Consider the following 288,358-nt stretch of genomic DNA (forward strand, 5'->3'; position numbering starts at 1 on the left):
ATTCAGTCACTAGTTTTGATTGTCTTCACCTTCAGGTAACGGCATATAAAATAAAGGTGAACTCTATGTTTAAAGATAAATCCAAATTAAAGTAATCAGTAGGAAATGCATTTTTTTGTATTATGAAATTGTATTGATTCATTCAGTCACTGCAGATGAGTGTAAACAGACAGTGAAGGAATAGATTTCTGGTTTGCAGGGGGGTAAGTCTTACTCTCACACGACCTGCCCCTGAGGTCCAATTGACTCACTCAGTCAGAGTGACACAAGAAGCAAGTCACTCACTTGCGGGCAAATAGTGGGAGTCGGTCCGGTCCAACAACTTGTTTTGGCCTGTTGAAGTAGTCAGTCACTGGAGGCATGCATGCACATCACCACGTGTGTTGGTGCGCGTAGTGCACTAAATAACAGGACAGCTTTACAAGTCTGTCATGGGCGGGCTCTGGATGATAAATGTTTGCAGGGCCATTGTTGGTAGCGCTTTCGCGTGCTACAAGATTGACGGCCCTAGGACCCAAACATGAAGGTACAATTTTTACATCTGCTCAGGTGGTGTGTGCAGTGCGGTTTCTCTTACACACACTGGCCAATCAAGCTCAGCCATGCTCCTCACTTCGTGTCCAACCACTACCCAGGACTGGCTGTCAATGATGATATAGTATTGTGTTGATGCCGACACTGCTGAGGCGCCGCCCCAGCTTACAAAAATGGGCACAACGGGCAAAGAAACGCCCAAAAAGTAGCCGCCCACAATTGCTTTTTTTTGCACAAATGGGAAAAATGTCTCCCATTTGTGCGGGAAATAGCTCAATCTGGCAACACTGAGGCTGAGCCCCTGTTCCTAAAACAAGCTGAACTTCCTTAAGAAGGAAGTCCAACCCCCAAAAAACACTGTTGGGTGGCTACGAAAGTAAACTTTAAAAACAGGCCAAGTAAATACATTGGATCCCTCACTTATACTAAAAATATTGGCATTTAATACAGGTCATGTTAGAAGTTATGCTCATGGCTCCTTAAAATCACCATCTCTGCACCGTTGGGGCTTCCACCCTTATTTCACCAAAGCCTCTCAGGTGGCGAGGAAAGGTTGAGGGCAGGTAAGACAGGACTGCTGGGCTGGAAAAGAAACCAGCAACCTGCATGCTCTTTTTAAAGCCTCTTCCTCTGCCAGCTGCAAGCGAGTGACGTCACTGAGCAAGAGGGGGTGGGTGTGCAGGTGAGCAGGTGAGACACGAATATTGAGGCATGATCCATAGATGCTTTTTTTACTGTGAATGTCGCCTGAGGAACAAATAGGCAGAATAATAGCTGGTGCTGTGTCAGCTGGTGTTGTCCACACAGGGCCATATGGAAAGGCCTGGCAGGACGCAAGTGGCCCGCGGGCCGTACTTTAAGTACCGAGGAGCTAGATGATCACAGAACGCTGAGGCTCTGCTTCTGGAACTTCAGACCTTTAAAAGGGAATGATTTATGGTTTGGTCGTTTTCAGGCAGTGCAAAGAGAGTCTACAGCTCCTTACCTCTGAACTTCGCATACCTACCTTACAGGCTATCTTTAAATCTGAACTAAGAGCTTCTCTATTCTAAAGTCATATTTATTAATTTCTCTTCTCTGTTGGTTTCGTTTTGTACACAGATTGGTGCCCTGAGGCTTACCCCTCCACCGCAATATCACTTGATACCTTCCAGAACTTAGCAACTGTTTCCATCGTGTTACTGAATATTGATACCTGTTGTAAGTTATGCCTTAATTTAAATCCCTATGCCAATCAATCAATAATAACTTTGTTCAATAATTTTCAGTAGTATAAAAGTATGACACAAAATGACTAAAAGCTTAATATTTTAAAAGAATGACTCTTCGTATGTGCAGATCGATTATAGACAAACAGGAAAATGTCCACTTAAAATGGAATCCAATTTCATCCATTTGAGTGACTCATTTCAAGTACAATCAGTTATCCTGTGGGGTACTTTAATTATGTGAAGACCCCCTCGCGCCTAGCGTTGCAGTGCGCAGCAGTGTTCGCGCAGCGAGAGACCTCATGTAGGGGGTTTGAAATCGGACCTAGAAATTGCACACGCTCAGAGGTGTGCTTTTCCTTTTGGCCCACGCTATTGGCCTTTGCGTGTGTCTTTTTATCAAAGACAGCACGCAATTGGCCAAAGGCGGGTGCATTGCTCCACCCATGGTCTATTGGTGTCTATTACGCGCACCGTTGCCATGTGGTTTCAGTTATCGTGCCCGGACACGGGCACAATATTTGAAAGCACATGTCTTGCTGTGGCGCGCGCGCGCGTGCACCACTCGCTGGCTTGTTTTTTTTATAAATAGCGATCGCTTTCACTTTCGTGATCGCTTTCACTGATGCTTGTTTTTTAGGGTCACTAGTAGTACCTTATTTTATACCCCTTAGAGCGATGTTGCTTTGACCTTCCAAGGCACTCTTTTCCTTGAATTCCCATGACTTTGATTGATCCCTAACTGCGCAATATTTTTCTTGAACCTTTCAAACTGCTGCCTCTTTCTTTGGTCCTTTAAGATGATGTGTGCTTTCTGACTCGCCGTCCTTCTATGGGAAGTTAAGGCATCATAGTTCCCTATAGCTCCCTTCCGACAAATTATCTTACCCGGACCCTTTATGCGATGTGTCTCAGAGCACTCCGTCTTCTTCTAGTCCTTAATGCGATGGTTCGTGACAAGTCCCTTCGGACTTCAGCAACTTGATCAGGTCCATAGGGCGGTGGCGATTGTCAGGACTTGGTCGTCCCAAGCACTGGAGAGCTAGTCTGGAAACCACCACAACTCCTGGGAGATCCGCCTTGATCCTAAACATTAAAAACAGACTGCACCTACCAGACATTCTGGAGTTGCTGTTGCCCATCCTTGGAGAGAGTGAGTGGTCTTTCGTGTAATGAAGGTAATACATACCTCCCTTCATATTTCTAACGCCGGTATTAAGAACCGTATTTGGTATTACGTAAATGAATTGTAAAGTTGATATGAAGAATGTATCCGAATAGAAATATTGAATGCTGTTTGCGTATTTTGGAAGAAAATTATTTTTTATCTTGTAGACCTCATGTTCCATTTGCACAGAATTTTAAAATGGCCTTTCTTTTAGAGACTGCTCCCTATGAGGTGGACAACTTTTGTTCTTCTTTCGTTTCTAGGCTCTGTTATCGGCCTGGGACCAGCCCATCTGTATTTCCGCCCAATTGCTCATTTTCTCCATCGCTTTCACTTGTTGGTTTATTTTTCTGTTCTTTTCATTATGATTGAGCGGGATGGATTTTGTTAAGCTATAATGTTTTTCTGTTGTTAAACTTTGATTTGAAATGGCACAGCTGCCTCCGTGGTGCAGCCGCAGCTCCCCACTGTCCCGCTAACATGTTTTATGGATGAATCCTACAGCTGATCACGGCCATCGCCCTGCAATCAATTGCGATGTGGTCCTCCCCCAAAATACCAGAACTGCATAGTCCTGTCCAAACAGCACCTTGGCAGTACCTTTGATCGCACCCACCGGCTCATATTTCTGGCAACAGCAGCCAGATCAAAGCCAACAGTAACAGCAGCCACAAACCCATTTCGCCAACAACATGCAGCTTTTTACGACCAAGGGCAACAAGCACAAATATGTGCACGACAAGAGGGGCGTAGCATACTGTCAGGTCCCTGCGGGTGGTGGAGAATTCTACACCAAGAGTTCGTTATCAGATCAAGACAGGTTCCAATCACACGCTTTCTGTCTGTTTTTGGAGGCAACGAGTAGCGCAATCTAGAGGCAAAGAGACATTTCCTGATTATGCCACTGACTAGTTGCTTTAACGTTCTAGTCTTTCTGTGGCGGCCATTTTGTGCGCTCGAGCCTTTTGCTCTGCGCACTTCAACGGTCAAATTCCTGAGGATAAGACGCTTCTGTGTTAGCGCGTCTTTTTGAGTAAATCCAGTCCGTTCAATTTTAAGTTGAGCAAGCCCTTGTCCCTGAGTATTACCTAGCGCTAAAACTTCAGTTAGTCTGTTAGTACTTTTCCGTTCCAGTTCCTGATTTTCGCTCTTCAGCGGCTGCTCAGTATTCTTGCCTCACTCTCCTGGTAGGACTCTTCTTCTTTGTGTGGGTGTCAAAGTCTTCTAGAGTGAGGTAAGAGTTTCAGCCCTACTCAGTTCCAGTTCTGAATCCAGTATTCTCCTGTGAAGCTTCATAGCGAGTGTTCTCCTAAACACTCAGTACCTGCATTTGAATTTGAATTTCGTCTGAGTAAGAAGAACTATAGCGTATGTGTATTCACTATCAGCCTTGGGCAGGCTATAAACAGCATTTGAGTAATACTATACTTTCGAGAGCTAGAGACTCAATTGTGGAGTATGATCAAGCAGCAATTGGTCTTCATCCTTCCTGAGCCTAGATGACTTCAAGTATAGTAGTGTATATTCTGATATGCATATTAATTATACAGTATTATACCAACTGTGAATTTAGCAGCAGACGTTTATACTACAAGAACTGTCAAAACTCAACTCTAAACTGGCTTTAATGCTTCTATCTGGACTTCCACTTTCCAGATTCATTTATAGAGAGGGGCTAATGTCCGCACACATTCAGGTACTTGAAAGTAGTGTATTAATAGTGAGTAGGAGATAGTGCCAGAATATAGTGGGGAACTGTAGTAATGTTTTGCTTACTTTTACAGGAGATTATCTTCCTGAACGAACAGTAAGAAGATTATATGTGTGGCAGTCTCTCTGTTTGTTATCCACTTCCCCTTTCCCTTTCATTCCTGGGCTCAGAGTTCTCTGGGTACAGGGGTGTAGGGGAGTTGGGAAATTCTCACCTAGCAAGAACCTTCTGGTCGTCTGCTCCCACGGATTCAAAGGAATTCAGGTACGCTCTCTGACAGATTGAAGTGCCGGAACATTTCTTTCCGTCTGGGCAGAATGGCAGAAGGCTTAGATGTGAAGGCTTTGGCAACTATTCTAGAGGATTTGCAAAAGCAGCTTAGTGAAACCAGGAAAGAGGTTAGGAAGTCCAATCAGGAGGCTAGCTACCTTAGGCAGCGGGTAGAAGAACTTTCTGTGAGCCCCAGTCCTAATTTCGGAGGGCTTAAGGCTCCCACTTTTGCTCATACCTCTTCGCCCTCATCTGCGTTAACTACGCAAGTTGTCCATGCAATGTCCCCTACCATACCTTTGGCCCCTCCCGAAAGATTTCAAGGAGATCCGCATAAGGCTCAAATCTTTTTGACACAGTGTTCCCTGCATTTCCTCTGTAAGCCCATTTTATTTAAAGAGGATCAGTCTAAAGTGGCGTTTGTGCTGTCCTATCTTAGTGGTGACGCTGCAGCGTGGTCTATGCCTTTGGTCTCCTCTAATGATCCGGTGTTGTATAAATTTGAAGATTTCAAGGCGGAGTTTCTTCGAATCTTTGATCGTCGTACAATATCTCAGACCACTGATAATGAGCTATTGGATCTAAAACAGGGAAACAGAGAACTAGTTGCGTATTTGGCACAATACAACAAGCTAATTGTGGAAACTAATTGGCCGGCAGCAAAAAGAGCGGCAATTTTCTACAGAGGCCTAAGGGATGAGTTAAAGGATGGGTTGTCCCAAATTCCTAGAAGACCTACTGATGTCTCTGAATTAATCGACTTGGTCCTTCAAATTGATCAAAGGCAAGTGGAACGTCGGAGTGAGAAACAAAGAGATGTCAAACCCTTTCCACCACGTTTCGATCGAGTTCGCTCAGAGCCCATTAAGAATAGTGAAGTTCATACCAGTGAGGAACCCATGCAGATTGGTGCGGTTCGTGGCCCTTTGTCTCAGGAGGAGAGAGAAAAGCGACGCCTAGGAAAATTATGCATGTACTGTGGTCAGTCAGGTCACTTTGTCAAAGAATGCCCGAAGAAACCAAAGACCAATTCATGGGTAAAAGACAAGCTCCACCAGTAGACAGAGTTGCACTGGTGGGAGCAGCCCCTGAGACAACTCCCAAGACTCAGTTACTAGCAAATGAATGGCAGGCTGTGGCTCCACATTTGATCTTGGCATGTACAGTATGGTTCGGTAAGGGTCGGAAGGAAAAGGTATCTATAATGTTGGATTCTGGTGCCACTGGAAACTTTTGTGATCTTCAATTTGCTAAACTGGTGGGAATCCAGTTTGAAAAGAAGCTAAAGCCCGAACCGGTGCGAGCAGTGGATGGAACTGAGTTATCTTCTGGCCCAATAGTTTTTGATACCGAGGTTATTACTGCCGTTGGTCCAGAGGAACATCAGAGTTTTATCAGTTTTAACCTCATTGACGCTCCACAGTTTCAAATGATTTTGTGGCTGCCCTGGCTCACCGAGCATAACCCAAGGATCGATTGGGCAAAACGTACTGTGGAGATGACTTCCAAATTTTGTACCGAACATTGTTTTCATCCACCTGCAGAGGCTTCGCCGACGACAATGTCTTCTCATTTGGCAAATCAAATGCCCATGGTTTGCGTTGTGGAAGTTCCAGAGATTCCTGAAGTTTATCTCGATTTGAAGGAGGTCTTCAATGAAAAAGAAGCCAAAAAATTACCTCCTCATCGGGAATATGATTGTCGTATCGAGTTGGAGCCTGGAGCTACTTTACCATGTAGTCGCATCTATGCACTATCGGAACCCGAGAACCAGCATCTTAAAGAGTATATTGAACAGAATTTAGAGAGTGGATTCATCCGACCCTCTCAGTCGCCAGTTTCTTCCCCCCTCTTTTTCATTCCTAAGAAAGATGGGACCTTGAGAACTTGCATAGACTATCGTGCGTTAAACCTGGTCACCAAAAAGAACCGTTATCCTTTGCCTCTCATTTCGGAGCTCCTAGATCAAGTTAAGAGTGCAAGAATCTACACAAAATTGGATTTGAGGGGAGCGTACCATTTGGTGCGAATGGCGGAGGGTGAGGAATGGAAGACGGCATTTCGCACACGATTGGGTCTGTTTGAGTATCAGGTCATGCCTTTTGGGTTATGCAACGCTCCAGCAGCCTTTCAGCATTTTGTAAATGACCTTCTAAGAGATTTTTTGGATCGCTTTGCCGTTGTCTATATTGATGACATTCTCATTTTTTCAAACAACATGGAAGAACATGTTCAACATGTTCGTGTCATTTTAGAACGCCTGCTTAAGAACCAGCTGTATGTGAAATTGGAGAAATGTGTCTTTCATTCAGCCAAGGTGGAATTTTTGGGTTTCATCCTTTCTTCCGAAGGTGTCAACATGGATAATTCTAAACTGGAAGCCATAAGGTCCTGGCCTGCCCCCCGCTCCATCAAGGAAATACAGAGTTTTTTGGGATTCGCCAATTTTTATCGGCGGTTTATTCAGAATTTCTCTGAGAAGGTCAGCCCAATTACTCGACTTCTAAAGAAGAATGAGCGTTTTGTCTGGGGAAAAGAACCTGAAGAGGCCTTTCAACAGCTAAAAGAAGCTTTTGTATCTGCACCCATTTTGCAACACCCCGATTTGAAGGAACCTTTTTTTTGTGGAAGCGGACGCTTCCAATTTTGCTATTGGAGGCATTCTATCTCAGCGACAGAAACAAACGGGACAATTATCCTGTGGCCTATCATTCTCGGAAGCTTTCGACTGCTGAAATAAATTACCCCATTTCTGACAAAGAACTTCTGGCAGTCAAAGAAGCTTTTAAGGTCTGGAGGCATTATCTGCTTGGAGCTCAACATGTCATCACAGGGTTCACAGATCATCGCAATCTGCAGTTCTTAAAGTCTGTCAGAACCCTCTCCCCTCGTCAGTTGAGATGGTCCCTTTTCTTCGCGGACTATGACTTTGTTTTGACATACAAACCTGGATCGGCTAATGGGAAAGCTGATGCCCTTTCTCGCCTAAGCCTGGGAGATGTTACAGACAAGAAGGAGGAAGGCTATATCATTCCACAGAATAAAATTGTAGCTGCTATTGGGGAGGATGAGTTGGAAAAGCGGGTGCGTGAAGCCTTCCAAGGGGAAAAATTCAAGAATTGGATTTCCGAAGGTCCTGAAAGAGAACTAAAGGATGGGAAACCATACTTTCAAGGGAAACTGTTTGTTCCAGTTGAAGAATTACAGTCAGTAATCATCCAACAGTTTCATGATCATCCATTGGCCGGTCATAAAGGAGCAGTCAAGACGTTGGAGCTGGTGAAGAGGATTTATTTTTGGCCAGGCATGGAAGCACAGGTTAGGCAGCACATCGCCACTTGTGAACAGTGTATTAAGGGGAAGAGTTCTAGACAGCCACCCCAAGGGTTACTTAGGCCTTTGCCCGTAGCGCCTTCTCCTTGGCATACCATTTCCATGGATTTTATTGTAGAGTTACCCTCTAGTCAAGGTATTCTGTAATTTGGGTGGTGGTGGATCAGTTCACAAAAATGAGTCACTTTGTTCCCCTAAAAGGCCTCCCAACAGCTTCTCAATTGGCAGACTTGTTGGTTCAACATATTGTGCGATTGCATGGAATCCCTAAGATCGTGATCTCCGATCGAGGTCCCCAGTTTGTTTCTCGATTTTGGAGATCTTTTTTGAGAGGTCTGGGGGTGGATTCTCGTCTGTCCACCAGCTTCCATCCAGAGACGGATGGACAGACGGAGAGGGTGAACCAGGATTTGGAACAGTACCTTCGTTTGTATTTGATGGATCAAGAGGGAGAATGGCCCTCTCTATTGAGTACTGCGGAGTTTGCTTACAATAATTCAGTCCATTCTGCCACCGGCTACTCCCCATTTTTCCTTAATTCAGGTAGACATCCAAATATGTTAGTGGGTAGAGTAGAAGTAGAGGTCCCTGCAGCAGAAGAGGTAATTCAAGACTTACATAAGGCTTTTCAGTCAGCATCTGAGAATCTAGCCAAGGCAAAACAGAACTATAAAAAGCAGGCAGACAAGAAACGAAGGGAGAGTCCAGAATTTGAGGCAGGGGATTTGGTTTGGGTTTCCACTCGCCATATGCGGTTGATGGGGAACAGAAAGTTTCAGCCTCGATTTGTGGGTCCCTATCCAGTAGTGGACATGGTCAATCCTGTTAGTGTTAGGTTGGCTCTTCCCAAGTCTATGAAGATTCATCCTACTTTCCATGTTTCTTTGATTAAACGCAATCCTCCAAATTTTCAACGTTCTCATCCCCCAGCTCCAGTTCAAGTCCAATCCGCAGAGGAGTTTGAGGTTAAGAGAATTCTGGACTCTAAAATGTCAAGAAACACCTTGTTCTACCTAGTAGATTGGAAGGGTTTCGGTCCTGAAGACCGATCATGGGAGCCTAGTAAGAATGTTCACGCCCCGCGGCTGGTAGCTGATTTTCACAAGACATATCCTCAAAAGCCTAGAGAGGGGGCTTTGGTGGGGGGTACTGTCAGGTCCCTGCGGGTGGTGGAGAATTCTACACCAAGAGTTCGTTATCAGATCAAGACAGGTTCCAATCACACGCTTTCTGTCTGTTTTTGGAGGCAACGAGTAGCGCAATCTAGAGGCAAAGAGACATTTCCTGATTATGCCACTGACTAGTTGCTTTAACGTTCTAGTCTTTCTGTGGCGGCCATTTTGTGCGCTCGAGCCTTTTGCTCTGCGCACTTCAACGGTCAAATTCCTGAGGATAAGACGCTTCTGTGTTAGCGCGTCTTTTCGAGTAAATCCAGTCCGTTCAATTTTAAGTTGAGCAAGCCCTTGTCCCTGAGTATTACCTAGCGCTAAAACTTCAGTTAGTCTGTTAGTACTTTTCCGTTCCAGTTCCTGATTTTCTCTCTTCAGCGGCTGCTCAGTATTCTTGCCTCACTCTCCTGGTAGGACTCTTCTTCTTTGTGTGGGTGTCAAAGTCTTCTAGAGTGAGGTAAGAGTTTCAGCCCTACTCAGTTCCAGTTCTGAATCCAGTATTCTCCTGTGAAGCTTCATAGCGAGTGTTCTCCTAAACACTCAGTACCTGCATTTGAATTTGAATTTCGTCTGAGTAAGAAGAACTATAGCGTATGTGTATTCGCTATCAGCCTTGGGCAGACTATAAACAGCATTTGAGTAATACTATACTTTCGAGAGCTAGAGACTCAATTGTGGAGTATGATCAAGCAGCAATTGGTCTTCATCCTTCCTGAGCCTAGATGACTTCAAGTATAGTAGTGTATATTCTGATATGCATATTAATTATACAGTATTATACCAACTGTGAATTTAGCAGCAGACGTTTATACTACAAGAACTGTCAAAACTCAACTCTAAACTGGCTTTAATGCTTCTATCTGGACTTCCACTTTCCAGATTCATTTATAGAGAGGGGCTAATGTCCGCACACATTCAGGTACTTGAAAGTAGTGTATTAATAGTGAGTAGGAGATAGTGCCAGAATATAGTGGGGAACTGTAGTAATGTTTTGCTTACTTTTACAGGAGATGATCTTCCTGAACGAACAGTAAGAAGATTATATGTGTGGCAGTCTCTCTGTTTGTTATCCACTTCCCCTTTCCCTTTCATTCCTGGGCTCAGAGTTCTCTGGGTACAGGGGTGTAGGGGAGTTGGGAAATTCTCACCTAGCAAGAACCTTCTGGTCATCTGCTCCCACGGATTCAAAGGAATTCAGGTACGCTCTCTGACACATACCAGCAAAGCCCAGCGCCACAGCCAGGCAGTTTCCATTCTGTTTTGAAATGCTGTGAGCAGCATTCAGATATGGAAGAGGAGAAGGTGAAAACAGACTCCATAACTAGTGGGGCTTTCTTTGTGATCAGAGACAGCACATGGGTATTCTGGGGTTTACTGATCGGCACTTCCTCTGTGTCTCCTATACAGCATGGACCGTCCTACGTACTGGCGGCAGGGCCTTAACAGGAGGGTTTACTGCTCAGCACTTTTCTCTGTCTTGCCGCACACCGAGCTATGCTACTGCTGGAGGGCCCGGGTCAAGCCCAACTGAAAACTTGTTACCATGCATCCCGCCTTCGTCGAGCCTGCTGTTCACCCTTCTCTGCTCATCAGTTCTCCTTCACTTCTCTCCCCTCCTCTTTCTGGTTCATTTGGCCCTTTCCCTCTTATACACTAATGGCTAGATGTAGGTGGCTAAATACCGGTCGGTAACGCCGTAATCCGGTAAATTTCAGCGTTACCGACCGGTACATTTGAGATGTAGGGAGGATTCGGTATTAAGGCTTCGGTAAATAGCGATTCCTTAATACCGATTCCTTATGGCCTTGCATTTAAGGAATCGGTAATACCGATTCCTTAAATGCAATGTAGATAGCACTTAAAACAGTGCATCTCAGCCGTAAGGTATCGCTATTTACCACCAACTCCAAGTTGGTGGTAAATAGCGATATCCTTTCAAAAAGCACTTTTTTGCTTTTTGAAATGTGCCATGTGGCACACATCCATGCCCATTGGGCATGGATGTGTGCCACATGTGCACACTTGAAATACCTCGCGGTAGTACCAATTTGGTAATACCGAATCCGTAATACAGAATGTCTTCACATTCATTCCTATGGGCCTCCAAGCCCATAGGAATGAATGGGTAGGTATTCGTTATTATCGAATCTCAATTAACGATTCGATAATAATGAATATTAAGAATTTGGGATTTTTTACTGAATTCTTACCTACATCTGAAATACCGATTCCTAAATACCGCATCGGTAAAATTCGGTATTTAGGAATCGGTATTTCCCAGTTACCTACATCTAGCCCTAAATCCCTCGCCACCTCGCATATCTATCTGCTCTTTGTGTCACCAAGTTCTCTGTTGATTGTTTTCTCCCCTCTGTGCTGCCTCATTTTAGTCCCATCTTCTTTCTCTCTCTCACTTCCTCACTTTTCTCACCCAGTTTCTCTCTCCTCACTTCTAGCTTCTATTCGTCTTGGCTCCTTCGCTCTCTGCCCCCGCAGCCTCCATCTTGCTCCTTTCGTCTTTGCAAACCCTTCAATAAAGGCTTCGAACCTGTTTGTAACTGTGAAGCAAACATTACTCCAGGGATTGTCTTCTGGGAGGCAAGCTGGACAAAACCAACCCAGCATGCGGCAGACTGATCCAATCAGCATTAGTCACTGGTGTAACGAAAACTGAGGGGGCTTCCCTGCACGATACGAAAGTGGCCCCCTCTAGGCTCAATCAGGAGCTCTCTGGCCAGAGTGCAGTGCCGAGGGGGCCCCCTGGAGCTTGGGGCCCCCCTGCTCCGCGGGGGCTGCGGGGGCCTGTGTTACGCCCCTGGCATTAGTGCTGTGTCTTCCTTCCGACAGGTAGGCCAAGCTGCACAGGAGCTGTACTCAGGTGACTGGGAGTTGTGTTGGATTGAATAAGATGGGTCTGTTTCGCAAGAACCATGGACTCTGTCGGAGAATTGAGCCTTAAGAGCTAATAGGTTTTAGCAGAATTGTGTCAGCTTCCCGAGAGCTTTACCAGAATAGTTTTTTTTGCAGTTTTATATAGCGGAACTCAACCCGAAGGTCTTGGAGCACTTTACATAAGAACCAGTTACACTACCAATGGACACATTCGTTTTTGGTTGGCACAGGGCATTAAGTAATTTTCCTAAAACTATGATGATTAAGCCGACGCCGAGACACGAAGTCTGCAGCTCTGGCCCTTACGCCACATCCTCTAGTTGCCTTTGTTATTAATGTTCACTTCATAGTTGTTTACAGCCATTATGTGTGTTAACTGTCTGTCCTGGGCGCTCCAATGCTAGGCTTTTTTTGTCGTACAATACCAGATGACCACTGTTTAAAGTATTGCAACCATGGAATCCTGGTAGTACTTATTTCAGATATTTACAATTTGGTATGTAGGGGGATAAAGTAATTTCCCCAGAATCATAGTAATTTCTTCAAGTGTTGCAATTAAAAACCTCACCCAAATATCCAGTTCCAGGGTAGCCTCTGTTGTCTTCCACCCTGTTACATTTCATCGGCAGTACTGTGTTTTATTTGCATATTGGCAGTTTTGTTTAGAGAGTGAAATTATTTGCCTAGTGTCGTGCATTTCTTTTATTGGTGAGGTATAAATGATGCCGGCTGCTTGAGAAAAGCTGGCCCTTTTGGCCCACCCTAGGGGCAGTTTCTGAGCTCTGTAGCAGTCATAACAAGCATTTGATATACAGTAGGTCTCGCATTTGCGAGAGTTTGATCTGTTTGCGTTGTAAACGACAATGCCTTTAATTTATGTGTTTGGAAAAGCTGCGAGCGGTGCACAAACATGCACTTAGTACTGGTAGTCCTTGCTTATGAAAAGCAAGGCTAGGAGTAAAAGAGGCGTAGTTACTGCCAGCGTTGCTTCTCGTAAACAACAATTATAAGTACAAAGTGTGTGTTTATGCACCGCTTGCGGGTTTGTAAAACACATAAATAAAAGGCATTGGTATTTACAATGCCAATAGCTCAAACGCTCACCAATGCGAGACCTATTGCATTGCAAATGCTTGTTAATACATGCCAAGGGTAAGAAGAAATAATGCTGCAGACATACAGGTGATGTAATTGTTGTAAATATAGAAGTGCTGGTCTGCACTGTCTAAACGTAAAAGCTGATCTCCTCACATGTAAATTCAACATACCTCAACCAGGAGATATCCATTTCATGGTCTAATTTCATTGCATCCCTGAGAATTTATTTGCTTTGTCCTGTTTCTTTGCCCAACCAAATTGTATGCCAGAGCAATATGGGAGCCATCTTTAATCTATCCGGGTTCCCAGCTCGGCGTGAGCTTTGTAATTCGAACAACTGGCGGGGAGGGAAAGTCCTCAACACCTTGGATGCTCTGTATGTTGGCCATTCCCCAAGTCCCTGGGCCATCTGGGGACACTGTTTTGCTTGTATATATAGTAAGAAGTTCCCTTATTGCCTTAATACCACATTCTTTGTAAATACTGGCATCCCATTGATGGGTTTTTCCATTGCGCGCTTCTATTAGTTACCATCGGTGAACGTGAATTCTTATTGTCACAGAGTATCCCTATGTCTATTGCAAACGCACCAATACCTTTGGGTAATATAAACTATGGGGCATATTATCAAGCCCCTTATCGCCGCGTTATCGGCACTTTTCTGCCGATAACGCAGCGATATTTGCATCACCCTATTATCAAGGCAGCGTTAAGTCAATTAACGTGGCATAAAGCCACGTTAATTGACTTACCGCTGCCTTGGTATTAGGGCTCCTTTCACGATAAACTCATCGTGAAAGGGGGCGTGCAGTGGGTGTTGCGGTGGGCGTTCCACCGCAACACCCATTCACTTTGACACTGCCACCTATTATCAAGCTTGGCGATAATAGGTGGCAGCGCCGAATTTAAGAACAGGGAAGACCTGTTCTTAAGGTGGCGAAACGAGGAGAAATGCTTCATTTCTCCTTGTTTTTGCTTTTTCCACGTGTGCTGCCTTGAGCAGCACACGTGGAAAAAGCAAAATGTCAAACCTCTTTTTAAAAATGCCAATTTGTAACTTACATGTGTGCTGCATAAAGCAGCACACATGTAAGTTACAAAATGGCATTTAAGCTTTGTTCATGTGCAGGAAGGAACTCCTTCCTGAACGTAAACAAACCTCCCTGCTCGCAGACACACTTGCACTCTGGTGCAAGGGTGTCTGCGCTGGCGATAAGGTGTAGAAACGACCGCCATCGCAGGGGGAAACGCTAGGCTGCACCATATCCTTTGTAATATGGTGCAGCCTAGCGTTTCCGAAGTGGCAAAGAGAGGCGTTAAGCCAAGATGGCTAACGCCTCTCTTCGCCACTTTGTTGGTAATATGCCCCAATGTGCCTTATGTTTTGATCTAGTTCTATTATAAAGCTCTCTAGCACATTTGGGTAATATCCGCGCTATATAGAATTGCATACATATAGAAATAAACAAGTAAATAAATTAATGTAGATGTATCAGCTCCCATGGTGGCCCCATGTGTCACATGATATTGGCTCTCTTCACATGGTCCCCCAGTGAAGACACTATTTCATGCATTGTGCACACAGTGAACTCAGCCCTGCCAAGTTTCCCAGGGCCATGTGTGATGTGCTGCTACAGTCCAGGTTTTCTTTGAACTCTGAGTCTGGTAGGCAGGTCCGAACTGGCCGTAGTGGGCACCGGGCAATGCCCCGGTGCGCCGCACGGGTGGGGGCTGTGTTTACAGGGCCATTTTTGCAGCTAAGCTGCAAAATCATCCCTGTAACAAAATCGTCTGAAAACCAGCCCTGGCAAGGAACTCAGCGGCACCCCTGACACCCCCCCTCCCAGGGGAGGAGGGGGTGGCCTGCCGAGCACTTTGCCGGGGCTGGTTTAGGTTCCCAGCCCGGCCCTGCTGGTAATCTTGTTTATTTCATTGTAAAACAGGGCTATAAGTCCCAGAATTCAAAGGAAAAAACATGGCCTGGAGAAGCACATCACATATAGACCTAAGAATCTTGTGAATCTGTGTGAGCTGGAACCCCTGTATGGAGTGGATATTCTGCTCAATGTGTATGTGCTGAGCACAGACAACATCCATCCGGGCATTTAAAACATCCCCAGGATGGTGGCAGCTTTAATATCCTCTATTAGTTTTGGGAGGGGGTAAGAGGTGCATGCCCAAACAGTGCTAGGCTCTAACCCCCGCCCCCTGTCCCTGGACCCTCTCCCATTAGCTGCTAAGTTTTCCAGGTCTGTGTGATGTGCTGCTCTAGGCCAGTTTGTTCCCCCCTTTGAATCTTGGGACATGTAGTCCTGTTTTATAATCATCACCCTTCAGTGATAGCGTAGTAGTGATGAGCTTAAATGCCACCACTTGAAAGCTACACCTTCTCCTCACACTTTGAAACTTTTTTTAGGTCGAGCCTAGACAGCGCTTGTGCTGTCTCTTCAAGGCATGTTGCATGCACTTTGTGGGCTTACAGCCTGCCCACTGCTTTTCATTTGTTTGTTTGAGTGCCGTTTCAGGGGGCTTGCTTGCAAGGGGTTAATCTTCTCTTTATGTCCCTCCTTCTTGTGTGTTACTCACTCCCATGGAGCAGGGTCCCAGTACGTGTTCCTTCCACTTGTGTGCATTTAGTCTTGTTTCTGCGTACATTTTTTTTCGTTTCTGCATGTGTTTCAAGAAGGTACCGTTTTCGTCTAACAGCGGCTCCCTCTGCCTTCGATTCCATGCACACACACAATTGAAAACAGGCGTGTAAATCTTGTTCTTAAATGCTTTGAACCAGTATCCTCCGGGTCTAAAAAAGCATTCATAGCTGTTTCTCTTACCATCCCTGTTCAGGTTACTTTCTGTAAACAGCACTGTAAATCTTGTTCCTATCTTGTTTTAGGAAGAGACACTCACTCTCCTTGTGTGCTTACTCTGTGAGGCACGAGAAGCTTTGTATTTGCTGAGTTAGAGCTAGACACCTGTTCCCTGTCTGTTTGTTGCTGTAAGACTATGGGGCATTTTTTTATACTGTTGAAGGGGAGGGAATGACTCGTATTTCTGCTCATTCAGAATGCTTTATGCCTGTTTCACTGTGATTGTCACAAACAAATGAATTGGGTACTCAATAACGCATGGTAACAATAGCTTGCATATTATCATTGTTGTAGAAGTCTTTCTAGCACACCGAGATATTCTTAGGTAAATGTGGAAAGTCATGTCCTTTTCTTAGGAGGCGAGCTGTCTTTGGTGTTGCACTCGCCTTATCAACTTTTTTTAAATCTTCAGTCTTCAAGCTAGATACCCTCTGTGCATGCGAGTGGGGGGAAAATAATTTTAGCAAAGGCCAGCTGCTTATCGGATTTTATTTGGCAGCAAATACACCATTGTTACTACCAATAAAATTGGAAGCTGGCAGATGTAATATTGAGTCAATCAATCAATCAATCAATACATTTGTAAAGCGCGCTACTCACCCGTGAGGGTCTCAAGGCGCTGAAGGGAGGGGGGTGGTGCCTACCATTGCTCGAATAATCAGGTCTTGAGGTGTTTCCTGTAGGTGAGATGGTCTTGGGACAGTCGTAGGTGTGCGGGGAGGGAGTTCCATGTCTTGGCTGCTAGGTAGGAGACCGATCTTCCTCCGGTGGTGGTTCTGCGAATCCGTGGGACGCTGGCGAGGGCGAGGCTGGTGGAGCGGAGCTCGCGGGTGAGAGTGTAGAACGAGAGGCCGCTGTTGAGGTATTCGGGGCCCATGTTGTGGAGCACATTGTGAGCGTGGGTGAGCAGCCTGAACGTGATCCTCTTGCTGACGGGGAGCCAGTGCAGGTTTCTCAGGTGGGCGGATATGTGGCTGTGGCAAGGGATGTCGAGGATGAGTCGTGCGGAGGCGTTCTGTATGTGTTGAAGGTGTTTCTGAAGTTTGGCTGCGGTTCCTGCGTACATAGCGTTTCCGTAGTCCAGTCGGCTGGTGACGAGGGCCTGGGTGACCGTCTTTCTGGTTTCGGTGGGGATCCACCAAAAGATCTTTCGGAGCATGCGCAGGGTGTTGATACATGAGGATGAGATTGTGTTGACTTGCTTGGTCATCGTGAGGGAGGAGTCCAGGATGAATACCAGGTTGCGTGCTTGGTTCATGGGTGTCAGTGCGGTGCCCAGCGCTGTGGGCCACCAGGAGTCGTCCCAGGCGGATGGGGCTTGTCCGAGGATGAGGACCTCCGTCTTGTCCGAGTTGAGCTTCAGACGGCTGTGCTTCATCCCTTCTGCGACATCTTTCATTCCGTCCTGGAAGTTGGCTTTGGCGGTGAGAGGGTCTTTGGTGAGGGAGAGTATCAGTTGGGTGTCGTCGGCGTAGGAGATGATGTTGAGGTTGTGTTTGCGTGCGATGGTGGCGAGGGGGCTCATGTAGATATTGAAGAGAGTTGGGCTGAGTGAGGAGCCCTGGGGTACACCGCAGATGATCTTGGTGGCCTCGGAGCGGAAGGGAGGGAGGCGGACACTCTGGGTTCTGTCGGAGAGGAACGATGTGATCCACTCCAGGGACTTTCCTTGGATCCCAGTGTTGTAGAGGCGGGTTATTAGGGTGCGGTGGCAGACGGTGTCTAAGGCTGCCGAGAGGTCCAGGAGGATGAGAGCGGCTGTCTCTCCGTTGTCCATCAGGGTCCTGATGTCATTGGTGGCTGCAATGAGGGCGGTCTCGGTGCTGTGGTTGGCTCGAAATCCAGAATGGGATGGGTCGAGCGAGTTGTTTTCTTCGAGGAATGCAGTCAGCTGTTTGTTGACGGTCTTCTCGGTGACTTTAGCCAGGAAGGGGAGAAGAGAGAGGGGGCGGAAGTTCTTGAGGTCTTTGGGACTTTAACCTAGTTTGGATATAAACACACCAGCATTACTACCATTAGAATTCACTGTGGAAGTTGGCAGAGGTCAAATTGAGCGGGAAACACTTTAACAGATTTCTGGCAAGTTTATTTCTACTGTTCCACCAATTTTGTACTACCATGGTCTCTGTTGTGATATTTTGCAATTCGTTTGGCAGCTAAAAGTATATATTTTTTAATTGTACGTGGTTCTTTTAGAAGTAAATTGTTAATGTACGCTAAGGAGGAACTTGTAGACATCTTAACTGTAATTACAATTACTCAGGACTACAAAAAGATCGCTACAGCAGAACTTTGTGTACTGAGCTGCCTTCCTGTGGTCTCAACTCATTTGCAGGTTACATTCGCACCTCTGTAACCAGCACTCAACACACTAAGCAATTCTCCTTTCAACCTCAGCATCAGACGCCAAACCCTCAAGCTTTAAACTTTAATTCACAGGGGACACTGTTTAACGTATTGTGTTCCATACCCCTCTCTTGCACTCTGGTGCTTTCGATGCTCGAGGGTGGTATTCCATTAAACAGTTCTTTGCGCTCTTTCAAACATGCATGTGTGCACAGATGTACCTCTGGTTTGCACGCAGATGCATGTTCACTTTTGAAGTAAACATGCATCTGCTCAAGTAACAAGAAAATATTAAGGATCCTATTTTCCAAGTTACTCTAGGAAAGAAACTAACATTAGACATGATGCGTTATTCTGGGGCTCCCATCACCATTATATCTGATGTGTTCTTCAGTGCTAATTGGAAACATCTTGTAAAGTTACAAACACCAAAAGCATGTGGCGACCAGGACAAAGATATTTTAGGATTTTTAAATCATTTTATTACTTGCAAGAAGATCTGTTGTGACCAAGATTTATGTAGTGAGAAAAGGCAAGTCTTTATTGGGTTGGAAGGACTTGGCTAAACTAGGAATAAAGTTGATTGCTGGAGCAGATCCACCAATCAGAATTAATTTCTGATGTGCCTGTAGCTTGTATTCAATCTGTTAAACAAGATATTTCTGATTTGTTGAGTAAGAAGTTTCCAGAAGTGTTTAGTACTTCTATAGGGTGTGTAAAAAGGTATGTTCATTCAATTGATTTAAAAAAGTAAATCTATTCCAGTTTCTCACAAAGCCTGTCTAGTTCCTTTGAATATTAGAGATGAACTTAAGTCTCTCCTTGATCAGACAATCTCTGAAGGCATAATTAAGAAAGCTGAAGCATCTGAATGGGTCAGCCAATTGTAATAGTCTGAAAAAAGGACAGAAGTATAAGGCTCTGTGGTGACTTGCACAGCTTAAATAAACTGTATTGTCGTTGAAAGCTATCCTTTACCCAAAATACATGAGCTTTTAGCTAATATTGATGCTGCGTCTCATTTTTCACTACTGGTTTTAAAGTCTGCATATCATCAAATACCTTTAAACTCGGATTCCCAGTTACTTACCACTTTTGTAACTCCTTTGGAGCATTTAAGTACCATTTGGACTAGCGTCAGCAGCAGTGTCTTTCAAAGGTTGATGGACCCCATTCTGGAGGGCATTAAAGGACTACAGGCTTTCCAGGATGAGGAACTGGCTTTTGCGCAAAGACACTGTCTGCACATTATTCCATTCCTGATGAAGTTGTGAGCAAATTTAGAGAATATGGCATTACTTTGAGAACTGACAAATGAAAATGTAATGCTTAGACATTTGATTATTTAGGTCATTCTATTCGTCCAAAACACTCCCTCATCAAGGCCATTCTAGATGCTCAAGTTCCAAGAGATGAGGACTCGCTTAGATCCTTTCTTGGTCTTAGTGAGAATTATTCCATATCTGTGGATGGTTATGCTTATGCAGTACAACCGCTGGGGGAACTTCTTAAGAAAGGAGTTAAATACATATGGAATGATAATGTTCAATCTGCCTTTGATACTGTTAAAAAACATATCATTTCTGCCCTTGCACCATTTCAAGCAGGTAAAGACTGTGTGGTAACAGTTGATGCCAATCAAGTGGGTGTGGGTGCTGTGCAAGCTCAAGTGGTTCATGGCAAAGAACGCAGAGTTGCATTTGCTGCTCATGCACTTTCTTTGGCTGAATCTCGGTACCGTACCGTTGAACGTGAAGCGTTAGCATGTTCCTGGGCGGCAGAAAGGTTCAAAACATTTTTGTGGGGTGCACGGTTTACTAAGTTCATCGATCACAAGCCTTTGCTTTATCTCTCAAATGGAAATAGTACATGTTTGTCACGTTTAGGCAAGCTATTATCTAAGTTGCAGGAGTATAATTTTATTTTAAAATACATTCCTGGAGGTAAGAATACCAGAACTGATTGCTTGGTAAGGCTAGCTTGTCAGGTGAGGACCTTAGTAAAGACGAATGTGTCATTGCTTTAGTGGATGATGTTTGTGATAAGTTGTCCTGGCATATGCTGTCCACTAGTTATAGTGGGCACCTTGCACCAGTCCAAACAACCCCTTAGAGGTCACAGTTTAAAGACAACCTTTATTAAAAGCTACCAGGAAAACCCACAGAAAGTTAAAGTTGCCTTCTCAGGGACCTACCAGTCAATGGACTAGGGATCGCAAAGATACCTCGAGCGAAAACACAGAGGGCCGGTTCACGGGACACTCGTAGAGTGTAGGCCAGCAATCTTCGGTGCAAAAGGTGCTCGGGTCTTAGCTACAAGTAACTCAATGCACAGCCTCAAAGAACGTCGAGAAGCTAATGCACTTGCAAATGTGCACGGTGTCCAGGGGTTCCGGCACCACGGTACCCACGAGGGCTACGAGTCTCAGCTTTGCTGGGGACTCAGGTCAGCCTCGGAGACGTCTGGAAATACACCTCCTGGGCGGCAATTACTTCAGAGTCCAGCGGGAGCTTCGGAGATGCAGACTGGTCAGATGCGTCTTAGGTGCCTGCCAAGCTGGGGAGTAACTCCTTTACTACAAGGGAGATTCTTCAGTCATTTAGTTGTGTAGATCGTCAAAGTTCTAGGATATCTGTAGCAGAGTTTCATCCAGGTGTAATCTAAAGTCCTGTAGCAAGGGGTTCCTTTCTTATACCCAAGGAAGGTGTTGGACGTATTCTGGGGACCCACCTATGGGAGGGTTTGGAAAGGGGGGTGGCTACACCCATTTCCTTTGTCCAGTTTCATGCCAGAGCAGGTTTGAACTGGGCTATGCACAGGGACACCAAATGTGCCCCCAGTGCAGACTTCAAAGCACTCTTGGAGTGCACCCACCCAGCACCAATACACTAAAGCCTGTCTGGGAGGTGGTTACACCTCCCTGTGATAGGAAACCTATAGCCCAGGCCTCCCCTGCTGGAGTTTTGTCCAGCAGCGGGAGGCCAGACTTGGGTCTGTGGATGCAGCATCCATTTTGTGATGCCAGGGCTCTTTTAAACTGGTACCGGGTATACCGGTGTGTACATGTCTATCAATCTAGAAGGGTGGAATTCTATCCCCGCCGTCAGGACTATAGGATTCCAAAGTGATTGACACCAAACACAACATGTTTCTGTGCAGCCATTCCAAAGTTAGCATTTACCGCGAGGTTATAATGAACTTAAGAGTATATGGTCTGGCTGCATCACAGAACAGCCCCTGAGAATAGGTTCCAAGGGCTGCAGAGGGGCCTGCTCATGCATGGGCACCCTCTCACACAAAACCCAGCACTCTGCCTTCAGGATTGATAATGCCTGCCATAGGGGTGATTGATAAATGTATATGTGTAGTGGTTTAAGGTAGATATAGGTAACCTATATCTAAGTAAGGGGTGCATGCACCACCTTACCCAGGCTGCAGTAGCAGCCCTGTGGTGTCATTTTGGAAGGCTTCCCATGTGGGCACAATACATGCTTCAGCCCCTGGTAGGCCTCTGGGCTACCTATGCCCAAGGTCCCTAAGGTACCATATACTAGGGACTCATAAGGGTACCCCAGTAACCAAACTGGAGTGTACCTAAAGTACTTGGAATCAGTTTAGAGAGGAAGCAGCTAAGCTGGGGTTCTGAATAGCAGGGCCCCAGCCAGACTAAAGTCGAAAAACAGTGAAACACCAGCAAAACGTGGGGGTGACCATAAGAGCAGATCCTCCTCTCCTACAATGTTGTTAGTGGGTCTGGGTCCATTACTCTCGGTGAATGGCTGCAACGGCTTCTATGGATCCTATTTCGGAGCAAGTTTCTAGTTTCATTAAGAAAGGATGGCCCAAGGAGAGATGTGTTGAAGCTTCCCTTTGCCCCTTTATTCAGGTTTCAAATGAATTAGCAATAGTTGAGGGAGTTTTAGTGAGGGCTGATCAGTGTGTGCCCTCATCATCGCTTAAAACTTTGCTCATCAGTGAGGCTTATGAAGGACATTTGGGGGTAACAAGCACTCGTAAAGCATTAAAGCAATTTTATTGATGGTCTTCTTTGGAAGTTCAAGTTGAAAATGTATTGTTTGGTTTTGGATATGCATTGGAAAAAGCGTGAGACGCCTCTTATTCCAGTATCGTTACCGAAAGAAGCTTGGTGTGAAGTAGCTTTGGATTTCACAGGGCCATTGGAGTTACTTCTAGTGGGGCAACGGTATATAATGGTGTTGGTGGATTACTTCAGCAAATGGGTATACTTTTATTTTACATCACACCCTGACACAGAATCTGTCATTGGTTTTCTTAGAAGAGTTTTTCTTCTCGAAGGTGTTCCTAGAGAATTAATTTCTGTCAATGATACTCATCAGCGGGAGAGGTGTGGCGCCGCGGCTAGGGCGACTGACTCCGGAATCCGGGGATCACGGTTCGATCCCCAGCGCCGGTGGCAGGTTAGCCCAACACCATGTGACTCTGGGCAATAGCTTGCTTAATCGTCCTGACGGCCCCCACTGCATAGAGACCCTTACGGGTGATTGTGCGCTTTACAAATGTGGATTATTATTATTATTATATTGTTTCCAAAAGTAGTATTGCATTTTTTTGGTAAACAACCTTTACAACGAAACTTTTACAACGCACTACCATTACAACGCGGTCATTACAACGCAAACCATTACAACGCATTGCACTGGGGGGGGCGCTCTAGGATAGGGAATACGTTTAATTTACTATCCAACACCTTCCCTAGTGTCCACGGGGACTGGAGTTGGAATAGTAAATTAAACTATTCACTATCCAACACCCAAAAGCACTATGCGTTGTAATGGATTGCGATGTAAAAAACGCGTTGTAAAGGCAGGCGTTGTAATAGCCTGCGTTGTAACGTCATACATCCCATTTTTTCTTCTTCTGCAAACGGATTAGTTGAGTGCATCAATCGCTTTCTTAAGGAGGGTATTAAAACTGCGTTGTCAGTGAGGTATGAGACAAAAAAACATTTATGAAAAAAGTATGGGCATATTTGTTTAGCCCTCATAGCAACAGAAGAGTTTCTCCTTTTCTTGGTATGGGAAGAGATTATCCAGATGCTCTGTATGTCCTGATTTGGTCAGATGTCTTTAACAAAGAGAGGTGTGGTGTCTCATCATATGTTCTTGCTGACTGTGTTGCTGCAAAGCAGTTGCGTGCCAAACAGTTGTTTGATCTTCATCATAAGGCTTGTCCATGTGAGTTGTGGATGTATGACATTACAACGCATGCATTTACATCGCATGCCTTTACAACGTAAGTATTACAACGCAGTCCATTACAACGCATAGTGCTTTGGGGTGCTGGATAGTGAATAGTTTAATTTACTATTCCAACTCCAGTCCCCGTGGATAGTAGGGAAGGTTATTGGATAGTAAATTAACCTATTCCCTATCCTATAGCGCCCCCCAGAGCAATGCGTTGTAATAGTTTGCGTTGTAATGGTTGCGTTGTAAAGGCTCTGCGATGTAAAAGTTGCGTTGTAAGTGTTATTCACCGTGAGTTGTTGGTGGGAGATTGGGTTCTGGTAAGAATCCTCACAAGAGTAAAACAGGTGAGTCTAGATGGTCAGTTCCTGTGTGTGTTGAAAAAGTGCCCAAGGGTTCGCCGATTATACGAGGAAACGATTGGTGGAGCAAAAGTGATTTAGTAAAAGTGTCCCAAGAACAGGCAAAGAAAATTGCACAAATAAGAGTGGCTGATGATTCAGATTTCTGTGATTTGTTAGATGATAATGCTTTTAATTCAGGTTGTATTTCTACTCCAGAAGATCATGAATTTATCTTTCGTGGTGAGAGCTTTGGTCCCTCTGTTTCTGATGCAAATGGATATTCGGGTACCACAGGCGCCAAGGTGCAGCAAAGGGAACGCGGTGCTATGCCTGTATCTTCTTGTGTTCCAGACCGCTCTTGTGCATTCTGCTGCTTCCGATGCTCGAGGGTGGTATTCCATGAAACAGTTCTTTGCGCTCTTTCAAACATGCATGTTTGCACAGATGCACCTCTGGTTTGCACGCCGATGCATATTTTCTTTTGAAGTGTTTATTAGGTTTTGTATACAGGCTTGTGCAGCAGTTACGTCAGTTGTTCGTTTTGCTGCAAGCTGTGCGCCACGCTGAAGTGGACTCCTTATTCTGTGTATGTACTTAAATAAATAACATACCCGCGTTCTTGTTTTCGTGTGTTTGTTCCTTTCCTGAGGACTCTTACTTTTACTCATAAACCCACGCAACAGACAGTTATTTCTGCAACAGACACTCAGGCGCCTAGGCAGCATAACAAAGTACATACATGCCAATAGACCTGATTCAGGCTGGAGACCACTGATTTTTCAAGCCAAAAATGGCTTTATCATAGCTGCCAAGGTTTCAAATTGCTATGTGTGCCATTTTCATAATTTTATTGTAATTCTGAATGACATTTCAACAACTATGAGTGACACTTTATCGCAAGCAAAAATCAAGCAATGAAACATATGGAGAAACATATAAATTATCAGAAATGAGACCTATTGGAGCAACAAGAAACTTTAAGAATTGCGCTAACAGGGGCCTACCTGCAAAGAGCGCCAGCGAGCAGCTCTGCCAATCAATGCTGCCCGTGCTGAGTGGCGGCCTGAGTAAAAGCAACCACGGAAACTAAAAAAAAAAAAGGAAAATCTCACTGTATGCGTAGAGATGAGATCCAGTGTGGAATCCAGCATATTTACACCATCTGCCAATGTTGGCAGCTGAGCGCCCCATTCTAACATCCCTAAAGCAAACAAAGTTATCCTCCAAGCAAACTGATAGCAAACTAGTCATAAACAATACAGGTGGAAACAGTCCTTTTAAACATGAGGCGGAGTTAATTTAGAAACACGTGTCAAGGAATATAAGAAATTCGTGACCCTCTGCAGTGAATCATAATGTGCTCACTCACCATGCCTACGACGTGAAAATGATACCAATCATTCGACTCCTTAGTCAATGAACATGAATAGTGGTAATCACAATTGTAAAAAGCACAAATGTAGTGACTGCTGCCTAGATTAACACTATATTAACTATGACCTTAATCCCGATGATACAGTTCAGACACAAAAGTTTACATGCACCCTGTCATTGAAACCAAGAACCAAAAGAAAAATGAATCAATGCTCCATGAGCAATTATTCGCCGTTTTGTTTACGTATAAAGATGAACAACAGCATTTCACCGCGTGTGGCACTAATGTGCTCTTACTGAAAAATTTAGATTTTTCACAGCCTGCTGAGCAGAAAATCTGGATTTTATTAAAGACACGGAGGCTAAGATTATGCAATCTCCTTTATTGCTTAGCTCACAGCAGCAACAATGAAGGGTTCTAGAACTATAATAAACATTCCAGGTAGGTATATAGTCCATGTGCACGTAGTGATCTTCCTTCTTTGTGCAGCGAACCAGATAACTTATATAAATAACTTAAAGAGCATTGAAGGAATAAACTTGAAGCCATAGAACTTGAGGGCATCGCAGGAAGCTTGTAGAGAAATTAATCTGTAAAATAGAAGTAACAAAGATAAGAGAAAAATCACATCCCCAGGGTGGGAGCAAAAGAGGCGGGATAATCTTAGCCTCCGTGTCTTTAATAAAATCCAGATTTTCTGCCCAGCAGGCTGTGAAAAATCTAAATTTTATGGCATGACACGGAGGCCAATATTATGCAAGTTCAAAGTGTGTTCAAAACATTATCAATTACATTTGATACAGGTTTAAAATAACATCTTTTGAAAATACATTCATTTGACCAATCCGCAGCCTTAAGGATATCTTGCAGGCTACCACCCAAAATAAAGGCCTTTGAAGCTGAAGCACCTCTAAGAGAGTGAGCACCAAAAATTGAAACATCGATCCCAGCTTCTTTCATGACGTCCTTAACGCATCTAGCTAAGGTGGGAGAGGAAACTGCTCTATGAGGATACTTATGGGAAATGATCAGTTGATCTACAGAACCTCTTAGACCTAAAGTCCTTCTCTCATACTCCAACAGACAACGTACCACACACAAGATTTCATTCTGAGGAAAAAAGGGATAAAAAACAGAAGTTGACATAGCTTTAGTCCGTCTTTTAATGAAAAAACAAACACCTTCAGGTTGAAAAGCCCTACTAGAGAGATCTAAGGCTTTTACGTCTGAAGTACGCCTGAAGGAAACGAGGCACAGTAGAACAGTCAATTTGTAGGACAGTTTTTTTAAGGAGAGAGAAGAGTTCTCGCCCCAAGAGGAGATAAGTCTAAGAACATCCCTCACGTCCCAGAGAGCAGAGTATTTAGGCTGAGGAGGATTTAAAACTCGCATACTCCTCATAAGTTTTTTGGTCAGAAGGTTTTGGCCTACGGAGGTACCATCTTGCAAGCAGTGACCCGCTGCAATTGCCGATCTATAAACGTTAACGGTACGATAAGCTAGACCCGATGCGAAAATTTCCGTCAAGAAGTTAAGAACTTGAACTACATCAGCTGAAACGGGATCGTAACCCCGTCGAAGGCACCAGCAAACCCATTTACGCCAAGCCAATCTATAGGCTTTTCTGGTACTAGGGGCCCATGATTCTGACATGAGTCTGAAAGCGCCCTCCGAAAGTCCTGGGATCTGCCACTGACTCCTGAAATCTTCCAGGCCATCAGGCTCAGGATGCCCTGAAGAACTAGTGGGTGGCACTCTCCGTGAGGTCCTGTCAGTAATTCTTCGAAAGTGGGGATGAGAATTGGAAAATCCACACTCATTTCTAGAAGGATGGGGAACCAAGCCTGAGATTTCCAGAGGGGTGTTATAACTACTACAGATTCTCTGTTCCTCCGTATCTGAACGAGGAGGCGTGGGAGCATTGCAAAAGGTGGGAATGCATAGGGTCTCAGACCAAGCCAGTTCTGAAAAAATGCGTCTATTCCCAGGGCAAGAGGGTCCGGCCTCCAGCTGAAAAACTTGGGTAGTTGAGAATTGAGACGGTCCGCAAAAAGGTCTATTCCGAAGGGACCCCAGCGAGATCGAATCGCAAGAAAAACTTTCCTATCTAGTCTCCAGTTGCTTGAATCTACAAAGTTCCTGGAGAACCAGTCTGCTACCCCATTGTTCAGTCCCGGAACGTGTTCGGCAAGAACCGAGATGCCCTTGTTGAGGCAGTAAGTCCAAAAACTCTTGGCCAAGTCCGAGAGGCCTTTCGAATGAGGGCCTCCCATTTTGTTCATGTACCTCACTGCGGAAACGTTGTCCATGCGAAGCATGACTGAGCATTTCATCAGGTCTTTGGTGAAGCTGTGGATAGCAAAGGACCCCGCGAGAAGTTCCAGGCAGTTGATGTGCAGGTTCTTCTCCTGTGAGGTCCAAAGTCCCCCTGTTGAGGAATCGCCGCACGTTGCGCCCCAACCTTCTAGGCTCGCATCCGAGTGAATAACTAGGTCCGGTTCTTCTCCGAAGATTGCTCTGCCATTCCAGGCTTCTGCATTCTTCAACCACCAAATTATCTCTTTCCTGGAGTCTGTGTCCATGCAAACCATTTTAAAATAGGATGAATTTACTCTGAGGGCTTTGGCCTTGAGTCTCTGTAGTGCCCGATAATGTAGGGGACCCGGATAAATCGCTTGGATAGTTGAGGACAGTAGGCCCAGAATTCTTGCTAAGGTCTTTAGAGGAAAGGTGCGAATTTTTAGTGCTTTCCTTAGTTCTTTTTTGAGTTTCCTGAGTTTGTCTCCGGGTAGTTTCAACTCCACTTGGAGAGTATCCACCGAAAAACCCAAGAACTGAGTGACCTGGGTTGGAGACGTAGAGGACTTCTTTGTGTTTATCACAAAGCCTAGGTGTTCCAGAAGATTTATTGCGAGGGTAGTGTGTTGTGAAGCAACTTCCCTGGACCCGGCCATTATTAAGATGTCGTCTAAGTATAGAATTAGTCTGACCCCTTTGTTCCTTAGCCATCCTGCTATCGGGGCGGAGTATCTTGGTGAAGCACCAAGGGGCCGATGAGAGACCGAAAGGGAGGCTGCAAAACTGCCAAAGTTTGCCCTCCCAGAAGAATTGGAGGAATTTCTGGTGAGGGGGCCAGATCGGGATTCTCAGATACGCATCCTTGAGGTCCAGGCGAGTAAGCCAGTCGCCCTTTCTCAATACATCTCTGAGAAGGTGAATTCCCTCCATTTTGAAATGGCGGTAGATCACCCACTGGTTTAGTTCTTTGAGATTTATGACGGGTCTCATTTTTTTGTCTTTCTTTTCTACTAGAAAAACGTTGCTGACGAAGCCAATCTCTTCTCCCTCCCGAATTGCACCCTTTAGGAAAAGGTCTTTGACTTCCTGGGATACTAGGGCGGAGTCTTTCTGTGAGAAATGTATTTTTTGTGGGAGAGTTCTTTGGACAGGAGAGTCGGTAAACTCTATTTTGTATCCCCTCACGGTGTCTGGTACCCAAGGGTCCTGACTCACCATAGTCCAGTTCCCAGAGAAAAGGGCTAGTCTCCCGCCCACCTTTATAGGGATATCTGAAGGGTCTTTGGAGGTTCTTACCGGTAGAGAAGCTTCTTCCTCTCTTTTCGTCTCTGAAGCCTCTTCCTCTGAATCTTTGTCTCTGGGGAAAGAAGGATGACTGGTACCCATATCCTGACTGGAAGGATCTTCCACCACGTCCTCCAAAGGGTCTTGATGAAGAATTTCCACGGCCGGGGAATCAACCCCGCATCCTCCCGGCCCGTGAAAAAACTCTGTTGTTAAAGACTCTCTTGATATCTTTTTGGGACTTCTGGATGGAGTTGAAGGCTCCCACATACTTTGCCATTTCCTTGATAAAGTCATCTCCGAAGAGAAGGCCTTGAGATGATGCACCCCCTTCGTTTGTGGCAAGCTCAATCAATTTTGGGTCAATCTTTAAGAGTATGCTCTTGCGTCTTTCATTAGAAAGTGCAGTATTGGCGTTGCCTAGGAGGCAGATCGCTCTTTGTGCCCATTGGCGTAGTCTTTTGGGTCAATGGGGGTATCAGATACATACGCCCCTTCCGCCAGCTCGAACATTTTAGTGAGTGGACCGGTGATGTCTAGCAGCCTGTCTTGACAGGATTTCAGCCCCTTATCAAGTCCCCTTCTGGGATCCTTGCCCGTCTTGGCAATGAAAGCCACCACTTTATTATCTAGGTCAGGGGTGAAAGCAATTTTGTCGGGAAGGGAGGGTCGGGGACATTCGGATCTCAGGCGGGCCCTGACTTCTTTTGGCATTTCTTTACGGAGCCAAAAGGAAAGATATTCTCCAATATGTTGTGAGGGGGTCCATTCTGGCGAGAGGGGGTGTTTAATAAGTAGAGGGTCGAACATGTGTTCCCCGAAGGGGTCAAGTATTCCCATTTCAGACCCAGAGGCCTCAGATGCCTCACCCAAACTCTCTCTGATTTCACCTTCCTCTCCATCTGAATTAAAGTCTGAGGAACAAGAGAGGTTTATGTCGTCTTGTGATCCGTCGTCACTATCAATGGGGATAGGAAAAATTGGGCCTTTAGACTGCCCATCTTGTATGCCCGAGGCATCATTATTGTCACCGCCAGAGCGTGAGTTCTGAAGGTTAGAGATAGAGCTCTTAGACTTTTTGGCATCATCAGGGGGGTTATTATAAATTTGCCTTTTTCTCTGGATAGAAGTAGCCTTTGAAGAGTCCCCTTGGGCTCTTTTCTGTTGCCAATCTGGTTTTGCGAGTAATTCTAATTTTTTGTTTATGGTCTCATCCAGAGACCCCATCACTTTGTTCCAGGGCTTTGTTCATAAGTCCCTCTAATTTGTCTTCCATAGCGGAAGTTGAAGGATCTGAAGCCATAGTAAAGGGTAGATGTGATAGCTGTGGTAGGTAAAAGCTAACTGTCAGAAACAAGAATGTTAGTTACAAAATGGAGGTAAGTAGTCATGGAAACGAAGTCGGGTGCCAAGGGGCTTTCCTTTAATGTAAGGTAGTCCTTACTCTGTTTCTTGGGTTGTTAATTAGGTTCCTGATCATTTGTAATGTACTTTCCTCTAAGAGAAGAAGTAGTCCTATTTCTATTTCCATGTATTGTAAGGGTGTTCCTAAAACGATCGTCTTTTCTACTTTTTTTTTTTTTTAATGGGAAGGAGGACGAGCATAATATAGGAGCTACAGAGGATTAGGCATGTCGAAATGCGTCAGCGGTAAGTGTATGGCTCCTCTGATTAGCCCCTGTATACATGCCGGTAAAAGTCATTCATGGGTCGCGTCTCCATGGAAACCCAGCGTGGCCCTGTTACGCAGAGGAAGGGCCGCGCTGTCATGGAGATGCGTGCAGAAGAATTAGAGGTATGCGGCCGGCGTTTCAAAAGATGCCGGTCTCGAGAAGTACGGGGCCGGCGTTCAAATGACGCCGGTCCCGAGTGGTTTGCTCCTATGGCCTGAAGCGGCCAAGGGAGCAAAGGGATTATAAAATCTGGGCGCGGAGCTCGGAGGCAGAAGCGGTTCCTTGGTCGCGACAGCGCTAGTCAGATATGACGCGAGCCCGCAATCGAGTGAGCAAGGGGTGAACACAAGCATGTAGGCAGAAAAAAGTAACGCTCGAGAGAGAGAGGCAGAAAGGGTGGGCATAAGGGGGCACCAAAGGGACCCTGAAGAAAAGCGACAGAAGAGATTAGGTAATAATCAGAAAGTCATGATAAAATAGCGTTTTCAGAGATATAGAGTTGCTAAAGGGTTAGGGGAGGGGGAAGGGGATCCACAAAACCTCCCACAGCTCACAATATATACCATAAACAACAGTCAAACAGACAAGAGCATAGAGCAAAGAAGGTTACTTATCTTGTGAGCAGCAGCAACAAAGAAGGAAGACCACTACGTGCACATGGACTATATACCTACCTGGAATGTTTATTATAGTTCTAGAACCCTTCATTGTTGCTGCTGTGAGCTAAGCAATAAAGGAGATTGCATAATATTGGCCTCCGTGTCATGCCATAAAATTCACCACATTCTTGTTACATGTTGACTTATGTATTTGTCTCCTCCCAGAACCCCTTGAAGCACAACTCCTGGAAGCCCGCCGGCACAATCCACTGTGTTTGTTCTGTTCTTTTTCTGCAGCCCCCAGGCTGAGGCAGCGTGACTCTCTCTCAGTGACGACGGGCCCTCTCACAGCGGTCGCATGATCATGCAGCACTCTCCCTCACCATGGTCTCGAGTCAGTCGGCCGGCCCGGGCTGCTCTGAAGTAATTCGCCGGCGGGTGGCGTGGCCGCCAATAATTCAGCTCCTGGGCCTATCAGTCCTGCTCCAGTGTGGGCAGACTTGCAGGGCAGGACAGGGTCTGAGGTCACTGCGAAAAGCAGCATGGTTGGTGCGAGTCAGCCGCTGAGCACCATGATGCCCGGGCCCCTGGCCGGCCCCGCAAACCAGTGAGGCTGAGTAAGGAGTCGAGCCGCTCAAAGCAGAGTCTTTACAAAAGGAAATAACTCCCTCTGCCCTTTGGTGGCAGGATGTCATGTCACATGCTCCTGTGGCACTACGGCAAGTCTGAAACTTGTGTCACTCAGCCCATGGCGCCACGAAATCAAAAAAGATACATTGTAGCAGAACTAGCTCATGCTGCCGCTGTGAGGCTGAGCCTGCTCAGCTGCTGGGAGCGCCTAAAGGCTGTGGGAGAAGCCAGTGCAGGCACTCAATCGCGCTGCCAGCTACCACACACAGTTGTTTGCAGCACGCTTTTTGTGACAGCAAAAACTACTGCATTATGCGTGACAATGCATTTCCGTGCAGTGTTGCGGAGCACCACACTGAAATGCATTAGTGTCACGTCTGTTGCGTGATACCTAGCAGGACTGCTTTATTTTACCTGTCTCCCACTTGAAATTGCATTTTCTACAATAGAAGTCAATAGGGAATTTTCATTCTCCCGATTTTGTATTTTAAATCTCTCACGTCCCTGTCATGAAATGTTGGCATGTATGCAAAGTATCATATTTCAAATGTTTTTATTAAAATATAAGTTTCATATCAGAAGTTACATACAGTACATTATAATGCAGAAAGAAAGAGGTGAGAAAGAAAGAGAAAGGGGTGGGGTTTGTCGTTAAGTCCTTCGTGACTCCAGGTATGTGTCGAGGAGCTCCCACATTCCATCTTTGGCATTGTGCTCCTTTGTGAACTTGCTGGTGATGTTGTCTGCGCCTCTGAGGAAAGTGACCCAGTTTATCCATGTTTTGAAGTTTGCTTTGGCTGTGTTCTTCCAGTTTGTTAGGATGATTTTTAGTGCTGCCGTTAGTAGGATGTCTACCAGGTCTCTCTCCTCTTTGCTGTCCAGGTCGTCCGCCATGAAGCCTGTGGCGAGGCTCACGAAGGTTAGCTTTATATTCTTGTTGGTGATGTCATTGATAAAGTTGTTTACTCTCGCCCAGAACTTCTTGACTTTGTGGCATTCGAAGGTTAGGTGTTCCAGGGTCCCTTCCTCTTTATCACAGTTCCAGCAGATGCTCATGTCTTTTATGCCTAATTTGTGGAGTCTTGCCGGGGTCCAGTATGCTCTGTGGAGGAGCCAGAACTTAGTTTGTGCCAGCTGTGGCGTGACCTTGTTTGTTGTTGCCGACCGCCACAGTTTGCCCTTTTCTTCCTCGTTTAGCTGCCTTCCAAGGAGTGATTCCCATGTGTTCGTTACTTTCTTGTTTAGCGAGGATGTTTGAGGGTTGAGAAGCTTGTATATTTTTGCTGTGTGGTGGCCAGTCGCGTTGAGGGCTTCCATGTATTTGATGATGGTTGGCGGGATTTTGCTTAGTTTGCCTTTGTAATGGCCGTTTTCATTTTCAGGAATGTGTATAGTTCCTTTGCCGGGAGGTCGTGTAGTTGTTGCAGGTTTTGGAATGTGACTGGCGAGTTTTTTGTTTCCAGTTGGTTGGGTGTGGTTATGCCTTTTTCCATCCATGTTTCACTGCTTAGTGTCTTACCCTGGTACGTTATTTTTGTGTTTAGCCAGATCGACTCCCAGGTTGAACCCTTCAGTTTCTGTTCCATTCGTTTGTCTATTTTAATTAGTGCCTCTTTGGTGTGTCTGATGATTGGGTTGAATCGGTGAGGGTGTTTGTTCGCTGTGAGTAGCGCTATGGGGTTGAGCCCCCCCAAGATGTTTTTTTCCACCTTCAGCCACTCTGGTTCGTATTCCTGCAAGCTGGTCAGCCAAAAGGTGCCCTGTTTCGCTAAGCAAGCCGTCTGGAAATTTTTGAAGTTCATTAGGTTGAGGCCTCCCAAATTTTTTGTTAGCCTCAGCTTTTGTAGACTTATTCTCGGTCTTTTGTCTCTCCAGATGAAGCCATTGATTAGTTTATCAAGTTTCTTGCGGAATTTGTCTGTCGTAGCCAGGGGCAGCATGCTGAGCGTGTCGTTGATAGCTGGTGTAACCATCATCTTGATTGTTTCAATCCTGCCCCACCAGCTTATGTATTTGGGCGACCAGGTGTCCAGTCGCTCCTTTATCTTTTTCAGGATGGCCTCTTTGTTGTGTTCCAGTGTTGTCTTCAGGTCCCTGCCGAAGAGTAGGCCTAGGTATTTGAGCGGTTTGTTTTGCCAGGCTAAGCCCGACTGGCCCAGTACATCTTTAGTGGTGTGCACGTTCATTGGCTTACACTACGACTTGTCCTTATTGAGTTTGTATCCCGAGGCTGCTGCGTATTCCCCTATGGTCTTGATAAACATCAAGGCCAGAATGAACCGCGGTAGAAACAATAAAATCAAGGACCTAGAAGAAGAGATTATCCTTCTGGAAAAGGGGCACTGCGCGAACCTGACAGACAGGAACACCCTAACGGCCCTAACCAAAAGGAAATATGAACTAAACAAGATACTCAGCGAGAGGGCAGGTACGTGGATAAATAAATTCAGGGCAATAAACCTATGAGCAGCCAACAAGGCGGGGAAACAACTGGCGTCTTACCTGAAGGCAAAACAGACGCAGCACACAATCGCGGCCATAAATGACAAATTAAACAAATCACAAACAAGGGTATCCTAGAGGTCTTCAGACAATTTTACCAAGAACTATAATGCGCTGACAAAAACTTAGACGCCGATGGAGGCTCAAGCCTACTCAGCAAGACCAACCTGCCAGCCCTCACAGCGGCTCAAAGGGATACACTTGAGGAAGACATAATGGATGCGGAAATCGAGGCAGCAGTCACCCAACTCAAACCCAACAAAGCTCCCGGACCGGATGGGTACACGGCAGACTTCTACAAGACATTCAACGGCCAACTGAGACCGATCATGGCCGCAACCTTCACGCAATGCATTCACAGGGGCAGAGTGACAGACTCCATGGCCGAAGCCAACATCATTGTGATACCCAAAGAAGGGAAAGATCCGCAACTTCCACAAAACTACAGACCAATATCCTTAATCAATGTAGAATGTAAAATATACGGGAAAATCCTGGCAAACAGACTGAACAGGGTCCTACCACTACTCATCCACAACTCACAAGTGGGCTACATCAAGAACAGACTCTCCCAGGATAACACGCGACTACTATGCCATCTCATCAACCACACAACACACAGCGAGGACCAGGCAGTAATGATAGCTCTAGATGCTGAGAAAGCCTTCAACAGAGTATCACGGCCCTTCCTCAACGCATGCATGGAGAAATTCGGACTAGGTACAAAATACAGAACAATGGTAATGGCCCTCTACAACAAACCAAGGGCAAAGGTGGTGGTGAACGGATGCACATCGGAGACACTAACGCTGGAAAGAGGCACAAGGCAGGGCTGCCCCCTATCACCCGGTCTCTTCCTCCTGGCACTAGAACCACTACTAGCCAGAATAAGAAACAACAACGACATAACCGGTGTCAAAATCAAAAACAAGACGGTGAAACTCGCTGCCTACGCAGACGATATCCTCATCACCACCACGGAGCCCAGGCCCGGACTGGCCGTTGCAGGCACCGGGCAATCCCCCGGTCGGCCGCATGGGCGGGGGCCGGTTTTGGGCCCCAGGGGGCCGTTTTTGTTACAGGGCCGTAGCCATAGCTGCAAAAACGGCCCTGTAACAAAATCGGCCGAAAACCGGCCCTGGCAAAGAGTGCGGTCGCACCCCCAGGGTAGAGGGGGGGCTGACTGAGCACTTTGCCAGGGCCGATTTCGGTTCCCAGTCCGGCCCTGACGGAGCCCACCTCATCAATCACAGCCCTAATGGAGACCATAGGGGAATACGCAGCAGCCTCGGGATACAAACTCAATAATGTATGCAAAGTATCAACTTTAAAAAAAAGAATGCCCCCAGAGCTGAACGTGGCACAGAGCTCTCTGCAGCAGGCAATGAACCCCCTTGTGTCACCTCGGGAGATAGTATGTCTGGAGCCCCAGCCAAAGGGTTAAAGGCACTGGCAAAACCAACGTGGCATGGGCGAGACCTGTTGGCTCTGCCAATGCTTGTTTGCATGGAGTGTGACATGTCAGCTTTGCCAATGCTTGTTTGCATGGGGTGCGACCTGTTGGCTTTGCCAATGCTTGTCTGCATGGAGTGTGAGCTGTTGGCTTTGCCAATGTTTGTTTGCATGGGGGTGTGACACGTCGGCTTTGCCAATGCTTGTTTGCATGGGGTGCGACCTGTTGGCTTTGCCAATGCTTGTTTGCATGGGCACGACCTGTTGGCTTTGCCATTGCTTATTTGCATGGGCGAGACGTGTTGGCTTTGCCAGTGCTTGTTTTTAAAGTGGTCCGGTCTGTGGATGAACGTCCTCCAGACGGGGCTTCGATGGACCCGCGCGCGCACAGACACGTGTCCACTCCTCACTGGACCCGCTCGCGCCCTGGAGGCGGAAGGCGAGCGGCGCTGCGAGCGTGGCCGCCATCTTAGCGCAAATGGAGCCGTGTCCGGGGCTGGGGAACGATGGACGCTCCCTCAGTCTCTGCCGAATCCAGCTGGCCTCGAGCTATAGTGAGCCCCAAACTTGAAACTGGGAGTTTCGTCCCTCGGCTGAACACGATGAAGCCGAGGATGGCCTGCTACTTCCCTTCGCTTCCTGTACCAACATGGCGACAACAAGCCTCTCCGTAGTCCTTCCTTTGTGTCACGTCCGTCGCTAGTACCAGGCCTGTTTAACCGCGCGTGGCGTCACAGAGAGCGACGTCGGCGTCACGGGGAGCGGCCTGCGGCCAGGCTCCTCCCAAGGGGGCGGAGCGATGGGCGGGGCTTCCGTATCAGAGGAGAGGGCGGGGCCGCAGAGGTAACAGAGGCAGAGCCCGGGACAGAGAGAGAGGTCAGTGCTGGGGGCAGTGCCAGGGGGGGGAGAGGTGCCCAGGGTCACAGGGGGCGTCTGAAGCCATCCACTGCTGCCCCAGCACCACCAGCAACACTGCAAGGCCCAGAGCTGCCCTTTACCTGCCCACACCTGCCCACTCCAGGGCACCTAGGGGCAGTGTCAGGTACTCAAGGCTCATCCCATCCCCACAGCAGGGGCATTGAGACCATCAGTGCCCTGGTCCAGCTGCCCCTGCATCACCAGCCCCCCTGCAGGCAGGACAGTACCAGAGGCTACTGCCGCAAACCTGCCCACTGCAGGGCAGTAGGGGCATTGACAGGTGCTTCAAGTGCATTCCATCCCCACTGCAGAACAATTCAGACCACCAGTGCCCGGGTCCAGCTGCCCCTGCATCACCAGCCCCACTACAGGGCAGTGCCAGAGGCTACTGCCTGTTACCTGCCCTCTTTAGGACAGTCAGAGACATTGACAGGTACTTCAAGTGCATTCCATCCCAACGACAGGATCATTCAGGCCACCAGTGTCTTGGTCCAGCTGCCGTTGCATCACCATCCCCATTCCAGGCCCCTACTGGACAGTACCACATGCTGATGGCTCATACCTGCCCACTGCAGGGCAGCAAAGGACATTGACAGGTACTACAAGTTCATCCCATCCCCACTGCTGGTACATTCAGTCCCCCAGTGTCCTGGTCCAGCTGCCCCTGCATCACTAGCCCCTTTCCAGGCCCCTACTGGTCAGTACTAGATGCTAATGGCTCATACCTGCCCACCGCAGATCATGTAAGGGTACTGATGGGTACTAAAGGCTCATTCCATCCTCACTGCAGGGTCATTCGCGCCACTTAAGGTCTGGTCCTGCTGCCTCCTTATCTCGACCTCCCATCATAGCGTTCAGTCCTCAAGATCTGCCGCCCAGCATTACCCTACTGACTGCGGGGCCATTCGAATAGAGCCAGGGACCCTCAACCCGGGCTATAGGGGCACCGGGAGCTTTACTGCCCCAGCCCCATTACCACCATCCTACTAGCATCTCATCTATTCCACTCACCACCAAGGCCCTGTTTCACATTCTCCCTCTGCAGTACCAGCCTCCAGGGTGGTTTCCAAAGGTGCCCCACCGGTGCTCCTCTACTGCCTCAGTGATTTGAACCTTATTCAGGGCAGAAAGATACGGCTTCCTCGGCCGCCTCTGGACATCTGACCCTCTATACTGCCCAAAGTTGCCAATTTCACCACATGGCGTTTAACAATCTTTCAATGTGGGGTGGCACTGGGCCTCCGTCTCCCATTGTGCCGTGTTGCTAATGCCAGTAGTTAATGTCCATTAAGGGTGCCTGCAATGGACTGCTGCCCGCGAGTGCCCCCCATTAGAGCACGGCTGTAAATCCTTCCTTCTGCACCATGGACGTGGAGGAGGCTCTGAAGCTGGTGGGCGAGATGGGCGGATACCAGTGGTACCTGTGCTTCCTGCTGGCGGTGTTGCTCCAGGTGAGTTCACTGCATGTGATGTCACTTCTACACAGTGCCAGGGTCTCTCCCAGCACATTAGCATGATGAGGTGAAATGTTCATGGGACTATGTGCTAAGCACTTGCACGCACAGCTGTTGACTCCTGCTCAATGGGCCTCCTGTTTGACTGTTATACTAACCATGTGTATAGTGGAAATACAGACATATTTTAAAAGAGTTTTGGTGTGGCCATTTTGGAGTTGTTTTGGTTGCATGCACAATTTGTTCATGAATATCCACTCTGTGTCACGTGTGAGCAGCGAGTTGTTAGTAACACAGATTGCTTTTTACGCTCTTTCTTGTGGTCCTTTGTTCGTTACATTTGTCAATCAGATAAAACTGTTTACCCATTTTATTATTTCCCAGATAAATTAACTTGTGCCAGTGATCAGCGGCCGGTGTGTCGATAGTGTGGACGACGGATGAATGATGAGATAAATACAAAAAAACACTTACCTGCCGCATCGCGCTCCTCTCCCCTGCAGTCATAGGCTCCCAGACTCCCCTGCGGGCAATCCTGGGTTTGCTTTCATGCTGTTGGAAGCAGTGAAAGGATTAGCTTGAGCGCCGATGATTTGCACTTCCCGTTAGACTGGGAGCTTCTCTCTAACCTGGGAACACAGCTCGGGTTGGAGAGGGCTTCAGTGCTCATGACTGTTTGGCCGGCCAGATCGTCATGCATGCTGAATAGTGCAACCACTCCTCCACGGGAAACATCCTTTACAGCGCAACTTTTACCACGCAGTGCTATTACAACGCAGGTTTTACAACGAAAACCATTACAACGCATTGCGCTGGGGGGCGCTCTAGGATAGGGAATAGATTTAATTTACTATCCAACACCTTCCCTAGAGTCCACGGGGACTGGAGTTGGAATAGTAAATTAAACTATTCACTATCCAGCACCCCCCAAAGCGCTATGCGTTGTAATGGTATGCGTAGTAAAACCTGCGTTGTAACAGCATGCGTGGTAAAAGCATGCATTGTAACGTCATACATTCCTCCTCCACCAACCTGTCGTCCGCCCCCAAGCTTCAGCTCCAAGAGCAAAAATAGAATAATACTAAACAATGGTTTAGTATCATTTTATTTGTCATTTTTTTGGATTCTGGCAGGTGGGGTGACTCGCCTCCATCATAACGGAGGAGCCACTGCTGATGTGAAATTGATTATATTACAAATTATATACAAAAGGTAACGGAACAGTAGTGTGGGCTATATGGGCTGCACCAGTAAATAAGTCCTCGGAATCTGATACAGCGCAAAGGTGCTCACACTTGACTTGACCCCACTACTGAGCGGTCACATTTCAGAGAAAACTAATTTCTCTTCTAATAACAAATATAGTATCAAGGAGCACGCTAATATCTAAAGCAATTCAAATGCCAAGTACAATATAATCTTTTAAATCCTGGCTTTAATGAAACATATGTAGATAGGAGTCTTGATAGTTCTTGAATTCAGTTATGTTGCTTTTATTTTCGCAATTAGAAGAATGTATACACGCATCAGCCCAGCCAACGCGTTTCAACTGTAAAAGGTTAACCATTCCATATTGAGCACAGTACACCTGCACTCTGATGCTTTTTGCTCCTTATGACTGTGTTACTGTTTGAGAGAAATCTTATATTGTGTGGATAGCGAAGTAAAAGGCAACATACATCTTCTTGTGGGACCGTGTTCCTGTGCCTGTCATCGCTCCCACCAGTGTGCATATCCGTGCCCGGTCTCTGATTCGTGCTCATGTCCACTGTCCAGGTGTATAAGTCACTGTATATGTCCCACTGTACGCATCAGTGTTGTGTTATCTCAGCGTGCATTTCAGTGACTGCCACAGTGTGCACATCATTGCCATCTTGTCTCAGTGTGCACATCAGTGTTTCTGTCCCAGTGTGCACATCATTATCCTCCTGTCTCAGTGAGCATGTCAGTGTCTGTCCCACCGGGTATATCAGTGTCTCTGTCCCAGTCTGTACATCATTGTTGTCCTGTCTGTGAGCATTTCAGTGTCTCTGTCCCAGTGTGCACAACCTTTTTCGTTCAGCCTCAGTCCACGTGCGTTGTCGGTCCCAGCGGACATATCATTGTTATCCGATCCCAGGGTGTAAGTCCACTTTTGGCCCGCTGAGCCCATCAGTTTTATCCCTTCCCAGTACGAATGTCTGTCTCCTTTGCAGTGTTGCTGTCCATGTCAAGTCGCCCAACACCAATGCTTGTCTGCCCATACTCAATGCAACTGAGTTCTGATCTAGTGTCTGTGTATTTGATGTCCCGGTTGAGAGGACATGTTCCTGCTCTTCCATATGTCTTCCAATCCATACCTATCTTGAAATGGTGACAGAAATCTCTCTTTAGGACAGTAGAAAGTGTTGGAGTTTAGATGACGCAAGCGTCTTTACTTACTGGAAATACCAGGATAGGCACATCTGTGTTATTTGGAGAAAATGCTTTTTGCTCTCCAGGGTGAGACAAGCCCCAGTTCATGAGCTGATAAAAGCATTGAAGAGAATGCCTGGGTAAAAAATGTGGAAGGCTGTGGTTTGGGGACAATAACCGATTTCCTCTTTGTGTGGCCAATGCCGGTGGGTCTGCAGGAAAGTAGTGCACCCTCTGCATTTGGTGTCTTCATGTTTAGTACCTGGGATTTCTTACTGAGGGCTCCACTAAAAGTATTCCTCACAGAGAGGTATATTTTGAACATGCTGTGGAGTCTGATTGGCCAAGGATTTAATTAGTGACTTTGAACACTGTGAGAAGCTGGCCTGGTATAAGCTGTCCACTAATGTAAGAGGGCACCCTTCACCATTCCAGACAACCCTTATGGTGATTTAAGAGGTCTCAGACAACCGTAGAAAGCTATCCAAGTGGTAGCTGTGTAGAGCAGCTTTCAGGCTTAGTCCTAAAGGAGTGTAAAGCAGCTTGTTTTACCAGAATGCAATCTTATAGTATAGATTAAATGAAAAGAAACTGCAGAAAGTATGTATAAAATATGTATTTATTATAGAACACTCTCTAGTACGTTACAGTATCTCCTACACGACGGTAGACACAAAGCACACAATACTTTAGCAAATAAATCACAGTAAATAGCACTAATACACAGTGGGCCCCGTGTTGAAAGTTAGGCTGAAAACCGTCAACATTATCGGCGCCCTCTTGCTCTCCTTAAACCTTTTGTGCGCGTAAAACAGCCGCCATTTTGGACACCATGGCTTACCTGCTCTCGCCGAGAGCCAGCGCGTCTCTCTCTCTCTCTCTCTCTCTCCTAGCTTCGCTGGCAACCCCCTGCTTGCACCTGCCTTGAGTCATAAACCCCTCTTCGGCGCTGCTCTGCCCCAGGCCCTCATCCTGTTCCCAGCGCGACACCTCCCTGCTTCCCCGTCATGATCTCCGGCCCTTTTGATGCAAACCCCTTTTCCCCGTGTGCCCGTTTGTCTTCCCCGTTCCCAGGCCGACACCTAGCTCTGCCGATACCAATCCCTTGCCCCTCCCCATACAATAGAAAGCTTCCCTCCTCAAAGGACCCCCGAGATGATCAAAGCCCCCCCCCATCCCACGAGATCCGATCGAAACCCGCGCACTCCGTGAATCGGCGGAATACCCAGCTGCGCGATGACCATCACCTGTTGTGAACGGGGCGGGGACTTCCACTGTAACCTTGCGTGGGAACGGGCTGGGAAAGGGGGGATTCTGAGGATGTCTTTCCGTACATCAAAGTATCAACGAGAATGTGTTACATGTAATAAAGAGATAAACTTGTGTATAAGAGGCCAGGCCTCAGGGATGCAGTTAGAGCACCTCAGAACGATACCTTCTGTCCGTTTCGTTGTGTTCTCCTCCGGAGAAAATAAAAACCTTGTTTCCTGCCTTCCAGTCTCCAGCGCCTGCCTCTTCAATAGTTTAACTTCTTTGTGGGTTCAAGAGGCGACACCGCCGGGCAAATACTTAAGGATCTTATATTCTGGTTGGTAGTGCCCCCCAGTTGTATTTTTCCACAATTGGCGTCCCAAGCGTGGGGCCCATCAGCGACCCATGGATCCAGTGGGAGAGGTCCTGACGACAAAGTGAACGACTGCAACGATCGGGAACGCGTCTGTCCGATAGACCCTCGTCTGACAGCCGATAATCCGAACTTCACTGGTTCCGAACAGACCTCTCTCGAGTGATCTACGGTCCTGACTGGGAACCATCAGGAGTGCCGCGAGGATAACGAAGAAGAGAGGACGATCGGGCGCTGGATTCGGAAGTCAGGAAACTGTCCATGCGGTCCGGGTAAGGTCGTGTTACCACGACAAGTTGCGAAAAAATTGCTTGATTGCTTGTTTGTTAAATACTAGTATTGCTCTTTTTGTTTATTTGGAGATTCACTGTCTGCAAACGGAGAAACAACAGGCTCTCTCTTTGCAAGCAGTGGAGGATAGGTAGGGCAGACAACCGTGCTTATTTTTTCTCCCCCACTCAATAATCACCTGAAACTGAACTGTTGTTCACAAACTATTGTTTCCTGGAGATTCCCTGTCTGCAAACAGGGAAGAGACCACCCTTTTTGCAGATAGTGAAAAGGGTAGGTAACGCAGATCTTTGCGGACCTACTCATTCTCCCCATTGTTATTTATCGGTCTTTTGTTATCTTGATCTATGAGGGATTCACTGTCTGCAAACGGAGAAACAACGGGCTCTCTCTCTTTGCAAGCAGTGGAGGATAGGTAGGGTAGCAGCCGTGCTTATTTTTTTCTCCCCCACCCAATAATTGCTTGAAACTGAACTGTTGTTCGCAAAACTATTGTTTCCTGGAGATTCCCTGTCTGCAAACAGGGAAGAGACCACCCTTTTTGCAGATAGTGAAAAAGGTAGGTAACGCAGATCTTTGCGGACCTGCTCATTCTCCCCATTGTTATTTATTGGTCTTTGGTTATTGTGATCCATGAGGTATTCACTGCCTGCAAACAACGTAGAATAGAAATATTCTGTCTAGTCTTTGCACCTAGTGATAAGATAGGCAGTGCTGACTTTTTAGTCCCTCGTTACGAGCCGTCATGTCTGTCTTCTCCCCACTGATGAGTAGCCTGTTTAGCCCGGACCGCCTATTAGAGATGGACCATCCAGCCCCGCTGGAAGGCACCCCTAATAAGGACATGTTCATGAAGCATGGATTGACCGCTATAGCCTATAGTAAACTATGGCATAAATATACAAAAAAGGGTCAAGAAAGTCAATGGCCCCTGATAGGATCCTTCGATGATGATAAAATAAAAACGCTAGAAACCGCCCTGGGTAAAAACAAGACAACACCTACTATGCTTGACAGCTTCGGCATGTGGCGAAAAGAAACTGAACAGCGTAAAAAGAAAACTGAGAGTAGGTTGGAAAAAGAGCTGCAAAAGGCAGCCCACCTAGCTGCTCAGAAACTAAAAAAGGAGATAGAGGAAAGAGAGAAAGCTAAACAGAAACTAGAAAGGGAAACGCCAAACCAGTGTCCGGTTAGAACCCCCTCCATGCTCTACCCTGACTTACCCTCGAAACGACAAGCCAATGAGGACCTGCTGTTAGGTCCTCCTATCATCTACATGCCCCCTCCATATGCCCCTTCTCAACCCTTGGCGCAGCACGCGCCACCCCCAGGTACAAGCGAAGGTACCGCCACAGCGTCGGCCCCAATAGCCTCTGTGCCAGCCGAACCCCTTGTATTAAAACCCGCATCAACAACAACGTTAGATGACCATGAGACTCGAGGGGCTGGCCCTGCAAGAACAAACAGACTAGACAAGGATGAGCGAGCGGGGATCGACAAAATAGCGAGGACACTGGTAGAAAGGAAGGATGATGAAGAGTACATCACAGATATGTTCAGCTCGTATACAGGGAGTCACAGACGACATTTTACCGTACGACTGTGTTATCATGTCTTGAATGCATACGAGGACCGATATCGAGACAAAGGTCCCGAGAGCCTAAGGACTCTGTACCGGAAGGTCGATATCGGGGATGAGGGCGAGTGTGATGTGTCGGACCTCCTTACGCGTACGCTTGAGGTTTTCCGCCACCTCACTGAACGAAAGCCAGGAGCTAAATCCGCAGCCCCCGTAGTGACCGAACCACCAACCGAGCAATCTAACACCATGATGCCGATACGTGAGGCTGCCCCTTACTGGGTTCCCCCTCGAGGTACAGGGACTCACGATGATGCAAACAACCAAGATGCAAAGGGAAGGGTAGTATACAACTGGGTCTACCAGCCATGGGACCGGCAAGAGATACTGACATTCCGGAAATCTCTACCCGACCTACGTAAAAACCCCACTGCCTTCTATACTGAATTAGGTACAGCCCTGGGTTCAACGATCATGACCCTGGCTGACATCGACTTGTTCTTCGGGTTATGTCTGCCAGCTGATGTGTGGAAGCAAATCCGGAAAGTCGACCACCTTGAGCTGTTCGGACACACCTGGTCACAACTCGATGACTTGGACAAACAACGGGGACCAGGACAAAAGCCGTTGAAATCCATTCTAGACCTCCCAGATAAAATCGTAGAGAAATTAAAAACCCTAATCCCAGAAAAGAAAGTGGACTGGTCGATAGTAACAGCCTGTCGCCAAAAACCCCAGGAGGATGTATCGGAATACTTCTCCCGGTTTGAAACGGTGTTCTCCGATTACAGCGGCCAGGACATGACCACTGCAACCGGACACCATCTGTTTGTCCAGAATTATGTTAAGGGCCTATCATTGGACATCTCCCAGAAACTACAGGCCAGCGAGAGTAGTTGGGCAGCCTCCAAACCTACAGCGATTCTCCAAATGGCCCAATATTATGAGCATCAGAAAAAGGAAAACGATAGGGCGACAGAGAAAAAGAAGAAAGACTTAAAAGAGAGGGTGATGATTGCCAAACTGCAAGGGGTGACTATAGGACGAGACCAATACCGGGGAAACTACCAGACAAACGTCCCTAAGACTGCATTTCCCCAGGACCGCACTCTGACTCCCTACAGTGGACGCACAGACCTTAGAGATGACCAGTGCGCTTTCTGCAAAGGGACTGGCCATTGGAAATCCCAGTGCCCAGTTCTCCTGGAAATGATCAGGAACAGAGACCCTAGGGATGTAGCAAACGGACCGAGACCTAAGGGACCACAACGAGGGCCCCCAAATGACGCGACTAATGACAGATCAAGCAGACCAAATACGTTCGATCGACCCAGACAGAACCAATATCAACAATCTGACTATGACGACACTCACACCTTTGCATAGGACAGCCAAGGGCGAGGGAGGGATCCAGTCGAGCTCTATGTTGACCAGCAGGGCCCTTATGTCACTGCTAAGGTCCTGGGTACCAAGTCTCCATTTCTGGTAGACACTGGCGCAACACGTAGTGCGTTATCTAAACGACTGATTCCAAGGGCACCCTTGTCTGGCTCACTCATAACATCGACAGGTTTCGATGGAACGCCCTCCACCAACCCTTTGTCTGCCCCGATTCTCTTTGACGTAGAAAACAACACCACCGACACCACGTTCTTGCTTTCCTCCAATAGCCCTGACGCCATTATGGGACTTGACTTACTGAAACACTTCCGAGCGACGATTAGGTGTTCTCAAGATGGAGTTCGAGTGTTTCTTTACGACAACCCCGTTCTGCTTAGACATTGTTCCCCCCGACACATGTTTTCCATCACCGACGTCGACGCGTCCCTGCTTGACACTCTACCTCCGTATCTGTGGGCCAAAGCGGATTCGGACGTAGGGCGTATGTTAATTGACCCAGTGCACATTACTGTCCGACCAGACGCAACACTCCCAAAACTCCCACAATATCGGATATCGCCAGAGGGCGAGAAGGCATTGGTAATGATTATCCAGTCACTGATAGACGCAGGAGTGGTAGAGGAAGTGGTTAGCAACGTTTGCAACAGCCCTATCTTGCCCATTATCAAGAAGCAGGGAGAGGGAGATGAAAAAGCATACCGTTTCATCATCGACCTCCGAGAGATCAACAAAGTGGTGGTACCCCAGTACCCTGTGGTCTCAGACATCACCACCATCCTGACCTTGATTCCATCCACTGCCACCACCTTTTCCGTCATCGACCTCAAGAACGCATTCTTCTCCATCCCCATCCACCCAGACAGCCGATATCTCTTCGGCTTTACCCTAAAATCCTGCTCATATAGGTTTTGCCGAGCCCCTCAAGGCTACACGGAGAGCCCTAGCATCTACAGCCAGGCCCTCAAAAGGCAACTAGACCAAGTCCGGTTACCCGACGGGGTGGTGTTGGTACAATATGTCGATGACATCCTTTTGGCAGCCGACACCACCCCTCTAGCGGTTACCGCCACCATTCAACTCTTGCACTTCCTTGCGGAAAATGGCCACAAGGTCTCCAAGAAGAAGTTGCAATTCTGCCTACCCCAGGTCACTTACCTGGGCCACCTTCTGTCCAAAGATGGAAGGAAACTCACCCCTGATCGAATCCAGACCATTCTAGACACCCCTGTCCCAAAAACCCAGAAGCAGGTTCGCTCCCTATTAGGCCTCACCTCCTTCTGCCGACAATGGTTGCCAAACTTCAGCCTCGTTGTAAAACCACTGCTCTCTCTCTTAAACAAAGACGTCCCTTTCCCACTCCCTTGGACTCCTGAGTGTCAAACTTCCTTCACGGAACTACGAGATGCCCTTTGCTCAGCCCCTGTCCTGGGTACCCCTGATTACAGAAAGCCCTTCTCCCTTTTCACTCACGAAAGGGAGGGGTGCGCTTTATCTGTCTTGACCCAGGCCATCGGTCCTAAACAACGACCGTGCGCTTACTTCTCTGCCACTCTTGACCCTGTCGCCAGAGCCTTGCCTGCCTGCCTTCGAGCTGTAGCTGCTGCTGCAGTCTCTATCCGACAGAGCGAGGGGATTGTACTCTCGAATTCCCTCACGGTACTGGTACCCCATGCAGTCGACACCCTCCTGAACCAAACCAAGACGCAACACCTGACGAGTGCACGACTGACTGGATACGAACTGACCTTGCTTGCCCCCCATATCACCCTGAAAAGATGCACCACACTGAACCCAGCAACTCTGTTACCCTTGCCAGAGAACGATCCCAATGTGCACCCTGTACATGACTGCGTGACTCTTACGGACGAACAGACCAGGAGTAGGGTCGATCTCAGAGACACAGCTTTCCCTGACCCCGACGGGGAGTTGTGGGTGGACGGTTCTTGCATCAAACTCTCCGATGGTACCACTTCCGCTGCCTATGCAGTCACCACGGCTCGAACTGTAGTAGAAACAGCCCGCATCACCCAGCGATCTGCCCAGGCAGCGGAACTGATTGCTTTGACGAGAGCCTGCATCCTGGCAACAGGAACCACGGCGAACATTTACACCGACAGCCAGTATGCCTTCGGGGTGGTTCACCATTTTGGGCTCCTCTGGAGGGAGAGGGGATACTTGACCTCACACGGCACACCCATTTTGCACGGGGATTTAGTCTCCGCCTTAATCGAAGCTGTCCTCCTCCCCAACAAACTTGCCGTTATCAAATGCCAGGCACACAAGAAGGTGACAGACATTATTGGACAGGGAAATGCACTAGCCGACATCACCGCCCGAACGACAGCTGAAAATAGAACGACAACACATATGTACGTGACCAGGTCACAAGCAGAAAACTGGACTGACGCCAAGGACACAATTAGAGACATACAAACGGCTAGCACACAACACGAATTGACTGAATGGGCACGGGTGGGATTGAAAGACGATGAAGGCTGCTGGCGGACAAAAGACACGAACAGATGGTTGCTACCTGATTCATACTTGATTCCCATATTAACCATGGCACACTCCCCTGCCCACATTGGATCAGCCCCCATGATCGAACTTGTCTCCAGGGTTTGGCACAATGACAAGATCCCAGATTCCGCCAAACGCCTGGTCCAACAATGCTTAATATGCCTGCAACACAACCCCGGGAAGGGAACTGTAGTACCCCGGGGGGGATTTGGGGTCCCAAACCACCCATTTGAAGTCCTGCAGATGGACTACATCCAGCTAGACAGATGCCAAGGCCTGAAATATGTACTCGTCGTGGTGTGCGCATTTAGCAAATGGGTGGAAGCATATCCAACCCGTGACAACACCGCTATGGCCACTGCAAAGGTCCTGTTAAAGGAGTTTTTCCCCCGTTATGGCCTCTGTCGTGTTTTATGGAGTGATAATGGCCCCCACTTTGTAGCCAACGTTATCCAGCTCATCCTAAATGGGCTGGGTATCAAACAGAAATTCCACGCAGTCTTCCACCCTCAATCTGCTGGGCTTGTCGAACGCCACAACGCCACACTAAAGCTTAAACTGGCCAAAATAGTGGCTACGACGGGCCTGAAATGGCCAGACGCCCTCCCATTGGCATTGCTATCGATGCGCTCTACCCCCACCCGGCATCACTTAACCCCTTATGAAGTTGTCTTCGGTCGACCCATGAGCGTCTGGTCTGCCCCGAAACCAACTTCCATTCATGACGTTCCGGATGTCCTAATGTCTGATTATCTGTACAAATTGACTGAAACTTTGTCTGTCCTTCATCAGCAGGTGCAGCAGGCCATCCCCGATGCTTCCAGGGGTCCGGGTCACGCCATCCAGCCGGGGGACTTCGTGCTGATCCGAAACTTTCAGCGATCAAAGAGTTTGGAACCCCGGTGGACGGGCCCCTGGCAAGTGCTGATCACCACTCGGACCGCACTTCGAGTGGAGGGGAAGAAACACTGGCTGCACGCTCATCACTGCAAGAAGGTCTCTCCAGCCCTGGCCACGACAGACACCGTCAACACCCAAGAAGAGCTCCTGAACCAGGACCGACCATCGTTGAACTGCTACCCTGATACAGAGACACTTGAACTTTCAAAACATCCTGACCCCACTGTGCCATCTCGAGAAGGGTATTTCCTGCGTCGAAAGGAGGGAGCTTCGGCTAAGTAGGCCACGGACTAGGTTAGAGGATCTCAGAACGGTGACCCAAACTACCAAGGGTTACCTGGAGAGAAGCTAAAACTAAGTCTGTGGTCCTGCCCACTACCGAGCACCTTGAAGACGAAGATGATGGAAGCGCCAGATAAGAAGATGATGGAAGCGCCAAATAAGAAGCCGACTGAGACAGCAGGAAATACCCACTACAGAAATCCGAGAATAGACAGGCTCCATAGCTCAAAGACAATTGCACTCTTCATCGTAATTCTCCTCTGTTTTCTCCTCATGACTACGCTCTGGATTATGGAAGAACATGCACCTGCTCACGAAACATTCCTAACCACTGCTCAGCCTACCACCGTGAAGGAACATTATCTAATTTCGCTCTCTCCTCAACTAAGAGAGAGACGAAAGGAGTTTTGGAACAACTCTTTCGTGCAACTACTTCACCAGCACAATCTTGCCACCAACGCCACCAACTGCTGGATCTGTGGGTTGCTACCCCATGCCACTGGACATTCAATACCATTCATCCCTTCACCCTTCTCCGTCCACGGCTCCTGCCTTGCCTGGCTGATCCTCTTGCAAGAGAGCTATACGGACAATGCCACCTCCAGCAGAACTGCAGCACATTCTCCTCATGGGGCCGGGCGAAACAAGACAAAGACACACTTCTGCCCGCTGACCCCCAGCGACTCGATCCAAATGGACATCCCGGCCAAAGAACGAATCGAAATGCAGGTGTTCAACAATCCAACCAGACCCACCTTCTCCTATCTGCGGAAACGAATGGCTGCCACTCTGACTGTGGCCCTGACGGTCATCAACGTCACAGGCCACATGTGTGTAGAAGGACTTGGGACACAGCTGGTGGGTCGCAGCGCTTGCCGCTTTACCAGAACTTTGGACTCCACGGATCCACCTTCCTTTGTGTCATCCCCAAACATGTATTTCATCTGTGGCACGAAGGCCTACACCTGGCTCCCCAAAGGCTGGGGGGGCACTTGCTACATCTCCTTCGTCCTTCCTCCAACTTATGTGGCCCCAGCGAATCACCACAGACAAAAACGAGCCAAAGACGTTGAGCAAGCCGACTCAACAGGGGCACAGTTCCTCGATGCTATGAAAGGACTCGTCCCCCTCTGGGGCCCGATGGCAAACAGCCGTGCCATCCGACATTTGACTCAGGCAGTCGAGACAACCATGAACATCACAGCGGGCATCTTTGCCAACAACACTGCCGAGCTCCAAGCGGTCCGTTTGGTGGCTCTTCAGAACCGCCTCGTTCTAGATGTGGTTCTGGCGGACCGTGGAGGAGCATGCCGCATTATTGGGGCCAGCTGTTGTACATACATACCGGACAACTCACCCTCAGTGTACAAAGCCATCGAACATCTTCACAGACTCTCTTCGGAAGTTCACCAAGGGCAAGAAGAATGGTCGCTTGGTGGTTGGTTCTGGGACACCGTCAAAAGCTGGGGCTGGAGACTGCTCACCATTATCCTGATTCCCGTAGTTGTAATATGTGGCCTATGCTTAGGAATTCAATGTTTGCCACCTATGTGTTCCTTATGTGCGAGTTGTATTTTTCCCAAAACTGTGGACATTGGAAGCGAACGTATGAGGGCATTGTATGATACCGAAGTTAGGAATTTGATGAAAATTGACATTGAGTAAGCAAGTTGGCTAGATATGTTGAAAAGGGAGGACTGTTGAAAGTTAGGCTGAAAACCGTCAACATTATCGGCGCCCTCTTGCTCTCCTTAAACCTTTTGTGCGCGTAAAACAGCCGCCATTTTGGACACCATGGCTTACCTGCTCTCGCCGAGAGCCAGCGCGTCTCTCTCTCTCCTAGCTTCGCTGGCAACCCCCTGCTTGCACCTGCCTTGAGTCATAAACCCCTCTTCGGCGCTGCTCTGCCCCAGGCCCTCATCCTGTTCCCAGCGCGACACCTCCCTGCTTCCCCGTCATGATCTCCGGCCCTTTTGATGCAAACCCCTTTTCCCCGTGTGCCCGTTTGTCTTCCCCGTTCCCAGGCCGACACCTAGCTCTGCCGATACCAATCCCTTGCCCCTCCCCATACAATAGAAAGCTTCCCTCCTCAAAGGACCCCCGAGATGATCAAAGCCCCCCCCCATCCCACGAGATCCGATCGAAACCCGCGCACTCCGTGAATCGGCGGAATACCCAGCTGCGCGATGACCATCACCTGTTGTGAACGGGGCGGGGACTTCCACTGTAACCTTGCGTGGGAACGGGCTGGGAAAGGGGGGATTCTGAGGATGTCTTTCCGTACATCAAAGTATCAACGAGAATGTGTTACATGTAATAAAGAGATAAACTTGTGTATAAGAGGCCAGGCCTCAGGGATGCAGTTAGAGCACCTCAGAACGATACCTTCTGTCCGTTTCGTTGTGTTCTCCTCCGGAGAAAATAAAAACCTTGTTTCCTGCCTTCCAGTCTCCAGCGCCTGCCTCTTCAATAGTTTAACTTCTTTGTGGGTTCAAGAGGCGACACCGCCGGGCAAATACTTAAGGATCTTATATTCTGGTTGGTAGTGCCCCCCAGTTGTATTTTTCCACACCCGGGGGGGGGACCAAACCATATACTAAGAAAGTGGTATAAGAACCACGACTCGAGCCAGGACAATGTCGAGAGGAAGTAGAATTGCTGGGGACTCACAGAACCACCCATGATAAGTTGATAGGGGCTCCACGGAGAGCGTGTGCAGTGTGAGAACACGACTACGTGCTCCACACAAGTCTATGTGTAAGTCACAATGGAAATTTTAAAGATTAGGTACCCTTCCCATTGGACCTTGAAGAAACCCAGTGGAAGACAGAAGGTTTTATACCGTGGTACCTAAGTTACCTATCCCCTGGAGGCCGGGTGCATAGGTGTGAAGTGGCGTCGGAAACCGCAGTCGAGCCCAATTGAGGACTTCAGAAAAGTGCTGCTGCTGAAAGAGGAGAAAGTGTCCAGAGGAATCCAAACCTGGATTCTTGATGAGGAATACCTAAAAGCAGAGGGGACCGAGGCTGTCACTCAGGGGTGACTAGGAGACTTGGAAGATGAACGCCCTCCGATATTGGGTGCTTCAGGAAGGATGGCGGTGACTGTGACTCTGCAGCTGCAGGGACCGGGCGACGCTGAGGATGACCAGGACCCGGATACGAGCTGACCCATAAAGGAAGTCAAGTGCTGATGGGTCGGAGTCCGGCGGAAGAACTAACAAGCCTTGGCAAATGCTACCCACGCAGGAAATCAAGAAGGTGCACAGTTGGAACCAGCAAGGTCCAGGAGACTCGCCACAAGCAGGGGAGTCAGGGCAGGCTTGGAGCACTCTGGGGAGCCCAAGGAAAACAAAGGGGATCCTCAAATGAACCCACAGGCCGAGGCACAGGAGTCACAAGAGGACCTAGAGCAGCTCACCAACAGGAGCAGGTCACTATGCCCACAAGGCGATGCGGCTGAAGATCTTGGTGGAAGAAGTTGCCGGATGTTGGGCTACTTGGAGCCCAATGCACTTATCGCAAAATGCCAACAAGCATATGCACTTGCAAAAGTACGCGGTGCAGAGTAGTTTGGTTAATGCAGTCTCCAAGAGGGATTCTGACCTCAGACTTGGTGAGAGGGCAGCTCGGGCCTCGTGAGACGCAGATAACCACCACCTTAGTTGTTGAACCCTTCTGAGTCCGCAGGAGCTCGGGATTAGCAGACCAGTCAGCAGTCTTTAGCTGCCTTCAAATGCAGGGAAGTGACTCCTTCACTTCAAGGGAGATTATCTTTAAGTGTCTTGGATGCTCCACATGTCCTGCACTGATCCTGTATGGTTCACAGGCACAGACCATGCAGCAGACTGAAAGGTAGACGAAGTCCGGCCCAAATGAAGTCCAGCGTCCCAGACGATAGAAGTGCAGAGGTTTCAGTTCTGAATCTTGTCCACGATGAATCTAGGGAACCTCCACCCAGATAAGCCTCTAAGAACCCAAAGGCAAGAGTTTGAAAGTTTCAGGGGACCCTCCCAGGGGAGGGTCAGGACAGGGGGGAGGCTACTCCCATGTCCTTTGTCCAGTTTTGCGCCAGAGCGGGAGCCAACTGCTCCCAGGCCTGCTTTGAGCTGGACTATGCACAGGGACACAAAAGTGCCCCTCTTGCAGACATTTAGGCGCTGGCAAGCGCACCCACCCAGCCCTAATACTCAAAATCCTGTCTGTGAGGTATTCACACCTCGCTGTGACAGGATGCCTATTGTTCTGCTTCCTCCTGCTCGAGCTTGGCTCAGCAGCAGGACGGCAGAAATATCTCTCTGGTCGGCAGCAACCATTTTGTGCTGTCTGGGTCTAGAAAGCTGGTACCGGGAACACCGAGAGCCTAACGGAAGGCTCTTCTAGTGCTTGGAATCATACCTCCCACACCGTTTACGGTGTAATGGTATGATTCCAAAATGTTTGTTACCAAACATGATAGGATTTGTTGCAGCCATTTTCCAGATGGTCATCGCTCGGTCACGTGATGCCCCACTATATAGTATATGTCTGCTTCACTGACACCCCGGGAGAATGGACTCCCTAGGCTGCAGGGGTGTCCTGCTCATGCAGGGGCATCCTCTCACTTAGAACCAAGCACCCTCCCCTCAGGGTTATAAAGGCCTGCTAGATGGGTGATTTATAGGTTTTAAGTGCAGTGACCCTTTAATATAGTAGACCTATATCTTTTGTAAGTGGTGCATGAACCAACTTACACAGGCTGCAATGGCAGGCCTGTAGTTCCATTTTGAATGGTCTCTCAGGGGTGGCATAATACAGGCTGCAGCCCATGGGAGGCCTCTGGGGTACCTATGCCCTGGGTACATGGGTACCATATACTAGGGACTGACAAGGGTACCCCAGTATCCAATGTGGGGTGTACCTAGGTACATAACACAACAGTTTAAGGTGAAAGCAGATAGACTGGGGTCCTGATTAGCAGAATCCCAGTCAGACTAGTCAAAAACCGCATCACATCAAGCACGAAGTGAGGGTAACCATAAGAAGCAGATCCTACTTTCCTACAAACATGTACTAATAGCAAACTGTTTACTGCCTCTTTACATGTTGAGCATTAAAAGAAAGCCAACTCCTCGACGAACAAGTGCTCTCAGGCGGCCAGTGGTAACAGATGGAGAAGATGCATTTTAACTGTCCAGTATGTTACTCTTAGGAAAGCGCAGTATTTTTATTTCATGCCAAAGGAGTGCACATGTAGGATTTCCTGTTGGGTGAGACTATTGTTAGGACAGTAATGTTTGCAGAGCTTTATGGTTGGCACTTGAAAACAAGCATTGCTCAATAAAAACCGGACATCCTTTAGACGACTGCCAATTTGAGTCAACCTGGGTCGTTTGTTGGTGGTTTGGCACTGGTTCTTAGTTTGATGCATTGCCAGGAGTCCTCCGCATAAAGTAACAAAGTACCACGTGTCTCTTTTCAACTTCCAATGAGAGACTATCTAGGACAGAGGAAGAGGATGGCTGTCAAATGAGTCCTTCAGATAAAGTAACAAAGTACCACGTTTCTCCTTTCAACTTCCAATGAGAGAATTTCAAGGAGACGAGTAAGGGGGCAGCTGCCAATTTAATGTCCAGACCAGAGGCAAGGATTATGCATATCTTTCTTCCCTTTGTGTTACACCAGCAGTTACAAGTTAAACACAAAAACACACTGTAAAACTTCAAGTCCCATGAGTCCTTGGGAAGTGTCCATAGTAACCATTAGAAAAACAACTGTGGACGGACCACATTTAACTGGTTATCCAACACTGCAGTGCCCGGCACCACAAGGATTTTTAAAAATAACCCTCACACACCAAACTAGTTGGTGTCATGCTTCATCATCTGGTTCCCAGCCGAGTAGCCAAATGCCTGTCCCTTGAAACCTGATCTGCATTTTCGTAATTCAACATAAATATTGTGGTTGTCCTTGATGGCGGCAATCCATTCAATCGTATTATTACATAATTACAGTAATACCAGTAATATGCACGGCGCGTCGCAACCGGCTACACGTGGTTTCTTGACCCCGTACATGTGCTCTATCACACAGTATACAAATAGTTCAAGTGTAATGCTGCACACTCAAACTTGCGCCTTGATCAGTCTTGTCACATGCATGTTGATTCACATAATATATTTGAGTGCATGTCATGTGTATGAATGACGTTACATGCTTATCTGACACGGAATGCCCTAGCAATCACCTTAGAGGTAAAAATGACCTTGGCATGTGTCATAAAAAGTATTCCAGACTGCATATCATATGTGTCTTGTTTTTATGTTCTACTGTTCTGTATTGTCTTATTTTCTTTCACAGGAACACGCAAAGAGGTGGACGCTTATTACGGTTAACCCATGCAGCGTACAGCATACCTTAGCATGTGTGCTTGAACTGCATATACACGTGGTTTAATTTTTTTTTACCACTCACACTTTTTTCACTTTTTCACTTTCACCTTTTATGTGAGAGAGGTCCTGAAGAAAGCCCTATTAAATCTAAAGAATGGCTGAAACATGTTGACCAGAGATAACTAAGATACAGTTATTATTCTAATTAGTTATCAACTCATTGTTTTTAAACATACCCTGGGCCACTGGGAATACAGTAACTATAGTTAGAAACCCAGAGGTATTTTTACATTTCATCACTTCATCACACCTACACAAAAAAACAGCTCCACTGTAACCAGGTGTTGCAGCACAGCTGAGTTGCATTCGGCTACTCAGCTGGGAACCCGATGATGAAGCATGACACCAACTAGGTTGGTGTGTGAGGGTTGTTTTTAAAAACCCTTGTGGTGCCAGGCACTACGGTGTTGATAACCAGTTAAATGTGGTCCGTTCACAGTTGTTTAGGTCTCGGCTGGGGTCTGCGCACATGTGCAGTCTCGCTGGCGAGATGTAATGATTTTAAGTGAGCTTCAGTATCGAGACTTAAGCCCGCCCCTCTTTCCCATTGGTCGGCGTCACCGTTTATGCTAAACGGTGGCCAGCCATTGGGAAAGAGCTTTTGGTGACGTTGAATTTTCTCTTTTTCACTTGGACGGGCTCGTCTGATTTACGTTGGTCGCAAAAGCTTTCTTATCTTTATGGAGCATGGCCCCATAAAGACAAGAAAGCGGCGGACCATGCTTGTTCTCCTAGTGGAAGCGGGCTGTTCACATTGAACGGTTTGTGGTAAGTGCTCGATGTAGACACACAGACTGTAAACATGGCGCAGTTTTATTTTGCGCTTCTATGCAGTTGGACTGGAAATATTGCACTGCCAATATTATGCGTGCAGCTTCGGTGTGCGCACACACTAAACATTTGTCTCTTTGATTGCGTTCACACGTGCACAAGGTCTGTGTACATTGGACTGCTTGTATTACGTGCTCACTTCAGGCATTGGGATTGTAAACTTTCGGCTGTGTGTAGTAACTGCACACCCTGCAAACACTACGATGCCTAATGTGTGCTCAGTGTAAAAATAGTGGTGTTTACAGTCCACATGCTTATTGTGTGCATCTTAAGGGCTCCCAGAGTGTAAATAATGCGCCGACAGTGGATATTCAGGAGGTTACGCACCTCACGCACAGCCTGTGAGGAGTGTAGAAATGTCTTTGTTGAATCATAGTTTTTAGGGAGGCAGACCTAATTCACCTTCTCGGGAGAAAGCCGGCACGAGTTGGAGGGTTTATTGTGCTGCACAAGCACTCCGGGAGGGCAGGGGGTATTGTGCTGCACGAGCACTCTGGGGGGGATGGGAGAGGGCTTCACGAGCTGCACACTTGGGGAAAGCACTTAACGTGCCCCACACCTGGGAAAGGGCTCCATGGTGCCCCACGCACGTCCGGGGAAGTGCTGCACGTGCACCACGCCGAGGTGAAGGACTTCACGTGCACGGCTCCGAGGGTTTTGGAAGCACGCGCACCACACAGGGGGTTGGTGGGGATGGGAGTTGTGCGCCCCCCCTTCCCCCACTCAAGCGGTCTTGCCTTAGCTCTGCAGAAGACAGACAGTCCCGGTGACCGTGACCGCAACAGGGTTGTTTATTTGGCTTCCATTTTTCGACTTCATTGTTTAATAAATAGCAGCGTTTCAAACTAATGACGCGGCTGAGTAATGCAAACAGCATGTTGGAGCGGAGATGGATGCCAGGGCTTCCAGTGCCCCGGGGCGCCAACTCTTGTTTGTTCTGCGTCAGTATGCCTGCCTGGCGCATGAGCCGCCTTTATTTACGTTTTCAAAGTTTGCCAACGGCCCTTCCCCAGCTGTTCCGGGCCTGCTGGGACACATGTGGTCGCCATGGCAATGGGAGCCAGGCGCAGGGTGCTGCGGCAGGAGAGGGGACCCCGCTCGTTTCAGAGCTGGGACGTGGGGGAGGGTCAATACCACCTGTGCCGGCGGGGGTGGGTTGGGAATGTACCAGGTGGATTTGTAATGGGGACCAACGACCACTTGTTCAAAGTACTCATTGTGGGCGATGCCACAGTGGGCAAAACCTCCCTGGTACTGCGCTACTCCAACGACTCCTTCACCAAACATTACAAGTCCACCGTGGGAGGTAAGCAGACGTTCGATTATATGTGTTAAATCGAGTCAGTGATTGAATTTGACAGCTAGTAAGATATCAATATTTGTGTTGCGCCTGCTGAACAAATGTGCATGTACCCTGCAGTCACCTGTCTTAGTCTGATTAAGATGCGTAGGGTGGGTAATGTCTTGCTTCTTTTCCTTATAGGATTAGTTGTGTTACTGAAATCTCATGCATTTACTCTAGTGGTTTGAATGAGAAAAGTTTAGCTGAAGTGGATTAGGAAAGAAAAGAGATGCGATTTTATTGGGAGGGGTGGATGTGTGCATATGTTAGTCGGATGAATTGGGCAGATCAGAGGAAAACTTTTAGAAAGCATATTTGAGAGTCCATAGTAGTCCGAGACCTTTGGGAAGGGTCAGAGTGGACGGAAAGAAAGAGGTGGAGATTTTTTAACATACAAAATGAACATGTATACAGACACACACACCAAACTACATAGATAGACGTATACTACATCTATACAGACACCCAAGTACAATTAAATTTAGTCCCATCTCTGTACAAGGCATAAACCCATATATATCCATCCTTATGTAATAATATTTTCATGTCCGTGTATGTTGTGCATAAATATATAGGTGGTTGGTATCGTTTTCGGGCCACGAAGGGCTGCTGAGCAGGTAGACCGCGGGGAGTCGCCGGCTAGAAAGTTGCATGGCGTGAAGATAACCCCTGCCGTGTAAGCCCACAACATGAGAATCCATTGCGAATTCAATATGGGGCCCCAGAAAATACTGGTTGTGCCCCCATGGGTAAATCCGTGAGTAAAATCTCAATTTTTGCTAAAAAATTTCACATTATTATCCTCACGGCCGGGCATACCACCGGGGTATTAACAGCAAGGTCCTGACGAATGCTGAGCGAATTTAGCTCAAGAACAGAAACATGTTGACCATTTTTTTCAGAGGACTGGGGTTTTCAATCATAAAACTCAGCTAAGTCCCATCTCACTTGTTTTTAACCAATGCCAGTTAGACTCTTAATAAAGTGATTATAAGTCACAGCTAGGCATCTTTTAACTTCACACACATTTAATACTTAATTGGTTTTTCACTGTTTTCACACACAAAAGAACCAGCTCTGCTGTAAACAGGCATAGTAGCATACTCGGGGGACATTCGGTCCCTCTAGTGGGAACCCAATGATGAAGCATGTCACCAACCAGGTTGGTGAGTGAGGGTTCTTTTAAAAGAATTTGTTTCTTTTTCACTTGGTTATGTGGTATTTTTCCCGGTGTTCCTACTTTAATCTCCTTTGGAGGTGAATTAGTGGTAATTTATTGTTATTTTTCTTTACATCACTCTTTTGTTGTTATGAGTGCATAAATATATATACATATATTTATTCAAACAATGTTTTATTCATATATACCGTTTTAACCTGAAGAATGAACTCCTATACATACACACAGGTATATAGAAAACCTGTATATGGCCAGCCATCGATATTTTGTCTGTCAAAGTCCATGAAACCATAGAGGCAGCAAAGCTTCTCGTGGTAAACATGTTCCAGACACATTCAAAATGTTTCCAATAAAGCATTCTGTAGTTAGAATTCAAGAAGGCAGCTGATACCCAAAGGGAAGATGGTTGACACAGATAGTCCCCTGCCTCCCCACTACCGTGTTGCTTCGGTCTAAGAGCCGCAAGCCTGTCATGGGCCTACCCAGATACTTCACAAGTAGCCTGGACATTTTAGTTTGAAGTGGCATGTGTATAATGCTTTCCCGCCCCTTGCAAAGTCTGAAGAGATTTGCTGGCATCGGGTCCATTTGTATAGAGTAGTTAAAAAACCTTCAGTTGAGGTGGATCCTGTGCTGTGTTGTGTGTGATGCACAGAGATTGTGTCCGAGCATGTTGCGCAGACATGCAGTGGCGCATTATGGGAATTATGCGAGGGCATCGTAAATATATTTAGTGGGGTCTGTCCAGGAGCAGAAGTCACATTAACCACGGGCACGTAAAGTCTACCCCACCAGTAGATGGGTCTGTGGGGTCCCCCCCAGGAGCATAAGATATGTAAACCACAGCCACCTAAAGTCTAAACCCCCAAAATGTGGGTCTCTGGGTCTATCCAGGAGCGTGAGGCAGGTAAAGTCTACCCCACCCATATATGTCTAGGTCTGTCCAGGAGCGTAAAGCACGTAAACTACGGGCACCTACTCTACTACTCTCTACTACTCACTTTCTACTACTCACTCTCTACTACTCTCTACTACTCATTCTCTACTAGTCTCTACTACTCACAACTACTCTCTACTACTCACTCTCTACTACTCTCTACTAATCACTCTCTACTACTCACTCTCTACTACTCACTCTACTCGCTACTACTCACTCTCTACTTCTCACTCTACTACTCGCTACTACTCACTTTCTACTACTTTTTACTACTCACTCTACTTGCTACTACTCACTCTCTACTACTCACTCTACTCTCTACTACTCACTCTACTCTCTACTACTCTACTCGCTACTACTCACTCTTTACTACTCTACTCTTTACTACTCTACTCGCTACTACTCACTCTTTACTACTCTACTCTTTACTACTCTACTCTCTACTACTCACTCTCTACTACTCTCTACTACTCTACTCACTCTCTACTACTCTACTCACTTTCTTCTACTCTACTCACTCTCTACTACTCACTCTCTACTACTCTCTACAACTCAAACAACTGTCTACTGCTGACTCTATACTACTCTCTACTCTCTACTACTCACTCTCTACTCTCTCTACTATTATCTACTACTCTCTACTACTCACTCTCTTTCTCTCTACCTCTCTCTACAACTCTCTACCTCTCTCTCTGCCTTTCTCTCTACTACTCTCTACACCTCAACCTCTCTACCTCAACTTACCTCTCTACGCGCACACATATATATATATATATATATATATATATATATATATATATATATATATATATATATATATGTATGTGTGTGTGTATATATAAGCATTTATATATATATGTATGTGTATATATATATGTATGATTAAATCAAAAAGAGACTAGCTCAAGTTACTTTAGGGGAGGGGGAAGACTCTGGTATGTTTTGTCACGGAGTGTGAACACCCAGCAGGTGTGTTCAAAAAGCCCTCACCCACCAACCTAGTTGGTGGCATGCTTCATCATCGGGCCCACCCAGTGGCACCTAGCGTGCCCCGGGTGTGCTTCAACGCCTGACTACAGCGGAGCTGGTATTTTACTGAGTGTGCGGTGAAGATAGTTAAGGAAGTGATGTTAAAACGGCTGAACGGTGGTCCCAGTACCCGAAGGTAAAATTAGACTTTAATACCTGGGCCTCCGTCAGCGGTTAAAAATAAGGCAAGGGGATGTAAGGGGCGAGTTACGACCTCTCACATCCAATGGGTCAACATGTTTCAGCCAGTGCCTTATGACTAGACTGGCTTTCTTCAGGACCTAAAATAAGTTGATAAGAAGATAAGATGAAGCATGCCACCAACTAGGTTGGTGGGTGAGGGCTTTTTGAACACACCTGCTGGGTGTTCACACTCCGTGACAAAACATACCAGAGTCTTCCCCCTCCCCTAAAGTAACTTGAGCTAGTCTCTTTTTGATTTAATCATATATTAACCGGGGACATGGACTAGCTTTCTGGTCCTACCTCTCTCTCTTGATTACGCATATATATATATGTATACATACATATGTAAACATATATATACATCTGCGTATCTATATAAATACAAATATAAATGCATCCATACATATACATATATGCACACATATACATGTTATGTACATGAAAGTTTAAAAAACACTAATAAAAGCAAAGCTAAAAAGCCACCTAATTACAAACTGAATTGCTTTAACTTTTACAAAGCCGAGACCTGTTGCATTTTTATTGCTTGTTTTCTAATGGTTACAATGGGCACTACCCAAGGACACATAGGACTTGAAGTTTTACAGTGTGTTTTTTTTGTTTAACTTGTAACTGCTGGTGTAACACAAAGTGAAGAAAGGCATGCATAATCCTTGCCTCCGGTCTAGGGGGGCCCGTTCACGGTCCTAGCTCACCCAAATGTTTTATCCCATAGTAACCATTAGCCAATAACAGCACGTTCAGTCCATTGTAAATGAATTGCCTCTGCGTTCTTAGAGAATAAAAAGTTTCCTTCTCTACAGCTAGGAAATTTCTCAATGAGTCTTTCACATAAAGGAACAAAAATCCTCTCCAATGAGAGAATTCCAACGAGGGAGGACGGGGGCAACTGCCAAACGAGTCCTCTAGATAAAGTAGCAAAGTGCCATGCATCTCCTTTCAACTTCTGATGAGAGAATTGCAAGAAAGGGGCAGTGCCAAATGAGCCCCCCCAGATAAAGTAGCAAAGTACCAATCATCTCTTTCTCTTGCTGAGTGTAAACATTTAGCTGTTAAAGTTGAAAAAAGAGACATAAGTCCAATACTTTGCACACCATGCCATATCCGTTTGGACTCAACCACCTTACGGATCATGAAGTCCAATCCATTTTGGTCATTCTTGATAGCTTTGCTCCGAAGCAGCTACAAAGAATACCCTGTAGATACTTACCATAACATAACATATGTATTTGTAGAGCGCACGTGCACCGCTACGGGTATCTTGGCGCGGAATAACAGATGTTTGTTGTTACTCAACTCAATGGTACCCATTTTATCGACCTCAGATGGATGAAAGGCTGAGTGGACCCGTCAGGATGTGAATCTGTGACCATGAGGTCGAACACAGGCCCTTGCAGTAGACGCATTAGTCCACTGAGCCACCAGACCCTGGTTCAAAGGCAACCTTAACGAGGTGAGGCGTCACTTAAGGCTTGCTGAGAAATCATGGAAAGTCTCTCTCCTTAGCACACCTCAAGTACTTAAGGTTGACAAGAAGCTCCTCCAAAAAACTCACTCGAGAATTAGAAGCAGAATACTTTAGGACGCATCTGGAAAATGCTTAAATATAAACCCCAGAACGTTTTGGAATCCTCAAACAATTGACAAACCAAACCACCTCTTGGAAATCACAGAACCATTGCCCAGCGAAGACAAATTCTCCTCCATTTCACGGAAAAGATGAAAAAGATTGAACCTGAATTGCGACTTGCCTTGCTGCGTCTACTAACCCTGATCCAGCCCCGGCTCCTCCCAGTGCAGCACCAGATGGGACCCCCTTTTTCTGTTCATTCTACAAAAATAATACTACTTGGAATACGTACAAACTTCCAGAAGAAGCTGAGATACTCCAAACATGAATCTCAATACAACCCTCCACTTAAATGATCCTTCGCCTGCCAAGCTATTCAAAGAGATCAGATCTTCCATTCTCTGCTCTGGTCTAAGATTGTCAATGCAGCTCTCTCAAGGCACGATTCCTGACTGCTTAAAGATAGGTCAAGTTACCCCTATCCTAAAAAATCCTACTGCAGACTCATTAGACCTCAACAATTTCTGTCCAATCACGAACATCCCGACTCTAGCAAAACTACTAGAGACATGTGTACACTTGCACCTCTGCAACCACATAGAGCAGTTTCATCTTCTTTATCATTGCCTATCTGAATTAGAATGAGACACAGCACCGAAAGGGCTCTTACACACATTGTAGATGACGCCCCGAGATTGCTTGGTCAGAACAAATCGTGCCTGCTTAAACTTCCTGATCTCTCCTCTGTGTTCGTTACGGTTAAGCATGACAGTTTGATTGGTCTTCTGTAGCACAGGATGGGGCTTTCTGGTACCGTTTTAAACTGGCTCTCCTTGTCCCTACATACCAGAACACAAAGAATTAAAGTTAGCCAAACCCTTTCTGACATTACTATAGTCTTGATTGGAGTACCTCGAGGATCCACGCTCTCACCCAATTTATTGAACTTGTTCATGGAAACTCTTACTGAAATTCTGAAACCTACAAACATTCAGTACCGCATGAATGCGGATGATTCACAATTGTACTTGAAAATATCCTCACGGAAGATATCAAAACTCTCAACTGCATCCAACAATGGTTAACCCTCAATCACCTTATACTCAAAAAACTCGAAACTGAATTCCTCCTGATTGCCCCTCACAAACCCTCTGCCCCCATAAACGAATGGCTGAAACAACTTACAGCTCTCAACTCCGACCTCGCGTTATTGACTCTACTAAATCTCTGGGTAGAACGCTGGACAAATACCCGAATATGCAAGATCAGGGAGATCAGTCGACCTCTTTGGAAGTGTTTCATGGCTGCCTGCGTGCCACGGCTCACTGGCTGAGGGACAACTCTCTGCAATTTAATACGGGAAAGACCGAGGTGCTTTACTGTTCAGTGGGTAAGGTTCCTTCCGTATTGCTTGGAAACTTCTGGCCCATAGAGCAATCAACGGCATTAAGGCCGGTCGAGAAGGTCTGTAACCTGGGCGTTATGTTTAACAACAAACTCACAATGGAGGCTCAGGTTACCAAAACGATGGGAAGTTGTTTCGCTATTATTAGGTCTCTGCAGGAAATTTTGCCCATGTTGCCCCATCACGTGCGAGCGCTAGTGGTACAAAGTACCATTTTAAGCCGCTTAGACTATTGTAACGCGCTGCTGTTAGAATCCCTGAAATATCTTTTGGATAGACTTCAGAGGATTCAGTCAACGGCAGCCAAGCTAGCCTTTGGATGGCCCAGAGGTTCCTCCTCCTCATCGGCCTTGGCGGAGCTGCATTGGCTCCCGTTGAGTCCGAGAATCCAGTTTAAGTCTCTCTGTCTAGTGTTCAAAGCTTTGCATGGGTCTGGACCTGTCTCTATGCGGAGAAAGTTTGAATGGTATGTTCGAGGAAGAAGCCTGCATTCCTCATCGGCTAGATTGGTGAGAATACCGAGAGTTAGGAAAGTAAAATCAGGTGGCAGAAAATTTGGCGTAGAAGCCGCCAGACTCTGGAATGGACTTCCATTGGAGTTGAGACAAGTCAGTGATCTCCTTCTTTTTAGAAAAGACTAAAAACCTGGCTGTTCCCTAAAGTCTAACTTGGCTGTAACCTTCGGGCTCACTTTGAAACTGTTCTCTGGGAATGCCAGCGCCAGGATGCCTGCTCGGTGATCGCACGCTCTATAAATGAAATAAATAATCATATCAGTGCAACCAACAGTGGAGCCAGCGACCATCTGAATACATTAAGGAAACTCCTACCCTTTTTGCCTCTGGATGATCTTCTCTTAGCTGTTTCCCAAGTAGACTACGGGAGCGCTGCACTTGCAGGCTTACCTTAACACCACTAAAGGCCATACTGAACTCCACGGCCAGGCTTATCACAGGATCCAGAAGTTTCAACCACATTATTCCAGTCCTAAAACATCTGCATTGGTTCCTGTTTGAAGCAAAAATCCAGCTGAAGATAGCCTGCATGACTCGAGGCCCTGCACCGTAGCAGTCCAGCTTACCTGGCCAATAAACTAGAAATATCTGGTGATTGTCGTTCCTTAAGATTCACCATCTCCCCACTGCTGAAACCACTGAGGTTCAGCAAAAAGAAAACTTGCAATAGCTCCTTCTCCGGGCAAGCTTCAAGATTTTGGAACACACTGCCTCCTGCAATTAGATCTAACCCCTCGACTTTCTCCTAAAATGCATCTGATGATAGATTCCTTAAAGAGTAGCCCTTTAGCAACTCAGCTTGAGTAACAGTAACACAATGTATTTTCTTTTTTACCCTATCACTATGGTACCTCTCCCGTTGACTAGTTTCATTCTCTTGCTGTCATGGATGTCGACATTCAGAAGGGAATGAAAAGAGGGAGTAAGGGGGAGGCACTCCACCCTGCTGATGATGACGGAGCACAATTCAGGCGATTCTTTGCAATGTAGGTTGAGGGGGAGGGGTAACTGCATTTTTAAGTGGCCAAAGTGTCTTGGTCGGCTTGCAAGTCCTGCAGCAGAGCATCCCAAGACGGTACCAGGGGAACCCTGCGGAGCATTCAGACCTCCACGTGACGTAGTGTCACTGCGTCTGCCCTGTCCCAATTTAAGGTTGCCGCACACCAGTGCTGCATGGGGGGTATGGTATTTGCTTTCCAATGCGTTGCTATAGACCATTTGCCAATGAGAAGTCCCAGGTCGATAAACAGATTGGTGTCTCTCTGGGTTCTACACTTTTCATACAGACCCAACAGGACTCCTTCCATGGTAAGTATGTCGGAGCGCACCGTTATTTCAGAAAGAGCGTCAGTGATCTCCATCCATCTAGTGGCCACTACAGGACAATCCCAGAACATGTGAGTTAGATCAGGGAGTGGTGCCCAACATCTGGGGCTGTGAGTGGAAGAGCCATCCATTTTATGCAAACTGACAAGAGGTGAGGTACACTCTGTGCACATGTTGTGTTGAATGTATTGGAATTTCAAGTTTCGATAGTGTTTGCACAGGTATTGAAGGACTTTATCCTACTCCTTTGCCGCAAACTCATACCCCAAATCCCCTTCCTAGCATCTACGTGTCATTAAAAAGGGGTTGCAGGTGCTATATGCCAGTGCATTGGTGAGCCATGTGACAAGTCGGTGGCCAGTGCCCATGATTTGGAGGGTAAGGACCATCTGGTGATGAGCTGGCTTTGTGTCCTTTATGTGCTATAAGCTGCCGTGCACTGCCACCAGAGTCCCACCTGCTAGGAAGTGTCCCATCGGGAGACATGTTCCTCATGCAAGTGAGCAAATGGCATTCGTGTACCATCATGGAAAGAATTCCCAACACTTTGCTCTCCTGCATCAGCCCATGTTCGAACACCTTCCTTTCCAGTGTGTGTGCAGAAGGTCAAAATAGTGTCTAGTCGTATTTTGGGTGAGTATGGAGTATGGCTTGTCGTAAGGCGCAAGCCCGCTTGTAACTGTTGTATGCCACCTGCATCAAGGAGTTAGCCCCGGTGGGGAGTCGCACTTGTGGGAGCAACGTTGTGTCTATAATTTCTCTTGCTTTATTCACCAGCATCAGGTCTATTCCCTCTGTAGGCCGCCCTGGTAGCCATCGTGCCGACCATTGCAGCTGCAACGCCAAATAATAGTCCTCCCTTGTTCAGTGGTAGTTGCAATTTGTGCATCGCTACTCTTCTTCCTTTGTTCCAAAGGAAGCAGGCAAGAGTTGATTGCAGGGCGGGGAACATGCTTCTCGGAATATGAATGGGGAGATTGTGAAAAAAATACAATAACCGAGGCAGCATCACCATTTTGGCAAGGGCTACTCGCCCCGGTACCGACAATTGCAGTGTGCTGCACAACTGCTTTTGAGGATGGAGAGAGGAGACTGTGCTCGTGAGGTTACTATCTATAATATCTTAAGTGTTGTGATAAATGCGGAAGCCTAGATACCGAAAGGAGTTGGGTTCCCATTCCAAGGTGTGGGAGTCCACCTGTATCACTTGGGGGTTGGCATTCCAGTCTCAAGGGGAAGACACATGATTTAGCCCAATTAACAGCAAGGTCAGAGGCAGTGAGAAAGTCTTGGAGGATCTGTTAAATTTCCGCGACCCGTTCACAAAAGTCATGTACATATATTAGTACGTCATATGCATCTAGGGCCGCTACATGGAGCTCATCAGGCAACGGGATCCCCAAGGCCATGCCTTGTAGGTGCAGGTTATGGGCCAATGTCTCCATTGCCAGGGCGAACAGAAGTGGGGAAAGGGGCCATCCTTTTCAGGTTCTCCGGCTCACTGATAGAGGTGATATCAAGCGCCTGGGCTTTAGGGCCTGTGTTAAAAAGGTGAGTTTGACTGAGAAATGGGCCATTAAAGCAGAATCTGGCTAGGACAGAAACAGGTCCATCCAGTCCTCTGTGTTGAAAGCCTTTTCTAGGTCCAACATTAGACAGGCTGCATGTGGATTGCGATGCGAGGCTAACTTCATCACTCTTTGAAGCCACTAAATTTTGCGAGTAGTGGATCTCTCTGGTACAAAGCGATTTCGGTCCCTGCGCACCAACCGAGGTAAAAGCTCCATTAACCTTAGGGCTACAATTATATCTTGTAGTCTGTCCCTAACGTTGAGAGCTGACGGTAAAATGTTACCACCAAGGGGTCCCTGTTCGGCTTATGCAAGGACACTAGTAGTGATTCTCATAAGGTTGGTGGGAGACATCCCTCTTCAAGAGCAGCCTGATAGAGCTCTGGTAGTTTCGGGGCCGAGAGAGTATTGTAAGCTTTGTATAACTCAACAGGGAGCTCGTTGTGACTGAGGGCTTTCTTGGTGACAGCTCTTCTGATGGTTGCCCTGATCTCTTGGATAGTCCGTGGAGCATTTAATTCTACCCTTTCGAGGAGGTTGAGGCACGGGAGCTCGATATCTACGGGGAAGTCATTGACAGAAGGTTTTCTGTCTAATGGAGGGGGGTCATATGATGCCTGGTAGTGTGTAGTAAAGGCAGTGTGTATATCTGATTGGGTGGCCAGTAGGCATTGTGTTGCCTCCCTAAGCATGGTGATAGGTGGTATGGGGTTGTGCTGCTGAAAAACCATGCCAGCAGTGGCCTGACTTGTCTCCTTCAGCACACATCTTGGCCTGGCAGGCATGAAAATCCACGCAACACAATTGGTTTATCAGATGGGCATGCCTCTCAGACGCCTTTGTCAGTGTTGGCCTGGCCTCCGGGTCCTCTCTAGAAGCTCACTCAAGCGTTCTACAACCTTTACACCGCGGTCAAAACATCGCTGTGCCATTACAACGTGTCTTTTACAACGCAAGTCGTTACCACGACTTGCGCTGGAGGGCGCTCTAGACTAAGGAATAGTAGATTTACTATTCCAACACCTTCCCTACTGTACGTAGGCTGGAGTTGGAATAGTAAATCTTACTATTCCTAAGTCCAGCACCCTACAGCGCAAGTCGTGGTAATGACTTGCGTTGTAAAAAATGCGTTGTGATGTACCGCGATCCTTTTGATCTCGTTTTAACATCGTACATCCCACTCAAACGCTCCCGGAGACATCTAGACTTTCAGCAAGTGTCTGTGGATGTCAGCGTGTACTCCGCCACGTTGCGGATACTGTGCCCCCGGACCACCACCTCCAGCGCCTCCCGGCCCTCAAGTCTTGAGGTGGCCGACCCTCAGTTCTCAGTAAAGTAGTGTGTTAGGGCTTCACATGTGCTTACCCTAAAAGCTTGATCCTCCAATACAGTGGTTTGGAGTTAAGTGGGGACAGAGGGGGTGGGGCATATCACATTCAAGGCGAACCTGTTTGAAATTGTGGTCCGAAAAGGTTTTTCCTAAATACTCTGCCCCTGTTACCTGTATGTACAATGTAGTGTGAATGCATTTGCACTTCCCCCATGACCTGCAGTGCCTGTAGATAAGAGGGGCCCCACCTTTCACAAGGTCAGCTTGCTAGTTGTTTTCTGCACGTAGGGGATAAAAGGGGCATGCTGACGCGACTGCGCAGCGTGTGAAGTATTTGTTCTAACTTTGCTTCTGAAATTGATTGAAATTGCAAGACGCTGTTAATGCGAATGCTTCTAAATTGTTTTAAACTGCACCATTGCACTTTGGCTCACAAACCTACTGCTTGATTGACCACATTTGTACTCGTCCCCCCCACGCCCCCACCCTTGACCTGCGGTGCCTGTATGTAAGAGCGGGTCCGCCTTTCTCAAGGTCAGCAGGCCAGTTGTTTTCTGCACGTAGGGGATAAAACAGCATGCTGATGCGTCCGTGCAGCCACCGTCCGTCGATGCGCCAAAGGCAGGCCTATCTGCGCCCGCCAGTGCCCGGAATGTGCCATGCGCCAGGACCCCTGCCTTTTTTCCCCTCCATGCCTACACTAGGAAACAGCCACTTGCTTACAATAAGGGTAAGTGTGTTAATTCCCATTTATGGGTGGGGAAAAGGGACAACCTTCCCTTTCAGTGTCACTCCTGTAACTTTACCCTAGCGGTCACGGATACAACTAACACTCCCACAGTCAAACCCTCTCCAAGTCCTTCTAAGAGGGACAGCGACGTCATAGATGTAGCCACTGGAGCCACCTCTACATCTGTGCACTCACCTACAATTTAAAGAGAGAAAATACATCCCACGACCCTGCTGGAAACTTCCTAAACTCTTTCTTGCTGAATACTAGATCTCTGATCAAGCACAAATATGAGTTTGAACGCCTGATGCAGACGTCTAACCCTGATCGGAAACCTGGGCTAATGAAACGTCCGAGCCCAACTGGACTACAGCACTACCTGCAGGCTATGAACTGGCCAGTGTGGACAGGAAGGGGCATAAGGGTGGTGGGATAGCAATTATATTCCATTCCTCTTTTCAAGTCACTTTTGTGCCTACTCAGCTGCTTGGAGTAGAGTCTATGACATTTAACATTAAAATCACTAACACTTTGTCCTTCCCTGGCCTCTGGGCCGGCTTTAGGGCAGTGCAACTGGTGCGGCCGCACTGGGCGCTGACCTGTGGAGGGGCCGCCAAACTCAGGGGGGGGGGGGGGGCAGTGTGTTTAGCAATAACTTATTTTCAGAGAGATGAGGGGAACCTATGCCCGGTGGTAGTGAGCGAATCTGAGGAGGCGGTCCTGGGGTGTGGGGGGGGGGCAAAAATGATTCTCGCACCGGGCACCACTAGCGCTAAAGCCGGCCCTGCCTGGCCTACTCCTCTACCGGCCTCTGGGGCCGAGAGCCCTGTTTACACAAGCACAGCAGATACTTATGGAATCATGCCTAGATCCCCCTATTAACGATACTTGGTGATTTTAATTTTTACCTTGAATGCGGAAACAGCGCAGATACATCTGTTTTGCTAGATAATATGGCAGGTTTTGGGCTGACTCAGATTATTTGGAACCCATGCACAAGGCCGGTCACACACTGGACTGCATTTTCACCAATAATTCTAACCTTACCCTGGACAAAATACTGCCCCTAACATGGACTGACCATAAGGCCATTTTCTTCAAACTCCCTCGACCGGAAAGAAAGGTGCGACCCCCAAATAGCCGTCTCCTGTTACGACCTGACCGTGGCAGAAAATTAAGAAAAAAGATCTAGTTGAGGCCCTTGATAGAAACTATCCCCTGCTAGGCCCAGACAACAATAAGCTGCTGACAATCTTGATAGATGGTTTCAGATCAGCAACTGACCAGTTGGCCCCAGTAAAAATAAAAAACAACGAAGAAACCAAACCTCAGCACTCTGGTACAGTTCAGAACTAAAACTCATAAAATCAAAGTGTAGTCGACTAAAGCGTACTTGGAGGACAGACTATAGCGTGCAGGGTAAACTCGCTTACAGATTAGCCGTAGTTGAAAACAAGGAAGCAATTAAAAGCAGTAACAAGAATTATTTCACAAACAAAATAGAGGCGGCAAAAAGCTCAAATAGAGAGCTTTTCAACACCGTCACCGCCTTGTCTAACTTTCTGCGTAGAATCAATTTGCAACAGATCAAGCCTTCTGTAACAAAGTGGCTAACTTTTCCCAGACCAAAGTTCAAACGGTCGACAATGAACTTGCAGGGAGTGCCCCAAACAAGGCCAACATTGTGCTAACAGATGACATAATTCCTGAAAACTCGCTCTCCTGCCAATTGTCTGATTCCTCCCCTCTAACCGCGTAGAAATAAAACAACCTGCTATTATCTACTAAATCTGGTTCCCCGACAGCCCTCGTCCGTCCGCTACACTCTATCTGGCCTCGGATAGGGTTAGGACCCATTTGTCTGCACTACTGAACAATGTGATCATGTCAGGGACATTACCTGGCTCGTGGAAGAAAGCCTGCACAGGCCCATTCTGAAGAAACCCTCTTCAAATCCCACCAAAGTAAAAAAATACCAGCCTATCCTGCCTTTTGCTTACGGCTAAGATTTTAGAAAAATCCATCAATCAAGAACTGGAGCGGTGTGGTGCAGTGGGCAGGGCAGCTGGCTTCGGAGCACAGGGTTCACGGTTCGATCCTCAGCTCAGCACCATGTGACCCTGGGCAATAGCTCACTTAATTTCCAAGACGGCCCCCAGTGCCTTGAGACCCGTAAGGGTGAGTACTTTGTGCTCTACAAATAGGGATTTTACATTTACAAGAACTAAGCGGTTACCTGGAGTCCAACGTCCTCTTAGACTCCACCCAACATGGCTTCAGACGACGTCACTCCACAGAACCAGCCTTAGTTATGGCCACTGAGGAGATAAGCAGACAGCTGGATTGCGGGGGGAGAGCTGTCATTATCCTACCTGACCTCTCAGCAGCGTTTGATACGGTCAGTCTTCTGGTATTAACGCAGAGGCTGAAGGCACTAGGAATTAAAGAGATGCCGCTAACCCTACCTCCAGGGAACAGAGGGTGTGCTGGGATAATTTTAAATCAGAGGTGTTCTCCCTCCCACGCCGAGTCCCACAAGGTTCAGCATTGTTGCCGACTCTGTTTAACATCTACGTTACTCCTCTGGCTAAGCGGATCAAAGCTCACGGTTTCTCGTTAGTCTCCTGTGCCGACGACACTCAGATAGTTATATCTATTTCCTCATGTGCAGAAACTGGCTAGGAGATTTCACAACTGTCTGAAGCACATCATGTTGTGGATGCATCTGAATTACCTCAAACTGACAACAGATAAAACGGAGGTCGTCGAATTTGGGAAAAGACCATGCCTGTGGAACCAATTATGGTTGCCAGCAGAGGCAGGCCGTTGCCCGGCCCGTCTGCAAAGGCTAGAAACTTAGGAGTTATGTTCTATGATCAGCTATATTTTGCTGGTCAGATCAACCTCCTGTTTCTTTCTCCTAAAGATCCTGCACACAATTTTGCCTTTTTCTCCCCAGGATCTCAGGAAGACTGTAGTAGTCGCATTAATTCTGTCTAGAATTGTCTACTTGTACGCTCTTTTTCTGGGCATCGACAAGCACTAACTAGGAAAAGTTTAGTCTCTACAGAATGCTGCAGCACGGTGCTGCTCAACATCCCAGAATACCACTCTATTTCTAACAGCGTCAGGGAGCTCCATTGGCCTCTGGCCCTGCAACGCACTGAACTCAAGACTCTGTGCATGGTGTATAAAGCACTATATGGCGAGGGATCGTCTGACGTGCAGAAACTCTTCTTTTGGTACCGCCCGCGACGGGACCTTAGATCAGCCAACATAGGACTAGTTCAGGTCCCCAAAATTCAAAAGGCCAGGTGGGCGAGAAGAAGTCTTTCCCATCGGGCAGCTAAGCTCAAGAATGCGTTGCAGTTCACCGCTAGGCTACAAACTAACAGATTCCTGTTTAGGAAAATGCTGAAGGCCTGGTTATTCCCCTCATAGTAAAATGGAACATTCCCCTCCCTCGAACAGCTCACGTTACATGTCACACTTAGTGCCCAGACACCTCAGCATTCCCGCGCTCTACAAATGTTTTACTTACTTACTTACAGAGAGTGCGGTCCAGGCGCACGTGAAGCTCATGTAGGGCCGGGACACAGCGCTCTGTTTCTTAAAAAAAAACTTTAAGAATGAGTTTGGCGCCCGCTTCAGGTACACCGCGCTCTGTTTACCTTTTATCCTCTAAGCCCAGTCTCCACAAACCTACAGGACCTCGTCCAAGCTCACCGATGTTTTGTGCAGCTTTGTCAAACAAGCCTTTCCTACAGGTCGGTCACTTCGCCCTCAGCTACACAGGCCACGTCACCGGCTCTATAGCATGAGTGTGTGTTTGGGGCCAGGGCCACATTGGGGCCAGTGCTTGGACATGGCAACACTGTAGCATCGAGCAGCATGTCAACAATTATCACTTCAAAGCACTCCACCCTACTCAATCTGGCTTCCGTACGAATCTAAGCACTGAGACAGCGCTTTTGGAAGTCTCGGAGGCTATTAAAGAGGTGCTGGATTCAGGCGGCAAGGCGATGCTAGTGATGCTCGACTTGGCGGCCTTCGACACCGTCCCTCATGAGGGTCTTTTAGCCAGACTTTATACGATCGGTCTGAGGGGGACGGTGTTCAGCTAGTTTCAATCTTTCCTTGCTGGCCGCCGACAAACGGTCTGGGCCTCCTCTGGCTCCGCTGAGATGCCGCCATTGGGTGTCGGAGTCCCTCAGGGCTCAGTATTGAGCCCGACGCTCTTTAACATCTTCATGACCCCTCTGGCGGCACTGGCGGAGTCTTTCGGGGCTCAGATCGTGTCCTACGCCGATGATACCCAGCTCCTCTTTACATGCCCAAAGGGTGTGGAGTTTGACGGAGAGAGTATCCAGGGTTGCCTTGGGGCCGTTTTTAACTGGTTCCATCTTAACGGCCTCAAGTGCAACTCGGATAAATCTGAGGTACTCTTTTTCGGATGCAGCTCGGATCCAGAGTGGCAGGAATGGTGGCCGGAGAACATGTTTCCACCTTCAGGTTCATCCCAGGTGGCCAAGAACCTGGGTATTAAGATCGACAAGGACCTGTCTTTGCGTTCTCAGGTAATCGGTCTTACTGGCACCTGTTTCGGTTTGCTTCGGATGCTCCGCAAGTTTCTACCCATTCTTTCAGAAGACCATAGGAAGGTAACGGTACAGGCGATAATCGGTTCTAGACAAGATTACGCCAACATCCTGTATCTTGGCCTACCGGAGTATCTGTTACAACGACTACAGGTGGTCCAGAATTCGGCAGCTCGGGCCATCTTTGGTCTGTCAGGCCGGGCTCGAACCTCTGGTCTCCTGCAGGCTCTTCACTGGCTCCCTATCCGGAAGCGGATAACTTTTAAGGCCCTGACCTTGGCTCATAAAGCTCTCTATGTGTCAGGAGCCAAATACCTCCGAAAAAGGGTAGCTTTCTATCACCCGACAAGATCTCTGAGGTCTGGATCTTTGTTTCTTGCGGCGATCCCTCGGATTAAGAGGGCTCGCATAGGTGGCCGCTCTTTCAGACTGTTGGCGCCCCAGCTCTGGAATTCTTTACCACTGGCTTTGCGCAGCACATCCAACTTACTGATGTTCAGGAAGGGCCTCAAAACATGGCTTTTTTCTACTTAGCTTAGGCGAGCCTGTATCCTCCTGTTTTTCCATTTCTGCCCTGTTTCTTTTTACTGTGTTGTGTTTTTCAGGTATGTAGTGAAAAGTGCCGGGACACTCTTTGAGTAGCCGTGCGCTATATAAAACAATTATAACATAACATAACACTCAAACTCTAGCTTTTCACAGTCGCAGGCTCACAATGGGAACCCAGCCACACAGATGCCTTCACTGCCTGGGTTTGGTTTTCAGACTTTCTTAAGCCCTTCCCTGTCTCTTCTTCCACACTCTGCTTCCTCCTCGGGAGGGTTTTATTTTTCGACACCACCTGACTCAAACTTGGTGACGTTGCTGCTTTTTGTGCCAAGCCATGCTTGCGGGAAGAGCTGTGGCAGGCGTCCAGGAGCTGTGTAGGACAGGGCGGATGCGGGGAGTGCTTCAGTCTTGTTTCTCAGTGAGGCTGATGCCAGCTGTCTGTCTCCTCAGTACCTGGGACGAGCTGTGCATGAATGCTGTCCCTGTACAAGCAGTGTGTGTTTACCTGTCTGCAGCAGTGTGCAGAGCAGGGTGGATGCAGGGAGTGCTTCAGTCTTGTGTCAGTGAGGCTGATGGCAGGTGACTGTCTCTTGGAGAGGAGCTGTGGTGAGCTGTACATGAATGCTGTCCGTGTGCAAGCCATGTCTGTTGTACCTGCCTGCAGCAGTGTGTAAGGCAGGGCGGATGCGGTGAGTGCTTCAGTCTTGTCTCTCAGTGAGGCTGATGGCAGGTGACTCCTTTGAGCTGTGCATGAAGGATCTTTGAGTTATCACTTCAAAGCACTCACTCGAAATCTAGCTTTTCGCAGGCTCACAACGGGAACCCACCCACACAGGTGCCTTTGCTGCCTAGATTTGGTTTTCAGACTTTCCTTAACCCGCCACGTCTGTTCCTCCACAACCTGCTTCCTCCTCTGGAGGGTTTTATTTTTCAACACCTCATGAATCATGCTTGGTGACGTTGGCACTTTTTGTGCCAAGCCATGCTTGCGGAAGAGCTGTGGCAGGCGTCCAGGAGCTTTGTAGGGCAGGGCGGAGGCAGTGAGGGCTACAGTCTTGTCTCACTGAGGCTGGTGGCAGGTGACTGTCTCTTGGAGAGGAGCTGTGATGACATGACCTGTACATGAATGCTGTCCGTGTACAAGCAGTGTGTGTTTTACCTGCCTGCAGCATGTGCGTGTGGTAGAGTGTTCCCTGAGTACATTTTAAGTTCACCTTGTGCAGTTAGTTGCTCTACAATCCAGATCCCCTCTTGAAAAGCGTTCAGCTTCTAACAGGATGAGTCTTTGAAGGGGCAGCCAGCGAGTGCGTCCTAGAAATGTGTCACACTGATTCCAGGATTACCACTCTCAGCGACTGCAGAGTGTGACACTGTTGCAAAGTCATCCTGTGCCCTGGGCACCCCCCAACTTTCTGCTGACTGGAACTGGTGGTAACTGACTCTGACTGACCCTGGGCTCTGTTTAACCAGGCCCAGGGCCAGTGCCAAGCTAAAAGGAACACATTAGAATACAGTTAAGACACCCAACATACACTAGGGTACACTATGGTATGGCAGGGTACCCCCTGTAATTGGCATGACCTACCCCATAAGCCCCTAGAATGTGATAGGGCAGGGGATTGAAACTACCTAGAAGTCTCCAGTATCCTGGGGCATGGCAGTTTAGAGGCCAGCAGATTCTCTGCATCAGCATGTGTGCAGTGCTGAAGCCTGAGGTCAGTTTAAAAGCAGCACTGGTGGCCAGGACAGCTTTTAAACCTTAAATTGTGCATAAACTCGACTTTGGGGGTAGGGGCCCTTAAAAATGAAAAACCTACCATGTTTTTGCATATTAGAGACCCCTAGGTATCCCAGGGGTGGGGGGTCAGTTATCTGTAAGGTACGACCTTATAAAATGAGTTTTTAGAAGCCTGGGTAAAGTGAAATTCTACAATTCACTCCCCACATTGTATTAAGGAGCTGCTCAAATTCGACTTTGATGCTAGAAGATCTGGGTAAGGATGCTCTGCAATATTTCTGCAGATTCAGGACCACTGAAGTCTCCCCTAGTTACACAGGGGGTGGGGATCCTGTAGAGATTAGGGAAATACTTCTAAAATGTTTTTATAAGCCCTTGTGTTAGAAAACTAGCCTAAGTCATTTTCCCCATTGCAAACCCCATGGCTCGTTGGTTAACATGGTAGGAAGTTATTGATTAATAAATATTGATAGGAGAGGACTAGCCGGACCATTCAAAGACTTCCCAGAATGGTAGTAGTAAATCCAACAATATTATATAGTTGAATTTCTCCTAAAGTATACATACAAGAAGTTATAAGACTTTCTTGTTTGTAAGTCCAAATTCAGCCTTCCAGTGGTCTGCCCTGATTGGTCAGAGTTAAGTGGATTAGCCAGGCTGCTTTGAAGAGGTGATAAGGAACCCCTAGGGTTAATCACTTGGCTGGGAGGGCAGTGTGCTGGTGTATAGGAATGCCAAGCCAGGGTGTGATCATAAACCATCCTCTTCAAAGGCAGAGGGAGGCCTGGGTTTCAGTTTCACTCTGACACTCTTGACCCAGAGTCAGGGCTAGGCTTAAGGAAGGTATATGCAGATGGTAGGGGGAGAGTCCATGGAAATATGCCATCCCAGGGGGGGGTGTTTAGCCAGCTCTTACCTCCTTGCTGGAAATTCATCCATTATGGATTTGAAAGAATGATGCACTCTGGGACAAAATAATGCCACACTCTACAAGATGTGGTCATAACTATGAGGAGTTGTCCTGCTCTCATTGGTCAGAAGTGCCCTGGTGCTTGACCCAGAGAATTTTGAATAAGTATCTGAGAGGGGCAGAGCCCTCCAGGTCTGCTGCTTGAAACTGAATGAAGCAAGACGTGCCCTGCTGAAAAGATTTTGCTGTGCAAGGAACTCTAAGGCCTGACCTCTGAAGACTGCACCAAGTGAAACTGCAGCCCTGTGGATTACCTTGCTGCCAACGGACACGAGTGGAACTCCCTGCAAGCTACAGGTTAACAGAGCTCACCTGGACAGCCCCACAAAGAATTCAAAGCCTGGAGTACCAGTGGATTTGTAAGGGTTTTGTTCAAGTGGATTGCGGCATTGAAGTTTCACACTTTCAAGGACCCTCTTGGAGATTCCAGAACCTTGGATTGTGTGTTGGATACTTTGGGACCTGCAAGCAGAACTCCAGGAAGGTGCTCTAACTGGACCCCGCTTGCTGAAGAAGGCGGCCCACTACAGTGGTGAGAATTCTTCAGAACAATTTATAAAGGTGTGTCCCTGACAGTGAAAACGAAATGACTAAAAGGGGCACTATTGGTTTCTAAGCACTAGAAAGTGACTAATCTTTAAAAATTCATATCTCTGGTTCCTTACAGTGGATTTTCTTCGTTTTGGTGTAATTTAAAAGATACAAATATGACCTATTTTTAGGTCTCGCCTCTCAATGCGCATTGAGCAGAGCGAGACTATAGGGGCTTAAATAAGCTTTACCTAGACTGGCGATTTGATGCTGTGCCCGTGCGCTTTTAGGTCAATGCGCAATCGCATTGACCTAAAATGCGCGTGCACATCATCAAATCGCCATCTGTTCCCTCAGCCGCACTCCTCCCACACCTTTGAAGTGAAGCTTAGCTTCACTTCAAAGGCCCCTGCTGCTTCACACCTTCATCGCCGCTCTCCCCGCTCCACCCCCTCCCCTGCCCGCCGTGTCGCATTTCTCCTCCCCCCTCCCCACAGCAATGCCCTCCGTCTTGTTCTCCTCCGTCGGCTGTTTCTTACCCCAGTTTCCCTTCCTCCTCGCCTCTCCTATTTCTTTATCTAAGCCCCTCGTATTCACTATAATACAGTCCACGTTGATTGAGCACAGGGTCAAAGAAAGGATTATTGTCATTGTAATGGAAATTAAAACAAGGCATGCGCAACCCACCATCTACAACCCTTACATTAGCATCGGTCAGTGATTGGTACAAAATAAGTACCCCTCTGTATATAATAAAAATGTCATAGTGCTGTGCATGTACTCGGCATTGCAAAAAAGACTAACTACACATGCGTGCAAATCCCTAGACCAGCTGAGGAGATGTAAATAAGACACGAGGCGGCACACTTGGTGTCTGAGCATTTCCACGGGGATAGGTCTCACAGTGCCGGGCTGCGTCTGTAAACAAGGCATTATACACATTCCTAGAAATGGGGCAAGGCTACATCATTTCATATCACTCTCGAGTGCCAACGACTCCGCCAGGGGACTACCTTCATCAGCGCACGCACGGGAAGCCTGCCAGGTTTGCCAGCTACATCCAACAGCACGACCGTCTTTCTGGTCTATGCACTCCAATTTACTGTGAATCCAGGACTTACACGTTTCAAAGACAATTCACCGATTCAGGTAGAGGTCTGGGAGGGTCTGACAGTTGATAGGCTGTTTCTTTTGCTGGCATCAGTGCGCCCACTGCGTACTCCAAATTTTTCACCCGACCACAGTCGTCAACATCCAAAGGCGTGTTATTCACCAGGAGGAAGGCACACCACCCACGTCACCAGAGAAGCGGGATTTCCGAAACCTTCAGAACATGACCCTTGAATCATCTCGGTCCTTCCTTCACCGCGTCCTCCTTTCTTACATTTCTTAAATTTCTTATTTCTTGTCTGTCACCTCAGCAGTGCCCGCCCACACGACAAACAATAAATCCAAATCAACATTGCACCTTGTCACTTGTGCTTTACTTCATAACCTGAGAGGTTAATGCTTAAGTTTTGACCAATCAAATTCATTTTGTTCCCAGACCACGCTGCTGTGCAAACAAAGATACTTCCCGGACTTTTGTATAGCGCCGCCCTGTCTCTTCTGGATCTTTGAGTACATACGGTATCTACATTTAGGTTCGCCGGTATAAATATTTTCTGTCGCCCCTCGTTTCTAATGCCTCTCAATCTCCCCTCACTCTCTCACTCTCCCTCTCTCCGTCTACCTCTCTCCCTTTCCCTCACTTTCCTCTTTCCTCTCTCCTCTCACCCTCTCCTTCTCTCTCTCTCCTCTCTCCCCCTCTCTCTCCTCTCTCCCTCTTTTTACCTTGCCCCTGCTCTCCTTTTTCTCCTCCTCCCCATCTCCCCCTCTGCTTGCTCTCCTCTCTCCCTCCCTCCCTCCCCTCTCTCTCCCCTCCGTCCTTCGCTCTTGTCCTCCCCCTCTCTTCTTACCCTCCCTCTCCCCCTTTCCCTCACTTCCCTCTCTCCCCGTCTCCTCCTCTCTCTCTCCCCGTCTCCCCCTCTCTCTCCCCGTCTCCCCCTCTCTCTCTCCCCGTCTCCCCCTCTCTCTCTCCCCGTCTCCCCCTCTCTCTCTCTCCTCTCTCCCCCTCTCTCTCTCCCCGTCTCCCCCTCTCTCTCTCTCCTATCTCCTCCTCTCTCCCCCTCTCTCTCTCTCCCCGTCTCCCCCTCTCTCTCTCCCCGTCTCCCCCTCTCTCTCTCCCCGTCTCCCCCTCTCTCTCTCCCCGTCTCCCCCTCTCTCTCTCCCCGTCTCCCCCTCTCTCTCTCTCCTCTCTCCCCCTCTCTCTCTCTGCTCTCTCCCCCTCTCTCTCTCTCCTATCTCCTCCTCTCTCCCCCTCTCTCTCCTCTCTCCCCCTCTCTCTCCCCCTTTTTACCCTCTCCCTCTTTTTACACTCTGCATCACTCTGCATCACCACATCATCACTCTCTGCATCACCCCAGCATCACTCTGCACCACTCTGCATCACCACATCACTCACCATCACCCCAGCATCACTCACCATCACCACATCATCACTCAGCATCACCCCAGCATCACTCAGCATCACCCCAGCATCACTCAGCACCACTCAGCATCACCACATCATCACTCAGCATCACCCCAGCATCACTCACCATCACCACATCATCACTCAGCATCACCCCAGCATCACTCAGCATCACCCCAGCATCACTCAGCACCACTCAGCATCACCACATCATCACTCAGCATCACCCCAGCATCACTCAGCATCACTCACCATCACCACATCATCACTCACCATCACCCCAGCATCACTCACCATCACCACATCATCACTCAGCATCACCCCAGCATCACTCAGCATCACCCCAGCATCACCCCAGCATCACTCAGCGCAACCACAGCATCACTCAGCGCAACCACAGCATCACTCAGCGCAACCACAGCATCACTCATCGCAACCACAGCATCACTCAGCGCAACCACAGCATCACTCAGCGCAACCACAGCATCACTCAGCGCAACCACAGCATCACTCAGCGCAACCACAGCATCACTCAGCGCAACCACAGCATCACTCAGCGCAACCACAGCATCACTCAGCGCAACCACAGCATCACTCAGCGCAACCACAGCATCACTCAGCGCAACCAAAGCATCACTCAGCGCAACCACAGCATCACTCAGCGCAACCACAGTATCACTGGTTCAAATATGTTCTTTCAATGTTTCAAGCTGTTTTCAAGCTTTATTACAAATCACAAAAATATGTTAATATTTCACTTCTGTTCTTGGATTTTCGTCACAATAAAAAACACTGAACATAATCTTCACGAAAGTTATTTACAAAAGTTTAAGCTATTGACATTACAAATTAAATAAATTATTTAAGTATTAATTATTTAAAAAAATTAAAAGCCATTGTTAATTGTAATATCAATACATCTAAGTCACGTAAATACAAAACATGTTGCATTACAAATGCTATAGGTGTCACATTTGCGAAAGTTATAACTATTGGCATTGTAAATGACAAAGCTATTAACTTAGCTATTTTAAAAAACAACACATAAATAAATAAAAAAAAATTTATAAGACCAATAGCTCAAACTTTCCTAATGCGAGACCTATTGCATTTCCAATGCTTGTTATAAATTGGTGTTGGATTTTTATTTTGTGTTGTGTCTTGATTATTTACTGAAATGGTGTTTTTAAATGCTTTACATACCTGTCTTTGAAGTTCAGCCTGTCTGCTCGCAGCCACGGTACCAAGGGTTGAGCAAAGGAATCATTTTCTAAGACCTATGCTGGGTCCTATCATGTGTCAGTGGCCTTATTGCCAGTGGCAGACCTACATTTGCCCCCACCAATAACCCACTTTCCAACAGACACCCAGCAGATCCTGTTCTGTCACAGGCTTCTCCCCTGGATATTTGTTGGTATCAAACAATCCAAGCCATTGATACTCGACGAGACAGTTAAGAATACTGCCCTGAAGGTAAACATTGAGCTAAGGTAACTACTTGATCAGTGGCAGAGTCATCCGAACATTTTTGCTGCTAAAACCCTGTGTTCCTACCACGTGTATTTAAAAAAAACTTTATTAGCATAAAGGGATATCACATAGAAAACACATTCCAGTAGGAATCCATCTCGAGATGTCCATCCTCCCCCCTACCCCCCCACTGTCCAAATATAAGTGAAAGATGTACAGCATGTTGGATAATTAGCAAATACAATTATGATTAGCATAGACGAAGGAGATCAAAGGCCGCACAAGTCTCTTGTAAACAAAGTTCTTAATGCTCATCCATATTCAATGGAGCAAACAGCGCACGTCTACCAGTCTTGTTATACTGGAGAGAGAAAAACAGCATACATTATCTACGGAGTTTCATGCTGTCATATACCAGTTTTCTCCTCCTCACCGGCTTCCCAACCTGCTTCTGTGTTAGGCCAGCACTTCAATGAAAAGAGTGAGGTATTGTAAATAAACCCTGGTTATCTCAATGTCCCGTCGTCCATCCAACTTACAATCACCCCCATCAGTTTTGAGACCGTACCTCCTCAGCATCATCTCCGGATATAGGTGGTGTCCGCGGCTCCCGCAACTCAGACAGCTTAGATGAAAAGGTGGGCATGATTCTGGGCGGGCCGGGTGTATCTCATTTAGTGTCCGCAGGGTAAGGTAAGTCTGGTGCACAAAATTATATCGAAGGAGTTTGAAACGCAGAGTAGAACTAACTTAACACCCTCCTGAACATCCATCCATTCCCTTGCTGACATGGGTCCCCCAACAAAGCGTCCCATTTTGCCTGTATGGGAAGAGCGGCCTCTGGTAAATCATCACATAAAGCCCAGCAGCGATGAGATATCAGTGACTTCTCTGGGCCATATATAGCATGACTATTGATATATCAGTTTTCGGAGGTTCCTCGGGAATGGACGGCCACAGCTCCCTCGCAACACTTGATACTTTCCCGTATCGGAGATATTGTCGAACTCCCAAATTAAAGAAAGTCATCGCCTCCTCCTGCCTTATAAAACACTGATCAACATATAGATCTCCCATTAAATGACAACCTCCATCTTTCCAAATATGCATTGATATTGACTCGGCGATGCACAATAAAAGTTGCACCGCACAGAACGGAATGTCGAGTGCATAGCAGGTGCGTCACATAACCCGCCTAACAATGTTCTCCCAGCTGATGGGCGCATGCTGTACAATATAAGGGAGCAATGTGAGAACTCCGGAGCCCAGTATCGAAAGGATTGTCATAGGTCGTCTACCGCATGTGCCCGCTAAAAGTCGCTTCTCCCAGTTGTCACCGTCAACCAGCCAATGAACTGCATGCTGCAATTGAGCTGCCATGTAATAGAACTCCAGACTGGGGACCTCTAGTCCTCCCCGACTGCGTGTCCTTTGCAAAGTGGGGAGTCCCACTCTTCTATGCTTGGAGCCCCACAGAGGGTCCACTGTCAGGCTATCCAACGTAATGTCAGGGGACCACATAAAAGATGCTGTGGGGCATAGCGACAGCACAGTAATATTATCATTTTCACTATTGCAAATCATGTCTATAAGGGGCAGAGATAAGTGTCTCCAGAACCCAGTGGACCCTCCGCTACTCTCCCAACATTAAGGTCTAAGAATGCCAGAGCCGTATGTACCAGATGAACCCCCAGATACTGAGCCCCGAGGTCACCCAGGGAAACCCCACCTCGGGAATACATCCTCTGGTTTTCCTACCAGTCTTCCTAAAAGGATCTGCTCAGATTTTTTCTGGGTTAATTCAGAGGCCTGAGATGGCTCCAAACATTTGCATATCCTTAAGTAGGATATGTGGAGAGTAAGCCAATTGTCGAAGGTGTACTAAGGTGTCATCATTGGGAAGGGAGACAATGAGATTGGCTTCTCCAAGAAATATATCACACAATCTCATCGTGCAGCGCAGGGTTGCCGCCAACGGCTCCATGGCGACTGCAAATAACAGTGGTGATAGAGGGCATCCCTGAAGGATGCCCTATGCACCCTAAATGGATCAGAGACTAATCCCCTGGACCGTATTCTAGCCTATGGAGCAGTGTAGTGCATTCACACCCATTGAATGAATCCTGAACCCAACCCCAAATGTCGGAGTCAAACGCGTTCTCTATGCATATGTCGCCCTACGTGGGAAGTGTTGGACTTTGCCCTTTTTGCAGGGTCATCCCTGAACTTTTTGCCTTCCTCCTGTATTTTATCTGACCTGTTGTTGGCTGTTTTATGACTCTGTACACTTTACCACTACTGACCAGTGCTGAAGTGCATATGCTCTCCCTATGGTAAATTGATGTATGGATTTGTGACTCCATGATTGGCTTATTTGATTTACTGTCAGACCCTAGTACAATGCACTGTGTGTGCCCACGGCTTGTAAATCAAATGCTGCTGGTGGGCTGCAGCACTGATTGTGCCACCCACCGGAGCAGCTTGTAAAGTTTGTCTCAGGCCTGCCATTGCAGAGCCTGTGTTCAGTCTGGTACTGCCATGTTGACTTGGCAAGTGCACCCACTTGCCAGTCCCTAAACCTTCCCTTTTCTACATATTAGTCACCCCTAAGGTAGACCCAAGGTCAGGGTGCATTGTATGTAAAAGGTAGGACATGCCCTGATGTGTGTGCTTGTCCTAATAGTGAATTAAAGCCATTTTCGTGTTTCACTATTGCAAGGCTACCTATTCCCCATAGGCCAGAATGGGCAGTTTGATTATAACATTTTATAATTCTAACTGACTCAGCGAACTAGGTAGAAATTCGAGTTTAGTATGCCTGAACTCGGAATGATAAAATACATATTTTAGTGAAGTTGATTTTAACATTCTGTGTTTGAAAATACCACTTTTAGAAAGTAGGTATTTTCTTGCCTAACCATCCAAGGTGGTAACTTTGGGCAGTAGAGATATCCAGAGAGTTGCCCAATCAGTGCCTCTGTCTCCAGGTTCACAGAGCAGCTGTCCACTGGAGATCCTCGTTACTCTGTGATGTGCTTACACAGTGTGCGTCACCTGCAGCCCTCAGTCACAGAATGCTCTGTGGCCATTGCATGACGTCTCATGCAGTAAAATCCAATGCATGTGCCCTAGTACAGAAGTTGTGTCCTTAGCACTTTCTGTGGAGTATCTTCACATACACTAGTGTTGCAATACGTTGTTTTCCAAGCTTACTTGGAAGATCTGGAATACTCATAGCTCCTAGTACAAAGCGCTAAGGAGCAAATACCCCCAGCGGTCTGCCTTACTCTCCCAGTCGTGACTCAATGGCATTATTATATGATTCTTTAATTAGTAATACCATTTCTATTACATTCTTATATCTCAGTGAACACATTTTAATTACATTTGCAGTAAAATAGTCTATATTTACATTTATTAAACCAGTGAGTACAAACATTATTAATAGTTCTGTTTTTAAAAATGTCTTAACTTAACTGGCAGTGCTGGCAAGAACAGTAGAGTTGCAACAGGTTCAAGACATCTTTGAGGGGTGGAGAGGACACAAGTAACTTCTCAATGGCTGTTTGTGCACCGACGGTGCAGAGTGAGGCCAAAGACCCTGAGCATCACAGCCTTCAGCCCCTGCCGAGTGCAGTCTCAAGCTGTGCTTCTGCCTGCAGTGCTCGCCAAGTGCAGTGTCAAGCTATGCTGCTGCCTGCAGCACCTGCCGAGTGCAGTGTCAAGCTGTGCTGCTGCCTGCAGCCCCCGCCGGGTGCAGTGTCAAGCTGTGCTACTGCCTGCAGCCCCCACTGGATGTAGTGTCAAGCTATGCTGCTGCCTGCAGCACCTGCCGAGTGCAGTCTCAAGCTGTGCTGCTGCCTGCAGTCCCCGCTGGGTGCAGTGTCAAGCTATGCTGCTTCCTGCAGCCCGCGCCGGGTGCAGTGTCAAGCTGTGCTACTGCCTGCAGCCCCCGCTGGGTGCAGTGTCAAGCTGTGCTACTGCCTGCAGCCCCCGCTGGATGCAGTGTGACGCTGTACTACTGCCTACAGCCCTCGCCAGGTACCGTGTCAAGCTATGCTGCTGCCTGCAGCACCTGCAGAGTGCAGGGTCAGACCCTGCTGGGCACAGTGTCAAGCTGTGTTACTGCCTGCAGTCCTCACCGGGTGCAGTGTGAAGCTGTGCTACTGCCTGCAGTCCCCGCTGGGTGCAGTGTCAAGCTATGCTGCAGCCTGCAGCACCTGCCAAGTGCAGTGTCAGCCCCTGCCGTGCGCAGTGTCAAGCATTGCTACTGCCTGCAGCCCCCACCGGGTGCAGTGTGAAGCTGTGCTACTGCCTGCAGCCCCCACCGGGTGCAGTGTCAAGCTATGCCGCTTCCTGCAGCCCGCGCCGGGTGCAGTGTCAAGCTGTGCTACTGCCTGCAGCCCCCGCTGGATGCAGTGTGAAGCTGTACTACTGCCTGCAGCCCTCACCGGGTGCAGTGTCAAGCTATGCTGCTGCCTGCAGCACCTGCCGAGTGCAGTCTCAAGCTGTGCTGCTGCCTGCAGTGCTCGCCAAGTGCAGTGTCAAGCTATGCCGCTTCCTGCAGCCCGCGCCGGGTGCAGTGTCAAGCAGTGCTACTGCCTACAGCCCTCGCCGGGTACCGTGTCAAGCTGTGCTGCTGCCTGCAGCCCCCACCGGGTGCAGTGTGGAGCTGTGCTACTGCCTGCAGTCCCCGCTGGGTGCAGCGTCAAGCTATGCTGCTGCCTGCAGCACCTGCCAAGTGCAGTGTCAGCCCCTGCTGTGCGCAGTGTCAAGCATTGCTACTGCCTGCAGCCCCCACCGGGTGCAGTGTGAAGCTGTGCTACTGCCTGCAGCCCCCACCGGGTGCAGTGTCAAGCTGTGCTGCTGCCTGCAGCCCGCGCCGGGTGCAGTGTCAAGCTATGCTGCTGCCTGCAGCACCTGCAGAGTGCAGGGTCAGCCCCTGCTGGGCGCCGTGTCAAGCATTGCTACTGCCTGCAGCCCCTGCCGAGTGCAGTCTCAAGCTATGCTGCTGCCTGCAGCACCTGCCGAGTGCAGGGTCAGCCCCTGCCGGGCGCAGTGTCAAGATTTGCTACTGCCTGCAGCCCCCACCGGGTGCAGTGTGGAGCTGTGCTGCTGCCTGCAGCCCTGCTGGGTGCAGTGTCAAGTTATGCTGCTGCCTGCAGCACCTGCCGAGTGCAGTCTCAAGCTGTGCTGCTGCCTGCAGTGCTCGCCAAGTGCAGTGTCAAGCTATGCCGCTTCCTGCAGCCCGCGCCAGGTGCAGTGTGAAGCTGTACTACTGCCTACAGCCCTCGCCGGGTACCGTGTCAAGCTGTGCTGCTGCCTGCAGCCCCCACCGGGTGCAGTGTGGAGCTGTGCTACTGCCTGCAGTCCCCGCTGGGTGCAGCGTCAAGCTATGCTGCTGCCTGCAGCACCTGCCAAGTGCAGTGTCAGCCCCTGCTGTGCGCAGTGTCAAGCATTGCTACTGCCTACAGCCCCCATCGGGTGCAGTGTGGAGCTGTGCTACTGCCTGCAGTCCCCGCTGGGTGCAGCGTCAAGCTATGCTGCTGCCTGCAGCACCTGCCAAGTGCAGTGTCAGCCCCTGCTGTGCGCAGTGTCAAGCATTGCTACTGCCTGCAGCCCCCACCGGGTGCAGTGTGAAGCTGTGCTACTGCCTGCAGCCCCCACCGGGTGCAGTGTCAAGCTGTGCTGCTGCCTGCAGCCCGCGCGGGGTGCAGTGTCAAGCTATGCTGCTGCCTGCAGCCCGCGCGGGGTGCAGTGTCAAGCTATGCTGCTGCCTGCAGCACCTGCAGAGTGCAGGGTCAGCCCCTGCTGGGCGCAGTGTCAAGCATTGCTACTGCCTGCAGCCCCTGCCGAGTGCAGTCTCAAGCTATGCTGCTGCCTGCAGCACCTGCCGAGTGCAGGGTCAGCCCCTGCCGGGCGCAGTGTCAAGATTTGCTATTGACTGCAGCCCCCACTGGGTGCAGTGTGGAGCTGTGCTGCTGCCTGCAGCCCTGCTGGGTGCAGTGTCAAGCTATGCTGCTGCCTGCAGCACCTGCCGAGTGCAGTCTCAAGCTGTGCTGCTGCCTGCAGTGCTCGCCAAGTGCAGTGTCAAGCTATGCCGCTTCCTGCAGCCCGCGCCAGGTGCAGTGTCAAGCTGTGCTACTGCCTACAGCCCTCGCCGGGTACCGTGTCAAGCTGTGCTGCTGCCTGCAGCCCCCACCGGGTGCAGTGTGGAGCTGTGCTACTGCCTGCAGTCCCCGCTGGGTGCAGCGTCAAGCTATGCTGCTGCCTGCAGCACCTGCCAAGTGCAGTGTCAGCCCCTGCTGTGCGCAGTGTCAAGCATTGCTACTGCCTGCAGCCCCCACCGGGTGCAGTGTGAAGCTGTGCTACTGCCTGCAGCCCCCACCGGGTGCAGTGTCAAGCTGTGCTGCTGCCTGCAGCCCGCTCGGGGTGCAGAGTCAAGCTATGCTGCTGCCTGCAGCACCTGCAGAGTGCAGGGTCAGCCCCTGCTGGGCGCAGTGTCAAGCATTGCTACTGCCTGCAGCCCCTGCCGAGTGCAGTCTCAAGCTATGCTGCTGCCTGCAGCACCTGCCGAGTGCAGGGTCAGCCCCTGCCGGGCGCAGTGTCAAGATTTGCTACTGCCTGCAGCCCCCACCGGGTGCAGTGTGGAGCTGTGCTGCTGCCTGCAGCCCTGCTGGGTGCAGTGTCAAGTTATGCTGCTGCCTGCAGCACCTGCCGAGTGCAGTCTCAAGCTGTGCTGCTGCCTGCAGTGCTCGCCAAGTGCAGTGTCAAGCTATGCCGCTTCCTGCAGCCCGCGCCGGGTGCAGTGTGAAGCTGTACTACTGCCTACAGCCCTCGCCGGGTACCGTGTCAAGCTGTGCTGCTGCCTACAGCCCTCGCCGGGTACCGTGTCAAGCTGTGCTGCTGCCTACAGCCCTCGCCGGGTACCGTGTCAAGCTATGCTGCTGCCTGCAGCCCTCATCGGGTGCAGTGTGAAGCTGTGGTACTGCCTGCAGCCCCCACCGGGTGCAGTGTGAAGCTGTGGTACTGCCTGCAGTATCCGCTCGGTGCAGTGTCAAGTTATGCTGCAGCACCTGCCAAGTGCAGTGTCAGCCCCTGCCGGGCGCAGTGTCAAGATTTGCTACTGCCTGCAGCCCCTGCCGAGTGCAGTCTCAAGCTGTGCTGCTGCCTGCAGCCCCCACCGGGTGCAGTGTGAAGCTGTGGTACTGCCTGCAGTATCCGCTCGGTGCAGTGTCAAGTTATGCTGCAGCACCTGCCAAGTGCAGTGTCAGCCCCTGCCGGGCGCAGTGTCAAGATTTGCTACTGCCTGCAGCCCCCACCGGGTGCAGTGTGAAGCTGTGCTACTGCCTGCAGTCCCCGCTGGGTGCAGTGTCAAGCTATGCTGCTGCCTGCAGCACCTGCCAAGTGCAGTGTCAGCCCCTGCCGTGCGCAGTGTCAAGCATTGCTACTGCCTGCAGCCCCTGTCGAGTGCAGTCTCAAGCTGTGCTGCTGCCTGCAGTGCTTGCCAAGTGCAGTGTCAAGCTATGCCGCTTCCTGCAGCCCGCGCCGGGTGCAGTGTCAAGCTGTGCTACTGCCTGCAGCCCCCGCTGGATGCAGTGTGAAGCTGTACTACTGCCTGCAGCCCTCACCGGGTGCAGTGTCAAGCTATGCTGCTGCCTGTAGCACCTGCAGAGTGCAGGGTCAGCCCCTGCCGGGCGCAGTGTCAAGATTTGCTACTGACTGCAGCCCCCACTGGGTGCAGTGTGGAGCTGTGCTGCTGCCTGCAGCCCTGCTGGGTGCAGTGTCAAGCTATGCTGCTGCCTGCAGCACCTGCCGAGTGCAGTCTCAAGCTGTGCTGCTGCCTGCAGTGCTCGCCAAGTGCAGTGTCAAGCTATGCCGCTTCCTGCAGCCCGCGCCAGGTGCAGTGTCAAGCTGTGCTACTGCCTACAGCCCTCACCGGGTACCGTGTCAAGCTGTGCTGCTGCCTGCAGCCCCCACCGGGTGCAGTGTGGAGCTGTGCTACTGCCTGCAGTCCCCGCTGGGTGCAGCGTCAAGCTATGCTGCTGCCTGCAGCACCTGCCAAGTGCAGTGTCAGCCCCTGCTGTGCGCAGTGTCAAGCATTGCTACTGCCTGCAGCCCCCATCGGGTGCAGTGTGAAGCTGTGCTACTGCCTGCAGCCCCCACCGGGTGCAGTGTCAAGCTGTGCTGCTGCCTGCAGCCCGCGCGGGGTGCAGTGTCAAGCTATGCTGCTGCCTGCAGCACCTGCAGAGTGCAGGGTCAGCCCCTGCTGGGCGCAGTGTCAAGCATTGCTACTGCCTGCAGCCCCCACCGGGTGCAGTGTGGAGCTGTGCTGCTGCCTGCAGCCTTGCTGGGTGCAGTGTCAAGTTATGCTGCTGCCTGCAGCACCTGCCGAGTGCAGTCTCAAGCTGTGCTGCTGCCTGCAGTGCTCGCCAAGTGCAGTGTCAAGCTATGCCGCTTCCTGCAGCCCGCGCCGGGTGCAGTGTGGAGCTGTGCTGCTGCCTGCAGCCCTGCTGGGTGCAGTGTCAAGTTATGCTGCTGCCTGCAGCACCTGCCGAGTGCAGTCTCAAGCTGTGCTGCTGCCTGCAGTGCTCGCCAAGTGCAGTGTCAAGCTATGCCGCTTCCTGCAGCCCGCGCCGGGTGCAGTGTGAAGCTGTACTACTGCCTACAGCCCTCGCCGGGTACCGTGTCTAGCTGTGCTGCTGCCTACAGCCCTCGCCGGGTGCAGTGTGAAGCTGTACTACTGCCTACAGCCCGCGCCGGGTGCAGTGTGAAGCTGTACTACTGCCTACAGCCCGCGCCGGGTGCAGTGTCAAGCTGTACTACTGCCTACAGCCCTCGCCGGGTACCGTGTCAAGCTGTGCTGGTGCCTACAGCCCTCGCCGGGTACCGTGTCAAGCTGTGCTGCTGCCTACAGCCCTCGCCGGGTACCGTGTCAAGCTATGCTGCTGCCTGCAGCCCTCGCCGGGTACCGTGTCAAGCTATGCTGCTGCCTGCAGCCCCCATCGGGTGCAGTGTGAAGCTGTGCTGCTGCCTGCAGCCCGCGCCGGGTGCAGTGTCAAGCTGTGCTACTGCCTGCAGCCCCCGCTGGATGCAGTGTGAAGCTGTACTACTGCCTGCAGCCCTCACCGGGTGCAGTGTCCAGCTATGCTGCTGCCTGCAGCACCTGCAGAGTGCAGGGTCAGCCCCTGCCGGGCGCAGTGTCAAGATTTGCTACTGACTGCAGCCCCCACTGGGTGCAGTGTGGAGCTGTGCTGCTGCCTGCAGCCCTGCTGGGTGCAGTGTCAAGCTATGCTGCTGCCTGCAGCACCTGCCGAGTGCAGTCTCAAGCTGTGCTGCTGCCTGCAGTGCTCGCCAAGTGCAGTGTCAAGCTATGCCGCTTCCTGCAGCCCGCGCCAGGTGCAGTGTCAAGCTGTGCTACTGCCTACAGCCCTCACCGGGTACCGTGTCAAGCTGTGCTGCTGCCTGCAGCCCCCACCGGGTGCAGTGTGGAGCTGTGCTACTGCCTGCAGTCCCCGCTGGGTGCAGCGTCAAGCTATGCTGCTGCCTGCAGCACCTGCCAAGTGCAGTGTCAGCCCCTGCTGTGCGCAGTGTCAAGCATTGCTACTGCCTGCAGCCCCCATCGGGTGCAGTGTGAAGCTGTGCTACTGCCTGCAGCCCCCACCGGGTGCAGTGTCAAGCTGTGCTGCTGCCTGCAGCCCGCGCGGGGTGCAGTGTCAAGCTATGCTGCTGCCTGCAGCACCTGCAGAGTGCAGGGTCAGCCCCTGCTGGGCGCAGTGTCAAGCATTGCTACTGCCTGCAGCCCCCACCGGGTGCAGTGTGGAGCTGTGCTGCTGCCTGCAGCCCTGCTGGGTGCAGTGTCAAGTTATGCTGCTGCCTGCAGCACCTGCCGAGTGCAGTCTCAAGCTGTGCTGCTGCCTGCAGTGCTCGCCAAGTGCAGTGTCAAGCTATGCCGCTTCCTGCAGCCCGCGCCGGGTGCAGTGTGGAGCTGTGCTGCTGCCTGCAGCCCTGCTGGGTGCAGTGTCAAGTTATGCTGCTGCCTGCAGCACCTGCCGAGGGCAGTCTCAAGCTGTGCTGCTGCCTGCAGTGCTCGCCAAGTGCAGTGTCAAGCTATGCCGCTTCCTGCAGCCCGCGCCGGGTGCAGTGTGAAGCTGTACTACTGCCTACAGCCCTCGCCGGGTACCGTGTCTAGCTGTGCTGCTGCCTACAGCCCTCGCCGGGTGCAGTGTGAAGCTGTACTACTGCCTACAGCCCTCGCCGGGTACCGTGTCAAGCTGTGCTGCTGCCTACAGCCCTCGCCGGGTACCGTGTCAAGCTGTGCTGCTGCCTACAGCCCTCGCCGGGTACCGTGTCAAGCTATGCTGCTGCCTGCAGCCCTCGCCGGGTACCGTGTCAAGCTATGCTGCTGCCTACAGCCCTCGCCGGGTACCGTGTCAAGCTATGCTGCTGCCTACATCCCTCCCCGGGTACCGTGTCAAGCTATGCTGCTGCCTACAGCCCTCGCCGGGTACCGTGTCAAGCTGTGCTGCTGCCTACAGCCCTCGCCGGGTACCGTGTCAAGCTGTGCTGCTGCCTACAGCCCTCGCCGGGTACCGTGTCAAGCTGTGCTGCTGCCTACAGCCCTCGCCGGGTACCGTGTCAAGCTATGCTGCTGCCTACAGCCCTCGCCGGGTACCGTGTCAAGCTATGCTGCTGCCTACAGCCCTCGCCGGGTACCGTGTCAAGCTGTGCTGCTGCCTACAGCCCTCGCCGGGTACCGTGTCAAGCTGTGCTGCTGCCTACAGCCCTCGCCGGGTACCGTGTCAAGCTATGCTGCTGCCTGCAGCCCTCGCCGGGTACCGTGTCAAGCTGTGCTGCTGCCTACAGCCCTCGCCGGGTACCGTGTCAAGCTGTGCTGCTGCCTACAGCCCTCACCGGGTACCGTGTCAAGCTGTGCTGCTGCCTACAGCCCTCGCCGGGTACCGTGTCAAGCTATGCTGCTGCCTGCAGCCCTCGCCGGGTACCGTGTCAAGCTGTGCTGCTGCCTACAGCCCTCGCCGGGTTCCGTGTCAAGCTGTGCTGCTGCCTGCAGCCCTCGCCGGGTACCGTGTCAAGCTATGCTGCTGCCTGCAGCCCTCGCCGGGTACCGTGTCAAGCTATGCTGCTGCCTGCAGCCCCCATCGGTTGCAGTGTGAAGCTGTGCTGCTGCCTACAGCCCTCGCCGGGTACCGTGTCAAGCTATGCTGCTGCCTGCAGCCCTCGCCGGGTACCGTGTCAAGCTGTGCTGCTGCCTACAGCCCTCGCCGGGTACCGTGTCAAGTTGTGCTGCTGCCTGCAGCCCTCGCCGGGTACCGTGTCAAGCTATGCTGCTGCCTGCAGCCCTCGCCGGGTACCGTGTCAAGCTGTGCTGCTGCCTACAGCCCTCGCCGGGTACCGTGTCAAGCTGTGCTGCTGCCTGCAGCCCTCGCCGGGTACCGTGTCAAGCTATGCTGCTGCCTGCAGCCCTCGCCGGGTACCGTGTCAAGCTATGCTGCTGCCTACAGCCCCCATCGGGTGCAGTGTGAAGCTGTGCTGCTGCCTACAGCCCTCGCCGGGTACCGTGTCAAGCTATGCTGCTGCCTACAGCCCTCGCCGGGTACCGTGTCAAGCTATGCTGCTGCCTGCAGCCCTCGCCGGGTACCGTGTCAAGCTATGCTGCTGCCTACAGCCCCCATCGGGTGCAGTGTGAAGCTGTGCTGCTGCCTACAGCCCTCGCCGGGTACCGTGTCAAGCTATGCTGCTGCCTACAGCCCTCGCCTGGTACCGTGTCAAGCTGTGCTGCTGCCTACAGCCCTCGCCGGGTACCGTGTCAAGCTGTGCTGCTGCCTGCAGCCCTCGCCAGGTACTGTGTCAAGCTGTGCTGCTGCCTACAGCCCTCGCCGGGTACCGTGTCAAGCTGTGCTGCTGCCTACAGCCCTCGCCGGGTACCGTGTCAAGCTATGCTGCTGCCTGCAGCCCCCATCGGGTGCAGTGTGAAGCTGTGCTGCTGCCTACAGCCCTCGCCGGGTACCGTGTCAAGCTATGCTGCTGCCTGCAGCCCTCGCCGGGTACCGTCTCAAGCTGTGCTGCTGCCTACAGCCCTCGCCGGGTACCGTGTCAAGCTGTGCTGCTGCCTGCAGCCCTCGCCGGGTACCGTGTCAAGCTATGCTGCTGCCTGCAGCCCTCGCCGGGTACCGTGTCAAGCTGTGCTGCTGCCTACAGCCCTCGCCGGGTACCGTGTCAAGCTGTGCTGCTGCCTGCAGCCCTCGCCGGGTACCGTGTCAAGCTGTGCTGCTGCCTGCAGCCCTCGCCGGGTACCGTGTCAAGCTATGCTGCTGCCTGCAGCCCTCGCCGGGTACCGTGTCAAGCTATGCTGCTGCCTACAGCCCCCATCGGGTGCAGTGTGAAGCTGTGCTGCTGCCTACAGCCCTCGCCGGGTACCGTGTCAAGCTATGCTGCTGCCTACAGCCCTCGCCGGGTACCGTGTCAAGCTGTGCTGCTGCCTACAGCGCTCGCCGGGTACCGTGTCAAGCTGTGCTGCTGCCTGCAGCCCTCGCCGGGTACCGTGTCAAGCTGTGCTGCTGCCTACAGCGCTCGCCGGGTACCGTGTCAAGCTGTGCTGCTGCCTGCAGCCCTCGCCGGGTACCGTGTCAAGCTGTGCTGCTGCCTGCAGCCCTCGCCGGGTACCGTGTCAAGCTGTGCTGCTGCCTACAGCCCTCGCCGGGTACCGTGTCAAGCTGTGCTGCTGCCTGCAGCCCTCGCCGGGTACCGTGTCAAGCTGTGCTGCTGCCTACAGCCCTCGCCGGGTACCGTGTCAAGCTATGCTGCTGCCTGCAGCCCTCGCCGGGTACCGTGTCAAGCTGTGCTGCTGCCTACAGCCCTCGCCGGGTACCGTGTCAAGCTGTGCTGCTGCCTACAGCCCTCGCCGGGTACCGTGTCAAGCTATGCTGCTGCCTGCAGCCCTCGCCGGGTACCGTGTCAAGCTGTGCTGCTGCCTACAGCCCTCGCCGGGTACCGTGTCAAGCTATGCTGCTGCCTACAGCCCTCGCCGGGTACCGTGTCAAGCTGTGCTGCTGCCTACAGCCCTCGCCGGGTACCGTGTCAAGCTGTGCTGCTGCCTACAGCCCTCGCCGGGTACCGTGTCAAGCTGTGCTGCTGCCTGCAGCCCTCGCCGGGTACCGTGTCAAGCTGTGCTGCTGCCTACAGCCCTCGCCGGGTACCGTGTCAAGCTATGCTGCTGCCTACAGCCCTCGCCGGGTACCGTGTCAAGCTGTGCTGCTGCCTACAGCCCTCGCCGGGTACCGTGTCAAGCTGTGCTGCTGCCTACAGCCCTCGCCGGGTACCGTGTCAAGCTATGCTGCTGCCTGCAGCCCTCGCCGGGTACCGTGTCAAGCTGTGCTGCTGCCTACAGCCCTCGCCGGGTACCGTGTCAAGCTGTGCTGCTGCCTACAGCCCCCATCGGGTGCAGTGTGGAGCTGTGGTACTGCCTACAGCCCTCGCCGGGTACCGTGTCAAGCTATGCTGCTGCCTACAGCCCTCGCCGGGTACCGTGTCAAGCTATGCTGCTGCCTGCAGCCCTCGCCGGGTACCGTGTCAAGCTATGCTGCTGCCTACAGCCCCCATCGGGTGCAGTGTGAAGCTGTGCTGCTGCCTACAGCCCTCGCCGGGTACCGTGTCAAGCTATGCTGCTGCCTACAGCCCTCGCCTGGTACCGTGTCAAGCTGTGCTGCTGCCTACAGCCCTCGCCGGGTACCGTGTCAAGCTGTGCTGCTGCCTGCAGCCCTCGCCAGGTACTGTGTCAAGCTGTGCTGCTGCCTACAGCCCTCGCCGGGTACCGTGTCAAGCTGTGCTGCTGCCTACAGCCCTCGCCGGGTACCGTGTCAAGCTATGCTGCTGCCTGCAGCCCCCATCGGGTGCAGTGTGAAGCTGTGCTGCTGCCTACAGCCCTCGCCGGGTACCGTGTCAAGCTATGCTGCTGCCTGCAGCCCTCGCCGGGTACCGTCTCAAGCTGTGCTGCTGCCTACAGCCCTCGCCGGGTACCGTGTCAAGCTGTGCTGCTGCCTGCAGCCCTCGCCGGGTACCGTGTCAAGCTATGCTGCTGCCTGCAGCCCTCGCCGGGTACCGTGTCAAGCTGTGCTGCTGCCTACAGCCCTCGCCGGGTACCGTGTCAAGCTGTGCTGCTGCCTGCAGCCCTCGCCGGGTACCGTGTCAAGCTGTGCTGCTGCCTGCAGCCCTCGCCGGGTACCGTGTCAAGCTATGCTGCTGCCTGCAGCCCTCGCCGGGTACCGTGTCAAGCTATGCTGCTGCCTACAGCCCCCATCGGGTGCAGTGTGAAGCTGTGCTGCTGCCTACAGCCCTCGCCGGGTACCGTGTCAAGCTATGCTGCTGCCTACAGCCCTCGCCGGGTACCGTGTCAAGCTGTGCTGCTGCCTACAGCGCTCGCCGGGTACCGTGTCAAGCTGTGCTGCTGCCTGCAGCCCTCGCCGGGTACCGTGTCAAGCTGTGCTGCTGCCTACAGCGCTCGCCGGGTACCGTGTCAAGCTGTGCTGCTGCCTGCAGCCCTCGCCGGGTACCGTGTCAAGCTGTGCTGCTGCCTGCAGCCCTCGCCGGGTACCGTGTCAAGCTGTGCTGCTGCCTACAGCCCTCGCCGGGTACCGTGTCAAGCTGTGCTGCTGCCTGCAGCCCTCGCCGGGTACCGTGTCAAGCTGTGCTGCTGCCTACAGCCCTCGCCGGGTACCGTGTCAAGCTATGCTGCTGCCTGCAGCCCTCGCCGGGTACCGTGTCAAGCTGTGCTGCTGCCTACAGCCCTCGCCGGGTACCGTGTCAAGCTGTGCTGCTGCCTACAGCCCTCGCCGGGTACCGTGTCAAGCTATGCTGCTGCCTGCAGCCCTCGCCGGGTACCGTGTCAAGCTGTGCTGCTGCCTACAGCCCTCGCCGGGTACCGTGTCAAGCTATGCTGCTGCCTACAGCCCTCGCCGGGTACCGTGTCAAGCTGTGCTGCTGCCTACAGCCCTCGCCGGGTACCGTGTCAAGCTGTGCTGCTGCCTACAGCCCTCGCCGGGTACCGTGTCAAGCTGTGCTGCTGCCTGCAGCCCTCGCCGGGTACCGTGTCAAGCTGTGCTGCTGCCTACAGCCCTCGCCGGGTACCGTGTCAAGCTATGCTGCTGCCTACAGCCCTCGCCGGGTACCGTGTCAAGCTGTGCTGCTGCCTACAGCCCTCGCCGGGTACCGTGTCAAGCTGTGCTGCTGCCTACAGCCCTCGCCGGGTACCGTGTCAAGCTATGCTGCTGCCTGCAGCCCTCGCCGGGTACCGTGTCAAGCTGTGCTGCTGCCTACAGCCCTCGCCGGGTACCGTGTCAAGCTGTGCTGCTGCCTACAGCCCCCATCGGGTGCAGTGTGGAGCTGTGGTACTGCATGCAGTATCCGCTCGGTGCAGTGTCAAGTTATGCTGCAGCACCTGCCAAGTGCAGTGTCAAGCTGTGCTACTGCCTGCAGCCCCCGCAGGGTGCAGTGTCATGCTGTGCATGTCACAAATTTAGTGAACTTGCAGTAAAGGTAGCCAGTTTTTTTAGGAGGCGGGCTGCGCATGCCCAGCACTGATTGACAATACAGGATTCAGGCTATGTGTGCCCACCACTGATTGACAGTAGAGGCGGCGGGCTGCGAGCTGGCCTGTGCAGCCTCGACGTCTCTTCCCCAGCCAGGTAATTATAATGTCCGCCTATGGCTGAGGAGTGCCAAACAGGCCTACGTTCACTTACCTGCCATCATCAGATCTCATAATGTTAACTTAGTAAACTTTGCAGATGAGACACAGCTTATCCTGTCTTTAGAGGGTGAGCAATCAGTGTCCCTAACCGCCTATCCTGCACGTCTGCAGGATATAGCAGCCTGGCTCAGGGAGAATTCCCTTCAGTTTAATTCTGAGAAGACAGAGATTTTACATTGTGCAGTAGGAAGAATTCCCCCTACACTTCCATCTAACTTCTGGCCAACTCCTGCCAGCATCTCACCGGCTCCCAGTAATGCTGTACGCAATCTGGGGGTCATGTTTGATAACAAACTGACATTAGAGAAACATGTCAACACGACGGTTGGAAGCTGCTTCAGTCTGATTAGAGCATTCCGGAAAATCCTGCCGATGTTCTCCTTGGAGGCCAGAACGATGATAGTCCGGAGTACTATCCTCAGCAGACTGGACTGCTGCAATGCTCTGCTTTTGGATTCCCCACAATAACTGATTAACCCCTCCCATGCTCGTGACGGAACCGTTCCGTCACGAGCCTCGGGTGGGCTGTGCCGGTGACGCATCGGTTCCGTCACGGCCCGCTCCCCGAGCCTGCGCGGCGCAAATTCCGCGCCTGCGCTGAAGGTTCTATTAGGCGGGCGGGGCCGTGACGGAACCGTTCCGTCATAAGCACAGCTCACCTGCGAGCCGCGACGGAGCGGTTCCGTCACGAGCACGGGACCGCCGCGCGGCCCCGCCTCCCCCTTAGCGCTGCGACGGAACAGCCGCTGCAGCGAAGGGGTTATGAGATTGCAGAGAATACAGACCCTGGCTGCAAAAACAGCACCAGGGCGACCGCGCCGTTCCTCTGCCTCCCTGGCACTCTCTGATCTGCATTGGCTGCCAGTCTCACAGAGAATACAATTTAAGGCCTGATGTATAATGTTTAAGGCCCTGTATGGACATACCCCTAAATACCTGCATGAAAAATGTATCTGGTATAGCACCGCCCCCACCTCCCCCCGAAAGCTTCGTTCTTCTTCGGCAAATCTGGTGAGGGTGCATAGAGTCAAGAAAGTTAAATCAGGAGGCCGGGCCTTCTGCACGGCAGCCCCCCGCCTCTGGAATAAACTTCCATCGGATATTAGACATATAGATAACATTCTGCAGTTCAGAAAAAGGATAAAAAACTGGCTCCCTGCTAATTCCATCTGGCAGGGGCTATAGTTCTTTCCACACTCAGCTAACCTCTTAACATAGCGCCAGGTTACCCGTAGGGTGTCAGCGGCGCTTTACTAACAACTCTAATAATAATACATAACACTATTGCTTCATATAAATCATAGGGGTTCACATTAGGACTACTTTGGTTTATACATGAAACATATTGCATGTCTGTGCCTATCTCGCTGCTTCACAGCAGTTCTATTTATTTGCAGGCACTGTAGTAGCTGGTTTTAAGTAGCATTAGTTTGAAGAACTAATAGTTTCGTTAATGTACAGTTAAACGATTGGTACACAAATCAAGCTCAGTGGTTTATGTGGGAAAACATACGACTTAAGGCGCTCGGTTTTGAAATGCAACATATCAGTTGTGTTCCATATGTACCATTTATGTCAGAAGACAGCTGCTGCCTCTAGTGAGTGCATTTGTGTTTGCACAGTAAATATTGGTGTTTGCGCAACACGGTTGAGTGCTGGCACCGGGTAAACCAGTTGGTTTACTCTCATAACAAACTGGTTCCTTTGCAACATTTAGGTATGCATATATAACATAGTGCTGTACAAGCGTAATTTCCAGATATGTAATGCATTGGTTGAAATGCATACCATATTAGTTTTCGCTCATAATGTGCTAGTTGTGTGCGTAATGGTCTGCGTTGCGTATATATAACACTGGTTTCCCAGAGTAACACATGCGATACCAAAGGGGATGATGGACGGAGCGTTTGAGCAAATCAAACACTCAACCCCAGTCAACTGATCTGGGTTCAATCCATCATCATTCTTTAGCTCACTCCACCACCCCAGTTCAGACATGGCCATATGCAAATCAGTCTGACCCTGTGCCTCATGGGAATAGTCCAGCCCGAACTGCCAAGCCGTGTCTTCCCTCGACCGGAAACGAGCATCCTGGGACCAGTGTCGGGTTCATAACCCTCGCGGTACAAAAGGGGGCAGGGTATGCCCAGACGTGGGTCCCTTGCTCACTTTGCCACTGGATTCAAGCTAGCCTGGCTGATGACGGCTGATTAGTCAGAAACCGGTCCTTGGATGCTTGTTTCTGGTCCAGGGAAGACATGGCTTGGCATTTCGGGCTGGACTGTTCCCATGAGGCACAGGGTTAAGACTGATCTGCATATAGCCATGTCTGAACTGGGGTGGCTTGGTGAGCAAAACAACGATGGATTAAACCCAGATCTGTGACTGGGGGTGAATTTTTTGCCATTGTGCAACATTCCGTCCATCATCTTGTGTGTTTTGCTTTTCACCCTATGTGGGAAGGGTATGCTCAGACGTGCGTCCCGTGCTCACTACGCCACTGGAGTCAAGCTATCCTGGCTGAAGACGGCTGGAATGCCAGAAACCGGTCCTAGGATGCTTGATTCCGGTCCAGGAAAGACATGGCTTGGCAGTTCGAGCTGGACTGTTCCCATGAGGCACAGGGTCAGACTGATTTGCATAATGGCCATGTCTGAACTGGGGTGGCTGAGTGGGCTAAAGAATGATGATGGATTAAACCCTGTTCAGTTAACTGGGGGGTGAGTGCTTGCAGTGTTCAACACTCCGTCCATCATCCCCTTTGGTTTTGCTTAGAGTAACATATGGTTCAGACATTTAAAGGGCTGGTTCATATCCATACTGTGTTGACTCACTCTTGTAATGTAATGAGTTGTGTGTCTTATATCTTCAATGAAATATGAAATCTGCATTTTTTAAAGCATAGCTCCCTGGCCTGTCTCCCGTATGTACTGGTAGATATGCATAATTGGATGGTTCAGATGCATAACGTGTTTGTCCAATCTGTAATGTGCTGGTTTGTAAGTGTAGTAAGTTGACTACAATGTTCAAGGTTCTCGTTTGAAACCATGGTTTATTAGTTGAGGTTTCTGGGTGCCCGTCACTAGTAGTAAGGTCACTGTCTCGTTATGTCCCGTCAAATATTTCAGAAATGTAAACCTGAGCTGAAACCCAGGTATCTGAAGTGCAGAGCAGACAGGCTTAACTTAGAGAAAATGTGTTCTGCACTTAAAAGACTTAAGTCAAAAAACACAACACAACACAATACAAAGCCAACTCCAATTTATAGCAAAGGGCCAATAGTAGTTCACGGTAGTGATAGCTAGGACCTAGGCGTGATTTGAAGCTGCCTGTGATGGAGCATGGGTCAGATGCAACAATTAGATGGCCTCTCTAGTGCCTAGAAGTAGGGAAGTTTGAAAAAGTTTTTAAGTCCCAATCTGGACTTTGTGGGTTTTCTCAAGAAAAACTGTTCCCCGTGTGGGACAAACCTGAAATGTTGATTAATGCTGTGGAAATGCTAGTCAGATACTTCTCATGGTTGGTGTCTTAGAAGCTCTGGAGCAATAGTTTTGAAAAAGTTCCCAAACTTAGTTTGGTGGTGTGTTATTTCACGTTCTCGCACCCAGGATTAAATTGGCGCTGGGCGGGTGTGAGTCAAGCCAAGCTTAGGGCTGGTGTGATTACTTGAAGAGGTAGGTCTGCTGCTACTTGTGGAGTTCAAGATGTACAAGGAAGGCTCAGATGCTACCCATCTGAGCCTTCTTTTTACATCTTGAATTCCACAGGTTGTCCGCAGGTTGTTCCACGCTTGAGAAGCAATGTAGGACAAGGTTCGACAGCCAGATCTGGTTTTCTGCATGTGTGGTATGTGTGTAAGTAGGAGTCCTGCCAAGGTGTCTGTAGTGTTTATTAACCCCTTGGCTGCTGGGGCTATTCCCCCGCTGTGCTGAGGAGCGGGGGGTGCGCACAGCGCCCCCATGCTCATGACGAGCTCAGCTCGTCATGAGCCACGGTGCTCATGACGACCTGAGCTCATCACGACCACGCCCGTTTAATGGAACACTCAGCACAGCAGGGGAATTAGCCCAGCGTGCGAGCGTTCCACGGGCCATGACGAGCTCAGCTCGTCATGAGCACCGGAGCACCGTGGCTCATGGCGAGCTGAGCTCGTCATGGGCAATGGGAGGGGTTAAAGCGGATGCATTTGTTGACGTATGCTAAGACCAGTATATGTAGTACTTGGTAGGTGTGGGTGAGGGGTTTGAATTGTGCTTGTTTATGTATGAGAAGCCAGCGTTTCTTCTTGAGGCGAGGTTGCATGTGCTATGGGAGGTTGAGAATGTTTCTTGCTGCGGAGTGCTGTTGATCCCTGCATAGTAAGTGTTATGCAGGTCCTTCCTTGTGTATAGTACTGTGACCTGATAGCCAGAGCCGGTACCTACTTTAACCTGAGAGCCGGAGCCGGTACCTACTTTAACCTGAGAGCCGGAACCGGTACCTACTTTAACCTGAGAGCCGGAGCCGGTACCTACTTTAACCTGAGAGCCGGAGCCGGTACCTCTTGTGCTCTGGCTGCACAGCAGTGTGCCTCCTTGTGTATAGTACTGTGACCTGATAGCCAGAGCCAGTACCTACTTTAACCTGAGAGCCGGAGCCAGTACCTACTTTAACCTGAGAGCCGGAGCCGGTACCTCTTGTGCTCTGGCTGCACAGTAGTGTGCCTCCTTGTGTATAGTACTGTGACCTGATAGCAGGAGCCGGTACCTCTTGTGCTCTGGCTGCACAGTAGTGTGCCTCCTTGTGTATAGTACTGTGACCTGATAGCCGGAGCCGGTACCTCTTGTGCTCTGGCTGCACAGCAGTGTGCCTCCTTGTGTATAGTACTGTGACCTGATAGCTGTAACGTATTCCTTTGATGTTTTGACTGTGTGCTTCAGTATATATAGTGCAGAAGGTGCGACAAAAGCAAGCCCGTCTGCATCCGTCCATGCCCGGAATGCGCCAGGAACCCTGTTGGTTTCCGTAAGTACTCTAGTGATTTTTAAAAAATTTAAGCATATAGGACGTATCAAGATGGCCGACGGGTGAGGAGCTCTGGCTGGGAGCTCCCCGGCCAGGGATTGCCTTTTTGTGATAATCTCCTCGAATATACCCCCTACTCATCTTTTCACTCACCTGGTGTTCTAATGGACAACGGTCCTTCGACTCCAATTCCTACGATTTTACTCGTAACCTCTGAAGAACAGTGCATATTCTTCCGACCACGGAGCCCAAATCAACATGGCCGATGCCCGGTGGAGCTGTCTTTGCAGCTGTAGGGGAGACTGGCCGTTGGTTCACCCCCTCGGCCGTCACCTACCCAGCCAGACATTGGGCATAGTTTTTCTTCGGCTCTCCGCTCTGTCTCCCCCTCCTTCCGACATGTGGAGTGGTGTGGCTCACTGGTTAGAGGCGGCAGACCCGGAAGCAGAGAACGGCCCGGGACCAGGGTTCAATTCCCGACACGGCAGGGTTGTGGACCAGGGTCAGCGGACTCGATAATTCTCGCCTCGGTGCCTACTCTAACCAGGGATCACACTCGGAAACTCTGGGCATTAAGCTTGCCTCATCTCTACAACGGCCCCCCACAGACGCCGGGGATGCCTGGTTTCACCTTGGAGATACCCAGAAGGGACCATCTCACAGGGAAAGCCAGGACGGGTTCCCCAGCGGTCTTCAGTGCCAGGACGCTTACGGGCAGCAGTGCGCTTTACAAGTCCCACACATTTACATTTACATATCATCGAGGATCTGCTGAGGACGGAACAAACTCTGCGCAGCTGGTGACCGGTGGAGATCCCTCAGAGGCTGTGGTGGTGATGGGATGGGTTTCGTTCCTCCGGTCGTCTCATCCCTTTCCTGATTTGTCCGCAGCTGTTTGACCTCCTCCTTCACCTTCCAGATCGAGGACTGGGACGCGTGAGTCTTGCAGCAGCAAAAGTACAGCAGTTCTGAAAAAATGATGCCCATGAGCCTGTTGTCTGTCCTCAAGGCTGGGGAAGCGCCCCTCGGATACCAGCTGCTGCCTTCCTCACCCGGGGTTTCTGCCTAGGCGCCTGAGCTGACATCTCCGGACTGAGTGGTGTTGTATAACGATGGCGCTGCGGCCCCTGCAGTCCCTAGTGAGGTTAAGTTGACGACCCGTTTGAGATCGGCGTTCCCCAACCTTCATCCCTCCTCAATCCTGTGGGTACCCCCCTTCCTAGCCCTGCTCCATGAAGTTGACCTCCTTTGTGGTTTTTAGAATTGGTTTTTCTGCCTCCCATCATTTTGTGTTTCTTATTGGTGCCTGTGACCAGGATCCTCCATCTTGGTGACGTCGACCACTGGACTGCTCCCTGTGCCGCTGGACTGTCCATTCCCTCTTTTCGACCCCCCCCCTTCAGGTCCCCTCCACCCCTCTCCACTTGTACAGTCACTGCGACACTGGATGTGGTGAATGCTGGTCCCCTGACGGTTTGTCTGACTTTCTCTTCTGACTTTAGAGTAGAGAAGTGTGGCTCAATGGTTAGAGCGGCAGACCCTGATGCAGAGGTCTGGCCCGGGACCAGGGTTCAGTTCCCGCCACTGCGGGTCTCGGGCTCAATTTCCTCGGACCAGATAATTCTCGCCTCGGTGCCTATTCCAATCATGGGTCCCACTCTTGACGCCCATTGGGCTAAGTTTGCGCGCGATAAGATCCGATTCATTCATTCATTCATTCATTCATTCACTCTGCAACTCTGGGCAATAGCTTGCTTAATCTCCACAACGGCCCCAACAGAGCTGAGGATGCCTGACTTCACCTTGGGGGTGCCCAGGAGTGGGCTCCTCACAGGGAAAGGCCAGGAAGGGTTATACAAGCGCCAAGATGCCTACGGGTAGTCGTGCGCTATACAAGTGCGTAATCATTTCAATCATTTCACTTTGGGTTTCTCTGAAATACTTTCCCCCTTGCGGGTCTGCCTCATCCGATCGGCTTTCCTATCCCCTTTTTACTTCTCCCCCTCTACCTTCTATGCCCCTTCAGATGTTTTGTCTTTGTTATGTTATACTTTTCAAACTCATGTTACTGTGTAACACTGTCTTTTGCTATGGGTATTTTAGGCTCTAGTAATAAATGTAATTTTGTAATCTGTGATTCCTCGTGTAAAGCGCGCTGATACCTCCGGGTCAAGCCAGCGCTATATAAGACTCTTCAAATAAATAAATAAATAAATAGGCGGACACTCTAGTTGTACTTCTAAGTGTGACTCTTTTGATACTGTACAAATTCCATTTATCTATCCTAGCTGCCAGTTCACAATCTCGAAGTAGGAAAACGCGGTGAGTATATCTTCCCCTACCCGCTTTCCTTCGATCTCATGCACCTTACTTAATGCTCGGTCGATGATTAAGCATCGCTGTGAGATTTATGAGTACTTAGAAGTGCACAACCTGGAAAATATAGTTGTTACAGAAACTTGGGCATATGTAATCTCCTGCCCAGATATCATAGCGACCCTTCCTTTAGGTTATCAGATTGCCCATCTTGACAGGAACCTGAAAAAAGTTGGCGAGATTGCGATTCTTTATAAAAAATGCCTTGAGATAACCTGTCTTCCTGCCCTTATCTCAGGCTGGGAGGCTCTCTTGTTTAGTTGTAATGTGAAGAACCAAACAAAGTTGCATCGTCTTTTAGTCTATAGAGCGCCTGGTCCTAAGACTGCATTCTTGGAAGACATTAATTAATTTCTAGAAAGTAAGGCAACTTCTAGATAATTTTACTATACTGGGGGAGTATAATTTTCATCTTGATGAGTTGATTAATAGAGACACCATATCTCTTACGGATAATCTATTATGTTTTGATTTAAAACAACTCGTCACTGATTCCACTCATCAAGCTGGCCACATGCTAGATGGCATTTTCACGAATTCTCGGGACTTGTATTTATTCTATATCATACAGGTTACTTGGTCTGATCATAAGGATGTCCAGTTTGAGTTTCATTTCAAGCAGACTAAGACAAGCCCTAGCTCAGAACACCAGATTAAGAAGATCAGGCCTTGGAACAAAGTAAACAAACAAGATCTAATTAGAACACTTGCGTCCACTCAATCGGTGTTAACGGTCACTCCTAATATGGCAGCTTTGCGATATTCCAATGAGATTCACGATGCAGCAATGACATTAGCTCCTTTAAAGAAAGTCATTAGATAGAGAAGAAGCCCGTCAGCCCCTTGGTTTTCCTAGGAATTAAGACAAAAATAGAAAATATGTCAACAGGAAAGGAAATGGAGACAGAACTATGCCCTCGAGGAAGAAGTGAGATATACAAAACAGCTTCAGGAATATAAGAACTTGATTGTAGATGAGAAAACGACTTTCTTTACTAAGAAAATTTGATCGGCGTCAAACTCGACACCCCAGTTGTTAAAGACAGTGTCTAGCTTATCAGACCTGGTGGCCTTGCCTACTCGGTCTTCCTCACAGCTCTTTTGTGAGGATCTAGCAAGATTCTTTAAAAACAAAGTTGAGGCGGTCTACAAAGATCTTATTTTTAATAATGGCTCAAATAATTGACCACAAACCTCATACAATGCGACCTATGCCGTCAGTATCTCAATAGCTTCCCTGCTTTTTCTGTAGATCACATGATTGAGCTCTTAAAACTAACTAGATCTGGTGCTCCCTCGGACGCCTGCCCTCCCAAGCTGTTGCACAACATAGCAGATTGGATTGCTCCTCCACTCTCCTTAATGTTTAACAACATTTTAATATCTGGAATTTTCCCTCTGAGTGGAAAAATTTTACTAACCTGCCTCTCCTCAAGAAACAATCCCTAGACCCAGCTGAAGAACAAAACTATCCCCCTATATCGAGACTACAGTTTCAAGCGAATGTACTTGAAAGACATCTCAATTCCTGTCTTACTCAGTACCTGGAACAACATGACATTTTAGATGAGGTACAATTTGGTTTTAGAAAAGCTCATTTGACAGAGACAGCCTTACTCATTGTGAAGGAAAGGTTAGGGTGATGCTGAACCGTGGTGATAGAGCTGCAGTGGTCCTTTTGGACACAGTAAGTCATGTAATTCTGAAGCAGCGGCTCCTTGACATCGGTGTCAATGGTACAGCCTACGAACCGCTCTGCTCTTTTCTGGACGGAAGAGAACAGTCTGTTACTTTGGGGATTTCTGGTCCGAATCCTTTTGCCTGCCTTGTGGGGTTCCGCAGGGCTTATCAATAAGACCCACCTTATTTAACATCTATGTGGCCCCTCTTATGCCCACACCACGTATTCAACAAAGCAGACGCAGCCATCGCACCCCAACAACGGAAGGTCATCAACATCTCCTTCGAAAAAGCGACATTCCTGGAAAGCTGGAAACACGCCGAAATCAACGCCCTCCTCAAGAAGCACAAGGTGGACCCCAAGGACTTCAAGAACTTCTGGCCCATCTCCCTGCTCCCGTTCCCGGCAAAGGTCATCAAGAAAATCGTCAACAGACAGTTGACCCGCCACCTGGAAGACAACAACATCTTGCACCCGTCCCAGTCCGGATTCAGACGAAACCACAGCACCGAGACAGCCATCATCGCCGCCACAGACGACAACTAGACAATGGTGAAACATCAGCCCTCATCCTCCTGGACCAGTCGGCCGCCTTCGACACGGTAGGCCATCACACTCTAAAGACACGCCTCCTAGAAGTCGGAATCCAAGAGATGGCCCTTGACTGGACCACGTCCTTCCTCTCCGGCAGAACCCAGAGCGTCCGCCTCCCACCCTTCCGATCCGAAGCCACCAAAGTCATCTGCGGCGTCCCTCCGTGCTCATCCCTCAGCCCGACGCTGTTCAACATCTACATGGCCCCCCTCGCACAAGTGGCCCGACAGCACGACCTCAACATCATCTCCTATGCCGACGACACCCAGCTCATCCTCTCCCTCACCAAGGACCCACACAACGCCAAAACCAACCTCCACAAGGGAATGAAGGCCGTTGCCGACTGGATGAGGTGCAGCCGTCTGAAGCTGAACTCAGAGAAGACGGAGGTACTCATCCTCGGACCCACCCCCTCAGCCTGGGATGACTCGTGGTGGCCGACCACACTGAGAACAGCACCAACACCCACCGACCATGCACGCAACCTAGGATTCATCCTCGACTCCTCCCTCTCCATGTCTAAACAGGTCAACGCCGTCTCCTCCTCCTGCTACAACTCCCTCCACATGCTCCGTAGGATCTACAAGTGGATTCCGACCGAAACAAGAAGAACGGTGACACAGGCCCTCGTCAGCAGCAGACTGGGCTACGGCAATGTACTCTACACAGGAATCCCAGCCAAACACCTTCGACGACTACAACGCATCCAAAACACCTCCGCCCGGCTGATCGCCAACGTTCCCCGCCGCAGCCTCATCACCCCCCACCTGAGAGACCTTCACTGGCTCCCCGTCAACAAGAGGATCACCTTCAAGCTCCTCACCCACGCACACAAAGCACTCCACAACACCGGACCAGCCAACCTGAACAGCAGACTCAACTTCTACACCGGCCAGCTCCGCCAGCTCCGTTCCGCCAGCCTCGCCCTCGCCTCTGTCCCCCGCATCCAACGAACGACCTCCTGCGGCAGATCCTTCTCCTACCTCGCTGCCAAGACCTGGAACACCCTCCCTACGCACATATGGCAGACCCAAGACCTACTCGCCTTCAGAAGACTCCTTAAGACCTGGCTCTTCCATCAGTAGTAGCAGCCCCCTCCCCTCAGCTCCTTGAGACCCTCACGGGTAAGTAGCGCGCTCTACAAGTAATATGATTTATTGATTGATTGATTATGCCCTCATTAGATTGGTTTTTTTTCACAATTTCGTATGCGGACAACACCCAAATTATCCTCCTCATAACCAACAATATTGAAGTGGGCATGCGATTAAAAAATGCATGAGTGCCATTGTGCAATTGATGGGAAGCCATTGCTTGAAAATGAACGCTGCAAAGACCGAAGTCCTCCGCTTCCGGACGGATATCTCATTTTGGAATCAATCCTGGTGGCCTGCGGATCTGGGTCCTGTCCTCAGCCCAGTGGCCAAATCCAAGAATCTTGGAACAATATTTGACACTAAGTTGTCTTTTTGGGATAATGTTAACCATCTTACGTCTTCTTGTTTTTTTACATTAAAAATCCTACAAAAAATTACCCACTTTCTTCCATTGGAGTTACAATAAATTGTAGTTTCTTCCCTAGTCCTATTGAAATTGGACTATTTTAATGCCCTTTTGGTTGATGCCCAGCAAGGTATTCTAAGTCGACTTCAGAGAATACAAAAGGCTGCGGTCAGGGTTTTAAAAAACATTAAAAAATCGGAATCAGTGACCAAAGCCAGAAATGAGCTACACTGGTTGCCAGTCAAAAAAGAGTAGCTTTCAAGTCCTTGTGCATAGCTCACAAAGCGGTGCATTCCCACCCCCCTAAACTCCTTAGGAAGACTTTTTCATGGTATCACCGAATAGAACATTGCTGTCTATGAATTCCATGACTGTCAGTTGTCCGCATTTACAAGGTTTCTTGGTGAGGGAGAAGTTTCCCTCTCTACATCTCGCCTTTGGACTCAAATGTCCATCTCCCTGAGGAGCTCCATCAACTTATTGGTTTTTAGAAAGCTTCTAAAAACCTGGCTTTTTACTCTTTCACTTTAGATCCTGCTTTTTAATCTTTCTTTTGCAAGCAGCGCCAAGATGCCTTTCGACATACGCTGCGCTTTAGAAATTAAAATCAAATCATTAACATGATAGCAGGAGTGGGGACCTCTAGTACCTTGACTTGTGTCAGTGAGCTTCAGTATGTATAGTATTGTGTCCTGATTGAGGAGCCTGGTACCTCTGGTATTGTGACTGTGCAGCAGTGTGTGTCATTCTGTATAGTACCATCAGTGGATCCTCATGACAGGAGTTGCTTTGACTTGTACCACTGTGTGTTTCGGTGAGTGAAGTGCTATGACCTGGTGCCTCGAGCGAGTGCCTCTGGTGATCTGACTGTGTGGCTGTGTCTTCCTTGTGTATAGTACTGTGATCTGGCAGCTGAAGCAGTGAGATCATGTATCCACCAGAGATCTTTGCCGATGCGCAGTAGCCATTCTGTGCTGTTTTTGACTCTAGTTTCCTTTTTGCTTCTCTAGCTCTACGCGGCCACAGAAGCTGTCCTCATTGCGCTAGTTGGTGCAACGCCTCGGTTCCAGTGGGACTGGAAGGGTCTCACCGTTAATAACAGTCTTGGCAACCAATCAGTGATCACTGACCAGGCCTTCCGGGACTGGTATAGGACGGCCAATCAGAGCGAGCGGGAGAAGCGCATCGTGTTCGATAATGACTTCACTTCAATCGCCACCGAGGTAAGATCTGGCCACGCCATTTAGGTAATAATCCTGCATTAAGTATCCTCCGTCAGAATCCCACCTTGGTGTACCATCTCCTCTGGATGCAATCTAGTGATAGCTTTAATAATGTTGATATAACATGCCTCCTGGAGGTGTGGAATCAGATGACTCTTTAATAATGTTGATATAACATGCCTCCTGGAGGTGTGGAATCAGATGACTCTTTAATAATGTTGATATAACATGCCTCCTGTAGGTGAGGAATCAGATGACACTTTAATAATGTTGATATAACATGCCTCCTGTAGGTGTGGAATCAGATGGCTCTTTAATAATGTTGATATAACATGCCTCCAGGATGTGTGGAATCAGATGACTCTTTAATAATGTTGATATAACATGCCTCCTGTAGGTGTGGAATCAGATGACACTTTAATAATGTTGATATAACATGCCTCCTGTAGGTGTGGAATCAGATGACACTTTAATAATGTTGATATAACATGCCTCCTGTAGGTGTGGAATCAGATGACACTTTAATAATGTTGATATAACATGCCTCCTGTAGGTGTGGAATCAGATGGCTCTTTAATAATGTTGATATAACATGCCACCAGGATGTGTGGAATCAGATGACTCTTTAATAATGTTGATATAACATGCCTCCTGTAGGTGTGGAATCAGATGACACTTTAATAATGTTGATATAACATGCCTCCTGTAGGTGTGGAATCAGATGACTCTTTAATAATGTTGATATAACATGCCTCCTGGAGGTGTGGAATCAGATGACACTTTAACGATGTTGATATAACATGCCTCCTGGAGGTGTGGAATCAGATGACTCTTTAATAATGTTGATATAACATGCCTCCTGGAGGTGTGGAATCAGATGACTCTTTAATAATGTTGATATAACATGCCTCCAGGATGTGTGGAATCAGATAACTCTTTAATAATGTTGATATAACATGCCTCCTGTAGGTGTGGAATCAGATGACACTTTAATAATGTTGATATGACATGCCTCCTGGAGGTGTGGAATCAGATGGCTCTTTAATAATGTTGATATAACATGCCTCCAGGATGTGTGGAATCAGATGACTCTTTAATAATGTTGATATAACATGCCTCCTGTAGGTGTGGAATCAGATGACACTTTAATAATGTTGATATAACATGCCTCCTGGAGGTGTGGAATCAGATGACACTTTAACGATGTTGATATAACATGCCTCCTGGAGGTGTGGAATCAGATGACACTTTAATAATGTTGATATAACATGCCTCCTGGAGGTGTGGAATCAGATGACACTTTAACGATGTTGATATAACATGCCTCCTGGAGGTGTGGAATCAGATGACTCTTTAATAATGTTGATATAACATGCCTCCTGGAGGTGTGGAATCAGATGACTCTTTAATAATGTTGATATAACATGCCTCCTGGAGGTGTGGAATCAGATGACTCTTTAATAATGTTGATATAACATGCCTCCTGGAGGTGAGGAATCAGATGACTCTTTAATAATGTTGATATAACATGCCTCCTGGAGGTGAGGAATCAGATGACTCTTTAATAATGTTGATATAACATGCCTCCTGGAGGTGTGGAATCAGATGACTCTTTAATAATGTTGATATAACATGCCTCCTGGAGGTGTGGAATCAGATGACTCTTTAATAATGTTGATATAACATGCCTCCTGGAGGTGTGGAATCAGATGACTCTTTAATAATGTTGATATAACATGCCTCCTAGAGGTGTGGAATCAGATGACACTTTAACGATGTTGATATAACATGCCTCCTGTAGGTGTGGAATCAGATGACACTTTAATAATGTTGATATAACATGCCTCCTGTAGGTGTGGAATCAGATGACTCTTTAATAATGTTGATATAACATGCCTCCTGGAGGTGTGGAATCAGATGACACTTTAACGATGTTGATATAACATGCCTCTACGAGATGTGGCACCTGGTGATACCTTTAATAATGTTGATATAACATGCCTCCTGTAGGTGTGGAATCAGATGACTCTTTAATAATGTTGATATAACATGCCTCCTGGAGGTGTGGAATCAGATGACTCTTTAATAATGTTGATATAACATGCCTCCTGGATGTGTGGAATCAGATGACTCTTTAATAATGTTGATATAACATGCCTCCTGGATGTGTGGAATCAGATGACTCTTTAATAATGTTGATATAACATGCCTCCTGGAGGTGTGGAATCAGATGACTCTTTAATAATGTTGATATAACATGCCTCCAGGATGTGTGGAATCAGATGACTCTTTAATAATGTTGATATAACATGCCTCCAGAAGGTGTGGATGGCTGCAGATCTGTATCCGAATAAATAACCGCTTTTCTTCATGATAATAAAAGTCCTAAGGGGGGGATGCCTGGCTGATGCCCCTCAGGAGTCACATTGACATTGCAGGGGGATGGTAGCGATTAATTGGTAGCATGTTTGCATATTGCATTGGTGCTCTGTTGCAAACATAGTATCCATGGTGATAGAGAACACTTTCTTTCTATTATGGCATTTATTTCACAGCCCCCCCTCCCAACCCCCCCCATGCTTCCAACATGGAGTCCTTCCATGATCTGCATTGTTAAATATCTATCACATGTCTGGGTACTGGGGCAGATAGAGAGGACAAGGCATCAATTTGGCTGTGCGGTCTGAGACCTGAGCCTGTAAGGTCTGTGTAACTTTTCACCTACTCATCCTACCTTATCCAAGTACATTCTCTGTTAACCTACATGTCATGATAGGAAGATGTAATGTAGTGGTGGCAGAAGTGAATGAAGCTGCTGAACACACTTTAACAAGCATTGGCAAACCTAATCGGTCTGGCCTTAGCAGGTTTTGCACTGGTTATTTTTTATTGCAAGTGTATGGCACAACAAAACACAAATAAAACCTAAAGCTTGCATTAAAAATTTAACATTTCGAAACATTCACTGATGTGGCTGTTTTATCGCTTTAAGCTGCGCACTTCATGTTATTATCAAGGAGACAACGATAAATCGCCACATAACCAAACACTCAAATCCGAGGCGGCTGCAGAGTTACTTAAACACTTTATAACTTTAAAAAGGAAAGTGAAATTAATTCACCGTTCAACGGAGCACCAAAGAAAAGGCAAAATAAATAGCTAACATGTAATGTTAAATTACAGAAGAAATAAAACTAAAAGGCGCACTTTAAACCAACTTGTTACTGAAGAGAAAGGAACTATTTGTAGGCGGAAGCGAACAATGTGCTCAGGCTTTGTGCAGTCACTGAACGTGGAGGGAGCCAATGGGTAAACTGGGCTGACCCACTGCTTCGTGCTGTGTGCTGTGATGGGTGGAAGCAAAATATGATTGACAATTTAGCAGACCAGTGGGTGTAGCCCTCTCACCGAAAGCCTTTCTAAGTAGCTGTGCAGCTATTGGTTTGAAAACAATATTCTGGCAAAGACAGCTGAGGGGGTTTCAAAGTCCAAACCTAAAACAGTTACAAAACCCATGTCAAATTCTATTCCTTGATAGTTTGACCTGGTTTAAGAATATTCTGTCCTGGTATGTAGTTCCACTAAATTCAGATGTTGCCAGTCTCCACTTCTGGAGTTTGAGGGCTAAATTTATATATAAGTGACATTTCTGTGGTTGGCATATGTTATTCATTGGGCACTAAACCGGTTCACTTGATTGATTGTGGGTTTCTAAAGAGCTAGAATCGACTCCCGAAGGAGTACCTCCACGTTGTAGACCGCTGGGGAACCCATCCTGGCTTTCCCAGTGAGATGGTCCCTGCTGGGTACCTCCAAGGTGAAACCAGGCATCCCCGGCATATGTGAGGGGCCGTTGTGGAGATGAGGCAAGCTAATGCCCAGAGTTGCTGAGTGTGATCCCTGGTTAGAGTAGGCACCGAGGCGAGAATTGTCGAGTCCGCTGACCCTGGTCCACGACCCTGCCGCGTCGGGGATTGAACCCTGGTCCCGGGCCGTCCTCTGCTTCCGGGTCTGCCGCCTCTAACCAGTGAGCCACACCACTCCACTTATATACTGCATTCGCCAACTGACTGATTGCGGGGGTGTCATGATGACTGACAGTAAAGAATTGAACGTACAGTTGAGAGAAGATTCATGCAAATAAAAGTGTACACAAATAATCTGGATGTATTTGCACTAATCCCAAGTAGGACCTAACTTCTTGAGAAAGTGTGGTCTCTTTAAGGTACTTCAGTTAATCTAAATTAAAGTTAGTGCTGTATAAAAAAGAAATAAAAGAGCTAACAGTTTGAGATAAAAGAGTAGAATGAATTGTAAAACCTCAAGAATACTCAATATAAGAAGAAAAGAAATAATCTTAATGAATAGAAAACAAATCTGGTGAATGCTGCGCATAAATTAAACTTGTATTCCGCACCCTTTAATTCAAGGTGATTATGTTGAAGCGCCCCCTTTTGTGGGAAAAGGGAAGTACAAAGATTCTTAATGTATGGCCTGTGCCTCTCATTACAACAAGGCTTAGTGTAAACAAAGACCTTTAAGAGTGAGACTTGCCTTATTTCCACCCTCTAACCACCTCTTGTTCCTCTGTCTCTCCCAGTGGTGCCTGGTGGACACTGCAGCGTACAAAATCAACTTGGCCAGCTCCCTGTTCTTTGGTGGCGTCTTCTTTGGCGTACTCATCTTCGGGCAGCTGTCGGACCGCTTTGGGAGGCGAAAGCTGTACCTCATAGGTAACCACAACAGCGACTTTTCTCTCCACTGTATGAAACCGTACCTGTCCTCTGATGGAAATGAATGGGGGCGTCCACAGGGCAGTGTTATGAAGCTTAGCGTGTTTGTGTTAAAACTGTCTTGGGTTAGTTGTAAATATCACACATTTTAAACTTCCTGGTACTCATTGAGTATGTGGCAGTAGGTATTTCTATTTGTCTGCATGTGAGTGTCAGCGCCATCACTGTGCAACTTTCTTATTTTCATATTTTTTTTATTTATTTTAAACCCTTCAATGGTTTTGGCCTGTAAAAATTGGACCGATCAATAACTGGCCACGCTACCTGTCCAGATTCAGTAGAAGTAGGGGATAACAGGGAGCTGCCATGTAACATGCGGATAGATACTGGATTGTATTCTTAATGATCACCGTTAACTCGGTTGACCTGTCATAATCAAACATAAGGATCAATACTGGATTAAAATCATAACCACGACAGGCTTTGCTAATTAGCTAGTAAAGATAACATGTTAGTAGTAAATAAGTTACAACCTAGCATGAGTATAAATACTGCATTTCATTTATTTATTTTTTTGCAATTTTTTATTGTTTATACTTGTGTTTAAACGGGTCTGGGCAGTGATAAAGTACATGAAGTATGTCTCATTCTGGGTGGGCACCTCCCCGACAGTCGGCATGGTGTGATAGTCACCCGGCTCTGAGCTTTTGTGGGCTCTAGCATCAGTCTTGTATCCTTCTGAAGAGAGTAAATGTTATTCTAGATTCTCGAACTCCTTGTCGAGATCTCCAACCACCTGTTATGTTATGTTATGTTAAAATATTTTATACCGCGCACGTTCACCAAATGGTTTCATGGTGCTCAAAAACATATGCGGAGGGACAGGGCAACAGAGAAACTCAATAAGCTAACTGAAAGAGATGAGTCTTGAGAAGTTTGCGGAAACAGTCATACCGAAGGCAAAGCCTGAGGGAGGTAGGGAGGGAATTCCACATGGTGGGGGCCAAGAAAGAGAAGCTCGAGCCACCATGCTTTTTACGTTTAACTCTTGGGATCAGCAACAAGTTGTGCGAAGCCGACGAAGATCTCTAGAAGGGATATAACGCTGCAGGCTGGAGGTAATAAAAGCAGGAGCGCAATCAGTGAGAGCCTTGAAGACAGTACAGCCCAGTTTGAACTGGCAGCGATAGACCACAGGGAGCCAGTGCAGTCTTCTCATCGGGGCGAGACATGTTGGAATTTGGGCTGATGAAAAATCAGCCTGGCCGCCTGGTTTGGCACCAGCTGCACCCGATGGAGATGGTAGGCTGGAATACCAACGTAACTTCTGTATAGTCCACTTGTTGCAGTCCTTGCCACTTGGCGCGCAATTGTGAAAATTGGGGTTGGAAATGCTTATTTTCTACTATTAAAACATAAAAGCCTAAAGCCACTCCCTTAAATAGTCCCCATTCCTTTAGATATTGCAGTATGGAGGAAAGGTTTCTGACCCATGGTGGTTTACCCAAGGTAGTTCAATTGTACGTATTTCAATTCCTGGCTACGAGGGAGATGAAACTCTTCCTGTAGAGTTGCAAAGGGTTTAAGCTGATCAATCTTCTGAATCCCCTTTGCCTGTCGTGTCTCTCAAGCTACGGGTTTACCCCCTACCTGAATCTGTATGTTATGCCAAATCTGTTCCCCGGTATGGATGCATGTGTCACCTAGAAACAATTTATGCAAATGCTGCCAAGTCAGATTATTTGTGTGAATGATTGGATTTGTGAGCTGCGAGGCTGTTGGTTTCTGGATGTATAGTATTTGAAGACCTGGGCCTCTTGTTATCATCTGTTGAATGTCCTACGGAGTATCAGAATGTGTCGGCCAGAGGTATGGTACTGAGATAAATGGAGTGCTGTGGACTAGTGTTCTGCACTAGGAAGGCCCAATCCACCTCCCATTCTATGGGCTATTATTCTAGGCTTCATAGGTCTCCACACAAACATCTTTATGGCCTTTTCAGAGCGTCTCAGGATGGAGATCTTGACAACAAGCAGCAGCACCCGTCACACATATGTGAATCTGGGGACTGTGACCATCTGGACAGCCCGAAAATTGCCCCAGAATGAAAGATTCGACTGGGACTGTTTTCCATATTCTGCCTCAGTATTTTTCAGAAGTGGCTCTATTTTATGCAACCATCGTTTGCAGACACTATAAATGTAAATCCCTGAGTATTTAATGAGTTCAAGTTTATAATTTGCCATAGCTGCTCTTGTCATTATTGTGGACAGCAGTAGTACCTCACTTTTGTCCCAGCGATGCCAGAGAAAGCTGGTATCAATGACATCACAGAGGGCACCGAGGTGGCCCAGTCTGTCAAAGCAAGCCGAATGTCGTCTGTATAAAGGATAATTTTTTTAAACTTTTTTCTTTTTTTTTTAAAGAAGAAAAAAGAAAAATGTCCCCCCCCGATAATCAGGTCTCCCTCCGGCAGTGCAAGTAGAAACTCACTAAGGACTGGAAGCGCTACAGTATGCAGCGCCGGGGGAATGTATACCGACACTACGTTAATAATCCTCCCTTCTCACTGACCCCGCACCGCTGCAAACCTCCCCTGATCGTCTTTTTTTGTCTGTAGTACTATGAAGGAGGAAGTCTTGTAAATGTAAATTGTAAAATAAGTCTTCCGTATCAATATGCCTACTCCCCTGGAGCCGGAGGAAAACTCGGAGTGTACTGCCATTTTATATCCCCACCTGTCCAATGCTTTACACGCCGTGCCTGTGAGGTGTGTTTCTTGCAGGAGTGCTAACGTTGGGGCCTGACGTTTGAGAGCCTGCAGTACCAGTCCCCGCTTGATTTTATCTCCTAAGCCGTGCACGTTCCACGTGAGCACTGTCAGGGGGGCAATCGGCGCACCAGGGGTCACCTCTGGTGTACTTTCAACTGGGGTTAGTGTCGCCATAGGTGTGATAAGCAGGGGGGGGGGGTTTACTTCATCCATGTATCGTGAAAGTCTAGCAGCCAGTGGGTATGATGTGCTTAAGACATTGCCGTAACAAACAAAAAGCAAAAAAAACCTCAGAACCCAAACCCCCCCAACCCTGTGTCCCTCCCCCCCCCCTCCCTGCCTCCCTGCCCGACGGACTTCGAACTGCCCGCCACCCCAACATAGCAGAGTGCTCAATCCCAACCCCGAACAGTGTACTTGCGTGAGGGGGTAAGAGGTCCAGTGAGAAGTGCAGTCCTTCCCTTTCCCCTTTAGACTGCCTCAGCCCGGTGCTCAAAGACGGTCAAGCTGCATCTTTGTCCAGGTAAGAGTCGCCAACGTTATCCGTGACCGAGGTCCTTGTCTTGAGTGTGTTGCAGGTCGTCTTCGTCTGGCCGCTGCTGTTCCTGCCCGCTCATGCCTTCACGCTCTCTTCGGTGGCGCTGGCCCCCAGTCCCACGTTGTGGTCCCTCCGCTCGGCGCTAGCCCTCCAGCCAGTCGTACGCCTCCTCCGGCGTCTCGAAAAACCATGTTTTGCCCTCCGCCACCACTCTAAGTTTCGCTGGGAATAGCATTGCGTAGGGGATACGTTTGGTTTGTAGTTCTTTTTTGACTTCTAGGAAACTGCGGAGGCGTTTGAAGACCGCCGTTGTGTAGTCAGGGAAAAAGGACACTGCTGAGTTCTGGACTCTGATCGGCAGGGCCACTCTGGTCGTTTGTAATATGGCATCGCGAAAGTTAAATAGGCGGGCAAGCACTGGTCTGGGGGGTGCTCCCGGCCTGGGTCTTCCTCCCGGGACACCCGGTGGGCTCTTTCCACCGAGAAGAAGGCTGATAGCCCTTTTGGTTGTAGCCGAGTCTTTTCAAGAAAAAGAGGAGCTTTAGAGGGAAAAGCCAGTCAATAGGTCGCCCTCCACTCAGTATGCAGCAAAAACACAAAGACCTAGACTGTGGAAGCACATGTGAAAAATTCAACCTTCTTTTTGAAATATTTCGTTCGTTGCTATTCTTTAGCAAACATAACTCCCCTTGTTACATCATTAATTGGGGTAGCCAAAATATCTGGGGTTGGTGCTTAATTCAAAAAATTGCCTGATTCTCATATAGCAGTAAAATACAGTTGCGAGACCAATCATACCACACTTACTCTCGTGACAAAAACTAATATAGTGATAAACCGAAAAAAGTGGGTGAAAGCGAGATGGCACCTCACGGGCGCACCACCAAGCGGGGACCTGACTGGTACTCGTCAGGACTGCCCTGTTGTCATCATCGGTACCATCAAGCTTAGAACAGAAAATAGTGTCCAGATGCACAAAAGATTTGTGCAGAAAAAAGTGCAGTGAACAGAAAAAAGGACCAAAATAGTGTCAATCAACACCTTAAAACTCTCATAACACAACACAGACACACTACTTTTATTCAATTTCTTGTGTTGTGTATGGAATAATAAAAGAAAACAAGTAGAGATGGTTATCACCTATTCAACCATTCATATGTAAATGTAAATGTAAATGTACAGGAATTTATATAGCGCAAATCACCAAGCGGTTTCTAAGCGCTTGCTTAGGGAACCCGTCCTGGTATTCCCCTGTGAGATAACCCCAGCAGGGTATCCGCAAGGTGAAAGCCAGGCATCCCGCCGCGAGGGGCCGTTGTGGAGATTAAGCAAGCTATTGCCCAGAGTCGCAGAGTGTGAACCCGTGAATCGAGTAGGCACCGGAGCGAGAATTGTCGAGTCCATGGACATTTTAGGACTCAAGACCCCGCCGAGCCAGGAATTGAACCCTGGTCCCGGGCTGACCTCTGCTTTCAGGTCTGCCTCCTCTAACCAGTGAGCCACACTTCTCCACACTCCATACTCTCCATACTTGTACTTGCCGACATGTTTCATTGCCTAGTGAACTTGTAGGCAATTTCATCAGGGCGTCATATATATTAAAGCCACTGCAGGTGGACCCACATGTCTTCGCAACTGTAAATACATAAAATCCGCACCATTATGGTTAACATACAACATCTAGTCCGTGTCTTACTCTCACACACAGTTGACTCTCTGATAATTACCCTCAGCAGGCCATAGGTGCTCCTACCAGCCAGACGGGACGTGGTTGTATTTTTTAAAAAACGATGATAGAACAAATCGCGACAAGTCGACTGTTCACTTCTCCCTTTGCGAATGCTATGGAGGTGGGAGAGACAAAGCACCTTACTTAGTTCGTATTTAAACATATGTATATCATGCAAGCCATTATTCACTTGTAACTACGTTGTACCCAGTGTGTAGATAAAGGCGGAGTGGAAATATGACTTGACCAACTCTATTATCCTCCCCAGTTACCAAGACTACACTGAGTCACAAGCAATAGGCAAAAAGCACAACTGTGCATTGCTCAAGTTACCCCAAAAACGCCCTGCACATTCCACACATCGCGTTAGATAAAAAACGGGTTAGAAAAAAACGGATCCCCTCTGATGCCTGCATCACATTGCAGCATGCACGGAGATCGGTTTCCAGCGTGGACACTGCGTGTCTCCAGGCCATCGCCATATGTGATTGTTTTCAGACAGTTGCTTGTGACTCAGTGTAGTCTTGGTAACTGGGGAGGATAATAGAGTTGGTCATGTCATGTCATGTCAAATACAACCTCGTCCCGTCTGGCTGGTAGGAGCACCTATGGCCTGCTGAGGGTAATTATCAGAGAGTCAACTGTGTGTGAGAGTAAGACACGGACTAGATGTTGTATGTTAACCATAATGGTGCGGATTTTATGTATTTACAGTTGCGAAGACATGTGGGTCCACCTGCAGTGGCTTTAATATATATGACGCCCTGATGAAATTGCCTACAAGTTCACTAGGCAATGAAACATGTCGGCAAGTACAAGTATGAATGGTTGAATAGGTGATAACCATCTCTACTTGTTTTCTTTTATTATTCCATACACAACACAAGAAATTGAATAAAAGTAGTGTGTCTGTGTTGTGTTATGAGAGTTTTAAGGTGTTGATTGACACTATTTTGGTCCTTTTTTCTGTTCACTGCACTTTTTTCTGCACAAATCTTTTGTGCATCTGGACACTATTTTCTGTTCTAAGCTTGATGGTACCGATGATGACAACAGGGCAGTCCTGACGAGTACCAGTCAGGTCCCCGCTTGGTGGTGCGCCCGTGAGGTGCCATCTCGCTTTCACCCACTTTTTTCGGTTTATCACTATATTAGTTTTTGTCACGAGAGTAAGTGTGGTATGATTGGTCTCGCAACTGTATTTTACTGCTATATGAGAATCAGGCAATTTTTTGAATTAAGCACCAACCCCAGATATTTTGGCTACCCCAATTAATGATGTAACAAGGGGAGTTATGTTTGCTAAAGAATAGCAACGAACGAAATATTTCAAAAAGAAGGTTGAATTTTTCACATGTGCTTCCACAGTCTAGGTCTTTGTGTTTTTGCTGTAGCCGAGTCTTGACAAGGTCTTCCACATAGAGATCCATTGCCTGATTCCCTTCACTTTCTGGAATTCCGAGGATTTGGATGTTATTTCTTCGGGAGCGTCCTTCTTGGTCGTCCAGCTTCTCCGCCAGTAATTTATTCTCAGTTTCGAGCCAGGATACTGTTTTTCGCAGAGCAGCAGTGTCGGACGTCAGGGTTTTGGTGACTTGTTCGACTTCCGCGACGCGGGCTGACATTTTCGAAAGTCGGCTCGCAAGAGGGAAACATCTGCGGAGATTGTACCCACCGTGGTCCGTACGTTGGTAAGGGCCGCCATAATATCCTCCAATGTAACTTTTTTGGAGCCATCGTCCCCGGGGACTTTCTCTGAGGAATCACCCTTCTCCGGCAGAGGCGGAAAGTCCTTGCCGTAGGCATACTTGTCCAGTCTAGTTTGTGCGTTCTGGTTACGCGGGCCCCTGCCTGTCATGGTGCCTTCAGCGTGTGGCCGGGCACTCTGTCGTGAAGTGTTGTGCCGGTCTTGGGATAATTTGTCCCTGTAGCCCGGTCAGACACTCAGGGCCTCTGTGGAGGGTGATGCTGCCCCCAGGACGATGTGGTGTGAGTAGGAGGTGGGGGGGGGGTCCTTTGATGTGTAGGCCGGTCACTGCAGGCCGCCAGGTATTTTCCCCCTATCGGTGCAGAGGTTCCACCCCCCATGGCCAGTGAGGGGGTAGGTGGGGTGCGGTCTCGTCAGCCCCACCACAGGTGTACGTGTTGCCACTCCCGACCCCCACCGGGGTGCGGGCCGCTGTGCCCTCAATCCGGTGAGGCCCCCGGGGACCCAGACACTCCAGTCCCCGGTCGTCTTGTGGAAAAGTAAATTTTGCCATGTTCTGTGTCCCTACGTGTCCTCCATCTTATGTTATGTGTGCATGATTAATATGCATATGTATTCCCCATGTCCGATTAAAGACGCAATTATAGTTGTGTCCACCTCTAGTATGCCAGTTCCCAGTCCTCGTGAATACTACGAATATCAGGCCTATGTAAAGCTACGTTGCCACGTTTCTCAGTGTGCACGTTATTTCATTGTAAAGTCCCCGTTTCTAGGCCTCAAAAGGGCCCGGACACCAGATTCAGCTCCTGTCTCCTGAATCCTCGCTGAGGAGCGATACAGCCCCCACCTGTATCCCTGACCCTTCACTTACTTCCTGCCTCACAGTGCCCGGTTCAGCCTGGCTCTGCCTCTGAGTCTGCCAAGAGTATGTTATGATTCTAGTTATCAGTCCAGTCCTCCTTCCCTGCATTCCTAAGCTACTGAATCGCATCAATAGTTTCCGTCATTGTCTAGCCTTTACATCTCCATGTAAGAGAAATACTGTATTTAATGGTCATTTAATATTCTTCATCACGCACTACATGTAGAATAATGCATGCTCCAGTCTTAGAGTCCGTTAGCCTTTACCCCGATAACTTCTGGATTCTATCAACATGTTCTCTAAACATCAGATACTAGATACTGTTTAGGTACACGTTGCCCTGACTCTCCAGACTTCAGTCTCTGCTCCTAGCACAGAGTTCATAGCCCCCAGCTTCTCCTAGTAACACGTCATTGTCAGTTTACGCGCACCATTAGGTTAGAGGTCCCGGCTCCTTAGGTAGCCCCCTCCATGTTTCCGCCCCATTCATGACATATTCTGTTACGTTTACATCACATGTCTATGTATACGCCTCCTGTTACACCTACTTTCACCCTTATCTTTCGCGACTGCTATTGACCACACCCACTGCTCCGCCTACTGTAATTCACTGTAATGCAATTGTTTTAGTATATATATGTTGTACATTGTTATTAAAAGTTAGCGCGCTCATCCCAGATCCAGCCCGGCAGCTGCCGGGCCCTGTCCTCCTGTTCCTGTGCAGGTTGTCCTGTTCCTGTCCTTTATGCTGTATTAAACCTGCAAACTCCTACTACCTCGAATCTTGACTCTTATTTATTGAGCTATCTGTTATTACTATGTCCAGTAAAACCTAGATCCGGTATTATTTATTTATATACCACATAATGGCGCCCGAACAGGGACTTGCCCTTTCCCCACGCGCCGGTGAAGCCACGCCGGCCCCCTGACCCTCTGCAGCCGTGACGGAACCATACCGTGCACGTGCAGATATTTCTGCTTCAAGTATCCCTCAGGCCCACGGAGGAGACGGAGGTGGCGGTCCAGCATCCAGACGAGGCGGTGGAGGAACGCGGCGAGTCCCGACCAGAGCCCAAGCCGAGAGTCCAAGGTCCGAGGTATCCGGAGGCCCACCCGTAACTGAAGTCCGAAGTTCGTCCGTCCGGCGTCGAAGCAGTCCAGTCCAGTCCGAGGCCTTCCGTTCTTGCTGCCCGGTGAGTACCGTTGCTGGGGTAGTATCTAGACAGGGTCAATCTAATTGACTCTGGTCCGTGGGTTTTGGTGGTACACAGACCCAAAACGAAGTGTCCACTTCGGTGGATGCGGGTCCTGACGTGTCTCTTTATGAGACCGGTAAGTTTCGTGCTGTTTTAGCAGTGCATCTAGTTTCTGTTCTAGTCAGTTCTGTTCTCGAGAAGATTCATGTATTCTGTTTTCAGTATTCCAGGTAGTATTCTGTTCAAACTGTTATTTTAAATGTTCTTCATGTATTTTTAATGTCGTGGTATGAAAGTGGTGTAGTTATCGTGTTCATTGTGTATTGTATTGTGTCTAGATTACAGTTCAGTCATGCCCTTATTCTCCAAACTACGTCAGTTAAAAACCAGAAAAGGTCTGTTAGAAGCAGCAGTTCCTGTCCCGCCTAGGGACAGTCCAGGTCATTTTATGTATCAGAAGCATGGCATAAGTGCCATATTATATCTAGATTTATGGGTGGAGTACACCAAAGAGTTAGAAGAAAAGTATAGATGGCCCGTATCAGGTACGTGGGATGCCGAGTGCATCATGCGAGTAGAAGAAGCATTATGGAAAAAGAAAGCCAGACAGTCACAGAAAGATGCCATCGAGTTATGGCGCAAAGAATCTCATAAAAGAACCGAAAAAGAAATCAGAAAGTCAGAATTAAGTAGAGAATCCTTAGAACGAGCCCAAGAAAGGGAATTAATCGAGATAGGTGAACGAGTTAAAACCGAACAGTCAGACAGACAGAGGAATGCCCTTATTAAGGGTATGTACCCTCTTCTTGCCGAGGGCTTGCCAAAAGCGACCCCGGAGGCATCCAGTAATTTTCCGCCACCCTTAGTTCCGACCAAGCTACGTCACAAATCGACCGCAGCTGATATTTTCATCTCGTCCTATTTGGACGACACAGTCCCGGAATATGCAAATCCTGTTCTGCCAGTCCCTGTGAATCAGGCAATTCCTGCTCCTCCAGACACCGGAGTACCTGTTACGGTACCCCCGGTCCAGCCTACGTTTCAATTTCCCGCCGCATCAATACGAAGAGTATCAGTCGGCGATTCCAGTTTAGGGGCCGCAGGAGGAGGTCCTCCTGGTACCCCGCCGCCACACCAACGTAGAACGTTGGCCGAGTTACATGAATGTGCGTTACAGCGTACGCCCAGATATCAGTCCGTTGCAGATATCCGACGAGCTCTCACTGAATGCCGCTATGATCCAGTTACAGGTGATGATAGTACGGTTATATATTCCGTACGTGTCAGACGGGTGACCGGGTATTTGGACACCCTACCGGATATGAAAGGAGATCTAGACAGAATATATCGTTTCATCCGTACAGGGGATGATCCAGAAAGTATTGGCGAAGCCATGTCTCAACGAAAAGCTGAGATCCAGCTCATGATATTAAAGTTTCTGATTAATTGTCTAATAAGAGAACAAGATTACCCGACTAAAGATCCGGCTGAAATGAGAATCCTGACAAGGTGGAGTGATAATATAGCCGAGGGTAAGCACAAGACTATCAGTAGTATAGAGAGTATGTACAAGAAAATTCGTAAGGAAATAATAAGGTTACACGAGAAACGCAAAGAAGCACAAGTAAGCGAGAAAGAGAGTGACTCTCCTACGGAAGAGGTAGAGGACGAGAATCCCGCCAGAATAGCGTATGTAGGAAAATCTAGATTTCCAGACCGCCATTCACGCCTAGAACACAAGTCAGTTTTTCATCATCCAGCACCAGAACAAGGTTCTCTAGAACAAGTATTTCAAGCTACCGATCACATTCTGAAATCACGAATCGGTTATAGTGAGTTAAGTACTATGCATGAACAAGAACTAGTCCGATCAGCAGTCCGATGGGCTACTGATTCTACCACTTTTCCAGATGAAATAGTGGCACAAATGTTTCTGAAATTGCCCCCAGCCGAGCAACGACTGGTGGGTATGTATATGATCCAGCACCTCATTACTCTGTATGAGGGTCAACATTCTGATCCAGGTCCGTTACACGATGTCCTGAACGAGTTACTCCAGTATAGATGGAAAGGTTTAGGTACCGATTTAATTAGTGTTATTCTAGAACAGCGTCACAAATATAGTATGTTTTTGAACCCGCATTTTGTTCATGTCTCACCCCCAGAAAGTAAACCCTTTTACATAGACAGACAGAATCCGTTACGAGAAGTACACCCAGTTAGGACAACCACTGGTGAAATGCAACGAGTGTTTGTTTACACCCCGATTACAAAGATGGAACTCTTAGAGATGAAAAAGTTAATTCCCTGTCATGATAAAGATCCAGCAGGGTTCCACCGAGAATTAAAAGACATGCTCCGTATGGGAGAATACACGTATCCAGACATAATTAAAATGCTAAAGGTCCTGTTGCCCGCAGGGGTATATGAGAAACTCAAGGAAAAAGAATGGGAGGTGGGAGAGAAAAAGATCGATTGGGCAGTTCTAGAAGCTGAAGATAAGGCACGAGTACCAGGTACCGGTCTTGGAGATAAATGTAAAGAATTACCAGAATTGTTAATACAAGTTTTGCCTAGATTATTAGCCACTAAAAAGGAAGACTGGGATGCAATCTCAGCCTGTAAACAGAAACAAGACGAAGACACTAGTGATTTTTATTCTAGATTTGAGAAATGTTTTAGTATTAACAGTGGCTTGAAGACGAGTAGCGAGTCATACCCTCATCTTTTTGTTACCAAACTAGTCGAGAATTCAAGTCCACAAGTTAAGAATCGAGTTTTGAAAGTCGAAAGTACCTGGCAAGCTAATACCCCGTCCCAGATGTTGCAGATGCTTCAGTATCACCAGAATAGAATCAGAGAAGAGCAAGAACATGAGAGAAAACGTATGAAAGACACGAAAATGAAAGTACTAGTTGCACAATCTGTTCCTCAAGACAGTCAGAAGAGGGGTCCGAATCAAGCCAGTCATCCTGCAGCTCCCGTTAAAGGGAACTGCAATTATTGTAAACAGCCAGGTCATTTTATAAACGAGTGTGCAGTTCTGAAACACAACATAGCTACTGGTAAGACTAAAGAAAGACCACGTCCGCCTAGACAAGAACAAGTTTCACAGACTTCTCAGCCACAGAATGCACAACAGACAGTTACAGCACCGCAGCCTATTGCTGCAACACAGCATGTTACACAGCAGATGTACCAGTATGCACAGTCCGAGTATCCAGAGTATCAGCCGTATTCATGAAACAGCCTAGAGAGGGAGGTAGGCTTGCCTCTCATCGAGATTCCTGTAGATCAAGAGGGTCCCTATGTTCACAGTCAAGTATTAGGGAAAGACAGAAAGTTTCTGATTGATACAGGGGCAAGTAGGACCACCATCAGTCACGCCGAAGTTCCAGGGGCTCCGCTCTCAGGCTCTAGAAATGTTTCCCTTGGATTTTCAGGAAAGCCTATTGTAAACGAGATATCAAAGCCAGTTACCCTAGAAGTAGGTCCATTGTCCCGCACTACTGATCTATTACTTACGAAGTCATGCCCAGAAAATTTATTAGGCATTAAAACACTGAAAGAGTTAGGTGCAGTTATTTGCTGTTCCCCCGAGGGAATACGATTGTTCCTACGTGACTTCAAGGGTCACTATGTATTACGAGATTTCGATCCGAGATTGTCTAATGTTCCACAGCATCTATGGGCGCAAGGTCCAACTGATGTTGGTTATATGCAAATCACACCCCATCGAGTGACTCTCAAGCCAGGTGTAGTGTTACCACGAATCAGACAGTACAGATTGCCACCTGAGGCTGTAGCAGCCTTATCCAAAATTATTGACGAGCTCATGGCTCAAGGAGTAGTTGTAGAAACTGACTCCAATGTATGTAATTCTCCGATCATTCCAGTCATGAAACGTACTGATCCGAATGCACCTCCAGTATATCGATTAGTGATTGACCTTCGAGAACTCAATAAATGTATTATTCCCCAGTACCCAGTTGTCCCAGATATTTCTTCCCTATTGACAGCCATTGATTCCGAAGCTTCATTTTTTACAGTCATAGACCTCAAGAACGCGTTTTTCAGTGTCCCCATTCATCCAGACAGCCAGTTTCTTTTCGGATTTTGTTTAAATGGAAGAAGCTATATGTTCACACGAGCTCCTCAAGGTTTCACAGAAAGTCCTAGTATTTACAGTCAAGCACTCAAGAGACAACTAGACAATATTCACATGCCAACTGACACTGCCCTGCTCCAATATGTCGATGATCTACTGATCACAGCCCGTTCTGAACGTGCTTGCGAGCGAGCATCACTTACAGTCTTGCATTTCCTTGCCGAGATGGGGCACAAGGTGTCCCCTTCGAAGCTTCAATTCTGTGTACAGCAAGTGATCTACTTAGGCCACTTACTGTCCAAGTGGGGTAGGCAGTTGACACCAGACCGTATCCAGTTAATAGCGAGTCTTCCTCAGCCCAAGACCCAGAAGGAGGTACGTGCTTTTATCGGCCTTACTTCTTATTGTAGACAATGGATTCCGCAGTATGCATTTTTAGCTAAACCACTGATACAGTTAACGACACAGGAGGCAGCCGTATCGACTGTCCTCCCTTGGACATCTGAACATACACTTAGTTTCAATGAGTTAAAGAAAGCTTTATGCCAAGCTCCAGTTCTAGCTACACCGAACTACAGTAAGCCTTTTACACTTTTCGTCACAGAACGTGAAGGTACAGCATTATCTGTTCTCACACAAGATCAAGCAGGACAATACAAGCCTTGTGCTTATTTTTCGAGCACATTAGATCCTGTAGCCCAGGCTCTGCCTGCGTGCCTCAAGTCAGTTGCAGCCACAGCACTAGCTATCAGACAAAGTGATTCCATAGTGTTAGGACATTCCTTGACAGTACAGGTTCCACACTCCGTGGAAGTTCTTTTAAACCGAACCCAGACTCAGCACTTGACAATTGCACGTTTAACAGGTTATGAATTGACACTGTTCCAGCCACACATAGAAATCAGACGCTGCAACGTTTTAAATCCTGCTACACTGTTACCATCAGTTAATTCGAATCCTGCCACACACGACTGTGTGGAAGTAGTTAACATTATGACTAAGCCAAGACAAGATCTGACAGATATTCCATTACCAGATCCCGACCTGACACTTTATGTGGATGGTTCATGTATGAGAACAAGTACAGGGGAACTAGTAGCCGCGTATGCAGTGACTACTGACACTGAAGTTATAGAGACACACCGTATTGACACCCTGTCTGCTCAAGCAGCAGAGCTAGTTGCTCTGACACAAGCCTGCATACACGCCAAGAACCTGAAAGTTAATGTTTACACGGATTCACGTTACGCATTTGGAGTTGTACACGACTTCGGAGTGCTCTGGCAGGAGAGAGGTTTCATGACTTCTCATGGAACCAAGATTCAGCATGGTCTCCTTATTCAGGCTCTGTTAGATGCCATACACTTACCGACATCCATTGCTATCATGAAATGCAAAGCACATACGAAAGTTACTGACACTATTTCCCAAGGTAATGATCTAGCAGATCGCACAGCCAAGCTTACAGCACAGACTCCAGACATTCCAGTTAACCCGACACAGACACATACTCCAGATCCGACTACATGTATGACAGTTAAGGACCCTACTCAAGATGTCATAGATATCCAGTTACATGCTACTCCCGATGAAATCAAGAAATGGTCCGAACAAGGAGGGGTCCAGACAGATCAGGGATGGGTAACGAAGGGTAGAGCCACATGGTTTCTCCCCGACTCTATGGTTCAAGTCATTATCAATACCGCACATAGTCCAGCACATTTAGGAGAAAAAGCTATGTTAGACAGTATCCAGAACATTTGGTTCAACAAGCATTTACGAGCTGCAGCCAAGCAGAAAGTCCGTACCTGTATGATATGTTGCCAGTTTAATCCAGGTAAAAGTGTCCCGGTGGAACAAGGTGGATTCCAGCCCCCTGACCACCCTTTTGAAGTCCTCCAGATGGATTATATTCAGATGGAGCGATGTCGAGGTTTCAAGTATGTCCTTGTAGTTGTATGCGCTTTGTCCAGGTGGACAGAGGCATATCCAGTCCCAGATTACACAGCCACAACCACTGCCAAGCAGTTGGTTCGTGAGTTCTTCCCCCGTTATGGACTCCCAAGGGTCGTATATTCTGATAACGGCCAGCCATTCTCATCTGAGTTGATGAAACATGTTTCCCTGTTGTTAGGGTACCAGTGGAAGTTCCATTGTGTACGCCATCCTGAAGCAGCCGGTCTCGTAGAGAGACATAATCAGACCCTGAAAATCCGCATTGCAAAAGTATGTAAAGACAAAGGTGTGGACTGGCTAGTAGCTCTGCCAGTTGCCTTATTTTATATGCGCATGGTCGCACATTCCAGATCAGGTCTGTCCCCGTACGAGGTCGTATTCGGCCGCCCCCCTAACATGTGGGGTACACCTAGACCCCGAAGTATTACAGATGTTTCAAGTAATATGCTGACAGATTACCTAGCTTCCTTGATGTCTGCCCTCAACTCTTTTCGTTCACAGGTTGCCGCCGCATTTCCAGACAATACCGAGGTGGCACCGCATGAAATCGTTCCCGGATGCATGGTTTTGGTCAGGAACTTTGATCGTTCAAGTCCGCTGGAGCCTCGCTGGAAAGAACCCCGACAGGTCCTCCTAACCACCCGTACAGCCGTGAAGTTGGAGGGAAGAAAAGGCTGGGTGCATCTATCGCATGTAAAGAAGTTCTATGGACTGAAACCTGTTTCAAAGAACATTTCCGAGGATTTTAAGGATTGCCAAAGTACTATTCTTAAGGACTGTCCCGCAAAAGACAATGTTACTGAACCCTCCCTGTTAGAGAACACTCCGCAACAGGAGTATAAGCACAAATTAAGGTCTAGTAAAATAAGTCAGCCAGTTTGATTGTCTAAGTCCTCCCCTAGGTGAAACGGTTAGACCGGTTTCTGACATGTATAAAATAGACCCCCATAGTGAGAGAGTTAGTCAAAACTCAATCCGATGTATCGTTTTTCTAAGTTTCATATTGTTTTTCAGCCTTATGACTACCTGCACCAGTTATGCTTTTTATTTGTATTTTCCAGTTTCCCATGTAAATAAGTCTTCTAATATTACAGTAGAGCACACGTTTAGTGATCTGCCTCCTCATGAACTTTCTTACCGTCTCGCTATGCGTAATAATTCCTTTATCCGCATGTTACATTATTCACACCAGACCAGCAATGCCACTAATTGTTGGGTGTGTGGTCGACTCCCCCCTTTCCAGACACCGAAGGGAGTTCTGCCACTCTTTCCTTATCCATTTTCACATAATGGTTCGTGTGGAGCATGGTCCACGTTAACGTCATCCTCAACAGATATGTCTTTTCTTAACAGTACATGTTTTCCAGACAAACAAGGTCTTCCCCACAGAACAGGGTTAGATCTAGAAAATGAAGTTTATAATTTGGGTAATTATTCTTCGAATTTTATGGTCCTGAATGTTCAGTCTGACACTACTCCAGACTTACCTGCTATTTCAGTACTACCAGTCAAAGGCGAATTATGTGTCAGAAATTATGGTTCCGTACATGTAGGACACAGTGATTGTACTACTATTGTCAAGTATAGTGACAGTGGGAAATCTATTTTCAAAGCTTCACGTCATTCTTATTTTGTTTGTGGTCAGACCGCATATGTTCGTCTGCCCCTCGATTGGGAGGGAACCTGTTACATTGCCTTCCTACTGCCACCTGTTTTCCTAGCCCCATCTGATTATCATAGAAACACACATCTAGTACACATTAGACATAGAAGGGAGATCGAGTCCCCAATTGTCGATTATACTGAAACTGCTCTAGAACAGTATACAGATTTCAATAAAGGTTTCTTCTTCTTTATAGGACCTGTCCAGAATAGTAAGTTAATACGTAGGTTAACCAGAACCCTCGAAGCAGTAGTGAATGAGACTGCCTCTGCTCTAGGTAACTTGACCGAAGAACAATCTGCTATGAGATTTGTCGTGCTCCAGAATCGTCTCGTCCTTGATGTCATACTGGCCGATAGGGGCGGGGCTTGTAGAGTCATCGGATCTAGTTGCTGCATTTTCATTCCTAATAACGCGCCGTCTGTTTATTCAGCTATAACCAGACTCCATAAAATTGCCCATATGTTACACCAAGATCCAGGCACCTGGACATGGTCCGGTTGGTTCTGGAATATAATTTCCGCCTGGGGATGGAAAGTATTGTCCTTTCTAGGTATTGCAGCAGCGATCATATTCAGTTGCTGCCTCTGTATACAATGTGGCCCTGCGATTTGTGGCATTTGTGCTACCTCTTGTATTCCTAGTCCCAAGTCCCGTTCTAAATCCCGTTCCAAGACAATTCGAGACGAGCAAATGATACTGTATGAAATGATAGATGGTATCATGAATATTGATGTTTCCTGATGGAAACGTAGTGACAAGGAGGGAATGTGGAAAAGTAAATTTTGCCATGTTCTGTGTCCCTACGTGTCCTCCATCTTATGTTATGTGTGCATGATTAATATGCATATGTATTCCCCATGTCCGATTAAAGACGCAATTATAGTTGTGTCCACCTCTAGTATGCCAGTTCCCAGTCCTCGTGAATACTACGAATATCAGGCCTATGTAAAGCTACGTTGCCACGTTTCTCAGTGTGCACGTTATTTCATTGTAAAGTCCCCGTTTCTAGGCCTCAAAAGGGCCCGGACACCAGATTCAGCTCCTGTCTCCTGAATCCTCGCTGAGGAGCGATACAGCCCCCACCTGTATCCCTGACCCTTCACTTACTTCCTGCCTCACAGTGCCCGGTTCAGCCTGGCTCTGCCTCTGAGTCTGCCAAGAGTATGTTATGATTCTAGTTATCAGTCCAGTCCTCCTTCCCTGCATTCCTAAGCTACTGAATCGCATCAATAGTTTCCGTCATTGTCTAGCCTTTACGTCTCCATGTAAGAGAAATACTGTATTTAATGGTCATTTAATATTCTTCATCACGCACTACATGTAGAATAATGCATGCTCCAGTCTTAGAGTCCGTTAGCCTTTGCCCTGATAACTTTTGGATTCTATCAACATGTTCTCTAAACAACAGATACTAGATACTGTTTAGGTACACGTTGCCCTGACTCTCCAGACTTCAGTCTCTGCTCCTAGCACAGAGTTCATAGCCCCCAGCTTCTCCTAGTAACACGTCATTGTCAGTTTACGCGCACCATTAGGTTAGAGGTCCCGGCTCCTTAGGTAGCCCCCTCCATGTTTCCGCCCCATTCATGACATATTCTGTTACGTTTACATCACATGTCTATGTATACGCCTCCTGTTACACCTACTTTCACCCTTATCTTTCGCGACTGCTATTGACCACACCCACTGCTCCGCCTACTGTAATTCACTGTAATGCAATTGTTTTAGTATATATATGTTGTACATTGTTATTAAAAGTTAGCGCGCTCATCCCAGATCCAGCCCCGGCAGCTGCCGGGCCCTGTCCTCCTGTTCCTGTGCAGGTTGTCCTGTTCCTGTCCTTTATGCTGTATTAAACCTGCAAACTCCTACTACCTCGAATCTTGACTCTTATTTATTGAGCTATCTGTTATTACTATGTCCAGTAAAACCTAGATCCGGTATTATTTATTTATATACCACAGTCTCCCCGGCAGCAGGCCTCACCACGCTATCGGCTCTCTCGAGGACCCGACCACGGGCTCCAGAGTCAGTGGCGGCAGTCGGGGTGTGCCGCGCCTCGCTTTGCCTCGCTCGGAGGCGCCCTCAGCTTCGCCCCTGCGTCTTCCGGCCCACCTCCGCCGTCGCGATGTATGTTGGGTGCAGGCCGTAATCGAGTCCCCGGCGGCCGCTCACTCCGCAGGCCTCCGGCGGCCGCTTCCCGCTGTGCACGAACCCGGCGTCGGATTGTGGCCGGAGTTACTCCTGTAGCTGCCGCTTGGCTCCAGGCTTCATGTCAGTTCTTTGGAGCGCATTTGTTGGACGGATTTATGCCCGGATTGGCGTGAAAGGACGCTGCTTCACTAGAGCTCCCTCAGGCAGCAGCCATTTTAGTTGGCCGCTAGCCACGCCCCCCCCATAAAGGATCATTTTTAATGGGCCTGCTGGTGTTAGAACCCCCATCATTTGCGCATTCTGTCTCATGGTTTCTGCCAATGGTTCTAATGTTACTATGAAGGGCTACGAAGTGGCAGCCCTGACCCATACCACGTAGTACCAGGAACGATTCCGATAGAAAACCTCCACCGTTAGCCTGAGCCATGTGGTGATATAGATCCATCTGACCTTTCCAATTAAGTCATTGCCCAATTCAAATCTACAAATCGGCACAATACATGTGCTCTCACTTTATCCTATCAAATGCCTTTTTGGTGTTGATAGATAATGCCATCAGTTCCTCCAGTGCATTCTTTGAAAGACACTAGACATGAGCTAGAGTGCGCAGATGATTGCAAACCATACCTGCGAGCCATGGACTACAGTAGGGATAACCTTTTTGAGAGACCAGTATCCCCGCCATTACCTGTATATCTACGTTCAGCATGCAGATCGGGTGGTAGCTGCTACAAGGCGTTGGGTCTTTCCTTACCTTGGGGAAGACTATGATCTGCTCCCTACTGGAAAGAGATTATAGACTGCCCTCAACTTTAGTCTCGTTGTAGGCCTCCTATAGGGGATCCACAGCTTCGTTCCTTACCCGTTTATAAAATTCTCCCAGATATCCATCTTCCACTGCTGCTTTGTTGCTTGGGAGATGGGTTATGGCCTGGGAGATCACATCTTTTGTTTTCTCCCTCCAACAGGGCTCTTCCTGCTTCTTTAAGGCAGGGTAACTGAAGACCATAAAAAAAACGTGCCCTCTTTATAGCACAGTTCAGAGCTATATAACTCTGTATAGTAACTCGCAAATGCTCAGATACGTTCTAGGGCTCAGTGAGGATTTTGCCATTTGGTGTTCAGTTCCATTTTGCTCTCTTTAAGCTGGCTTCTAGTATTCTTCGTGGGTGTGGTATGGCGGTCCTTCGTCGTAGTTTGGATATTCCGTACTGAGGACGCTTGTTTGTCGACTTGACTTCTTTGACAAGTGCTGCGTCCCTCATTAACTATCCTCTGATTGTGGCTTTCCCTGCACCCATAAAGTCTGGGCTGAATGGCCTGAACCCCTATTGTCTGCAAAGTAATTGGTAAAGTGAGACGTCAGTAGCATTTTTTCCTGGAGTACTTCGAAGTACAAAAATATTAAGGCACCACAGCTTTCTATGGGGCTTACAAAAATTCCAATTCAGCTGTATACCAATTGGAACATTGTCGTAGAGGGAAATTTCCCAAATATTGCTGCCCATGACTGTTGGTATTACTGCATGGGAGAGCAGAAAATAATCTGGCCTCGATCTTGTATCATGGTCATGTGTATTCTTTCTATGTATGGCCATCGCTAACATCCGCCAGTCTATTTTGTGAACCATGTCGGCAGGGCCCATCTTGTCTAAAAATTACATTGGGGTAATGTTCCAGTCCCCACCCAGAATCAACTGGAAGGTCCCCGTTTCTGTTTGGACTCTGTTGAACCGAAGAAGACCTCACTCTTTACTTCCGTTTGGTGCGTAGATGAAGCCTATACTTAGAACTCTACCACACACCTTGAGTTTCACTATCGCATACCGTCCTTCACCACCTGCCCATGAGTGTAGTACTGTGCAAGAGAGTAACTTTATAAGTGAAACAGCAACTCCACATTTCCTTGAACTCGAACCACCGGGTGTTTCCCCAATCTGTTGTGAGGGAAGTTTGCAGCTGAAACGAACCTGGCCCACCCAATACTTTTTGAGTTTGGAGGATTCACTGTGCGATATGTGCGTTTCTTGGATGAGTGCAATGTCTGTTTATTTCGAAACCGGGTACAAGACGATCTTCTTCTGCATTATGTACTGTTGAGGCATCTACTCCAAGCAACCCAAGGAGTCACTGATCCATGCTGCACTTTAATCGGTGGGTCTACCCCTCTAGCGATACCAAACTCCTCAGTGTTCAGTAAAGCCATCATCGAACTGTGGAATTTGTAATGACAAACCCCCAGCCCACGTACTCGATATGGCTTTAGCTGCATTTATAGTGTCTAATAATGGACTTAGACTCTATAGGGGCATATTGCTCCTGCTGCTAAGCCCTCACCTGTAGTATAGTACACCCTGCCTTAGGGCTGTGATCCCTGCTAAAGGGGTGAGTTAACTAGGACCCAGGCAGTGGTTGTGGGCATGGTACACAGGAATGTGTGCCATGCTGATTCTTTCTGCACCAAAACACACATTCTGCATTGGCAATGGGTATGTGTTAGGTGAGGGGTTTCTGAGGGTGGCAAAATTCATACTGCAGCCCTTAGAGACGCTCTCTGGGCACAAGGCCCTTTGTACCACTGGAACCTTTTACAAGGCACTTACATGTGGGCCCCAGAGGTACTAATTGTGGAAATAAAGGCACAGTTTTGGGAAAGAAAGCAGGCACTGGGAACCTGATTTGCAGGGATCCAGTGCACACTCCGTCAAAGTGCATCAGCTATCGAGCAAAAAGTGGTGGTAACCATGCAAAAAGGGTCTCTTTCCTACACCTACAGGGAATAAAAGTCATCAAGACTCCAGCCTCAGTGGCTGTGGTCCTACCATGAATTGATAAAAAACATACAGAGCTCCAGAAGATTCCTCGGCACTCCAAGGACAATTCTGTGATATCCCGGGCTGCACACAGATGGTCCAAAATCCCTCTACACTGATTGCCGCACATCCTGACAAGGAAGGATGATGCTAGATGCTATTGGCAAAAGCTTCTCCTCCATGGCTGGCAACTCAGTTCAAGCTGCCAATACCTTGGCAATTCTGGACCGCTTTGATCCCCAGATGTGGTCCAATATGGCACCTACATTATACCTCATCCGAAAGGATAGGAAACAAGAAGCTAGGAAGATTTTGCAGGATGGTGAGCGGGAAGCATCTGAAGTGATTGACTGTGCAATGGATGTAGCTACCACAGGCTTTCGACAGCTAGCAGACGCAGCTGTGCTACGACGCCAAGGATGGCTGCAAGCAACATCATCCAGACCAGAGGTCCAAACCAAAATCCTGGAGATGGCATATGATGGAGAATCGCTATATGGTAAACATATAGATGAGGCTTTGCTGCCCATCAAAACCGATACTGACACCCCCAAATCTCTGGGCACCCTACAGTACAGAAAATGTCCCTTTCAATGTGCGTGGGGTTGAGGCTTTTCAAGCTAGAATGGTGGATACCAACGCACCGAACAATAACAGACTTACCAGTCCCAGTAAAGACAGGGTTACCAGCTTCACTGTTATTGACAGTCAGCAACATCTGGTTCCTCCAAACAGGGATCCTGAAGGAGAACACCTTCTCAGGGCCTAGACACAGGTCGCAAGCAGTGACCTCAGTCAGGTACCAGCTAAAACCCTTTCCCGTCCTGTTGGTGCAAAAATATCCAACCACATCCATCACTGGAACAGCATAACATCAGACAAATCGTTTTTGGACTTAGTTGTCTATGGCCACACCGTAGAATATACACACAAACCATCGAGGGGAGCGCACCCCCTCCCAACTTCACTTATTAATAAACAAGACCAACATTATGCTCTCCAAAGGAGCAAAAGAGAAAGTTCTTGTAGAAAAAATCTCATGTGCAAAAAGTCAAGGGAGTGGAGACCTACATTAGATCTCAGGTAACTCAACAAATTCCTCAAGAAACAAACCTTCAGAATAGTTACAATTTTCGATATCCGCTGCGATCTTCTGACCTCTCTCAATTTGGAAGACGCTTACTTTCAAATCCCTATTCATCCCAAATTTCAAAGGTACCTAAGATTCACAGCAGCTGGTACCCATTTCAAATTCAAGGTCCTTCCCTTCAGCCTAAAATCCGCTCCACAGATATTTTCCAAATGCCTTGTTCCAGTGGCAGCTACACGGAGAAAGAAAGAGCATCAGGTATTCCCCTACCCAGACGACTGGCTGCTAAAAGCCCAAACTGCACAGCAAGCTTCAACAGCTACCAAGAGCTGTCTGGCTCTTTTTCGCAAGTTAAACCTTATGGTAAACCATCGTAAATCTTCGCTCATCCCTACTCAAACACTAACGTCCCTGAGAGCCAACCGAGATACAGTTCAGAACATAGCCTTTCTATCCCAGGGGCGGCAAAGCCAGTTGGCGAACTTGGCGCAGGACATCTCAAAAAGGGCATTCCAGTTACAGCGTACAAATCGCTTCGAGGTATGCTCTACTCCGCAATCAGCCTTGTGGCCTTGGCTCGCTTCAAAATGAGACCATTGCAGGAGGAACTTCAACTACACTCGGTACAAACAAAAGGGTCCTTCAAGGACCTGATCTCCATCACCGCGAGCATACGAGAAACATTTGAAGTGGTTGTGTCGCAGACCACACCTATCAGAAGGCCTCCCATTTCTAACTTCCATTCCAGATTTCATCATCACGATGGATACATCTATGGATGGCTGGGGAGGGCATTTGCAGGAACTCCAAATCCAGGGCAAATAGTGCTGGTTCGTACAAACAGCATGCATTACATCAACAAACAGGGAGGAACCAAGTCTCTCACACTCTTCAGAGAATACCAAGAGCGCTACCATTGGCTGACAGATCTTGGCATATCCTTGAAAGCCGAGCATGTCTCAGTCTTCACAATACATTAGCATACACTTTCCGCCCGACAAGGTACAGTTGTCACAAGTGGGAACTGGACCAGCATCACCTGAACCAAGTCTTTTCACGATGGGGAAACCCAGCACTGCACCTCTCTGCTGATGAACAGCTACAGAAAATACCAGTTTTATGCCATCAGATTCCCTCTCCCAGGGTCATGGGAAATGCCCTTTCGATTCATTGGTTTTTCAGAAATAATCCCAAAGGTTCCTTTCCAGTTTCACCTTCGGTCATCCCCTGAACTTTCTTTCCTAAACTGGCTACGCCGGCTGAATAGACACTTCACACTCTAGACATCAAACAATGTCTTAAGTTTTACCTGAACAGAACTAAAGGCACCTGCAAAACTCACCACCTACTGGTGGGCTATGGTCGGGCCTCCAGGGAGTGCTGGAACCAACCATTGCCGGATGGATCTCTGCTGCGATTTAATTGTGTCACATCAAAGCTGGCAAACCTTTGTCAAAAAAGGCTAAGGCACATTCTACGAGTGCAGTCTCCACATCGACTGCTCTGTTTTCTGGCATTCCACTGGGTAAGATATGCCGTGCTCCGACGTGGAATAGCACCCATACGGTCACTCAGAACTATTGTCTGGAATCTACACAGCGCAATGACACAGCCGTGGGTCAAGTGTTTCTCCGACATTTATTCTAATAAATTGAGTCTCTTTAAATACTGGTATTCTTTTCTTGCCTGCATTGAGTATATAGATGACTAATTCTTTTAGTTTTGTTAAAGTTGACATTCACACTTGAATGCTTGTCGTCCCTTTGTCATTCTATAGAATGCTCATGCTTACGTATTTTCTGCATTTACTTATTAATCTAATATGCCCATTTATAATTTATGTTTTATTCTGAAAAGCTTGCTCAGCAAATGCATATTATTTCTACCCACCATCCGCTAAGGATAGGTACATCTCCGGGATACTGCTTGCTAATCTGATTCAAGCATGTGAATCTGTGAAAGATAACCCAAAACTGGATAAGAAAATAAGTTACTTACCTGTAACTGCAGTTATCCAGTATTGGTGTCTTATAAATTCACATACACCCACCCTCCTCGGCGTAGAGGCTCCACTTATACCTGGGATATTTCTCCCACTTGTACTGGAAAACCTGAGGTACTCAGCCTCTCCTGGGAGTATTCTAGAGGGTGCTAGCAGCTGATTATTATAGGTCACGTTTTGGTTCTTTTTTAAAAAGGACATAGGCTATTAAACTTATGGCCTTGGGCGATTATAGCCCATGATAGTTTTATCATACTGCTTAATTAAGGTACTGCTGGACTCCATGCATGTGAATCTGTGAAAAATACCAATACTGGATAACTGCAGTTATAGGCAAGTAACTTTTTTTTCTTATGTAACGTCTGCATATCGGACATCTACTGAGGCCTAGGAAGACGGAAGCCACCCCGTAGGCCTCAGCTTCCAAGTTGTTAAGTGCACAGGCTGAGTAAAGCCAATCTGGAGGAGTACCAGCATTAGATGCTGGCGTAAACCATAGCACTCACAAGATACCATGCACCCTCCATCTCACAGTCTCACAACACTTGTATAATTTGCGTTGTACAGATGTCATGGGGGAATATAGCCTCAGTTGTTGAGAGCTCTTGTTTTGGTCGGAGACGATCTGAGAGTTTTCTCCCACTATGCAGTCCAGTTAAAAAGACTTGAGCCTCTATTCTTTTAATCATTTTACTCCAAGTATTAAGCTTAGGGGCAGCAGCCAACGTCATCTGTATGATTGTCCCCCTACTGTTGTCAGTTACGCTGTGTAGTAATCCGTTAGACTCTTTAATTGAGGAGTCCACTGGGGAGATGCCTGGTCAGTCTGGAGTAGGCTGAACAGATGATGGGTCACACACCTTTACCTACCATGCGAATACAGTCCTCATTCCATCCTACCGTCAGCGTCACGGTGTACATTGAACGGTAATAATCGATACCTCTAGAGTTGAAGGAGCCGAGTCTCTGTATGGGTAGGATTATTGACTTGCACATTGTTAAGTGATTCAAAACCTGTTTATTTTCATACATTTTTTCCTATTTGATTGAGTTTTAATTAGTTGGCAAAATGTTTATTCCAGCGTACCCAGTATTTGGCCAGAGGAGTGTGGTCCTCCACGAGACACAGTTTGGGTAACCACATAACACTTGACAGCATAAGATAGTGTGTGTGTGTGATGCTGACTTTTTTCCTAATGCACCTGAAACCTTCTCTTTTTTCATAGGTCTCCTACTAGACATCCTCTTCTCATTGGGGAACGGCATCGCTCCCACGTACGGTGTCTTCGCCGTCACGCGCTTCCTGGTGGGGGTGATGAACGGAGGCATGTCACTTGTGGCCTTTGTGCTGCTGAACGAGTACATCGGTGCCAGCTACTGGGCACTGGCAGGTACGGCTCCACTCACCTTTCATCCTCTCTGCTTCCTCTGTAGGTGTGATCAGAGCTGCATCTCCCTTTAACACACTGAAAGTAGACTCACCTTTTCCTATTGAAATGTAGTTCTTTCCTGTGTGCACTCCTGTCCTATAGGCACTGTTTAGTCTGGTGTGACTTCTAATAAATGGAATCACTTTTATTGTTCAATCCATTTCTATCCTGAGTGGTTGTTTTCTACCTCCAAGTGAGGACAGAACTAGTTTTGCTTGTAAAAATGTAAATTTTCCCAGTCAGATTGTAACTTTTAAAACTTTTAAAATACTGCACCTACACCAGTCTGTAGTTCTGTTTGTTTTTTCTTTTTTTTGAGGCGGTAGCTGGAATATTGGTGAGCGTGTGTGTGTGGGTGAACCTTTGCCTGATACAAAGAGGTTTACTTCCTTTCTGCCTTACTAGCCAGAACTGATTCTTTTCACCTGTTGAGAACCTCTTGAGGTTAATGTTCCTCCTACAGAGATCTGTGTGGGACCTGCTGAGTATTTGGGCATTTTCGGTTCGGAAGCTGAGCACTGCAATTGCCTTTGGAAGGACAAACAGCTGAGAAACATCAAATCACGAGCCCCCCATACAGGGAGTGGCATACCTGGGAGTTGGAACACTACAGTGGCCCTCGATAATGCGAGCAGGGTAGAGGGGGCAACCCTGAGAAGCTACCCTGACTGAGGGCCTCGGGGTTCAAGCCACAGGTACAAGCGTCATTCTTTAATATCCCCTTCACAGTCGACGCCATCTACAGCCCAGCAGTGGACGAGGCCCTGCAACAGATTAGGAAGGACAACAAAATCCCTAAAGCAGTTTTGAGGGTCTTTGAAAAGGGAAGCCAAGGCTGCCAGAAGATATAAGTATTGATAACATTTCTAAAGCGCTCGAAAGCCAATGGCCTCTTGGCGCTAGTGTCAAAGCGCTAGCTAATGAGGTTTTCTAGAACTAAGGCCTACAAGATAGGCTTATCATATTGGACCAGAAAACAGCCATGTTTTAAGCTCCTTCCTAAATCTAATCAGATTTGGCTGGCTTCTCAGGCATTCAGGGAGACTCTTCCACAGTTGAGCTGTAGAATGGATGAAACTTGTGCCGCCCTAATTCTCTTTTTTTATTTTGTGGACGATTACTGTCTGGAGTTGGTTAATCATAGCATCCTGTTAGGAATATACCAGGAAAGATTCTTTTTCAGGTACACTGGAGCATTGCCACGCAGGGTTTTATGAGCTAAGCATAATGCCTTGAACGTGACTCTTTGCTTCAAGAAGCCGGCGGAGTTCTCCAAGAGTCTCTGCCACTGGATTGAATTTTGGGAGTTTCTTCAAAAGTCTTGCCACAGCATTGTGTAAGACCTGTATTCTTTCAATGAGAGCTGATGAATGTCCCGATAGAGGGCATTCCAGCAATCCAGCCTCGATAACACTAAGGTTGTGACTACTAATTTCTGAAATTCAAAGGGAATACATCTTCTTCCTCTTACACAGAAAAAAATAAGTAAGCGTGTTAGTCTGAGTCTTAAGGGACAGATCAGAGTCAAAGCTAAGGTCGAGATTTTTAACAGTGGAAACCAGGGTGATGAGTGACTGAGCATCCGAGGCCAATAGGATTGGTCCCAACTTTACCGAAAAGGAGGACCTTGGTTTTGTCTACTTAATCATGAGGTTGTTGTCATCGATCCTTAGCTCAATGGCTGACATACAGCCCTTGAAACAGTGTGCCACCTCATCGACATCATTCGTGAAAGCCACCACAATTTGTGTGTCGTCTGCATAGGAAACTAGAGCAAAGTCAGAGGACCAGATTTGTTTTACGAGGAGGGTCACGTATATGTTAAAGAACGTGGGGCTCAAAGAGGACTCCTGGGGACACCCACTTGGCAATGAATAAGACTTGGCGAGCAGGCCCTCCAAAGCGACTGATTGCACTCTGTGCATAAGGAATGATCGACGCAGCTGCAAGGCAGATCCTTCGATTCCTATTTCCTCCAGGCGATCTATCAGAACCTTGTGATTGACCCTGTCGAAGGCTATCAATAGATCAAGCGTGATCATTGCAGCCTTGCCTCCACTGTCTAAAACCCTTCTCAACTCCTCTGAAGCCACAACTGGTGCCAACTCCCTACTATGATTCAGTTTAAAGCTGAATTGTGGTGAATCTAGGATCCCTTCTCTAGAAATTTGGACAGTGCCAAATTCAAGTGGTTTTTCAAGGACCTTAGCTGGAAAAGATTACCTGGAGATTGAGTGATAATTCTTGGCCCCTTTGGGGTCAAATGATTGTTTCTTCAGCAGTGGAAGAATGGAGATTTCTTTCCACTCTGTGGGAAAAAGACCAGATTTCAGAATGGATTTGAGCCGCAGAGTGAGGGGAGGTGTCACTACCCCAGACATAATGTGGAGTATTTTAGGGGGACAAGAATTAAACGGGGAGCCCCCGATTTAATTTAACCTATGGGTTCGGCTACTCTGTCTTCCGTAAGCAAGGGAAATTTGTTCAGGGCCAGTTTATCTGAAACAGAGCTATGTGGTTCCTTAGGCAGAGATATGGTCTAACATTAATTGATATTTAATTTCCCATGGATTTCCTCCACCTTATTTTTAAAGAAATCCTCCAGTTGATCACAGAACAGCGGACGTGGAGCCACAGTGCTGGCCGACGATAGGCTAGGAAGAATCTCCACGATTTAAAGAGTTCTCTTGAAGAATTCTTAGCTGAGTAGATTTTTGCAGAGAAGTATTTAGACTTTTCATTCACAATCAAATTTTCATTTTCGTGAATACATTAATTCTACTGCACATTTTCTGGGGGAGGGTGTGCCTTGGCGGCCCCGTGGCGCACGGGGCTGTGGGTGAGCCTGAGGCTGGAACCACCTGGTCCTGCTGGACTGCCCTATCTACCCCACCCACCTGAGAGCCTGCCAAGCCGGCGGCCTGGAACGAGGCCTGCAGAGGCTGTGACCGGGGCACAGATCAGGAGTGCAGCCCGTGGGCCTGGGCAGCGCTGTTTCGGTCGGCGGGCAGAACGGGCCGTGAAGCAGCTTGCATCGTGGGCGGGGAGAGGCTGCAGAAGACACACTGGAACATAGGGCTGGGCGGTGAGCCTCACCTGCATCTGCTTTGATTGACCTAGACTGGCTGTGGTGGGTCGCTCTGGGATGCGGAGGGGAGCGCCTGGCCCGAGTTGATGTTGAAGTGGGGCTGGTGTGGTCTTTGCTCCCCTCCCCCAGGCACCATAGTCTGCTGTGGGAGCCCGACCCTCAAATTCTTCCTTTGTCTCTGCTCTGTGAGGACCTCGGCATGGGACGCACTGACAAAAGCAGCGGAAACTGCCCTTTGTGTGCACCGGTGAGCGCGATGACACGACTGGGCCAGCCGGGATGGTGAGAACGGTGCTGGAGTACACACAGTGGAGGCCGTCATGGCTTACAGGGCATTGACGCATGATCCGATGCACTGGCGAGCTGACTTAATGGGTAAATGAGTGCCTGAACCGTCACCAGATCAGGTTGGAGGACGCGGAGGAACGAGTTTCCACACTGAAGGACGTGCCTTCGCTATGGTGAAACGGCTTAAAAAGTTGGAACGGCAGGTTAAGACTTTGGCAACAAATATGAAAGACCTGGAGGTCAGGTTGCGCTTCAACAACCTCTGCATACTTGGCATTGTGGAGTCGACGGCCAAGGGAAAGATGGATCCGTTTGTTGATCTCCTTGAGGCCCATTATCACACACATGCTGAATTTCTGCGACAGGGAGACTGCACTGCAGGTGAGCGGGGCATAATCCATTACTAGGTAAGAACCTTTTCTCTCTATCCCTTACTTCACTGTGTTGGTTCAAGAGGCCCATCGTAAGTTCCTGGGAGTGAGGGCCTCACTGAGTTTACTAGGCCTCCGATACGGCATGTTGTACCCAGCTCGTCTTTGTGTGGATGTTGGGGGCAAGGCACAAACTTTCAACACCCCTGCTGAGGCCCAAGCTTTCTGCAAGGAGCGCCGCAGCTGATCAAGCACCCTCCTGAGCACTCCGTCCCCAGAAGTACATGCTACGAATAGCTCAGATCTCTTTTCAACGGACAGAGGCTTTGGCCGCATTATTCCATGTTAGCTCTGGAGATTGCACTCCTTCTCCTGGATCGCTGGAGACATTGGTGGGCTGCCATAGATCCTGTCTTCTATCACTTGGTGGTCCCCTCTGACCAAGTCGAACCCCCCGAGGTGGTTGTTCTGCATTGACCGGAGGGACTTTGAATTGTGTCTCGGACTGGGGGGGATCTGCTGGTTTAGAGTGCCCCCTCTGGCTCTTTTCCCTTGCCACCCTCAGTGGTGGGGTATTATCCAGATTTCTGATAGTTATAGTAATATACCATTGGGAGCTGCGGACGAAGCGTTGCCTTGCCCCATAGTGTGTAGCACCAAGTCGAATTGTTTGTGTTGTGTGTTTATTTTGTGTAATGTACTATTGGGTTGCCTTTGGGATTGGGATTGCCCAGGTTGGGTGGAGGGAGGGAGCTGAGAACGGGTTGTTCAGTGTGTTTGCATGTCCACATCTCACCGTGCAGATGACTGCATTCCCACATACTTCCATCCTGCCCGTCCACTGACACGCAGTGCCCCTGAACTATGATACAGGTGCCGGTGGCCTGGAAATTCCATTCATGTCCTGGAATATCAGATGCATCAACTACAACCGGAAGGGTGAGCGCGTGATGCAATATTTGGTGCGCCATGGGAAAATAAATCCTTCTCTTCAGGAGACCCACTTGTCCACTGGATCTGCCCCATCATATGCCTCCTCTTGGGGTCAAAGTAGATTCTTCTCCAACTCCTCCCAGGGTGTTGTGTATTCTGATACACCGGCCACTCCCCATCTCACTTCCGTCAAAGGTGGTGGATGCCGAAGGTAGAATGCGGCGGTGGTTGGCCACCTGGCAGGTCACACGATCCTGCTGTCGAATGTATACGTGCCCTACACTGACTTCTCCGAGTGCTTCCATACTCTATCCTACCTAATGGATAGGTTTTATGTGGACCCTATAATCGTAGGTGGAGACTTCAACCTATGTTTTGATCCAAGGCTCGATTCCACTGCGACAGGCACCTGCGGCAAGCCCAGGGCAACACAGGTGGTGTGCAACATTCGTGACACCCTTTATCTCAGTGAAGTGTGGTTCCGCCAGCATGCCTCGGTGCCGGGTCAAACCTTCTGCTCTGCACCCCGTGGTATGTGGTTGAAACTAGACTACTGATTTATTTCAGTCTCGCTGCCTTACTGGCTCGGAGAGGTGAAGTGACCACGCCGTACTCTGACGGACCACTCCACGGTGTGCATAAGCCTAAGTGTCCCCCTTTCTGGTAGGTGGGCCGGCCATGTTGGTTTCCTTGCAAAAAGAACAATTGATGGACAGATGCAGCGTGGGTCCCATGCTCCCCAGCATTCCGGCCATCAATTATTTCTTTCGCAAATGTTGGTTCCCTTGCCACACACTGCTTGATCTAATTTTTAGTGACCATCTTTGCACTGCTATTTTTGATTACTTTGAGCACAACACTAGATCCGTAAACTCCCCCCTCCCCCCCCAAAAAGTAATTTACCTTTTCTTCCTCCCTACGGTGTTTCTCCCACAATTTTTATTGCTGTCTGTATTTTAGTTTTAATTCCTTGAGCTTGGGGCGGACCAAGGGGTGGAGAGTCTGTTTCGGTAGTTTTTAACAATTTTGACTCGGGCGAGCTCTATTACTTCAGCTTTCAACCACTGACGTAAGATGCCACTGTTGAAACAGAACTTTTCAAAAACTGAGATTGGGAGCATTCAAGCTCTGCTATTAGTTCAGTGTTACAGACTTGATTCCAAGCTTTGATTTTTTTTTTTTACTTGCATATGCTTTTTTGATTTTTTTATGTGCAAAGTAAATTCTAAGCTAAAGTTAATAGCTTTATGATCTGCCCATATAACAGGAAGGATATCATTAACTTTGAGGTCTTGCTTATTAGAGAAAACACCATCCAGGGTGTGACCGGCTTTGTGAGTGGAAGTGGTGACTTGTTGGCTGAGATTAAAACTACTTCAAATGTCCAGGAAATGTTCTGCCTCTTTATTGTTGCAATCTTCTAAATGAAAATTAAAGTCCCCTAGAATAGTGAAATTTGTATATTTCATGTATGTTTCCAACATATCTCCCAGGCCTTTGAGGAAAGACGTGTTTGGACCTGGAGACCTTTATATCAGGAATCCATTAAATAAGGATTGGTTTGCTAGCTTACAGCTAAAATGCATTGCCTCACAATTGTTCGCTGTAAGAGTAGCACCGTGGACCTCAAGGTGATCCAGATACACCACCGCCAGGCCTCCCCTGTCTTGCCAACTCGGTTAGATCTAAGTATAGAAAAGCTACCTGGTATGGCGTCCGCCAAATCTGGGATTGAGCTTTCATCCACCCTGGTCTCTGTTAAAAACACCAAATCGAGGATATAAGATATCTGGATAGTTTAAGACCGGTGCGGCCAGTTCAGTTAAGAACGCAGGGGGGAGGGGAGGGGAGGGGAGGGGGGGAAGGGGAAGGGGAAGGGGAAGGGAAGTCGACAGAATAGGGAAAATAAAATATATATTTTTTTAAAACACTTACCTTGCGCTCGCCGCATCGTCAGTCACCTTCCCTGCCCCCACCCCACTGATTTTACTTAAACCAGCCGCACCTGGTTTAACATTTCAATCTTATGTTTAATAAGGGACCGTGTGGTTAACAATATGCATTTTAATCTTGTACTTAACTCATCCAAGAAGCAGGTAAGGAGGGGGACTTAAGTGTTATATGCCCATAATTCTAGATCTGCCTGGCTCGCCATTTGCAATGTTGATCAGCAAGAGTGATAAACAAAGGAAGTGTCCATCACAGAGAAGCCTCAGAACAGCTGCAGTATAACCAGTTCCCACCAAGATCAGCAACTTCCTCCCCCAAAAACATTACAACTCGATGCTTCATAGGGACAATGTTAGAAGTCATCCCACTCCTGAAGAGAAGGAACTACAAGGCCACAGTAGATCTAAAGGATGCCTACCTACTCGTCCCCGTGAATCACAAGCACAGGAAATACATCAAAAGCGTGATAGATGAGGTACACTACCATTTCAAGATGTTAACCTGAGGCATAAAATCTGCATCAAGGGTTTTTACAAAATGCCAAACGGCAGTAGCTGCACGCCTAGGGAGGCAGGGCATACATGGACAAGCAAGAGGAAGCCAGTAGCCCAGAGAATATTCACTCGAAGGATAGTGTAGTCAATTCAAACCTGCTATTCAAATGCGGGGGAACCGAAGGCACACTCCACAAGGACAGAGGGAGCCACCCAGGCCTTTCTAACAAACGTGCCCATCAATGGATGGCATGCAAATGGCAGCTACATGAACTCCATACAGACCCTCCCAAGCAATTACTATGTGGACAAAAAGTGCAGGTTGGACAAAGAGTACTAAAACGCCTCTTTGCGGATTCAACCGCTCTTGAACCCAACCTCCCCAAGAAGACAGCTACCACTACAACATCAGTGCACAGCATGTGAACCCAGAAAAGATTCATGCTGCAAAACCAAATGTTTACTTAACTATAGGAGTAGTTTTGCAGCTAGAAGTGTTTTCTTATTGCACATGTACCCTTCCCGTAAGTGAGATGGGTCAAACGTCAACAATACAGTTAACAAGGGGGATGTTCAGACACCAACAAGTCATCAGGGGGAAACAATCTGAAGATCGCGACCACATGCAGGAACTTCAGGGGCGCACATCTGACATCTCATGGGGGCGAACATACCACCACGATGCCCACGATAAAGAGAGACAAAAGACACAATTCTGGACCCAACCACTAGAAAGCGTAATAATGCACAGCATGTCACTCCATTAAACGCTACAAGCTACAAAACTACTCTTGCAGGTAAATAACCATTTCCTTTCCATGAGGAGCGGGTGGCTAATAATTTGCATTAGGAGGGCCTCTGTCTAGAGTGGCACGGTGGCAGAAAAACAGTGGGTTAGAATGCTATCCAGAGGGATTGCCAGTGGCTAGACTGCACACATTTCTTCCGACACCTTTTGAATGTTTGTTGTACTGAGATTGCTGCCAATACTTACAAATTGGAACAGAAAGGCTAAGAAGACTGCACACATTTAGGATTAGTTTATGATAAGAACAATGTGTAAGAAAATCAAAAGCAGAAATGTAAACAAAGATTACAAGACGGATTCGGACAGCAAGGTAAATAAATGTAGGTGACTTTACAGTACAAAGAGCCTAAATGTAAGGTGAGGGGAAATCGAAAATCAATGAAGAATTGGACAAGATCGGAAATACTGTAGGCAGCAGTCTGTAAAAGAGTGATAATGTTTGTGAAATTACAGAAACAGCGCAGGTCTCAGTAGTACGCGGTAAACAGGCTGACCGGGCACGACCCGGAGTGTAGAGTAAATCTAATTCTAGAACGGTGCCTACTGCAAGATTTCCTGTGTTGTATGGCGGGGTCCTTGCCAAATGTTGTTCTGTGTGAGATCCTCGGGCAATGCCCCCTGGTCAGGTTCCTGAAATTGTTTCAATAGTTGTTTGGTTTTGTGAAATTTGATTTTGAATACATGTGCAGGGTTTTAGCCTTCTGTGTGCAGTACAAAACTGTTCCATGTGTCCCTTATGAGCTTTAAACATCTGTCATGTTTCTCAGACTAGATCAGCCTGCCCTTTCTAATTGTGGGAATAGATTTGTTTATTAACTTGGTAGAGTTTCACACTTTCCTAACTCTGGTTTGGCACTATGCCACATGACCCAGTTTAAATTGAAAAAAGATGAGACCCTAAAAAGTACAATGAATACAGAGTTTTCAAACAATGTGCCACCAGCCCTCTGATTGTCCAAGTTGTATGATTATTTTTATGAAAAATATCAGCGTAATCATCTTTTGCACAACGCCGACTGACCAGTTACCTTTGAGTTGTCCTCGTACAGGGCTGTGGCCTCCTGTCTGCAGGTGGGTTGATGTAGTGCATAAGCACACCTGTGATTTCTCATTTAGGCCCCATCAGTGCCCTAATGTCAGTGATGTGTCTCATGTTGTGTGTATTAACCCATCTCTCTGTCTCCTTCAGGTTCTATCGGTGGCCTTTCCTTCGCCTTAGGAATAGCGCAGTTTGCACTAATGGGATACATCATTCGATCTTGGAGGGCACTTGCGCTCGTAGGAAATGTGCCAGGATCACTTATCCTTCTTCTTTCTGTGTGAGTGGAAGATTCCTGTAAATCCCTCTTTCCCTCCAGTCTCCTCCACACAGAGTGCACCTGTGTGGATATACTTTTGGCTTATATTTCCTGGGTATGATGTTGCTAGTTGGCTTATTTGTTGTGTGAAACTCCCTAGAATGAATCTCTTTTTATTGTTTGAAAATGGAGGTAATACAGTCTGTCAGTCTAGCATGAACCCGTCTTTCTGCTGCCCACAAGTAATCCAGTTCTAAAGATATCCGCATGTTCCATTGTGTTGACCCACTGAACTATCTTGGGCACCAATTTGAAATCTCCCTGCCTCTGCCAGTTCCCAGAGCCTCCTAAAGGTAAACAGCTCTGTACTCATCGGCTGTGCCTCAGCCTTTAAGTCCTAAGGTTAGCAGCTCTATATATATATTTGCCAGTCGCTCGAGCCATCCAGTGCTAGGACTCCATCTGTGTTTTATGAGCCATACAGTACAAGAGGTCATAGGCCTGTATACGCTTTCCAATCCAGTGAGCCATGTAGTTCCACCGGTGGTAGGCTTAGTACCCGTGTGCCAGGCATGTGAGCCATGGAATGCCCCAAGTGGTAGGCTCTGTACCCATGTGACAGGCTCATGAGCCATACACGGCCGCTATTGACACGCTCTGCAGCCTTGTACCAGGTCCATGAGCAATGGAGGTGACATGCTCCGTATCCATGTTCCAGGCGCATGAGCCATCCAGTGCTTGAGTTGCAGACTTTGTTTCAACATGACCATTCTCTCAGCCATCCATTGCCATGTGTGATCTAGTCTGTACCTATTTGTGAATCTCTGGAGTCCTCTAGTACTACAGGTGACAGACTCTGTATCCTGTGTGAGTCCCTTGAGCTCTCCAGTACCAGTGGTGAAGACTCACGGAAGTAGTAGAGGTGTAAGACTCAATATCCGTTTGGCAGTCCCCTGAATCATCCAGTTCTGTGTCTATATCAAAGTGACTCCATTGAGCCCTCCATGACTAGGAGTGACACACTCTGTATCATGTGTGAATCCCTTCAGCTCTCCAGTGCTACCTGCTGACTTTGAAACTGAGGACCTAGGTTTGGGTCTTGACGTCAGCTCAACATCCTGTGATTCTGGGCAAATTACTTAATCTCCCCCGCCTCAAAAAATGAAACAAAATGAATGTGACCTTGTGTAATGTAACTGGTGCTTATATAGAGTGATCCAGTACCTTTTGGTCTTCTTTGCACTATTAAACTGCAAAAAAAGAAGAAAAAAAGACCATCCACCACTACGGAACATATTCGGACTGGCATTTTTTAGGGCTGGTCATGTGAGAATGACTCATGGTAACTTGGCTAAGGAGAATACATCCTTACAATTCTACATTATGGGGCTCATTATGATGGAGGATTTTCCGCATCCTCCGGGCCGGTGGAAGCCACCGCCGGCCCGGAGGATGCGGAAAATCCTCTGCGGACCCACCAGAGACCCACCGCCACATTAGGATGGCTGGTGGGTCCTGGTTTAGGTCCGCTGCTTTTCCGCCGCGGTTGACTTACAACCGCGGCGGAAAAGGCCTGATATGGTGGCGGTGTCTCTCAGACACCGTCCACCATATTAGGATGTCTGTATTTTAATGCCTTTACACGGCGGCATGTCCGCCGTGCAAAGGCATACGGATTCTTGTTTGGGGGCCCGTTGCGGGCCCCCAGGGGTGAAGAGGGGGTGGGGGGTGCACATGGGGGGTACCTATGGTCCTCCTGCATTTGCGTGCACAGAGCGGCAGGCACCGCGCGGTGCCTGCCACTTTGTGCATGCAAATGCAATGCGTGCATTTTTAACATTGCTGCGGGTGCAGCTTGAAGCCGCACCCGCCGCAATGTTAAAAATAGAGGATGTGACCGCCAGGGTGGCGGTCACATCCTAATTGCACAGGAGGGAACTCCGCAGGACATGCGGAGGTTCCCTCCTCCTCTATGGTCGCGGACGGATTCAAGTCCGTCCGCGATCATAATGTGTCCCTAAATGCAACAGCAGGCTGCTGTGGTCAGATCAACATAGGATTTGCAACCCCTTTCTCCTGTGGCACCATAAGGAACTGACCTGTTCGGCTGCCAGGCCTTCAGTTCTGCTTAGAAAGTAACAGTGGTGGGTGCACTGTAGGATGCAGTGCCGAGGCTCTCTTGAGCCAGTGACTACACCCGTCGATGACCGCATCAAAGACATATATTCTGATAGAGAAATAGGATGCAGAGTATCCATTAGGACTGTCTTGTTGGGCTGTCTGTCATAGAAAGCATTCCACTTGGCATTGGTGTACAGCTTCCCGGCATAACTTTCTTTTTTGCTCATTTTTTCACCTTCCTCATGCACTGGGTGTTTGTTTTGCAGATTCATTCCAGAGTCCCCTCGCTGGCTGTATGCGCAGGGCCGGTTGCCGGAGGCTGAAAATGCCCTCTACCTCATCGCCAAGAACAATGGAAAGCAGAAGTACAATATCTCGTTGACTCCGCGGCCATGTACCACCGACCGCAGTGCCGGCCTCAAGGATGTGTTCTGTCACCGGATCCTTCTGTTTCGCACAGTAATCATGATGTATATCTGGTACTGATAATCAGAGGTGTATTATATATGGTACTACTGGTGGGAGGGGCTGGGGAATAGCGAGGGGAAGGTTGTAGTGTGACCAGGCATTTAGCTGTTTCTTCTGACTCTACGTGCACTGTGTACACGTAACATCACTGGAATTTGTCACATGAATGGTTCATCTCCCATTTCCTGATGACTGGCCTTTTCCCTTTGACAGGGATGATTCTTAGGGAGGCATCCTTTGACGTAGGCATGGTTGCTTCTAGGGTGGATGGTGACAGTGGTTCCTTGTATTGGGAATTATTTACTGGCATTGGATAAGTGGTGGACATGGTACCTGGATCTGAAATGCGTGGTAGGAGCAGATCCTTGAAGGGGGCTGTGTGATGGACATGGTTTTCTGCGGTGAGATTAGTTTTGGGAATGGTTCCTTAGAGTGGGGAAAGGTTGGGAATAGGTGGTTACTTGGAGCAGGATGAGTGTTCAGAATTTGTCCTTAAAGAGCGATGAGTGGTGGGATTTCTTCCAACCTAGGAATGTTGGGTGCGACTCCTTGGAGCTGGAAGAGTTGGAATGGTTCCCCTTGGTCCCTTAGAGTGGGTTAAATGATGGAATTGGTTCCTTGAAGTGTGATGAGTAGTGGGATTGGGTTCTTAAAGCAGGATGTGTGGGATTTGTTCCCCAGAGTGGGAACAGATGTGAGAATATTTATTTGAAGTAAAATGAATGGTTTGATAAGTTCCTTGGAGCAGATTTGACAACTGTTGCCTGAAGTGAGATAAATGATATAATTTGTTTGGGGTATTGGTTCCTTGGAGTGGGATGATTGGTTCCTTGGAGTGGGATGATTGGTTCCTTGGAGTGGGATGATTGGTTCCTTGGAGTGGGATGATTGGTTCCTTGGAGTGGGATGATTGGTTCCTTGGAGTGGGATGATTGGTTCCTTGGATTGGGATGATTGGTTCCTTGGAGTGGGATGATTGGTTCCTTGGAGTGGGATGATTGGTTCCTTGGAGTGGGATGATTGGTGGGATTGGTTCCTTGGAGTGGGATGATTGGTGGGATTGGTTCCTTGGAGTGGGATGATTGGTGGGATTGGTTCCTTGGAGTGGGATGATTGGTGGGATTGGTTCCTTGGAGTGGGATGATTGGTGGGATTGGTTCCTTGGAGTGGGATGATTGGTGGGATTGGTTCCTTGGAGTGGGATGATTGGTGGGATTGGTTCCTTGGAGTGGGATGATTGGTGGGATTGGTTCCTTGGAGTGGGATGATTGGTGGGATTGGTTCCTTGGAGTGGGATGATTGTTGGAATTGGTTACTTTGAGTGGAATGATTGGCGGGATTGGTTCCTTGGAGTGAAATGAGCATTACCAGTGGTTTCTCGGAGTCTGGTGGGATGGGTGATGGTGGTTTCCGTAGGAGTCAAACATTTTTTATTGACTTGTGACTTTCATATGAGAATAAACAGGTACTCCCAACGTAGACCATCCATCTCCAATCACCTGGGTGCCCAACAGCCATCAAATGCAGTAGAATCATGTTTCTGTTTCTACTTTGAAAGCTCATATCATCTTCATAACTTCACGATTAGTCAGGATCCCCCTGTAGGGCTTCAGTGGTAGGCGTGCTCTGCTTTCGGTGTCCTTGTACACGTGAGTGATCTAGCATCATCTGTAAAGAATTCCAGCTGTGGGGCCCTCCTCGTCACAAACGTTTCCCTTTTTCTTGCCATATTCTCTGTGACATCGTCCATCCGATGCCACAGTTTGTGATACAAATCCAACATGATCCGTTTTCAGCCACCTTCCTAGTAAGGTGTGTAAAACGGCAGCAGTTGTGTCAGTCCTGTGTCGCCTCTCGTTCTCCAGCTCTGCTGAGGGCCTTTATCCTGGGATCCCTATACCCATTATTTTGGAGATAGCTCAGGACCCTATCCCAGACGCCACATATCATGGGCTTGTCCCAGAGAATATTTATTTGGATGCTTTTTCTCCCTCACTCTCTCCAGCAAGCATTTGACCGTCTTTTTATAAATAGGTGTTAATATTTATTGGGGTGTAGCGCCACCTGTAGGCTATTTTGGAATTCCACTCAAGCCCCCTGACATTTATGACCACTCCACACAGCCCCCTTTATATAGCAGGCCCTTCCTGCCTGCAGATATGGTAGTCTTCTGAGCGTTATAGAATGCTCATCTAACTTGTGGCTCCACCCCAAGTAGGACCTTATGTTCCCGGGAGTCGGACGAGTGGGGAGTGTGTTTCTATGGAGTGCAGTGAGTGTTGGGATTGGTTTATTGGTACGGATGGGTGTTGGGGCTGGTTTCTTGGTACGGGATAGGTGTTGGGAGTGGTTCCTTGGAGCATAATGAGTGTTTGGACTGGTTCCATGGAACTGGAAATGTTTTGCGATTGGTTCCTTGGAGCAGGGTCAGTGTTAGGACTGGTTCCTTACTGTGGGATTAGTGTTGGGAATGATTCCCTGGAGTGAGACGAGTGGGGAGTGCATTTCCTTGGAGTGCGTTTGGTGTTGGGGATTGTTTTTCGAGGAGGATGGGCTTTGGTACTGGTTCCTTGGAGCGGAATGGGTGTTGAGGTTGGTTTCTTGGTACGGAGGGGTGTTGGGATTGGTTTCTTGGTACAGGATGGGTGTTGAGGTTGGTTTCTTGGTACAGAGGGGTGTAAGCGTTGGTGTCTTGGTACGGATGGGTGTTGGTATTGGTTTCTTGGTACGGATGGGTGTTGGTATTGGTTTCTTGGGACGGATGGGTGTTGGGGTTGGTTTCTTGGTACAGATGGGTGTTGGGGTTGGTTTCTTGGTACAGATGGGTGTTGGGGTTGGTTTCTTGGTACGGATGGGTGTTGGCATTGGTTTCTTGGTATGGATGGGTGTTGGGATTGGTTTCTTGGTACGGATGGGTGTTGGGACTGGTTTTTTGGTAGGGATGGGTGTTGGGATTGGTTTCTTGGTACGGGATGGGTGTTGGGATTGGTTTCTTGGTACGGGATGGGTGTTGAGATTGGTTTCTTAGTACGGATTGGTGTTGGGACTGGTTTCTTGGTACGGATGGGTGTTGGGATTGGTTTCTTGGTACGGGATGGGTGTTGGGACTCGTTTCATGGTACAGGATGGGTGTTGGGACTGGTTTCTTGGTACGGATGGGTGTTGGGACTGGTTTCCTCGCACGGATGGGTGTTGGGGTTGGTTTCTTGGTACGGATGGGTGTTGGGGTTGGTTTCTTGGTACGGATGGGTGTTGGGGTTGGTTTCTTGGTACGGATGGGTGTTGGGGTTGGTTTCTTGGTACGATGGGTGTTGGGATTGGTTTCTTGGTACAGATGGGTGTTGGGAATGGTTTCTGAGAACAGGATGGGTGTAGGGAGTGGTTCATTGGAACAGGATGGGTATTGGGAATGGTTTCTGGGAACAGGATGGGTGTTGGGAATGGTTTCTGGGAACAGGATGGGTGTTGGGAGTGGTTCCTTGGAGTGAGACAAGTGGGGAATGTGTGTTCGTTGGAGTGGAGGGAGGTTTGGTGATGGTTCCTTGAGGGAGATGGGATGTGGGAATGGTTCCCTGGAGTGGGACGAGTGGACAGTTTTTGTTCCTTGGAGGTCAGTGAATGTTTGGGATTGTTCCTCAAGAGAGATGGGTTTTGGAACTGGTTCCTTGGAGCGGGACGAGTATGGGAGTGGTTCCTTGGAGCTGGATTATTTTTGGTAATGGTTCCCTGAGTGGAATGAGGGAGGAGTGTAGTTCCTTGGAGTGGGTTGAGTGTTGAACATGGTTTCCTGAGGGAGATGGGTGTTGGTAGTGGTTCCTTAGAGCAGGATGAGTGGGGCTTTGTTTCTTGGGTTGAGTGTTGGGGGGTATTAAGTTAAGCAGAATGAGTGGAGGGCTTGGCTTCTTGCCATTGGTTTTGTGGTAGACATGTTTCCTTGTAGGCGGATGAGCAGAGAAAATGATTCCTTTTAGTGGGATGAGTGTTGGGAATTGTTTCTTGCAGTTCGGTAAGTGATGGGAATAGTTCTTATGAGTGGGAGAGTGTTGGGAAAAGTTAAGTGGAGTTCAATGCGTGTTGAAATAGTTCTTTGGAGAGGGATGAGTCGTAGAACTTTAAGGAGAGCTGTCAAAGTGGTACAAAGGTGGATGAGGGACCTGGAAATGGGAGGACCTCTGGAGGTTTATGAAGTCCTGTAGGAGTATGGTTGGCGTAAGTTTTCCTTACAGAGGGAGAAATCCCAGTGAGGGAAGAAGCGAAGTAGTTGAGGTTTGAACTTGAACACCGTAGAGAACAAGAAGATTTTATGGGGTAAATGCGAGAACACTCCACACAGTGGGTTGAGGTGTAGTCTTTCCCTCACTGTCTTCTCCTTGTTTCTCTTTCTATAGGTTTGTCTGCAGCCTGGTATACTACGGTCTGACACTCAACGCAGGGGACCTTGGTGGCAGTATATACATTAACCTGGCCTTGAGCGGATTGGTGGAAATCCCCTCCTATCCCATTTGCATCTACTTTATCAACCGCAAGTGGTAAGTGTGACCAGCACTAGGAGTAAGGGCGTCGGCAGTGAGTGATGCAATGTCTGCTGCTGAGGCACGTTACATACATGTGCATAGTGCAATGACGGGTAAGGGCACCAAGCCATTTCAGCCGATCGAGACCTATGATAGAACTGTTAGTCCATCAATGGGGGAAGATGAAAGGGCTATACATTTAATTCAAGCACATGTCCTGGATTTTTATAATGGTTCTCATCAGTGCTCCTTGCCACCCCAGAACCGCTTCAGGATAACACATGTTTACATCAGTTCAGCAGATCTTCTAGCAGCCACAAGGGCACACACCATGAATATGTTTCAGACAGACTGGAAAGTAAGAATTTGTTCAATCTCCACCTTTTTGAGAGTTTTTCTAATTCCAATTCATTCCAAGAACCATTTGCCTTAATTTCAGTTGGTATCCACAGTACAAATCCCATTCATGGCAGTGTATATCACACAAACCCCTACACTCGGGGACTGACATCATGTCTTCGGGGAACAGTGTTTAATTTAAGACACTAAGGGCCAGGTGTAGCAAAAGAGCATTTTGCGATTCCCAAATAGCGATTTTTACAGAATCTTCCATTTGGGAATTGCAAAATGCTATGTATGTAGTAATCGCAAACGATGTTGGGATTCCTTAATATTACCTGGTAGCGATTCGGTAAATAGTGAATCGCTATTAGGTAATGTGACTCCATTCGTTCCTATGGGCCTGAAGGCCCATAGGTGCAAATAGTTTTGCATTTGCGATTTACCTAATTGGTAAATGCAAATTAGTGAATGCAAAGCCAAAAGTGCCAGAGGGACTAAGGCCCCCCTGAAGCACCCCCAAAATGTTAATTGTGCACATGTAAAGTTCACACATTCCCTAGGTGTATTTCTGCACAGCGTGGCACTTAGAAAAATGCATTTTTGCCCATTTTTCATGATTCGCACATGGCTGTCATCAACTTGAAGTTGATGGTAACTAGTTGCATTTGCAAAGAAACCCTGGCACTCACAATATTTCACATTGAGTTAAATATGATAATTGGTCTATCCAACAAAAAGCACAACTACGAGGAGAGATTCCTCCTATTACAGGAAACACAGACGATATAATCAACTGATCATTCATTGGTTTATTTCATAATACCAAAAGGTTACAAGGACTAGCGCTTGGTAATTCGTCAATACTCTTATAACACTTGTTGCACGATGTGAGTAGTAGTCCAGTTCTAGTTGTGACGAACACAGGAAACAGCCAACGCGCGTTTCGTCACCACTGTGACTCTCTAGGCTCCACATTATCAATATTCACGCAGGGTATTAGGATTGCTGACCTGGCATGATCGAAGAGATCCCATTGGATCAGCATTCAGAATTTGATCAGAAGAATGTCTACTTCTCTTCGATCTCCGGTCCCACAGATTATTTTAAAGGACCTTTCCTCGTAGAGGTTTATATGTATGTATTATGTTTGCAACAAAGATTCTTGGTCGCGTTGTCAATTGTCAATCAAGCAGCTAGGGCACTATGATAAGTCCTTCATTTTCGATCAGTTCATACACAACAACCGTCTCCACCCGTCTCTAGTACTGTGATGACACACGATAGCAGAGACGGGAGGAGAGGAAAAATCGTTCAGATTAGTATGTTTTTATTTCAAAATAAAAAAGTGGACACTGTGCACAGTTTTGCAATGTTATCCTCTGGAAGGAAAAACAAGTTCTGCAAACAGGTACAGTACAGTGACTTACGGGACCACTCTCCAGGAGTTGAGGTGAGTGGTGGGCAAGGTCCAAGGTAGCACCTACAGCACACCACCAGCGGCACGTGGGCGCGCTGGGTGCAGGGTGCAAAACAGCCTCGGGAAACCAATAGGCTTCTACGGAGATCGATCACTGCAAAAAGAGGCTGCAGGGCTTGGTCAGGAGGTCAGTCTGGCTGATCCAGCAAGTGGGCTCAGGCCTGAGATGCTCAGGCACAGGGGAGCACCTGTGGGCCGCTTCTCCAAGGCCCAGAGGCGCCCTTAGGTTTCGGGTTTTTCTTTACCGGAGCAGTCGCTGTTGAGGGGGGCTGCGTGCAGAGGCTGTCAGTTCCCAGAACCACATCATTAGCTCTTCACTGACAGGGGAAGGTACTAACTTACAAGCTTCTTGGGGTTCAGGTTGCCTGTCTATTGCTGTCATCCTGTAGTAAATCCTGTAGTAAATACTCTTCTTCCACTCTCCTTTCTATCGCAAGCTTAACAGCTGCCTGACTAGTCGGGTCTTCTTGTGGGACAAGTGTGGCCGCACTAGTGCAAACTTTAGAGTTCTCCTTTACTGGTGTAGAATCTCCTTGGCTCACTGGAACTTTGGCTAAACGTTGCCCACCTTTCCTACACTTTGTTTTTCCTCTTCTTTTGGGGCCTACATGCACTAACTGCAGGTTCAGCCCTCCCTCTCCCCCCTCCCCCCTTCGAATCCTTGGGTGAGGACTGGCAGTGGACCAGTACCTCTTTTTGGCTCAGACAAATCTCTGGGTGGTCATTACCAAGGGGATAGTCAAGGGGGAGGTCTGTGCCGACTACCACCTTTCTCCAAGAAAGGCACCCAGCTATTTCTAGGGGTACTAAAGCCTAAGGCCTGACAGTGACCTCCCCTGGGATAGCCCTTACTCTTCTGTTGCCACCTGGGATACACTGGTTTGAGAGTACCAGCGGTTCATGCACCTCAGTGTGACTGGCTCTGGTATTTCACAGTGCAGTGGCTGGGATTCCATTCACCAGTAGCTGGTGAAACTGTCTTCTCCCTTCTGGAATCTCCAACTCACCTTCCCGGCCCACTTCCCAGTAAAAGGCTAGGAGGACTTCCTCATCTCAGGTGTACCTTCAAAATCTAGACTAGCAACCCCTAGAGGTGCACTAGTGGGTTTGTTTTAGGACAGGAAGTGTCCTTGGCCAGGTGTTCTGTTACAGTTGAGGCATCAAGCCTTCTTGGGATCACAGTTCTTACTCTGGTACCCACTTTTTTTGTGAGGTGTCTCGAGACCCTCCCGGGCAGGTTTTTGGGGGCCTATAGAAGACTCCTTACTTTCATCTTTGTCATCAGAGTGGTCCACCTTCTTCTCTTTGGGGGAGAGGGGTGGGGGCTTGTTGACCTCTTTCTTTTGGCCACCCCCACCATGTGTAGTTTTGGACACTTGTTTTTACCCACCTCTTGGGGAGAGACCGGCCCAGGTCCACCAGGTATTGATGTAGCTTTTCAGAAGTAGTTACCGAACAGATGTTCTTTCATAAGCTAATTATAAAGCCCATCATAATCACGCACATTGCTACCCTTTAACTAACCACCTAGTGTTTTCACTGAAAAGTCTACAAAATCTACCCTGGTCTGACTGGGTTTTCTGAGTCTCCCTGAACGTGATCCTGTATTCCTCAGTGGTGAGTCCAAAGCCCTCAATCAGGGTCTCCTTCATGAGGTCATAAGACTCCGCACCTGTCTCACTCAGTGTCAGGAGCCTGTCCCGACACTTCCCAGAGAGCAGCTCCCAAAGAAGAGAGCCCCAATACTTCTTGTTCAGCTGTCTCCATTTACAGGCCCTCTCAAAGGCTGTAAACCATTTGGTGATATCATCACCTTCTGAGTATTTAGGGACAATCCCTTTGGGGATTTTAGGGTCAACACCATCTCCCCGATGTATAATTTTGCTGCCGCCAGAGATAGGTCCTAGGCTCATCTCAGCTGTTTCCTTTTCTGTATCCAGATGTTTGGCCTCGAATGTTGTCCTCCAGGTCAGTTTATGAAGATCTGTAGCTCCTGTGTTTACCTCTTCTCAGGCACTGCTAGGAGGGCTGGCAGTGGTGCTGCTTTCTGAAGAGGTCGAGTTGAACCAGTGTCATCCTCATCCACCTCTGGGTTTACATCATCTGCCGTAGTGGGGGAATTTTCACTGACAACTGCTGCAAGTCCACTTTTGTGGGTTTAAGGCAGTAAATGAGGCACATACTCAATAAAGCAATCCAACATCAATTTATAAAAATAACACATTTTTATATAGATTTAGATACCAAGATCATCGGAATCTGGTAAGTTCTTTTCAAGAAATGAATGTTTACAGGTTTCAGAAACGAAACGTGCATTTCCTGGATCAGAAGTGCTTTTCTATGGAGGCAATCATGAATTGCATTTGGATAGTTAGCAGCGGCCTACGGGACTGTTGTTCTGGACTTAAGGTGAGTATGGGGCTAGGTCCAAGGCCACACCAGCAGACCACCTCGGGAGGCTCTGGGGCGAACGGGTGCCGAGGTGTGTCCCATTCACTTCAGTGGGAGAACGGTCCAGTCAGAAAGAGGCTGCGGGCAGTCCCTGTGTGCCAGAGGATCTTGAGCGTGGAGCTCCCCTGTGGGATACCCTAGACTGGCCCCCCACACCCTGCTTGCAGCCTCTTTCTGACCATACCATTCTCCCATTGAAGTGAATGGGACGCCCGACTCTGTGACATACATCTGCACCTGTGTTCCGAGTAAGGTACGCGCCCGCGCACGTCTGTCCCCAATAGCGCGCATTGCAGCATGTGGAGCGCGCACCCACACCACATCCCGGGAGAGAATTTGCTCCGCCACTTGTATAAAGTGAGCGGTGCGAAAAATGGTAATTTCATGGTTGCGATGCCTCCTGCTCCTGCTGCTGTTTTTCCTTCTTAATGAAGCGCAGCTGGGGGCTGTTTGTGGGCCTTTGTGAAGATATTTGTTATTTGACGCACCGTCATGCGCTGCAATTAACATAAATAGTTGCACAATGGCCCACAATCAGCCCGCAGCCGTGCTCCATTCAGAAAAGACATGCATCAACCCCAAAAGAACGACGTGTAAAGCACACGTCGTGCTTTTAGGCTTGCTGCATGCCTTTTGTTAATAGAGCGCGGCAGATTGTGTGCCTTTTTGAAAGTTTTCATATTAAACGCTGCCCAGTGTATTAGTATGTCTGGCTCTGCAATTAACATGAAAACTTTCCAAAAGGCACGCAATCTGCCGCCCTCTATTAACCCCTTTGCTGCGACGGCTATTCCGCTACAGCGCTAATGAGCGGGGGGCCGCGCTGCGCTCCGACGCTTATGACAGAACCGCTCTGTCACGCCCCTCGGGCGGGCTGTGCTTGTGACGGAGTGGTTCCGTCATGGCCCCGCCCGCTCAGTAGAACGTCCAGTGCAGGCGGGGAATCCGCGCCGCGCAGGTGTGGCGAGCGGGCCATGACGGAACCGCTCCGTCACCAGCACAGCCAACCCGAGGGGTTGACGGAGCGGTTCCGTCATAAGCGTGGGAGGGGTTAACAAAAGGCATGCAGAAAGCCTAAAAACAACGTGTGCTTTTACAATCACTAATATATGATAGTGATTCTGAAAGCACGTGTCCTGCCTCTGGAATTGCTGCAAGCAATTTGTTCATAGAGCGTGGCTGCGGGCAGATCGTGTGCATTTTTAAAGTATTCATGTTAATTGCTGCAATTAACATGCAAACTTTAAAAAATGTACACAATCTGCCCGCGGTAACGCTCTATTAACAAAAAGCATGCAGCAAGCCCAGGGCTTTAAGTGGGCTGGGTCCTGCCGATGCTGAGTTTTTAAAAGCCGCTGCTGAAACAGTTCCCAATCAAGCTCTTCATTTTTGCCCTTACTCTCAGGGTAAAAAAAATTCTCAACTCTGCAGCAGTGCAACTGATGAAAGCCTTTGGTGTAACTTCAGAGGACTTTTTATAGTTTTTTCACAGTCTGATCACTTCAGAACTGAGCCATTTTCAATATTGTATTCAACTGAGCTGTAGTTGTTGCTTATTTATCTTATGCAGCTAACAACCATTGACCAAGTCAATAGTCCTGGCTTGTTGTAGCTATAATGTTACTTGTATTCTATATCTGGATGCAATGACCGAGGCAGCATAATAACGGTCGGGCGGCACACTATGCTAAGCACAGACGTTTAGCTTACGTGTTTTTAAGCCTCGCCCTTAATTACATCAGGCACGCCAATTTGAGAGACCCCCCAGTTTTTTCATCCCACTTAAAGCCCTGAGCAAGCCTAAAAGCACCACTTTCAGAATCACTGACATATATTAGTGACTCTGAAAGCACACATGGTGGACTTCTACGTACATCACCCCCTGCGTATCCAAGAAACCATCTTCAGAGCTGACAAGTGAACTAATGATTAGCAGTTTTAAAAAGTGGAGTAGCCCCCGCCTTGGTAGAGCCAGCTCTGTTCTGCAGAGAGTCTTGCCCCGATGACCTTGAATAATTCTTAAACAGATTTTTGCAAATAGCATTTTCCTTTCATTTATTTTTAATCTGGGTAATGCGTGAGAGTCTGTTGCAGACATTTTATGACAAATGTGTTGTTGTTTCATGCATCATCCATATTTTTATTTTTATTTTAGATCCAAACAGGATCTCAACTATGAGAAATGGGAGGATGTCATAGTGATTATTTGCAGTAGTATTAGTGAGCTTCTACTGTGTTAGAATAGTTGAAAAATACATCACTATCCCTGAATATTAACTGTAAACGCATTTGGAATTTGAAGCAGAGTGCCTGTGCACTGTTTGTGATCTTGCCAATGAGGACACAAGAAAGCTGAAACTGGATCATAAATTCAAAGCTGATCCGCACAGGGCCCCCCAAAATACGTTTGACCTAGGACGCTCAAAGTCCTTCAGTTGTCCCTGAGCCGCCGCTGTGTAGTTAGTTAGGAAAGAAGAGGTTCACTGGTGCTGTGGAATGAAGCCGGTCACCCCGGTTTCCTAATACATATATTAGTGTAGCTTCGTCGTGGTTGCAGATGCACTGCACTTTCTCATTTCGAACATGACGCAACCATTGTACGCCAGGCACCAATACGAAGGTAACCCCCTGGCTGGTCTGGTCTTAGCAAGCATCGGGTGTTTGCCTATGAGGCTGGAAGGGTGGGTGGCAGTTTTGGAGCAGTGGGGGCCAGTTTTGTTACTGGAGGCAGTTTTGCAGCGATGCTGCAATATGGGCCCTCGGTAACAAGAGCCCCAGTGTTGGGGACCGGTTTTAAGCAGTAGTGCTTGACACGTGCCCCCCCTCACCCCACCCCTGGTGGGTGGGAGCCTGTGTGGCAAAATTGCCAGGGCTGCTTTGGGTTCCCAGTCTGGCCCTGCCTGCCCCATCAAACAGGCCTCCTCTGTTGCAGTACCTAGGTCATTTATCTGCGCAATCGAGCAGGAACCCCAGTGTCAGAACTCCTGTCACTGCACTCACACACACGGTCGGGTTCTTGGCGCACATTGCCGTGGCTGGAGCGTACGGAGATCTCACACTGCCGCACACAGAGGAAAAAAATTAGAGGGAACATTGCTCTGCACCCAGATGCATCAGAGTCTCCCGGGTTGATCTGTTGGTTCTCAAGGGCAGGAGTTGGCCACCTATCAACCCTAATACAAAGCACCAAAGGTTCAACAAGATGCAAAAATGACAATGTTTGCATTCCAATGTATTCTCACCTGGCATCCACAAAGCTGCTGGTACCTGAGAGTAAATGTCTTCAGGATAAACTCACATACAAGTCTCGTCCTTCTTCTCCTAGAGGGGCCGCTTGTGTTTGCCACTGAAATGTTCCCGGAGTCGAACTGTAGAGAAAACCAGATTCAACTCTTAATTTGGACTGTAGACCAGTTCAGCAGTGTATCTTGTCTGTTCAAAAGAACTTATTTAACTAGTTATTTAGTATCTTGGTCACAATTTTACTTTCTTTCTTATTTTACTTATTTATCTATTAACTGTTCGGAGCATGAGCTGTCTAATCTGGTCTTTTCTATTCTATTTTGTCTTCTATTCTATTACATTTAATATTGCGTACCATAGTGTGCATTATACCATTCTACTTTATTCAATTTTTTTTTACTGTATTTAATTCTGTTGTATTCTCATTTTCCTTTTTTTTACTGTTTTCTTTTGTATTCCACGGTATTCTGTTCTGTATACTCTATTTTAGTCTACACTCTGTCCTGTTCTATTCGATCATTTATTCTCCTCTCCCTCCCATCCCATCCTCTCCCCTCTCCTCCCCCTTCTTCCCCCTCTCCCCTCTCCTCCCCTCCCTTCCCTGCTCCCCTCCCCTCTCCACCCCTCTCCACCCTTATCCTCCCTCTCCCCCCCTCCCCTCACTGCCCTGTTCTCCCCTCCCCACTCCTATCCCTTCCCCTCCCCTCCCCTTTCCCCCCCATAACCTCCTCTCCACACCTCCTCTCTCCCCCCTTCCTCCCCCTCCTCTTCTCTCCTCTTCTCTCCTCTCGTCTCCTCTACCCTCTTCTCCTCTTCCCCTCACCTTCCCTTCCCCTCCCCTCCTCTCTTTCCCCCTCCTCTCCTCCCTTCCCTTCCCTTCTCCTCTCTTCTCTCTCATCCTCCCCTCTCTTCACCTCCCCTCCCCTCCCCCCTCCTCCCTCCAGCCTCCTCTCCCCTCCCCCTTTCTTCCCTCTTCTCTGCTCCCCTCTGCTGCATTCTGTTCTACTCTACTTTGCTGTATTCTATTCTGTTGTTTTTATTTTGCTACATCCAATTCTGTTCTCTTTTATTTTACTGTATTGTGTTTTATTCTTTTTTATTATATTCTGTGTTCTAACCTATTTTATTCAATTCCTCATTCTGCTCCCTTCTATTTTATATCATATGCAATGCTATTATGTTCTACTCTGCTTTACTTTCTTCTACTTCCAATCAATTCTTTCATTTTCTGTTGTACTCTTCTCTTCTGTACTCTGTTCTATTCAGTATTCTATTCTGTTCCATATTGTACTCTATATTCTGCTGTTCTGTTCTACCTTGCTCTTTTTAGTTTACTGTATTTCAATAGGTTGTATTCTCTGTTTTATTCTACGTTATTCTACTGTATTCCGTTCTGTATTCTACTATATTGCATGCTACATTCTATTCTACATCTGTTTTATTCTATATTCTATTATAGACCTCTTCAATTCTGTTGTGTGACTTCTAGCCGCAGATTCCTTATCTTAGAATATTCTCCAGGTGCCAGACTGGAGCTGGCAATTTTTCGTGATCAGTCCCCCCGCATGCCAGTATGTGGCGCCATTTGGCTCTGTGTGGCATCGTCTGCGACAGAAGTTACGTGCATGGTGCCTATATAGGCGACACCCCAGTGCACTGGCGTCATTTCTTCTTGTCTCCTGGTGTGGCAGGGATATCCTCAAAGAAGGCTGTTTTTCAGCTTTGTGGGACCGTTACCAGCTAATTTCAATGATAGACCCTCACCTCGTCTGCTTTTGGTGTCTCAAAGGCGACCACGACGCCAAGACCTGCGCCGACTGCTGCGCCATGCACCCCAAGGACTTCAGGGAGTGAGCCGTCCAGCTCCTTGCTGCTCAACGTTTGACACCGCTATTGTCTCGATCCCGGTCGAGAGGAAGGTCCTGGGATTGGTCGCGGAGCCATCTGTATTCTTCAGTCGAAGTTGTCCAGGCGTTTGGCTAATCCCCACATGCAGAAGAGTAAGAAGACGAAGAGACCATATCTGTTGAAGTCATCTGACGTGACAAGGGAACGTTCGCATTTGAGGCCTGTGGTTAAGCCTGGGCTGTCTCTGCATCTCCCCGAGTTTCCTGGAGCCCGAGTGACCCCTTCCCTACTCCTTGAGTTTCATGAGGCCATGCACCTCATATTTGGGATGCCCATCCCTGTGGTGTGCCTTCAGGCCCTGTGGATTTGGGAGGGGCTTCTACTGGTCTTTTGCCAGCGGGTTCTACCTGGGCGCCAGTCGTGCCCCTTGGATCCATAGGTGGATCTACCGGTGGCGCTGTTTCCATTCTAATCCCTGACTGAGCCAGATAGGCTGCATCCGACACAGACTCTGGTGCTGACAGGATGCATTCCCTCCAGGCCGGAGCCTATAACCTATTCTTATGGGCTAGCACTTGTGGAAGAATGGGAGAGGCCACTGGACCCTGAAGAATACCAGCCCCTAGATTACACCGAGTACACTTGGTGTGAGGATCTGGCGGACCCAAGCAGTCTGGATACTTCTCGTTCTACCAATTCTTACGGGGAGGGAGCATCTTTTGCATTGGTGGTGAGACAGGGCACTGAGGTCCTGGGCCTTCGACTCCCCATTATGGCAGTCAAAATGAAGGTCTTGATGGAGATGCTTCAACCAGGGGTGACTCCATCTGAAACCACTTCTTCCATCTAATGAAGCCCTCACAGATATCCTACTACTTGGGCCTGTTCGAAGCACTGCACAGGGGCTCCTGTGACCAGGACAATTACCCGCCACCATCACCCCGCCCCTGGGGACCCTAGTTTTTCTGTCCTACATCTAATGCCGGAAAGCTTGGTGGTCCAAGCCTCCACCTCCACCTCCAAAGTTCATACTGTTGCATTCTCTACCACTCTACCAGACAGGAAATCCAAGAGGCCGGATACCATGGGGAAGAAGATGTGTTTTTGTTTTCTCCCGGCAGCCTGGCAGTGCGGTCGGTGAACACTGCGTGCCTTTTGGGCCGATATACCCACTCACTCTGGAACGCGGTTGCACAGGTGTTGCCGATGGTCCGGTCGGAGGCCCTAGCCATACTCTCCAGGCTATGGCTGACGGGAGAGACACAGGCAACTTCACCATTTGTTGTGGACTGGACACAACTGACTCGCTAGGCAGAGCAGTTTTGTTGTTAGTTGTCCTTAGGTGCTACGCCTTGCTGAAAAACACTAACTTTTGGTGGAATATCCAAACCTCGCGTATGGACATGACCTTCGATGGCTTCTTCCCTTCGGAGACAAAGTGGACCCCATGCTGGAGCACTTCAAGAATAGCAGAGCTATGGCCAGGTCATTGGGCCTTTCTCTGGCCCCCTCGCCAACCCCAGCCTGCCTTTCGCTCCTATTGTGGTTATGGAAGGAGCTTCCAGCCGCGATCTTCCCGCCCAGCCACCATGGCATGCAAACGTCCCATTCCCTGCCTGGCCAAGGACATGATACCCACAGGCCTCATGTGTCAGGTAGCAACAGATTGGGCCAATCCACCACTCCCCGGGAGCCGCAGCCTCCAAGCCTCTTTAGCTTGCCCTCTGACTGTCAAGGGTTTCTCGTGGACAGCAGGATACGCCTTCACATGCGCCACTGGAGGTTAATAACATGGTCCAGATCTCGGAGGGCACTGCAAGAGATCTTCAGTGGTGGCTGACGAGCTGTGATTGGATCACTAGCAGACTCTTCTTCTTTCCCCAACCAAATCTGACGGTAGTGACAGATCCGTCACTCCTGGGATGAGGCGGCCATCTGGAAAAGGTGGAGATCAGAGAACTCTGGTCTTTGGCGGAATATGGACTCCTCATCAACCTGTTGGAGCTCCGTGTGATCAGATTGGCGTAAAAGCCTTTCTACCCTCCATCAAGGGATGGCTACTTCACGGACTACACCAACTCCATGTGGTACTACAACAAACAGGGTCGGTGGTGTCACGGACCCTCTCTCAAGAGGCTTTACATCTCAGGACATGGCTGGAAAACCAGGACATTTCCCTGGTGGTTCAACATCGGGCGGGTTCTCTAGATGCCAGGGTGGACAAACCTAGTCTTCTATGTCTAGCAGCTCACGAGTGGCGCCGCCTCTATCTGGAGGTGGCGCAAGGTTTCTGCCAAGAGTGGGGAGAGCCTTGGTTAGATCTTTTTTGCCACCCCTGAAAATGCAGAATGTCAGCACTTCCATGTGCTGAAGTTTATAAGGGGACTCGCTCGGAAATGCTATTCGTCTCACATGGAGCTCTGGCCTCTTATACGCCTTCCCGCCAATACCGCTCCTGCCCAGAGTTCTCAAGAAGATCAGTTACGACTGAAGAGTATGTTATCCCGAGCTTTTGAGCATCTCCATTGGACATCCAATTAGGCTTTCTCTTCAGGAGGGATCGTCTGTTGCAGCAGCGGGGGAGGGTTCTCCACCCGAACCTGTCAACGCTCCGCCTACATGTGTGTAGATTGAGTGGCGACAGTTGACAGCTTTTGACATTCTGCCTGATTCTGTGGTTATTCTGGCAGCTCAGCATCCATCCACCAAATCGGTAAACATCAGTCGTTGGAGCAAGTTTGCTGCATAGTGTGTGTGCAGCCAAACAGGTTGACTTCTTATCTGCACCCCTTGCACAAGTTCTTTTGTCCATTTCTACCCTAGCCCAGCATAGCTCTGCATTGGGCACATTGAAGAGTTATTTGCCTGCTATCTTCGCTTTTCTGCGTCTGACGTACCAACCTTCCCTCTTCAAGTTCCCTATTTTACAAAGGTTTCTTAAAGGTCTACGACACATTTCTTTGTGCTACCTTCGTTATGCCCCAGTGGAACCTTAACTTGGTCCTTACCCTTCTGATGTGCACTCCCTTTGAGCCACTTCGTACCTGCCCTCTTAGGCTTCTCACCATTAAGACGGCCTTCCTAGTGACAGTAACATCGATCCAGAGGGGCAGTGAACTTCAGCCGTTGTCATCTCAGCCTCCATATGTGTCGTTCTTCCCAGACAAACTGATCCTTTGGACTCGAGCATCCTTCTTGCAAAGGTGGTCATCTTGTTTCATTTACCACAGTCCATCACCCTGCCTACCTTTTATGCTCTGCCTAATCCATCTAAGAAAGGGGAGAGACTGTGCCTGCTAGACCCAAAATGAGCATTGTTGTTCTACCTTGACCGCACAAAACCACTCTTCCTCGGGTATGTCGAAGCAAAGGGAATGCTGTGCAGAAGCGAGGCAGCTCCCGATGGATCATACTCTGCATTAAGATTTGCTACACAGTGGTGAAAAAACATCCGAGAGGGCTTGCATGCTCATTCCACCTGGGCAAGTGTGGCCACCACGTTAGCGAGCGAAGTTCTGGTCCTGGATATCTGCCAGCCTGCAACTTGGGCCTCGCTGCACACTTTCACTAAACACTACTGCCTGGACAGTCAGGTCCGTTTGTGTGGGCGCTGTACCCGTTGGGGCCTGCAGGACTTTCTGCAAGAATGTTGTATGCAGACTCCCCTCAGGTGAGGTATTGAATCTGCGACTAGAAATCTCTTTCAGATGAACAACTTTGTTACCTTTGGTAACTCCATATCTGGTAGAGACTCTATCTAGCCACAGATTCCTTACCAACCCACCCATCCCTCTCACTCTAGGAATGGATTTCTAGGTATGGGGCCTTTTCATTTCAGGGCACTATTTCCATACACCATTGGTCAGCGCTCCTCGTGGCAAAAGAAACTGACGTCAGTACGCTAGGGAGGTGCCTATATAGGCACTACATGTATCACTTCTGGCATGAACGATGACACGCGCAGCCGAACCACTCTACCTACGGGCGTGCAGGGGTACTGCGCATGAAATATTTCCAGATCCAGTCTGACAGCTGGGAATATTCTAAGGTAAGGAGTCTGAGGCTAGACAAAGTCTCTACCAGATAAGGCGTTACGGAATGTAAGTAACTTTTTCTTCTGTTCTATTTTACTGTGTTGTATTCCATTTTATTGTATTCTACTCTACTCTATTCTGTTCTATTATATTCTAAGCCATATTCTGTTCTGTTCCATTTTCTCTTCCTTATTGCGTTCCACATGCTGCTGTGTTCTGTTCTATTCTAGCATCTTCCATTCAACTGTTACTTGTTTTACTGTATTCCCTTCTAGTGTAGTCCATATTCTATTTTACTGTATTATAGTTTATTCTACTGCATTCTATTCTGTTTCTTCTCCAGTGTATTCTACATTCTCGTCTGCATCCTGTTCTGTTCAGTTCTGTTCAGTCTTTTCTTTGGAAGAAGTCCGCTGAGTGAGTGTCAGAGCTGCAAAAGAACCAGAGCTTCTATTGTTGCTGCTTTCTAGTAAAGCAAAGGGATCCATGCCATTATTACCACTCCTTTCTAGACCTAAAGTGCCCCAGCAAATAAGTGAAAAGGAAGACATTTAGAATATTGAGTGGCATCCAGAGATCCATGGGAAGCGCAGCTCCCCATCCTGATGTTAAAAAGTTGCATAAAATTCCTCATATTCTGAATATGGAGCTCCCACTACCAACTGCAATTTCCCCTGTATTGCCCCAGGGTAGCCCTGTGTGTCTTTTTCAAGTCCATGGCGCTGTTAGGAGCAAGCGTAAGGCAAAAGGGCTTCTTTGTATGTCCTTCTTTGGGTGGCTGGCTGGTGAACGCCCCTTCAGTGCACAAACTTCAACACAAAAGCCGGAATAAAAATCATTCACCCTGTCACACAATACAGACTATGCGGGTCCCACAATACACACTTTTATGTCCCCTTCGGAAGGAAGACTCATTTCCATTCATGAAGATTGTCGTTCTGTGGAAGACTTCTCCAGAAGTCAGACTAGTTTCCTCCCTCACAGGTTGTGTGGACGCGTGCATCTTCCTGATCCCTGGTGACAGTTTTCATTTAGACCTTCTTCAGGAAGGCCTGAACAATCGGTGGTCTTGGAGATTGTGATGTCCTTCGGCATCATTTATGTGCCTTTTTTGTAGCGCAAACCGTTCCAAAAGGCAGCAGAGTGCTCCACAGGGTCAAAGACGAGCGTAAAGTTGACGAGTCATTGGAGTGGTAGCTGGATTGTAGACTGCTTAATGCTTCGTGATGTAGTGTTCTTTAAAGTGGTGTGTCCTGATCTCTTTCCTAAACTGTAGTAGCGTGGGCGTGGTCCTGCTGGATACAAGGATGTGTTCCAGATCTTGGGTGCAGAGATGTAAAAGTCCTGCAGCCTTGTTTTTTCTCTTTTACACTTCTTTGCCTGCAGTCTGAGGGTGTCCCAGCTGTGTGGGTGCTAAGTACCTCCAGAGATGGAGATTGGTGTCATGGTTTTGTAAATGACACAGCTGGTTGGAAGGACAAGGGTAGTCAGCAGAGTTCCATCAGGTTGGGGGTGATGTCGTCACATTTCTTCAGGTCCTGGATGAGACACACTGTGACAGGAAGTAGGCTCTTAGGGGTGCCAGTGTGGAGCCAGGGAGGCCATGAAGCCGGGCGTTACCAGCATCCTGGTGCTGGAATACGAAGCCATGAACAGTAGTTCTGAAGTCGCTTTATAGAAGAGAAGGTTTCACTTTCTTTAGACGAGAGAGGTGGGGAGACGGAGCTAGGAAACAGCTTAGGTGGATTCCTGCTTCTAAAGCTCGGTCATAGCACCGGCGCTCCTTGACCCCTTTTCTCTGTATGGGAGGGCCGGCAACAAAGGACCAGTATCTGGACAGGTAGGGAGCCTGGGGGCTCCCTACCTGTCCAGGCTGTATCAGGCTGGAAGATCCCACGAAATAGCAGGGCGTGCAGGCCGCATTCGGCCCCCGGATGCACGCCTGACGTTTGCCTGCAATTCTATTGTGAAGCTGTAAACGGACAGTGGAGTACCAATGCGTTTCCAAACTTCATCGACGTAGTGGTGGGTTTGTCGCCTACGGAGAGGACGGGGAGGAGACCGCATAGCCTACATTCGACAGAGCTATGGCCCTTACCATTTATGATTGCAGAACAAGTCTGTGTATCTTTGGGGCGCAAGTGGCCAGGCGCTCCCATACCCTGACTTTTGTAGAAGGCGACGGGGTGGCAATATTTGTGTGGAGTGACGAGCTCTGCTTCATATGCGACTGCTGACTCTCCTCAGGAGCACGAGAATCTGGTCAGCCCTCACAGCGAGGACACCCAGGCTGTTTCATCCAGTCTTCTGCTGCATAGCACTTACGCACCTACATCACGTCCCCTTAGAGTTCTCGTGTCTTCTGCTGGTCGGTGGTGTGGACATTGGCGCAAATGCTTTCTTCACTCCACTGCCAGGGATGATTCTTTAGGCGCTGGGGCGACATAGCTAGAAACTCTCCGAGTGTCTTGCATGATCCTCTGGAGCGCTGATAGAGCGGCGCATACACCCCGGCGGGCGAGGTTCTTTCAAAGTACTTCTGGATCTCTGCTGAAGCCTTGGCTGATGAGGTTATGGGACAAGCTGCCAGACTGCCTTGGGAAAGTGCCTGAAGATAAGCCACTGCCCAACTTGCTGTATATGGCTACAGAAACTGGTATTTTTCCAGCTTCCCTCATCGGAGGCAGTGGCAGGGCCAGACTCGGAACGCACACCAGCCCTGGCAATTACATCGGACCTGCTCGGAAGGCAGGGAGGGGGAGAGGAGGGTGAGAAACACTGCTGCTTCGCTTTTGTTGCAGTGGGCCGGTTTTGCAGCATTGCTGCAAACTCGGGCACCAGCAATAAAAATGGCCCCCAAAGGTCCAAAACCAGACCTCCGGGAAAATGCCCAGTGCACGCTATGGCCAGGCCAGCCCTTGGCAGTGGTGTACTCTTAGCCCACTCCGATCTCTGATACAGACACCCAGTCAGACCTAGCCATGGAGTCCCTACTGAAAAAAATTAAGCCATTGGTAATAGCCTCACTACCATGAAAAATAAAGTTGACCAACCTCTTGTTGAGGTGAAAAGTATGAGACAGGACATAACCTTCTGTAACAGAATGGACGTAATGGATTAGCAACTGGATCATGTAGAATCCCAGTGGAAAGCCATTCTGGGCTGGAGCAGAGATTTAGAACAAGCTTACGGACCTCCCCTACCCCTCTAGCCGCTCCCGGACAAAGCCCTGGTAGCAGGTGGAGTTGGTTGGCAGTCATTTGGCTACCGGGTCTAATTCGGAGTGCCCTTGATGTTGTTCCTTTTTGTCTTTTTCTGGTTGATTTTCATCCTATTTTTGCTCACCATCACACTCTGTCCTGTGTGGTCCTGTGCTCGCCGATCTACTCTTATGCCCCGGATAGCGGCAGAGCAGGGCAGTGCAGGGAGAAGGAACAGTATGTCGCCTAGTCCACAGTTATGCATAGTACTATTGGGGAGCCACATAGGAGCCCCTCCTCACCTCCTTCACCCCTCTCGTTCACCCCTTTTCCATACTGCACTCAACCATGGATATGGCCCCTGGGACCCCGCCTCTGCCTGCTTTGGCCGTCCTTGCTCCATAGATGTTCATGGTTGGTCCCCACCTGTGTTGGATAGACGTCATGTTTCCAGGGGGGGGGGGGGAGGCCCACCGGTGTAGACTGGCACAGAAGTTAGCTCCAGACTAAAAGAGTACTGTGATCTCCCACCCCCCTTCTTTCCAATTTCTTCTTTCTCATCTCCCTTACTAAGGGCAGTGTTCCACATTATTGAGCCACTCTACCCCTGCCCACCCCTGGGTGCACGTCAAGAACTGCTCCTTATTACGTATTACATTATTCAAATCATTAACTACAAATCTTACCAGAGGCACCTGACAGCCCACCTACACTACACTGAGCGGAACCCCCCTCCCACCTGCACACTCGACTGCAGCTCTGCTAGAGTGATGAACGCAGGCGAGACCTGCCAGCCAAAGTACCATACCTAGCTCAGACTCCCACCTCCCAGGTTACAGCACTTAGGTTCTGCAGTATTTTGACGGGACATTAACCTATGCTGTCTAGAACGCCTGGAACGGTATGTCCCACTACATTAAACATAAAGTCTTACATTATTTGCACACATAGGGGGTAGACATTGCACTGATACAGGAGACGCATCTGCCTCTGGAGGAATCACTCAAACTTAGAAGGGACTGAGTAGGCATGGTCATAAGTAGCAGTAGAATTGCAGTGACCATTCGTGGCACTGCCTCCCCCTTGCGTAATGCATCGAAGCGATGTGGAGTAACAATCCTGATAGGCGGTAGGATACCCTGCAAAACCCTTAAAACATGGACAGATGATATGGGAAGGAGGGCTTTCACTAAAATTCGTATCCAAGACAAGTCCATAGTGATCGACTCGATATACGCACCTAATGCGGAAAAAACGAATTTCTTGACACGTTTGGCCAGAATTTATACAGGGTTTGGGCACGCACCTGTTCTGGAAGGAGACTGACCTGGTTCTGAATAGGACTGGGAGTCCAGACCGCTCCAACCGCGCTGATAGAGCCCTGCTTCAAGATCTGCTTTCTGACCGTACCCTGCAGAATGTTTGGCTTCTGTTACTCCCCAGGGATAGAGAATTTACCTTCATATTCTGCCCGCATGGTAACCAGTCTTGCATTGGTTACTTGTCCTTCAGGGTCGATTGCTTTGAGATGTGACCGGCTACACTATTCTTGACGCCAGACTGTCGGATCTGAGCCCAGTCCAGTTGGATCTTCGATGAGCCCATATTGGCTCATCGAATCCCCTTAGGGGACAGATGAAGTCCTTTGCAAACAAATATTCTGAGCAGCAAAAACAACTTAAGCAGCATATTCTCTCTTCCCGTGAGGACAATGCAGGTTCTGTTGCCTCAGACAGGATTCTTAGAGTGGGCGAGAAGGAGGCTACTAGGGGACTGCTGATGAGAGGCACTGCTCTTGCGAAATGCAAGGCAGACACGGATTTGGCATCGAAAGTGCACAACTTCACCTCTTTTCATGCTACATCACCATCGACAACACGCCTGAAGGAACTAGAACCATTGAAAAAGCTCCTTAACATGTTTTTCACAAGAAGTGCTGAAAAAACCCTTGTTAAACTAAAATGGTGCCGGTATGATCCGGGGAGAAGGCAGTCGGCTGCTGGCCGTACAGCTGTCACAACGGGAATCGCAGCAGTTGCCCTACTGGCCATCCATGGTGCACTTGGCATCTTATTGACCCACGCCTTGAATATCTAAATCGATTTGTGGCTTTCAATACGACTCTTTATATGACTGATCCTGCTCCACTGCGGCTCAAATAGACAAGTTTCTAGACCTGCTGTGTGTCCCTCCCTTAATGATGATGGGCGGGCACTACTGGAGGGCGCATTCACTGTAGCAGAAGTAGCTGAAGTGATCTCAGTGCTACCTACATGCAAACCCCGGGGGATGGTTACCCAGGAAAGTTCTACGAAGCCTGTGAAGCCCTTCTGACCCCTCTTCTGACGAAGGCCTATCAAAAGGCATTTGACACAGGCTCATTCGGGACCTTTTCTAACACGGCTGCTATCACCCTTCTCCTAAACGAAAGGAAGAGCCCCCTGGAGTGTGCTTAATTAATGTGGGCCACAAAATCTTCACAAAAATACTGTCCCCATTTAGGACTGTTTTATCCGAGCTGATTCATCAGGTGGGGTGCGTGCCGGACCGTAGCTGCCATAAACCTTTACGAACCTTGACCCATGTACCATGGCAGGCTAGAAGAGACGATAGCCTTGTCCCTGGATGCCAAAAGGCATTTGACTGGGTGGACAGGCCTTTCCTCTTCCGGTTCATGGGATGGATGGGTCTGGGAGAGTAGTTTATTAAAAAAAGTCTGGCTTCTCTGATTCCCCCTTGGCGGACATCGACAGTGGGTGCTTCCTGTCGGACTCGTTTTGGATCCATTGCGCTCCTCTTTCTGCTGGCTTCGGAGCCCCTGGCTAAAGCCATACATCGCTCACATGCGATAGAACGTATCCAAGTAGGAGGTAAAGATTTAAAGGTCTTGATATATGCGGATGATATCTTACTACTGCTCTCCCACCCAGCTCACTCTCTTGAGGCTGTTATGTCTATCTTTAGTACAATCTCCTCCCTCTCTGGTAATGAGATAAATTGGTCCAAATCGGAAGTGCTCCCCGTATCCAGGATTACCACAAATGCCTGTATACAGGACTGTAACATGACATGGGTATCTAAGGGACTGTGATATCTGGGCATTCGCATGAATGGACGGCTCGCCCACACGGGGGGAAAACAATCCTCTCCCCCTGATAGAGCGCTTGCGATAGGACTTTGTTATAATGCAACTCTTGAATTTCTGACTCTGGGGAAGGGTGCAGATGATTAAAATGACGGTGGCCCCAAGATGTCTTCAAATGGAAGAGGTTCTGCATCTGGTCCCTCCAGAAACAGATGGACCAGGGAACGAGCCAGTAAGAAATAGCACTGCTATGTTTTCTTTATTTTAGCTAAATCTGATCTTTAGTTTTCTTCAGTTAAAATGCATTTCACTGTCATCATTGCTTATATGAAAAGCCCATCACAGTTCTGGTGAGTAAGGAGTGCCTTGAAGTCTTCAAGATGAGTCTTTCCCCTGATTAGAAGGCCTTCTTGTCCACGGTAATTAAACTCTGTCCTATCAGAATCCATGTGTACTCTGTTTGCACCCATGCACAAATCTAACTCAGTGTCTGCCATGGAAGGTAGGTTTCCCTGTGGCTCTTACTTCGACTGGAAGGGTGAACCGGCTTCCAGATCTGTGAATTGATTAACTTTATATGGTGTTCTACCACAGTACCGGGTTCTTGCGATCAAACTACTCCCCTACTCAAAGTTATCTCAAAATTTCACCTCACTTGAAACCTTTTTTTTCCTTGTTGTTTTCCGGTCATTCCCAATCTGGCAGAAAAGCCTCCTCACACATTAGATATCAAAAGAGCTGCGAAATTCAACTTAGACAACATAAGCATTGTTTGTCAAATCTGGGGTGGTGAGAACAAGTGTCGATAAAGCAGGCCATGGACAGGTGCATAGTTCTTGGTGTGTTTACAAGCTGCCAAAAGGTGAACAGGCCTCTTCTGGTGAAACTAAGGTCCATTCAACAAGGGCAAACCAGTTGGTGTTGCTGTCATGAGGACTAGCACTCAGTGTCTGGGACCATTTATGGTTTTGTTTTAAAGGGGCAGGCCCAGGACCGAGAGCTGAGATTACAGGTAAACAACCTTTAATGAAATATGATGCTTTATTAAATTCATAAGAAGTTCTCCCACCTATCTGACTAAGAGTGCATCTTAACTGAAGGTTTTCCTCCATCTGGCTCGCACACTATGCTGAGGCAAGCTGTCCCTGCTCTCAGACTCTGGTGCAGCCCGCTGCCTTTGAAGTGACGTGTCGCGTTGCTGTATGCTCAAGCCACCGACCATCTATCCGCAGATGCAGACTATTCCTAGATAGCGTTTCCTCCTGTATGTTTTCAATGAGAGTCTTGTCAACCCACTTTGCAGCTTTCTGGTGTACTGCTAGAGCTCCTTTGGCACCAGTGTTTCATTCTAAAAGAAACATCATTTAAGCGTTCACGAGTAAGTTCAGGTAGTTTGGTAGATGTTGAAATATCTAACTTTTGCCTGTTTTCTCTGGCAGGTTTGGGCGCAGGCGCACCTTGGCAGGATTCCTGTGCGTAGGAGGCGTGGCCTGTCTCATCGTTATGGCACTTCCTGAAAAGAGAGGTACTTCATGTTTTTATAAGTAATCTGTAGCCATCATAGGCCATAAAGATCACACATTCAATCTTCTGATAACTTGCTAAGAAGTGCACTAGTTCCTCTAAAAAATGTATTTGATTGAGAATTTTACTCTTTATTTTTGTGCAGTTTGTGTGTTTTATATAATTGGGATGTGGATGGTTCTTGACTGGTCTTTTTGGAAGGATGCTCACTTAAGTGGCAACCCCTTTGTACCAATCACCATCCAGCTTTACAAGCAGCAAATAAGAACTTGTGCTGTCCTTGTAAAATAGTGACAAAGTAAAGATATGTTTCTGAATATCAGGTTTGACATTCCCAAAACCACATACACAAATGTTTTTAAATAATTAGCAGCCAATGCATGTGGTGGGGCGGGTGGAGTGGGTGCGGGAGGGAGTGAGAGAGGGGCATGGCGGAGCGCAGTAGGTGGTATCCAGGGGTGGGGGGAGTTAACGCGTTTAAAAATTAAAAATGAAATAAACACTTACCTGAAGCTTCTGCCGCCTCAGTTCTCTGATGCTTCCTGGGTCCCAGCAGCCCCTGAGCGAGCATCCGAGACTCGCTGTGCAATCCCCACGCTGCTCTCAAGCATCAGAGCAGCGTGGGGATTGGCCTGAGCGGGCTGGTTTGACGCTCCGCTCAGGACAGGGAGTTGGAGTTTGGATGGGGTGAGATGGCCCGCCAAACACACATGCGTAATTACAGTACAGGACCCAGTACCCCTCCACTAGCAACGGCCCTGCCCATCCCTGCAGAGGCTGGCCCAGCAGACAGGTAAAAAATAAAACCACAGTATTTTTTTTTTTCACCTGCTGGGTCAGTGGGGCAACGCTCCTCCACCATTGCTGAAGAGCCACCGCTGTTTGAATAATACTTTCGGAGATTTGTATTGGTGTGTAAACAATGCAAGATAGTTTTTTGATCTAAATTGAATATTCCTTCTAGCAGGAAATTATTTCAAATCTTCCAAGTTCATGATCATGTGTAAGAAAAATGTACAGACTTAAACACACGTCACTGCATAGTCCTTCGTCATACCTACCCAGAGTCCGATTCATAGGGCTCGCAATGTGTGGCTCATATTCTTATAGTCCAGCAGCATCCATTGTTGCACGCCATCCATTGTGAGAATGGCCACTTACTCCAGGTGTCCAAGGACCGTAGGGAAAATCACTCCATTTAGATTATCCAGGTACTTCCTTTGTGTACTCAACATTTCAAGGGTAGGAGGACAAAGCAAGCGGAGCTTCTGCCGGTGTCAGGGGTTTGGGACTCGGTATAGTGTCAGACATGGATCGCACTCAATAGATTCTAGTTCATCACCTATCAATTTAAAAAGAGAGTAGGTCATTACTTACCGGTAGGAAAAGCAGGGAAACTAAAAAAAAACATGCAAAAAGCAAATGGTCCTAGCACCTTTAAGGACTGAGATCTCAAAGTGTTTTAAAGCAGTTATGCAGCGAGGTGCTCTAATGAAGTCAAGATAACCTTGGGTCATCGACCTTCGTATACCTTCAGACCTTAATTCTTCTCTACCATGTTTGTATACTTGGGATCCTGCTGATTTCTATTTCCAGTGAGTCTTCCTTGCCTCACATACATATTTACCCCGGAGGTTAAAATGTGTATCATAAAGTGCAGGGAAAAGGGTATCTCACCTCTAGAGACATCCTTTTACTTCATTTGCTCTTACCTAAAATATCTATACATCATACGTGTCCTGGAGATGTTGCAATCTGTATGACAGATTTCATTTGGTGGTATTGTTGAATATTTAATGATATAGCCACTGGTTTGTCCCATTTTGTACACTGAAACTTTTGAGGGAGTTCTTACTTCTCGAAGAACTCTGAATAATTTCCAGAATGATAAGTGACCATAAAGACACTCTTAGGGCTGGGGATTGGTGGTTAATTGTTAATAAAAAAGGACTGGGTGACCGTCCCTGAATTAGGGCTGAAACATGTTGACCTCCTGGCAGGATTGATTTATTCCCCTGCAGTTCATTTTGATCCTACTCACTGGCGGCACAAATAAAAAGAATCACCGGGCAGTTGTAGTTTTATCCTCAAGACTCCCATCCCACCTTTCCACTCACAACAGTGGAGTTCTTAGTTGTGCGGAACCAATACCAAATGCCCTTGACTTTTGGGTAATTTACTTTTCTATATGAAACTTAAATGTCTCCTTAGTCTGAGGCATTTCTTGGGTACCTCAAATATATCCTTTTTTGTGATCCCAAGTGTCCTTCTGTTCATCTTTAGTAATCGAGGGTGCGTTGAAGGATCATAAGCGAAGTAGGGAAGTGCTACGGTCCCTTTGAAATATGCTGTTAGTTTTGAGAGGGAGTGCTGGGGGAGGCATTTGTGGTTGAGAAAAAAGAGTTTCTATGTGAAGTGGCTTGAATCAGTAATGACCAAAAAGCACTGACAAACTCATGAAGAGGAGTATGTGAAAAGAGGTGGTTCTCAAGTCTTTTTCCAAGCATGTTCCTTTCCATTATTTACTTTGCCCAGAGTTCACAAACTTTTACTACCATAGCTTTACTCTTTGTTATTGACCTCAACTCTTCTTGTGGGAGGGTTTTTCAAATTGTGGTTAGAAGTTTTGATGCATTCTGTGTCTAGGCGGACGGGATGACTCCACGTAATGAACTGGCACAGTAATGTTCTGATTTTAATCATGTTTAAGATACTTATACGGGTACCCTGTTTCATAGACTTTACGTCTATTGTTCTGCAGCGAATGAGAAGACCTCTGGGCAGGTTTTACGGCATTTTGTAATTTCCAATATTGTCAAATAATATTAACGTAAGGCATGTGCAAGGTTTATGATCACATGCATGTGAGGGTCCTGCACGAACTGCACTTGTCCAAGATTATCATCGATTAGATGTCTCCTAGGGTTTTCTGTGAGATTTTTAACAATATTGACCACCTCGGCACACGTACAGCACTGATGTCGTTCAATTAAAATTGACAGTGAAAGCTTTACACCGGTAACAAAGTAAAAAAAGAAATACAGAATTCAGATCATTCAATGCCTTCCGCTTTATCAACAAAGACACCAAAATTATCTCTGCAGTCTCCAGAAAGGAATGACTCTGTGAATAATAAACATAAAGGGGTTTCTGCCTAATCCTAATCCAAAGGGCAGCTTGGTGGTTGTAATCAATGCCACCAAATCCTCTCAATTGATGAGGGAGGTTGAGAGCTGCTTAATCAATAAATCTATTCATTGGATTTGGCGCATACGGCAATGTATTCGCTCTGATATTTTAAGAGTGAAACATCCTCCCCCCGCGGGAAGTAAATCTGATTGTCTAGAGTTGCTGTCGTCAGACGGGGATCTGTAGGATGGATTAGTGGGGTTAGATCTCTGAACGCCTACTCCAGGGAGCTCCATGATCCAGTTTAAAATCCGCTCCCCTGAGGGAGAGAGCATGATCACAGTGGACCCAGGGCCCATCAGTTGTAGTAGACTGCTGTCCGGGGTTGGGGAACCTGTCTGTGGAACACTCTACTATAGACAGGGTCCCCTGAGCCCTGATGCTTCGGGCACAGTTTCTATATCTTTAGCGAGAAACCTACAAGGTTTCCCCCGATACAGCTGTGGATGCTGGAAATCAGCCAGATTTTGCCCAAGTGGCCAATGATGCAAAACGTTTGCATTTGGTGGAACAGCAAATCGCTCCCAATTGGATGGCCAATGATTCTAATATCTTGAATATTATATCCTGGAATACCATTGGGCTACACTCTATCCGATTCTGATTGGGGTATCCTTGTAAGTAAATATGACGTATGCATCTTTCAAGAGATGTGATGCACAATTCCAGAATTCTGACCAGGGTTTATGAATTATAGTGAAGATGCTTTTATCAAAGAGGTGGGACATCCCTCGGGGGACAGATGGGGGTCTTTCCATATGGGTGTCTTTCCAAATGGGTTAAAACTGCTTTGAATTGTAAGATTAAAATCTTAAAGACGAACTTGTGTGATACCTGAGGCATTATTTGATCATCAAATTCAAGACCGCAGTGTAATATAATGTGTACAGCCACACAGCAAGAGGAAAGAGTGGCACTGAAATATTACACCAACTAGAACTGTTGCTTGACCAGATTGATGACAGACCCTCTTATACTAGGTTTTTCTGTAATTGATTTCGTAGACAAATCGTAGGGGGCTGTCTCTAAACTTTGGATAACACCCCTTTACACGCTGCACACTGTCTGCCATACAGCTAAACACCCTTGCTATATCTTTATGGCTCAGCGCATGCAATGGTTGCATGCAATCCCATTGGTGGGGGTGTTATTCTTACAACAGACCTAATCATGCTAGCTGTATCAACTTTTTTTCAAGATCTGAAACTCTGGAAGATCCTGGTAATATGGCAAGCATAGAGCGTAATAGTAGGGTCCATAACACCCCGCATTGGACTGAGAACAGAACTCTGTTCTGTTTGGTAGGACTTTTGAATCAGTCCCCGGGATGGAGTTTCTTGTTACAAATAACTGACGCAGTGTAGAACGGGGTTCCCTTTTGTGGTACCCGGAGCAGGTATCCAGCCGTATAGCGAGGTCACTGATTTGCTGTTTCAAATGTCTGTCATCTCTGAATGATCTAGCAGTGTGGTACGTTCACATGACCAGCTGTTTAACTCACTGGAAAACCATTTAACTAGAGACACTAAATCAGCGGGCCCCAGCCCGAAGATGCAAACATAGAACAATAGGAAGGTAGGGGTGCGAGGAAAATCTAGTAGCTGCAATTAGGATGAAGAACAGGGATAGTAGAAGACAAGATAGACATATATAGGAGAGAGCACTTTTCCAACGTGAAAGAGTGGGATATTCATAACTAGGCGGGTCTCACTGAAGCGGCGAATAAAAGGGTCACAGGCTGTTCTGGCACAAGGTGGCCCCGCGAGTCGTCGCAGTCGGACGACAGTAGATTACGTTATTCAGCCAGAAAGTTGGATAGAGCACTTTACTATTCTATATTCCTCTAATAAGGACTAATGTGACGATGATGGGTGGGTTGAGGCTCTGTTCCCTTCCCATGAAGTAGAACCTCTGACAGGAACACTTGACGAGACGTTACAAGCTACAAAAGCGATGATCCCAAGCCAGGTGAAAAGCCCCCGTAAAACACCAGCTGGTTTATTCTGGTGCACCCATATTAAGGTAATCTCTAATGCCATTCTGGCAGTGCTGATTTATCCTCCTCTTGGGCAGGGGTGGGGATAATCCCTATGTGGAACAAGCATTGGCAAAGCCAGGAGGTCAGGCATTGACCGCCAGTCTTTTGACTGTGGCAATTCTTGTTTTATTCTGCCATGGATTTTGCAAAACGTTACTGTTGGGGAAACTGCCAGGCCCTCATCAATCTGAAAAATATTAAATAAAGGAAAAAATATTGTTTGGTCCAAAAAAGCTAAATATTATCATAGTAGTCCCTGGCACTAAGGAAAACTACTTTGTGCGTGGATCAGTGCTTAATTTGAGCCAGTGGTTTCCAGTGCTCGACACCGGCAATTGTGTACACATGCACTTATGACAGTCTGCCAGGCGGTGGCGATGTTTGTGTAGTAGTGTAATATACACATGGGCACAACAATAGTTGTTTATTAATACAATATACATTACAACTGACTACTACCTGCATCCCAAGGTATTACTTCAGCTTTGTGAGCCTGGAATATTCTGAATTGACACACTTCTAAGAGTGTGATGGTCAGAAGTTGTGTTGGTACTCTCATTGGCTGTCGTCAGGGGCAAAGGGCGGTACAAGCTGCAGCGGCCTCCGGATGTGCTCCTTGTGAAAGGGAAGCATGTTGTAAATCAAAGTGAAGTTAGACAACGGCTAATGTGGTCTGTGGGTGGAAGAAAAGTGTGAATGACACTGCAACAGACTTATATATGAAGTCTGGGTGAAAACTCCTATAAGTAACTATGTTTTACCCATAATCTTAGTTAAATCAAAAGCTCAAACCAACACCCGACCTTAAAAAATAGCTAATCGATTTGGTGTTCCCCGCCAGTCTCTTGCCTTTGCTAATGCTTAATTCTAGTGCATCTATCTATCTGTCAATCTATCTCTCTAGCCATCCATCCACCCATCGCTATCTATCTACAACCCTACATGTGTCTTTGTGAGTCTTCTATCTGTTTTGCAAGACTCTCTATTTATATCTTTTGAACATTTTCTATCTATTTGTAATACAGATTTAGAAGAAAAAAAAATTATAGTAAGAGAGAGAGAGAAGACAAATAAATAAATAAATAAAAAGCTTGCACGCTACAAGCGCTCTGTGGATATGATATAATGCAGGCTTCTCCAATGAGTAGCTCTTGAGCCACTGGTATTTCTCCATCTACCTGTTAGTAGCTCGCCTGTGTATAGTCCAGACTGATAAATAAGAAGCTTTTGCTTGGCTGAATTAATATATGTATTACAAAATTGTAAAGTATGTATTCAAGATTAAAGAATGTGTATTTTCAAAACTCATAAGCTGATGCTTGGGGAAAAAATGGTTGAATTTCCTTAGTATATTTAAAGCGGATATGTGAGCGATGAGTCTGTGGCATGGGGGAGACTTGTAATGAACACTACCACCTTGGCGTCAGGGCATGGCAGCTGTGGCTCTTATGTATTGATCATGGATGGCCTTTCTAATCGGCAGTCTTTTTTTCATTCCTGTTCTGCTTGCGGCACTGATGGGATTCCTTCTCGTAAACGTGCAGAGGGTGTGCACTAGAGTTCTCTTGTCTGACGTGGTGAATATTCTGACACTAATATTAGTGGCTCTAAATGAGTTTCAATGAACATAAGTATCTTTTATTAGAGACGGTTGGAGACCCCTGGTATCGTGTGTTTGCGTAAAGCTGGTGCATGCGCCGGAGGTCTATATAACAGAGAGAGAAGGATCATGTCTGATGTATACGGTTCAGGAGCATCCTGTGCAGTCCATCACCTCTTATGCCGCACTTGAGGCAAGACTAAAAAGAGGTGGTGGTTAAGGAATTTATGTAGTGAGCATTGAGGCACTGAGTGAGGCAAGCTGATAGTTGTGTAGGTAGTTTTACCTGCTGGTTTCATTGCATTTTTAGTCTGTAGATTGGAAGTCAGGGTTTTATATATCTGGACAATATGTAGCTACATGCATAAGTGAGAGCAGCTGAATGTCAGAGTATAAAGTGCATGGAGTGTGTAGTCTGCAAGAGAACAACATCTGGTGTGATGCATTAAACTAGTAGTTGTGTAAAAGGCACTACCTACTAGTCTGATAGTGTTGTAAGGCTATGATTAAGTTCCAATGTGTTAATAGGTTTTGGTGATGCTGAGAATCCAAAGAGAGGGAGTATAGGATACAACTGAGTGTGTGTTGTATTTTTTACAACTTGATGTTAAGTTTTATTAACCAGGACTGCATGAAGTAGAAATGTGGTGCATTAGAAAGTCATTTGGTACCACCCATGCCAAAACATTGCATGATAGCATTTCTATTTTATTAAATAAGAAAGTCATGATCATATTGGGGGGGGGGGGATAACTCCCACTACGCTCTCCGTGTAAACTCGTTTAGGTTCAACAGTAATATGGCTATGTTTTTGTATCTTTCTTTGAGAGTGTGATCTATTCGGCTGCAGCCGCTCATTACTTGGGAGACATGAGGAGTTGTTGATGGTCACTGATGATCTCGGTCTGCTGGCGTTGAAGGTTTCTTCCTCTTTCTCCCACAGACACCGGTTTCTTTTCTATTGTGAACAGTCGATCCCTGTCCTTGGTGGGTAAGCTGACCATCAGCGCCGCTTTCAACATAGTTTACATCTACACATCGGAGCTGTACCCCACGGTCATCAGGTAAGAGACGTACGGCTTCGGCATTGTTGGTAAACCAGAGGTGTCTGTCCTTCTTCAGCCTCTACCCTGCTGGACAGAAGGTGAAAGGTTCCATCGAACGGTCGTCTGATACACCTGGCAGGTTATCGCACCGAAGGCACTGAATGCTCCAGTGCAGACTGGATCTAGTGTCCGACGTCATGGCATGGGGTTTCAGCCCAATGTGACGTTGGGGAGTTTGTCAGCCCGGCACCACAGGACCTGTGGCGTGGGCATCAACATCAAGGCGATCGAAAGGGCAGACAGAGGTCATCTACAGGGGAGTGTTCAGTCTTCAAGTGGAAGAGGCTTTGCATATGTGTTTTCAAAGGGATGTGACTGGTGCACCTGCCATAAAGTAGTAGTTTTTTTGTATCATTTGATGCTATTCTTCACCTCTGCATTTCTCTGCTGCTACTACATGTAGAAAGCCCTAGTCAAAGATAATTTTTATTTCTAGCCCAAAAAAGCACATGCGCAGTCTGATGCAAGACATTTTCTTAGCTTACAGTGGACTTAGAGCCCGCCCATTGCTTACCATTGGTTGACTTCATGAGGCCACCCATTGCTTTCCATTCGTTGACTTCATTGCCACTCTCATTTCCTTGCTTCTTATTTGGCTGCTTCTCTAGGCTTTCTTCCTTCTTCATGTGTTTGCTCCACCCCTGGAGCATGGATGCATTACTTGTGTACGTCCGCTGCTAATTTTGTAGGCACTATTTTGTAACTTTTTGTTTAGGCACGGTACAAGATTGCATGTGTTTTCCACCGGTCTCCCTCGTGTCCTTCTCCCCCTCCACGTTCTTCTTTCTCATCCTCCCTCATTTTCAGTTCCTGCTTCTTCAACAGCTTTTTATCCATTTGCTCTCCCAGCACCTCCTGCCCACCCTTTGTTGTCCCTTATTTCTCCCAGCACCTCCCGCCCACCCTCTGTTGTCTTGTGTGTTTTCCCACCCCCTCATGCCCACCATTGTCATCATGTTTCTCCATATGCTCCTGCCCACCCTCTGTTGTCAGCTTGCTGCCCAAGCCCCTTCAAACACCCCCAGTTGTAAGCTTGCTTCCACATCGCTTCTGCCTGACCTTCGCTGTGAGCTTGCTACCTCATCCCTCCCTCCGGCCCTCCATTGTACGCTTGCTTCCCAGTAGGCTTCCGTTCACCCTCTGCCTTCCATTTTCAGCTTGCTTCCTCAGCCCCTCTCGCCCTACATTGTCGGTTTACTGACCCGTCCCCTCCTGCCCTTTATTATCCGCTCGCTGCCCCATCCCCTCCTGCCCTTTATTATCAGCTCACTGCCCCATCCCCTCCTGCCCTTTATTATCAGCTTGCTGCCGCATCCCCTCCCACCCGCCCTCCGTTGTCATCTTGCTTCCTCAGCCCTCCCTCCCTCTGTTCTCAGTTTACTGCCCATATCCTGCTGTCTTTCATGTCAGGTTTCTTCCCATCCCTTCCTGCCCACCAGCCATTGTCCGCTTACTGCTCATTCCCTCCTGCCCACCATCCATTGTATGCTTGCTGCCCATCCGTTCCCGCCCACCCTCCATTGTCAGCCTGCTGCCCATGCCCTCCCGCTGCCCTCCATTGTCAGCTTGCTGCCCATATCCGTTGTCTGCTTGCTTCCTCAGCCCCCCCCCCCCACTTTCCATTGTCAGTTTACTGACCCATGCTCTCCTGTCCTTCATGTCCGCTTGCTGCCCAGTCCACTCCCACCCTCCATTGTCAGCTTGCTGCCCCAGCGCCACCCTCCGTCTGTTTTCAGTCTGCCATCCCAACCCCTCCGTTTACTGTTGTCAGTTTACCTCCCACCCATTGATCTTTTGTTTGTGTGTTTCCCTAGCCTCTCCTGTCTACCCGTCTTGTCTGTTTGCTTCCCCGGCCCCTCCTGCCCACCCTCTGTGGTCTGTGTGTTTCACAAGACTCTCTCGCCCACCTTTTGTTGTCTGTTTGCTTCCTCTGCCTCTTCTGCTCAGCCTCTGTTGTCCGTGTTCTTCCCCATTATCTCTTAAATGCCCTCTCTCCCACCCACATCCTTCTCCATTTATCCCACCCTCCCTCACTCCCTCCCTCCCTCCCTCACTCCCTCCCTCACTCCCTCACTCCCTCCCTCACTCCCTCCCTCACTCCCTCCCTCCCTCCCTCACTCCCTCCCTCACTTCCTCCCTCCCTCTGTGTTACCTCGTCCCCAGTCCACTCCCTTGTTTGTTTTTTTTTTTTTTTAATTAAAAAAAACACATTACTGCTGACTCCGTCATAGCACTTTTTCTTTTAATTATTTTAGCCATGCTGCACAGCTATACAGCATGGGTAAAAATCATTGCCATAGTCTAACAGCGCAGACAAAGATTACATGAATCAAAGCGATTAGTCAGGAGCACTTTTATTTGCCTCTTCTCACAACCACATCTCTACAGCATGTGTCTGTTATGCCTGCTAAACTTAGAATGTTTACCATCACCCATGTTCTAAGCTCACACACATGTCCCAACAGGAAGAAATACAGTGGACAAATAAGAGATATAAACCTAACAGAAAAAGGAGAAGGGTTGGTAATAAAGAAGGATTGCAGCACTTTAATGCTAATTTCAATATAACACATCTTTCTTCTTAAATTTAAAAGTAATACCTGAAGAAACAAACTAATCATCAATTGATTGTTTTCTCGAAGGAATTCTTGGTCTGGGAGAGAACTTTACTCTGTAAGCCCCTGATTCATTTTCACCTCTTTTGAAACAAATATAGTCTATCGGAAGTTCATCCCTCTCCTACATATTGGTCACATTGAAATATGACTTTAGAATATCACTGTTCATTTTTGTATTCACCTCAATAAATACCGCACTCTCAACTTCACTCTGTTCATCAACCAGAGGAGGGTGTGTGTCATCTGACCAAGATGAAGTAGAATTTTTTCTAGATTCCTTCATACATTTAGGCAGCCTCCTGAATCTCCAACATTTGCCATCTTGAGTGATGACACTTCCTTTGTTCATTTTGACCACCTTCAAAGGCTGTGAGAACTTGCTTGCTCCCTTACCCTTTCGTCTACCCCTTCTTATTCAGATCAAGTCCCCCACAGATATGTTTCAGGGAGTAACCTTGCATTACATGATGTATTTTTGTTTTTCAAATTACTCTGCTTTTCATGGGCCTCCTCCTAATAGCATTTAGATCCTGCCTACATGTCATATTGTTTCCTGAGAAATTTGACTTGAACCACCTGGGAAGAATTAAGGAAGTGGATTGCCATCCTTTGATTAACACAAAAGGTGAGAGCCAGGTGACAGTGTTTGGGGTGATTCTATATGACCATAACCTTTCACAAAATTCTAAAGCAAAAGCACCACAGCCAGGTAAATACTTTCCTTCAGATAACTGTTAAATCGCTCCACTGATCCATTACACTGTGGATCATATAGTATATTCCTTACGTGCATTATAGTATGTGCCTGCATGAACTGTGTCATCTCACTTGAAGTCAACTGTACACGGTTGTCTGTGATTACATTTTCGGGGAATCCTTCCCTGCTTAATACATCCCTGAGAAATTCAACCCCTACTTTTGTGGTCACACACTTGACAAACTTCACCTCAGCCATTTAGAGTGGTAATCAATGTAAAATCTTAAGTTGCCTGGCAAATTTCTGAAGGGACCTGCTATATTTAGGCCCACCATTTGGAGCACAGTCAGGCCAAGGCGTCACTTGCATAGGAGGTACGCGGGTTTTGCAGTTTTTGTCAGCCACCTTAAACACCTTACACTGGCAGAACATACGGTTGGTGTCTGCATCCATTCCAGGCCACCAGTAATAACCTTGCAGTCGATTCTTCAATGCCGTCCTCTCCATATGCCCCTGGCAACACAAGTTCAAGAGGCGGTTACGTAAACTCACTGGGTAACACATTTATTTCACAATAAGAATTCCCTATTTGTTGACAACTCAGTTGCCACGTGTGTAAAAGAATGACGGGAACCAACCAAGCTTTTAATCTTAGGACATCCTTCCACTAAGTACTTTTTGACCAGGTTCAATTCCTTGTCCTTACCATATTAATTGATCCACAATGTCTCATTATTCACTCCATCATCCTATCCACATACATCATTCACATTGGCTACCACATCATAGTCCTCAAGGTTACACATTTTAAACGTTAACTCTTGTCAATGCAACCTAGACAAATAATCTGCTGCTTGATTTTTGTGGCCAAGAACAAACCAAACATCATAGTTGTATTCTTGTAGCGTTGATTAAAGTCTTGCAATGTGTGCTGTTGTGTTTCTCTCCCTTCCTGGTGATTACGTAGGTATAAAAGGTTTATGATCTGTTTGGATAGTAAAACAAATCCCCCAAACAGAATGTTTAAAGTGATTTGTGGCCCATACACAAGCTAAGAGTTCTTGTTCAATTACAGAATATTTACTCTCACATTTAATTAATGTCTTTGAGGCGTATGTCACCTCCCATTCATAACCCCCAAACGTTTGTGACCGAACAGCACCTAACCCATACGCACTTGCGTCTACAGATATGATACATTCATTCCCATTCGCAAATGGTTGAAGGGTATTCACTATTGTGACTTTACCAATTCAGACGCACTTTTCTGTTCAGATTCCTAAAACTCACAACCTTTACGTAACAATTTTCTTAGTGGTTCCATGACCGTGGCAAAATCTTACTCGAATTGTCCATAATATTTTTATAAACCTAGAAATTACATTAGTGTCTCCTTATCATTGGGTGCAGGTACTTTATGCATCCCCCAGATCCTGCTTGGGAACTACTCTATTAGCAAATATAATGTGTGTCCCAAATAATCCACTTGGGACTCAAATAGTCTACACTTTTATGCACATAAAGCAAGGCCATATTTGGATAGCCTTCTTCAAACTTCCTTTAGAGCCTCATGATGTTCTTTTTCTGTTTGGGAAAACACCAGGCTATCGTCCTGCAAACACCTCACTTGTCTGTCCATGTCCCTTAACACATGTAGCATAGCTCTTTGGAAGACATTGACGCCAGCCCGAAAGGTTATCCTTTTGAATTAGTGCATTCCACATGGTGTAATAAAGGCCGTCAAAGGTCATGGCTTTTTTGACTTCTCAATTTGATGATAAGCACTACAAAGGTCCGGGGTGAAAATACAGTGGCTTCATTAAAGAAAGAAAGGTCAGTTATCTTTGGTAGTGGATGTCTATTCACAATAATGTTTCCCTCATGAGTGCTCTTAAATCAATGCATAGCCTGAGATTACTGTTGCTTTTCTTAGCAAGGACCACAGAAGAGATCGATTCTGATGTTAATATTTCCTCAATAACACCATCTGTCAACATTTGATCCAACAGTTCCTTGAATTCCTTCCTTTGACTAAACTGTATCATTTACATTTTTGTCTTATAGGTTCTGCACCATGCTTACGTTTTATTTCATGGTCAGAACTTTGTAATTTCCCCAATTTATTACTGAAAACATTCAGAAAGCATGTTATTATTCTTTGTTTAGCATCTATTTCTTTGACTACCAGCACTCGAGCCTCAGCATTAGGATCTAGTGTGATATTGAACCTTCTTTGATCTTTCCAGCCTAGCACCTTTCCTCCTTAATTGCCACATACATTTTCAATGGAGCTGTCATACCCTTGAGCAGGGTATTGGCCATAAAGTGTCCGCCAAAAACTTTTGACATCCGTCAAAAGTAACAGCTCTAACATGAGTAGGCAATAGCTGCTATATTTCTTATCCCAGTTTAGAGAGCTGGATCCTCCATTACTGACAACTGCCTGCCAAGCTCTTGTATGTTACGCATTGGTGGATTGATTAGTCCGTCAGTTCCTTCACTATCATCTACTCGCACAATTGACACCGGGTTATTCCCTGTTATTGTATCACCCTCTCTTCGCATGTCATTGTACGATGAGCCTTCAATTACTTGTGCTATGCAATGCTTGATCTGTTTCTTTGCCTACCTACACATCTTAGCAAAATGGTCCATTTCCTTAAAATTGTTGCACTCTGTTTATAGCAGGACACATTTACGAAGACGCAAGATAATTTGGACCTCCACATCTATAGCAGCATGTATTGCTTTTCTTACGTTCACTTTTGTACATCTCATTCTTCACATGCTTGCCACTAGTGGAACAAACCTCTCCACTTTTTCCCCGAGTTGAGTTTCATATACTTCCTTCACCCAGTTCAAGGATTGTTCAATGGCCTTTGCAAATGTGATAATGTCATTCTTGGTGTGGTCACCTATTATCCGTAGCTGCACCTGGATCCTTTTAATACTTGTATTGACCATAAGCTGATAATGTATCATTTTGTTGGTTGTGACTCCAAAATTACATGCATTTGATAAACATTTGAAAGCAGTTAAAAACTCATCAGAAGATTCACTCTCTTTCAGACCTCTTGTATAGAAATGATACCTCATAAGGGTAGTACTAATAGTTGGCTTGAATCGGGCATCTACTCTTAACATGGCTTCATCAAACACATCTTAACTATCTTTGCTCTCAGCAGTTTCAACTTTAGGGATAGACCTAAAAATCTTCTGTCCCTCAGACCCTAGCAAATGTAACCGTATTCTTTACCTTCTTTTTGCTTGCATTCTGTTTCCATCAATTGACTTCCGATAGGTTTGAATTTCCTCTTTCCACCTCTTGCACGGTATGAGTCATTCTTTCAATTGTAAAAACTTCAATGGAGGATTTAACTGCATGTTAGCAAGGCTTTACTCTATTCCGTATTAAGATTAGGGAGTGAAAATGGGTGTTACTTTATTCCTGAACCTATATCCAAAAATACTTTTTATATTGTTAAATCTGCACTTTTGTCTAGTTTGCTGGTATTGCATGGCAATTGATATGACTAACTCCTCACATCAAAAAGCAGAGAATTCCTCATACAGGCCGATGTCTTATTGGAATACAAACTCAAAGGGTTTCTAAGAAAATTCAAAGTGGCTGCTAACTTCAAAATGGGGCTTGGTCTGCCAGTCTTGTCTCTGCTTCGTGAGGAGAATAGATTACCAGGACTCCTCCTCAAGGTGTGCTACAATAGAGGCAAATGAGATGAGTTTGTGGTGATCTCTGAGCAGACAGAAAGGAGTAGAGGTTTATGTGAGTAAGCAGCAGGGATGCAAAGTGTTGGGAGTTGACCTCTGGAGTAAAGAGAAAGGATGAGATGTGTTTGATTAGCTCAGGAGCAGGCAAAAGCGGGGAGCATGGATTCTGGTTTGAGCAAGTTGGAGAGAAGAGTGTGTGTCTGCAGACGGCCATGCGAGGCCTGAGCAGCACGTGATCGAAGTAGATTGAGTCTGATGGTGTTAGATCTGAAGTGTTCAGGGCTGGACTGGGAAAGTCCTGAGGCAGGAGAGATGGAATGACAGAAGTCTAACAGCAGAACCTAAATAGCCTGAGGGTTGTGGGTACCTCCTGTGCCAAGGCTTAGCTACCACCTGAATGATGTCATTGTCTTTCTTTCCTAGGAATCTCGGAATGGGCCTGTGCTCAATGTTCTCCAGGATTGGGGGTATCATTGCCCCATTCATCCCTTCGCTGGTGAGTATCTTTCCTTTAATTCATCAGACTTGTTAAATGGATTATTTTAGACTTTCCTTCTCCAAGTTAAAAGTTGACTTCATGAGACTTTCAATGTGTGTGAGTCCGGGAGTGGATGAGTGAGTGTGTGAGTCCCTCCCCACCCCATGTATAGGCTGGGTGAACAAGAATTCATCTACCGGAGGTCAGTGACATGGCAGTGACTGAGAGTTAATCCAGAGGCGGTGAGCCACTGATATGTGGTGAGTGAGACACCGATATGTGGTGAGTGAGACACCGTTGCAGTTTGAGTTCAGTGACGTGGCAGTGAGTAAGGCAGATATTCTTTTTAAGTGAAGAGCTGAGTGAAATGTCATTGAAGTGGAAGGTGCCTGACATGAGTTGTCACTAAAGTGGAAGGTGATGTGATGTGAGATGCCACTAAAGTGGAAGGTGCCTGGCGTGAGATGCCACTGAAGTGGAAGGTGCCTGACGTGAGATGCCACTGAAGTGGAAGGTGATGTGATGGCCCTGGGCAGATCTTCAACTGTGCCCGATACTTGCTTTACAAAAATTGCCATTTGGTCTCTGGATTCCATGATAGAGACCTGTGGCTTACTCAGTGTGCTCTTGGTGAAGCAGTAGGCATATCATGGCATACTTGGTCGTTCACAAACCTGTGAAGACTCCAAGAACCCTGGTGCACCTCATATCTTTGCAAAATCGCCAAGCACCTCCCTTGGAGTGAAGGTATTACGCCTCTGCACACCGCAGGCACCGATCCTGCTGAATCCATGTTGTCGATGTTTTCGCACCCCGATGACGATGACGCACCACCCCCACCATAAGCTCTGGAGAGTAATATCTGTCTCTTTGACAAGTTTGGAGACACAAGGACCTACCGGAGCTGCACCGTACTAATACCCAGTGTACCGAACCCCCTAAAGCAAACAGTGAGATGAAGAGTATGTGCCGGATTCCAGCGATTCCAGAAGCAAGCACCCGTCTAGGGACATCGAGACCCACATCCTGAGTGGCCCTGCTGTCCTAAAATCGCCTCTCGTAGATTTCTGCTGCTAACCACGAGGACTTCTTGACGCACATCATCCAGCTGACCTAGCTGCTCTGCACACGCCCCCACCGGGCCCGGTTATGATAAACCAGTCATGCTTCCATGGTCCTGTGACCCTTGCAACTTCTTCCAGTGGGACTCACCGGACTTACCTTTAAGTCCTCCTGTGCAGTGCCTTTCCAGGTGGTCCCCTTTGTCATAGCTCACCAACTACCAGCACCTTCAGCACCCTGCTCCCGGCCGAATCCGAGACGCTCCCGAACATATATTGCTGGAACTTTGGACCTGGTCCTACTGACGACCTAAAACGAGAAGGTGAACTTCGTAAAAAAGTTGTCCAATTTTATGGAACCAATCATTTTATTAAAAAGATTCAGAGTAAAAGAACACAGCTTCACGCCTACAACCACTGGCCGGCAGCTCTTACATCATATGTGATTACACAGCTGTGTGCCTACAACCCTGAGGCTGGCAGCGTCAATAGAATCGTTTTTTGATTTTATAAACACTGGCTCACATAACTAAAATAGGAGAAATAGAACTTTGAATAAAGAACCCCACCCTCCTCCCTAAAACCCACATCATTCATCCCGTACAACCTAGCCAACCCCCCTCCCCCGAGCTAGATAGCAGAAAGGGTACCTAGATGCATCCTCATAGCTTCGGCCCCAATGTGGGTTGGGAAGCGTCTTGCGGGAGCAGTCGTAGAATTTGTTGATATTTGGGAAATGTAATCTCCCGCATTTCTTTGTAGTCAGTGTTCAGGGAAAGTGTGAGACTTTAGTGCAGAATATGTAGTCAGTGGACAGGGAAATAGTGAGACTTCATTAAAGTATATGTTTCCACTGAGTGAGTGAGACTCCTTTGAACTGTGTGAAGCCTTAGATTATAACATGAGGCTAAGGATTATAAAATGAGTGAGACTGTATTGACGTGTGTGAGATCGGAGGCTAGAAAATGAGTGAAACTATTGAAGTGTGTGAGGCCAGGAATTGTAAATATGAATGAGATTCTGTTGCAGTTTGTGAGTCCAAGGATTATAAAATTAATGAGACTCAAATTTAGTGTATGAGGCTATGGGTTATAAAATGAGTGAGACTCTATTGAAGTGTGTGTGGCTAAGGATTATAACATCAATAAGACTATTGAGCTGTGTGAGGCCGGGGATTATAAAATGAGTGGAACTCCTCTGAAGTGTATGAGGCCAGAAGTTAGAAAGTGAGTGGGACTCTATTGTAGGCCGGGGATTATAAAATGAATAAGACTCCACTAAAGTGTTTGAGGCCAGATATGATAAAATGAGTGAGACTCTATTGAACTGTGTGAGGCCAGAAGTTAGAAGGTGAGTGAGACACCATCGAGCTGTGTGAGTCCAGGGGTAATAAAGTGAGTGAGATTATATTGTAGTTTCTGAGGAAATGGATCATAACATGAACGAGACTCGAGTTGTGGGAGGCCAGGGCTTATAAAATGATGAAGACTCAGCTAAAGTGTTTGAGACCAGAGGTTATGAAATGAGTGAGACTCTATGCTTGCGGGAAGTGTCTAGCTGCTTCCGATGTGAGGCGGTACCTTCTAATCCATAGTTATCTTTTATTCCACCCTGCTCATGGTCCTGAGACCGTGTCTCCAGGTGCATGCTGTTTCTTCCTTTCTCTGTGCTGCCTGTATGATCACTGACTCTAACATGCCATCCGTCTTCAATCTTAGCTGCTATGAGTGTTGACAAATATCTTACATCCAGTTCTCCTGTTGTCCCACAGAGGTACGTGCAGTGGGCACTGCCTTTCATCATCTTTGGTGCCACCGGGATGTCTGCTGGACTCCTGGGCCTCCTCCTGCCTGAGACACTGAACACCATCCTACCAGAAACGATTGCAGACTTGGATAAGTGCGTCTACCGCCGCCTGGGGGACGAAGCCGTACCCCTGCAGTCCTTCAAGAGCACAGAGGTAAGTCTTTCCACACTGTAGCACAGGATGCCTCTAATGCCTATATGTTTGCATAAACAGCTGGAATGATGTGGGTATATGTGATACCTTCATTAAGGTTACCTGAAATGCCAAAGCCATGTCCCCTGACGGATGTGTTGTTCCCTCGGCGTGCTCTTCTCCAGTCCCCAGGCTTGTGTAGATAGTCCAAAAGCCAGCAGAGCTGAGGAAATCAAAAGGTCTCGCCTAATTGGCTAGAGGATTGTTTACTACACACAAGAGGTGTGTAGAATGCAACACCAGTCGAAAAGTATTACACTGATTATGTTTGTAATGGAGCAAGAGTGCAGAAGCAACTGTCATAAGGAACCATTCCTTCTGGATGCTGTGTAACCTTTTTTATATATATATACATGCACCATAGTATGAACATGTCTGTTACACAAAACATGCAAGTAATGCGGATAGCAACATATAGCAATGTGTTTTAATACATCTCTGACGCATTGTGTTGTATCTATTTCACTTATTTGTCAGCTGTTCTCCTTTGAAAAGCAAACGTCTGTGTTTGCACCTAGATCTCATCTGGGGCATTTTACAGCAGCTGTGCAGGTTATTCCTTTTTTCATTCTTTCTTCTCTTCTTCCTCGACTCCTTTTTGGAGGTTGATATGTGTCTCTTTCTAGGTCAGTGTGTGTATCTATATACATATTCACTGAAAAAACCATAGGTTTGACACCAGTTATAGTTAGCTGGAAATTTTACTGACATAAAACCATTGAAATTCCCACGTTATAGTTAGTTGGACTCACTATAACTCGCGCACCCGCAATCCACTGCTGATGATGTCACATATTACATAATTCATGACATAGTTAGTGACATCACTGATGACATCACTGATGACATCTCAAATGACATCACTGATGACATCACTGATGACATCTCAAATGACATCACTGATGACATCACTGATGACATCTCAATTGACATCACTGATGACATCACTGATGACATCTAGTGTCTGTGTGTTTCTGTAAAGTTAAAATATGTTTTACATATTGAAGAGTGAGTGTATTTATGAGTGTCTGGATGAAGGATTTAGTAGGTGCGCGACTGACTGTATGAGTGAGTGATTAAATGTGTCTTAGTGAATGCATGGGTTGAGTCCGCCTTCCACCATTCAAATCCGAAGCCACTGAAGTCATCTGTGGCGTACCACAAGGATCCTCACTCAGTCCCACTCTCTTCAACGTATACATGAGCCCCCTTGCGGCCATCGCTCGCCAACACAACCTCAACATCATCTCCTACGCAGATGACACTCAACTGATCCTTTCTCTCACCAATGACCCCAGCACCGCCAAAACAAACTTACACGAAGGAATGAAAGAAGTTGCCGAATGGATGAAACAAAGCCGTCTGAAACTGAACTCAGATAAAACAGAAGTCCTCATCTTAGGTACATCCCCCTCTGCATGGGACGACTCTTGGTGGCCGGAAGCCCTTGGAAAAGCACCCATCCCGACAGACCACGCACGGAACCTAGGCGTTATCCTGGACTCTTCACTCTCAATGAACAGACAAGTCAACGCCGTATCCTCATCCTGCTTCAACATTCTTCGCATGCTCAAAAAAACATTTCGCTGGATCCCCACCGAAACCAGAAAAACAGTCACCCATGCTCTGGTCACGAGCCGACTGGACTACGGAAACACCCTCTACGCAGGTACTACCGCTAAACTCCAGAAGAAACTCCAACGAATCCAAAACGCCTCAGCCAGGATCATATTAGACATCCCACGTAACGAACACATCGCTGGACACCTGAAAGACCTCCACTGGCTACCCGTCAATAAGAGGATCACTTTCCGACTGCTAACCCACGCACACAAATCACTCTACGACATCGGACCAGAATGCCTCAACTCACGACTGTCCTTCTACACCCCCTCTCGCCAACTACGTTCTTCCAGCCAAGCCCTCGCCACTGTTCCCCGCATCAACAAGACCACCATGGGAGGCAGATCCTTCTCATACCTGGCAGCTAAAACATGGAACTCACTCCCCACCTACCTTCGCCTTACCCAGAACCACCTAGCTTTTAGAAAACAACTTAAAACGTGGATATTTGACAAGTAAGCGTCCTCCCCTCCCTAAGCGCCTTGAGACCCTCTGGGTATGTAGTGCGCTATATAAATTCTCTGACTTGACTTGACTAAACTGTCTGAATGTGTACATCATTATGTTTGTTGTTCTGTAAGCTGCTGCATGTGAGAGTTGTCATATATAAATGACTATATATAACAGCCTGTGATTGCATAAGTGACTGTATCTATCAATATGTACTTGTATCAGTGATTGTAAAAGAGAGTAAGTATGTGTTAGTCTATGTTTGAATAAGTAAGGTGTTGTCTGTATAACTGTATAGTTGTGGAAATGGGAGTGTGATTGATTCTTTACATGACTGACTAGGTGTATGAGTAACTCCATGGATGAGTGGCAGTGTGTGAGTCTCTGTAAATGTAAATGTAAATGTAGGTGTACTTATATAGCGCAAACCTGTCACCCAAAGGGCATCCTGGCGCTTGCTTAGGGAACCCGTCCTGGTATTCCCCTGTGAGAAACCCCGGCAGGGTGTTCACAAGGTGAAAGCCAGGCATCCCGCCGCGAGGGGCCGTAGTGGAGATTAAGCAAGCTATTGCCCAGAGTTGCAGAGTGTGACCCCGTGATTCGAGTAGGCACCGGAGCGAGAATTGTCGAGTCCATGGAATTTTTTAGCCCGAGACCCGCCGAGGCGGGGAATCGAACCCTGGTCCACGGTCGATCTCAGCTTCCGGGTCTGCCGCCTCTAACCACTGAGCCACGCTTCTCTGTATAGGTGTATGAGTGCATATGTTGGTCTTGTGAGTGACTGTATGTATGAAAGATTGTATGGGTGAATGAGTGGATGTGTGTGTAGACCTAGAAATCAGTGAGTGTGTATGTGGTAAGTGGTTTTACTGTGTCAATGGTTTCAGGAATGGTAGTTTATATTGAACACTAGGTGTATCATGGGTTAGATTAGAGTGTGAGTGATGGAGACGGTAATTTTTTCTAGTAGTTTCTCAATGCAAAACCCTCATGCTACCTCTAATTTACCGCTCAAAAGGTGTTGGGCCCTTCACACCATGTATTACCTTCAGGAGACTTTAAATAATCATGAACAGTAAAAACTGCAATTATTATTCAAGCCAATAAAGAGAGTTGTTGAGTATTTTAAAGGGTTTTATTTTCTAGTCAAAAGTTAAGTTTTTCTCTGACCCTTTATTCATTAGTAAAATATCAATCAGGTTACAGAATTTGGAAAACAGGAAAAATATCAATAATACAGAACACATTACAGTCTGCATATAAGCATTACATGTGGTTATGAAAATGTGGCGCAAAATTTCAGTCACAATTCTTAAAGAGTTTCTAAGAAAAATAGTCTTGCAAAGCTAATCAATAATTAAATAGTTGGCAAAAAACCTCCCATAAAGAGAAATAAATGCATAAGTCAAATAAATCTTTTTAGACCTAATTAATTAGTCAAAGCATAAACTTAAAGTTTAGCATCTAATTCTATCCTGATCCACTGCACTCTCTGTCTGTCTGTGTCTAAAAGAGGAAAGCAGCCCCTCCTTCACAGGCCTCAAAGGAATGTGGCCTGAAGTGCCAAGATATGACGTGGAAGCAAGAAACCTCCCCCTGACTCTCCTCGGACGCAACTCCCCTTCAGCAATCTCCCGGGACGTTTCTCGTACCTAACCCATAGAATGTCTGGCCTAATCTGTTCCTTCTCTCAAGGGCTCACACACCCCTAATGAGCCTAGAAGCCAGCTGAGCTGAGATAGCCAGCCCCCATCCAGAGAGGACAGTATTTATACCCTAATTATTGGCAGATTACACAAAGATGTAGCATCTTTCAGGAAACCTTTTACGTGATTGGTCAGTCATGATGGCATGAGTTCACAATACCCTGACTCATTCTAAAATCCTGACTTCACCGGTGTTAACAAAAGAAGCATACATGCATAACTACATTTATAAACATTTGCAACATTTACTAGGAAAAATGTTTCATTCTAATTCATCCTTCCTTCCACAGCGTAGTCAGAACGGATACTTTTAACTAACTGGTACATTGGCACAGTTACAAAAATGTAGAGTTCAGGTTGTCCTTGACTTTTTGTCATGAGGAAAGCTGCCACAGTCTGCGCATGCTCCCTTCTCATTAAATTGCAAGCCATAGCCTTGATGGATTCACAGGCAGCCATGTTTTGTGTAGGCCCCAAAAATAAAACAAACACAAAGATAATATTAATTTCATGTAAATCAGTCCATTATGTTTCCCAAGTGCATTATTAATTCACACACATTATAAAAAGAGGTGTTATTAACTGAAAATGTTTATCAAAATATGCAACAAGTCAAAGTCTATTAAGACAGGAATAATAAATCTAGATTACATGGATGAGCTGGGAAGAGAGAAACACATTCAATGAATCTTCAAAGGTAAAAAGGCCACTTTTTCTCTACATTGCAAAAAAAACATGTTAATTCAGCAAAAGCATTTTCAGGCCTCACTTTCATGTTTTTCATGTGCCATGTTTTTAACCTGCACCAAAATGTGCGTGGCAATTTAAATGATGCAGCCTGTCTGTAGCACAAAAATAAAACAATGCCTGACTGCAGATGAAATCTGCTCCATCAATCCACCCTTCTGATAATTCAAATCATAATAAAATGATTTATAATTCATCACACATATTTAATTTCACTAGTGACAGTATTTATTTTATTTTTTTAAATTGCAAAAGCTGAGCATATAAGAATGTTACTTCTATTTCTAAGGCAAACACAAGTCTGGTCTGTAATCAGATCATATATAGCCACGCTCAATTGTTTTAGTGCAGAGTTCTGTAAGTAGCTTCTTGGAACAGTCTTCTTTAAAATAAGTAACTAAAATAATAAAAAAAGAATTCAACAGGACAGTTTCAGCATTTCTTTGCTCATTGTCATCAGCTTGGCATCAGTATGGCTCATACTTTCCATGCAAATTGGACTACTTAGGTGCTGTGAAACTCTGACAGAGCACCATCAATCCTTTGCACTTTTTCAACCAAGGCCTTTCACTCTTATTTTCACTTTGATCAGATTCAGATGTTTCACCACAGCATCTCTCAGATCAAAGCTGTTGCACCATCCATTATGCAGATCTTGTGTAGCAGCTGCAATCTGGTGAGAAACTGCACACTGTACATCAACCAGACCTACACAGCAATGGCTAGTGTTCTCATCAGTGTTTTCCACAAGTGCATTTGCATATGCATTTTCAAGCCACTTTAGTGTTGCTGAAACACAGTCTTTTGCAAAAGGTAACTCTGTGCTGCCATTGTGTTGCTTTATTATGCTTGACACTTCAGGCAGATAGCTACAATCCATTCCTTGTCCAATCTGTTGTTCTGCACTTATTATCTTTAAGCCCACATTATGATCTGATTTCAGAGTAACTGGCAATCTATACCTGGGCATCAGTCTTTGCAATAACACATTTGCCACTATGCAGTTGTCATTTCTCTCAAAAACAGTTCTGATACAACCCTGTTGTGCTGCTTCAAAAACATTTTCTTGAGCCTCTTTAAATTTAACTGTGAAGATTCCATAGAATGTATATGCTAACAGAACACAATTTTGTGCAACTGAATTAGCATTTCTCTCTTCCATGACAACAGTGACTCTCATTTGAGCAGATAAACTGCATGTGATGGTAAGGGCAATCAATTTCGAATTTTGGGCTGAGGTAACTACTGAAAGCCATAAAGCTTTGACAACATCATGTATAAGGAGCACAGCATGTGCTGCTTTTAATGTGTCACCTTTCAAACATGGGCCATCTACAAAATGGACATTGTTGGGCTGACTCAGACGTTCATCTTTAAAGTCTGAATTTGGCTTTATGCTTATTTTCATGATATTTAGACACTCATATTCATTTTCATCATAATCCAATTCATTTGCTGACATTTCTGTGAAGCTAGGGTCAAAGGTCATTGGGCAATACATCACAAACCTTTGAACACAGTCATCTTTTTCAATAGGCAATGAGAGAGCGCAGCCCTCCCTCTCACTGCAAATTAGTGTATTTTCTTTCAAATAAACTTTCATTCCTAGTGCTGGGGCGCGACATTTTTTCTCTTTCAACTCTAGGAATGCTTTTGTGCAGTTGTTGTCCAATGGAAGCGGATCAGACACACCTGAGTGTGTCAGCCTCAGTAAAGGCTTAGCCACTAGGGAAATGTTTAGTAACCACTCTCTACAGTAGCTAACCATTCCCAAAAATGTCCTGACTTCTTTCTGAATTTGAGATGGATTCATCTTGGAACTTATTTCCACCTTCTCTGGTGACACCTTTCTACCTTCCTTTCCAATTTTGTGTCCCAGACATTCATCTTCTTTTTGACAGTACTCCTGACTATTCTCATGCAATGGCACTGTGACATGAGCTTGGCAAAAATCAATAAAAATAAGTCATTCTTCACCACATGGAATGTGAAAAAATATATTGGCTGGATTCGGTACCACAGGACAACATGGAAAAAATATTCTTTTAATCTCCTGCACTATTCTGTTCTTTTCATTTATTTTCTGTGAACCTATGATCAGAAAGTTACATAAACTTCTAATCAATTCCATCAAAAATCCTTTTATTGGTAAAATTCCTGCAACTGATTGTGTTCCTGAATACATGTCATCTGGTTCAAATTTTAATAAGACATTTTCTGCACATTTTATTAACCTGGCATCCTTCTCTGTGAACTCTCTTATTTCTGTGTTTATTATTTTTTCCAAAGCAGAAGGTAATTTTTCAACTGTCTTTTCTGAAAATAATGCTACAGCTGTCTCTTTTTGGGCCATTTTAAAATGTACATCCTCATCAGGAACCTGAAAATGAACATTATCTGGTGTACAGTAATCTGTGCTGCTTAATTTGCAAAATAATTGTTTTCCTGCTAGGCCTGAGTCACAGACAACAGTTTTGCAATTTTCCTCAAATGGGCCTATTTTTGGTGCAAATTCTTCTAACACTGTGTTTGTAATTTCTCTGTTTAAAACTCCTGCAACTAAATCTGGACTTTCCACTGCCTTCACAATGGACTTGGTAGATTCAGAATTGTGAGTGTTAAAACTCTCATTTTCAAACATAGTAACCTGTTGGACTGGGTTCTGTTTTTGTCTCTGGAAATAATTCACATTTGCTCTGGACACATTATTTAAATTAATGTTAGCATTTTCCATATTTTGTGGGACCATCTGTGCTTGAAAAATTCCTGCCATAGGTACCTGTTTCTGAACTGACATTTGCATTTGCTTAACTGGCATATTTTGCATCTGCAATTCTCCATGTTTTTGTGCATCATGTTTAAATTTATTTTCCTTCATCCAATGCTCACATCTGTTATAAAGATGGCAAAAGGACACATTTTCCAGCAGTACAACATCCATACCTGAATTTGCACTAACCAAAACACCTTTACTTCCATCCTGTGCTCTTTTAATCTGTACCCAATCAACATCCTCTGCTGGCACTCTGCCTTTCAGGAAATAAATCACTGCTATATTTTCCTCCATAACAAAAAATGATGATGCATTCATGCAAACCCTTTACACTGTCTCTTCACCTGGCCCTTGAACAACAACTTTAGATTCTAACCACAATTTAGTCAGCATGGCAATATAAAAGAACATTTCCAAATTAATGCACAACTCTTTCAATATTTCATCAAATCCATCAACTTGTTGGTACCAGAGCACATTCTTGTCTCTCAATTGTGGGATTGTGTTCAGAAATGCTGCAAGTTCACTTTTATTCTGTGGCATATGAACATGCACTTCTCCCACCATTTCTCTCAATGAGTAAGCAAAAGCTTCTCCCTCATTCTGCTTTTATTATTTTTCTCAATTATATCTGGTGGCTTCCTTTCCCTAGCCAGTTTCCTTGCTAGGTCTGGTGGTTTCTTTTTCTTCTCATGTTTTCTTGCCCAATTGTCTCCTAATTTCTCAAACTCATTGCATTTAAAACCATATTTTATTTCTGCAATGTGCAAATGCATTTCTGAAGAATACATTTTCTCATTTGCTTCATCATCCATGTGTACCCTGAAACCTTTCTGAAATGGAAAACTTCCTGAAACATCAGTTTCATATTTTTGAGCCAAATCTGTCAGTCCATTATGTGTAGTTAATGCACATGCAGCTGTTTCCTTACTCGGGGAAATTAATTCTTTTTCCTGACACTGGTTCACATTTTCATTATTTAAACAGCAAGGACTGTTAATTTCTTCATGTTCACATGTTCCATTTAAAACACTAGGCTGTCTCTCTTTTCCAGGGCCTGTGTTAATATGTTCTCCCATGTTTTCTATCTTTTTAATCACTGCTGCTTCCTCAAAGCAGGTTTGAAAAATCCCATTTTCAATTACATTCATTTTATCCTGGGCTGCAGATGTTGTAAATACCATTTTTCCCTCACCTTTCAGTGCTTGGGGTAATTTCTGTTCAATAATCTGTGTATTCTGAGTTTCTGAAATAAACTCTGGCAAAATCACTGATTCTGCAGCTCTTTGAACTTTTTCAGTAGGGACCATATTAATTGGGACAGTCATAATTTTTCTAGGCATTATCTGTGCATCTGCAGTTTGCAATTCTTGAACTAAATCAGGCACATTTGAAGCAGTAACACCTGGAGGTATCACTGTCAGTGCTGAATCAACAGGTAATGGGTCAATATAAAATGTCTGCACAGTTCTCTCAGTCTGTATTTCTCTCTGTTCAACAGAAGCAGTAGCCCCTGTAGTATTTACTGGTTCGTTATTTTCAGTATTTTTCATGGGAACCACATAAAGTGGTGGACACTCAGTTATCAATGCATCCATTATTTCATTCCCTGAATCATTATTTATTTGAAGCTCTTTGTCAGCATTAATTCCCTTCTCCTGTATCTGGTGCTTTAACTTTTTATCCTCACTTGCTTTCTCTCTTGCTGTCTTCTCCCACAGGCTTAAGGCCTCAAATTGTGCAGCTTTAGATGGTGTCTTTTTTTCACATAACACTTCCCTTAATTTGTCAATAATTTGCAATTCAAAAGTACCATCTTTTGGAAACCTCAAAGCACCTTCTTTTTCAGTAATCTTGCACCATTGGTGAACCCACATACATGTATTTTGTCCCAAATTGGTAGACATAAAATGCACAGATGTTCCTTCAGGAGCATCACCAATAAAAAACGAATTTTTCACTTTACCTCCTAACAGCTTCTTTAAACCTTCAAACATTTTCATTTTTGCAATAGTTCAATGCAATTTCTTTTCTCCAAAGCTGTCAGTCTCAATTTTAGTCAGTTTTACTCCTACCACTGACCCGCCACAAAATCTTACTGCAATATTTCTCTTAATCAATAACTCTGTTAGTAACAACATAAATACATTCGCTACTCTGTCTGTTGTGCTAAATAAAGGATAGATTTATATTCACTGCGAGTAACACATTCCGCTTACCCTTCACAAAGTAAGACTTTCCGTTTACTCTTCAAACACTACAGGTAAATCCCTTCCGCTTACCTTTCACACAAGCTCAGAAGAACCTGCTACTCCTTTGGACTTATCCTTCAGGATATATCTTAGTCCAAAGTTTCACCAGCGAACCCTTTTGCTGTCAATCAAGCTCAGAAGAACCTGCTACTCCTTTGGTGTGACCCTTTCTAGGTGATATCAGACCAAAGTTTCACCAGCGAACTCTTTGCTATCAATCATTCACACAGAAAATAGTCCCTAATTGAACACTGCCAGCCCTACCTAGCTTCTCAGTGTTATTCCAACAGACGAGTAACCTCAGTGCAGTGTGGCTTCCATTTACCACCCGCTATTCCTTCCCGGGATTCCACAGGTGTGCATACCTGCGTGTTCCAGACAACATAGAACAAGACACTAACTTAACATGAAGAGTTAAAACATGTAATCAATTACCAAAAAAGTATGTCCTATGAAATTACCAATATAATCAATAACACCATCAATTCAAAATGAGCAAAATGTCACCAACAGTAAAAAAATCCTTACTATTTTCAACACTTCAAAAATACATGCAAGCATATTAACAACATTTCACAACCCTATTGATACTCACACCACTTCTTGCATCACCTGCCAGTACTGCTTTGCCAGTCTTCAGGTTCTGAGCATTGGAGTCAGGAATCAGGACTGGGACATTTTATCTAACTTGGGCAATTATTTTACTTCCCTCTTAAGGTCAATGATCCATTAGTTGAGTAGTTGATGGTGAAATCAATAATCACTAATCACCAAACTAATCAATAATGACCATCCTCTGCTTACCAAAAACTGATGGAGACGGTAATTTTTTCTGGTAGTTTCTCAATGCAAAACCCTCATGCTACCTCTAATTTACCGCTCAAAAGGTGTTGGGCCCTTCACACCATGTATTACCTTCAGGAGACTTTAAATAATCATGAACAGTAAAAACTGCAATTATTATTCAAGCCAATAAAGAGAGTTGTTGAGTATTTTAAAGGGTTTTATTTTCTAGTCAAAAGTTAAGTTTTTCTCTGACCCTTTATTCATTAGTAAAATATCAATCAGGTTACAGAATTTGGAAAACAGGAAAAATATCAATAATACAGAACACATTACAGTCTGCATATAAGCATTACATGTGGTTATGAAAATGTGGCGCAAAAGTCTTAAAGAGTTTCTAAGAAAAATAGTCTTGCAAAGCTAATCAATAATTAAATAGTTGGCAAAAAACCTCCCATAAAGAGAAATAAATGCATAAGTCAAATAAATCTTTTTAGACCTAATTAATTAGTCAAAGCATAAACTTAAAGTTTAGCATCTAATTCTATCCTGATCCACTGCACTCTCTGTCTGTCTGTGTCTAAAAGAGGAAAGCAGCCCCTCCTTCACAGGCCTCAAAGGAATGTGGCCTGAAGTGCCAAGATATGACGTGGAAGCAAGAAACCTCCCCCTGACTCTCCTCGGACGCAACTCCCCTTCAGCAATCTCCCGGGACGTTTCTCGTACCTAACCCATAGAATGTCTGGCCTAATCTGTTCCTTCTCTCAAGGGCTCACACACCCCTAATGAGCCTAGAAGCCAGCTGAGCTGAGATAGCCAGCCCCCATCCAGAGAGGACAGTATTTATACCCTAATTATTGGCAGATTACACAAAGATGTAGCATCTTTCAGGAAACCTTTTACGTGATTGGTCAGTCATGATGGCATGAGTTCACAATACCCTGACTCATTCTAAAAATCTGACTTCACCGGTGTTAACAAAAGAAGCATACATGCATAACTACATTTATAAACATTTGCAACATTTACTAGGAAAAATGTTTCATTCTAATTCATCCTTCCTTCCACAGCGTAGTCAGAACGGATACTTTTAACTAACTGGTACATTGGCACAGTTACAAAAATGTAGAGTTCAGGTTGTCCTTGACTTTTTGTCATGAGGAAAGCTGCCACAGTCTGCGCATGCTCCCTTCTCATTAAATTGCAAGCCATAGCCTTGATAGATTCACAGGCAGCCATGTTTTGTGTAGGCCCCAAAAATAAAACAAACACAAAGATAATATTAATTTCATGTAAATCAGTCCATTATGTTTCCCAAGTGCATTATTAATTCACACACATTATAAAAAGAGGTGTTATTAACTGAAAATGTTTATCAAAATATGCAACAAGTCAAAGTCTATTAAGACGGGAATAATAAATCTAGATTACATGGATGAGCTGGGAAGAGAGAAACACATTCAATGAATCTTCAAAGGTAAAAAGGCCACTTTTTCTCTACATTGCAAAAAAAAATGTTAATTCAGCAAAAGCATTTTCAGGCCTCACTTTCATGTTTTTCATGTGCCATGTTTTTAACCTGCACCAAAATGTGCGTGGCAATTTAAATGATGCAGCCTGTCTGTAGCACAAAAATAAAACAATGCCTGACTGCAGATGAAATCTGCTCCATCATGAGGAGGTGTATTGTATTATCACATGGATGATGTCATCAGTGATGTCATTTGAGATGTCATCAGTGATGTCACTGACCATGTCATGAATGATGTAATATGTGCCCTCATCAGCAGTGCATTGCGGGCGCGCGAGTTATAGTGAGTCCAACTAACTATAACGTGGGAATTTCAATGGTTTTATGTCAGTAAAATTTCCAGCTAACTATAACTGGTGTTAAACCTATGGTTTTTTCAGTGAATTTAATAGGTTTTTTAAATGCTAATTCCTAACTATAACTGGTGTGAAACCTATGGTTTTTTCAGTGAATGTCATAGGTTTTTTAATAGCTAATTTCTATAGCTATGAATATAATATTTTTTATAATGAATCCTATATTGTATATTTATGTAATACTATTTTTTTTATGTATATTGTTCGTGTTTATTTATTTTTTTTTTTGCCCTAGAGCGCTCCCGGTGCGCGTACCGGTGAGCGCACCGGTAAGCACAGTCTTGCGGCACACCCCGGTGCGCGTACCGGTGAGTGTCCCGTTAGCGCTATTTCCGCGAACGAAAACATCATCGTGACGTATCGCGTAGCCGCGTGATGCATCTTATGACGCACGGCGTAAGCGCATCCGGAAGCGCCAGAGCGCATACGATCGCGCTACGTAAGCGCCCCGGGGCGCGTAGCATAAGCGCGTCGGGTCATCTGACCTGAAAATAACACTTTTCATTGGTTCAGAACAGTTTTGTTTTTCCAAATGATGAAAGCCCCCACCTTTTTTCCTCATTCTCACTTTGTACTTTGACTGAGGAAGACCTGTTTCTAGTAAGTGAGAAATGGCTACAGTAGCAGCAGCAGCAGGAGCACCTCAACCACCACCACCACCACCACCACAAGGACCACCACAACACCACAGTGGTGGTTAAGAAGAAGAGGAGGAGAAGGAGGAGGAGGAGGAGAGGCGGTTCCTGCCTGAAGATAATCCCCCCTATAAACCTAAGGAGCACTTTGTGTGGGAGTTTTTTTAAAATCCCAAAGGACCAAAAGAAAGTCAATGCACCAAAAGTGACATGTCTGATCTGTGGCACTGTACTTTCCAGGGGGAACCCTGCAAAAAAATATTCATTTGGGAACCATACAATGCTTCGCCACATGCAACGCAGGCACCCTAACAACTGACAAGAAACCCTCCCCAATCTTCTCCCAGCACCTCCAAAAGAAATCAACCCACTCCATCGGGTCCAGAGACAAGGGAGATGGTCCCAAACATCCAACGCCAGTTTGGAGATTACAAAATAGTTTGTATATTTTGCGGGACTACAATTTCCTATGGTGAGCAAAGCATCAAACTCATCAACCGTGCTGGAGACAACCACAACTGCAGAAAGAAACCTTAATTTGTTTCTGATTTTTTTTGCTCCAGTTGAGCTGTTTACAATTCCCTGTTTTTTGTGTGTCCCCATAAAAATTACAAAAGAAATATAAAATTGTTCATAAAAGCCAAATAAATAAAATGTTAAAAAAAACAATAAAAAAATATAAAACAACAAAAAGAATTAAAAAAACAGTTCTTTTTAGAACTACCTCCAATTTATAAAAAAATGCTACATTTTTTAGAAACTCTGTCATTCTTTTTTCTCCATGGTACGCTCCCCGGTACGCTCCCCGGTGCGCGGTACCGGGTGCTCCCCCCGCGTAAATCGAAAAAAAAATTATTTGTTTGCCCTGCGGGGCACTTTTATGGCCCCCACATCAAACCTAGGGGGTCAGGGGGGTCTACCCTGCCCCCTTTTGGTCATTTCCCCCTTTGTTTTTGCCACCTCTTGTGTCTCGATCTTACCGAGACACAAGATGGCGGCCGCTCCGGACTGTTTGGAATGTTGACAGACACCCGAGAGCCAATCAGCTTTCCGCTCGCGAACTCGCGTAGCGCGCTGGTACGCGCCCCGGTGCGCGTACCGGGGCGCGCTTATAGATATATATATTTTTTTTATCCTAAATTACTCAAAATCCACTGGAGCACATATCTTGAGACATAGCAAAGGCACATCGGGCTACCAGTCCCTACAATTTTGCCAAGTTTGGTGGAAATCCATTCAGCCGTTCGGGCTAAAAGTGAGTCCAACCGCCCTATGGAAATTAACATGGGGAAAACACGTTTTGGGACCCCCCTTTTATCTCGGCCCCCGCTTGACGAATCCCCCCAAACTTTCAGGGAAGGAGCGGAGCGGAGCTGGCCATTTTCTTGGAGAAATTCAGCCAATTCCGTCCATCAACGCCAGAGTTATTCCCAATAGAATGTTGCGGATTTCCTATGGAAACTAGGTCCTAACTATAATTACCTATTGGCGACCGCCAGTAGGTGAGATATGAGATATGAGATATGAGATATATATATATATATATATATATATATATACTCTCCACTCCTGAATTGTCCCATATGAAATATATCTATATCCATCCACAAAGAAAAGGTCGGAGGCCAGAGGGAACTCAGAGAAGAACCAGCTTTATTGAGGCAGACAAACCAATGCTGGCGGGCGTATGCATTTCGCCATGGAGCCTTCTTCAGCACCCATCATTGCACGAGCAGCTTCAAAGAATTGTCCAATTCCTGCATCCTTTACAAAATTAGGCTGGAAGCTCCGCCCCCCTGCTAGTAGAGCTCACCTGTCGTGTAAATTGTCCGAACTCCAACTCCCAGAATGCACGTAGTAAGTGAAACTGGGTCGGCGGTGTGGGGAATGCTGTTTGAATAACAGGAGACACATCCAGATAATGCAGGTAGGTAATGAGGTTGCGCGCTGGAATCTGCCCAAGTCCACCAGCTCCTCCTTGGGTCCCCTCGGTCCACTGCTACCTCAAAATTCAGGTGAGCAATTCGGCAGGGACAGCCATTGCGCATAGCGTCCTAATGGAGGTAAATTACCTCGCTCCACCGGTGCCCTTCTGAGCTGGGAGGTGAACACTGGACCTCTCGGTACCCCGAGCCATGATGTCGCTACGAAAGCGATAATGTGCCAGTTGTTGTCCAGGTTGACTTGTGCAGCAGGGCCATCCGGAATACTCCTCTGGCTGGAGTATGTAATATGGAGAAACACCCATCCACAAAGAAAAGGTGTATATAGATATATATATATATATATATATATATATATATATATATATATATATATATATATATATATATATATATATATATATAATATAATCTGCAAGCTTTTAGGACGCACTCCCAGCCAATGTTAACCTTTCCGGTTAATTAAAGATGAAAGACCAGCATGATGAGTCTTCCAGGTAATTCCTTTATTGCCAACGCGTTTCGAGGCTACAGCCTCTTCTTCATGGGCAGTTTAAGATGCGCCAAAGAAGTTCCAAGTCCTTCACTGCATGCTTCTGTATATGCAACCCCCAGTGGGCCACGCCGATTACTGTAACTAAGCAATGCATGCTGGGACACGTAGTCCGACTTGGAAAATATTGTTTCGAGGCAAATGAGCTGCAGAATACATACTTGTGCATAGATCGCCATCTGGTGTTGGGCTCTGATGTTTGCACTTTGTTGTTGTCTTGGAAGAAGTCTTTGTAGTCACAAGATAGGTGACTCCTCCTTTGGACGATAGAGCACAAGGGCATCGACTCCATCTTTAGATAGTATTTTTCTGTGATCATGTTCGGATGTGATCTGCTGCACTCCGGTTCGGCACCGTGTTTCCAACCCTTTTCGACGCGCAACCCATCAACACTCAACGGTATTGGTTCGTTTGCGTGCCCTTCGACGAGCTAACCTTAAAATCCTTGATTCCGGTCGTCGACGCGGGCCACTGGACATATTGCCGCCATTCGGCCCTACGGCTAATGGAAAGGACTCAATTTAAAAAATGCCTCCAGTGTGGAGCTAAATTTCCACACAGTGATCACCACAAGGTCTGCAACCTTTACCTCTCACCAGAACACGAGAAAAGGGATTGCCAGGCCTACGCTTCTTTTCGCTCCAAGAAGACTATCCGTGATCACCGGGCTCAACGACACGTTATGGCTTAACAGGCTGCACCAGAGCCGGACGAGTTTCGATGATGCCCCCGATCGGGACCAAGCAAGCCGTCTCTGGGTACCCATAAAACACCGTTGGTACTAAAATCAGGAATACACCCTATTCCTGTGACACCTAAAAAGGCCTCGGTAATGAAATCTTCGGCACCAGAAGGCCATAAGTCCGCGGAACCGAAACAACACCAAAAACCTTCGGATCCAAAGAAGATTTCAGACTCGACATCGAAGCCAAAGGAGCTCAAGGCCACATCTACGGCTTCAGAGCCCAAATCAAAACCACGATCGGAACCAAAAGAGTCGGCACAGAAAGCAGACACCAACCAGGAAGAACTGTTTCAGCCAGATCCTATCGATCCGAAACAAAAGACATTACATGTTGACTCTAAAACAGGCCATATTGTTAATGTTCCAGCAAAGAAGAGGAAATCAGATACCTCACACTCTCCTGAGATACCTGTGAAGAAAAGAGACTTTGCAACTTCACCCTTAAGACTCTCTTCTCCTGTTCTTCCTACCAAATCTTTGTCTCCTACAAACTCTCCTATACACTCTCCTACACTCTCTCCAATACTTCCATACTCACCCTTACCACCACAGGATGAGGATGATCTAGGGGACGGAGTGGGCACTATAAGGATTATTTAGATAACCCTGATGACAACACTATTCCACCACAGGATACATGTGATGATTACAACAACCCCACAGAACCTCCAGACATACCTGATCCGGATGTATACCCATCTAGACCATCCTCTCCAGATGACAATATAGGTTTTAGTCCGCTCATTAATAGGGCTGCCCAATATCATGGGGTTCAACTACATTCAGACCCCATTCGAGGAGGATTTCCTACTTGATACATTTGCTCAGTCACAAAAATCAATGCAGACATTACCCATGCTTAAAGGTGTCATTAAACATGTGCCAGACATATTTAAAGACCCTGTCAGGACCAGGATTCTCAATCCTCGGATTGATAAAAAATATAAACCTGCCTCAAACAATCCAATTTACATTAAAGGACAACTCCCTTTAGATTCTTTGGTAGTCTCAAATGCAAGGAAATGTGCTAAATCCCAAACCTCTGGTGGTGCTCCACCTCCAGACAAAGAGTCTAAGATGCATCAGGCAAACGAGTTGGCTCCCAAGCAGCCAATCACTGGAGACTAGCTAATGCACCAGCACTTCTTGCCAGATTTGACAGAGCTCACTACGATGAGCTTTAAGATCTTATTCAACATTTGCCTGACCAATAGAAAGCCAATGATCTGATCCAAGAGGGCAGGTTAATTACAAATGCATCCATCAAGTGTGCCCTCGATGCAGCAGACACTGCATCTACATCTCTCAACACCAGTGTCTTACTTCGCAGGCATGCATGGTTGCGCATTTCTGGTTTTAAACAAGAAGTGCAAGCAGCTATCTTAAATCAGCCATTCGATCAAGAATACCTCTTTAGCCCAGCTGTGGATACAGCTTTGGAAAAAATGAACAAATACACAGACACTGCAAAATCAATGGGAGCATTACAATCTCAAACACCACAAGGTTTCTTTTGTCGCTCGTTTTATAGGGGCGCATCCAAAAACATTAGCACAGACACTTCTTCCTTCTGCAAGAGTCCCACACAAACATCCCCCAACAAGGCATATTTTAGAGGTGGGTACAGAGGAAAGAATAACAAGGGTAGAGGCCGAGGTAATAACAACGAACCTCCCCTACTACCAAACAATGACTTCCCTACTCTTCCTCCAGACTTTTCCACTCCGTTCGGCGGAAGACTCTCACAGTTCCTACCTGTCTGGCACTCCATCACTACAGACAGGTGGGGAAGACAAATTATCCAGTATGGTTACTGCCTGCAACATACCGCAACTGCCCCAACCATACCTCCCAAACAACGTCCAATGTCCATGGAACATCTAATGCTCCTCAAACGAGAAGTTCTCTCACTTCTTCAAAAGCATGCAATAGAACCAGTTCCCCTTCAGCATCAAGGAACAGGGGTTTACTCCTTCTACTTTTTTCATCCCCAAAAAAGACGGAACTCTCAGACCAATACTAGATCTCAGACCTTTGAACAACTACATATAAACAGACCATCTTCACATAGTCACTCTTCAACAGGCACTCCCGCTACTCCAACAAGGCGATTTAATTTGCCAATCTAGTTCTCAAGGACGCCTACTTTCATATTCCTATACACCCTGCGCACAGTAAATCTCGAAGGTTTGTAGTGGAAGGTCAACACTATCAAGTCCAGGTACTCCCAATTCGGTGTGACCACAGCACCCAGAGTCTTCACAAAATGTCTAGCAGTAGTAGCCGCCCACTTCCTAAGACAACAAATTCATGTGTTTCCATACCTGGATGACTGGCTCATAAAAGCCAAGTCATACAGCTAGTGTGTTCACCACACTCATCAAACAATTCAGCTGTTCCACAACTTGGGGTTCACAATAAACCTCACCAAGTCAAATCTTCAACCGTCCCACATACATCAGTATCTAGGGGCCACAATAGACACTTCCCGAGTGCTTGCATACCCCAATCCAGTCTGAATAGCCAATATGCAAATCCTCATAACAAAATGTCATTCCCAACACTCACTACCAGCTTGAGTGTTTATGCAGCTAATAGGAATGATGACCTCTTGCATTCTTATAGTACCTGACGCAAGACTCCAGATGTGCCCTTTACAAGAATGCTTAGCACCTCAGTGAAACCAGACTCAAGGTCAACTTTCAGATCTGGTGTTGGTAGACAGCCGCACACATCGCTCACTGAAGTGGTGGAACACACAAAACCTTTCCAAAGGGCGACTGTTCCTAGACCCAGATCCACAGATAGTGCTAACAGCAGACGCATCGCTCACTGGCTGGTGAGCCCATCTCTTAAACCATACAATTCAGGGAATGTGAACCCCTCTACAAAAAGTGCTCCACACCAATCACCTGGAATTACTGGCCATCTTTCTAGCATTAAAATCATTCCAGACACATCTCATCAACAAAACTGTCCTTGTCCACACCCACAATATGACGGCAATGTATTATATACAAAAACGAGGAGGAACACATTCTTTGCAGCTTTCTCAACTAGCGCAAAGCATATGGAGATGGGCCATCCCACAAAAGATATACCTTCTAGCAGAACATTTTCCAGGGGTACACAATCAGATTGCGGATCTGCTCAGTCGTCATACACAGCACATCCACAAATGGGAACTTCATCTGCAAGTTCTTCATCCGTTTTTCAAATGTGGGGCAAACATAAAATGCCCAAGCTTCGCCTCCAGGTATCCACACCCACTGTCCAAAGGCAATGCGATATGGATGATCTGGTCAGGCAGATTTGTGTACGCTTTTCCGCCTCTCCCGCTCATTCCATTACTGGTGTGCAAGCTAAACAACAATCTCTGACCATGATCCTAGTTGCTCCAACATGGGCCCGACAACCATGGTTCACCACCCTTCTAGAACTCTTAAGTAGTTCCATATCAAAAGTTGCACCTCTCCCCAAAGCTTCTCACGCAGAACCATGGAGAGATAAGGCATCCAGATCCAACACAACTGAACCTAGTGATCTTGCTCCTGAAGTCTTAGAGTTTGGTGCACCTCAATCTCCTGCCAGACTGTATGAGCGTCATTACGGAGGCTAGACGTCCTACCCCTTGAGCATGCCACACAGCTAAATGGAAAAGATTTGTGATCTACTGCAATAACAACCCAATCAATCCACTAGATGCTTCAATTCAAAACATTATTTGTTATCGTCTGCATCTACAAAAATGTAATCTAGCATTTACATCTATACGATTACATCTTGCTGCTATAGCTGCTTACCTACAAAACAGACAACACTTGTCATTGTTTAGGGTACCTGCCATTGAAGAATTCAGGGAAGGCCTTAAAAAATAATTCCTCCCAGAGTTCCACCCTTTGCAGTGTGGAATGTACACATTGTCCTTACCAGGCACATGGGTCCCCCATTTGAACCTTTATATAAATGTGAACTACAATTTCTCACAAGTTCAAGTTCAGGCATTTATAAAGCGCACTACTCACCCAGAGGGTCTCAAGGCGCTAGAGGGAGGGGTTCATTGTTTATCGAATAGCCAAGTTTTCAATTCTTTTCTGAAGGAGATGTGATTCTGAGTAAGGCGGAGGTGGGTGGGGAGTGAGTTCCAGGTCTTGGCAGCCAGGAAGGAGAAGGATCTGCCGCCCATGGTGGTTTTTCGGATGCGCGGGACTGCGGCGAGGGCTTGAATGGATGATCTTAGTTGGCGGGTGGGATAGTAGAAGGACAGTCGGGAGTTGAGGCATTCTGGTCCTAGATTATAAAGGGCCTTGTGTGCGTGGGTAAGAAGGCGGAAAGTAATTCTTTTGTTGACGGGAAGCTAGTGGAGGTTTTTTAAGTGACCGGTGATGTGCTCTTGGCACGGGATGTCTAATATGAGTCTCGCTTATGCGTTTTGGATGCGCTGGAGCTTTTTCTGCAGTTTTGTTGTAATTCCGGCGTAGAGAGTGTTGCCATAGTCCAGTCGACTCGTGACCAGTGCATGGGTGACAGTCTTTCTTGTTTCGAGGGGGATCCAGCGGAAGATCTTTTTGAGAATGCGAAGGACGTTGAAGCAGGAGGACGATACGGCGTTGACTTGTCTGGACATTGAGAGAAAGGAGTCTAGAATGAAGCCAAGGTTACGTGCATGGTCTGTGGGTGTGGGTGCTGTGCCCAGAGCGGAAGGCCACCAAGAGTCGTCCCAAGCTGAGGGGGAGGATCCAAGGATGAGCACCTCAGTTTTGTCTGAGTTGAGTTTTAGGCGGCTCTGTTTCATCCATTCGGCTACTTCTTTCATACCTTCGTGAAGGTTGTCCTTGGCGGTGTTGGGGTCTTTGGTGAGGGAAAGTATCAGCTGGGTGTCGTCGGCGTAGGAGATGATGTTGAGGTTGTGTCGACGTGCGATGGGGGCGAGGGGACTCATGTAGACGTTGAAGAGGGTGGGACTGAGTGAAGAGCCTTGAGGTACGCCGCAGATGACTTCGGTGGGCTCTGAGTAGAAAGGGGGAAGTCGGACTCTCTGTGTTCTCCCGGCTAGGAACGAGATGATCCAGTCCAAGGCTTTTCCTTGTATGCCGATGTTGTTGAGGCGTTGTATGAGGGTGCTGTGACAGACAGCGTCGAAGGCGGCGGAAAGGTCGAGAAGAATGAGGGCCACTGTTTCACCGTTGTCAAGGAGTGCTCGGATGTCGTCGGTCGCCGCAATGAGGGCGGTCTCGGTGCTGTGTTTGGCTCGAAAGCCGTTCTGTGAGGGATCCAGGGAGTTGTTGGATTCAAGGAAGGCTGCGAGTTGGCTGTTGACGGCTTTTTCGATGACTTTGGCCGGGAAAGGGAGGAGGGAGATGGGTCGGTAGTTTTTCAGTTCTGAGGGGTCTGCTGTTGGTTTTTTCAGAAGGGCGCTGAGTTCGGCGTGTTTCCATATTTCTGGAAAGGTGGCTGAGTTGAAGGAGCAGTTGATGACATCGCGGAGTTGGGGAGCGATGATGGAGTCAGCTTTGTTGAAGATGTAGTGGGGGCAGGGGTCAGAAGGTGAGCCAGAGTGGATTGAGTTCATGAGGCGAATGGTATCTTCAATGGTGATTGGGTTCCAGGAATTGAGGTAGTTAGTTGGAGGGGTGGGATCAGAAGGGGGTGGGGTGAGTTGGTCATTGGGAGTGTTCTTGAAGCTGTTGTGGATGTCGGCAATTTTGTTGTAGAAGAAGGAGGATAGCGCATTGCAGAGGTCTTGGGAGTTAGTGATGTCGTTGGATGCTGCGGGAGGGTTGGTGAATTCTTTGACGATATTGAAGAGTTCCTTGCTGTTATGAGAGTTGTTGTCGAGACGGTCCTTAAATGCTGATTTCTTGGCGGATCGAATCAGTTGGTGGTGTTTGCGGGTGGCTATCTTGAGGGAGGTCATGTTGTCTGAGGTTGGTTCTTTTCTCCAATTCTTCTCCAGGGTGCGGCAAGTCTTCTTGGATTTTTTAAGGTCATCATTGAACCAGGGAGCCTTTTTGCTGAATGATTTCAACTGGTGTTTTTTCAGGGGTGCTAGTTCGTCCGCACTGTGTGTAATCCATTGCCTGAGGTTTGTGGCCGCTTGGTCTGGGTCCGTTGTTAGGGTGGTAGTGTTTTGGCTGAGGGATGCGAGGAGTTGGTCGGTGGTGATTTTGTTCCAATTTCTTCGGGGAATGGGTTGTGGACGGTTGTGGGTCAGGGTTGTTTTGTAGCTGAAGTGAACACAGCTGTGATCCGTCCAGTGGAGAGCTGTAGTGTGATCGAAGGAGATGTGCTTGCTGGAGGTGAAGATGGGGTCGAGCGTGTGTCCGGCTGTGTGAGTGGGGGTGTCAACAAGTTGTTTAAGTCCGAGATTGGACATGTTGTCCATGAGGGTGGTGGTGTTGATGTCGAGAATGTTGTCAAGGTGGTAGTTGAGGTCTCCTAGAAGAATGTAGTTCTCGGAGGCGAGGGCGTGCGGGCTGACGAAGTCAGTGATGTCGTCGCTGAATTGAGATCGGGTGCCTGGGGGCCTGTAGATGAGGGTTCCTCTGAGGGTGGTCCTGGGGTCGGTGTGGATCTGAAAGTGGAGGTGTTCGGCGGTTGCAAGATTGTCGTCAGAGCTGGTTGTAATTTTGATGGTGTTTCTATGGACGATGGCGATGCCTCCTCCAGTTTTTTTAATGGTGCGGTCTTTTCGAATGATCTTGTAAGTGTCCGGTATGGCTATGGCGATGTCGGGGGCAGAAGATGCGTTCATCCAAGTTTCAGTGAGGAAGGCGATGTCTGGTGACACAGTGTCGATTAGGTCCCAGAGTTCGGTTGCGTGTCTGTGGACCGAGCGGGTGTTCAGTAGGATGCATTTCAAGTCGTTGGGTTCGGAGCTGAGTGTGGAGGAAGTGTGTTTGGTGAGGGTCCTGGAGCAGTTGAACTTACAGGAGAGGCAGGAGAATGGGCCGTGGGTACGTCCTGGGGTAGCTACGCAGCATAGTGGGGTGCGGCCTGCGTTGAGGGCGAGGAGAGTAGCGGCATCATAAGTTACTCTGGGGGGTTGGGAGCGGCATAGGGCAGGGGGGCGGGCGCTGGGCGCGGTCCAGGCGCGGACGGGCGCAGACGGGCTTACCTTTGGCGCACCTTCGGCGCGACAGGGGCGCGGTCGCTGCGCGTGAACGCTGCGCGCAAATGCAACAGTCATATATGGATAGTGGAAAAGGGGGGAGGGGCGAGGGCGGCTCAGCTGGGAGGCGGGGCGGGCTCAAGGGAACGCACACGGAGCACAACAACAACAAAACAAAATGGAGGGGAGAGCAGAGCAGGGCGCCGGGGGATATCGCGTATTTAATCTGCAAGTCAATTTCAGAGCAAGCTAAGCAGCAACCAAGCAAGTCAAATGCAAGTAATCTCAGGCGCTAATATTTCAAAATATTTCACAATGCAGCGCAACGATACCAGGTCTCGGCAGTGAGACTGGGGAGCGACCACTCAGTGCAGGAGCGATGAGGGGATCACATGGAAAGTAGCTTTCCTTGTGGCGATCACATTTCTCAGATGAGTTAGTGAACTCCAGGCATTAACCATACAACAACTATTTTTACAAATACATCACAACAAAGTGGTTCTTAGGACAAACCCTAAATTCTTACCAAAAGTAGTTTCCGCTTTCCACCTAAACCAGTTTGTTGAACTACCAGTTTTTTTTCCTCAACCAGACTCAGTAGCAGAACGGGCTCTACATACGCTTCACGTCAAAGGAGCTGTTCTTTAATACATTGAAAGGACAAAAACTTTCAGGAAAAGTAAACAACTTTTTGTAGCTGTCTCGCCACCACATAAGGGCAATCCTATATCAAAAGCTGGAATTGCCAGGTGGATCGTTAAACGCATCCAGGCATGCTACCAAAAAGCAAAGGGTACAGTATCCATTCCCCCTAGAGCGCATTCCACACGCAAGCTAGGGGCTTCTATGGCATTCTCAGGGAACATTCCCATGGATGACATTTGTAAAGCAGCAACTTTGGCTACACCACACACCTTCACAAAACACTATTGTGTAGATGTGCAGGCAAAACAGGCTAGTTTGTGCCACGCTGTACTACGGACACTTTTTCAAACCACTGCAACAGATGCAGGTGGCCACCGCTAGGGAGAGTACTGCTGTACAGTCTATTCACAAGTATATATTCTGCAGCTCATATGCCTAGAACGGAAAATGCTACTTACCAGTATGCATCTGTTCTTGGCATGTAGAGCTGCAGAATTATATAAACGCACCCAGGTACCTTTATCTGTTGCAGTACTATCTTACTTAGATACATCATGCATGGATATCTCTTGCTATTTCTCACAAACTCCATCATCACCCTTTATGGTGAAAAACATGGAGCTGATGCCCCTGCGTACTATCGTCGTGACTACAATGAACTTCTTCTAAGACAACAACAAAGTGCAAACATCCGAGCCCAACACCAGATGGCGATCTATGCAGAAGTGTACGGATCTACCGCTTTACATGCCAAGAACAGATGCATACTGGTAAGTAGCATTTTCCTTTTTCCCTACCTTATTGCCTTTTTCTGCAGTTCTATTGATCTCATTCTGCTGCCTTTTCACATGTTGCCTTAGAGGGTAATACTTGGTGACAAGGGATCTGGTTTTCAGAAAGGATAGGCTAGAGAGCGGCAGGACCATCCCGAAGCTGTGTGCGTGCAAGCTCTGTGCAGAGCGGACCTGGGACTGGTATTTTTCATCTCGGGTTCCGTCTAGTGAAAGAATTTCTCCGTGTTCCAACAAACTCCACCACACTGGAACACATTCTTAAATCCTGTTTTTTGGCGATCCCGCTTTGGGTAACTAGACCCAAAACTTCTTTAAATTCTGAAAGCAATGACCTGTCTTGCTGTGAATTTCCTTAAAATATCAAATTGACGATTATCGCCTGATGAGTCAGAATCTTTAGTTAAATGCCTCCGATGCAATGCACATTTAGGCAGTCAATCCATCTTGCGATGTCCTCACCTGCTCAGTGTTGTCAAGTCTTGCATGGGGCGCCTCCCTGGTGTATACAATGACTACGAGCTCCTTCCTTACAACGTAGGATGCCAGAATTGACCTTCTAAGAGTTGTGAGTGTGTGTTCTTGTCGATTGAAAGCATGCTTTACATGTGAATGTTTTCTATCTCTTGTAGAGTGACCGAGAAGACCCAAGTGCGGAGAGCAGCAGTGCAGAGGACGAGTTCTATGACGCTGAGGAAGTGGAGGAACAGCTGTTAAAATGACTTTAGTAGTGCCAAAGAGTGCCCTGTGCGAGCCTCCCTCGGGCCTTGCGTCCGTCGACCAAACGGGGACTCGTTGCGTGGCGTTGACAGGCTTCCAGAGACTGCTGTGCTGCTTTGTTGGCCTGAGGTTGGAGGAACTCCTCACAACCTCTTTATTTAAAAGTAACGTCCATGACGAGCATTGAAAAAAGACTCCTATGCAACAGAATGTCTATTTTTATAAATCCAACAGTTGTCAATGATTGGCAGAGACCGTATGATCTAAAAGGGTCTCTGACGATGGTAAGCGTTAGAGAGCAATAGACGTCTTCAATGTGGTGCCTTCGGTTGTAGGGGTGTACGCTACGCTTGTGATGTGTTCACCATTATGTCTCATTTCTCGGTCCGCTAACTTGCTATTTTCCAGAGATTCACATGTTCATTCCCCAGCATCCCTCAAGGCGCAAGCCAGGGAATAACTTGACCAATGAATGTCAATTGATGGGAGATTCAAGGTTGAGGAACCACAGGTCCTGGTCGATGACTTTGTCTTGGTTCTTATTGAGACTATGGTTGTCTCTCAATGTGGGGGGTGCTGATGGGTTCCAAAGCTGTCCTCGTGTAGGGAGAAACAGCGAGTTAGAGGGGAAATGGTCAGTCGCCAGGGATACAATGGCTTCTCACCGTCCTTTAACAGCATCCGCTTATCAGTTACAGAGGTATCTTGCGGCACTAGGCTGATGAGAGTGGAGCTGGTTATGGTTGACATTGATCTGATTCTGACTAGAAGTAGTGGGTAAAGCTGCTGGTGGTTGAAGGGGCCTTTATGTACAGTGGCATTACAAGTAGCGTGTACCGACCGAGACCTCCCTTCTCATTTACTACACATTCCTTCGTAGAAGAGCTTTTACCATACCAGCACCTACGCATTTCCCACTGGTTAACGACCTAGGTAAAGTGACACTTCTCCCATAATGTCCCTGTCTTTTAAGTCCTCGATTACTAGGAGTTGTAATTGGTGACTTCAGAAGTAGTACTGGATGAATGGACCAGGAGGTAATCGGACATGCACGCACAAGCGGACACGTTCTGCCTGCACGTACCTCACGTGTTGCGAGAGCGGTGCCTCCTATGGCTACAGATGGAAAGTAGTCTACGCACCACTGTTCTGGGTTATTGAGGACGAGTACATCCAAGGACAGTGCCCATTGCTCACACAAATGTGTATTTGCATAGAATGGCATAAAATGGGCATTTGCTATTCCCAGATGGTAATTCCTGTGCATATACTCACTTCCTTTGTGCGTATCTTTTCCTCCATTCCATCACCTACACATTCCTTTAGGGCTTTTTCTGCCCTCTCTGTCCCTGTACGTAACCCTGTAGATCAGTTGCCTTTACCTGTGCACAGGCCCCTTGTTTACTGCTTCTAGGTGATTCTGCCCTTGCTCATTCCCCTAGGTTTGCATTCATTGCCGTATCCTCAGAGGCCCCTCTCTCTTTTATTGTTGCCCCGGTACATGATTTGCTAGGACTGTTTCCCCTATAATTCTCCTATGACCAACACCTAATGCACAGGTTTCTTTCCCTTACTCCTTGCCCTGTATCCCGCTAGATGATCGCTAGGGCAGTCTCCACTCTTGTCCTGTGCGCGTCACCTAATGCACGGGTTTCTTTCCCTCACTCCTTGCCCTGTATCCCGCTAGATGATCACTAGGGCTTTCTCCACTCTTGTCCTGTGCGCGTCACCTAATGCACGGGTTTCTTTCCCTCACTCCTTGCCGTACACCCCGCTACATGATGTGCTGAGTCTTTCTCCCCTCATCTATCTCCCTCTCACCCCGGTACATATTCTATTTTGTCTGTTTCCCTTATTCACTGTTGAACAACCAGTACATAATGTCCAAGGTGACTGGGTAGGGCCTCAGCTCATGTAGGTATCAGGGATGGAGTACAATTAGCTGTTCGTCTGTGGCAGTGTAGCTGATGGAACGCTCGTGGTATTATGGGAAATGGTATTATAAGATTTCCGCCTCAGCTGCATTGCTAGTGGTAAAACTCTAGTTTGTGGTAGTGCTTATGAGGGTGCTCCAGCCACTGCAGCAGCGCAGGCGGTGAACGAAAGATCTCCCACGTTTGTCATTATGAAGGAGAGTACCTCCAGCAGCGGTGCAGGGGGCAGCGCTAGAGAGGTGATCGTAGAATTCGAGGTCATGTCGGTGTGTTGCAGGGTACCTCCAGCTGCTGCACAATACAGAGGACTGATCATAGATTTCTAGCTCACGTCAGTGTGTTGCACGGTACTCACTGCTGCTGCAACAGATGGTAGAATTCTAGCTGATATCAGTGTGTCCAAAGGTACCTCTAGCTGCAGCAGTGCTGGCGTCCGCTAGTAGAATACTTGCCCAGGTAGTATATTGTAGACTATCACCAGCCCCTACTGTAGTGCAGAAGGTCGAGGGCTGAAATCTAGGTGATGCCAGTGTGTCGCAAGCTTCCTCCAACCGTGGCAGTGCAGGAGTCCGATAGTAGACTTCTAGCTGATATCCGTGTCTCCGAAGGTACCTCCAATTGCTGCATTGCTGGAGTCCGCTTGTGGAATACTTGCCCTGTTAGTATATTGTAGACTATCACCAGCTCCTGATGAAATGCACGAGTCCGATGGTAGAATTCTAGCTTATGTGAGTCTGCTGCAGAGTACCTCTAGTTGCTGTGGCAGTGCAGGAGGTAGAGGTGCCCACATCAGATCAGAAGGAAGCTGTAGCATCTCTTGTGTGGTTTTAGGATATCTTCCAGCTTCAGCAGCAGTTTAATGTAAAACCTCAGGTTCCTTAACCGAATGAGAGGGCAGTTTCCCTTCGTGGGGGTCATAAGATTGGCTCCAAAGCCCGTTTCTGTCCTTCACCGGGGCATTACATGAAGAGACAACGCAGGACATAGAAGTTGCCTTCTCATCTCTCATTGGACTGTCTAAAGCTACCTCATGCATTATTTCTGCTAAATAAGTGCCTTGAGATTAATATTTATTTTGGATCAACACTAAAAGGGAAGGGGTCCAAGTTTGTTACACCATGAAACAAAGTGAAGGTTGTTTTGTTATTTGTTTTTTTACATGTTTACTGAAGCTCCAGCCATCGCTGCCTTGAAGGCAGGAGTTTGGATATTTTAAAATTTTATTTCATTTTACGATTATTTTAACAAGTTTTTTCCATCTGTTGCTTTTTTCATTAGCACTAGGGTGGACAGCCTTTCACCCATGGACAGTCTTTCACCCCCAACCCCCCTCGCCAGAGTCGAATGGCTCAATTGACTGTCGACGACATGTAGCTGTTCACCTCTAAGGTGGCAATTAAATATAAGTAGCCACTGTCCCTATCTCCCTTCTCTGCATTGGCAGCATGTGGGCAGCCTGTAATGTTCTGATTCTACATTTGAAAGTTGAAAGTGGCATGGAGGAGAAACACTCTGGTTCTGCCCGCACTGTTACCCTGCAGTCTGCTCTGCCCTATGAATCGGAGTGTGTTGAGTTGAGTGCTTGAGAGCTCTGTGCCTGCCGGCCCTTCAGTCTTCTCTTCAAGGGCACAGCCAAACAGACACTCCAGATGCACAGGAACATCAGCTCATCTGAAAGAACAAATGAGATAACATTACATGTGTTTTTAAAAATATATTGTTTACAAAGGTCCTCTTAAAGAGGAGATTTACATTGCTAACTTCCCACGCACAATAATAAAGGAGATATACTGCTTTGAAAGGGATTGATGTATTTTTGTGTCCTGCGTTGTTAAGTATTGTCTGCTGAGCACATTTCCACCAGGCCTGTTTCATGGGGGCATAGACATTGTCTAATGAGCTAACCGAAGGCATGGTCGTTGCCCAATAGTGGGATCTGGTGCAAACAGTAACACTGTGTACTGGTGAGTATGAACTCTGCACTCACAGCTGCAGGCTGTCACTCTTGCACGGCACAGACACTAGTGCTCTGGAGATGAGGATGGGTTTGTACATTCCCAGCAGCTGGCTGTCACTCCGGCGAGGCATAGAGAGTAATGCTCTGGCGACAACGATGGACATGTACATTCACAGTACCAGTCTCTCACTCAGGCGCCAACGCTTTGGAGGCGACAATGGATGTTGGACTTGGCCCTTTTTGCAGGGTCATACCTGAACTTTTTGCCTTTTTTGTCTTTTTTCTGACCTGGTGTTGGTAGTTTTAGGACTCTGGGCACTTTAGCACTGTTGTCTAGTGTAAAATGTGTGTGCTGTCTGTGGTGAACATTGTAAGATTGGTCTACACCTGTTTGGCATATTTAATTTACCTATCAGTCCCTTGTAAAGAGGTATCCCAGATACCCAAGGGCAGTAAATGCTACTGGTGAGCTTGCAGCGCTGATTGCGCCACCCACCAAAGTAGCCTTTCAAACCTGTCTCAGGCCTCTGCTATTGCAGGGCATGCGCGTGCAGGTTACTGCCGCTATAAGTGGCACATAAAGTGGGTGCCACGTCTGTGACTCCCCTTATACTACATATCAGTCACCCGTAAGGTAGGCCCTAGCTAGCCCTATGGGCAGGGTGAAATATAGGTAATAGGTAGGAAATGTGCCTTTACTGTGTGGCAAGTCCTGATAGTGACAAACAGCCATTTTGATTTCTCACTACTGTGAGGCTGCCCTCTCATAGGAATGTGTTAAAATCTGGATTGTGGCGTAAACATTATCGGCGCCATCTTGTCCTTTTCAGATCCATACGTGCACGTAAGTGGCAGCCATTTTGTGTGCCATGGCCTCTCTGCCCACTGCCAATAGCCTGCGCGTCTCTCCCCCTCACTCCCCGGCCTCGCAAGCATCCCCCCCCCGCGCCCCGACAGCCCCCGGTCTCTCCTGCTTGGGCCATAAACGCACCTCCAGCGCGACCCTGTCCCCGAGCCACATCCCGTGCTGAACCCCCTTACTCTTTCATCTCATTCATGGAACAGGCCCGTCTGATAACCTCTTCCTCCCTGCCCGATTGTCCGGCCTGATCCCAGGCCATCACCTAGCCCAACAGATACGGTTTACTGCCCCCTGCAGTAGGACCTCGCCTCACATCAAAGGAGCGTGGATTAATCAATGCCTTCACACCCCTAGATCTGACCGATCGCCCGCATTCCTGTTCCCAGCGGAATGTCCAGCTGCGCGATAGCCATCATGCTGAGATTTGGGTGGGAACCCCTACTGTAGATATGTGTGAGAACGGGCCTGAACCGGTGATTCCAAAGATGCCTTTTTCGTACTTCAAAGCAATACCACTGATGTCATAAATGTAATAAAGCCATAAACTTGTGTATAAGAGGCCAGGCCTCAGAGATGCGGTTAGAGCACCTCGAGAAGATACCCTGTTGTCTGATTTGACGTGTTCTGCTCCGTCGGAATAAACTCCTGTTTCCTGCCTTCCGTCTCCAGCGCCTGCCTTTTTGTTTGGTAATCTCGAATGGTATGCGAGGCGGCTAACGCCGGGCAAATACTAAAGGGTTCTTGGTCGAATTCGGCTCTACCTTTTCACAATTGGCGTCCCAAACGTGGGGCCCATCAGCGACACGTGGATCCAGTGGGAGAGGTCCCAACGACAGAGTGAACGACTGCAACGATCGGGAAGAGCTCCTGCCCGATAGACCCTAGTAGTAGTAGTTTAGTCTGCCCTGTTCCCATGATGCACTGGGCCAGGGACAGACTAATTTGCATATAGCCAGGTTCTGAGCTGGGATGGGGCAGTGAGCTAAATAACGGTGATGGATCAAGCCCTGATCTTTGGACTAGGTAAGAGTGGTCTGCTTAATTCAGACACTCTGTTCATCACCACCCCCTTTTCTGAATCGTTTTTGGCCACTATAGGTGTGACAGGGTATACTCAGACATGAGTCCCTTGCTCACTGCTCCATCAGGATTCAAGCAAGCCGGGCCGACGAGGCTGAAATGCCAGAAACCGGTCCCCGGTAGCTTGTCTCCTTTCTGGTGAAGAATTGGCTTGGTAGTTTGGTCTGCCCTGTTCCCATGATGCACTGGGCCAGGGACAGACTAATTTGCATATAGCCAGGTTCTGAGCTGGGATGGGGCAGTGAGCTAAATAACGGTGATGGATCAAGCCCTGATCTTTGGACTGGGTAAGAGTGGTCTGCTTAATTCAGACACTCGGTTCATCACCACCCCCCTTTTCTGAATCGTTTTTGGCCACTATAGGTGTGGCAGGGTATACTCAGACATGAGTCCCTTGCTCACTGCTCCATCAGGATTCAAGCAAGCCGGGCCGACGAGGCTGAAATGCCAAAAACCGGTCCCCGGTAGCTTGTCTCCTTTCTGGTGAAGAATTGGCTTGGTAGGTTGGTCTGCCCTGTTCCCATGATGCACTGGGCCAGGGACAGACTAATTTGCATATAGCCAGGTTCTGAGCTGGGATGGGGCAGTGAGCTAAATAACGGTGATGGATCAAGCCCTGATCTTTGGACTGGGTAAGAGTGGTCTGCTTAATTCAGACACTCTGTTCATCACCACCCCCTTTTCTGAATCGTTTTTGGCCACTATAGGTGTGGCAGGGTATACTCAGACATGAGTCCCTTGCTCACTGCTCCATCAGGATTCAAGCAAGCCGGGCCGACGAGGCTGAAATGCCAGAAACCGGTCCCCGGTAGCTTGTCTCCTTTCTGGTGAAGGATTGGCTTGGTAGTTTGGTCTGCCCTGTTCCCATGATGCACTGGGCCAGGGACAGACTAATTTGCATATAGCCAGGTTCTGAGCTGGGATGGGGCAGTGAGCTAAATAACGGTGATGGATCAAGCCCTGATCTTTGGACTGGGTAAGAGTGGTCTGCTTAATTCAGACACTCTGTTCATCACCACCCCCTTTTCTGAATCGTTTTTGGCCACTATAGGTGTGGCAGGGTATACTCAGACATGAGTCCCTTGCTCACTGCTCCATCAGGATTCAAGCAAGCCGGGCCGACGAGGCTGAAATGCCAGAAACCGGTCCCCGGTAGCTTGTCTCCTTTCTGGTGAAGAATTGGCTTGGTAGTTTGGTCTGCCCTGTTCCCATGATGCACTGGGTCAGGGACAGACTAATTTGCATATAGCCAGGTTCTGAGCTGGGATGGGGCAGTGAGCTAAATAACGGTGATGGATCAAGCCCTGATCTTTGGACTGGGTAAGAGTGGTCTGCTTAATTCAGACACTCTGTTCATCACCACCCCCTTTTCTGAATCGTTTTTGGCCACTATAGGTGTGGCAGGGTATACTCAGACATGAGTCCCTTGCTCACTGCTCCATCAGGATTCAAGCAAGCCGGGCCGACGAGGCTGAAATGCCAGAAACCGGTCCCCGGTAGCTTGTCTCCTTTCTGGTGAAGAATTGGCTTGGTAGTTTGGTCTGCCCTGTTCCCATGATGCACTGGGCCAGGGACAGACTAATTTGCATATAGCCAGTGTTGAGGAGTCTTGCGAGACTCTTCTGACGTTTTCCTCTCGAGCTGCAAACTCCCAACTCCCTCAAGGATCAACCAACCCAATCAGGACGTTGACTCTGACTGGATTGACTTCTCCCCCAGGGAAAGGGGAAGTGGACAGAGAGACACACAACAAATTATACAAGATTAAATCTTCTGTTGTCGCTCTCTCTTGAAAGTGCTCCAGGCCGAGGACCTTTTCTTTAGAAATGTTCTGCGCTGTCTTCACGCAACACTGTGATGCAATATTAACAACATTTACTCATCTGTCGATTTCTTAACTAGCTTAGATAATTAATTAGACATCAAGCTTACTGACCATTAATCCGTCTGACCCTTGTTTGCACTTTACGAAGTTTCTTTTAACTCAGACTCAGTATCTTGTCACCTTCAAATAAACATTACATGTCAGAATGTCATAAGACTGTAACTAAAAAGCCAAGCAGTTAGATTAATAGGGTTAGTTTAAACTGAACTTGTAACTTCATGCAGGATCATACCTGAGTCTTTGATTACTTCTTCTGTTAGGAAGTTCTGCAGTAGGAAGACAAATAGACACAACCTATCTAAATTCTCTCTACTATCTCAGGTTAATTAACCTGACTGACCTTGTAAATAAGCTGAACCTTCTCATATAACTCTGTAACTAAACCAACAATATCACAGAATTACTATAAACATTTGGTTTGCCTATTGAACACTTTTGCCTTTACCAAGGCTTGTTTGTCTCTTAATCTGCTATTGAGCGTTTTCAGCAATACAATATTTGGCTCAATGCAGTTTCTTTTATTAGTCTCCTTCACCACTCGTTTTGATATTTCTGAGTCTTGCCAGCGCTAATCCAAAGGTTTTAATGTTCCAACCTCTTCTCAAGAGTCACTTGCCTTTACCAAGGTTTATTCCTAGATAAGCACTAGCAACGAGTAATTTCCCTTTTTAGAGTTTCAGAAAGATGACATTAAATTAACTTTGCCACTTTGCTAATAGACTCAGTCCGTGGCCTTTTAAAAAAACAAAAACGATCTCTTACTGTGAAAGGCAGAGCAGCGCTGCCCGGGGACTCGAACTGCCGGCTGAGAGGAAGCAGCGCTGCCCGGAGACTCGAACTGCCGGCTGAGAGGAAGCAGCGCTGCCCGGGGACGCCCAGGGACTTGAACTGCCGGCTGAGAGAGAGCAGCGCGTAAACAAACCTCCCGGCTGACTGCCTCGATGAAGCTCCGGATTCCGCCCGCGTTGTTTACTTGGAAGTAATGAATCAACGACGCTGACAGCCAGGGACTCGGGAAACTTGCCGACACTGGGTTAAGAAGCGGAATGATGACAAGGGATGTTTGTTTCTCGAACGGGAAATGGAAGATGACAGGGGCTGAAGGATCTCACACAGATACAGAAGCTCTCGTCAAGAACAACGAGAGACGAAGCATCTGACAGTTGGTGGAAGCTCATATTTATAGCTTCCACCACGAGACTCAGCGCGAGCCTCTCATAACGTCACACCAAGCACAAGGGCTGGCGCGAGCCTGTCTCAACAGAGCGCACATTCTAGGAATTAAGTCATGTTTCAGTAGTTAAATAAACAAGCATTGCCAAAGGCAATAAACACATTACCTTACTACTGAGTTTTAATTAAAACTTAATATTTAAAATAAATAACAAATTTACACACTAACCTAAATTAACCCTACTGACTCACAAGTTGTTACTTGAATCAGTTCTGAACCTAAATCTAATGAAGACGACCTGTAACACCCCTAACAGTTCCTCCCCCCAAAGGTCGTCTTACAGGTCTAGGTTTATCAGGATGCAAAGCATGAAAAGACCTAATAAGTCTAGGAGCATGAATATTTTTCTCAGGTTCCCAAGATCGCTCAGAAGGATCATAACCCTTCCAATCAATCAAATAAAACAAAGTACCCCGTATCCTTTTAGAATCCAGAATAGTTTTAACCTCGTACTCAACATGATCACCGACAATAACAGGAGGAGGTGGGTTGTCAGCTCGCGTAGAAGGTTCAAAAGGTTTCAACAAAGAAACATGAAAAACAGGATGAATAGCATATTCATCAGGCAAAACTAGTTTCACCGATACAGGATTCAGAACTTTCTTAATTTCAAACGGCCCAATATATCTGGGTTTCAGCTTCCTGGGACCCTCCAACTGAATGTTCCTAGTAGATAACCATACCAACTGACCTTCCTTATACAAAGGAGCAGGTCTACGATGAGAATCAGCAGTCTTTTTCATGGTAATTTTACTCTTAACCCATTGTTTCCTAGCCTTATCTTGGATATCAAACAGATGTGTTAACCTATCAGTAACTGCTGGCATAGACAGTTGTTCATCAGGTAAAAGTATAGGAATAGATCTTGGATGTTGACCAGTGATAAAATAAAAAGGAGAGCAACCCAGAGCTGAATGAGTGGTATTATTATAGGAAAACTCTGCCCAAGGTAAAACTTCATCCCAGGGACAGGAGGAGGTTGTTAACAAACACCTTAAACCTTGTTCAACATGCTGATTCAATCTCTCAGTCTGTCCATCCGTCTGTGGATGAAAAGAAGAAGACAGAGCTAACTCAATTCCTAAATGTTTACTGAGTTGTGACCAGAATTTTGAAATGAACTGAGGACCCCTATCTGAAATAATCTTTGAGGGAAGACCATGCAGTTTCACAATATTGGATAAAAACACTGTACTGAATTCAGCTGCAGATGGAATCTTGTGTAAAGGAACAAAATGTCCCATTTTAGATAACAAATCCACCACCACCAAAACTGTAGTAAAACCATTAGACTTAGGAAGATCAGTAATAAAATCTAAGCTGATTGTATGCCAAGGATGAGGAGGAATAGTCATTGGACGAAGTAACCCCATTGGAACTTCATGTAAAGCCTTTTGACGTGAACAAACTGGACAAGCTTTCACGAATTGTTGGATTATAGGAATCATTTTCTCCCACCAAAAATGACGCTGACATAAATCCAAGGTTTTATTAATACCCGGATGCGCAGCAATTGCCAAATCATGATTCCACTGCATGACCTTATCCTGTAAAACTCTAGTAGGAATAAACAATTTACCATTGTGATAGAAAAACCCATCTCTAATGGAATTCCCTTTTTTAAATAGCCAATCCTGAACATCAAAATTCTTTAATTCATTCTTAACCGAATTTAGGAAATTTTCTGAATGCGTTTCCGCAACAATTTTTTCTAAAGGCAAAATACTGGGAGGGTCCTTAACAGAATTTAAGTCTTTTTCACAAACTAATCGTGAAAGTGTGTCCGACAAAAGCTGCTTCTTTCCAGGTCGATACATAATTAAAAAGTCAAATTCACTAAAAAATTGTAACCACCTCATTTGTCTAGGAGTAAAAGCCTTAACAGTGGAATAAAATTGTAAATTTTTATGGTCAGAATAAACAGTAATAGTGTGTTTAGCTCCCAAAAGGTGATGTCTCCATTCCTGAAACACATCTTTAATGGCTAACAATTCTCGTTCTGCAATTGTATAATTTTGCTCAGCCAAAAGTAATTTCCTAGAGAAAAAAGCCACAGGATGAAGATGACCAGTATTTGCATCCTTTTGAAGCAACACACCACCAATAGCAGTCTGTGAAGCATCTGCTTCCACAAAGAAAGGCCTATCAGGATCAGGATGAACCAAAATAGGAGCAGAGGTAAAAGCCTTCTTCAACAATGAAAATGCTTGGTCAGCTTCTTCAGTCCAAGAAAAGACTTTTCCCTTTTTTAATAACTGAGTAATGGGAGTAACAATTTCTGAAAACTTAGAAATGAATCGCCTATAAAAATTAGCAAATCCTAAAATTCTCTGCGTGTCTTTGATTGAAGCAGGGATTGGCCATGTAAGAATTGCTTCAACTTTCTTTGGATCCATAAGAATTCCCTCAGGTGATAAACAATAACCAAGAAATTCCACTTGAGAAGCATTGAAAACACATTTTTCCAATTTAGCATACAGAGAATGATCTCTTAATTTCTGTAATACCAATTGGACATGTTGTACATGCTCTTCCATATTTTTAGAATAAATTAATATATCGTCAATATAAACGATACAACAGACATCCAATAGATCATGCAAGACCTCATTAATAAAGTATTGAAAAGCTGCTGGAGCGTTGCAAAGACCAAATGGCATAACCGTATACTCAAAAAGACCAAATTTCGTACGAAAAGCGGTCTTCCATTCATCGCCTTCTTTAACTCTAATCAAATGATATGCTCCTCTAAGATCCAGTTTGGTGTAAACACTAGAACCTCTAATTTGATTAAGAAGCACTGGAATCAAAGGCAATGGGTACCTATTCTTAATGGTTGCTTTATTAACCGCTCTATAATCAATGCAAGCCCTCAAATCCCCAGATTTCTTCGCAACGAAGAAAAGAGGAGACGAAACGGGAGAAGTGGAATGTCGAATGAAACCCAATTCCAAAAGTTCATCCAGATAATTCTTTAAATAAACATTTTCAGGCTCAGTTAAAGCGTAAATTCTACTACAGGGTAGAATAGCACCAGGAATTAAATCAATTCTGCAATCGAAAATTCTATGCGGTGGTAAATTGGTTGCTTCAACAGGATCAAAAACCTTAGAAAAGTTCTTATACTCAACTGGAAGGATATTATTTTCAGCAGCTAAAGCAGCACAAAAAAGGGGCATCACTGGATCTTTGGTCTCTTGATAACAATGTAATTTACAAAAGGAAGACTCTAAGGTAACAGTCCTTTTAATCCAGTCAATTTTGGGATTATGTAATTCCAACCAAGGAATGCCTAAGATGACACCAAAATTTGGTGCATCAATAAGATCAAAAACCACTTTCTCAGTATGACCATTATCTGCTACTAAAGTCAATGGTTCAGTACAAAATTGAATCATACCAGAAGATAAAACTGAACCATCAACAGCTCTCACAGACTCAGGTTCCTCTTTAGTAACAAATTTCAGATTCAGTTTATGAGCAAATCCAATATCGAAAAAATTCCCAGTAGCCCCAGAATCTAAAAGTACAGGAATACTATGTCTTTGAAGAGAGGTTAAAATAAAGACCAACCGGATAGTAAAATGTTTGGGAATATGTGTAGTTACATTGGTGACAAATTTAGAGACCTTAGAAGAAATTTTACTCGAGGAAACGATCTCTGCTTCCCTCGAGAATTTCAGTTTTCCGACGGCTTAATGGGAAGAGTTTCAATAGCAAGAACTTTCTTTTTTGTGGGTTTTACAGAACAATCCTTGGCAAAGTGCCCAGGTTTGCCACAGTATAAACATAAATTACCCTTACGTCTCCGTTCTTTTTCTTCCGGAGATAAAGGACCTTTAAATCCACTCGGTAAAACAGGTTCAACAAAAACATTCTTAACTTCTGACTCTTTTTTCTCAACCTTAACTAGTGGACTTCTAAAGTCACTCCTAGTTTTTTCATTCCTTCGTTCACCTAATCTGTGATCAAGTCTAACCACAAGATCCTGAAATTCCTTAAACCCATCAGGCAAATTCACTATGTGAGCAAGAGAATCCTTTAAATCATCCTTTAGACCTCTATAAAATAAAGAGATTCTCTTCTCCTCAGGCCAATGCGTTTCGGACAGAAGTCTATTAAAGGTAGTAATATAAGAGATGAGATCCTTGGATCCTTGCCGAAGATTCAACAGCTCATTGTCAGAAGACTGAATTAAGGTGTGTTTAGCGAATAAATTGGACATGGCCAATTTAAAATTCTGCAAATTATGAAGCAACGGATCATTATTATCAACTAAGGGCATGGCCCAATTCGCAGCCACCCCCCCCAGATAAGAAATTATAAACGCTACCTTAGCAGAATCAGAAGAAAAAATTTGAGGCTTACACATGAAATGCAATTGACATTGACTAAAAAAGGTTGCAAATCTACTGTTATCTCCAGAAAACCTTTCTGGGTTAGCCAAGGGAACAGGTGTAGGAGTAACCACAGTAACTTGAACTGGGTGTTTTTCAGACCGATCTTCAGAGGTATGTGGCTGAACCACTTCAGCTCCAAATCTAGCTGACGCCAAAACTGGTTTCCTCTCTTTAGAGGAATCCCTCCAAGTTGAGAACCCGGCCCTAGTCTCATTTAGTTCCTGGCGTAGCGATTGATTCTCCAAACGTAAATTTTCCATTTCCACTGTCAACTTCTGGACCAATTGCGACAACTGAGAAGCATCCATGAGGGTGAGTTTGCAGACTCAAGAGGAAACGATTTAGCAATTTAGGAAGAGAGGCTTCGTCTACTGTTGAGGAGTCTTGCGAGACTCTTCTGACGTTTTCCTCTCGAGCTGCAAACTCCCAACTCCCTCAAGGATCAACCAACCCAATCAGGACGTTGACTCTGACTGGATTGACTTCTCCCCCAGGGAAAGGGGAAGTGGACAGAGAGACACACAACAAATTATACAAGATTAAATCTTCTGTTGTCGCTCTCTCTTGAAAGTGCTCCAGGCCGAGGACCTTTTCTTTAGAAATGTTCTGCGCTGTCTTCACGCAACACTGTGATGCAATATTAACAACATTTACTCATCTGTCGATTTCTTAACTAGCTTAGATAATTAATTAGACATCAAGCTTACTGACCATTAATCCGTCTGACCCTTGTTTGCACTTTACGAAGTTTCTTTTAACTCAGACTCAGTATCTTGTCACCTTCAAATAAACATTACATGTCAGAATGTCATAAGACTGTAACTAAAAAGCCAAGCAGTTAGATTAATAGGGTTAGTTTAAACTGAACTTGTAACTTCATGCAGGATCATACCTGAGTCTTTGATTACTTCTTCTGTTAGGAAGTTCTGCAGTAGGAAGACAAATAGACACAACCTATCTAAATTCTCTCTACTATCTCAGGTTAATTAACCTGACTGACCTTGTAAATAAGCTGAACCTTCTCATATAACTCTGTAACTAAACCAACAATATCACAGAATTACTATAAACATTTGGTTTGCCTATTCAACACTTTTGCCTTTACCAAGGCTTGTTTGTCTCTTAATCTGCTATTGAGCGTTTTCAGCAATACAATATTTGGCTCAATGCAGTTTCTTTTATTAGTCTCCTTCACCACTCGTTTTGATATTTCTGAGTCTTGCCAGCGCTAATCCAAAGGTTTTAATGTTCCAACCTCTTCTCAAGAGTCACTTGCCTTTACCAAGGTTTATTCCTAGATAAGCACTAGCAACGAGTAATTTCCCTTTTTAGAGTTTCAGAAAGATGACATTAAATTAACTTTGCCACTTTGCTAATAGACTCAGTCCGTGGCCTTTTAAAAAACCAAAAACGATCTCTTACTGTGAAAGGCAGAGCAGCGCTGCCCGGGGACTCGAACTGCCGGCTGAGAGGAAGCAGCGCTGCCCGGAGACTCGAACTGCCGGCTGAGAGGAAGCAGCGCTGCCCGGGGACGCCCGGGGACTTGAACTGCCGGCTGAGAGAGAGCAGCGCGTAAACAAACCTCCCGGCTGACTGCCTCGATGAAGCTCCGGATTCCGCCCGCGTTGTTTACTTGGAAGTAATGAATCAACGACGCTGACAGCCAGGGACTCGGGAAACTTGCCGACACTGGGTTAAGAAGCGGAATGATGACAAGGGATGTTTGTTTCTCGAACGGGAAATGGAAGATGACAGGGGCTGAAGGATCTCACACAGATACAGAAGCTCTCGTCAAGAACAACGAGAGACGAAGCATCTGACAGTTGGTGGAAGCTCATATTTATAGCTTCCACCACGAGACTCAGCGCGAGCCTCTCATAACGTCACACCAAGCACAAGGGCTGGCGCGAGCCTGTCTCAACAGAGCGCACATTCTAGGAATTAAGTCATGTTTCAGTAGTTAAATAAACAAGCATTGCCAAAGGCAATAAACACATTACCTTACTACTGAGTTTTAATTAAAACTTAATATTTAAAATAAATAACAAATTTACACACTAACCTAAATTAACCCTACTGACTCACAAGTTGTTACTTGAATCAGTTCTGAACCTAAATCTAATGAAGACGACCTGTAACACCCCTAACAGCCAGGTTCTGAGCTGGGATGGGGCAGTGAGCTAAATAACGGTGATGGATCAAGCCCTGATCTTTGGACTGGGTAAGAGTGGTCTGCTTAATTCAGACACTCTGTTCATCACCACCCCCTTTTCTGAATCGTTTTTGGCCACTATAGGTGTGGCAGGGTATACTCAGACATGAGTCCCTTGCTCACTGCTCCATCAGGATTCAAGCAAGCCGGGCCGACGAGGCTGAAATGCCAGAAACCGGTCCCCGGTAGCTTGTCTCCTTTCTGGTGAAGAATTGGCTTGGTAGTTTGGTCTGCCCTGTTCCCATGATGCACTGGGCCAGGGACAGACTAATTTGCATATAGCCAGGTTCTGAGCTGGGATGGGGCAGTGAGCTAAATAACGGTGATGGATCAAGCCCTGATCTTTGGACTGGGTAAGAGTGGTCTGCTTAATTCAGACACTCTGTTCATCACCACCCCCTTTCCTTTTCTGAATCGTTTTTGGCCACTATAGGTGTGGCAGGGTATACTCAGACATGAGTCCCTTGCTCACTGCTCCATCAGGATTCAAGCAAGCCGGGCCGACGAGGCTGAAATGCCAGAAACCGGTCCCCGGTAGCTTGTCTCCTTTCTGGTGAAGAATTGGCTTGGTAGTTTGGTCTGCCCTGTTCCCATGATGCACTGGGCCAGGGACAGACTAATTTGCATATAGCCAGGTTCTGAGCTGGGATGGGGCAGTGAGCTAAATAACGGTGATGGATCAAGCCCTGATCTTTGGACTGGGTAAGAGTGGTCTGCTTAATTCAGACACTCTGTTCATCACCACCCCCTTTTCTGAATCGTTTTTGGCCACTATAGGTGTGGCAGGGTATACTCAGACATGAGTCCCTTGCTCACTGCTCCATCAGGATTCAAGCAAGCCGGGCCGACGAGGCTGAAATGCCAGAAACCGGTCCCCGGTAGCTTGTCTCCTTTCTGGTGAAGAATTGGCTTGGTAGTTTGGTCTGCCCTGTTCCCATGATGCACTGGGCCAGGGACAGACTAATTTGCATATAGCCAGGTTCTGAGCTGGGATGGGGCAGTGAGCTAAATAACGGTGATGGATCAAGCCTTGATCTTTGGACTGGGTAAGAGTGGTCTGCTTAATTCAGACACTCTGTTCATCACCACCCCCTTTTCTGAATCGTTTTTGGCCACTATAGGTGTGGCAGGGTATACTCAGACATGAGTCCCTTGCTCACTGCTCCATCAGGATTCAAGCAAGCCGGGCCGACGAGGCTGAAATGCCAGAAACCGGTCCCCGGTAGCTTGTCTCCTTTCTGGTGAAGAATTGGCTTGGTAGTTTGGTCTGCCCTGTTCCCATGATGCACTGGGCCAGGGACAGACTAATTTGCATATAGCCAGGTTCTGGGCTGGGATGGGGCAGTGAGCTAAATAACGGTGATGGATCAAGCCCTGATCTTTGGACTGGGTAAGAGTGGTCTGCTTAATTCAGACACTCTGTTCATCACCACCTCCTTTTCTGAATCGTTTTTGGCCACTATAGGTGTGGCAGGGTATACTCAGACATGAGTCCCTTGCTCACTGCTCCATCAGGATTCAAGCAAGCCGGGCCGACGAGGCTGAAATGCCAGAAACCGGTCCCCGGTAGCTTGTCTCCTTTCTGGTGAAGAATTGGCTCGGTAGTTTGGTCTGCCCTGTTCCCATGATGCACTGGGCCAGGGACAGACTAATTTGCATATAGCCAGGTTCTGAGCTGGGATGGGGCAGTGAGCTAAATAACGGTGATGGATCAAGCCCTGATCTTTGGACTGGGTAAGAGTGGTCTGCTTAATTCAGACACTCTGTTCATCACCACCCCCTTTTCTGAATCGTTTTTGGCCACTATAGGTGTGGCAGGGTATACTCAGACATGAGTCCCTTGCTCACTGCTCCGTCAGGATTCAAGCAAGCCGGGCCGACGAGGCTGAAATGCCAGAAACCGGTCCCCGGTAGCTTGTCTCCTTTCTGGTGAAGAATTGGCTCGGTAGTTTGGTCTGCCCTGTTCCCATGATGCACTGGGCCAGGGACAGACTAATTTGCATATAGCCAGGTTCTGAGCTGGGATGGGGCAGTGAGCTAAATAACGGTGATGGATCAAGCCCTGATCTTTGGACTGGGTAAGAGTGGTCTGCTTAATTCAGACACTCTGTTCATCACCACCCCCTTTTCTGAATCGTTTTTGGCCACTATAGGTGTGGCAGGGTATACTCGGACATGAGTCCCTTGCTCACTGCTCCATCAGGATTCAAGCAAGCCGGGCCGACGAGGCTGAAATGCCAGAAACCGGTCCCCGGTAGCTTGTCTCCTTTCTGGTGAAGAATTGGCTTGGTAGTTTGGTCTGCCCTGTTCCCATGATGCACTGGGCCAGGGACAGACTAATTTGCATATAGCCAGGTTCTGAGCTGGGATGGGGCAGTGAGCTAAATAACGGTGATGGATCAAGCCCTGATCTTTGGACTGGGTAAGAGTGGTCTGCTTAATTCAGACACTCTGTTCATCACCACCCCCTTTTCTGAATCGTTTTTGGCCACTATAGGTGTGGCAGGGTATACTCAGACATGAGTCCCTTGCTCACTGCTCCATCAGGATTCAAGCAAGCCGGGCCGACGAGGCTGAAATGCCAGAAACCGGTCCCCGGTAGCTTGTCTCCTTTCTGGTGAACAATTGGCTTGGTAGTTTGGTCTGCCCTGTTCCCATGATGCACTGGGCCAGGGACAGACTAATTTGCATATAGCCAGGTTCTGAGCTGGGATGGGGCAGTGAGCTAAATAACGGTGATGGATCAAGCCCTGATCTTTGGACTGGGTAAGAGTGGTCTGCTTAATTCAGACACTCTGTTCATCACCACCCCCTTTTCTGAATCGTTTTTGGCCACTATAGGTGTGGCAGGGTATACTCAGACATGAGTCCCTTGCTCACTGCTCCGTCAGGATTCAAGCAAGCCGGGCCGACGAGGCTGAAATGCCAGAAACCGGTCCCCGGTAGCTTGTCTCCTTTCTGGTGAAGAATTGGCTCGGTAGTTTGGTCTGCCCTGTTCCCATGATGCACTGGGCCAGGGACAGACTAATTTGCATATAGCCAGGTTCTGAGCTGGGATGGGGCAGTGAGCTAAATAACGGTGATGGATCAAGCCCTGATCTTTGGACTGGGTAAGAGTGGTCTGCTTAATTCAGACACTCTGTTCATCACCACCCCCTTTTCTGAATCGTTTTTGGCCACTATAGGTGTGGCAGGGTATACTCGGACATGAGTCCCTTGCTCACTGCTCCATCAGGATTCAAGCAAGCCGGGCCGACGAGGCTGAAATGCCAGAAACCGGTCCCCGGTAGCTTGTCTCCTTTCTGGTGAAGAATTGGCTTGGTAGTTTGGTCTGCCCTGTTCCCATGATGCACTGGGCCAGGGACAGACTAATTTGCATATAGCCAGGTTCTGAGCTGGGATGGGGCAGTGAGCTAAATAACGGTGATGGATCAAGCCCTGATCTTTGGACTGGGTAAGAGTGGTCTGCTTAATTCAGACACTCTGTTCATCACCACCCCCTTTTCTGAATCGTTTTTGGCCACTATAGGTGTGGCAGGGTATACTCAGACATGAGTCCCTTGCTCACTGCTCCATCAGGATTCAAGCAAGCCGGGCCGACGAGGCTGAAATGCCAGAAACCGGTCCCCGGTCGCTTGTCTCCTTTCTGGTGAACAATTGGCTTGGTAGTTTGGTCTGCCCTGTTCCCATGATGCACTGGGCCAGGGACAGACTAATTTGCATATAGCCAGGTTCTGAGCTGGGATGGGGCAGTGAGCTAAATAACGGTGATGGATCAAGCCCTGATCTTTGGACTGGGTAAGAGTGGTCTGCTTAATTCAGACACTCTGTTCATCACCACCCCCTTTTCTGAATCGTTTTTGGCCACTATAGGTGTGGCAGGGTATACTCAGACATGAGTCCCTTGCTCACTGCTCCATCAGGATTCAAGCAAGCCGGGCCGACGAGGCTGAAATGCCAGAAACCGGTCCCGGGTAGCTTGTCTCCTTTCTGGTGAAGAATTGGCTTGGTAGTTTGGTCTGCCCTGTTCCCATGATGCACTGGGCCAGGGACAGACTAATTTGCATATAGCCAGGTTCTGAGCTGGGATGGGGCAGTGAGCTAAATAACGGTGATGGATCAAGCCCTGATCTTTGGATTGGGTAAGAGTGGTCTGCTTAATTCAGACACTCTGTTCATCACCACCTCCTTTTCTGAATCGTTTTTGGCCACTATAGGTGTGGCAGGGTATACTCAGACATGAGTCCCTTGCTCACTGCTCCATCAGGATTCAAGCAAGCCGGGCCGACGAGGTTGAAATGCCAGAAACCGGTCCCCGGTAGCTTGTCTCCTTTCTGGTGAAGAATTGGCTTGGTAGTTTGGTCTGCCCTGTTCCCATGATGCACTGGGCCAGGGACAGACTAATTTGCATATAGCCAGGTTCTGAGCTGGGATGGGGCAGTGAGCTAAATAACGGTGATGGATCAAGCCCTGATCTTTGGACTGGGTAAGAGTGGTCTGCTTAATTCAGACACTCTGTTCATCACCACCCCCTTTTCTGAATCGTTTTTGGCCACTATAGGTGTGGCAGGGTATACTCAGACATGAGTCCCTTGCTCACTGCTCCATCAGGATTCAAGCAAGCTGGGCCGACGAGGCTGAAATGCCAGAAACCGGTCCCCGGTAGCTTGTCTCCTTTCTGGTGAAGAATTGGCTTGGTAGTTTGGTCTGCCCTGTTCCCATGATGCACTGGGCCAGGGACAGACTAATTTGCATATAGCCAGGTTCTGAGCTGGGATGGGGCAGTGAGATAAATAACGGTGATGGATCAAGCCCTGATCTTTGGACTGGGTAAGAGTGGTCTGCTTAATTCAGACACTCTGTTCATCACCACCCCCTTTTCTGAATCGTTTTTGGCCACTATAGGTGTGGCAGGGTATACTCAGACATGAGTCCCTTGCTCACTGCTCCGTCAGGATTCAAGCAAGCCGGGCCGACGAGGCTGAAATGCCAGAAACAGGTCCCCGGTAGCTTGTCTCCTTTCTGGTGAAGAATTGGCTTGGTAGTTTGGTCTGCCCTGTTCCCATGATGCACTGGGCCAGGGACAGACTAATTTGCATATAGCCAGGTTCTGAGCTGGGATGGGGCAGTGAGCTAAATAACGGTGATGGATCAAGCCCTGATCTTTGGACTGGGTAAGAGTGGTCTGCTTAATTCAGACACTCTGTTCATCACCACCCCCTTTTCTGAATCGTTTTTGGCCACTATAGGTGTGGCAGGGTATACTCAGACATGAGTCCCTTGCTCACTGCTCCATCAGGATTCAAGCAAGCCGGGCCGACGAGGCTGAAATGCCAGAAACAGGTCCCCGGTAGCTTGTCTCCTTTCTGGTGAAGAATTGGCTTGGTAGTTTGGTCTGCCCTGTTCCCATGATGCACTGGGCCAGGGACAGACTAATTTGCATATAGCCAGGTTCTGGGCTGGGATGGGGCAGTGAGCTAAATAACGGTGATGGATCAAGCCCTGATCTTTGGACTGGGTAAGAGTGGTCTGCTTAATTCAGACACTCTGTTCATCACCACCTCCTTTTCTGAATCGTTTTTGGCCACTATAGGTGTGGCAGGGTATACTCAGACATGAGTCCCTTGCTCACTGCTCCATCAGGATTCAAGCAAGCCGGGCCGACGAGGCTGAAATGCCAGAAACCGGTCCCCGGTAGCTTGTCTCCTTTCTGGTGAAGAATTGGCTCGGTAGTTTGGTCTGCCCTGTTCCCATGATGCACTGGGCCAGGGACAGACTAATTTGCATATAGCCAGGTTCTGAGCTGGGATGGGGCAGTGAGCTAAATAACGGTGATGGATCAAGCCCTGATCTTTGGACTGGGTAAGAGTGGTCTGCTTAATTCAGACACTCTGTTCATCACCACCCCCTTTTCTGAATCGTTTTTGGCCACTATAGGTGTGGCAGGGTATACTCAGACATGAGTCCCTTGCTCACTGCTCCGTCAGGATTCAAGCAAGCCGGGCCGACGAGGCTGAAATGCCAGAAACCGGTCCCCGGTAGCTTGTCTCCTTTCTGGTGAAGAATTGGCTCGGTAGTTTGGTCTGCCCTGTTCCCATGATGCACTGGGCCAGGGACAGACTAATTTGCATATAGCCAGGTTCTGAGCTGGGATGGGGCAGTGAGCTAAATAACGGTGATGGATCAAGCCCTGATCTTTGGACTGGGTAAGAGTGGTCTGCTTAATTCAGACACTCTGTTCATCACCACCCCCTTTTCTGAATCGTTTTTGGCCACTATAGGTGTGGCAGGGTATACTCGGACATGAGTCCCTTGCTCACTGCTCCATCAGGATTCAAGCAAGCCGGGCCGACGAGGCTGAAATGCCAGAAACCGGTCCCCGGTAGCTTGTCTCCTTTCTGGTGAAGAATTGGCTTGGTAGTTTGGTCTGCCCTGTTCCCATGATGCACTGGGCCAGGGACAGACTAATTTGCATATAGCCAGGTTCTGAGCTGGGATGGGGCAGTGAGCTAAATAACGGTGATGGATCAAGCCCTGATCTTTGGACTGGGTAAGAGTGGTCTGCTTAATTCAGACACTCTGTTCATCACCACCCCCTTTTCTGAATCGTTTTTGGCCACTATAGGTGTGGCAGGGTATACTCCGACATGAGTCCCTTGCTCACTGCTCCATCATGATTCAAGCAAGCCGGGCCGACGAGGCTGAAATGCCAGAAACCGGTCCCCGGTAGCTTGTCTCCTTTCTGGTGAACAATTGGCTTGGTAGTTTGGTCTGCCCTGTTCCCATGATGCACTGGGCCAGGGACAGACTAATTTGCATATAGCCAGGTTCTGAGCTGGGATGGGGCAGTGAGCTAAATAACGGTGATGGACCAAGCCCTGATCTTTGGACTGGGTAAGAGTGGTCTGCTTAATTCAGACACTCTGTTCATCACCACCCCCTTTTCTGAATCATTTTTGGCCACTATAGGTGTGGCAGGGTATACTCAGACATGAGTCCCTTGCTCACTGCTCCATCAGGATTCAAGCAAGCCGGGCCGACGAGGCTGAAATGCCAGAAACCGGTCCCCGGTAGCTTGTCTCCTTTCTGGTGAAGAATTGGCTTGGTAGTTTGGTCTGCCCTGTTCCCATGATGCACTGGGCCAGGGACAGACTAATTTGCATATAGCCAGGTTCTGAGCTGGGATGGGGCAGTGAGCTAAATAACGGTGATGGATCAAGCCCTGATCTTTGGATTGGGTAAGAGTGGTCTGCTTAATTCAGACACTCTGTTCATCACCACCTCCTTTTCTGAATCGTTTTTGGCCACTATAGGTGTGGCAGGGTATACTCAGACATGAGTCCCTTGCTCACTGCTCCATCAGGATTCAAGCAAGCCGGGCCGACGAGGCTGAAATGCCAGAAACCGGTCCCCGGTAGCTTGTCTCCTTTCTGGTGAAGAATTGGCTTGGTAGTTTGGTCTGCCCTGTTCCCATGATGCACTGGGCCAGGGACAGACTAATTTGCATATAGCCAGGTTCTGAGCTGGGATGGGGCAGTGAGCTAAATAACGGTGATGGATCAAGCCCTGATCTTTGGACTGGGTAAGAGTGGTCTGCTTAATTCAGACACTCTGTTCATCACCACCCCCTTTTCTGAATCGTTTTTGGCCACTATAGGTGTGCCAGGGTATACTCAGACATGAGTCCCTTGCTCACTGCTCCATCAGGATTCAAGCAAGCCGGGCCGACGAGGCTGAAATGCCAGAAACCGATCCCCGGTAGCTTGTCTCCTTTCTGGTGAAGATTTGGCTTGGTAGTTTGGTCTGCCCTGTTCCCATGATGCACTGGGCCAGGGACAGACTAATTTGCATATAGCCAGGTTCTGAGCTGGGATGGGGCAGTGAGCTAAATAACGGTGATGGATCAAGCCCTGATCTTTGGACTGGGTAAGAGTGGTCTGCTTAATTCAGACACTCTGTTCATCACCACCCCCTTTTCTGAATCGTTTTTGGCCACTATAGGTGTGGCAGGGTATACTCAGACATGAGTCCCTTGCTCACTGCTCCGTCAGGATTCAAGCAAGCCGGGCCGACGAGGCTGAAATGCCAGAAACCGGTCCCCGGTAGCTTGTCTCCTTTCTGGTGAAGAATTGGCTTGGTAGTTTGGTCTGCCCTGTTCCCATGATGCACTGGGCCAGGGACAGACTAATTTGCATATAGCCAGGTTCTGAGCTGGGATCGGGCAGTGAGCTAAATAACGGTGATGGATCAAGCCCTGATCTTTGGACTGGGTAAGAGTGGTCTGCTTAATTCAGACACTCTGTTCATCACCACCCCCTTTTCTGAATCGTTTTTGGCCACTATAGGTGTGGCAGGGTATACTCGGACATGAGTCCCTTGCTCACTGCTCCATCAGGATTCAAGCAAGCCGGGCCGACGAGGCTGAAATGCCAGAAACCGGTCCCCGGTAGCTTGTCTCCTTTCTGGTGAAGAATTGGCTTGGTAGTTTGGTCTGCCCTGTTCCCATGATGCACTGGGCCAGGGACAGACTAATTTGCATATAGCCAGGTTCTGAGCTGGGATGGGGCAGTGAGCTAAATAACGGTGATGGATCAAGCCCTGATCTTTGGACTGGGTAAGAGTGGTCTGCTTAATTCAGACACTCTGTTCATCACCACCCCCTTTTCTGAATCGTTTTTGGCCACTATAGGTGTGGCAGGGTATACTCAGACATGAGTCCCTTGCTCACTGCTCCATCAGGATTCAAGCAAGCCGGGCCGACGAGGCTGAAATGCCAGAAACCGGTCCCCGGTAGCTTGTCTCCTTTCTGGTGAAGAATTGGCTTGGTAGTTTGGTCTGCCCTGTTCCCATGATGCACTGGGCCAGGGACAGACTAATTTGCATATAGCCAGGTTCTGAGCTGGGATGGGGCAGTGAGCTAAATAACGGTGATGGATCAAGCCCTGATCTTTGGACTGGGTAAGAGTGGTCTGCTTAATTCAGACACTCTGTTCATCACCACCCCCTTTTCTGAATCGTTTTTGGCCACTATAGGTGTGGCAGGGTATACTCAGACATGAGTCCCTTGCTCACTGCTCCATCAGGATTCAAGCAAGCCGGGCCGACGAGGCTGAAATGCCAGAAACCGGTCCCCGGTAGCTTGTCTCCTTTCTGGTGAAGAATTGGCTTGGTAGTTTGGTCTGCCCTGTTCCCATGATGCACTGGGCCAGGGACAGACTAATTTGCATATAGCCAGGTTCTGAGCTGGGATGGGGCAGTGAGCTAAATAACGGTGATGGATCAAGCCCTGATCTTTGGATTGGGTAAGAGTGGTCTGCTTAATTCAGACACTCTGTTCATCACCACCTCCTTTTCTGAATCGTTTTTGGCCACTATAGGTGTGGCAGGGTATACTCAGACATGAGTCCCTTGCTCACTGCTCCATCAGGATTCAAGCAAGCCGGGCCGACGAGGCTGAAATGCCAGAAACCGGTCCCCGGTAGCTTGTCTCCTTTCTGGTGAAGAATTGGCTTGGTAGTTTGGTCTGCCCTGTTCCCATGATGCACTGGGCCAGGGACAGACTAATTTGCATATAGCCAGGTTCTGAGCTGGGATGGGGCAGTGAGCTAAATAACGGTGATGGATCAAGCCCTGATCTTTGGACTGGGTAAGAGTGGTCTGCTTAATTCAGACACTCTGTTCATCACCACCCCCTTTTCTGAATCGTTTTTGGCCACTATAGGTGTGGCAGGGTATACTCAGACATGAGTCCCTTGCTCACTGCTCCATCAGGATTCAAGCAAGCCGGGCCGACGAGGCTGAAATGCCAGAAACCGGTCCCCGGTAGCTTGTCTCCTTTCTGGTGAAGAATTGGCTTGGTAGTTTGGTCTGCCCTGTTCCCATGATGCACTGGGCCAGGGACAGACTAATTTGCATATAGCCAGGTTCTGAGCTGGGATGGGGCAGTGAGCTAAATAACGGTGATGGATCAAGCCCTGATCTTTGGACTGGGTAAGAGTGGTCTGCTTAATTCAGACACTCTGTTCATCACCACCCCCTTTTCTGAATCGTTTTTGGCCACTATAGGTGTGGCAGGGTATACTCAGACATGAGTCCCTTGCTCACTGCTCCGTCAGGATTCAAGCAAGCCGGGCCGACGAGGCTGAAATGCCAGAAACCGGTCCCCGGTAGCTTGTCTCCTTTCTGGTGAAGAATTGGCTCGGTAGTTTGGTCTGCCCTGTTCCCATGATGCACTGGGCCAGGGACAGACTAATTTGCATATAGCCAGGTTCTGAGCTGGGATGGGGCAGTGAGCTAAATAACGGTGATGGATCAAGCCCTGATCTTTGGACTGGGTAAGAGTGGTCTGCTTAATTCAGACACTCTGTTCATCACCACCCCCTTTTCTGAATCGTTTTTGGCCACTATAGGTGTGGCAGGGTATACTCAGACATGAGTCCCTTGCTCACTGCTCCATCAGGATTCAAGCAAGCCGGGCCGACGAGGCTGAAATGCCAGAAACCGGTCCCCGGTAGCTTGTCTCCTTTCTGGTGAAGAATTGGCTTGGTAGTTTGGTCTGCCCTGTTCCCATGATGCACTGGGCCAGGGACAGACTAATTTGCATATAGCCAGGTTCTGAGCTGGGATGGGGCAGTGAGCTAAATAACGGTGATGGATCAAGCCCTGATCTTTGGACTGGGTAAGAGTGGTCTGCTTAATTCAGACACTCTGTTCATCACCACCCCCTTTTCTGAATCGTTTTTGGCCACTATAGGTGTGGCAGGGTATACTCAGACATGAGTCCCTTGCTCACTGCTCCATCAGGATTCAAGCAAGCCGGGCCGACGAGGCTGAAATGCCAGAAACCGGTCCCCGGTAGCTTGTCTCCTTTCTGGTGAAGAATTGGCTTGGTAGTTTGGTCTGCCCTGTTCCCATGATGCACTGGGCCAGGGACAGACTAATTTGCATATAGCCAGGTTCTGAGCTGGGATGGGGCAGTGAGCTAAATAACAGTGATGGATCAAGCCCTGATCTTTGGACTGGGTAAGAGTGGTCTGCTTAATTCAGACACTCTGTTCATCACCACCCCCTTTTCTGAATCGTTTTTGGCCACTATAGGTGTGACAGGGTATACTCAGACATGAGTCCCTTGCTCACTGCTCCATCAGGATTCAAGCAAGCCGGGCCGACGAGGCTGAAATGCCAGAAACCGGTCCCCGGTAGCTTGTCTCCTTTCTGGTGAAGAATTGGCTTGGTAGCTTGGTCTGCCCTGTTCCCATGATGCACTGGGCCAGGGACAGACTAATTTGCATATAGCCAGGTTCTGAGCTGGGATGGGGCAGTGAGCTAAATAACGGTGATGGATCAAGCCCTGATCTTTGGACTGGGTAAGAGTGGTCTGCTTAATTCAGACACTCTGTTCATCACCACCCCCTTTTCTGAATCGTTTTTGGCCACTATAGGTGTGGCAGGGTATACTCAGACATGAGTCTCTTGCTCACTGCTCCATCAGGATTCAAGCAAGCCGGGCCGACGAGGCTGAAATGCCAGAAACCGGTCCCCGGTAGCTTGTCTCCTTTCTGGTGAAGAATTGGCTTGGTAGTTTGGTCTGCCCTGTTCCCATGATGCACTGGGCCAGGGACAGACTAATTTGCATATAGCCAGGTTCTGAGCTGGGATGGGGCAGTGAGCTAAATAACGGTGATGGATCAAGCCCTGATCTTTGGACTGGGTAAGAGTGGTCTGCTTAATTCAGACACTCTGTTCATCACCACCCCCTTTTCTGAATCGTTTTTGGCCACTATAGGTGTGGCAGGGTATACTCAGACATGAGTCCCTTGCTCACTGCTCCATCAGGATTCAAGCAAGCCGGGCCGACGAGGCTGAAATGCCAGAAACCGGTCCCCGGTAGCTTGTCTCCTTTCTGGTGAAGAATTGGCTTGGTAGTTTGGTCTGCCCTGTTCCCATGATGCACTGGGCCAGGGACAGACTAATTTGCATATAGCCAGGTTCTGAGCTGGGATGGGGCAGTGAGCTAAATAACGGTGATGGATCAAGCCCTGATCTTTGGACTGGGTAAGAGTGGTCTGCTTAATTCAGACACTCTGTTTATCACCACCCCCTTTTCTGAATCGTTTTTGGCCACTACAGGTGTGGCAGGGTATACTCAGACATGAGTCCCTTGCTCACTGCTCCATCAGGATTCAAGCAAGCCGGGCCGACGAGGCTGAAATGCCAGAAACCGGTCCCCGGTAGCTTGTCTCCTTTCTGGTGAAGAATTGGCTTGGTAGTTTGGTCTGCCCTGTTCCCATGATGCACTGGGCCAGGGACAGACTAATTTGCATATAGCCAGGTTCTGAGCTGGGATGGGGCAGTGAGCTAAATAACGGTGATGGATCAAGCCCTGATCTTTGGACTGGGTAAGAGTGGTCTGCTTAATTCAGATACTCTGTTCATCACCACCCCCTTTTCTGAATCGTTTTTGGCCACTATAGGTGTGGCAGGGTATACTCAGACATGAGTCCCTTGCTCACTGCTCCATCAGGATTCAAGCAAGCCGGGCCGACGAGGCTGAAATGCCAGAAACCGGTCCCTGGTAGCTTGTCTCCTTTCTGGTGAAGAATTGGCTTGGTAGTTTGGTCTGCCCTGTTCCCATGATGCACTGGGCCAGGGACAGACTAATTTGCATATAGCCAGGTTCTGAGCTGGGATGGGGCAGTGAGCTAAATAACGGTGATGGATCAAGCCCTGATCTTTGGACTGGGTAAGAGTGGTCTGCTTAATTCAGACACTCTGTTCATCACCACCCCCTTTTCTGAATCGTTTTTGGCCACTATAGGTGTGGCAGGGTATACTCAGACATGAGTCCCTTGCTCACTGCTCCATCAGGATTCAAGCAAGCCGGGCCGACGAGGCTGAAATGCCAGAAACCGGTCCCCGGTAGCTTGTCTCCTTTCTGGTGAAGAATTGGCTTGGTAGTTTGGTCTGCCCTGTTCCCATGATGCACTGGGCCAGGGACAGACTAATTTGCATATAGCCTGGTTCTGAGCTGGGATGGGGCAGTGAGCTAAATAACGGTGATGGATCAAGCCCTGATCTTTGGACTGGGTAAGAGTGGTCTGCTTAATTCAGACACTCTGTTCATCACCACCCCCTTTTCTGAATCGTTTTTGGCCACTATAGGTGTGGCAGGGTATACTCAGACATGAGTCCCCTTTGTAACCCGTCATGCCTATCTTCGCCCCGTTTGTTGGTAGTTGGTTCAGCCCGGACCGCTTATTAGAGGTGAACCATCCGGCTCCACTGGAGGGCACCCCTAATAAGGACATGTTTACTAAATATGGACTAGTCGCCGTGGCTTATAGTAAGCTGTGGCATAAATACACGAGAAAGGATCGGGAAAATCAGTGGCCACTGATAGGATCCTTTGATAACGATAAAATAAACGCGCTGGGAACAGCCCTTTATAACAATAAGGCAACACCCACTATGCTCGATAGCTTCAGCATGTGGCGCAAAGAAACAGAACAGCGGCAAAAGAGAAATGAGGTCAGGTTAGAAAAGGAATTACGCAAAGCAGCTCACCTAGCCGCTAACAAATTGAAGGAAGAAATAAAAGAAAGAGAGGAAACCAAGCTAAAACAAGATTCCGATCATCGGGCCAGTGTCCCGTCAGGACACCCTCTACACTTTACCCCGAGCTACCTTCGAAACAGCGAACGAACGATGATTTACTACTAGGTCCCCCGATCATCTACATGCCCCCTCCATATGCCCCTTCCCAACCCTTAGCGCAGCACCCGCAACCCCCAACGACAGGCGAGAGTAGCGCCGGAGCCTCGGTCCTCATGGCCTCTGCGCCAACCGAACCCCTCTCACTCAGCGCAGCGCGAGCAGCGACTTCAGATGATCCCGAAGCTGGGAGGAAAGACCCTGCGAGATCGAATAGATTAAGTAAGGATGAACGAGCTGGGATCGATAAGATTGTAAAGACACTGTTGGTGCGAAAGGAAAGTGAGGATTATGTAACGGATATGTACAATACATATGCCAATTGCCACAGACGACACTTCGTCGTACGCCTTTGTTACCACACCCTTAATGCCTACGAGGACCGATACCAAGGAAAAGGCCCTGAAAACCTAACGACTCTGTATAGGAAAGTTGATGTCGGAGATGGGGGCGAGTGTGATGTGGCGAACCTCTTCACGCGTACGCTTGAAGTTTTCCGCCACCTCACGGAACTGAAACCAGAGACTAACACCACGACCCCTGCAGCGACTGAAGCCAGAGTAGAAAAAATTGACACTATGATGCCCATAAAGACGGCCGCTCCCTATTGGGTCCCCCCACGAGGACAGGGAACACACGACGATATTAACCACCAAAATGCGAGAGGGAGGGTAGTTTACAACTGGGTTTACCAACCATGGGATCGGCAAGACATCCTGACTTTCCGAAAATCCTTGCCTGATCTGCGAAAGAACCCCACCGCCTTCTATACAGAATTAGCCACCGCTTTGGGTTCGACGATTATGACCGTAGCGGATATCGATTTGTTTTTCGGGTTATGTCTGCCAGCTGATGTGTGGAAGCAAATCCGGAAAGTCGACCACCTTGAGCTGTTCGGACATACCTGGATACAACTCGGTGATGTAGACAAACAGCGAGAGCCGGGACAGAAACCTTTGAAAGCCATTCTAGACCTACCAGATAAGATCGTGCAGAAATTAAAAACCTTAGTCCCAGAAAGGAAGGTGGACTGGTCGATAGTAACGGCCTGTCGCCAGAAACCCCAGGAAGACGTATCAGAATACTTCTCCAGGTTTGAAACGGTGTTCTCCGATTACAGCGGCCAGGACATGACCACTGCAACAGGACATCACTTGTTTGTCCAGAACTATGTGAAAGGCCTGACACCAGAAGTCTCGCAGAAACTACAGACTAGCGAGAGTAGTTGGGCGGCCTCCAAGCCCGCAGCTATCCTTCAGATGGCTCAATACTATGAGCGACAAAAGAACGAGAACGATCGAGCGACTGAGAAAAAGAAAAAAAGGACTTGAAAGAGAGGGTGATGATTGCTCAGTTGCAAGGGGTGACTATAGGAAGGGAACAGTATAGAGGGAACTACCAGTCGAATGCTCCTAGAAATCCACCCCCTAGAGACCGCACACCCGCACCCGGCGCTCCACGAACAGACCTCGATGAGAACCAGTGTGCGTTTTGCAAAGGATTTGGCCATTGGAAGTCTCAATGTCCAGCTCTGCAAGAAGCACTCAGAAATAAAGACACGAGAGACGTAGCGGGCGGGCCGAGAAATAGAGGACAGGGACGAGGGCACACAAACGACACCTACAATGACAGACCTGGCAGACCGAACACGTTTGACCGTCCCCGACAGAATCAGTGCCAACAGTCTGACTGCGACAATGCCCACGACTTTGCATAGGACTGCCAAGGGCAAGGAAGGGATCCAGTCGAGCTCTATGTTGACCAGCAAGGTCCTTATGTCACCGCTAAGGTCCTAGGTACGAAGTCTCCATTTCTGGTAGATACTGGTGCAACACGTAGTGCGTTGTCTAAACGATTGATTCCCAGGGCACCCTTGTCTGGCTCACATGTGACATCAATAGGTTTTGATGGAACGCCCTCCACTAATCCCTTGTCCACACCGATCTCTTTTAACTTGGACAATAACACCACTGACATGACGTTTTTGCTCTCCTCCAACACCCCCGACGCTATTATGGGACTTGACTTGTTGAAACATTTTCGAGCTACTATTAGGTGTTCACAAGACGGAGTTCGAGTCATTCTGTACGACAACCCAACGCTGCTCAGATCTTGTCACACACACCGCATGTTTTCCATCACTGACACTGACTTGTCCTTACTCGACACCCTACCTCTGTACCTATGGGCAAAGACTGACTCGGACGTAGGACGCATGATGATAGACCCTGTACACATAACTGTTCGACAGGACGCAGTGCTCCCAAAACTCCCACAGTATCTGATATCGCCCGAAGGCGAGAAGGCATTGGTAAAAATCATCCAGTCCCTGGTAGACGCTGGAGTGGTAGAAGAAGTAGTTAGCAATGTTTGCAACAGCCCTATCCTACCCATTGTGAAGAAGCAGGGTGAGGGAGATGAAAAAGCGTACCGCTTCATCATCGACCTACGAGAAGTCAACAAAGTAGTTGTACCTCAGTACCCTGTAGTCTCAGACATCACCACCATTTTGACTCTGATTCCTTCCACTGCCACCACCTTCACGGTAATCGATCTCAAGAACGCATTTTTCTCCATCCCCATCCACTCAGACAGCCGCTACCTTTTCGGCTTCACTTTAAAATCCCGCTCATATAGATTTTGTAGAGCACCCCAGGGCTACACTGAAAGTCCAAGCATCTACAGCCAGGCCCTCAAGAGACAGCTGGATGCAGTCCAGTTACCGGAGGGAGTGGTGTTGATACAGTACGTCGATGATATCCTTTTGGCGGCCGACACCACTCCAGTTGCAGTCACAGCCACCATCCAACTCCTGCACTTCCTCGCAGAAAACGGCCACAAGGTCTCCAAGAAGAAGTTGCAATTCTGCCAACCTCAAGTCACTTACCTAGGCCACCTCTTGTCCAAAGATGGGAGAAAACTCACACCCGATCGAATTCAGGCTATTCTAGAGACCCCTATCCCTAGAACCCCGAAGCAAGTCCGCTCTTTGGTAGGCCTCACCTCCTTCTGTCGACAATGGTTGCCAAATTTCAGCCTCATTGTGAAACCACTACTTTCCCTACTGGCTAAAGATGTCCCCTTCCCGCTCCCTTGGACCCCTGAATGCCAATCCTCCTTCAAGGAACTACGAGACACCCTTTGTTCAGCACCAGTCCTGGGAACCCCTGATTATACAAAACCCTTCTCTCTCTACACCCACGAAAGGGAGGGATGCGCTTTGTCTGTCCTGACCCAAACCATCGGCCCCAAACAACGACCATGTGCCTATTTCTCTGCCACTCTTGACCCTGTAGCGAGAGCTTTGCCTGCCTGCCTTCGAGCAGTAGCTGCTGTCTCTATCCGACAAAGTGAGGGGATCGTACTCTCGAATTCCCTCACTGTACTAGTGCCCCATGCTATTGACACCCTCCTAAACCAGACCAAGACACAACACCTGACCAGCGCACGACGGACTGGGTACGAACTGACACTGCTCGCACCTCACATCACGTTGAAACGATGCACCACACTGAACCCAGCCACCTTGTTGCCTCTGCCTGAGAATGATCCCGATGTGCCCCCTATACATGACTGTGTGACCCTCACGGACGAACAGACTAGGAGTAGAGTGGACCTTCGAGACACAGCTTTCCCAGATCCTGACGGAGAGCTATGGGTGGATGGCTCTTGCATCAAACTCACCGATGGCACCACCTCAGCTGCGTATGCAGTCACCACAGCCCGAACTGTAGTTGAGACCGCCCGCATCACACAGAAATCTGCACAGGCAGCAGAACTGATTGCCCTCACACGAGCTTGTATCCTAGCAGCAGGGACGACAGCAAACATTTACACGGACAGCCAGTATGCCTTCGGGGTGGTGCATCATTTTGGGCTCCTGTGGAAGGAAAGGGGATTCCTGACCTCACACGGCACCCCCATCCTACATGGAGATCTAGTCTCCGCTCTGACTGAATCAGTTCTCCTTCCCAAACGACTTGCTGTGATCAAATGTCAGGCACACAAAAGGGTGACAGATATCGTCGGACAGGGGAATGCACTGGCGGACATCACCGCCCGGACGACAGCAGAGAATAGGACGACAACACGCATATACGTGACCAGGTCACAAACAGAAAAATGGAAGGACGCTAGGGAGACCATTAGGGACATCCAGACAGCCAGTGCACCACACGAATTGACTGAATGGGCACGGGTGGGACTGAAGGACGATGAAGGCTGCTGGCGGACAAAAGACACGAACAAATGGTTGCTACCCAATTCATACTTGATCCCTATACTGACCATGGCTCACTCCCCTGCACACATAGGAGCAGCCCCTATGGCTGAACTTGTCTCCCGAGTGTGGCATAACGACAAAATTACAGACTCAGCCAAACGTCTTGTCCAACAATACCTAGTTTGTCTGCAGCACAACCCTGGGAAAGGAACTGTCGTACCCCGAGGAGGATTTGGGGTCCCCAACCACCCATTTGAAGTCCTACAGATGGACTATATTCAGTTAGATAGATGTCAAGGACTGAAGTATGTACTTGTTGTTGTATGCGCTTTAAGCAAATGGGTGGAAGCCTACCCGACGCGTGACAACACTGCCATTGCCACTGCAAAAGTACTACTGAAAGAGTTCTTCCCTCGCTACGGCCTTTGTCGTATTTTATGGAGTGACAATGGCCCCCATTTCGTAGCCGAGGTTATCCAGCTTATCCTGAAGCTGCTGGGGGTACGACAGAAATTCCACGCAGTTTTTCACCCCCAATCAGCTGGACTGGTCGAGCGACACAACGCCACATTGAAACTAAAACTGGCAAAAATAGTGGCTACCACAGGACTAAAATGGCCAGACGCTCTTCCCCTGGCATTGCTGTCAATGCGTTCCACCCCCACCAAACACCACTTGACCCCTTACGAGGTCGTTTTCGGCCGGCCCATGAGTATCTGGTCTGCACCCAAACCGACATCTATTCACGACATCCCGGACGTCCTAATGTCTGACTATCTGTATAACCTAACTAAAACACTGTCTGTTATTCATCACCAGGTGCTGCAGGCCATCCCCGATGCTTCCAGGGGCCCCGGACATACCATCCAGCCTGGAGATTTAGTCCTAATTCGGAACTTCCAGCGGGAGAAGAGTCTGGAACCCCGCTGGACAGGCCCCTGGCAAGTTTTGATCACCACCCGAACAGCTCTTCGAGTGGAGGGAAAGCGAAATTAGCTGCATGCACATCATTGCAAGAAAATCTCTCCGACCCTGACGTCGACCGAAGACGTGACCACCCAAGAAGAGCTCCTGAACAAAGACCGACCATCCCTGAGCTGCTACCCTGAGACAGAGACACTCGAATTGGCGGAATTCCCTGATCCCACTGTGCCATCCAGAGAAGGGTATAACCTGCAACGAAAGAAGGGAGCTTCGGCTAAGCAGACCACTGACTAAGTTACAATTCTCGAACTGGTGCCCTAACACTACTAAGGCTGCCAGGAGAGAAGCCCAACGAAGTTTGTGGTTCTGCCCACTACCGAGCACCTTGAAGATGATGGAAGCGCCCGATACGAAGATGATGGAAGCAACCGGACATCCGAAGACCCACTACAGAAACCCGAAAACTGACAGGTTACACAGCTCAAAGACTATTGCTCTTCTTATCGCTCTTCTCTTTTGCCTCCTCCTCATGACTACCTTCTGGATCGTGGAAGAGAACGCACCGGCTCATAAGACATTTCTAACGACTGCACAGCCTACCACCATGAAAGAACACTACCTGGTCTCTCTTTCACCTCAAATCCAAGAAAGGCGTAAGGAGTTCTGGAACAACTCCTTCGTACAGATGCTGCACCAACACAACCTTGCTGCCAATGCCACGAATTGCTGGATCTGTGGGTTGATACCACATGCCACCGGACATTCCATCCCCTTCATCCCTTCACCTTTCTCTGTTCATGGTTCCTGCCTTGCTTGGCTGATCCTCTTGCAAGAGAGCTACAGAGACAATGCCACTTCCAGCAGAACTATGTCGCACTTTTATCATGGGGTCTGGCTGAACAAAACCGGAAGAACTGCTGCTCCCTTCTGCCCTCTATCCTCCAATGCTTCTGTTCACATGGACATCCCCGCCAAAGAAAGGGTGGAGATGCAAGTATTCAACAATCCAGCCAGACCCATCTTCTCCTACCTCCGGAAACGAACGGCTGCCACCCTGACTGTGGCCCTATCTGTCGTCAATGTCTCGGGCCTTGTATGCATCACAGGCCATGGGACACAACTGGTGGGCCACAGCGCTTGCCGCATCACCAGAACTTTGGACTCAACCGACCCGCCCTCTTTTGTCACCTCTCCAAACATGTACTTCGTCTGCGGTACAAAAGCCTACACCTGGCTCCCAAAGGGCTGGGGAGGTACCTGCTACATTGCCTTCATCCTTCCTCCGACCTATGTGTCTCCGGCAAACCATCACCGACAAAAACGAGCAAAGGACATTGAGCAGGCCGACTCCACTGAAGCACAATTCTTGGATGCAATAAAGGGACTTGTTCCACTTTGGGGTCCGATGGCGAACAGTCGTGCCATTCGGCATTTGTCCCAGGCAGTCGAAACAACGATGAACATTACAGCTGGTATCCTCACAAACAATACAGCCGAGCTTCAGGCGGTCCGTCTGGTGGCTCTTCAAAACCGCCTTGTTCTAGATGTGGTTCTGGCGGACCGAGGAGGAGCATGCCGTATCATTGGGTCCAGCTGTTGTACCTACATACCAGACAATTCGCCCTCAGTCTACAAAGCCATTGAACACCTCCACAGACTCTCCTCAGAAGTTCATCAGGAACAAGACGGATGGTCACTTGAGAGTTGGTTCTGGAGTGCTGTAAAAGACTGGGGATGGAGGTTGTTCATGATCGTACTGATACCAATCGTCGTAATATGTGGACTCTGCCTGGTTATTCAATGCTTGCCGCCTCTGTGCTCACTGTTTGCTAACTGTATTTGCCCTAAGACTCCGAACTTCGAAGCTGAACGTATGAAAGCTCTGTATGATATCGAAATACGTAATATAATGGGGATAGACATAAATTGACAAGCTGGCTAGATATGTTGAAAAGGAAGGACTGTTAAAATCTGGATTGTGGCGTAAACATTATCGGCGCCATCTTGTCCTTTTCAGATCCATACGTGCACGTAAGTGGCAGCCATTTTGTGTGCCATGGCCTCTCTGCCCACTGCCAATAGCCTGCGCGTCTCTCCCCCTCACTCCCCGGCCTCGCAAGCATCCCCCCCGCGCCCCGACAGCCCCCGGTCTCTCCTGCTTGGGCCATAAACGCACCTCCAGCGCGACCCTGTCCCCGAGCCACATCCCGTGCTGAACCCCCTCACTCTTTCATCTCATTCATGGAACAGGCCCTTCTGATAACCTCTTCCTCCCTGCCCGATTGTCCGGCCTGATCCCAGGCCATCACCTAGCCCAACAGATACGGTTTATTGCCCCCTGCAGTAGGACCTCGCCTCACATCAAAGGAGCGTGGATTAATCAATGCCTTCACACCCCTAGATCTGACCGATCGCCCGCATTCCTGTTCCCAGCGGAATGTCCAGCTGCGCGATATCCATCATGCTGAGATTTGGGTGGGGACCCCTACTGTAGATATGTGTGAGAACGGGCCTGAACCGGGGATTCCAAAGATGCCTTTTTCGTACTTCAAAGCAATACCACTGATGTCATAAATGTAATAAAGCCATATACTTGTGTATAAGAGGCCAGGCCTCAGAGATGCGGTTAGAGCACCTCGAGAAGATAAGATACCCTGTTGTCTGATTTGACGTGTTCTGCTCCGTCGGAATAAACTCCTGTTTCCTGCCTTCCGTCTCCAGCGCCTGCCTTTTTGTTTGGTAATCTCGAATGGTATGAGAGGCGGCCAACGCCGGGCAAATACTGAAGGGTTCTTGGTCGAATTCGGCTCTACCTTTTCACAAATGCATTGGGGATTCCCTGATAAGTGGTTCAATGGTAATTCCTAATATGAGAGGAGTAGCGTGATCAAGTTTGGTATGTTTGGAATAGTGGTAATAAATGCTGTGTAACGGTGTGCGCAGATTTATTATCACTATTATAGAAATGCCACTTTTAGAAGTTGGCATTCCTGTGTGTCTTTGTGCCTGCCAGATGTGTATTGCATGTCTGGCTCTGGAGTGACAGGGGCTGGGGAGGTGCAGTGGCTCCAGAGGGGCTGGGCGAGTCAGCGCTAGGCTGAATAGGCAGATCTGCATTTGGAGTGGTGGGAGGAGTAGTACCTGTCCCTGAATGGGTCTGGGTCTGTGCCTGTGCTCCGCTCCCCTGGGTGTGTCTGGTGCCAGGACCTACTCTGTCAATGGGGACTGTTGTGCATTGTAAACAAATTGTTGAGTGCCCCCCAGAACTGGTTGGAACTGGGTCCCTAAGCCCTGTGCCAGGGCACAACGAAGAACATAACTAATCTAAATATTGGGGCTGTGACCCCATGTAAGGTGGTACCTGCTTGGAGCTGTGAAAGGAGGACTGCTGGGTGCCTGGAGGAACCGCCATGGAGGACTTCCCCTCTACGAGAGGGCCCTGTGAGCTGGCCTGCCTGAGCCCAGCTCTGCCCCTCTGGACTTTGGGGCTCAGCGCATGGTGAGCGCAGGGTTATGCGACCCTTGTCCCTCCCCACACCGAACTGCGTGTACCGCACAGCAGAGGGGCTCTGCGAACGTGGCCCGTCTACAAGGAAGTACCAGGTGGGAGCCCACCCCGTATTTCTGTGACAGAGAGCTTGTCTTGAGTGCTTCACCTTTTGCATGTGGAGCCTGAGAGGCGGGCTCCTGCCTCAGATTGCCTTCATGTCCTAAGTGCCCTGGTGCTTTCAGGCCAAACTGCCTCTGTTGTCCGAGCAACTGGTTGTAGGCACCGTCACGCCTTGTCGAGGAAGGAGTCGACGGAGATTTTGCTCTGTGATCCCCAGCGTGCCGGAAGCCAGGCGAGCCCGAGCCTGGTTGTGGGTGGGGCCGAGCCACACACGGCGAACCAATCAGGGCGGACGTAGCCACCGGAAGGCTGGCTGGAGGAGGGCGGGGCTCCCGTGTGCCGAATAGAGCCCCGCATGTGATGCAACAAGAGAGACGGGGTCAGCGGAGACTTCGCTTCGGGCTGGACAACCTCCGCTTTGCCTAATGTGGGTTATGCGTAAGTGCTAATACCAGTAGTTACCGTTTGTTTTATTTTCACTGCTTGTGATTCTAATGGTTATGACAGTGGCTTGATTGGCCCTGTGGTATATAATCTCTATAAAGTAATACCTAGTGCCAGGTGGCACAGTGTACATATGTGCTTACAATATAATGTATTTATGAGTAATACAAAGGCTATTTTTTTATATAACCTTATGTGGAGTTTCTTTTGTGGGGTGCCTAGTGTGTCGCTGCTGTGTGTGTGTTGCACAAATGCTTGATACATTACCTCTGCGATAAGCCTGCCTGCTTGTGCCATGCTACCAAGGGGGTGAGCAGGGGTTATCTTCAGCGCATAACTCCCTTTCCCTGTCTAGAGTGGTGGTCTCTGCCTGCCTTAGGCGCATGCCCTAGCCAACCAGGAATCCCATTTCTAACAATGGACATGTTAATTCACAGCAGTAGTCTGTCACTCCTACCCGGCACAGACAGTAATGCTCTGGAGATGAGGATGGACTTGTACATTCACAGTCTAAAGTCTAAACCAAGTTAGTTGAACAGATAAGACATCAGCAAATGAAATGACAAAAATGTGAGGGATATCTGAATCATGATTCTAAAGGTTTAGCAAAGATGAATGCCAGTGCCTCTAAAAAGAAAACCAGCTACGGAAACCAAATCAAACTATGAAATGCGGTTCTCAAATCTGACCACCAGGTGGCAGTTGCACTTTTTTTGATTTACACTAAAATAAGTCATATTCACAAGGAAAATAGTTTCAAGACAAATTAATAATGTAGTTGACTAAGACACTTTTTATAGCATTGCAGTCTCATATGTGCCCCTGAAGCTTCAAATTCAGGCAGCTGAATAAATAAACAAAATGATCACAGCTGTGTGGAGGACAGGCACTTCTTTATGGAAGTACACAACTTTTGCCCAATCAAAACTTGTACTCCTGGCGCCCAACATGTGGGAGGAGCCAAAGCCCTTCTCGAGTGAAACACACATAATTGTCTGGCGACAGCTGCACCCTCAAGCCAGACCAGAAACAAGGTTTTTTTTAAACCAGTTTTGGCCAGCTGTAGCAGCAAATGTTCTTATGTAACAACTAGCTGTTGAAAAAGATGTTCAGATCCCTATGACGGAGACAACAGTTTCCATTTGCAGGGCCTGGCTACATGTACACATCGGCTCTAGAGCAATCTATCCAGTTGTTACTGGTTTACAGGTCTCCTCAGCAGCTGCTCCAGTGCTGTGAGAACAAAAAGTGTGCCGTTCCTAGGAGGGGAGGTGAGGGGCGGGGGGGATCTAGCTCTTGCAATCAGATAAGTCAGGGGGGTGCTCCTTTTTAGAAGCAAGAGCCCTCACTCACCCAAGGGTGGATGCTTCATCATCGGGCGGCTCCTCGTTGGTTCGGCTCTGCAATGCCCGGCGGGCCCCACGAGGGGGCTGTGCTGGAGTTCTTTTCTTTTTCACTGATGTGAAGTTGGATGACTAGGTGTGGGTAGAAAGGGGAAAAAAGTATTCAACCCCTTCCCTGCGCCGCAAATTTCCCGCCCACTCAATTTGCCCGTACAGGAGGGGAATTAGTGTCGCGCAGCAGCGGCAGCGGCGCTCCACGCGTGGAGCCGTCATGAACACCCAAGGGGTTAACAATGAGTTTGTTATATTTAAAAAACAAAACGTGAACTGAGCGAGTAATAGATACATTGGTCTATCCTAGCTACAGCAAGTGTGAGTCAAGCGAGCGTCGCAATGTTTCATGCTTGTTACTGTCCCGTAAGATCATGGCATTTTATCAAGACCGGTCAACCTCTTTCTACTCAACCAGGGATGGAAAGTAACTGCTAACCACGCTCTGTATATGTTACATAGATATGTGGTATATCTTCTGGGATAAACCTAGAATAGGCAGAAAAAAAGGTAAAAAGGGAAATATTGAAAACATATTTTTGTTAATAGTTTTCAAGCGTAGAGCATGACCACCACAGACCCGGTCACAATGCTCGCAGTCTGTGTGGAAGCTCGTGCTGTTCGTCACCGGCAATAGAACAGACAGGTGATAAGTGCATGCGAATTACATTGTACATTTTGATTGGGTGTGTTTACCATAAATAAATATAGCCAACATAATTAATATGACATATTAAGAATTGTTATTGTATATCTGTCTAGTGAGCCAGCAGGGCGATTCGGCTGTCACCATAAAGCAGGCAGGCGCGATCAGACCCACCATCGTAGTGGACCCAAGCGTCGGTCCCGTATTGATAAATAATCGAAAACGTACCCACAAAGGAATTGCACCCTTATGAACTGAACCCCTAGGGACAAACTTTAGGCCACAACACCAAAATCAATATTAAACCTGCTGACAAAGGAGGTGCAATATTGATTATGAACACAAATGACTGTGGACAGAACACCAACGACAGCTGGGGCACCGGGTATATTATATTGAGTACACAGATAACTTCACTTCTGACCGCACAGAACCAAATGGTGGATCAGCAAGAGTCAGAGTCCTTGATCAATAAGAACCCCAAGACTCCCTATTTTTATACCCTCACCAAGATTCACAAGGGTACCCAGCTTCCCCCTGGTAGACCCATAGCGTCAGGCATAGGACCTCTCCTCGATCCTAGTCCAGACAAGCACTCTCTCCAGCAGCTCCGCTTGCAGCACCTCAGCGCCAAAGCCCTCCCGCCTCCTAGGTTTGCGCCGGCGGTCCGCCGCCTCTGTGCATTGGACCCAGCACCACCTGGTCTTCTCCTGACTTGCTGGGAGACTCGTTTTAGTTTAATCTTAGTTTTAATAAAATTGTATTCCTTTGTATGTGAATGAGTTTTTTTTTACCTCTTCTGTTATTTTTCCAGGCAGCCTTTTCCCACTGCTGCTGCACCTACGGCCCCTCCCACCAACACAACTCTGCTCCCGCCTCCCCACCTCCAGTCCCTCCCCCTCCCCTATTTAATGGCGGCCGTTGCGCCGTTGCGTCGCTGGGGTACCCTTAAATGCGCCTAAGGAAAGCCCGTCTGCACCCATCCGCAATGCGACCAGCGCCATGACCCCTGGTTCTCCTAAGCCCCACCGCTGCAATTCCACTACCTTCCACGCACTCAATCCCCGAAGACGCACCGACTGCGAAAGAGCCTTGCCGAACACCACCCATGGACAGCTCTTGTGCAGACCCTGCCGCAAATCCTTTGTCCAGCGACAAAACCCACACTACATCCGAAGACCCTCCTGAAGCACGCACCGCCAAAACCTTGACTTGCATCCTCCTCAACGTGCACTCCCTGCACCGACATGCTGTAGAGATCTGGTACCTGATCGACACCCTCTCGCCCGACGTCACCTTCTTCACGGAAACCTGTACCAACGCCACCTCTGGCCCCGACATCGCCACTGCCATCCCCGACAGCTACAAGATCCAGAGGAAGGGCCACCCCCACTGCCTAGGAGGAGAAGAGTCGCCATCGCACACAAGACCCCCTCCGACTCTCCACATCCAGCACAAGTGACCCTCACTCCAACACAGAACACCTCCATTTTCAGATCCAGACCAGCCCCAGGACCACACTACGCGGCACCCTCATCTACAGACTGCCAGGATCTCGCACCCAGTCCGCACCCCACGCCATCACCTCCACTGACTACATTTTATTCTGGGACCTGAACTTTCACCTCAACAACTGCAACAACCCAGACTCCAACTCTCTCCTCGACAACCTCAGCAACCTCAGACTGAAGCAGCTCGTCAACACGCCCTCGCACAATGCGGGACACACCCTCAACATCCGTTTCAGCCACACCACCCAGGCCCTCTGGACGGACCACCACTGCGTACACTTTACCTTTAATACCACCATCACACCCAAGACCCACGAAGGAACTCAGAGGAACTCCTCAACACCACCCTCATCCAAGACCCCCACAGCACCACGACCGACATCAATGCCTCAGCCATAGAACTTCACCACTGGATCTCCGGCTGCGCCAACAAGCTTGCACCCCTCCGCCACTATGCCAAACAATGTCATCTGAAGGCCGCCTGGTTCACCACTGAACTACCAGAAGCCAGACGCTCCTGCAGGCGCCTAGAGAAAACCTGGCAAAAACCAGAAAACCACAGAAGCATGGAAAAACCACAGGAGTACCCTGAAGGAATACCACCAGCACCTAAGAAACACCAAACAAACCTTCATAAGAGACAAAGTCCAGACCAACACGAACAACACCAAGGAAATGTTCAACATCATACAGCAGTTTGCTAAACCCCCCAGCGAAGCCACGGATGTCACACCTTCCCAGGAACTCTGCGACAAGCTCAGATCCTACTTTCATTTGAAGATCAAGGTCCTCTACGAAAACTTCAGCGAACAAACGCCGGACACCACCCCCACCCCCAACGCCGCCGACAAACCAACCATCATGTCCTGGAACCCACCACTGTCGAACACATCACCAAGACCATGAAGAAAACCCACTTCTGGAGCCCCTACAGACCCCAGCCCACCGCACATATTCCACATGGGCGCTGCCGCCATCGCACCCGAACTAGGACGGACCATCAACGCCTCCTTCAGGTCCGGCATTTTTCCAGATGACTGGAAGTGGGCTGTGGTTAAACCCCTCCTAAAGAAGCCAACAGCCGACCCAACAGACCTGAAAAACTACCGGCCCATCTCTCTTCTCCCCTTCGTGGCCAAAGTTGCAGAGAGACTCGTAAACGCCCAGCTGACTGCCTCCAGCTCATCCTCACACTCACGAAGAATCGCGAAGACACCAGACTCTGTTTCCAGGAAGGAATGAGGAACGTGGCAGCCTGGATGAAAGACAGCTGTTTGAAGCTCAGCTCAGAGAAGGCCGGGTCCTCATCCTCGGGCCCTGCACCCCGGCCTGGGACAACACCTGGTGGCCCTCAGGAATCCACTCACCCCTACAGACCACGCATGAAACCTCTACATCATCCTCGACTCCTCCCTCTCCATGAACCTCCAGATCATCGCCGTCGCTTCCACCAGCTTCAACTGCCTGCGCATCCTCCGGAAGACCTTCAAATGGATCCCCCACTGACTACAGACGCGCTAATAACCAGCAGACTGGACCACAGCAACGCCCTATACTCCGGAATCAACAGAACTCTTCTACACAAACTCCAAACCCCCCAGAGCACCGCAGCCAGACTCTTCCTTGGAATACCGCGTCACGAACACATGATCCAACACCGACGAGACCTCCTCTGGCACACCGTCGAGAAGAGTGTCACCTTCAAACTCCTCACTCACGTCTACAAATCCCTCAACATCTGACCCAAATACCTCAACGAGAGAGTGTCCTTGCACTCACCCAAGAGGAACCTTTGCTCCGCCGACCTTGCTCTGGCAGAGGTCCCCCTCATCCGCAGAAACAAAACAGGCGGGAGAGCCTTCTCCTACATCGCAGCCAAGACCTGGATGGAGCTACCGGTGAACATCAGGCGCTCCCTGACCCTGCACACGTTCAAGAAGGACCTCAAGACCTGGCTCTTTGGCTGATCAAGAGCCGCTCCCTCCTCCCCCAGCGCATTGAGACCCTCACGGGTGAGTAGCGTGCTTTGCAAACCACGGATTGATTGATTGATTGATTGATTGATTGTCGCAATTCTGCGACCACTTCCTTCAACCCTTGGTGACTAAGACTCTGTCTTTTGTAAACGACACCACTGATGTCCTAAACCTACTAGGAGCCGTCAATGACGACATCCACATAGACTTACTGATCACCTTGGATGTCAAGTTACTTTAGACTTACATCCCCCAGGATGCTTAGCTAGCGGTGATGGAGCACATCCGCCTATCAGAAGAGTGGTCCTCTCCGACACCAGTGACTTTCATTATCAAAAGCACCGCCTTTGCCCTGAAAGAGGACTATTTTTTTAAATTCCAAGATCAATTATACCACCATACTCAAGGTACATCCATGGGTAGTACCTTTTCTCCAAGTCTAGCCTGTCTGTATATGGCAGACTTTGAACAATCTTGAAAAAAGGGGGGTTTCCTTTCTGTGTTCTTCCGTTAAAACTAAACCGTTTAACAAATTACAGATAAACTCAATTGATTTACACATGACATGGTAGAAAATATAAAATACTGAAAAATTATATGGGTTCCTCATTTCTCACAATTTTATTTTTTAAGAAACAAGATTAAATTTCAAATACACAGGTTAAAAACAATGTAAAAACGAAATGCACTCAATTACTCAAGTCAGAAGAAATTTTCCTTACTCTATACAATTTCCAAACGGATCTATGAGTTTTTGTTGGCAGATGTTACATAAATAAAACATACAAGAAACAAATTAATACAATTTCAAACAATATAGATAAAAAAACGTTTGGAGTCCTTATGTCAACGCGTTTCGGTGCTTTAGGTTTGGATCGAAAACACCTTCCTCAGGACTGAACTTTGTTAAAAACTGGGTATATTCTTTTTTGTTATTGCGTATTCATCATTATTTTTTCGGAATACTGGACCATCTACTTGACTTTTCAAGTCCTCTCATGAGTTCAAACACTTGTGTCTCAATTATGTCACTTTCCAGTAGGTACTACAGTCATAGCATCTGATCGGAGCTGCGGCAATATCAACTTCTGTCGCTGCAGATCTAACCGCGAGTGGACGAGACTACGCTACGAAGGCGCCAGACGAGGACGGCCCCCTGTAAAAATCTGAAACAGAGCCGGCTTTTGACAAGAGGGAGATGATGAAATAATCCCCGTATTCTTTTCAAGTAACATAGGAAAAGTTGATATTGCCGCAGCTCCGATCAACAAGTTTTTCCTCCTCTGTCGTTGGAGGTTTCGCTTGATTTGCTTCAAAAACTGAAATCCGGCTCTCCCTCTGACCCTTGCCCCGCAAAAATCCTTTCCAAAATGGCCCTTGTTCTCAATCCTCTGATCAATCCTCTTCTCAATGCCTCCTTCACCTCAGGCGAGGCCCCAAATGCCTGGAAAAAGGCTCATGTCATCCCTCTTATAAAAAAATCTAATTTGAACCCTTTAGAACACTCCAATTACAGGCCAATATCTCTGCTTCCTGCCCTTGCCAAACTCGCAGAAAAACATGTACATTCCACCTTATCAAAATTTTTAGAAGCCCATGACATTCTGCATCAGACGCAGTCAGGTTTTCGCTCCAACCTCAGTACAGAAACAGCACTACTGGAGGTAACTGAGACTATAAAGGAAGTGACAGATCGTGGAGGGAAGGCAATGCTGGTATTACTCGATCTCTCAGCGGCCTTTGACACCGTCCCTCACAACCGGCTCCTTTTCAGACTCCATGAGATCGGAATCAGAGGGACGGTGTTCAATTGGCTTAAGTCCTTCCTCTCCGAGCGCCAACAAATGATCTGGTCACCACCTTTTTCAGCAACTGTTCCATCTCTTGATGTGGGAGTGCCACAGGGATCAGTTTTAAGTCCCACTTTATTTAACGTTTACCTCTCCCCTCTGGCTGAATTATTGAGACCTTTGGCGCGCGTATTGTGTCCTATGCGGACGATACGCAGCTGCTCTTCACCTGCGATAAGAACTCTGATTTCGCAGGTGACTCTATCAAAAACTGTTTAGAGGCGGTCTTCTCCTGATTTCAGCTGAATCAGCTCAAATGCAATTCAGACAAGTCTGAAATTCTATTTTTTGGGTGCTTCCCTGACATCCAATGGAAATCCTGGTGGCCGGCAGATATGTATCCTCCTTCCTCCCCCACTGCGATCGCTAAGAATCTGGGTGTTAAATTTGACAATGGTCTTACCTTTAAACCCCAGATTCTCGCCCTAGTAGGCCAATGTTTTGGCGTACTACGTATACTCAGGAAATTCCTCCCTCTCTTGTCACAGGCTCATAGGAGAATCACTGTACAAGCTATGATTGGATCCAGGCTCGACTACGCCAACGTGCTCTATTTAGGTCTCCCAGAGTACCTCCTATCTCGCTTACAGACTGTTCAAAATTCTGCCGCAAGGGCCATTTTTGGCCTAAGCCGCAGATTCCACACCTCGTCCCTCCTTGATGCACTGCACTGGCTCCCGGTGAGGAAACGTATCATCTTCAAGACTTTGACCTTGACCTGTAAATCCTTGCACGGTACTGGTGCAGTCTATCTCAGGAAACATGTTCAGTTCTACCATCCTGCTAGATCGTTACGTTCAGCCAATCAAGCCCTAGCTGTCGTTCCATCTGTAAAGCACTCGCGCATTGGAGGTCGTTCTTACAGAGCCTGTGCCCCGCAGCTTTGGAATAAGCTCCCCCTCTCACTGAGAAAAGCTGATAATCTCCTATCTTTCAGGAAAAGCCTTAAGACCTGGCTTTTCTGCCTTTAGTTATATTATATCTTAAATGCTAACAGGTCTGCCGACAAAAGGGGTGGAGGAGTTGCAGCCATTATTCGCAATACTTACAAGTTCTCTTTATTATCATCTCTTGACCTCACAGGGTCAGAGAATATTGTTTTTAAAATGGACACTGACAGTGGATCACTGCTAATGGTCCTCATTTATCGCCCCCCCCCAACTTATGCCTATGTTTGCTGCGTCATTAGCAGAACAACTAGCTTCCCTTGTAATTAATTACACAAAAATCGTTCTGTTGGGTGATCTTAACCTTTGGTTCGATGCTACTGCCTTAGACACTCAGGCAGCAGAACTTAAAGATTTACTTTTAGATCTGAACTTAACTCAACAGATCCATACACCAACTCACGAAAAAGGGCACAGCCTTGATCAAATATGGTCCCAGAATATTCCCCTTTTTATTCTTTCTATAACCCCTTGCATCTGGTCGGACCATTTTTTGATACACTTTACACTTACCATTGAGAAGAGTAAAAAGCAGTCTTTCCAAACAGGCGGGAAAGTCAGAAAATGGAAGGACATTGATATTTCAGTTTTCTTGGACACCTTGGCTTTGTCTCTTCCCCCCATGGCCAAGGACATTGATGCCATCGAAGAAGCCTATTCTAACTGGCTACGTCAGGCAGCTGACGCTCATGTACCTTGTACAAATATTCCCCGTTCCCGCCCTAATGACGCACATAAGTGGTTTACGCCACACTTGAAGTCTCAAAAACTGGAAGTACGTCAAAAAGAGAGGAAATGGAGAACTGGTTATTCGGTACAAGATAAAACCAACTACTGTAAGGCCCGTAAAGACTATCAAAAACGTGTCCTAAAACAAAAAACGGATTACTTTTCAGAGAAAATATTGAACTCTCGTAATAAATCAAAAGATCTGTTCAATATCGTGAAGGATCTCAGTGGCAGTGACAGAACTACTCCATCGGTCGCTCCTACTCAGGATCTTTGCAATTCATTGAACTCTTTTTTCTTTAATAAAATCTGCACTATAAAACAGAGTATCTCTAGTGCTTTGTCCCCCCCTCCTCTGGATGACATTTATTATAACCCTCTTACGTTGGAAACTTTTCCCCTTATTGATGGTAAGACCTTGTCTAATCTTTTTACAAGGGTTAAATCGGGCTCGCCTGATGATATCTGCCCCCTGCACATCTTGAGAGAGGTGGGGACAGCTATTCCAGGGGGCGTGCTTCCTTTGTTAAATGGATCACTCTTACAGGGTAAAGTTCCTAACAGCCTTAAGAAGGCCCTGCTTATCCCTCTGATCAAGAAAGCTGGAGCAGATCCGCTTGATCCGTTAAATTATAGGCCCATATCACTGCTGCCTTATAGCTCTAAATTACTGGAAGCCCACGTCTGTGCAAACGTGTCTAATTTCATAGAACAAACAGAATATCTTGAACCCAATCAGGCTGGCTTCCGTGCGTGCCATTCAACCGAAGCAGTCATATTGGCGGTACAAAATACTTTGAGGCGGAACGCGAATAAGGGAATCCACCAGGCCCTGGTCTTATCTTTCGGCAGCATTCGACACGGTTGACTATACCATCTTGGTCAACCGTGTCGAACAAGCTGGCCTTAGGGGGCCTGCGTTGAGTTGGATCCGTTCCTTTATCACTGGCCGCACGCAATCAGTAAGATTGGGCCCTTTTACAGCTCCCACCATTTCCACCACATGTGGGGTACCTCAGGGCTCATCTTTGTCACCTTTACTTTTTAATTTGTACCTGCACCCACTACTGTACTCCCTAAGACATGCTAAAGTTACCATCTTTAACTACGCAGATGATCTGCAACTCATCTTCCCTTTGAACACCAAGGACTCGGTAGAGGAATTTCAAAACACCATGTCACACATTCAGGGTTGGATGAGCCGTAACCATCTGAAACTTAACCCAGGCAAGACTGAATTGGTCTTGCCTGGGCAGAGTGAATTAAGCTGGAACCCTTGCTTTTGGTCATCTAGCATGGGGGCTCCACCTATTAGATCGCCCTCAGTTAAAAGCTTGGGAGTATTAATTAGTGAGGATCTTTCTTTGAAAAGACAGGTAGGCACGGTAGTGTCGTCCAGTTTCTTTCAACTAAAAAAAATAAGGAAAATTGCTCGCTTTCTCACGCAGGCCGCCCTTATCCAGGTCATAATTGCCCTTGTTTTGTCTCGACTGGACTTTTCCAACAGTCTTTACTTGGGGCTCCAAGCGGGAGAGTTAAAGCGACTTCAGTTGGCCCAGAATCAGGCCGCTAGACTTATCCTGGGACTCTCAAAATGGCAATCTATCAGACCTGGTTTGAAACAACTACACTGGCTGCCTGTTGCGCAGCGAATTGCATTTAAAACTGGGTGTATTATTTTTAAATCTTTACAAGACTCAGGCCCAAAGTTTATAAAAGAATTGTTCTTTAGATATAATCCATCTTTAAATCTCCGCTCTGCTCAAAAATCTTTATTGATTGTTCCATCTTACAAAAGGAAGCGCCTTGGTGGCAGCTGCTTCGACCACCTTGCAGCCACCTTTAGGAATTCGCTTCCCTTACAATTGAAATTGAGTGGAGATTTTCTTAGCTTCAGACATTCTCTCAAAACCTGGCTGTTCTCGCAGGCCTATTGCTAAGTTGTATCTCACTTTTAACTGTTGTGTTGTGTTCTCTTTCAATAGCGCCATGAAGCCCCTGGGCGTACGAGCGCTTAATAAATACATATTAACATAACATAACATAACATAACATTTAGTGCGCTTGGTCTCTGCTCTGTCTCTCTCTACAGATCTGTACAGCGCCAGGACACTCTGCCCGAGTAGCCGTGCGCTATATAAATCGCCAATTAACATAACATAACATAACGGGAAGGTCTCCAAATCTCAGAGGTGATGCCACGATCTTAAATTGGCACTGATAATACAAAATCCACAGTATCAAGTTCAAGTGAGCTGCAGATGCTATGACTGTAGTACCTACTGGAAAGTGACATAATTGAGACACAAGTGTTTGAACTTGTGAGAGGACTTGAAAAGTCAAGTAGATGGTCCAGTATTCCGAAAAAATAATGATGAATAGGCAATAACAAAAAAGAACAAAAAAGAATATACCCGGTTTTTAACAAAGTTCAGTCCTGAGGAAGGTGTTTTCGATCCAAACCTAAAGCACCGAAACGCGTCGACATAAGGACTCCAAACGTTTTTTATCTATATTGTTTGAAATTGTATTAATTTGTTTCTTGTATGTTTTATTTATGTAACATCTGCCAACAAAAACTCATAGATCAGTTTGGAAATTGTATAGAGTAAGGAAAATTTCTTCTGACTTGAGTAATTGAGTGCATTTCGTTTTTACATTGTTTTTAACCTGTGTATTTGAAATTTAATCTTGTTTCTTAAAAAATAAAATTATGAGGAACCCATATAATTTTTCAGTATTTTATATTTTCTACCATGTCATGTGTAAATCAATTGAGTTTATCTGTAATTTGTTAAACGGTTTAGTTTTAACGGAAGAACACAGAAAGGAAACCCCCCCTTTTTTCAAGATTATACATACCCAGTCCTTTCTGGTTTATCTGGGGAAACTCTCTTCTTTTGGAAGACTTTGAACAATGACACATTTTAAGGGGGGGTGAATCCTTTCTCCACGAACACCCTGATCTGGTGTCAATTTATTGACAATTTGTTAATTCTATAGCAAGGAACATTAGACTCATGCCAAAGATTCTGCTAATGGATCAGCACTTTGAACCTGTACCTGAGGTTCACCAAACATATTTTGGCGTTCCATTTACCGTTCCTTGATTTATTAATAGCTTGCGGGAATGGCAAGCTATGTACAACTACATACAAAAGAAACAACTGATTGCAACAGCCTGCTGAGGTCCACCCAAAGCACCTTCAGAGACAATTTGCCCTTCGGTCAATTTCTGCGACTTCTTCATATTGCAGCTCAGTAAGTGACTATAAATCTTATGGGTTCCACTAGCATTCCCAGCAGCCTCAGCAGCAGCTTGCTGTCTGAGGGGTTCAAGAGAAGGACAGCTCAGCTGCTCCTGACTCAGATCTGCCCTGGAAGGACCCCCTGACCCCAAGACCTCAACCTGAACAGGTGCAAGCTCATCTGGGACAGTTCTTTCTTCAGGAGCACAATCATCTCCCTTAAGAGACTGATCCGCACTCTGAGTCAGGGGGGGAGGCACTGCCTTAACCCTAATGATCCTTTTCTTGGAAGGAACCTGGTCCGTTCTTCCAGAATCCAGGGCCTGTTCAGTGTTAGACTTTCTGACCTGTGACCTAGTCACACCAAGGACATGTGCTGAGATTCCTAACATTTCTGCATGGGTCCTAAACTCCACCCAAATCATTGCCAATCAAGCATTCAACAGGGAGATCTGCACTTACCACAACGTTCTTGAGGCCAGCTGCCCCTCCCTGGGAGAAATTAACAACTGCCAGGGCATGGTTGCTACTGACATTGCTAGCATTGGTCACTTGGTAAAGTTCACCAAGTATGAGCTGCCCAGGGGCCACAAGGTCTAGTGTCACCATTGTGACACTTGCCCCAGTGTCCCTGTATGCCAAAGTCTTTATTCCATTTATCAAAGTCTGCTGTCTGTATTTGCCCAAGTTGCTGGGACTCACACAGGAGGACATACCCATCCCTTCATCACAGATCAGTACAGCCTGAGCTGGAACTCTGACTAGGCCAGAGCCCATTTCAGAACCCAGGGTTCACCCTACTACACCCTTATTCTGAGTACCACCACTTGGAGCTCAACTAGGGTGAATAGTTGCCTTTGGGGCAATGGCGGCTGGAGTTGAGTCTATTACAATCACTAGTCCAATGGCTGTTCTGTTTACAGATTTTACACCATGGTTTCTTTTAGCCTTTCTTTTTGGATGATTGGGATTCCCCACGAATTGAAGACTTTTGGGGGCCTTGAGAAGACTTCTGGTCTGTACCCTTCTCCCCACCCTTATTAGAAACGTGCGTCTTCTGGTCACCACCTTGGTTCTGAACCTTCTGCTTCACCCTGGTTCTGAATCATTTGTCTGCCTTCTTTCCCAATTCTTGGGGAGAGGTCAGATCAGAGTCTACCAGGTACTGATGCAACAGCTGATTTTAACAATTATTAAGGATCTGCTCCCTCATAATTAAGTTGTACAATCCTGTATAATCACACACATTACTGCCAAGTAACCAGCCCTCCAGAGCCTTAGTAGCACAATCAACAAAGTCCACCCAGTCCTGAGTCTGAGCCTTTTGGGTATCCCTGAACTTTATCCTGTATTGCTCAGTGGTTAGGCCAAACCCTTCAATCAGAGCACTCTTCAGGACTGTATAATCATCAGCATCCTCTTCTCTTACAGTGAGGAGCTTGTCTCTACCTTTGTCTGCAAAGGAGAGCCACAAGATTGCTGCCCACTGCTCCTGGGGGACCTTCTGAACTTTGCAGGCCCTTTCCAGTGCAGTTATCCATTTGTGGATGTCATCCCCACGCTGGTACGGGGGACAATCTTGTTTAAATTCCTATGGTCATGAGATCTTTCTCTACCACTAGGGAAGTTACTGCCACCATGGGACTCTAGACCCATCTTTTTGCTAGCTCTTTCAAACTCTAGGGATTCCCTTCCTAAGGCTACTTCCTGCCCTTTCATTCTCAGCTGGGCTTCTTCAAGCCTCATCTGTTTTTCTCGCTTCTCCTGGGAGGAGTCCCTCCTATGAGAAGAGACAGAGGTCCCTATAGATACACCAGAATGCTCAGACTCCACAGAAGGAGATCTGCGCCTTCTAGGTGTACCTCCCGGGGGAACAAGGATAAGGCCACCTTGGCCTTCTTCCTCATCTCCAGTAGGAGCTGCTTGGTACAGGTCAAGGGGATTGTCACCATCCTAGTCAGCATCAGAGTCTGAGTCCTGGTGGTTTGTACCACTGGGCTCTGCCACCTCCGCTGCCCCATCCCCACTACCTGACCCCTCAGGCTCTGAAGCCTTCTTAAGATCATCTAACAGTAGTAGCTCCTTGAGGCGTTGGTTGTTGGCACTTTTGTCTGTCTTCAGTTTCCTCATAGTACACAACGCCCTCAATTCTAAGCATGGAATGTGTCATACTTGGATGCCTGTGACAAACTGACATCTGGCAGGGACCCACTGGTTCCTGGCTTTGAACACATCACTAGGGTGGTGTGGTGTATGCACCTACCTACTCTTATGGGGCCTACTAAACTCTCGAGTTGTAGAAAGAGTGTGCTAAGCTCTTGACACACAACTCTAAGTTCAGTAGAACTTACTGTATTTTAAGCTTGTTTTATATGTACCTCTGGCAACTTTAGTGGTTTTCAGTTAGTCAAACACTTGAGATTATCTGGTAAAACAATCACAAGCTGGAATCCCACACACTGCACACCAATGTGAGAAGTTGGCCTGGCATATGCTGTCCACTATTCTAGTGGGCACCTTGCACCAGTCCAAACCACGCTTATTGATGGTAGGCTAAAGACAACCTTTATAGAAAGCTATCCTAGTGGTAGCTGTGGAGAGCAGCCTTCAGGCTAAATCTTGGAGGAATGTAAAGCAGCTTGTTTTACCAGTCTATAATCTTGTGAATGACCAAATGAAAGGAGAACTGCACTAGGTAAATATATAAAATGTATGTATTTATTCTAAACACATCCCTCTAGTCTATTTATGAGGCTAAAGGCAAAAGTACATAAGGAAAACTTAATTGCACACAGTAAATTAGCACAATATATATTGAGCCCTGGGGGCGTACCACACCATATATTAAGAAAGTGGTATAAGAACCACAACTTGACTAGACACAAGGCCTAGAGCCTGTAGAAATGCTGAGGACACAAGGAACCACCCAAGGTAGTGACACAGGGGACCCACAGGGGACGTGTGCACTGTCTAAACACAGCCGGGGATCACCATTAACTTCTATGGGGAAAGTCGCGGTTGGAAATTTAAGTGGAAAGTGTCCGGTGTGATCCAAGCCTGGATCGGAGATGAGAAGAACCTGAAAGCAGAGGGGACAGAGTCTGGGTCACTTACCAGTGACCAGGGGCACGATAGTTGAATGCCCACCGATGTCGGGTGATTTCAGGTAAAGAAGTTGAAGCTTGACTCTTCAGCCACGAGGACCAGATGTGACCAGGATCTGGAATCGAGCTGTCCCACAAAGGATGGCGAGTGCTGCGGTGTCTGTGCCCTGCTTGGACCCAACAAGCCTTGGCAATAGCAACCCACACAGGAATCAAAGAAATGCTTTGGTGCAGACCAGCAAGGTCTGAGGGACTTATCACACAGTGGAGAGTCAGGGCAAATCTGGAGCAACCATGAAAACCTAAGGAAAATCAGAGTTGCCTTCACAGGGACCCAACAGTTGATGGACCAGGGATCGCGAAGGAGCCTTGAGCGGAAATGCAAGAAGCGGGCTCACAGAACACTCGTGGAGTGTAGGCCCACAATCTTTGAGACAGATGGTGCTCTGGGCTTGGGCTACAAGTAACCCAGTGCACAACTTCAAGGAATGTCGAGAAATCAAGGCACTAGCAAATAAGCACGGAGTCCAGTGGTTCCATTTCCACGTCACTCGCGAGGGCTGTGGGTCTCAGCTTTGCTGGGGACTGGGATCGGCCTCTGAGAAGTCTGGAAATCTTCTTCCTGTGTTGCAAATACTTTGGAGTCTGGCAGGAGCTTCGGAAATGCAGACCAGCAAGATGCTTTGTTGGTGCCTGCCAAGCAGGGGAGTCACTCCTTGACCTAGTAGAGCATCGAAGTTCCAGGATTCAGTTTCAGAGTTTCATCCAGGTGTAATCTAAAGTCCTGTTGCCAGTGGTTCCTTACTTATACCTAAGAAAGGGGTTGTACATGCTCTGGAGACCCATCTATGGGAGGGTTTGGAAAGAGTGGTGGCTACACCCATTTTCTTTGTCCAATTTAGCGCCAGAGTAGGGGCTGGTAGACCCTGCAACCAGTTTGAACAGGGCTATACACAGGGACACCAAATGTGCCCCCAGTGCAGACTTTCAAAGCACGCATGGAGCGCACACACCCAGCCCCAATACACTAAAGCCTGTCTGGGTGGTGGTTACACCTTCCTGTGACTGGAAACCTATTGTCCAGGCCTCCCCTGCCGGAGTTTCGGTCAGCAGCAGGTGGCTAGACTCGTGTCTGTGGCTGCAGCATCCATTTTGTGATGCCAGGGCTCTTTTCACCTCATATGTGCTCATGACGAGCTGAGATCATGGCATGGCTGTGATGTCTGAACCTTATAGATACAACTTCAGATCTCTTAAAGTCGATTGCAGCCCCTGCACCCATTTATCGACGCCTGTTATCATTAATTCTGTTATTATTGCTTTATTTGTGTTTGACCCCGCACCCTTGTTGGTTTACGTTTGCTGTGACTAGGTGTTATTGTCATTTTTAAATAAAAAAATTATTTTTTAGTTGAAGGCAGAGAACTATCTCCCTCGTGGTCAGCGCTGGCCATTTCATAGCGCCCTTTTACCTTTCATCCGTGCGGCACAGCAGCTGCTTTGCGGAACAACATGGCTAAATGACAATGCTTGTTTAAAAATAATTCAGTTTCTGTTACGATTCTCACTTTGAACTGCCACCTGGATTTCCCGCATGTGTAAAACATGGCAGTTATCCTAGAAGTCCCTGCAACACACCTACCGTGAGCAAGTGATTGACAGGAGGGCCTGATCGGACTCTATTCTGTCAATCACAGCGTGACACAGGGCCACCTAACACTGGGCAGCCGTGACGTCAGTGCATGGGAGCCACTGGGCTTTCAGAAGGGGGCACTTACGAGCCTCCCCTGCTGGCACCCTTATCCTCTGCAGCATAGTTGCTCTTGTCCAGTCCTCTCCTGGGCCAAGGAAAACGTTCAGATACTTTAACCCCTTCACTGCGGCGGCTATTCCGCCGCAGTGCTAAGGGGGCGGGGCGGCCGCATGCTGGTGACGGAACCGCTCCGTCACCAGCCGCGGTTGAGCTGTGCTCATGACGGAGCGGTTCCGCCACGGCCCGCCCGCTCATTGGAACGCTCAGCGCAGGCGCGGAATTCGCGCCGAGCGGGCCGTGACGGAACCGCTCCGTCATCAGCACAGCGCGACCGCAGCTGATGACGGAGTGGTTCCGTCACCAGCAAGGAAGGGGTTAAGGGGAAAATAAAAATAGTCTGTACTGAGTTCTGCTATGTTGAATTGATTTGTATAGCACACTAATCACTCAAGAGAGTATCCAGGTGCTTGGGCAGGTGTGTAAGTTTGTGGTCCCCGAGGTGCTTACATGAAGAGCCAGGCCTTCAGCTTCTTGCAGAAGTCGTTTGAGGAGGAGACTCTGATATGTTGACGAAGGATGTTCCATGTTTTTGGTGCAATTTAGGAGAATGAGCCAACTGCAGTCTTGCTTTTGCAGATGCAGGGAATGTGTGCGGTTAGAGTGAGGCAGAGCGGAGGTGTCTGGTGTGTATGCAGCTGTTCAGGTATTCTGGATCTGTGTTATGTAGGGCTTTGTACCTGTGCGTGAGAAGTTTGAATTGGCTGAGCTTGTGACTTCGGAGCCAGTTAAGATTCCTGAGGTGAGGTGTAATATGGGTGCGACATGAGAGGTTGTGTATGAGTCTTGCAGCTGTGTTCTGGATGGTCTGAAGGCTGTGTAAGGTTGTTTGGAGATTCCAGCATAGAGAGTGTTGTAGTCCAGTTCGTATCTTGTTGTGAGGCAACCGTTTGAAGATCTCTTGCAGCGTGCATAGGATGTGGAAGCAGGAGGTGCTCACTGCGTTGACTTGAGCCGTCATGTTGAGTTTGTCATCTAGGATTGAACCCTAGATTTCTTGTGTTGTCTGTGGGTGTTGATCCTATCGTCAAATGTCGCCAGGTGGAATCTGATGGTGAGTTTTTGTATATACAAAACGCCTGAGCAGCTATACACAATTTCATAGTATCATATTTACTGATAAATGGGCCATCAGACGGATGAATAAAATACAAACTACTTAATATTGACTTTACATCGCTATAAAATGCAATATACAGTCTGCAGAAGTATGATCCCATTCTCTTAATATATAAAAAGATGACTGTCACTTATGCACATGGAGTCACACATTGGTGCAACAGCACAATAGAGATATACAATCATTTTAATATATCAATATCTTTTATTTTCCTCAAAAGGGACGACAATAGTGCAAAAATCATCAATCAACAATATATCTCAATGATTGATATGACACAAATACATGATGGTAATAAGACGGAAATTGTGGCTTAATATGTTGATAGGTCATCATGAAATCTATGCACGTTTCAGCGACACGTCACCTTCATCAGGAAAGCTACATGTAGAACTGTAAAATACCAAGCAGAGGGACAAATATCACTCTAAGGACGCTGCAAATAATAAAATACACAAGCAAAACCACTCTTAATTCATAGGAAGTAGATAGTGATAGGCTTGATAGTAAATGATTAGCACAAAGCCAATCGCTGGTTGTCCAGAGTTTCAATTGTCCATGCGAAAAAGTGAATGTGGACGAACTCGTGTCCTAAGGAATTTTGTGCTCCAGGTCCCAGCTGGCATATCCGTAGCATGGACGATTCGGTCCTCGCAGCTAAATGGCAGTATTTCAGTCATCGGCCTGATGGCCAATTTATACAGTAAATATAATACTATGTAATTGTGCATCGTTGCTCAGGGCTTTTGTATATTCAATCGTTTTTTCCCTGCCCTGAGAACTTCTATTGTTCACAGTGTTTCCCTATTTGTACAGGGATTCCCATGGGGAGATCTTGTTGCTGAATGTCCGTACTTCCGTCTTGTCAGAGTTGAGCTGCAGGCAGATGTTGTGCATCCAGTCTGCTACCATGGTCGTGGCGTTGGTGAAGTTGGTCTGTTGGTGTTTGTCTTTTCTGTCAGGGAGAGAACGAGTTGGGTGTCATTGGTGTAGGAAATGACAGTGATGTCTTGTGATCAGATGATGTTGGCGAGCGGCGTCATGGATATGTTGAAAAGGGTGGGGCTGAGGGGCTATCCGTGTGGAACTCTGCATGTCAGTTTCTTGATCTCTGATGTGAAGGGTGGTAGCCTGGCCCTTTGGGTTCTTCCTGTGAGGAAGGAACAGATACATTTGAGAGCGTATCCCTGTATGCCAATCTCGTGGAGTCTTCTGATGATGGTGTTATGGGTGACAGTGTCGAAGACTGCAGAGAGGTCGAGCAGGATGAGGGCTGCTGTTTCTCCTTGGTCCAGGATGATTTGAATATCATTGGTGGCTGCGATGAGTGCTGTTTTGGTGCTGTGGTTCTTTCTGAATCCTGATTGAGTCTTGTCTGAAATCCTTAATGATCGAGAAGGTCTCCTTGCAGCTGTTGGAGCTTCCTTCGATGCAGTCCACTGGTGCTTTTTTCCTTGGGGTCTCCTATTTGTTGGTGATAGTGGCAGAGTGCAGCCTTGTAGGTAGGTATGTTGGTAGTGTTGTGGCTGGCTCTCCATTTCCTTTCTAGCAGTGTACAGTGTTGTTTCGTGGCAGGAGAGGTGGGGGGTGGCCCTCATTTTTAAAGAGTGTCTCACCCTTACATCGGCCCTACCAGTTACGATTCCGGGGGGAGAGGGCTTGCATTTTTGCCTTCTAATTAACCCCCAAGTGGCTCTAGCTGGGTTAGTTATTTATCGCCCCCCAGATTGTACAGAAGGCAGTACAAAGGCACTAATGGACATTATTGTCCAAAGTTCTCTTTTGCATAATCACTTTTTGGTAGTAGGTGACTTTAATATGCATGTTGATAGACCGGATAACTTACAGGCGGAGCATCTAGTTGCCGCATTGAGCACGGCGAATTTGATCCTATCTACTAGGGGACCGACGCATAGGGCTGGCCATACGCTCGACCTGATTTTTTGGAATATAAATGGCCTGTCAGTGGAAGATGCACAGCCACTGCTGTGGTCGGATCATGCATTAATCCCTTTTGCGGTAGCGTTAGAAGGGATTGGGCCGGCTAAGGGGAAACGTTCTTTTTTTCGGAGGCAGTGGAAAAAGCTTACCCCGGAGATTATGGGCCCAGTTCTGGCTCGTAACCCCCCACAGTTAACCACAAATGCTAGCAAGGATGCTCTGGCGCTGAATCAATGGATAGGGGACATGGTGTCGCAGATTGCTCCTGCCAAGCGGGCAATGTCGCAGAGGGAATCTCCCTCGGGCCCGTGGTTCTCCGCCGAACTCAGGTCAGAAAAATCAGACTGTAAGAGGCTGGAGCGCATCAGGAGGTCCGATTACTGCCCCTTAGCCAAGGCCCATTACAAAGAAGCCATGAATAAATTTCACAAGTCAATAAAAAGGGCCAAGAAAATGTTTTTTGCATCTTCGGTCCAACAAGCAGCACACTCAAGTAAAGAGGTTTTTAAAATTGTACAGTCGTTTTTTAAACCCCATGTATAGAGAGGGAGGTTCCCCCATCCATAGCACTCTGCGACGACATATCAACCTTCTTTGACAATAAAATACAAAAAGTTTATGATTCCTTTGTTCCTTTGAGGCCCACTGTAAAGGATGATTTAACAGCCAACGGCCCACGTTTAGCGCCCCTTGGCCAATTTCAGTTAATATCACTGGATATGGCTAAGCAGGAACTAAAGCGCTGCAAATCAGGTTCGCCAGATGACCCCTGTCCACCAAAGCTTTGGGGGTAGATGGCGGATTCAATCGCTCCTACCCTGCAGCATATCTGGAACACCTCCATTAGTACGGGAGAGTTCCTGGAGGGCTGGAAGCATGCGACGCTTCTTCCCTTGAAAAAAAAAGCCGAATGGGGACCCGGAGGACTTGAACAACCTTCGTCCAATTTCTTTACTGGCGGCGCTGGGTAAAATGATGGAGAAGCTGATTCAGCGACAGTTAAATAGTTACATTGAGGCCAACAACATACTACATGAGACCCAATCGGGGTTTAGACCCGGTTTTAGTACCGAGACAGCTCTGATCGAGGTGGCAGAGTCAGTGAGGTGGTCGATGGATTCAGGGGACTCGGCTATGCTGATGCTCCTGGATCTGTTGGCCACTTTTGATACGGTCGACCATGGCAGACTATTACAACGGCTCGCAGCGATTGGGCTTCAGGATCAGGCTTTCGGGTGGCTACACTCTTATTTATCTAATAGATTGCAGAAGGTGGCGCTGGGGGCGTGTTCCTCAAAGTCCAGGGGCCTGAGCTGTGGCGTTCCACAGGGGTCGGCACTTAGCCCTTTATTATTTAATATTTATTTGGCCCCGCTCTTCACATTAATTGCTAACTGGGGGGTCACTGCAATATCTTATGCAGATGACACCCAGTTGGTTTTTCCCTACTCAGAAGTATCAAAGACAGCCTTTGCCAGCTTCAAGGGCTGTCTCGGTGACGCGGCAACCTGGATGAACACAAATAAATTAAAGTTAAATCCGAATAAAACAGAGGTGATCTTTTTCGGGAAAGGTACTCCTCCCGTGGCAGAGCTATGGTGGCCCGCGGAGATGGGGCCTGCACCTCTCCCTAGCCATTTAGCAAAAAATGTAGGGGTTAAATGGGACGACAGTCTATCCTTTTCGTCCCATATTCAGCAGGTGACGGGGTGCTGCCTTAGTAAACTGAGGAACCTGCAGAAAATTCTCAAGCTGCTGCCAGAGAATTGTCGTAAAACGGTGATCCACGCCACCATCACATCTAGGCTGGATTACGCGAATGGCCTATATATGGGTCTCCCGAAATACCTGATCCAGCGCCTGCAAACCGCGCAGAATGCTGTGGCTAGGCTGCTAAAGCATATACCGTTTAAAGACCACGTTGCTCCACACCTCTGCTCATTGCACTGGCTGCCGGTGACCAGTAGAATAAAATGTAAGACTCTCACGCTGGCTTTTAGAGCTTTGCATGGAAATTGCCCACATTATTTAAGATCTCGGTTGCCTAGATACGCCCAGGCCCGCTCTCTCCGTTCGAACTGCCGGGTCCTGCTGCTCGAGCCACGAGTGAGAAGGGCTCGACTGGGGGGCCGGACGTTTTCGGCAAATATGGCTCGGCTCTGGAACACCTTGCCTCCGGGCCTCCAGAGCGCATCCTCGGAATCCAGTTTTAGAAAGCAGTTAAAAACCTGGCTCTTTACACAGGAAAGTTAGATATTCTTTTCCCTGGTTTTCATAGCTCTGCTCTGCTCTTACAGCGCCGGGACACCTCCTAGTTGAGGTAGCTGTTCGCGCTATACAAAAGTCTGTATTATTATTATTATTATTATTATTATTATTATTATTATCTGGGGTCTTCTGTGTACCAGATGGAATGCTTGTATGATCTACTATGCATGTTGAATTTGATGGTTGCAAGGCAGCTGCGCACTACTTGATCCAGTTATTAAAGTTGTTGACGTCCTTGTCAAGGTTGTCTGTGGGGCTAGTTTGATCCATGCTGAGGGCGCTGAGCCGGTCTACTTCTATGATTTTGCTCCAGCTGCGGCTTGGAATGCTGAACTTGGTAGGGTGTTCACTTGAGGTGACTTGTTTTGGAAGTGGAGGATGGAGTGGTCAGTCCATGCAAGCGGTGTGGTGGAGTCGTTTTTGATGCTGTTGCTTGCTGTGACAATGGCATCCAGTGTGTGTTCTTCATTGTGTGTTGGTTCTGGGATGAGCTGGGGATTTCAATGTTGCTCAAGCTCTCGAAGAGTGCTGTGGAGCAGGGGTTGTTTCGGTCTTCCAGGTGAAAGTTGAGGTCACAGAGGAGACTGTAGGCTGTGGAGTTGTTGGTGAGTTTAGTGAAAAAGTCGGTGATGAGATTGGTAGAGGTGGCTGGGGGGCCGGGTAGGCAAGGGCTCCTTGCAGGGTGAATTTTTCATAGATTTGCAGTTTGAAAGGGAGGTGTTCCATGAATGGGGAGGCATTCTCTGTGGTTGTTGTGCCTTCGATGGATTCCTTGTAGATAATAGCGAGTCTTCTTCATGGCTTGTAAAGTTGGTCCTTATGAGCAAGCTTGTAGCCCACTTGGATTGCAGTGGGGATGTCGGGAGCAGATGCGGGGTTAAGCCTGGTCTCTGTGATAATGAGTATGTCGGATGTTGCTTCTTAGCAGGTACCATATTTCAGTTATGTATTTGCTGAGTGATCGTGAGATGTGGGCATATGGATGCTGAAGAACCAGCAGTGGGCGCAGGTGAAAGCCCATACTGTGGTGTGAAGCATGGCACGGCAGCAGTTGGGGGAACGGCATCCAGGATCTAGCGACCTAAGGAGTGCTGCGGAATATCGCTGGGTGGTGATTGGACCAGGGTTCCTGGCGCTGGGCGCAGTCCAGGCTCAGACGGGTTTGCCTTTGGTCCGCTGCACGTCCATGTTACAGCTGCCATGAAATAGGTCCTGGGATGAGTGAGGAGTGAAGGGTGCTGTGATGTCATTTCCTGTGCTGATGGGTGATGGGAATTACTTGGGATTAACAGGTAATTTGCAGCACTGGGAGCAGGTGAGATCAACCGTTAAGTAGAATCCCAGATTTATCGTAATGTTGTCGTTTTTCAGCTTTGTGAGTCAGCTTGATTTAATATGTAATATTTGTATTTATTTAGTACAATGATTTATCACCCCAGAGAAGTAAACGTTAGGCATTTGTGTAGGAAAGTGGGTAGCCCCCCAACACTTTTTGCCAGATTTCTGATGCACCTTGAATTGATGTGCCCTGGGTCCCTGCCAATCAGGTTCCCAGGACCTGTGTTCTTTCCCAAAATTGCACCTTTGTATCCCCAGTTGGCACCTCTCTGGCCACATGTCAGTCCCTTGTAAAAGGTACCTTAGGTGCCAGGGGAACGGTGACCAGGGAAGGCGTCTAAGGGCTGCAGCACATATTGTGTCACCCATAGAGGTCCTGTACCTTAACACACACACACTGCCTTTGCAGGCTATGTATTGTGTTGCAGAGAAAAGTGAAGAGTTGACATGGCACACACGGGGCCTGCAACCCACTTCCTGTGGTATCGGTAAGACACCGCTCTAGCTGGATGCACTATTCCACTAATGAGGGTACAGTTGCATGAATACTGAACCCCTACAGTGTCTAAGTCCATTCTTATACACTGTAAGTGCAGTGCTGCCATAAAAGAGTATATGGTCTGGTAGTTTGTCATTACAAACTCCACAACACCATAATGGTTTTACTAAATTCTAGGAAGTTTGGTAACAATATTCTCAGCATAATAAACCCACACTGATGCCAGTGTAGGATTTATTATACAATGCAGTCAGAGGGCATCTTAGAGATGGCCCCTAAATAAAACCATCCTCTTGGGGGGTGGGAGGGTTACCTGACTGGTTATCACCAGCCTGCCACCAAGAGACAAGTTTCTGGACCTCCCCCAGGTCAGGAAGAGCCATCTGCCTTTGCAACGCGGCCCTCAGCCTCTGCTTCTATCAGGAGCAGGCCCCCTTCCTGTCTCACCCCCTTTTCGGTGAGAAGACAGGCATGATAAAATAGAACAGCCCAGAAGATGTGTCCTCCTATCCCACCCCTCAGGTGAGTGAGGCGAAGTTACGCTCACTCTTCAGTGCCCACCATTTTGCAGATGGCAAGGAGTCTCCAAACAGGATTAGGAATTGTGCCCACTCCTTCACGTGGGGTGAGCACACCAAGGGTGTAGTCATCCTAAGGTCAGTAGCCCATTGGCTACTAACCCAAGACCACTAAAAAGCCCCCTAAATACAGTATTTAGGGGGGAGCCCTGAACCCAACAGGCAGATTTCCCGCAACCTACTAAGAACAAGAAGAATGCAAGAAGACGCCAGGCAGAGGAGACTATAGAGAAGAACTGACGTGGCCCTAGCCCTCCGACCCGTCTGCAGTTTCCAGAGATCTTGCACCAAAAGTCCCCTTGTCCTGCAGCCAGCGTCCTCCAGAACCCCTGGAGGACAGACTGCCTTCAACAAAGACTGGATCTACTGTGAACAGCAGCTCTGTTCGAAAGAAACACCAAACAAAGACTCGGAGCCTGCTGAAGACAAAGAACCCAGATGCCTGGAAGCACCACTGCACCCGTCGCCCATGGCCCTAGTTCAAGTGGCCTACCTGTCCCATCAAGGTGCTCCAGAGTCTGAGTCCACCATGGGCTAACCCTTTCAGGACTCCCTGACATTTCCTGCAGCCTCTGCACGGAGACCTCAAAACAGCAAGTGACCCATTAAGGTGAAATCTGACCTCAAAAGACACCACTGCATCCAGCTGCCCTGCACCCTGGAGAAGAGGACCTGAGGTGCACCTACATCCCTGAGCCCTTCAACTTACCTGCCCAGCTGTTGGTTCCTCCTGGAAGACTTCCTGGACCGAGCCTGCAGCTAAATACCAAACTCTGCAAAATCCATTGGATTGCATTGTGCTCCCGACCCCTTCTAAGCACTCTACACCTGGCCACCCCTGCACGGTTGGTGGTGTCAACTTAGTACTGACCTGGGACACCCTTTGCCCTGACCCTAACCCTGTGAGCTTGGCTCCCAAAACCGAGTGGCCTGGCTGTGAGCAGCCCCTAACCGAGGGGCCCCTAGCCTCATTGGCTAACATTGGGCCCCTGCACTCTGTACCCAGCCGCCCCAGTGCTACTGGTGGTGCAGCTTGAGTGCCTACGTAGACCTTGGGGAACCTCAGTCCTAACCCCCAAAACTCACCCTTGTGAGCCAAGTGCTTGCCTCCAAAACCGATAACCATTTTTCTCCCATAGGATCACATGTTATAAGATTTTGTGCCTAGATTTTTTTGAGTGGGCTTGCTAATGTATGGAGAAAGGTGAATTCAATTGGACAGTATAAAAATTCGTACTTATCTTGTATATAGCACTATTAGGGTGTGGTATCTAGGCATAACACTCCCAGTACTCAAAAGTAATCTAAAGTAACTCAAAAGTAATATAAAGTATTTACTCTATGATATAGACTCCATTTAAAAGTGATACAAACCTGTAAGAATTATGATTCCAAGCACAACTGCATTTCCTTGAACAGTCTTGCATTTGAAAGTATATTTTACGCGCCTGTGCCAAGTCCTTCTGTGGAAAAATACAAACTGGGGGGCACTACCAACCAGAATATAAGATCCTTAATTATTGCCCGGCGATGTCGCCTCTTGAACCCACAAAGAAGTTAAACTATTGAAGAGGCAGGCGCTGGAGACTGGAAGGCAGGAAACAAGGTTTTTATTCGCTCCGGAGGAGAACACAACGAAAACGGACAGAAGGTATCGTTCTGAGGTGCTCTAACTGCATCCCGGAGGCCTGGCCTCTTATACACAAGTTTATCTCTTTATTACATGTAACACATTCTCGTTGATACTTTGATGTACGGAAAGACATCCTCAGAATCCCCCCTTCCCAGCCCGTTCCCATGCAAGGCTACAGTGGAAGTCCCCGCCCCGTTCACAACAGGTGATGATCATTGCGCAGCTGGGTATTCCGCCGATTCACGGAGTGTGCGGGTTTCGATCGGATCTCGTGGGATGGGGGGCGCTTTGATCATCTCGGGGGTCCTTTGAGGAGGGAAGCTTCCTATTGTATGGGGAGGGGCAAGAGATTGGTATCGGCAGAGCTAGGTGTCGGCCTGGGAACGGGGAAGACAAACGGGCACACGGGGAAAAGGGGTTTGCATCAAAAGGGCCGGAGGTCATGACGGGGAAGCGGGGAGATGTCGCGCTGGGAACAGGATGAGGGCCTGGGGCAGAGCAGCGCCGAAGAGGGGTTTATGACTCAAGGCAGGTGCAAGCAGGGGGGGGGTTGCCAGCGAAGTTAGGAGAGAGAGAGAGAGACGCGCTGGCTCTCGGCGAGAGCAGGGAAGCCATGGTGTCCAAAATGGCGGCTGTTTTACGCGCACAAAAGGTTTAAGGAGAGCAAGAGGGCGCCGATAATGTTGACGGTTTTCAGCCTAACTTTTAACAGTCCTCCCTTTTCAACATATCTAGCCAACTTGCTTACTCAATGTCAATTTTCATCAAATTCCTAACTTCGGTATCATATAATGCCCTCATATGTTCGCTTCCAATGTCCACAGTTTTGGGAAAAATACAACTCGCACATAAAGAACACATA

At 47.6% G+C, this 288,358-nt stretch overlaps 1 protein-coding gene across 2 annotated transcripts; it reads left to right on the forward strand.

Annotated features, from left to right (window-relative positions):
- The first annotated feature begins 36,824 nt into the window (after positions 1 to 36,824).
- On the forward strand, positions 36,825 to 224,041 carry SLC22A15 (solute carrier family 22 member 15). Of its 2 annotated transcripts, XM_078656368.1 has the most exons (12): positions 36,825 to 38,347; positions 110,044 to 110,256; positions 114,857 to 114,989; positions 140,811 to 140,975; positions 150,136 to 150,265; positions 152,632 to 152,844; positions 157,222 to 157,362; positions 178,467 to 178,552; positions 186,322 to 186,442; positions 193,952 to 194,024; positions 196,839 to 197,027; positions 222,343 to 224,041. In XM_078656368.1, exons 1-12 carry the CDS (start codon positions 38,261 to 38,263, stop codon positions 222,430 to 222,432), a joined length of 1,641 nt encoding a protein of 546 aa, XP_078512494.1. In that variant the 5' UTR covers positions 36,825 to 38,260; the 3' UTR covers positions 222,433 to 224,041. The 2 variants fall into 2 exon arrangements, with proteins under 2 accessions (XP_078512494.1, XP_078512495.1); XM_078656369.1 differs by lacking the exon at positions 110,044 to 110,256 and having other exon boundaries at positions 38,113 to 38,347; positions 222,343 to 222,567.
- The last annotated feature ends 64,317 nt before the right edge of the window (positions 224,042 to 288,358 follow it).

The sequence above is a fragment of the Lissotriton helveticus genome, chromosome 8 (genome assembly GCF_964261635.1).
Source record: "Lissotriton helveticus chromosome 8, aLisHel1.1, whole genome shotgun sequence".
Taxonomy (NCBI): Eukaryota; Metazoa; Chordata; class Amphibia; order Caudata; family Salamandridae; genus Lissotriton; species Lissotriton helveticus.

Excerpts from the sequence above, each read along its gene's own strand:
- SLC22A15 (XM_078656368.1), top strand. The coding sequence starts at position 38,261 with ATGGACGTGGAGGAGGCTCTGAAGCTGGTGGGCGAGATGGGCGGATAC. Across the intron at positions 38,348-110,043 it reads TGCTGGCGGTGTTGCTCCAG|CTCTACGCGGCCACAGAAGC; the intron begins GTGAGTTCACTG and ends TTGCTTCTCTAG. Across the intron at positions 110,257-114,856 it reads TCACTTCAATCGCCACCGAG|TGGTGCCTGGTGGACACTGC; the intron begins GTAAGATCTGGC and ends TGTCTCTCCCAG.